General features: G+C 40.4%; 21 protein-coding genes and 1 long non-coding RNA gene across 46 annotated transcripts; 10 read left to right on the top strand and 12 right to left on the bottom strand.

Moving 5' to 3' along the window:
- Positions 1 to 4,799: 4,799 nt before the first annotated feature.
- Positions 4,800 to 13,143, bottom strand: slc7a5 (solute carrier family 7 member 5). The gene is made up of 10 exons (XM_088379167.1): positions 12,284 to 13,143; positions 10,286 to 10,411; positions 9,115 to 9,220; positions 8,845 to 8,889; positions 8,636 to 8,759; positions 8,053 to 8,156; positions 7,849 to 7,945; positions 7,418 to 7,567; positions 6,268 to 6,445; positions 4,800 to 6,171 (listed from the first exon to the last, which is right to left on the bottom strand). The coding sequence occupies exons 1-10, from the start codon at positions 12,810 to 12,812 to the stop codon at positions 6,125 to 6,127; spliced, it is 1,506 nt and encodes a 501-aa protein (XP_088235293.1). The 5' UTR covers positions 12,813 to 13,143; the 3' UTR covers positions 4,800 to 6,124.
- Positions 13,144 to 18,515: 5,372 nt separating this feature from the next.
- On the bottom strand, positions 18,516 to 29,977 carry ca5a (carbonic anhydrase 5a). 2 transcript variants are annotated; one of them, XM_088378999.1, is made up of 7 exons: positions 29,482 to 29,977; positions 26,457 to 26,654; positions 25,306 to 25,424; positions 23,102 to 23,197; positions 22,777 to 22,839; positions 22,147 to 22,305; positions 18,516 to 20,728 (listed from the first exon to the last, which is right to left on the bottom strand). In XM_088378999.1, exons 1-7 carry the CDS (start codon positions 29,624 to 29,626, stop codon positions 20,579 to 20,581), a joined length of 930 nt encoding a protein of 309 aa, XP_088235125.1. In that variant the 5' UTR covers positions 29,627 to 29,977; the 3' UTR covers positions 18,516 to 20,578. The 2 variants fall into 2 exon arrangements, with proteins under 2 accessions (XP_088235125.1, XP_088235126.1); XM_088379000.1 differs by lacking the exon at positions 29,482 to 29,977 and adding an exon at positions 26,742 to 26,963.
- Positions 29,978 to 31,386: 1,409 nt separating this feature from the next.
- On the bottom strand, positions 31,387 to 39,740 carry uba2 (ubiquitin-like modifier activating enzyme 2). Its single transcript, XM_088379486.1, has 17 exons — positions 39,517 to 39,740; positions 37,728 to 37,811; positions 37,563 to 37,633; positions 37,406 to 37,470; positions 37,224 to 37,324; positions 36,653 to 36,774; positions 36,466 to 36,533; positions 36,177 to 36,298; positions 35,843 to 35,942; positions 35,488 to 35,639; positions 34,986 to 35,079; positions 34,787 to 34,899; positions 34,100 to 34,255; positions 33,358 to 33,454; positions 33,130 to 33,235; positions 32,885 to 33,027; positions 31,387 to 32,683 (listed from the first exon to the last, which is right to left on the bottom strand). The coding sequence occupies exons 1-17, from the start codon at positions 39,718 to 39,720 to the stop codon at positions 32,469 to 32,471; spliced, it is 2,013 nt and encodes a 670-aa protein (XP_088235612.1). The 5' UTR covers positions 39,721 to 39,740; the 3' UTR covers positions 31,387 to 32,468.
- A 617-nt stretch (positions 39,741 to 40,357) lies between these two features.
- Positions 40,358 to 44,628, top strand: lcat (lecithin-cholesterol acyltransferase). Its single transcript, XM_088377964.1, has 8 exons — positions 40,358 to 40,511; positions 40,815 to 41,076; positions 42,302 to 42,458; positions 42,670 to 42,785; positions 43,026 to 43,121; positions 43,276 to 43,500; positions 43,585 to 43,780; positions 44,081 to 44,628. The coding sequence occupies exons 2-8, from the start codon at positions 40,926 to 40,928 to the stop codon at positions 44,442 to 44,444; spliced, it is 1,305 nt and encodes a 434-aa protein (XP_088234090.1). The 5' UTR covers positions 40,358 to 40,511; positions 40,815 to 40,925; the 3' UTR covers positions 44,445 to 44,628.
- A 177-nt stretch (positions 44,629 to 44,805) lies between these two features.
- On the top strand, positions 44,806 to 52,262 carry pla2g15 (phospholipase A2, group XV). The gene is made up of 7 exons (XM_088377966.1): positions 44,806 to 45,159; positions 46,775 to 46,931; positions 48,170 to 48,288; positions 49,212 to 49,310; positions 49,386 to 49,610; positions 50,194 to 50,306; positions 50,731 to 52,262. The coding sequence occupies exons 1-7, from the start codon at positions 45,012 to 45,014 to the stop codon at positions 51,124 to 51,126; spliced, it is 1,257 nt and encodes a 418-aa protein (XP_088234092.1). The 5' UTR covers positions 44,806 to 45,011; the 3' UTR covers positions 51,127 to 52,262.
- Positions 47,420 to 51,266, bottom strand: LOC148396574 (uncharacterized). Its single transcript, XR_015858945.1, has 5 exons — positions 50,704 to 51,266; positions 50,133 to 50,295; positions 49,360 to 50,032; positions 49,176 to 49,287; positions 47,420 to 48,270 (listed from the first exon to the last, which is right to left on the bottom strand). It is a non-coding gene; the product is annotated as an uncharacterized LOC148396574 (long non-coding RNA).
- A 932-nt stretch (positions 52,263 to 53,194) lies between the features above and the next one.
- Positions 53,195 to 56,091, bottom strand: endouc (endonuclease, polyU-specific C). The gene is made up of 8 exons (XM_088377967.1): positions 55,955 to 56,091; positions 55,822 to 55,875; positions 55,196 to 55,295; positions 55,010 to 55,121; positions 54,757 to 54,878; positions 54,045 to 54,157; positions 53,699 to 53,849; positions 53,195 to 53,630 (listed from the first exon to the last, which is right to left on the bottom strand). The coding sequence occupies exons 1-8, from the start codon at positions 55,963 to 55,965 to the stop codon at positions 53,358 to 53,360; spliced, it is 936 nt and encodes a 311-aa protein (XP_088234093.1). The 5' UTR covers positions 55,966 to 56,091; the 3' UTR covers positions 53,195 to 53,357.
- A 440-nt stretch (positions 56,092 to 56,531) lies between these two features.
- ppfibp1b (PPFIA binding protein 1b) lies at positions 56,532 to 72,305 on the bottom strand. 9 transcript variants are annotated; one of them, XM_088377958.1, is made up of 28 exons: positions 72,132 to 72,304; positions 67,222 to 67,305; positions 66,904 to 67,109; positions 66,177 to 66,266; positions 65,996 to 66,109; positions 65,764 to 65,895; positions 65,422 to 65,514; positions 64,878 to 64,970; positions 63,674 to 63,791; positions 63,479 to 63,511; positions 62,394 to 62,455; positions 62,208 to 62,292; positions 61,902 to 62,023; positions 61,583 to 61,680; positions 61,356 to 61,416; positions 61,078 to 61,249; positions 60,751 to 60,783; positions 60,060 to 60,201; positions 59,819 to 59,950; positions 59,546 to 59,696; positions 59,338 to 59,449; positions 59,175 to 59,263; positions 58,951 to 59,073; positions 58,758 to 58,883; positions 58,497 to 58,685; positions 57,610 to 57,774; positions 57,460 to 57,525; positions 56,532 to 57,386 (listed from the first exon to the last, which is right to left on the bottom strand). In XM_088377958.1, the coding sequence occupies exons 2-28, from the start codon at positions 67,283 to 67,285 to the stop codon at positions 57,303 to 57,305; spliced, it is 2,955 nt and encodes a 984-aa protein (XP_088234084.1). In that variant the 5' UTR covers positions 67,286 to 67,305; positions 72,132 to 72,304; the 3' UTR covers positions 56,532 to 57,302. The 9 variants fall into 9 exon arrangements, with proteins under 9 accessions (XP_088234084.1, XP_088234081.1, XP_088234086.1 ...); XM_088377955.1 differs by having other exon boundaries at positions 57,460 to 57,774; positions 72,132 to 72,305; XM_088377960.1 differs by lacking the exon at positions 60,751 to 60,783.
- A 606-nt stretch (positions 72,306 to 72,911) lies between these two features.
- Positions 72,912 to 75,262, bottom strand: LOC148396570 (guanylyl cyclase inhibitory protein). Of its 2 annotated transcripts, none has more exons than XM_088379141.1 (5): positions 75,123 to 75,262; positions 74,367 to 74,499; positions 74,146 to 74,295; positions 73,957 to 74,062; positions 72,912 to 73,627 (listed from the first exon to the last, which is right to left on the bottom strand). In XM_088379141.1, exons 1-5 carry the CDS (start codon positions 75,188 to 75,190, stop codon positions 73,497 to 73,499), a joined length of 588 nt encoding a protein of 195 aa, XP_088235267.1. In that variant the 5' UTR covers positions 75,191 to 75,262; the 3' UTR covers positions 72,912 to 73,496. The 2 variants fall into 2 exon arrangements, with proteins under 2 accessions (XP_088235267.1, XP_088235268.1); XM_088379142.1 differs by having other exon boundaries at positions 74,367 to 74,425; positions 75,123 to 75,183.
- Positions 75,263 to 75,937: 675 nt separating this feature from the next.
- Positions 75,938 to 90,238, bottom strand: bmal2 (basic helix-loop-helix ARNT like 2). Of its 3 annotated transcripts, XM_088379004.1 has the most exons (18): positions 89,942 to 90,237; positions 88,185 to 88,318; positions 86,731 to 86,860; positions 86,567 to 86,620; positions 86,231 to 86,272; positions 85,971 to 86,128; positions 85,467 to 85,546; positions 84,485 to 84,577; positions 83,867 to 83,984; positions 83,647 to 83,793; positions 82,846 to 83,089; positions 82,195 to 82,301; positions 81,951 to 82,101; positions 81,802 to 81,866; positions 81,605 to 81,719; positions 81,391 to 81,505; positions 80,916 to 81,015; positions 75,938 to 80,735 (listed from the first exon to the last, which is right to left on the bottom strand). In XM_088379004.1, the coding sequence occupies exons 3-18, from the start codon at positions 86,832 to 86,834 to the stop codon at positions 80,578 to 80,580; spliced, it is 1,851 nt and encodes a 616-aa protein (XP_088235130.1). In that variant the 5' UTR covers positions 86,835 to 86,860; positions 88,185 to 88,318; positions 89,942 to 90,237; the 3' UTR covers positions 75,938 to 80,577. The 3 variants fall into 3 exon arrangements, with proteins under 3 accessions (XP_088235130.1, XP_088235129.1, XP_088235128.1); XM_088379003.1 differs by lacking the exon at positions 88,185 to 88,318 and having other exon boundaries at positions 81,409 to 81,505; positions 89,942 to 90,238; XM_088379002.1 differs by lacking the exon at positions 88,185 to 88,318.
- Positions 90,239 to 92,808: 2,570 nt separating this feature from the next.
- slc17a8 (solute carrier family 17 member 8) lies at positions 92,809 to 100,487 on the top strand. The gene is made up of 12 exons (XM_088378621.1): positions 92,809 to 92,959; positions 93,929 to 94,184; positions 94,285 to 94,403; positions 95,143 to 95,257; positions 95,344 to 95,431; positions 96,060 to 96,146; positions 97,033 to 97,175; positions 97,268 to 97,417; positions 97,495 to 97,627; positions 97,822 to 97,932; positions 98,259 to 98,386; positions 99,013 to 100,487. The coding sequence occupies exons 1-12, from the start codon at positions 92,868 to 92,870 to the stop codon at positions 99,331 to 99,333; spliced, it is 1,743 nt and encodes a 580-aa protein (XP_088234747.1). The 5' UTR covers positions 92,809 to 92,867; the 3' UTR covers positions 99,334 to 100,487.
- Positions 100,488 to 101,261: 774 nt separating this feature from the next.
- nr1h4 (nuclear receptor subfamily 1, group H, member 4) lies at positions 101,262 to 111,206 on the top strand. 3 transcript variants are annotated; one of them, XM_088378567.1, is made up of 12 exons: positions 101,262 to 101,449; positions 102,364 to 102,464; positions 102,569 to 102,604; positions 102,728 to 102,882; positions 104,694 to 105,068; positions 106,211 to 106,351; positions 106,744 to 106,877; positions 107,654 to 107,746; positions 107,901 to 108,000; positions 108,105 to 108,251; positions 110,058 to 110,171; positions 110,263 to 111,206. In XM_088378567.1, exons 4-12 carry the CDS (start codon positions 102,786 to 102,788, stop codon positions 110,499 to 110,501), a joined length of 1,440 nt encoding a protein of 479 aa, XP_088234693.1. In that variant the 5' UTR covers positions 101,262 to 101,449; positions 102,364 to 102,464; positions 102,569 to 102,604; positions 102,728 to 102,785; the 3' UTR covers positions 110,502 to 111,206. The 3 variants fall into 3 exon arrangements, with proteins under 3 accessions (XP_088234693.1, XP_088234694.1, XP_088234695.1); XM_088378568.1 differs by having other exon boundaries at positions 102,676 to 102,882; XM_088378569.1 differs by lacking the exon at positions 102,364 to 102,464.
- On the bottom strand, positions 111,200 to 115,329 carry c1qtnf13 (C1q and TNF related 13). Of its 3 annotated transcripts, none has more exons than XM_088378572.1 (3): positions 115,205 to 115,329; positions 113,497 to 113,696; positions 111,200 to 112,605 (listed from the first exon to the last, which is right to left on the bottom strand). In XM_088378572.1, exons 2-3 carry the CDS (start codon positions 113,528 to 113,530, stop codon positions 111,578 to 111,580), a joined length of 1,062 nt encoding a protein of 353 aa, XP_088234698.1. In that variant the 5' UTR covers positions 113,531 to 113,696; positions 115,205 to 115,329; the 3' UTR covers positions 111,200 to 111,577. The 3 variants fall into 3 exon arrangements, with proteins under 3 accessions (XP_088234698.1, XP_088234696.1, XP_088234697.1); XM_088378570.1 differs by lacking the exon at positions 115,205 to 115,329 and adding an exon at positions 114,835 to 114,970; XM_088378571.1 differs by lacking the exon at positions 115,205 to 115,329 and adding an exon at positions 114,375 to 114,492.
- ube2na (ubiquitin-conjugating enzyme E2Na) lies at positions 114,874 to 121,488 on the top strand. The gene is made up of 4 exons (XM_088378573.1): positions 114,874 to 115,039; positions 119,189 to 119,435; positions 119,575 to 119,715; positions 120,267 to 121,488. The coding sequence occupies exons 1-4, from the start codon at positions 115,010 to 115,012 to the stop codon at positions 120,302 to 120,304; spliced, it is 456 nt and encodes a 151-aa protein (XP_088234699.1). The 5' UTR covers positions 114,874 to 115,009; the 3' UTR covers positions 120,305 to 121,488.
- An 899-nt stretch (positions 121,489 to 122,387) lies between these two features.
- On the top strand, positions 122,388 to 128,210 carry nudt4a (nudix (nucleoside diphosphate linked moiety X)-type motif 4a). The gene is made up of 5 exons (XM_088378182.1): positions 122,388 to 122,769; positions 125,166 to 125,276; positions 126,907 to 126,951; positions 127,246 to 127,324; positions 127,551 to 128,210. Exons 1-5 carry the CDS (start codon positions 122,671 to 122,673, stop codon positions 127,745 to 127,747), a joined length of 531 nt encoding a protein of 176 aa, XP_088234308.1. The 5' UTR covers positions 122,388 to 122,670; the 3' UTR covers positions 127,748 to 128,210.
- A 745-nt stretch (positions 128,211 to 128,955) lies between these two features.
- eea1 (early endosome antigen 1) lies at positions 128,956 to 148,441 on the top strand. Of its 5 annotated transcripts, XM_088378175.1 has the most exons (29): positions 128,956 to 129,115; positions 131,090 to 131,167; positions 131,254 to 131,366; positions 133,560 to 133,614; positions 133,693 to 133,758; positions 133,897 to 133,927; positions 134,008 to 134,091; positions 134,207 to 134,328; positions 135,522 to 135,677; positions 136,255 to 136,371; positions 137,108 to 137,446; positions 137,672 to 137,821; positions 138,073 to 138,192; positions 139,036 to 139,239; positions 140,126 to 140,326; positions 140,420 to 140,533; positions 140,645 to 140,800; positions 140,903 to 141,042; positions 141,375 to 141,705; positions 142,112 to 142,213; positions 142,341 to 142,526; positions 142,622 to 142,808; positions 143,168 to 143,349; positions 143,918 to 144,049; positions 144,392 to 144,577; positions 145,341 to 145,579; positions 145,653 to 145,773; positions 145,853 to 145,951; positions 146,728 to 148,441. In XM_088378175.1, the coding sequence occupies exons 1-29, from the start codon at positions 129,092 to 129,094 to the stop codon at positions 146,848 to 146,850; spliced, it is 4,158 nt and encodes a 1,385-aa protein (XP_088234301.1). In that variant the 5' UTR covers positions 128,956 to 129,091; the 3' UTR covers positions 146,851 to 148,441. The 5 variants fall into 5 exon arrangements, with proteins under 5 accessions (XP_088234301.1, XP_088234305.1, XP_088234302.1 ...); XM_088378179.1 differs by lacking the exons at positions 128,956 to 129,115; positions 131,090 to 131,167 and having other exon boundaries at positions 131,273 to 131,366; positions 133,693 to 133,754; XM_088378176.1 differs by lacking the exons at positions 128,956 to 129,115; positions 131,090 to 131,167; positions 131,254 to 131,366 and adding an exon at positions 132,767 to 132,942.
- Positions 148,442 to 149,271: 830 nt separating this feature from the next.
- plekhg7 (pleckstrin homology domain containing, family G (with RhoGef domain) member 7) lies at positions 149,272 to 161,235 on the bottom strand. Its single transcript, XM_088378181.1, has 17 exons — positions 160,946 to 161,235; positions 159,695 to 160,442; positions 157,307 to 157,329; positions 155,558 to 155,670; positions 155,205 to 155,242; positions 154,756 to 154,860; positions 154,188 to 154,337; positions 153,875 to 153,970; positions 152,898 to 152,996; positions 151,988 to 152,101; positions 151,609 to 151,783; positions 150,789 to 150,904; positions 150,518 to 150,605; positions 150,358 to 150,437; positions 150,066 to 150,219; positions 149,884 to 149,981; positions 149,272 to 149,530 (listed from the first exon to the last, which is right to left on the bottom strand). Exons 2-17 carry the CDS (start codon positions 160,313 to 160,315, stop codon positions 149,420 to 149,422), a joined length of 2,181 nt encoding a protein of 726 aa, XP_088234307.1. The 5' UTR covers positions 160,316 to 160,442; positions 160,946 to 161,235; the 3' UTR covers positions 149,272 to 149,419.
- A 2,361-nt stretch (positions 161,236 to 163,596) lies between these two features.
- Positions 163,597 to 207,868, top strand: itpr2 (inositol 1,4,5-trisphosphate receptor, type 2). 2 transcript variants are annotated; one of them, XM_088378466.1, is made up of 57 exons: positions 163,597 to 163,944; positions 168,829 to 168,899; positions 169,127 to 169,242; positions 169,328 to 169,414; positions 169,648 to 169,806; positions 170,787 to 170,885; positions 170,958 to 171,041; positions 171,153 to 171,299; positions 171,939 to 172,034; positions 172,387 to 172,431; positions 173,685 to 173,836; positions 174,070 to 174,169; positions 174,251 to 174,411; positions 174,490 to 174,631; positions 175,036 to 175,194; positions 175,548 to 175,720; positions 175,865 to 175,984; positions 176,179 to 176,361; positions 176,502 to 176,753; positions 176,839 to 176,986; positions 177,809 to 177,956; positions 178,363 to 178,550; positions 178,640 to 178,766; positions 178,852 to 178,909; positions 179,049 to 179,214; positions 179,362 to 179,529; positions 179,941 to 180,027; positions 180,098 to 180,223; positions 180,314 to 180,436; positions 181,213 to 181,413; positions 181,651 to 181,905; positions 182,168 to 182,293; positions 182,386 to 182,514; positions 182,790 to 182,904; positions 183,007 to 183,188; positions 183,569 to 183,711; positions 185,149 to 185,257; positions 193,347 to 193,467; positions 193,607 to 193,794; positions 193,881 to 194,061; positions 194,648 to 194,805; positions 194,891 to 195,091; positions 195,584 to 195,694; positions 195,779 to 195,874; positions 195,973 to 196,092; positions 197,095 to 197,232; positions 197,308 to 197,500; positions 197,595 to 197,720; positions 197,998 to 198,173; positions 198,252 to 198,416; positions 198,497 to 198,680; positions 200,021 to 200,104; positions 200,812 to 200,933; positions 201,038 to 201,203; positions 201,484 to 201,644; positions 205,665 to 205,826; positions 206,507 to 207,868. In XM_088378466.1, the coding sequence occupies exons 1-57, from the start codon at positions 163,853 to 163,855 to the stop codon at positions 206,585 to 206,587; spliced, it is 7,971 nt and encodes a 2,656-aa protein (XP_088234592.1). In that variant the 5' UTR covers positions 163,597 to 163,852; the 3' UTR covers positions 206,588 to 207,868. The 2 variants fall into 2 exon arrangements, with proteins under 2 accessions (XP_088234592.1, XP_088234591.1); XM_088378465.1 differs by having other exon boundaries at positions 194,552 to 194,805.
- Positions 207,869 to 210,913: 3,045 nt separating this feature from the next.
- Positions 210,914 to 220,835, bottom strand: sspn (sarcospan (Kras oncogene-associated gene)). Its single transcript, XM_088378834.1, has 3 exons — positions 220,514 to 220,835; positions 214,634 to 214,720; positions 210,914 to 211,900 (listed from the first exon to the last, which is right to left on the bottom strand). The coding sequence occupies exons 1-3, from the start codon at positions 220,733 to 220,735 to the stop codon at positions 211,547 to 211,549; spliced, it is 663 nt and encodes a 220-aa protein (XP_088234960.1). The 5' UTR covers positions 220,736 to 220,835; the 3' UTR covers positions 210,914 to 211,546.
- A 3,031-nt stretch (positions 220,836 to 223,866) lies between these two features.
- Positions 223,867 to 229,691, top strand: bhlhe41 (basic helix-loop-helix family, member e41). The gene is made up of 5 exons (XM_088379011.1): positions 223,867 to 224,092; positions 224,174 to 224,240; positions 224,351 to 224,458; positions 224,556 to 224,667; positions 225,769 to 229,691. The coding sequence occupies exons 1-5, from the start codon at positions 224,031 to 224,033 to the stop codon at positions 226,671 to 226,673; spliced, it is 1,254 nt and encodes a 417-aa protein (XP_088235137.1). The 5' UTR covers positions 223,867 to 224,030; the 3' UTR covers positions 226,674 to 229,691.
- Positions 229,692 to 230,347: 656 nt separating this feature from the next.
- rassf8a (Ras association domain family member 8a) lies at positions 230,348 to 243,380 on the bottom strand. 2 transcript variants are annotated; one of them, XM_088379010.1, is made up of 6 exons: positions 242,988 to 243,380; positions 236,550 to 236,746; positions 233,910 to 234,703; positions 233,490 to 233,687; positions 233,041 to 233,185; positions 230,348 to 231,967 (listed from the first exon to the last, which is right to left on the bottom strand). In XM_088379010.1, exons 2-6 carry the CDS (start codon positions 236,650 to 236,652, stop codon positions 231,846 to 231,848), a joined length of 1,362 nt encoding a protein of 453 aa, XP_088235136.1. In that variant the 5' UTR covers positions 236,653 to 236,746; positions 242,988 to 243,380; the 3' UTR covers positions 230,348 to 231,845. The 2 variants fall into 2 exon arrangements, with proteins under 2 accessions (XP_088235136.1, XP_088235135.1); XM_088379009.1 differs by having other exon boundaries at positions 236,550 to 236,749; positions 242,988 to 243,379.
- A 3,592-nt stretch (positions 243,381 to 246,972) lies between these two features.
- On the top strand, positions 246,973 to 256,922 carry kras (KRas proto-oncogene, GTPase). 3 transcript variants are annotated; one of them, XR_015858900.1, is made up of 7 exons: positions 246,973 to 247,498; positions 248,585 to 248,702; positions 249,842 to 250,020; positions 250,349 to 250,508; positions 251,930 to 252,054; positions 252,433 to 252,587; positions 254,852 to 256,922. XR_015858900.1 is itself a non-coding variant. In XM_088377685.1 (6 exons), exons 2-5 carry the CDS (start codon positions 248,592 to 248,594, stop codon positions 252,047 to 252,049), a joined length of 570 nt encoding a protein of 189 aa, XP_088233811.1. In that variant the 5' UTR covers positions 246,979 to 247,498; positions 248,585 to 248,591; the 3' UTR covers positions 252,050 to 252,054; positions 254,852 to 256,922. The 3 variants fall into 3 exon arrangements, 2 of the variants coding, with proteins under 2 accessions (XP_088233811.1, XP_088233812.1); XM_088377685.1 differs by lacking the exon at positions 252,433 to 252,587 and having other exon boundaries at positions 246,979 to 247,498; XM_088377686.1 differs by lacking the exons at positions 251,930 to 252,054; positions 252,433 to 252,587 and having other exon boundaries at positions 247,023 to 247,498.
- The last annotated feature ends 8,932 nt before the right edge of the window (positions 256,923 to 265,854 follow it).

Here is a 265,854-nt window from a genome sequence, read left to right as displayed (position 1 = left end):
GCATCTATAGCAAATAAATCATCCCTCTGTGGTTTAATGAGATTCCTTATCTTTCATCTCTGCTTCTGCTTCTGTACTCATATCACTTCCAGCAGAAGGCTAAAATGTTTCGGAAGAATTATTGATTTGACGGGGACTTCGCATGCTGAGTGTAATCACCATTTGCAGTCATCCATCAATAAATTGTTATATTGTTTTCCTTCTACAAACGCTGGCCAAAATCCCTCACCTGCATACACACACACATGCATTGACTCCTCAGCTGATCAAATGCTTCTAACATATGGCACATGATCTTTCTCCTCACCACTGCGTACGGCATACCTTTGTTGATTTTCTGAGACACCTCACGTGTGTTTGTGTCTTCATCTTGTCCAGCTTTCCAGCTTGCACGTTAGCTCTGCAAGCACTTAACAAAATCGTTAACACTGACATAGTGATGATGTTTCTGGTATGAAATACATATTGTGTCTTTTGCTGGGAGCCAGAGCCTCCAAGAAAAATGAGTCAAGTCATGTGAGAAGCCATGAGACCATTGTTCTTGGAGTCCAGACTCACCGAATACAGTCAAATGTAAGCGTGGTTTGCAAACGTGTTTTTGCAGCATTTGTTTATGTGCCAGTATTAACGGACTAATCTGACATTTGAGTTCCATTTTGCTAGTTTGAGTCGATGAGGTGGACGAGTGGACAGGAACAGATTGTGTTTGAGGTTTTAATCTTGCATCTTTTGCTTCCAAATATACTACAAGATGGTAAACCAAATTGCAAATATAAATGCAAAGACTTGCAAATGAAAATTGAAATGCTAACCGCCAACCCTCCGGTTACTAAACGACCCGCTCTACTGCCTGAGCCACAGCCGCCACATATATTTAGAGATTACAGTTTACGTATTTGGATTTAGTTGGACGTAACTCAATTCAAAATACACAATCAAACTCATTCAGGAGTGATTCATATATCCTGGGGTATGGTGAGCTCTCGTTTACTAAATTCCACCTACTTGACTCATTCATCTTCTGCATTGTTTATGTAAGCATATGAAAAGCAGAAATTATGGCATGTAATTTCTCCAAACAGTTTGTTGATGTTAATGAAGACACATTGTCACTTTGCACCTGAGGCCTTGTAAATGAACGTTCAGTTGCTTCAACGTCAAACACATCAATGAGTCAGCCCATTTGCGTCAATACTCGTGTGCTGGGTGTCTGGTGCAGAGCCTGCGCGTGACTCTGGCTGCAAAAAGAGAATAAAAAAGGGCAGAGATGATGCGATGGACAAAGCTGGAAACGAGAGGCAATCACTCGGGCTGCTAATGCAATTACTACTGTATGACGCACAAAGCCTAGTGGTTGGAATATTCATTCACAGTTTGCACTTTTGCACCATACAAATACACTACTGTTCAAAAACTTGGGATCCTTAGAAATATCCTTATTTTAAAATTTAAATGTTTTCAATGAGGGTAACATTAAACTAATCAGAAATACACTCTTTATATTTGTTATGTGGAAAATGACTATTCTAGGTTCGTTTCCACCTCCAGCCCTCTCTGTGTGGAGTTTGCATGTTCTCCCCGTGCCTGCGTGAGTTTTCTTCATGTCCTCCGCCTGCTCTCGCTTTTATTGTTAAACAACTTGCTGTTTTTGGGCTAACGGTGAAGATTTTGGATGCAAGATGATTCCGCCTGACGACAGTGAACAATCGTGTATTGTTTTTTTATTGTTTTTTCTTATGTAAATAATATAATAAAATGAAAGAGAAAAGTTATATTATACTATGAATAAAGTAATTTTATTTTTTTCATACAATTGCTGAATGATATTGCCGGAAAACATGGAATTTATGTATATTGTTTGTGTTTTTTCAGGGAGGGGCAACACACCTATGGGTGATATGTGTGCGTGCGTGCAGGTGTGTCAGTATACATACTACAATCTATTTTAACTAACTGATATAGGTAATGTGTTTGTTTATGCATGTTTCAGCCTCCTTGTAGAAGTGCATCTTGCTTGTAAATGTCACTCGTGTTTGTTTTTCAACGGGGGAGTGGATTCACTGCTGCATGGACCCAAACTGTTTGATGTATTACATCCTCTGTGTTCTGTTTCCTCTCTTTCTTTATGAGACAATGTGAAGAATCAAAGTGAATGGGAATAATAAACATCTTTAAATCCAGTGCATTTTGTGTTGTTATTAGTCCATCCATTTTCTATAATCCTCAGGAGGGTGAGCTCTGGACTAATCACTAGTTCATTATCAGTTATTTAACCAGAAAACCTTTGAGTAGCTGTAACTGAATATTCCTATTTATATAATCGGATCTTGAGTATAGACACAGCTGGGTATACCCTGGATTGAACATCAGTCGATCACAGGACTGACAAATACTTTACATTTTGATCACAAAAAAAATGCATTAACAGCAGAGAAAATGTAAATAAAACATAGTACGTACACAGAATTAAATTGCACAGGATTATTTTTTTGCTTAAGGATCCTAAGACCGAAAAAGGAAAACAGAGTCTGGATCTAGGTAAATAGGCATTACCACAAATTGGATTCGTGCAGCCAAAGTTCAAAATGAAGTTCAAGTTGGAAGATGAGTGTCAAGAAATTCCACAGATCTAACATGGAGATGTTGTTGTCATTATCAACCTTTGCCAAAGTCATATATGAATTTGATGTTAGTCCTAGTGAGGAAGCTCTCGGCATACATCATGACTGTGGCATAAGGGTGTCAAAGCAATCATACATCAGTCATCCACATTCACTTGGCCTTTGTTTAATACGCTGAATTCTTGAGAGGATTAAGTTGTTGCCTTCTGTGAGCATTCATCGGCTGAGTGTCATTTTGACATCAGTGAGCCAACTCATCGCCAATGTAATCCCCCCACAACACTTTACTGCAAATAAACAGTCACATGTCACCATTGTTGAACAGGTCCCGGAGGAAACAAAAGCGCCGTAATCTATTAGGCACATGAGTACTGTTCAACACTTTACCCATATGTTATCATACAGAGATAAAACAGCAATGATGCTTTCCAAATGCTAAAAAACAACAACAACATGAAAACCAACACAATCTTCTAGAAGCAAAACCAAAACTCAAATGAAGCAGTGAAACTAGGATTGCATGCGAACAAAATTTAAAGTGCTCACAACTAACAATGCAAGTAATAAAAGCATTATTCTTGACAGACGTTGCCCAGTTCACATAATTGGGAAGTGTCTGAAGTAAAACAAGGTGGTCTGACCAAGACACGGGGATCCGAATTGGGAAGGCAGCAGCAGCTATTGGGACAGAACCCAGAAGGCTGTGGAAAACAATTGTGTTGGATGACTGAAGAATTCTTAAACTTAAAAGTGCCTTCACAACAGTTGGAACAATCAAAAACGTTCTCCAAAGGTAATAAGAGACGACTTTACTAGAGTGAACACAAAAGGTTCACCACAAAATGAGTGAAAACATCCTGTTAGGTCTAAATACGATTAGATCACTCGCTGGAATGAAGAGGAGAAGACAACCAGAACAGGTTTACTCGCGAGGAGAACGATAGAGAAAGCAATCTCAGTTACAACCTCCATCAGTTCTGAGTCCTTACTCCACGTGCCCCTCTTTTTAATGTTATGGTTGCCCTGGTTACAGAGGCGTTGCTACACTAAGGGAGGGGAGATTGTGTCTGTCGCAATGCTGATTAGCTAAAGAATGTAGTGTGGTGTGAATTAGCTGGCTCGTGACCCCCCGCAGAGGCCGTTCTCTTTCCCCAACCAGCCGTCTTCCCTCACAGTTGGCTGACTCGTCCTCGACTGTGATCGAATACCTTGAAGCACGTTGATTGCCGCTTTGCTGTGGAACAAATGCAACTAAACCTTTGCTAACTTTATCTACTTGGTAAATTAACACATAATAACAATAAGTAACTTGTCCTAAACACTTCAACACACCTTAAGCAACTGGTATGCAGTTCCTTAAACAAACATTGAGTAAATATGGGATAACTTTTATGCAACTACTTCTAACTGTATATAACCCTTAACAAAGAAAAACAGGTCTGATAAACTACAATCTATGAAGCAAACCTACAGCTAAATGAAAAGGAATGAAGTTCCTGTGAATCAAACAAAGAACATGTCACCTATGCAAATAAGCCCTGCTCATGGTTCGTGAAGGCCTCTTACGGGAACAAAAACACACACAACATAAGGACAGGAAGGATACAAATGGCTGACAGGGATCAAAAGACATCCATATCATATAAAAGGAAGAACCTAGATAAAAGGAAAGATAAACTCGTAAAGGCGAGGCCCCCAGGTCTGGCAGGCCAAGGCTTCACTTAAAATTAATCCAACACATCCTCAATTCGGCATCTGCTGATGACCATGTGCTTCAGACCTCAGGCTATTAAATGTTAAATTTTGAGTCAACATTGTTAATTCATCCCATCACTATCTGATTTCACGATTTACAGTTTGATTCTGTGCCATTTTAATGTTTGCCCTCTTTGTTGTGACTTCAATCCCACTATATATTCATTTTGGAACACTTCTGAGATGTGCAGTATATAAAATAAAACAGTGACCTACTAATAATAGCAGGAGATAAGGGAGGAAATACTCTCCAACCACCCCTCTACAAATTTTAATAGGTTGCTGTTGCTTGTCCACCACTTTAATGTGTCTGTTGCTGCATGTAGTGGTCAAATATAAGCAGTGTTACGCGTCAAATGGTATTTGGGCACCTTTAAAACAATCACAACCCAACCGAACAGAAATAACACGAAAAACATAATGTAACACAAAAAAGCAGGAGAAAAATTTATTTGAAAAGTATTTTTCCATAAAATGAACTGTAAACAAAGGAGATTAATATTAACCAACAGTGTTTTCTAGAAAATAAATAAATAAAATATCTACAGTCCTAAACAAGTTAGTTTCCCCATCCACATCTCATCATGTCTGCAGGATTGTACTGTACTTTTAAGAAAAGAAAAAAGAATAACATGATGTACATTGTCCAACATTGTCTAATTGGGTGCCTAAAAGGTGAGGAACTCATCTTCCGAAACCAAGAAAATAAAAACATGATGACAAGACAAACTAGGGGTTCATAATGTATGTCAACTATCCCCAAGACAAAAAACTAAAACCGTTTTCGACATGAATGAAGCATTATTATGGAGCTCTTCTCTATCGCCCTCTTCTTGCATTAAGGACATACCCACATGCACACACCAGGACAGAAAATATGGACCTAACATTTTTGGGTGCTGATTACAAAAAAAGTCCAATGTGCATTATGACCATATTCCCATACATATGCTAATCAACTAATTCACAGACCACACAATGAATCCTGTTTGCATGTAGCATAATTTCCAGACCAGGGGCCTCTATTTGTTTCACACGCTTTTGCTGCTTAAAGGGGAAGTCAACCCAAAGATTTTCTTTATAATAAGTCTAAACATGGCATTCTGATTAATAGTTCTGATTCGATCGAACCCAGGTTAAGAACCACTGGTCTAGACTGAAAATGACCCTATATGTGTATAAATTCCTTTATCTTTTTTCTACTTAGAGGGTGTGGCTCAGTAGTCCGGAAATTACGGTTATTAAGATGTGGCATAAACCAGCAACTCAAAGGTTGAGTTACTACCCAAAGATGGTTTAACAAACATGATTAGACTAGAGACTAAACCATGAAAAAAAAGTTTTTGAAAAAAATAAAAGGCTCCAGCAATTTTTGTTTAGTTTGAATTTCTTCCTGCTAATACTACTTGGCCCAAGGTTGTTTAGAACTGAACTATAAATAAAAACATACATCATAGATAAAGACGACCCTAACATAAGTGCAGATTAGTCAGTGACTAACGGAAGTCAACACAGCAGCGGACAAAAAGTTGTACACTGAAGTACAGTCCTTCAGACTCATGCATGATGTGGTCTTCATCACGTCTTGGCATCACCCTGCAAAGTGTACGTGTGTGTTTGTGTGTGTGTGTGTGTGTGTTGTGTGTCGTTGAGAGAGGATAGCGAGTGAGAGAGATCATCAGGGCTCAGGGCTGTTGAGCTGTGATGTTGGAGGAGCTTGGAGGAGACGATCGAAGCTCTTGAGACACCTAAGGCACCACCTCCATTGCTTTCTGGCAAAAGACCGTGGTTGAGACTGCAAAACACACATGTGCAACATTGCCACAGTTATCCACTGAAGTAGAACCGCTGCTTTTACGGAAGGACGAGTCAGAGACAGCGAGCTACTCACAAATTGAATTCAACAGCCACTTGGGTTTGTTCTTCCATACTACACCAAAGAAGTAGACCGGTAGACCGGTGGCAATGATGCCAAAACCAATCCCGCACTCTTTTGGAGTCTTCCAGAAGGATACGATGATGAGGAACAGGCAGGCAAGCACAAAGGTCACCGGGAGGAGGATATTCACCTGCGAGAGAGGACAAAAGCATCAAATGAGGAATTTTCGATCCAAATGTGAATCACATCAAAGATGCTGTGAGTCGGGAATCTTACAAAGTAGCCAACAAACACAGATACAGGCAATGCTGAAATTGCCATCACAGAATTTGACCAGAGAGTGTACAATGTAGCTCTGCTGCGTACTAGTGAATATCTGGAAATGTATCAAGCACAAGTGGAATGTGGGCACCTTTGATCAATTGCCCCATGCGCTTCACCAAGCAAAACAAATGTAACTGGTGGGCAACAGGAATGTGACAGGCGAATAAAGGAGATAGTGAGGGAGAGGGAAACAGTGAGAGGAAAAGGAGACGACAGACAGTCTACAGTTCAGCTTCTCATTTGTGGATGTTTCTACAGTTCCTCGTAGATCTTCCTTGCTGGCTATTCAATTTTCAAGAAGGCAAAAAAAAGTGACAACTTCAGATAAAATATTTTCAGTAGGTTGCATGTGAGCGTTCACATGCTCGTATGCAAAAACATTGCAGCGATGGCACAATGGTCCTCTGTCTGTTTGGTGAGTCCTGCAGCAAGTGGGCCAGTCACTACACCAGCAGCTGACAGGCATTCAGTTTCTCTTCTGTCCTTTAATCTCAAATCAGTGTTCATTTATTATTCTCAATGAATGAATGAATCTTTGTTGGCAGCGTGAGACAAAGACAAAACACTGCTAAAAATGTGACCAAGTTCAATATTAAATGAATATCGACTGAGTATGCTGTTCAAATGTGGCAATAATTTTGCATCAAACCTGAGCTACTATGATGCCAAAACATTGTTGAGTAGATGTTAAGTTTTGTTAATGACATCTCCAAACTCTTTCGATGACCTCATCACTTTGCTTTGCCTGTGCTACTTTTGATTTGTACCAATTTGTACCTGCCTTTCAGACAAATATTGTTCCTTGCTGTCATCTGATTGGTTGATCAAACCGTCTCACCTTAATTGGTCTTTCTAACTCCGGCTTCTTATGACGGAGCCACATCATCCCAACAATCGCCAAGGCGATGCAGAGCCAGTTGAAGAAGCTGAAGAAGTTGATGACGGAGAAGATGTCATTGGAGAAGGCGTAAAGCAGTGTCATTACACACTGGCGAGAAGGAAAAAACAAGAAAAACATTATTGAATACCATGTGAGTGTTTTCACTGAATGTTATGGTCAAGAAAATTCTACTGCAATTCTTCTGTCAGAGCCCTGATGTACACTCATTACAAATTGACTTTAAAAGTACTCCACAACAGATAAAAAAATGGACTGTATTTTCCATAACACCCCTTTTGAAGGTAACCGAATGCATGAGAAAATTAAACTTGTCTGAAGGGAATAATAAAAATTTTACACAGCATATCATTTTATTAAACTATACTCACGGTGAATATTAGAGAAGGAAGCGGGGTCAGTAAGGTCGGATGGATCATTGACAGCAGACAGGGCAGGTGTCCTTCCCGGGAGCCCACAAAGAATAACCTATGATGACCAGGAATAATCAGAAATTACATTTTTACATTACTAGAAATGCGGTCAATCTAAATTTCATCCATTCGCGGAAAAATGGATATTTGTGCAGTTGTTACCTTGATGATGTGAAGAGAGAACCATTGACAGAGCCAAAGCAGGACAAGCCCACAAACACTGGAATGATCCAAGCCATCACACCAAGGTGCTTATTGCCAAAATCCTAAAGGACAATGAAACGGTGAGTCCACAATCTCCGCAATATTTGTACTTTGATTATGTATATAATAATTCAGCAGAGGAACACAGCACAGTAGCAGACTAGGTGTAAAAATAAAAGTGCTCATTCTTGTTAATCTTGCCATCAAGTAAACATGACCTCGTTACTCCTCCTAATTTCTAATTTCTGCAATTCCCAATTTCTCCATATGGTAGAAGATTTAACTGTGGAACGTTGGGCTACTGTACTGCAGTGGAAAAATGTGACACGTGCATGAATAACTTGTTAATGTTTTTAATGTGGTGATGTCACTGTTTACACAGGAGACAAAACCTGGTTAGACTGATCACCTTGTTAAAACAGTAACGAGTTGTTTTTAATGTGGTGATGTCACAATTTACACAGGAGACAAAACCTGGTTGGATTGATCACCTTGATAACACGTAGTTGTTTTTTTTAAACCAACTGCTAAAAGCCCTTACCACAGCCACAGCCTCCGAGTTGAGCATCTCGTCAGTTGAGAGGGTGGTGAAATACGCCAGGTTGGTGAGAACATACACTGCTGTCACGATTGGCAGAGAAATGATAATGGCTCGAGGAAGATTTCTGAAAATGATAATAATAATAATAATATTGAATATAGTTTTATTTTTGGTTTGATAGCTTACATGACAATCAGTCATAGACTTACTTGTAAGGCTCAATCATCTCCTCAGTTACAAAATTCAAGTAATTCCTGCATACAGGAAGGGGAGAAAAAGCTTGGTTAAAATTATTCTGAAGTATGAAGGAAATTAGAAAGGAAGTTGGGATGATCATCCATGTTCATCAAAAGTGTGTATACACTATGCGAAGTCATTATGTGGTGTTATTGACAAATTATTTACAAATCACAGAATGGTGACAGATGTGATAAAGAAGATATGGATGGTGTAGTGGCTCACAATTTGATCCAACTTACCAACCACCGTAAGCAAACAGGCCACTGTAGAGCGCCAGACCGATGCTGCCAAACTCATACTTAGAGCCCTCAAAGGAATTTTCAGGGAGAAGTGAATCAGTGCCACCTGACGAGAATGAAGACGAGAGAGAAAATAGGGCACAACTTCAGAATCATTTCTTTCCAAACGAAACACCTCAAGGAATTTGTAGTAGCTGGTGTCAATGGAGCACTGCAGCAACAAGTAGCGAGTGCAGTGCCGAGGTGACCATCCTAGTTAGCCAGAATTAAGACAAAGTACATTTATTAAACTTGTGCATGTCCCCTCCCCCCCAAAAAACAGTATGTGGATGATGAAAGAATTTTTAGGGCCGGTTCAGACTGGCTGAGGCGTGCAATTGTTGTCTCGGAAGATGGATCAACTCAGTGCAGGAATCAAACTAAGAAGTGACCCGGACAACGGTTGAGAAGGAGTGTTGAGTAAATAACTTCAGCTCACAGCCCCTTCTGTAGAACTCCTGATTTCTGCTGGTTTCAGGGTATCTGAGGCACATTCCTGACAGGGCTGTTTCTCGCAACTTGTACACACCACATTCTCAGACTCAGCGTCGGTTACTACCTCAACAGCCCCCGGGCATGTTGCTATTAGATGAATAAGCCCTAACCCTACTGTACATACTACGCGTGAGAAATGCCTAATGACCGAAGTGCTTGTTGCTTGTACAGGACATTACAACGGGCCACCCAGGGATGGCGCTACACTGGGGTTGGTGGGTGTTTTAGCTCCCTCCAACATTTTACTTATTTTAAAATATATTTATCAATTAATTTCTCAACCACCCTATGTATTGGTTCAGTCTGAATTTTTGGTGAGTGGTATTTGATTTTCATTGGATAGCCATGATATTATTGTTAATTTAATTAAGAGTGTGCGAATGTTTGTTTGTATATCCGTCTTTATATATTGGCTGATGACAAATTCAGGTGTTACTGTTTCTTCCCCAAGGTCAGCTGGAATAGGCTCCAGTTCACCTTGTGACCCTTGTGTGCATCAGTGGTAATACATTTGACAGAATGGATGGATGCAGTTGTAACACTTGTTCAGACCCGGGGCGATTGTGGTTTAAAATTACAAAGGAGATGGTTAGAAAATGCCACGAAAAAAAATAAAAGCTTATCAATGTTGGGGTACCTTGACCAATCTTGACAAAGCCAATGATGATGATCAGGGCAAGAGCCAACAGCTTGGCTGCAGCGAAGAAATCCTGAACTCTGGTCGCTGCCTTCACGCTGTAGCAGTTCACAAAGGTCAACAAGACTGCCAAGCCAGAAAAAAGAAAAGAGTTAGCCAGTGAGAGAGAAAGCACCTTTATGTAAGTGCTCTTTGGCGTTAACAGAACATAAACTCATTCTTGGGCGCTTATTACTTTCAACACGACAACTTGATTGTCTCCCCACCCATGTAGAGTCTTGGCATGCCTCATCTACCACAAGGCACAGCGCACCATTAAAAGCGAATAACCAAAGCAGCAGGTCCCTTCACAGTTCCTAAATCAGGTCGGAGCCACAATACAAAGATGAGAATGGGCACAATGAGGCTCTGTATTCAGGAGAATGACAGTCTAGTGTGGAGAGCACACATACCTAACATAAATCAGACTCCCCAAGCATATAACAGGCTGATCATTCAATTTTGGAACAGACATGTATGGCAGGCACGTACGTACTGACTTCTCATGCTTGCACATATTCTTTTTTCTTTTTAAATTAAGATAGCCAGGTAAGAATAAAACGGTGCCTCTATATAGTTCTCATGTGGTTTAACACTGGATTAGCCCTCAAACCATACGAAGATTATAGGATTAGGTGCTACCACACATGCTAATGCATTCGTTGCTTATGTTCCTACATGGGCCCGTATTTATATATGGTGAAATTTGGAGATGATTTGAGTCCATTCCTGTTCAACTAAATACGTAACGTCCCCCCCAAAAAAGGCATTCACACTGAAATGACTTAATACAGAACAAATATCAATAAGCAAGGAACGCCGACACAGATATACAGTATTGTATTGTGTTTAGGACTGTACAATACTGTATATCAAACAATTTTGTTTGCTTATAAGACATTGACCAGTCAGATGCAACCTTAAATGTGTATTGCCATCCAATAGGAGAACATCGTCTAGGGGCATTACTAGCATTAAAAAACTTGATTAGAATAATACATTGAAAATGCTTATTTTAGCACATGGGGAAAAAAATATCCTTCATTAATGTAATTTCTTTAATTATGTTATATTTACTTTAGATGTAAATGTATACATAATATACTGTATTGTTACAGTACTATATTATATTTGCATAAAATTTATATATACAGTGCATTAGTATTGCAGTATTATATTTATATCTCTAAGTAAACCTATAGTATTTAACATTCACATCACATTTCACGTGTTTATCTCCAATATCATGCAGCCCTGATTATGTTTGAAACTTGAAACATTTGAAATCTATGACTCTAACCAAACACGTACAAATGAGCCCTATAAAATTGTGTTGATGCAAAACAAACAACATGATCAGATCCGATGATTATTTTTGAGTTTTTTGTTTAAAACTTCCTTCCTGGAAAGCACATAACCATTAAATCTGAACATGATTATTATCATTATTATTATTACTATCATTATAATTATCATCATTATTATTATTAACAACTATATTGGTAGTAGCAACTACTTCATCGCTCACAATTATCGTATTTATTATCGTCATAAAGTTTCCGTGTAATTCATAGGTGAAGCATTTTTAAAAAATCTGATATAGTAATTCATAGGTTAAAGCATTATAAAAAAGTCAGATATACAAAAACATAAATACTGATACAAAGAATGAATACAAGTGAAATGTGAGCTTTAATATTGAAAATCTGTAATTTTGTGCACTGTACGTGGATGACGTAATATCTCGTGCGAGGAGTTTCCCATTGTGGCGCCATACATTAACAAGCGTGCGCTTTTATGTTGCTTTTTGGGTACCCTATTCGGGGGGGGAACGGAAAAGATAATCGATTATGGCCATTAGAATAAAATACATAAACAGTTCGAACGGCACGCTATCAATTTCTAACTTGACGAGAGGTTGCATCATCCATCGGCAAAGTGTCGAGCTCGGATACTCACGGATGCAAAGGCAGGCGACTAGCTTAGCCCCGTTCTCCGGTACCGAGCACACGGGGAAAATGGGCTTGAGGAGATATGTGGCGAAAACGTAGGCGACAATGTACTGCGAGGACGGCCGGATGATGAGCAGTTCGATCCAGAGTTTGAGGAAAGCAGGCAGCGAGCCGTACACCTCAAGGATGTAGGCATAGTCCCCTCCGGACTTAGTGATGGTGGTCCCCAGCTCGGCGTAACACAGCGCTCCCACCGTGGAGAAGACCCCGCATACAGCCCACACCACCAGGGACAAGCCCACCGAGCCGCACTCCTTCACCACACCGGTCGGCGTGACAAAGATGCCCGAGCCGATGATGGTGCCCACGATGATGGCCACGCCGTTCATCAGCGTGATGGTTCTCTTTAAGACGACCGTTTCCTCGCCTGTCTCTCCCCCAGCTTTGGCGGGGCTCCCCAGCATCTTCTCCGTGACCTGCGGGTCCTCGTCCTTACTCAACGAGGAGTTCGAGTTTCTTTTTTTAACCGCCGACATGGTTTTGTTAAGTTCCCTTTTCGTGCTTCCTTCGTTATATGGTGGCACACGTTACGCGCTGTCTTCCTCGCGGGCCGGTGCGCTGCCTGATGCCGGCCGGTCTCAACCACGAGGCTTCCGCTGAGAGTGAGTCGGCGTGAATCAGGGCAGCGTGTTTTCTACTACACGGACACTGTGTGCTGAGAGCTACCCCGTGTTTCCATTTCGTTCCTCCTCCAAGGCCTGCCTCATGGGGCGAGAAATTCTGTTCCAACCACGTTAGTATTTTCTTCCCTCTAGCGGACATAGTTGGAACGACACCTTGGCGGTTGACATAGTGTACGTCCTTAATAAAGCTATGCCACATATTTCATCGTATTTTGTGACGGCACGACACCAAACAAAATCGTCACAAAAGCAGATGCACAGGTACCTTCTGTCATCTAATTTTTGTTCTTCCTGTTTCAATACATTGCTAGCTGGCATCAATAATTGAACAAAAATACACTTCTTGTCGTTAGTGAAATTTGACAAGGCACACCGGGTGAAATAAATCACAGCAATAAAGTGATCAAAATGAAAAACAACCTGCGAGTCTTTTGTGTAAAGAGAAACTGCTTTAATAGCATTTTATATCAAGTATTTTCTTTTTATGATCGTCCAACCAATTTTGTCTTTAAAGAAAATGAAGTATGAAGACACATGCAACAGTTTGAAACAGTGTGACTTATGTAATAAAAACCACAATGAAGTGTTCCCGAATGTCATTATTTGTACCCCCGCTATATCATAAATTATTGTTATTATTAAGGGTTTTGACAGGACTGTATGTTTTCATATTCCCCCACTCGCAGATTTGTTTTCCAAAACTTTCATTTGACATTTACTGAAGAACTTGCCTATTTGCTGTTTGTCTGCTCAGGCTAAACCCTGTCTCATATTAAAATGTGACTTTGGCGCAATCTGGTGGCATCTTTGTGTCATGCACCGTTGTTGAGTTGAGGGGATGGAGTTTTATGGAGTCGGGCTTTCAACTTTCTCAACTAAAAATTATGCATTTCTCCTCCATCTTGTGACATCTATAGTAGGGCCTGACCAAGTATTTGGAAGGCTGATTAATTTTCTTATGCCAAATATCACCATCTGCCTCAACAAATTCCCATCGGTTAGCCCCCCATCATTTTTTTTTTTAATTTTCATTAATGTTTAATGTTTTTTTAATGTTTTAGTAATACTGTAAACAACTCAAAGCAAGCACTTCACGCTCTATTTGGAGAATTGTGCCAAGGAAAAATTAAAAACATGTGCATGTGGGAGGGCTAAAACTATTTTTAAAATGTAAGTCCGTGTGTTCTCGATTGTCGCCTATTTTTGGGTCTGGAAGGCATTCCCCTGTTCTGAACGGGGATTCACCGAAATGGCATTTGTTAGTTGTTCGAGTCCAAGAGACGCTGTTTCAATCTTGCTGGAAATGACTTACAATTGTTTTCTTCTGAAATATATGGCCAGGCTTTGTCTTGTGATTGGCTGGTTGCTACTCTAGGAAGTACACCGCCTCCGGCTCCCGCAGTTGGGATGGACTTCTCCATCTTACCCAATATAGAAAATGAATGGCTGCGCAAGGATTTACAGGCCATATTAAACATGCCGTGTCAGATCTGCTTTGTGGGCCTTGAGTTTCACAGTTGTGCATTACATTCTGCAGGATGCAATGACTGTGGTTATAAAAGCTAACTAAACCAGTTTGTTAAACTCTGGAAAGGATAATTTCTTATGAGTAGATGCCAAGTTTACTTAAATGAACCATCAGAACATCAAGGTAGTGTTTGCATATGAAACGATACTCATGCGTAAAATACCTGTCTGTACAGGTATGTTCAGTTTTGTTGCAGCATAAAGTTCAAGTGGATCTTGTTTCTTTCAGTAAAAGCGAATAAAACCAGGCAGACTGGTTTTCTGGTTTTGTAATCACAGGGTGACTATGCGGAACTTAATTGCCCTGACGCACCACGTGAACTGGAGAACGTTTTATTTAGACTCTTCTACTCTATATTTGTTTTAGTTCGAAGGCAACATGAGTCATGTGTTTTCATTATACAGCAGCTCTAGTATTTGAAATGTCAATTGTTGTCACAATGAGAAGAACATCACTGGGACAGCAGCTAAATAGAATCTGAGGCTGAGTGCATGCTGCAGCTGCTGCTCATACCATCTTTGTATGCCAGTAGGCGGGGTCACTAACGGAAACTTACTGTGCAAGTGATAAGCCCCGCTGCGGTTAAAACTGACAAGTACTCTTCCATACTCTTCCTACTCACTGAAGTAGACACACAGTTGCACTTCAGGTAGCTCCAGACATGTCATTTCCTGTGCTCAAACGAGATAGACAATCCATACATATTGGCCCGAGGGCGCTCTGTATGCCTGGCCTCCCAAAGCCTGAAGAATGTAGGATAATCATATCAAGTGAAGCCTCCAACCAAGAGACAGAAATACACTATGATTCATTCATTTAATTTAATGCACTCATTTTAATCCCTCTAGGATGAGGTTTCATTTACTCTACACTGACTCATCCCACATTTGTCAAATTCTAAATCCATCCGACTGCCCGTCCGCCCACCCCCCCACCCACCCGTCCGTCCGTCCGTCCGTCCGTCCATCCATCCATCCATCCATCCATCCATCCATCCACACTGACAACGATGGGTGTTGCGCAATTTCTCAACCTAACATGCATGTTTTTGAACTGTAGGAGCAAGATGGAGTATCCAGAGAAAATCCACGCAAACATAATTATTAAACTCTGTGTAGGAGTCGAACCATGCTGCCATGATTGAATAAATATTGCTTAAAATGGCAAATATGTGTTATTGAAGAAATGTAATAATCCACGTAGATCCGTCACATGACATTCCATGTCTGGTTCTCATTGACATTTGTTATTTTTATTTATTTTCTATACAACATGGGACAATAATGAGAGTGTCTCCTGTTCTTATTATTTATCTGTCTAGATTTCTGCATGGTTTGAAAACTTTCCCACCAACTGTGATCTGCTGGTATGTGATCACCCCAATGTCTCATGTGATTTCAACAATAATCTTTTTTCATGCAGCTATGACCTTTGGGCTCCTGAATAAGTCAAACAACACGCCCACACTTCCGTTTAACAATTGCAGTTATGAGAGACATTCATCTGCTTCGATGAGAAAACCCAAATCCAAGTCACTCAACTGTGGTGTGACTGTGGGAAACATTTGCATACTGTAGGTGCCTCCAACATCCCAAAGAATCTGAATGATCCGACCCATTAAAAAAAGCTTTGCCACAAATGATGTCCATTCATTCTAAATCAACACTCAACAGTATAGCAAATGTTTTTTTTAATTTTCTGCCAATAAAAGCTGAATGCTTCTGTGAAATTTGCTGACGATTTTAAAGACCATTGCAACTTCTCCCAGGGGGCCTAATGTAATATAGCTCAGATTAAGACAGTAATATGACATGAATGCACAAATGCATCTCAGCAAAGCCGTGTAGTGCTTGCCTTCACAACAAAACTCAGAAAAGTAAAACAAACACCCCCGGCAGTCCGACGAGCAGTTATGAGTCAAGGTAGGTAGGAAGATGTCGAGAACTCTCCAAGAGGTTGGCCTCCTGTTTCTGGATCTCATTATTAGGGACTCGAAGTGGGTCACCTCAAACATAGCTGACCTGTACGCCCTTAAACTGCTGGTTTAAGCATTGGACCGACCAAGGAAGTTGGGTCAATTTGACCCAACTTTCAATTCTTTTGCAAAAAAAAAAAAAATTGTTAAGCTGTTTTGGAAAGACAATTGGTCTACAATAAGTCTACAATAACGCCTCAAAAATTTATGTCAGAGAGGTTTTATTACGACACCTAGGAACCATTTTAAACTGATATTTTAAAGATAAATTATGTAATTTAAAATCGTAAAATGAAAATAGTCTTTGCGTTACAACAGTATATACAGTTGTTGATGTCACGTAGATAACTGCATTTATCAACACATACGCACACAATACACACAAATACACAATCAGGCCTCATATTCATACAATCAAGGGAAACCCAGAGGAGACTGAAAGCTGCGTCCCGGTAGACCGCGAGCCTTCGACTCCACAGCGAAACACAACAAACAACCTGCAAGGTCAGCTTCAACGGCCACTATTCTAGTTGGAATGCAATACAGAGTAGTATCACACCCAGCTGTGGTAACAGTGTAAAGGAGTTCATAAACAACCCATCCTTTGGACCCCAGGTGTCTAGGTGGGGGCCACTAAACATCCTTTCTTGTGTCAGGGGGGCTTCAAAGGTTTCCGTGGGGATTTCTCAGAAAGGCTTCGACCAACATTTATTATTTTCAAATTTGTTCCTGCTTTGATTGAGGCCTTTGCTTTGGAGTCATCCGGAGAACAATGGGGTTATATATGTTAGGCCCATTTGTAAAACATTGAGTGTTGGTGTTTTGTCTGCTGTACATTGAATATAAAACAACATTGCCTTTGGGTAGCAACATATTTTGGTTTGCTGGGGTAAATGTAATTAATTTAAAAACAACTATATGTACAAATTCCCACGAGGTAGCAAGTGGAGAATTATGTTGTTATATTTTCCCAGTTCTTTATCTTTAATGCTCGCTAATAGTAAGTGCTAATAGCAATTACCAAGAGACTATCTTCTCAGTCCAACTATTTAATGTATACCAACGAGACATGGCCGCTGAGCCTTTTCTGTAAGATTGCAGAAGAAGGTCTATCCCCCATTTCCAGGATTGCTACTCATACTCTTGGCCGCCCACCTATGCAGGTCATTTTTTTCTTTGTGTTCATAAAGGCTTATGTTTTACTGTATTTTGTTCTAATTTTATATTCGCTGTAATGTACAGTATTCAGTTAAAGTGTTTGATGATTGCAGACAGTGTCTAACAGTGCCAAACTGCAAATAAAACCAAGCACTGACCTGAAAACGTCTTACTTGGGGATAGCTGAGTTGAAATAAGACACCCAAACTCTCAGTCCACCTGCAAGAACTTGAGAAATAGTTAAAGGATAGTTGCACGTATTGACATATGCTCATTTGCTTAATCCAGAAGATGACCACAGCCAGACTAACTGAACATTTCTTGGTGTTGCAAAAGTTGAGACCATAATCACCTGCAAGTATTTGTACCATATTCTGTACTGAGCAAAAAGTCTGAACAATATTTTCACGTTCATGTGATAGTTAATGAAATTCTATTTTCCTGGGAAACTAAAAAACGTGATAGCGCTGTATGATTTCAACTTGTACTTGTGAATATATCAAAGTGTGAAAGAGTTGTTTTTTTTTAATCATATAAGGCCACATTTTAAGTTTGAAAATGTTTTTTGTTATTTTCTTTCAAATTTATTTCTTGAATGCTAGCTTCTGGCTAGAAACAACACAAGAAAGGCAGGTTATAAATATTGATTCAACATACTATTTAGCCATTTGTATTCATATGCAGAACAATTTTGAGGAAACGGGAATCCTTAATAATAATAATAATAATAATAAAAGAGTATACTGATCAATTATATATTTACAACACTGAATGCATATTATGGATTTTTCTCTCTTTAGGTCCAACAATTTTAGTCAGGATCATGTTCAGTGTATTTAAAACCACAGCACTGAATTGTGATAAGATTATAAAAAGAAAAATCACAGACACAAAGTTATTCTTGTATTCCACATCAATGTATTGCTATGACATGAAATAATGTCAATTTTCTATTCATCTCCATATGGATAATCAACAATTTGTTATCATACATTCCCTTAAAAGCAAGGAGTAAAGCGCTCCAGGAATGTTGACTGCCTTATGAACAAATAAGCAGCCATAGTATGTATGTAGTGCATACATAGAAAGTGTGCAACATATAACATGACTATGGACATTCCATGATGGTCGGACTAAAATACAATATGGTTTGTAAGAGCTGCAGATGATAAAAGGCATCATGAAAGTCAGTATATGATAATGACAGCAATTGATTTGTAAAAAATAAAGCATGCTACCTTCATAACGTCAGACATATGTCATACATAACCTGTAGGCCCACAGAGTCCAAAATACATTGAAATCATCATTGAATAAATGTTGATTGTAACAAAAGAAGCTATTATATAGTCATTGAGATGAAACAAAATTGTGTTCAGATAGGCATCGAGGAAGTTTTGCATAAAATGCCATGATACATGAAGACAGATAATGTCCAGTCAAATGCATCTGCAAAACACAAAATCAAGGCAGTGATGTGTTGCATTAGATGAAAAACCACAGACAATTATATTAACACAAATTGTTTTGATGCACATTTGTATACCAGAAATATGTCTAGCATACAGACCACCTCCACTCATGACCCGCTCAACGAGGTAAGTATGTAGCCCTCATAACATCTATGCCTTGTCACTCGGGCCCCAAAAAGGACCTACTGGGGAGATGGCTCAGGGCGGGATTCTGTGCTCCTAAGAGAAAAGGCTACTTTCAAGAGAGGAGGGGGGAGTCATCTTGGATGGTAATGTTGGGATTATAATGACAACCGTGAGTGCTTAGCTTTTCTTCATCTCAAATCACGATGAACAGTCGGCGTCATTTATGATCACAGTCAGACACAGTCTTCAAATAGAAGCATTTTTGTCCAGAAAGTACCCAAAGAACCGTTTTCTACACTGTCAAACTTCTGTCGCCTCATCCCAAATCCCCTCTGACCCACATTTTGTAATCTGCCTCACTGTGTTTGTTTGACACACTGTCTCAAAATATGTCCCATTTTGCCAAATATTGCATAGTAAGCTTGACCCCTCAAGGCACAGTTGTTGGGTATGATTGAGAGTTGGGGTTGACTACTTTTAAATCTTCAGCATTGGTAAAATAGTTTCAAAACAACAAATAATAAAATGACTCCACAAGGAAGCGGGTGACGCTTCCTTTTAAAAAGCCTTGAACAGGCCTTGAGTGGTGGAAACTATCACACCGAATGTGGCAGTAGACGTAAACACAAGACTTGTGAACAAGGTCATTTTAGACCACTGTGGAGATTCCTTTTTGTCAATTACCCCAACATGATGAGGGCAATTTGAGTCTCTGCAATTCAACTGTGGACGTCCGCTTAACAGAAATCAAGGCACTGTACTAGATTATCAATTTAGGATGAAAATATCCATATGGCATGTGCGTATATATGTGTTCTGATTAAATGCGAATCAATGTTGCTTAACAACTTTTACTTTGTTCTGCGGGAAGCTTATCAAAGTCAGTGTAAGTAAAAAACAAAGACTCAGTATAAAATATGACGTAATGTAATCCACAGTGTACAGTACTGTCCATCAATGTGGTGGAAAAAAAGGTGGTGGTTACGATTATACCAACTGTGGCCACTTACCTTAAGCTGCTTGATTTGATAGAAACTCTTAAACATAAAATCATTAAAGTGCCAATTGAAAATAAATACAATTTAGGTGAATATTTATCTGTTAAACTACAGATTTCACCTGTAAAACAACCAATTATTAGTTTGTAAAACCAATAGCCAAAAAATTAAATGGCATTTTTGAAAGCTACCCTGAAATAAAACTTCCCCCGCATCCTTCCAGTACCATTTGTAAATGTAAAAAAAAAAAAAAAGAGAGCTATCGTTTGGACTTTAAAATACATTTCTATGATCAAAACACACCAACTGTAACAGGATGCAACGTACTGCACTTGGTGGAACCAGTGGGTGTGCTGATCATCTTATTCAGACGGCAATTCCTTCAAGAAGGGACTAAAGGAGGAACGCACAGTGCGACCCTGCAGGGGCTGCTGCACACGGAAATTGTTCACCATGCTCTTCTGAACCTCCTCCTCAGCCGAGGTGAACAGAAGGCTCCGGAAGACAGCAAGCTTGGAGGGGGACAAAAGGCAGAAATTTCACATGAGCAGGCATAATTACTAATATAAACACTTTCAGGATTTCAAACGATACTGGGAGCGAGAGTGGTCCTTAACCAAATAGAAAATGAGTATATTTTGGAGCAACAAAGAATAAAGTACTAACCCTAACCTTAATGTTTGTTTAGAAACATTGTGACATCCTAAAAAAGTAAGAAGCAGTTCAATGAAGTTGATGAATGGCAGCAAACACACATTATTTATTATTATTACATATAAATGGTTGCCCCCCTGGTCTGCTCCAAAAGTCTAACAACAACCGAGGCACCAATAGAAGACAAAAAGTGGACAGCTTTTGACGTCACAAGAAGCTTGACGGGCAAAGCACTTTAACGAGGTTCTGAACAAACAACAGAACCGCATGTCCGGCATGCAGAAAATGACCAGCGTTTCAAGGTAGAGCCAAACTTTGGCGCCGCACTAATTAAGCAACTTCTATTCAAAGGTATTTGGGAGAAAAGGTTAAGAAACCAAAGAGGGACAACTTGAGCGGTTGTAAGAACTGGCGCAGAATTATAACTTCAGTGAAAAAGAAAATCACTGTGCGGCATCTTACAGAGACAGGAGACGAAAAGCAGAAACAGGCGTCATTGACGAACTATTTGCGCGACACATCATTGAACAATGCAAAGAATAGCAGAGAGGATTTTCAATAGATTTGAAAAGGACCATCTCAAGAACGTATGGATCCACTATAGTGGACCTCATCAAGACATTCTATGCATTTCAAATGCTGGTTAGCCTATCTATTAGGTAAGAAAGAAAGAAAGAAAGAAAGAAAGAAAGAAAGAAAGAAAGAAAGAAAGAAAGAAAGAAAGAAAGAAAGAAAGACTCAGATAAGGATGTGCAATGTCAGCATTGCAGAGGTCCGAATGGAGACATTTTCCCAACACCGTATTTGGGGATTATTTAACGGCACAATTACATAACCCAAACAATAAAGCTAGGGATGCATTGAGAATGCTCACCAACATATGGAAGTCTCAATAAAATAGAAGGACAAAGCTCAAGTCATATCAGACCTAAGTTCTACAGACTCCGTGATTGTGACGTGAACTGGAATGAAAGCCAATTAGGAAACTGGCGCCGTTACTTGACACTAATTAAGAAGCACTTGGTGGTGTTCAGTCAGTGTATGTATGATGTTTCTCCCAGATCTGAGTCACCACACAAACTAACAGCTGAACTTCTATTACAGTACTTGTGCTCATTCAGCGGAGACCGGATTGCCCTGTGGCGCTATGCTGCCTCTCACAGGTTAGTCTTAGTACTGCAACAAACATCTGGTATTGGGGACCAGCATTGTCAGTGGAGATTTTATGTGTGTGACATGGGTGATGTAAATTTTGTAAACTGTCCACCTCATGTACCTGATCATGGCTAACTTCTATGGGCTGCTTCATGACCATCCAGGTGACAGACTCTGTCAGAGGAGGTGTTGTCAGAGAGCCGTGATACGTCCAGTAATCCTCAGTGTTGTCCGGCAACAGGCAGCCAGGGTCAAATTTTGTAAACTCTACCACACTTCCCTACAGACACAGAACACAATAGAGGTTATTTCCAAATACAAATGTTATTTAGTATTCAATGTTAGTATGTTAATGCAATTTGTGGAGACTTTATCATGATTAATGATTATTTGTAACTTAATAATATGATTAGAACAGGCATGACAAGCATTACATGATTGCACGTTTTAATAATGCATTACCAACAGTCATATTTGATGGCATCATTCAATGAACAACTGGATTGTCGCTTCGTAATAAGTAAGATGCATGAGAACATGTCCGTCTCCTGAAAATGATACAACCATGTATGTGACCTTCATATGCATTTACCAAGCCACCTTATTTGGTACGTCTGCAAGATCTTATAACAGGTCAAATGTGAAAGGTGTAGACATTTTTTTCCTAAACAAGGACATTGTCAGAGAGCATTTATTTTTTTGTATACGTGTGTGTGTGTGTGTGTGTGTCCGTGTGCGATAGTGGATTTACCTTGTGTCTGATTGCAGGGAGAGCATCCACCAGTTTCTGCAGGCCATTGTGTCTCTTGCCCACCTACACAAGTGTAGAGTTGTTTAGATTTCGGATGTGTATGGTACATCATCGGGTCATTCTAAATGCTTCAAATTTTGTAGCCCATGTCGAAATTCTTTTACCATATGTTGTGTAGTGCTAGGTCACGAGACAATTTAGCAGGAACAAACAAGTTACTTCAGACTCAAGTCAGTAGCAGCCAAACTAAGCTGCTTTTGACATCAAAACAGGAAGTAATTATGTTTCTCACTTCTTTCTCAAAGTAAAATTGTGTGCGTGATACCTTGAGAAAGACTCCAATAACCCCAAGGCCATTGTCCTCCATAACTGCCTCCTCAAACAGACTGTACTTATCAGAGTTCCAGTGGACCAAGTGAAGCTGTGAACACAAACAGAACACACGTCAACCATTACCTTCAAAGCAGGTGTGAGGGGCAATAAATTATGAACTCAAGCTTTTCTTTGAGTCCCTTGGGTGCATACTCTCTGACCCAGATACTGTACAGTAAGTTCTTTGTGACTAGTTGTACTAAGTTCCTCTTGTTTTTCCTTTTTAATCATTTCACTGGTTTCTTTTATATCAAACAAATTTGTTTGATATACAATTTCTTTGTGACTAATCGAAGCCACTGCAAAAAGTTACGGCACATATTGGTCCACTGAGTCTTGTGATTACAGGTTATACTTTACTACACAGGTGTCAAACTCAAGGCCCGGGGGCCAGATACGGCCCACCACATCCTTTTATGTGGCCCGCGAAGACAAATTGTGCATCAAATTTGTGTGTCATTACTAGAATTGCAAATTGTCTTCGCTTTTAATATCTTTTTTTTTTTAAATATTTGACCAGTTTTTACTCGTCTGATTTAAAAACGAGTTATTTGTCAGTTTGTTTTGAAGCTTTTACTGTATATAATATGAGGTGCTCATACATTTATTTGGGTCGACAGTCATAATGGCCCTCCGAAAGAAGCTATGACTACGATGCGGCCCGCGAAAAAAATTAGTTTGACACCCCTGCTTTACTAGGTGTGGTAGCAGGGAGACTTCTGAAAATGCATGGTATTTATTTTGACAAATTTTGGCCCTCTAGGCCTCATCATCGCTGCACATTGAACTCTTTATTCTTGTTTTTACTGATAAGACCCTGTTAATATCATATTCTGAATTTTTATCTTTGCAGACATGCAAATTGTGACTAAACATCGGCCTTATCTTTTTCTCAGATTTGTTGTAGCCTATGTTGTTACTTGTTTATTTGTTATCTGAGCGATTCTGGGACCTTGGGTATTGAATTTCTTGCCATTTCATGTGGAAATGTGTGTTATGAGAATAATATTCCTTGAATCCTTGAAAATAGTCTTTGTTTGACCCTGTCAGGGAGGTACTGTTTCGTGTAGTTTATGGTGGTAAACTGACATTTTCCGGAAAATAAATCACGCTGTGATTTAATTAATTAAGGAAACCAAAATGCTGTATTAGTTTAAAGAAGAAACTGTAATGCGTTAAAAGCAGATGTCAAAATGTGTTCAATGTACTGTATTAGTTTAAAAATGAGCTATAATGGGTTAAAAGCAGATGTCGAAATTTGTTCAATGTACGTACAGTAAAGACCAAAACTGACAATAAAAGGGGACTCATTTTATAATTTCTTAGAACATGACCAATAATTTAAACAACTGATTTAAAAGCTGCGATCAAAGGTTGTATGAGTAGTACAATGAGTCATTTTATGACAATGTCATTCTGGTTGTAAACCTTAAGTGATAAGTTACATCAATGGGACTAACAGTACATTCAGAAAAGAAAAAAACTACTCACACACACACACACAAGCCAACCCCCAAGGAATTTGCAACACATTAATGCAAAGCTAGCATTCCTAGCATCGGCAATTTGGGTTTGGCGAAGGACATATACAGGTGGAAGACGCACCCATAATTGTAGAAAATTGCAGCAGTAGAAACACACTTCGTGTACCAGTTATGCAACTAGCAGAAAAGATTCATTTCAATGTGAACAAAACACAAGACCAACCAATCACAGTTCAGCTTCAGGAAACTGTCTGTAAGAGTGATCATGACTTGCATTCAATATTTTTTTTTTACCACTCATCTTGTTCGGACAGCGGGTGAGCTGAAGTCCTTCCTATCTGACTTTGAGTGAAAGGCAGAGTACAGAAGATTTGAACCCACAACCTATGAGGTAGACGTGCTAAACACTGCTATACTGTCCTAATCCTTTCATACTATGTTTATGTTCATAGTTATAAATATTATTATTATTGTTTATGGACGTTACTTAAACTTGCTGCACTTGATGTCACATTTTGGTTCATACATTTGTGCCTTTCATGCATTAATGTGCCACATTTTTGCTCATACGTACGTGCCACCATTGAGTGGAACTTCTTAGGCGAGCGTAATTTGCTCTCCTGCCCACAGGCAGACTAATGAGGAAAACAGCACAATAAAGATTGTAGCATACCTCTGCGGCGAATAACCTCTTGTCCACGGTGTGCTCCGACCCCCAGGCGTTGCTCTCACCCCAGTGGAAGTGAAACTGGCACAGCCTAAATTTGTCTTGCAAAGGGCCCCCTTGCAAAGCTGTGGTGGCAAATGAGAGGACATGCTATGTTGACATTAATGCGAAAATGTAACTATGACAGAAATTAAAAACAAATAAATGAAAATAATATGACATCACAGTTAGTTATGCTACTGTTTGATTTTGTTTGCTAAAACTCAGAATTGCTACTTAGCTGAAAATGCAGAGCTAGTACAAGAGCTGACAACCTCACATTTGACCTTCTGCCAACACACATGTGGCTAGTAAGTAAAGCAGCTAGCAACATCAATGAGTGCATGAATGTAGACACTTCTTGCTTGGACATAAAATTATAATCACTGAAAGGTTAAAACTGTAAAAGGTAAATAGAACTAAAAAGGAACCTGAATACTGATTTGACCTAGCCAAGCCGGTGTCATATATCATTTAGAATTGATTAATGTTTCAGACGATGACAGCTTTATTATATGAGCCATTGCACAATCTAATGGGATTGACTGAGTTCAGGAGTTGGATCAAAAATTCAGCCTTTTACAAAGCTAATAATGCTCTGTTTCGATAATTGTATCATAAAGGGCCAATTTGTCATAAATGACAGTCTGTGGTCTGTTAAATAGAGTAATAAAATATTGTTATCCACATCGGAATCTTTTCGTTTTCCCAGCAATATTCTAAGATCATACTACAAAGACACCAAACGTGTGACCTAAATCAGTGATCTTTCTTTTTAAACACATTAGCACAAGCAATCTGTGACAAAACATTTGTTATCAGTCAGTTTCATTGCGCAACCCCGTCATTTTTTTTTTGTGAATGAGTGACACAGTTAGTCACATGACAGTCACAGGTCCACATGCTGCTTTTGTATCTGTTTCTTCACTGTAACGTTACGTTCAAATCTGACTACCACGAGGCGATCTTTAAGAGAGGCTGATAGAGGAGAGCATCTTTTGCGCATGGCTAAAATCTCAGTAAAACTACTGTGGAAATGACATAGAGCAAACATTTCAATGATTGCTGATCCGCTTTATTTTGAGAACATTGTGAAAATTGAACAGAAAATCACTTACTTGACTTGTCCGTAGTGTCATCATATTCAACCAGGAAGGAATAACCATTATTCCAGATTTGTTGGCAAGTTGTTGGGTCATAGTCAGCAATCAAAGGTTTCAACTGGGAATCAAAGACGCTCTTGCGGACGACAATATCAATCGGTGACTGGCGGGCACCTCCGGGAATCGCGAGGGGTCCTTGCCACATAGGGTGCACTGCATAAGGGAAGGGGTGGTGAAGAGAAAGACGGCATATGTTAAAAGAGACAGTATCCAGAAACATAAGACAAAGAACAAACCTACTTTCCATGTTGTATTCGGCTGCTTCCTGCATTGATACACAGCAGTCCATTTTAAAATAAAGTTTTGACGATGTCACTGTGAGAAATGACTCAGTAATGTTAAAAGACACATAAAGAGACTGGCTTCTCGGGCCGCTTGGAATAACTGAATGCAAAAATAGCAGCTGAGTAAATCATTCCACTTCCTTCTAGCCGTACATTTCTTCCTTAAAGGTAATGACTAAATAAGAGCTAAGTGGGCTGGCTGTACAGAAAGTGAGTGACGTGCGGAATGTCCTGGCACGCCCCCAGCTTCACTCCACAGGGAGGGGAATCGGACCGGGAGACCCCTGGCTGGGACAAAAAGCCTTCTCAAGCCAGTCCGTACTAGGACCAGACTAATTACACGAAAGTCAGCTTTCCCTGCCGGCCTTCTTGTGATCGGATCTTTCCCTGAAAATCACGGAAAACAAATGGCAGCGTATAGGAACAGACGCCCTAGCTGCCTCAAGCATGAGAGAGAGCATCGACAGGGTAACAAACAATCATTGTGGTGCAGCTGCCAAGTATTCAGAAACAAACGCTGATTGTCTTCATCTGCAATCATGCAGCACAAGGCTTAAGGTTTCCGCTGCGAGCAAAGCTTAACAGGTCTGACTGGGAGATGACCTTCATCTCCTTAAGCCTTTAGCGGCGACTCCTGGGAGCACTTGGCTGCCTAATTCTGTTATTGCAACGGTGCAAATGACATGCTTTCAAAGCTTTTCACGCTCAGTCAGTCGTCCTCACCACAAAGCAGACACCAGAACGAGAACAGTGCTGAAAATAAATGGAACTTTATAAACTGTAACGTGCTGTATGTAAGATTAGTTTTCTGAGCCTGCCATATGTGGAAGCAAGCTAAACAGCAAGAAATCGTAACTACTTATTGTCGTGTAACTCTCGGATATCGCTGTCTCTACAGTTTGTCTTTAGATAAAAAAAAAAAAAAAAGACTTCTGTCTTTGCTTCAGCAAATATTTTTTTTTGTACTAAAAGAAACATACCCCGAATTCTGTTTCTTTCTATATATCCAGCTTTCTAGTTTGGTTAATATGACCTTGATTTTATAAGTACAGTACTGTACATCAATGTAGCTACAAAGAATTGCAATAGCGACCTCTGCTGCCTTACGTGGTAATTACACGAAGCAGGAGTATTGTCTGATCAGAGTGAGACGTAGAGGGGGCGAAAGGCACTCGTACTTCAATTCAGTCGTGAAGTATTACAGTATGGGTTATGATTTGCTGTACTAATATGAGTTTGATTTTATAAGTAGAGTACTGTACATTCATGTAGCGACAAAGAATAGCAATAGCGACCTCTGCTGCCTTATGTGGTAATTACATGAAGCAGGTGTATTGTCTGACCAGAGTGAGACAGAGAGGGGGGGAAAGCACTCATACTTCAGTTCAGTACAGTGAAGTATTACAATACGGGTTATTATTTGCTCTACTCGCAGTAGTAGGCTGTATTAATAGCTCCCAATCCTTACCGCCGATGCGCAGTTGCATAAGATAGTTATTAGTTTTGCTTTGCAGTCAACACATTGCACTTACCTTGCTTGCTAATGGCTTGCACTTAAATTTGCAGTAACAGTCATCTCTGTTAAAAATAAAATCAATGCAAAATAGCACAAACAATCTCATTGGGGTTGCAAATGAGCTGGAACCTATCCCAGCTCACTTTTGGGCGAGAAACAGGGTGCAGTCAATTGCAGGGCAATGCAAAACAACCATTTGCACTTCTGGACAATTTGGAGTCTTTATTTAACATTCATGCTTTTGGCATGGCAGGAAGCTGGAGTACCCAGAGGAAAGCCACGCAAGCACAGGGAGAACATGCAAACGCCACACAGGAAGGCCAGAATCGAGCGACACACCCCCAAACCTTGAAACTGTCAGAAAGATGTGCCAAACCCCTACCCTACTATCCTGTAAATTTGGTTTTGTACATACAGAAAATTTCAATGGGGAAATTAACGTTTGAAGTATTTAACCTGACAACATAAGGTGCAGCGATGAAATCTGGTACAAATTGTATGTCCCAGTAAATTTTAAAACAGCAGTCAGAACCTGATTTACCTTTAGTCTGCACTGTCCTCTAAAAAGAATGAATGATTGTGATCATTTTGTTTGTAGAAACAAAATAAATAATTCAAGAAAACATTATGTAGAACAATATGGGTTACAAATTGCATCCTATGTTAGTAATTATTATGATCATATGAAGGTACCATAAGCCCTTTAGCCTTGGGGGAGGTGAACTCATGCATGATTTGCCTCTGAGTCAGACACCTTGAATGAGACTGCCCACACTGGTTCAAGTTGGCACAAGAAAACGAGAAAGGCCGGTTTACGGGTGTGGCAAAAAAGTTGCCGACATTTCTCACGGGGGAGGTTGTTTGCATGATTTTGAGTCTGGGTTTAGAATGCTTCGTTAGCAACATGCTCAATGTATTGCTGCAGTGTTCAGAATTGAATGGAATCCAAAATACTAGACAGCGTGTAGTCAAACGTCAGTCAAGGTCTACCCAGAAACACGTCATAGTGATGCTTGTGAAAAGCAAAGCATCCTGAATTGTAGACAGATAAGGAGATTAATATACTCTGCACGTTTCCAACAACAACAATACTACCGATTGCCAGCATCTCCCTCTCTCTCTCACACACACACAATTCACAAGCTTATCGTAGTGTTTTCAAGAGAAGGTACATACTCACTTTGCGACAACACAAATCTACTTGAGCACGCTGTCAGATTACATCCTCGAACTGGAGTGAGCCGCAAACTCCTGCTGGCTTGTCTGAAGAGCTGTCGGTGAAGCTGAGAAGCCAGAGGTCGAATTACTGATGATAAAGTCACCATCTTGATGCGAGCCCGCGTTTCCTCTTTCTAATCTAACAAGAAGCTTTCCACCCCTCCGAACCTAAAGCTAACCACTGTTGTTGGTAAACTAGCCCAAAGTCAACTGTCAGGTAGACATGAAGGCTTCACTGACGGAAGGCTGCTTCGGTGTGTCTGCTTCCGTCAGTGAGGCGGGGAGACGGCAGTTTTTCCGTCACGCGCTGCCTCAAAAACACATGGAGAGAGGGAAAAAAAAGATCTGATGTTTGTAGAACGCCTCTACGTTCGAAGCTTCTTAAATGAAAGCAGATAAGTAGAGCCGTTGAGACGGGGTGGCCAGGACCCCCTTCCCAGGAAAGGACTGTTGACTACGGACGTAATGGGGAGGGTCTGCGTTGTTGACCAATCAGCGTCGACCTCAGAGGGGCGGCAGTGTCAATTTAGTGATGGTTGCGTAATACATACAAATTTTACATCTTATAATCGATTTTCACTTATTGTTGAGATAAGACCATTCACTTCTTTTCCAGACGTATTGTAAAAAAATTACCACTTTAATTATGGTTAAAAATGAGCACGTCTGATTTTTTATCATTACATCATAGACATCAAACATATACGTATTCCATTTTTTCACAATACATTTTGTCAATGCTTGCCTAAAAGAGGGTTTTAATCATCATTAAAAAAAAGTGATTTTTTTTCCCAACACAAATGGCATAAAAACTACAATTCAAGGACAGCATACGACTGCCGAACAGCAAAGTGCAATAATTTATTTTGTGGATTTTTTCACAACCAACTCACTCAAAACTTTTATATTATATAGGTACTATGTACTGAGTGTCATTACAAATCCACAAAATTATTTTAAGTTGTAGTATAGGTCAGTATAAGCCCCAGTGAAAGTGCATTAAGCCGTGTCTATCATGCAGTGATGAAAGTATATATTATATATATATATTATATATATATTATATATTATATACTAAGTATATATATATATATATATATATATATATATATATATATATATATATATATATATATATATATATATATATATATATATATATATATATATATATATATATATATATATATATATATATATATATATATATATATATGGGAAACAGATCCCAGGAAAAACATCTGACATCTCAGTCCAGAAAAGTGCAGTACTAGGAACAGCAAAGATACTGCGTAGAACCCTCAAGCTCCCAGGCCTCTGGTAGAGGACCCGAGCTTGAAGGGAAAAAGAGACCACCCACGGGGGGTGAGGAAAAGTTTTTTTTTTTTTTTATATATATAAGTAGATATTAAAACACTTTTATGTGCCTGCAAATGGCACAAATCCGTGTATAATTGGCGGACATTGAAATATCTTGAATTTTTAATTTGTAGTCCAAAATGAAATTTAAAAAAAGAAAACCATCAATAGTGCTGATAAACCTTTCGTACACAACACCTTTTGAGTCTTCTCTATGAGAAGTGCTACTCATCACTTGCTCATCCTGGTTGCTATTGTCATTCTGTACAAATCTGAATTTTAATCCTTTAACACTGTAAATATTTACTGGAATAGAATAAATGTATACAAAACAGATTCATCTGATGTTGGCAGAATGGCACACCTTGCGGATTGGACACCTGTCATATCTGATAGAAGTCATCAGATAAAATGATATTTTTCTCAAAGAATTCAGTGACAGATAAAATGAACACCCACCAACATTCTTTGAGCCTTTTCATAACAAAGACAGACACAAAGAGTCTGCTTATAAATTTGTCTTTTCCAAGTTTATTGGTCCAAAAAGTCTTTCAAGGCCTTCCAACAAACGTGATCACAATGAAGTATGACATTTTCAATAATCCGTGTATATATAGGTAGGTCACTGGTGCAGACATCTCGTCTGCAATCCTCCAGAGCAAACGTGTAACTTTAATTGAGCTGAGTGAATTTAATTTTCAACTTTTTAAACAAATTTGACATTTATTCAAAACAACCAGGCACCATGTATCATCAGAGGCCGTCGCAGTGAGGGATGAAATTTTTCGACTGCTGGTAAAGGTAGTAAACTGTGCGTTTGAGTCGGAGTTTGTAAGGTTCATTCAAGATTGCAAACTTTCCCAAAAGTCTGGTGAACGCTTGGCCAACATTTGTGACCTTAAAAGAGCCCTGATGACAACGCAACATTCGATTTCAAAAAACTCACTTGTTCACCTCTCAGTTAAGGCGGCAATGCTAAATTCAAATAATACACTGCTGTAATGCTTCGCAATTGTTATATTGGACTGGCAAAGAACTGCCGACATTGCAGATGGCATCAATACCACGACGAACAAACAGATGTACAGAAGAGGTAACACACATCGCCTTCATGCCCTACCACCTGAGGTCAGATCTGAAGCTTGTCTTTCTTTACGCTTCTGTTAAAAACACCACCAAGTCTGTTTTTCTCCCATCATATCATTAAATATTACATACAAAGAAAATGGTTTTGGTTCAAACAATATTTCTTTTGTCTGTTGACAACGCACATAACCCGACCTAAATAGCATGAGAAATAGAATTGACATCTCAAGAAATACCAAAAAAAATCCAAAACATATTTTGTTTTTTGTTTGAATACCATGTTGTTTTATAGTTACTAGAAACAAACGATAACAAATAGCCAAATATTTTAAGAATGTATTTACAAAATCATCTGATAATACCAGGGAGAGTATGAAAACTGCCTGGAGGAAGGAAACAAAACAAAAGCTGAGAATTGCTCTTTGTAAAATGTGTTTAAGTTTACTGTCTGCCTTGATACAAAATTGCAGTAGTTCGTGATCCTCCAGGAACCGAGAGGCAAGTTTAGTCCAAAGCGATGATGTCATCATCATTATCATCATGGTCTGCTTCTGCACTTGACTGGTCTGTCCGTGGGCGCTTGGTGGGAGTTTCGCCAGGTTCTGCACTTGCATGCTTCCTCTTGGTGGTGCTTGTGACTGCTGCGGAGCTGGACGATGCCTCAGCATCAGCATCCTCATCAGAGTCCACAACCATAACGTCATCATCCTCTGCTGGAACTGAAAGGTGGAGGACATGCTTACTAACATGATAAAGTGCAAAAGAAATTCATGCATCATTAATTCTTTTTCAATAGGCAATCAAAAAATGGTTGTGGGCATCATTATTTTACATTTATTTTTTTTCCCACAATTTAAAAATCTGAGACATGAAAAGAAATAAAAAAGAAAGAACAAAAGAAAGAAGAAATTGTTACCAACCTTTAGAGGAGGTAGACGGCTGGGCCGAATCATTATTGCCGTTGGCGATGTTGTGCACCTCTCCCTGGTTGTTTTGGGGTGGGGGTGCTTTGTCTGGAGCTTCACCAACCACTTCAAATTCTACATCCCTCTCGAGATCTTCACTACCGGTGAAAACACACATTATTATTATTATTTTTTTTTTTTATAAATCAAAAAACAAGGACAATACTAAAGGTGTGCTTCACACTGTACAGGTGACATACCTGTGCAACACATTAATGAGGAGTGTGTAGTCTTGGAGGAAGTCATCAGCTTGTAGTCGACTGCCATTACGAATGCCAAAGTCAGAAAGAAACTTGCTGTTGTTGGCTATTATACAAGAAAGCAAGACATTAAAAGTCAGAGTTTAGTTTTGTACATTCATTGGAACGATATGGCTCAAAACAGCACCACTTTGACTAATTTGAACAAAATGGACCAACAGTGTTTACCTTCAGTCTCTCCTTCCTCTGAGGAGATGAGTATTGTCCCTTTTCCATCTTCTATCTGAACATCTGGCGCTACCATGCCGAACCGCTCCTTTAGAATCTGCATACAACAACAAAATGCATGAAGATAAAAAAATGAAATGGAACACAAGATTTTGCATTATCAGCAAATGCAATCAGCAATGGGGAAGCCCCAAAGCTGTTATCTTATTGATAACCAGCTACCGAGTTTTGCCAGTATCAGTGACCTAAATATATTCTCACAACAAAAGAAAATATTTGGTTAGGGTTAGGGCTAATTTAGATAATTTTGTCTGTGCACACCCTGCACTGGTATTAAAAGTGTGAATGGAAATTTTAAAACATTATTCAAATCCAGGTATGTGCCAACACATTATCGCCTTGATGTTCTATTTTTCCCCACTTTTTGCATTCATTCTTATGGAAAAAATTGCTCCTACTTAGAACTTTTCTACCTACAAACCCGATCACAGAACAAATTAAGTTCATAAGGAGAGGTTTCACTGGAGTATGACAAACACAAGGCTAGCTGCTATACATATAAATCAAGTACGGAGCAAACTGAGTTTGCCTTCTGCGCAAACTATCCCATTGTGTGCCATTAGGAACCTTGTAAACCGAAACCACTGCAAGCCCCCCTGTAAGATATCTAACCACCAATCAAGAGTTCCTTGCACAGGCACTAGTTTGCTAGGTTTTGAGTGACATTGTCTTCACCAATCACCTTGTCTTGTAGAGAGAGAACCATTGTTTTGTGGACGTTAACTTTGACAGTCACTTCAGGCTTGTTGGCACACACGTAACAGTTGGCCCCAGGTGGGTCCAAGATGCATGGAACTAGCAACTTCTTCCTGAGGTTAGGACACTTGTTCAAGAAGATCTGGATATGAGATACAAACAAAACAATATTAGCAATCTTCGATCACTCATTTTGTTTGTGACTAGGGAAAGAGTAATGAGGACACCGTAGACAGAGGGATGACAGGTTTTGGCTCGTTCCAATAAATTATAAAGCTCAGGTTTGGAACATCTACCAGTGGTTTTCTACTTTTTGCCTACAGTACCACAAAAAAATAAAATACTTTGCTCCCCAAGTCCCACCATTAAGACAAACATTAAATACAGTCATGTAGTGGGCCCAAGTGTTCTTGAACATAGGAAAAAGAAAAATGAAGTTAAACAATTCAATTCAAATATATTGCACTTAAAGATGGAAGACAATTTGTCCTAGGGCTGAAAGTTTAAGAAAAAAACTGTATTTCGTTTTTTCTGACAGATACTGCGATTTCAACTCAATTTAAAAGAAAAAGAAACAGATTAATACAAATACTTCGAAAATGTAAAAGCCAATGGCAAAAGTAATTTTTGTCAAACAAGATTTTATGTTGTTAGTTGTGATGGATGAACTCACCGTGCGGCAGGATTCTATTTCCCCTGCCAGAATCTTGAGTGCCTCCAGCACAATGAGTCCGGCGATGACAGCATTGGTTGTGGCAATGGCCGGGATTATGTTACCTGCCATGGCTGGTACAACAAATCCAGTTAAATGCATATGTTCTTCACCAGAGGGTGCCACGTGGAAGCAAAAAAAAAAAAAAAAACCAACTTACACTTGACATCGAAGCGACTCTTCATGCTCATGCTGAAGATGTACATTCGGAGGTTTGCTGCTGCAGTAACAAAATCCATGGAAGGAGGATCATCCTGACAAGACAAGCAGGGACTATTGTCACGTAAGTCACACAAAACACAGCAACAGTGAATTTCAAAAGTGGGGAATGTAATGTGTGCTATTGTGTGGTAAGACCAAGATAAGTGCACGAATGTAGACAACTACAAGCTATTTCACCAAACAACTTCAATTTGTTAATTTTGTTACGAGTAAGAAGCTTTTACTGAATTAACTGAATTCTACTTTGATTTAATTTGAGATCATTTAATCATTGATAGGTCTAAATACATTTTAACCCAGGGTGAGAACGCAATTTGTTTGTTCGCGCAGTTGGGTTTTTTATTTGATGCATCCAAATGTTTTTAAATGTATGCAAGCTTTATGTCAAATGTATTTCACAACAAACGTGAAAATATGAACGCTATTTGGAAACGTGTTACCTTATCCCAGACAAGCTCTGCACCGTCTCCTTTCTCAGCCAACAGTGAGTGGAGGGTCTCCACGCTTTCTCGGAATAGCTTACAGTAGCCCCAAACACCGAGAACCTGCTGGTCCTTTAAACCTGAACCCGGGGACTCCTCCCGAGGGCATCCTGGGTGCAAAATAATACCAAAGTCACTCTAACACACAGTGTCTTAGAACACTGAAAGACACCATCACCATTTAGTATTTTCATATATTTGGTTAAGGGAGTTACAACAGCTGCTTAAATGATCCGTGACCCACCCCAAAAAGCTATCAATGCAACAGCTACCTGAATGATCAGTGACCCCCCCCAAAAAGCTATCAACACACCAGCGTTCTCCAGCTGCTGCCAGTCCAGTGGCGTAGGAGCTTTCCTCTTCTTCCACAACTTGTCCATCGTTAACAAGTACATGATGTCATCTTTGAAAAGCTGGAGAACAGAGCCAATGAGATCAGATTAGCAGTGACACTCAATTCACTTTAACTGAAGCAAGGTTAGCATCCCACAGTTGATATACTACCTTACTTTGGTTCTACTAAATACTACACCAAGCCAAACAGGTAAAAGAGAAGAACCAAATTATGTGGACAAAGATATTACTCAAGCTGCGTCTTGTGAATATTTTCGTCAATGTTTGCTAGTTGCATGGCTGATAGTTGGTACCTTGTTGAAGAGTTTGATAGCATCATATCTATTGCGGCGTGCCCACTGCTTGGTAGAGACGCGCTTGACATCTCCATCCATTTCTGCGGCCGTGGCACGAGCTGCCGTTTCTTCAGGGTTCCCTGTATTGCACAACACAATTTTTACACTCTCAAGTTGAAAACTCGCATTCTCTCGAGGCTTTCAACAACCACCCAACAGAGATTTAGCAAGATACACACCTAAATGAGTCAGTACGAATCAACGTGTCTTAATGAATGTTGTTAAAAATGGAAATGCTCCAACTCACATGAAGCCTCTGGATCGGCTGTGTCGGGAGACACATCTTGATCAGCATCCTCCTCCCCGAACAGCTGGCTGGAATAGAACAAAGGAAAAGAACACCTTTGGTCACCCATTCAATAGTTGATGATAAGCGTATAGTACCTTTGTTTTGGTCAAAAGTCATGCATCATTGATCGCTGAATGAGACTCACTTGAAGAGATACTTTGCCCAGACAATGCAGTGAATGGGTTCAGATGGTGTATTTCTTATAGTGCAACCTGGGAAGGTCTTCTGGGCAGGTTTAGGTTGGCACTCGTAACACTCCGTCATTCCCTGAGGGAGAAAGGTGAACAAAATGGCTTAAGTATTAAACTAAATTCTACAAGTGTATTAATTGATCAACAACTAATCAATTATAGTAATTGCTAATGATTTTTGATCGATTCATTGCTTAGACATGTCTTCCTTAAATTTCGTCAAAACCCTCAAAATTTCAGCCTCTCAACTGTAAATATTCTCAGATTTATGTAGTCCTTTATGATAGCAGACCTTTGTGTTCAATCAATATTTAATAATCAATATTTTTGACTATTTTATGACATTTTAAGGCACAAACCAGTGACTGAACGATCATCAATTTATGTTTGTGGATATTTTCTGCACTGTTCGAATGTCCTATTTTAGGATACTTTGACATAAACTTGCTTGCATGTTTTCATTTGACAACACAACAGCAGATATTGGAACAGTATATCTTCAGAGAAGGGACAGTAAGTGAGCACCTTCTTGATTACTGTAACCTGTCCGAGGTATCCTGCTGTGCCGCTCTCAATGAGAGGGATGTCAGCCGCCAAACACATCCTGTTCACATGGTTGCGAGCAGCTGCGGACGTAAAAAGTCAATTAATATCCTCATCATCTTGAGAAAGTCGGAAAACACACCACTGAGCCCAGGCGTGCCCACCTCGGTTATCCAGAGCGTTCATCACCAGGATAAAATCTTTAAAGAACTCCACGTTGTAGTCAGGACTGTTGGACAAAAAAAATTGCTCCCCTTTAAATCTATAATTTGCACAAATGGTATTTGTGGAGCAAAATGGATACACAATAAAGACAATTACTTCATGATGCTGTCATGGTAGGCGGTGATATTTGCAGAGGGGCAAAAGTGCAAGGCACTCTCTTTGGCGACCTGGCAAATACAAACACACAATCTGAAGTTACTGGAGCACAAATCCAGCAACTGTGCATCGTTCCAATGGCAGGTATCTCAAGATGCCACTTACCTGTGCTTTAGACTTGCCAACATGCTTCTTCTGAAAGAGGAATTGGCGATTCAAATTGCTGACATCAATTGTGTCCAGGTCAATCTGAAAGATAAATTATTTCATAAATCGCATGCAACAACGTCTTAAATCATCTCAACACATAGATATGAGGAAATTTATACAGATGACAACACAACGTGAAAAACACAAATGACAAAGAGTGAGAGAGGTCAACTACGATTGAGTACCGGATCAAGATCTTGGGGACAGAGACACGAAGGAGAGTGAACCAGGGAGCAACGTATGATGTAGACAAGCGTGTCTACTATTTAAGGCAATTTTTACTTATTTTTCGGGAAATGTTGAAATAATTACGGCACCCTGCAGAGTACTGTGATATGGTGTCATGTCACATTTCTTTTTTACGTGGGTGCCACCCAGTGTTCAGATAAACTGTTGACAATCTAAACGTTAACTTGAATTACTCTTCCTTCTACAACTTTATTGTACTCATGAATGAAATTAGGAATATGCTACCACTTTGAACCCCCCAAAAAATTACATGTCTGACTAGTGATTAGCTTGGAATTTAATCTGTAAATAAATGGCATCTGTAAAGAACTGCTTTTCCTTGGGTATAATGAACCACATTCTCTCCATTCAATGGACCTGTAATTCAAAAGCAAATCTTTTTTTAGTCATGCTTATCTGAGCAGTACAAATGGTGCAAGGAATTGACCTAGCTGTCACTATTGTACACGACCTAAAATCATGGTTATTAATTTTTTAACATCCATCCATCCAAATCTAAATTTAAAAGTGACACCCACAATTAGCAGAAAATTGGAGAGTGAAAATGTGCATGTAATTGAGGTTTTTTTTAAATTAATCAGCCAATACATCTGTAATGTATTTTTTTTTCCTTTCAAAAATCATCATTGGCCTCAGAAAATCCAAATTGATCGGGTCCCAATGACAACTACATCTAATTTTAATTCAGCTTTTTCTGTCTCTAAATTCACAACATTAGCAAAGCTTTTTACTCCCAATGTAAATTCATTTACATAAGTATGAAACGATTAAGTTAACTAAATTAACTAAAATTACACTCCAAAATAAAATAGCCTTCATTTGAGCAATGCTTTCATGTCCAAATTGATTTACTTTGTTCAAAGACGAACCAGTATGCTGTTTTGATAGTCATTTGTTTTTCAATCTCAGTACTATGTGAGACTATTTTGTGTGCATATAACTGCCAGTAATAATTCATTGTTACTTATAGGTTAATCAAAGTCTCTACATTCACATAAGTCCAAAAGTTGAACCAATACTTGAAATGTAATCATTTTTATACTGGTCAAAAATCAGCACTTCTACTCAAGAATAAATTGCGAGTACTTTTGCCACATCTATGATCACAGTGAGCCATATGTCCTATGGAGGCAAAATATGATTCAATACGCCATTGAAAAGACCTTGGGGCTTAAACTTTAGATTGATTATAATCATAATAAAGACATCGCATACGTCATTTGAAGTTAACAGTCGTGTTAATGGCGCCAAAATACCTCTAGCTCTCGGTGTGTACGTACATTTTACGAACGTAATTGCTCCCACACATTCAGTACAACAAGATGAAGCGAACCATAAACATATATATGAATATATTTGTGCCTCATTTTCTAATAGAAGTCTGACATTAGTGGTTTAGTGTTGCACAAAGACTTCACATGGTAGCACGCTAGCCATTCTGTTCACAAAGAACTTAGCGCGCTAGCCGGCTAAGCTAATAGGCAAACAAACAGACCACTTCGATGTTTTTGAAGCCAGTGAGGACGAGGTTCTTGAGCAGCTCACAGCCGATACCTCCCGCTCCCACCACTAACACCTTGGACGTCGAGAGGGAGTCAGCCAACTCCTTTCGGAGGGAACCCACAAGTTGAACCATGTTGATGGGTACAGCCTCAACCTCAGCCTGTAGCACCAGGATGCTCGCAGTTAGCTTTGGCATCCAGCGCAGACCGACCGACGATGCCCCGCATAGACATGAATAAGGCTGCACATTCCTAGGTTGCCGGCATACGTCCTCTTTTCCGCCATATTGAATGTGTCAGCATGCACGAAATATATATAAAATGAAAAGCGACACGCTCGCAAACACGCGTGCACGCACACACACGCACACACACTTTTGTGAGAGCAATCATCTAAGATCCAGAAATATATTTTTGATGTGTGAATTTTCTGAATCAAGAGTAATGACATTCTTCTTTTTTAAAAACTCAATTTAGTATACATTCATGTATCATGATAATCAATATTATCAATTATATCAATTTTGCCATTAATGATCACGCGGGAGAAAATGCCCTATAGTGGTCATATAAAGCCTACGTAAAAAGTGGCCGAACATAAACCATAGGTTATTGCCTTGTAGTAACCTCACGTCTGTGCATCGGTGTAAATAATCAACGGGAGAGCACAGAACAGGGTCGGTAAGCACTGAGTTTAAAATGTGTTCAGGTAATTCAAAGACAGTTTGTGATCAGCATATAAATAAAATTTATTAAGCATTAAATACACGCTGGATAACATAATAAAACGTTCTACTGAATCACGTCCACGCACGAATATTGATGAAAAGGGAAATTTTGGGAGTACCCTGAAGGCAACAGCAGCTATGGGGAAAGTGGTGAGGGTTCATACACTCTTCTCTACTGTCATTTGGACTCATTCTACCAAGGGGACAACAAGTACCGCATTAAAACTTCTGCAAGTCACCTTCCTCACGTTGCGTCTTCAGTAAGTTATAATGTCAAGTTTTATAAACTGCTGTAGAATGACGCATGAAACAATTACGTTATTCTTTTCCCGTAATCTTGTCAGAACCAACAGTGCGTAAATAAATAGGTGGAAATCAATAGTGCAATGAAAACACCACTCATTTATTTGTCCTTGTGGGTACGTAGGTGTGTGTGTGATTAAGCCACAGTTGAATTCATCAGCCATCCCGCAAACCAGAATAACTAAGGCTGCCCACAAACTGTTCGCAAGGTTACTGTTATATTAACTTCGTTTATTTTATTTTTGTTGTTTTTGTCTCAGTTTTTTTCCCCAGTTTTTTTTTTTTCAACCAAGCCCCTGCCAGCAGTGTTGCCAAGCCCAAGAGGAGACATCGGCCAACATTGCAGCCGGAAGAAAGAACACTAAAGAACAATGGGCTCCCTAGGACAAAGTTGGCCTTTGCTGACTGTTGGACTTTTGCTGGGGCTTCATCACACCTCATGTTTCTGGATCCTCAATGTTGTCTTCCCTCCCGATTTGAAACCTCAAAACCATAGCAACATCACACCTCCACTCATCATTGGTAAGTGAACCTTCCACTGTGAAAAGTACAGGATACTGAAATGTACTGCATTTATAAAAAGTAAAAATCCATTCATGCTGTCAGTTGTTTGAGAACTTGACACAATTAAAAAAAAAAGTGTTTTCACGCTAAAAGTTTCCTTCATTCCCCTTTAAACCCACTGGGTTAAAAATAGAACCGACCCAGGAAGTTGGGTCGATTTTTGGTGATTTTGCAAAAAGAAAAACCAACCCATTAAAAAAAAAGATTATTTTGTTTTGTGTCGGTCCAATTTTTAACCCAAATTGTTTTTTGTTTTTTTGATACCACTGTTTTAAGAGTGTTTATTAACTTGCATTGTTCATACTTGTTGAAGTGAGTTGAGGAGTTGCATTTGGATAAAAATCTTGTGGCATATTGGTGTCAATTTAAATGAGTTGAGGAGTCTCATTTATTGCATGTTGATTTTTGTTATTCATGGCAAAATTGTTGCCCTCAAATAGCCTCAAGACAGAAAGTGTCAGGAAACAGGAAGTCAGGCAGGAACTCAAGGAAAACACTGCAATACTATTGGAATTAGAGATAGCAATTATCAATTATTCATTGACCTGAGTGAGGTTAAACCATACAGAGAATGGATCAATGGATATTAACTGAATGTTTATAAATTTGTTTGTTTGTTTGCTAACTTCTACCCACTTTACCAAATCATGCATGCAGTACAGTAATAAAATGCATGTCTGTCTCTGAAAGAAGTCAATAGAAAAGCTTAAACAACCCTTAAGATGCTCACAATGCACAAGTCTATGAATCTGAAGAATTGACATTCAAATAGCACTAGTTTTCAGGTGTTCCATTTTGAAGATCCCATTGTAAAGAGATTAGATTATAAAGTACTTTCTGGACATCATGTGGGTGGTAGTGTGCCAGAGGTAAGTGTTGTGAGCTTGGGGCCCACACGGCTGTTTGTTTAGTGAAACAAACCTCAACACTGACTAAATGTTTGTGATCAAGCTGTTCATTTACATGTTGAGTCATGAGTTTAAACTAAATGAACTACATTAGTTGATTAATATGTACATTTTCAACGCATGGACTCTATGCTATCACGGTGTTGCATTTGTATCCTCTGCATTTTCTGTTACACTGTCAGCAAAACAAATATTATTGGAGTCTCAACGGGACTTGTTTTTCACTTTTGGCCGTTTTATATGCTCATCTCAGACACTCAGACTTCTTTTTGCAGTTCCAGGAAATTTGGGCAACCGTCTGGAAGCTAAGATAGACAAGCAGCAGCTGGCCCACTGGATGTGCTACAAGAAAACAGATCACTGGTTCCCCTTGTGGATTGACCTCAATATGTTCATGCCTATTGGTGTCGATTGCTGGATCGATAACATTAGGTAACACTGACCCATATGCGTTTCACCTATTCTCTGCTCACACACATGGAAAATACTGTCGGAAAATAGTTGATGATGATTTTTTTGCTGCTCCCCGATATCAATGACATTGGAAAATTATTTTGATATTTTCCCATGTGATTTTTATTGCTGGAGTCCTATTAGAGTGTGTGTGTTTATAGTACTGTCTGAAACTCATGTCTGCGTTCAGACTTGTTTACAACAGGACAGCAAGACGATCATTCAACTCGCCAGGGGTGCAGGTGCGGGTGCCAGGGTTTGGACAAACCTATCCCATTGAGTTTCTCGACAATAGCAAACTGGCTGGTGAGATGCATGAATCTTTTGGTCAAATTGTGGATATTTATAAAGATTAAAGTCGTAAAAAAACACATTTCCTACTGACATTTGTAGAGCATAGGCCAACATTTATATTGATGTTCTGTAAACTCTACAGACTGAAAAAGAAATGAATTGATTGGGTGCATTATTTTGAAATGAAACTGTGAAATGTATTTATTTCCATAAGGGTAATATTGCAGTTACGAGATGCTCTGTGTTTTGCAGGTTATTTTCACACGATGGTGCAGCATTTAGTCAACATTGGCTACACTCGGAATGAGACTGTCCGTGGAGCCCCGTATGATTGGAGATTAACTCCGAGTAAGTGGTAAAACATTATGGCATAGACCACACTATATCAAGTATATGAGGGTTGTAAGATGATCATCAGAAAATATTGGCATTTGATACTGTGGAGTCTATGCAACAACAATGGATGGATGACTGTAGATGTCCTTTTCTCGCCCTCTGACAGATGAGAACGCAGAGTATCTCATGAAGTTGCAGGAGCTGGTAGAACAGATGTATGAGCAGTACCAGGAGCCTGTTTACTTATTGGGGCATAGCATGGGCTGCCACTACGTCCTCTACTTTCTCAACCATCAGCCTCAGGACTGGAAGGACAAGTACATTCGGGGCTTCATTTCCCTCGCGGCTCCATGGGGGGGCGCTGTTAAAGTACTCAGAGTCATGGGATCAGGTACTGGATGGCATGCATTTCAGTGCTTTCCCTTGTCAGTACAGGTTCTGTTTAAAAACTAAGTTTGGGGTTTTTTTTTTTTAGGAGAAAATGACGGCCTCCCAATGATTTCCAACATTAAGATCCGAGAGGAGCAAAGGATGACTACAACGAATCCATGGATGCTGCCAACAGAGAAGGCGTGGCCAAAAGACCACGTTTTCATATCAACACCAAATTTTAACTACACGACACAGGACTACCAGCGCTTTTTCCAAGACATCAATTTTGAGGATGGCTGGTAAATTCGTTCTGTATATGACATTTTTCAATGTGAACTTCATCCAGTTCAGTTTAAAATGTTCTGCAGACCAACATTTATCTCATATGCATTTGTATTGTGAAATATTCTCTTTTTGATTTGGAGATGCCTGACACATTCATCCAAAATTGCAATTATGAAGCAGTAGTGATTATCCTGCCTTTTCATCATTTGTAATAGCAAAACAAAAATGTCATGTACCCTTCTATATCATCACTAGAAGTTAAGGAAAAATCAAATCAACTATCTGACAGCTGACTAACATTTGGTTGGTTTCAGGTACATGAGTGAAGACTCGAAGAACCTGACAGCTGATCTCCGCCCACCTGGTGTTGAGGTCTGGTGTATGTATGGCGTCGGACTACCCACTCCAGTCACATATATTTACGATGAGGGGTTTCCCAACGCAGACCCCATAGACTTTATTTACGACGATGGGGATGACACCGTGGGCAGCCGAAGCATGAGTCTTTGCAAAAATTGGGCTGGGCAGCAGGAGAAGCCTGTGCATGTTACGGAATACAGGGGGTTACCACACTTGGATATTGTATTCAATGAAAAGGTGCTCAATCAAATTCAGCAAATTTTAGAGGGGAAATCAGATCTGCCTAAAGAAGTTGATGTCAGGTCTGGCCAGATATAGCAAACTATTTTCAAGTTATATTGATTAAAAAGCACGTGCAGCAGGCCTGGGAATAGCAGCAACAATGAATTGTGCATGCCTGACCTCAAGTTTATTGAAAAAATATCCCTATAAGTACTCTGAACGTTGAACTTTTCAACATATGATTTTTTTGTTGTGAATAAAGATGTTCTTTTAACTGGCATTTTAGAGTTCTTTTTGTGAAATTTGCTTTTAATAATTTAATATGCTAAACGTGTTGTAGCTGTAACTACCAAGAACCCATCCAGTTTTACTGTGCTATCCACTGTAAACCCAAGATGTAATTTCGTGACGGAGCAAAAAGCAGTGTTACGGTTCGACTCATCTGAGCTCGATGACTTCGGCCTTGACTGAGGTTGCGTTACCAGATGAGCTTGCTCTCCCTTCTGCTTTGAATCTCGTGACCGCGTCATCATCATCTTCACCTTCTATGCAAACAACACCAACTATTAAAGGGTCGACAAACGAGACGGGAGAAGTTACTTCGTCGGCTATCATCTTTGAAGAAAAGCTAAATGGCTCTTCGGCTATGAAACATCGGAAGTCATGGATGGTAGACCGCGGGTGACCGCCTTCTCGCTTCTCAGTGTCGCTTTGCTATTGTGGCTGTTTTCTGGAAGGAGCTCCTGCAAACCTGTGGGAAAATGTGCGGGCAACAAGCCGTGCCAGTCTCCGAGACCTCCGGTGGTCCTCGGTAAGTGTTTACTCTACTTCCCTGCTTTACACTGTCTTTGTTTACCTCCACTGTTGAATGTCAACATTTGACTAACGAGAGAATTACCAAACAGTAAAGGGGTGAGGAAAAATTTCTGTTGTTTTATTTTCGGATCCTGTCAACATTTTGTGATTACGCAAGCACTAACCGATCTAGATTTGTAAAATAATCGTCTCGACTAACTTTAAGCAGACATTGCCAGTCGTTTTTACAATTATATTTGCATCACGTAGAACTGTAGAAGTGCGACTCCAGTCGTTTTCTTAACACTTTTTATTGCGCATAGCATCGACGGATTGCGTCCAACGTTTATGTGCATTTCGTACCATTACGAATTGTATTAGACAAAGTCACTGAAAATTAAAAGGTGCAAGTAAAACATTTTGTGCTCTCGTTTTCTATATTTGGAGACGTCTGTTTACAGCAATATCACGAGATGGTTTTTATGCAGCCAATCAGATTCCTCGGGGAAATTTGAGCCAATCCCGTCATTTAATTGCATGATACGTCATGTGACTCTTTTCATTGAAGGTTTATAAAGTAATCCAATTTAAACACCATTACCATTCTATCCTTGTTCTCCGTACCCACTTGATCAACTGTGGTTGAGTAGTGGAAACCTTATCTCGTGTGTACTTATTCTGTTGACATGAGGTCAGGGTAACAGTTTGTCTGGCTGCTACACTGTTGATAAGCACAAAAAAAAAAAAAAAAACCTCCCCCCCCCCCAAAAAAGGGGGTACTCACCAGTCTCAGAGGATGTTCATTCAGTTGTTTAAATTTGTAGAAAAAAAAGTCAGATCACAGACATGACAGAAAAGGGGCAACTTTTTTCTAGATAAGAAACACTCGATTAAATTAAGGAAAAAAACTATATACTCAATGACATAAATGGGCTGAGCAAAGGCAATAGTGGACTAGTTTTGTGACAAGTACGTGATTCCATCATTTTTGTCAAGGGTTGAAGTTTGGGCAATCATTCATGTATCATCCTCCTCCACTGAATTAGTGTCGGAATGTCTCAGACTACTTTCGCAACATTAGGGTTTTTTTTTTTTTACACAAACCAATTTTTTCCCATTTTTTTTACCTAAACCAAACTTTTCATGATGAAGAAATATATGTGACTGATTGTTAGCTAACAGTTGAAAATGAACGATCAATGTTTTGTTTTTGAGGCAAAACAATACATATTTTGTTTATGAGGCAAAATGGCCACGTGGACTCATGGCCATCAATGGTCAAATGTCAATGCGAACTCAGAAAACGATCTGTAGCTGGAGACATCCAAAGAACACGTTGCATGATAAAATAGCTGCTGGATAAAGTACATCTTTTGAGCATCATCCAAAATTCAGACAAGATCTTGCACATGCGTGAAAATGAAGTTTGCTTGCTGCTGTATATAATTCCAAATGTGAAAAAGGGCTGACATTAATATTTTTTTCTATGAAATAAAAAAAAAAATGCTGTGCTTTGCTTTTTACATAATACTGACGAGCTTGATCATCATAATATGCCCTTTGCATATCATTTCTTTTGTAAATATGGAGTGCACTAGTCAACACCTTATTTGTCTGTTGGATGATTGCAGTTCCGGGAGACCTGGGAAACCAACTGGAGGCCAAGCTGGATAAACCCAGTGTGGTTCATTACATTTGTTACAAGAAGACAGACTCCTTCTTTACTTTATGGCTCAGCCTGGAGCAACTTGCGCCTGTTGCCATTGACTGTTGGATGGACAACATAAGGTATGGTACCTATACATCAAATATGCTGCTATCCAAAGCTTACTTTCCTAAATTCTTGCTTTTGCACTCATTCTTTAATAGATAACCGGTTCCACTAATTTAGCGTTCTACACAATCAATTCCACGCAATTTTCAGTGTTGTTCATGTTCTAGTGCTGTGTGGGTAAAATAAATGTAAAAATCTGATAGAATTAAGGTTGATGTCACCTCCCCTGTATTATAATTGATGTCGTTTTAAATTGCCAAATTTCCATTCCAAATATAAATCAATTCAGATCGTTTGGAACTTAAACCCTGACCATCCTGCTTTTCTTTACTTTTGTTTCGTGAGATGAAGATTCCAAATTGATTTATAAACATGTTTTGAATGGTTGTATGTACCCTAGCTGTGCTGGTCTTGTTGACACAAATCATTCATCCTTCCAAAGGTCACTTTTCCCAATGAGAGCTGATGCAAACAAAGCTCAAGGCAATCTTTAACACTTGGAAATACATTCACAAAAACGGCTAAAAACTACATTTAAAATGATTATCATTTAAGATTATTAAAGAAAGCATGGGTGAGGCTTAACAATCTTCCTGTTGCAGGTTAATCTGTAATCTTGGAATTGCTGTGTCATGCGTTCTAAAACTATTTCAATTTTTAGGGTAAATCATCAACATTGAATGTGTCAAGGTTCAGTTTGATTGAGGCATGGGTGAAGCCAAAAACAAGTATGTAAGTCAGGGGTGCAGAAAACGCATACCAGAATATTCTTATTAATATTATTCAGAATGTTTATGATTTCATAACTTTTATTAGTCCCTCAAAAGAGCAATTTTGCATTCCATTTGTTTGGTGCAGCTATACAATATTGTATGACTCATCTATTTATTTATTTAAAATGTTTTTGTCTCTCACAACGGCATCAAATACTGCAAATAGAATTGATATTTGTGTACTTCATGAGAACATTCTGCATTCTCCTCTATTTTTAGTTGAGAAATATTTTTATTTGATGGATGCCCATAGACAGATCTCAGCCCAGCTGTGCAGGAAACGATGTTTCTTGTAGTAGCACAAATCAGAAACAGAAGTAAAGGCCAAAAAAACGGAACATGTTGCCAGAAAAGGTGATGCAAATGCAGTCAACCTGTCTTCTTGTGACGTCTTTCACCACAGATGCAGAACTAACACCTACATAAGGGCTTTTTTTCACATCGTGTTTGTGTGTGTGTGTGTTTGTGTGTGTTTGCAGGCTGATCTACAACAGAACCACACATACCACCTCATCGCCTCCCGGGGTGAACATCAGTGTGCCGGGATTTGGCCAGACGTCCTCGATGGAGTATCTGGACCCTAATAAACAGGGTGTGGGTGAGTGTGGAAGAATAAAAGTTTGCTTCCAGTATTAAACAGTCACAAAAACAGTCATCATTTATCAACATACTGTGCGCGTGATATAAAATGAATGGCTGGACCACAAGAAAGAAAATTATGTACGGCCATATTTGCTTCTGCCTAAAATTGTCAGCCTACAAGACGTCCACTGACGAAACATGTTGCGGTTGTCCTTGTAATTCACAATGTGTCAGAGGTGGCAAATTCAGGTCCAGAAAACAAAAAAGCCTGCCACAGTTTGCCTTGAGACACAGGAGCCTCTTCTCAGGGAGCTTGCAATCCAAACTCCAGTAGCGTTTTTACTTTCTGGACCCGGATTTACCACTTGGGCTGCCTGGTAAACTGTTGCACGAGTGTAAAAAAGAACGTTCGTTTAACATCATGTGCTGTAGCTGAAATTGCCTTCATTTGTTATTTTATAACAAATTAAAATTGTTGTTTTCGTGAAATGGTGCAGTTATTTTATACAAACAAAACAAATGTCTTATTGTTTTTGTAAAAGGGCATTGGGGAAATATTGCAACTTTATATTGACGTTATATTGATGTATTTCGCATCACGTTGATGGAGTCTGTCGGACTGTGATAAGTATTGAATACACACAAACACTGATTTGTGATTGCATTACTGAGCTGTTTAAAAATGGTCATTTTCTGTGCTGCTTAATCACATGCGACAATCTTGATAAGCGTGATGTGATCTACTCAACTCATTGCATTAATTGTCTTTCCTTGACGATTTAACAAAACAATCTCACTGTGGCTTTTAAACAAGGAAACACTATCTTCAATTCTGAGCATCTTTTTGATGAAGTGACTGCTTTGAAGTAAAATGCCTTTGAAAAGATACCAATGCTTCCATACCACTAAAAGCAGCTTGTCCCCTCTTCTGCCTTTTAGGGATGTATTTCTTTAACATCGCACAGGCACTGGTGGACTGGGGCTACACTCGAGGTGATGACGTGAGAGGTGCCCCCTATGATTGGAGGAAAGCACCCAGTAAGCACAACACGCACACTTGCCCATCAGCTCCTCAATTTTGACTTACGAGATGCCTTATTGCTTTCTTCACAGATGAGAACAAGGATTACTTCGTGGCTTTACGGAAAATGATCGAGGAGATGGCGAAGAACGCGGGCGGGCCCGTGGTTTTGATTGCCCACAGTATGGGCAACATGTACATGTTGTACTTCCTCAACCAGCAACCTCAAGCCTGGAAAGACAAACACATTAAAGCGTTCATCGCTCTGGGAGCTCCGTGGGCTGGCGTGGCCAAGACACTGCGTGTGATCACCTCTGGTGAGAGAAGAAACCGTACACTTTTTTTTTTTGGGCGGGGGTGGTACCAGACCACTATGACAGTTTGAACCGCTGCTACAGTTATTATTAGTTGTTATATTTTATGAGAATTTGTAAATAATGAAGAGGTGGCAAGTCTAATCCTTAGCGCATCTGCCAGTTCTGAGCTTTTGGGTTTTGAGTCTTGGCCTTCGTTTGTATAACTGCACCATACATGCCTGTCTTTTTTTTTTTTTCTTCTTCTTCTTCTTGGGGTTTCTCGATTTTATCCGGCATTAAAAAAAAAGCATGTTAGGGTAATTGGAGTCTCTAAAACCAGGGATCACCATACCCAGTCCTCGAAAGCTGCTATCCTGCATGTTTTAGATGTTACACTCCTCCAACTCACCTTTGTGTGTGCTTACAATACTCACTGGGTTTGCCTGTTAGAGAATAAGAAAAAAAATTAAAAAATCAATTATTGACTCGTGACACACCACCCAAAATATCAGATGATTCAAAACATCACTCGGGTTGACTTACTTTTGTTCCTCTCTGTCTCCGTCCAGTTCCTCAAAGGTGGCTTTTTCTGTTTGTGTTGCAGGCGACAATAACAACATTCCTGTCATCAGACCGCTGAAGATCCGCACTCAGCAACGTACCGCCGTGTCCACCTCTTGGCTCCTTCCTTATTCCCACACCTGGCCTAAAGATAAGGTGTGCGCACTTGTTTATTAATCGTTTGAGCTCGAAAAACTCACCACGCTTGTGTGACGACGACGTCACAACAATCTGCTGCTTCTATGGCACAAGGCGTAATGGAAAAAAAGCCAGTCCTCGTAAAAACATTTAAAGCATTCCTTATAACCTGTGAACACAGTGGTTGACTCGTGAAACACCACCCGACACAAATACCTCAACTATGCAATCAGGTATCAGAAGTTAACGTTAAGAGTAGAACAAAATAATGACATAGTAAATCCAATGACAGCAAATAGAAGTTCTCCTTTCCACATTTTCCTTTTAAGAGAAAACAAAGACCTGAAAGAATGAGAATTCTGGGAGTCTGCCTATGGTGTCACTCTTGTTTCACCAGAGAAAGAGTCCGACCAACCTAATACTCGGATCCATCCATATGTAGGTTTTGATCCAGACCCCCACCACCAACTATACCGTGATGGACTACAAGCGACTGTTCTTTGACCTCGGTTTCGAAGACGGCTGGCTGATGCGTCAGGATACGGAGTCGCTGCTCTTTGACCTCACACCGCCGGGCGTGCCCGTCCACTGCTTGTACGGCTCGGGCGTTCCCACCTCGGAAGCCTTCCAGTACAACTCCAAGTTCCCCGACGTGGATCCCACCGTGGTGATGGGCGAGGGCGACGGGACAGTCAACCTGCTGAGCGCCATGCAGTGCAAACGCTGGGTAGGGAGGCAGAAACAGCCGGTCACCTTGCACGAGCTTCCTGGGAACGAGCACGTCAACATGCTGCTCAACGTCTCCACCGTGGCCTACATCAAGAAGGTGCTCTTCTAGACTGCGGCAAGTTTACCAACATACAGAAAAATTCGTCTCGTCTATTGTGCTGTTCATCTCGTCATTTGAGCTGCTCTGTTATTTGCTCGTGTGTACGTGCCGCAAACGTGGGCGCAGCAGCCATTTTGACACCTTTTAACCTCATGTAACATCCATTCGTGTTATCTAATTGGCTGCTGCTCAAGTACCTTTTTAAATTAAAGAAATTGTCAATAAATTTTGTATCGTCAGAATGTTTACGGATAAATCATTTTTAGCTGTCCAAGAAGGCATTCCGAGTGCAGTTAATTTGATCAAGGAGGCAAAGCAGGGTGAATGGATATATTGCATATATGTCATTCAAATTTGATCTTTAAATTTGTCCATATTTTTAAAAAATTTGAATCGTGTTTTCCCCAAATTTTAAACATGATTTGCATTTATAGGAGCTTCTGTGGCCTTTTACATTTGTGTTCATTTAGTGTGACATACTATAAATTCGGCACAGTTTTAAATAAATTTGGATTTATGTTTGATTCAACACTCCATAGTCACTAAATCAGGGATGATGAATATCATAACATTACAATTTTTAGGAAGAAACTTTCCAGATGTTGAAAAGCTGACCTCATTCTTGAGGTAATTCAGGTCAATTGTCATATCTACATGTTTTTATTTTTGTTCGTCAGGTCTGTTAAGGTCCCAACTGTTTCTCATATCTAACATGAACTACACACTGGTTGCTGATTATTATATTTGTTTTTAAGAAGTATTTTTAGGAATATGTGTCTAAGAATATTTTGTTCTGTCGCTTAAATTCCATACTCATCCCAGTAAACACTAAAGACTTAATATTTGGGTTGGCTTGTCAAACTAAAATATTGTCTACCTGGTTGATTTGTATGAAATTGATTTGACAGAACATGGCATGCTGTTTTTTTTTTTTTTTGTTGGAAATCCAATGACATTAAGCCTTTGCATGCTGCCTTTTATTTTCTATCACAATTTGAGATGATTTTTTTGTCTCAAGACAATCAATTGTGCTCCTCCAAAGGTGATTGTGCTTGTGGAAATGACATCTAACTGGAGTAATTGTATTACCTGACTGAACAGTCAATTAAGTACTGCCAGCGATAAATTGTTTACTATACAAATGATTTCTGTGTTTCATTTTGAGTGCCCTAAATTCTAGTAAATATTTTCAAATATAAAAGGAGAAAAATAAGCATTGGTAGAACATGCAAACTCCATGCAGCATGTTTGCACCGACAGTTTCATTTTATCTTGCACAAACACGAGAATCTGTGCAGCAAAGCCTTTTTACGGTTGTAATAGTGTTGCTAAAACAAACAAAATAGCACAGTATAGATATGTACATACATATACACATTATGTATACTAGCAAATACTCGACATTAAATGTTGCTACTTACAAATGGTGCATTCACCAAAACGCCATCTATTTTCTGTGGCTCTTTATCAGGGTTTCAAGGAGCTGCAGTCTAGTATAGCTGATTTAAGGTAAAAGAAGGACTTCTTGGACACCCTAACTGGTTGCCCAGTCTACCATAGAACACATTTCCGGAAAACCATTCACACTTGTACAGTGTCACTGAATGGGGATTGAAGCACACAGCCAAATGTGTCACGGATCGGCTGGAGCAGGGTTTACTGACGGGAACTCAAAAGACAGACTCGGCAAACTGATATGACTTAACAAAACGATAACTAGACTGACTGACCGGAATGTGAGACAAGAAAACAACAGGACATGGAGACATCAAGACACAACGACAACACAATGATCCGACCGGAAGTAACACGCAGACAGGACTTAAATACGAGACAGGTAACGAGATGTAGGTGACTGTGATTAGTACAGTGATTAGTGATTAGTTTGTGAGTTGACACAGGAAGGGAGGGGCGAGTACACAGACAGACAGAAACCATGACAACCTAGACACATAGTAACACGGCTGGGGACGAGACGTGACAAAATGAATCACTAAGCAGCAAGTGATGTTCACAAAAATGTGGTGTTACTGTGAATGAACTGAAAATATAAGCAAGAAAAGAAAAGCCTACATGCTTGTTTTATTGCTAAACCTTTAATGGTTAAATCAGCATTTTAACACATTACATTTTAGTCTATTTATTTTTATTATTGTTCGGCCTGGTATCCCGAGAAGAGCTATACCATCTCAGTGGGACACTGTAGAGTAAAGTAAAGCTGAATTAAAATCAGAAGATCATTACGCCTGCTGCCTAATGTGTCTACTGTTGCTGCTGAGAAGTTTGGGGTAGGCGGTGCCGAGGGAGCGTCCGTGTCGGACCACCATCAGCTCCATTTGACACTGGTCGATGTTGACCAGTACCGTGGTGCTTCTCTCCGTGTTCATGAGGAAGATAACGGTGAAGATGGCCATCTCGAACTCGGGGCTGGTGCCGATGAAGGAGCTGGCCACGGGTTTGAGGACGCTGTGCCAGCTGAACTGGAGGCTCATGACATGGTCGTCCTCGTCGGGCTAAGAGGGATTCGAGCGTCTGGTCATGTGACAGCCATAGCGACGAGAGACAGACTATTGTGACGTACCAAGTCGTGTTGTCTAGCCTTGTAGCCTTTGTAGTCCAACAGACTGCCCTTTTCCTGCATGTAGAACTGGATCCAGTTATGGAAGCCTGTGATTTCACTGCTAGATTTGATCTCTCCAACAAACACATGCTCAAAGCCGCAGGAGTCAGGCCTGCAAAAATGATTCCAAACATGAGTTGTAAATTCCAAATATTTTGGGTGTCCCTTTAATTTTTTTTTTTTTTAGCCAGGCAACATAATAGACAGCTACAGGGTTTAATGACATCTCGACATACCTTATCTTACTCCACATAAAGCATCCAAATTCACTCTATGTCTCAAAATATGCACGAGGTCATGCTCTTACCCAGTGTTCCTCTGTCTGTGGTAGAGGTTAAACCAGATCAGGTGCAGCTGATTCTTAAAGTGTCTCAAGTTAGATGAAGACTGTCCTTTACTCACCAGATATCTGTGAGTGTGCTGCAAATAAATAAATACATTTACATAAGTTACATAAATAAATAAATAAATAAATAAATAAATAAATAAATAAATAAATAAATAAATAAATAAATCTCGACTGAGATGGGCTTCAGTTAAATCGAGACCCTAATGAAAACAAGCGCTATTACATAACAAGAAAAAAAAGAGAGCGATAGTCAGCCCCCTCCCACAAATTCTTCAAGCACTGGTATGAGTCCAGTTTGCAGTGAGGCCGAGAGAACGGAGCATTCCACATCTGCACACAGATGTTCCACATGTTTACTGTTCTCTGTGTGTGAAGGAATGTTTCCAGTGAAAAGCTGAAACAGCTGCAGCCTCACCCAAGAAGCCATTCAAAAGGGCCAAAAAGAACATTCTGTAATATTTGTTGCATGGATTTAGCCATTTCCTCCAAAACAGTTTTTTTTATTATTAATGCTGATTGCATACTATCTAATTTTAACTTTTTTCTTTTTTAACCTAATCTAAAATTGACCTGCCCGGTCCATTTTAAAAACCAAATGTGGCCCTTGATTACAAAACTCAGCCCTGATAGGAAGTCATGGACAGACCATCCAACCATATATGAACTGTACCTTCATGACTTCTGTCTCCAGGATGGCGTCCAGGAACCGGCTGGTCTCTACCCGCTCCACGGCGGTGACTCGCTCAGCCACGCCGGTGGACCTCTCGTAGTTATCCAGCAACCTCAAAAGCCCTGAAGGGCCATTGATACAGTAGAATTAGATATTTACGCCCACATGGAGCCCAGTTTCCTTTCACAAACTAGAATCAACATCATCGCTCACACTTTTGACCCAATATGATGGTATCAAAGTTGTCACTAACTGGAGATGGTGGTGGTGTTGCTCATCTTGACTTCATTGACGTTGGAGAAAAGCGGCAGAGAAGCATGATCAAGTACAGTCTGACTTCCAGGGTTCACGAACTCTGCTCGGCCCTTGCACAAACAAAAAGAAACACGTATTTGTAATCAACATGGAAAAAAACAAAATCACAGTGGAGTCTACATACTTGAACAGAGACGGTGTAATCTACACCAGGCGTCATTCGATTCGTATCCAGTCTCCAGAGCTCGTTGAAAAGGTTGGAAAGTTCTTGGTTTAATACCGGTCTGTCATGGGAATATTCAGCAGCATTATATTGTTTTGCAAACATGTACAACAAAATGGTAAAGTTAGCAAGTACAAATAAGTTGTGACTGTGATCAAGTAGTTATTTCAGGTATCAGTGCTTTACTTGAGTATTTCTTTTCTTTCTATGATTTTCTACTTTTAAGTCAAGTTATCCATACTTTCTACTTGTTAGTTTGCCAAAATACAACTGTCCAAGCCTATGACATGATGTATAACAGATAAACAAACAAACAAAACAAAACAAACAAACTGCAACTTATTTGTTACTAGTATTGGCACTAAGAAGTTACAAATTTTGTGTGAAGTTTGCCTTTTATTACCTCCATTTTCAAAACAGGTAGTGTATTTTGACCTTTAAAAATATACTCTCTTGCTGAAAAAGTACATTTCCATCTGTACTTGATTACTTTTTTAAAGTACTTTATTTTAACACAAATCTCTGGGGGCGAATTCTACTTAAGTGTCACTTCTGACAAAATGTCAATAATAATTGCAGTACAGTACCTGGATGCATTCAGTCCACTGAGGAAGACTCCTAAGAGGAAGGTTACATATATCCTGATAAAAAAAAAAAAAAACATAAGAATGATCTCCCCTTTAAAAGGTGCATGAAAAAAATCGAGACCAAAATACAAACCTCCAAGTCATGATGCTTTTTTCCTTGTACTTCCCTTCTGGTACGTACAGCAAACAACCAAGACTGTGCAGGGGTCTGGGGTCGTGTCCGAGCGGATAACTTCGCAAGTTATACCAATACGCATGCGCATAGCAAAAAAAGAAAAGAAAAGAAAGCTTACTAGAAATACATATGCTGGCCACTAGAGGGGGTTGTCCCTCATTAGCAAAAACAACAAATTGAGTAGAAATATTTTAACAGTTGAATTACCCATGTTACTGTTTTACTTGAGTTAAAAGCCACACTAGACTTTGAATCTCGGTTCGGGCTTTTTTGAGTGGCATTCCCATGTTCTCCTGTGCTTGCATAGGTTTTGTGCAGGCATTCCAGTTTAATGTAGAGTCCAGTTAATTGAAAACTTTACATTGTACATAGATGTGAGTGTGACTGATGTATTGTCTATACAGATTCGTGCCTTGCAATTGGCTGACAATCCGGCTAGTTTCACCTACAGTTCACCCACAACCCGGCGGACAAACACTTCAATACGTCTAAAAAAAAAAAAAAGAAATCTCAAACCCCACAGAGGCACAACCGCTGTGATTTAAATTACTTTATTGATCTTTGAATTAAAAATAGCATGAAATTATTCATGTTCTCTGTCAGGTCAGTGGATGCATTATATGGCTACTACTGAATATGACAGCTACTTTAAGCAGAAAAGGTAATGAAACAATTTCGATAAGCCAACAATGGAACTAAGAACAAAAGTGGTGGAGAAAAAAAAAAGAAATGTAACAATTCTTTATAGTAATGTGTTAGCCCAAAAGGTTGTACTGTTTCATGTATTGATGCAAATGCATGCAGTATATTATTGTTGAAATGTTCAGTGTAATATAAAATATACGACAACTTACTTTTAACTAGAAAGGTACTTTTTTTGTAGAAAAGATAGCAGCTGTCATTTAGAAATATAACTTTATCTCCCCTTGTCAATGACGTTGGGTTGTCACCCACTCAACACTAAGTAGGTCATTTAAAAGAAATGATATCTTAAAATGGCATAATCTCTTCTCAACTTTGAGTTTGATAACAACCCCCCATAAACATGCCAGCACATAACTTAGTAGAAAATATTTCCAGAAACCAGCTGGCAGGCAGTGGCGTTGTCCTCAATGTTCTCCCCCTTCTTTTGGCAGTAAAGGAGACACAACGAAGCGACTATCATGAGCTTGATGAAGAAGGATATGGCTCATCATTGAATGGAACACTAACAAAAAAACTGCTGAGCTAAGAGAGCATGCGGGTGGAAATTCTCTGTTGTTTTTTTTCATTCACATCAAGACCAGGTCACATGGTGCCATCAATCTCATGCAGTGGAGTCGTCATCCGTCACGCTGTGATTTGGGGAGTTGGACATCTCCTTGAAGAACTCGTCTTCTTTCAACATGCTCTGTAAATGGAGAAGATCATATTAATTCAGAGTTTGATTCGAGTCCACTGTCAACATTCTTGAGCGTTTGTACCGTTAGGTTCTGGATTCCCTCTGAGAAAGCGCCAATTTGTCTGACAGTTCCCTCTGAGTCGTCCATCTGTTTTACGGAGAGCACAAGTGTCACATAAACATGTAGTAACTGAGCAGGTTTGTTTGAAAGATAGAAGTGGTCCAAGCTCACATGGTCCAGTCTATCGAGGTCGTCTTCATAGATCTGGAGCTCAAAGCCTTTTTGGAAGCTTCGACCCTTTGGCATCTCCACGTCCATGGGACACACGTACTCCTCGTTTTCCTCCTGCCTTTTCTTCCTCAGACTGCCGAAGTTCCCAAACGACAGTTTCTTCGGCTGGTGTGGTAATTAAAACGAGGGATAGTTATAACGGCGTCCTTCAAAGAGTTTGACAAACTAACCGAGATTGTTAATTCCTCAGTGAATACATTCCTAATCTGGCACTGATGCAGATGTGCCAAGGACAAAATTACCATGCTGCCCAATACTGTATTATGCGTTTTAGAAATGTTAGTTCTTTCTTTTTTTTGGAATGCCAAATAGTTAATCATGAGAAGGGTCACAAAGTGTGGTAAATGCCCTTAAAGGGCTAATCTCCCTGAGTCACAAGTGTTTGAACACGTAACAAGAATATTGGTGTTTTGCCTGGGTTCATAAAAGGTTGCAAACCGTTGCAAAAGTTTCCAAACCGTTTTTCTTGTCTTCTGTCTTTTCTTGTTCAAAATTCTTTTGCGACAAGAAAAACAGTTGTCGACTATTAATACTGTCAGCAAAGGTCTTTGCGACCGTTTGCAACCTTAAACCCTGAAAAAAAAAAAAAAAACATTCATGCTGTGCGCAAATCCTCGCTAACAGGGCAAGATAGAATGCCTAAACAAATTTTGCTCATTTTAAACAAGACTGTGTTCCATTCTGTTCCTCATTATGTTTGTCTTAACAAGTTACCATTAAACACAGATTTGCCCAACGAGCACATAACAAGCCTCAAAAAGCACCAGTTGCCAACCAATGGAGAAAATAACCATCAGAAAAAATGCTTACTATAAAAGTGATGTTACCTTGACCTTGGTGGTGGCAGTCAGCAGAGTGTAATCTGGGTTTTCCAGACATTCCTGCTTGAGCTGCTGAGCCTCTGAACCAATGAGCAGGTTGAAATGTGTAGCCAAGTGGCGACGCAGCAGCGTCTTGTTAGGGGGGATGTTCAACAGCAGCGCCATGGTCTCCACGTTAAACCTTGGCTCCAGCACCTTTAAGGAAAACAAAGGCTCTCCAATTCAAGTGATGCGTGCACACTAAATCAATTCAGCACAGTGACTCACCATCAAGCCTCCGTGCACGCCGCTGCCTCTCAGGTTGGGAGCGTATTCGGCCAGATCGGCGGAGCGCAACCACTCCATGACCCTGTGGTTAGTCCACTGGGAAATCTCTGCTGGGGAAATATTATTCTGCGGACCCAAGGAAGAAATCAGAATGAAAATGTTGAAGAGTGAACGTGAAGCAGCATTCAGACACCTCATCAGACGGTCTGCGGCGCAAGCAGTTGGGCTCATAGTTGTTGAGTCGTAGTACTTGGATGGCTCTTTTGATACTGAGGTGGTGCAGGACGCTTCCCACTTTCATAGAAAGCAGATCATCCTGAAGGAAAAACACACTAATGATTAACAACAATAAATGATTCCCAAAATACTCGACCAGCTAGAAGACTAATAAAGGTGCCAACTATCAAAAACACTCACCACAGTCATGTAGTGCAGCATGCGGCCATCTACCCGTCCCTCATCAAACTGGGTCTTATACTGTGGCAGCCCAATGTCATCCAGCCACCCTGAGGAGACGAGCAGAACGAGTCAGTGAAATTGGGATTTTCCAAGCATAGCCCAGAGAACAGCTGCGACTTACTGGTCACCCAGTTGTAGTCCAGCTTTCCCTTGTTGTCCTCTTCCTCCGAGCCCAAAGCCTGCAGAGCCAGCTGCAGCTTCTTCCGGTGTAGTGGGTGTTTGATGCCCAGCTCCTGGCGTGGCAAGAGTGATTCGACATGTTTTAACCATTTGTTGTGACTTTTAATAGGTTGAAAGGCAACCTCTGTTCTAATTTCTCTCTCTCTTACCCTTTCCAGGTCGTGTTGGGACGCATGAAGTAACGTCTGTCCAGAAGAGACCCACACACGTGCCATGTTCACGTAAAGACCAAGACCTTGCTCTTGCAGCCACTCACACACTTGGTCCTTGGACCAGCGTGCAAAGGGAGCGTCCACGTCACTAAGAAAGTCCCAAAGCAGCTTGTTAGACTCAAACTGAATAAGGCAACAACATTTATTTTGCCAAGAGGCTTCATAATAAGAAAGCTCGATTGCGAAGGTGATTACGAATCAAACGCTTACTTGTTGACTCGCTGGAAATCACGAGACCAACCCAGTCTGGGTCCAGCTGTGGCTCGGACTCCCCCCCTCTTAAAATCTCCAACTGGCGGGTTGTCATCCAGGGTGAACGTTGTGGACTGGCTTCTCTTAAGCCTTAAAATAAGAGATGATTTGCCTTTTGAACATAAGCCAGTCTGAATCTTGAACATGACAGCATTTAAAGTTCAACGTCGTGTCATAATAATAATAATAATCCACTCACCTGCCAAATAGTTTCTTAATTCCCTTGGACTTCTTCTTTCCCTCTGGGGTGGTGGAGAGCGTGTGAGTGCTGTCACTGTTTGGCGACCTCTGCGGCATTCCAGCCAAATCTAGGTGATCGGTGCCTTGGTGTTCAGTGTCAGCTGTGCAGACAAAATGGACACAAAACATTACTGGCATGATGAGAATCCGATTGCAGGTCTTTGCGGAGCCAGAAAGCAGCCGGACGGACAGGTGACGACTCCTAGAGAGACGTGGCGTTCAAAAGCAGAATTGTTTACATGCAGAATGGTGCATGCAGACTAAAACATTCAACAAAAAAAAAAAACAATTCATGTTCTTTTTTTTCTTCCACTAAATGAGGCGGAGCTAAGAGGTTTGGTTGCAAATGGAGAAACGTGGCAGGTTCTTTCGGATGCGTGATCCTTTCGGTTGGATACACATTTGTGTTTGGGGGTGGCTGTGGAGCGAAAGAAAAGAAATGCATGCAGGCACGCAGGCATATCAGCATACACAACACCACTGTTATATCTCAGACAGCCAAAGTGTGACTAATGACGAGAGTTTTGCCGTTAGGACACTGCAGCTGCTAAAATGTGAGCTGAGCGATGAGTTGAGAAAAGACGGCGTTATACAACAACAAAAGTAGTTTCTTCAGTCCTTCCTGTAATGACCGGTGGGCTATACTGTACCTAGCATAGGCGCGCTTGCACTGCGGTTGCGGTCTTCATGTGTCACATACAAAACATCAGAGGTACCCAACAGAAAGAAAAAAAAAACAAGACAGACACAATTCATGATTGAAAACCCAAAAGATTGAAGAGGAATTAACTCTTAAATAGGAATTCACATACAAAGGTCACGCAACACCACACAAGCAGACTTGCACAATCAAATGAGAACCACAGTTTGCAGCAAATGATGGCCTTGTGGGGTTTATCCCATGGGTGTGTCTCTGTGATCTAAAAAAGCTCCATGGCGGAAGAGAAAACTACATTTTCAGTCCCCGTAGCGCGTACCAAGATTCTGGGAGACTCCGGTCTTCTTGCCACCGCGCAACTTGAAGAAGCCCTTCCCAAAAGATGAGCGGGCCTTTTTGGACCCGAAGCTGTCGTCCTCCGTGGTGATGAGCGAGGCTGCGGTAGAACTCGGTGGTGGCTTCTCACTCGTTTGAATGTCTTCGCGTGTGTTCTGGATTGGAACACACATTATTTGGAATGTCACAATGTAGTTTGTCGGGACCATAGTAAACAAAGGACCCTCGACCAATTATTCTTTTCAGCAAAGTAAATCTTACCTTCTCATTTTTGCTTCTTTCATCAAGTTGATGGCTGACAGACTGACTTGTATCTTGGCTGCTGTAATGATGAGATCAGAATTGCAGGGTTTGAGTTGAGCTTTGCGAGTTTGTCTGCAAATGTGGGTGTCGACAGACGCACGCAATACATGGGGAAAATGAAATGTAGAAAAATCCCTCTTGGTTGCCGGCATAACTCAAAGCCTACAAGAAATATCTAGATGTACCTATCTACATCTGTAGCTGCAGACTCTGTGGCTTGGTCAGGATCGGAAGTGCTGGATGAGGGTGAACCATCTTCACTCAGTCCATTGAGGATCTCCAGCTGCACAGAAGATGAAGACAAGATAAACACAAGACACACACAGAACCCAAAGTAGTGTACACTGGTTAGACCAACTTCCTTTCAAGGACTGTTCCCGCATTAAGTACACGCAGAGAACTGACATAAGAAATGATTCGGTTAATTGGATGTCAACATGTCAGCTGAAGGTGCGAGGTGTGTGTGTGACAGTGTTTTAAATTTGGCACATGGTGCTGACAAACCTCATCTGCGTTCTTTTGCTCATCACCATCTGTAAGCTGGTTTGTGTCTCCGGACAAATGGCTTGACGACAAGCATGAAGCATCAGCGTGAGACACCACGTTCACGTTACCGTTAGGATTCTCTGTAAATCAATGAAAACAAATACGACGAGAAGACCAAATGAGATTACGCAATAATATGCTCGTTTGCTAACAATAACCCCATCACACACTATTGTCTCCAAACATAAGACAATAATCAATATAAAGCACTGTCAGTATTTTTCAGACATTATTAGAAGTAATCAATTAAAAGACTTATCCAACCTTTTTTTCCTTGCACTGACATCACCATGTCTTGAACTTTCTTGTACCTCTGCAAGGACTGCTTTAGTTCCTCAATCTTAAGGTCCTGCAAACAAGAGTCTTTGTTCGACTAACGCGAGGAGTAAAGGGCGAAACCGTGACAAATATTCTCGGAAGGCAAATGAAAGCGATTGGTGGCAACTCTACCTTCTGTTCATTGGCTTCCATCAACGATTCAACTGCTTTCTTCATTCGTTGTACTTCGAAGTCTAGTGAGTAACAAGAGTTATTAGATGTGTGAAAGTTAGCTGGGCAAGCAGAAATAACATAAAGTTTGCAATTATACAACCTCAAATCTACCCAAAAAAACATTTTGTGGATATTTTTTAGGTTTATTTTTGTACACATATCAGGAGGTCATTGCTGAGAGTGCTGGCTGTTTCCAGAATACTGAGCTCTGTGGAAAGTTGAGGGGAAGGGGAATTTGCACAAGCAACATGATGGCATCGCAAGTATCTTACCTGGGTTATGGAGAAAAGGAACTGTAGATGCAGTCCTCTTTATTTTTATATATATATTTTTAACCTGTTTGCTCAACTCTGTAAATGCAATATTTTTGGAAGTACCTTCAAATCTGTATTCTATTGGAAAATATTAAGTTATTATGCTCAAGTGATTCAAATAAAGAAATTAAAACAAATGTCGATCAGCAGATGAATTCCAATTATTGTTTTCTGCATGCGATTAAATGGGCGAGCGTCAGTGGCAGACGAGTTACAGTGTTGAATGAACACATGAAAGATGAGTGAAGAAAAGGAACAAATATGGACACGTTCAAACAATGTCGCACACCGCTGAGCACGACAGCAACGGTGGTTAGCGGGCCACACATTGGTCACTGGTGTGAGCAAGAAATGTTTACAGGAGTTCCAGAGGAGTGGGAGGGGGGGGGGGGTGTCAGGGTTACTGGGGTTGAGGCAGAGGGATGAGTGAACAGCCTGAAAGGTTACAAACACATTTCATTCCTCATTCTTGTCAAAAACACAAAGCAAACCGGCCTTGTCGCTTCTGCAGCTTAGATGTTAAAAACAGTGGATAATGTTGGTTTGCTTCGGTTTAAATCCTTCGAAACAACACAGTTTGTCGGCGTTTGCGATGTTCTCAGGGCACATATTAGCGCTCTGATGGGCAAACACAGTAATGGACAAGCAGAGTTCACATGGCTCATGCTCGTTCATGCAAACAGGAGTTGAGATGGGTGCAATAATGAACAGAAGCATAAACCCTCTTACGTTTCTCTTTCAGCCTCTTTCTAAGAGTTTCATCTGGATGAGAGAATAAAAAGGAACAACATGGGGAAAACAAAACACAATCTGCAGTCAGTCGTGACTTCTATCAAAGAGGGACCCCATTGCCTCGGCGATTCAATGACCTGACATAAGTTAACGTCATGCGCGCTCACATTCAGACTCAATCATGTGTCCCACCTCTCTCTGCAGGATCTGCACTGTTTGAGGCCATGGTTTTGAAGCCGGCCTCATCCTGTAGTTTGCCCTTCTCTCCGTCTTTGCCCTCCAACTGCCTTCTCAGCATGACAAGCTCCTCCTGTCAAACGCAGGAGACATGTGATGACATATTCTTCTCAAAGACACCCTGCCTAACCTCACACCAAAGCACAACACAAAAAGATTCACAGATGCTGAGGTGGCCAACGGGCAAGCAGACCACACCTAGGGTGTGTCTCTCATCAATCTTATTTGCAAACCTCTTTCCTCCTTGATGCTTTGGCCACGTTCCGCTGCATATTTTTATTCCAACATATTAATGGGACTCTCAAGTGTTTAAAGAAGGAATCAACCCCAACAAATTTTCTTGTAAAATTATGTTCTGAGCAGCCAAACTAGTCAAAATACTTCAGGTTCAAGTTTTTTTTTTTTTTTTTAAATATGAAAATAAATGGGCAAAATCCACCAGTTTTTTGGGTTTTTTTTCATCTCAGGGGGCGGCCATTTTGCCACCCGCTGTCAACTGAAAATGACATCACAATTGCGAGTTCTAAGGTCACATCCAATCACAGCTCGCCAGTTTTCCACAAATGTAATCCTTTTCAGAATGTCGTGTTTAGACGAGTGGGGGCACATATTACCTATTACTGTAAAGAAAATTTATGGCTGACTTCCTCTTTAAACGTGCATCGAGGATCAAGGAGGTTCCACCGAGGCAAGACATCTCATAAGTTATCACATTTCTCCCTTCTGGGAGGATTTCCTCAACTTCTTGATTTATTGTCTGGGTGGGAGGATGACTTTATGACTTCAGAGAAGTTTGCAAAGAAGAATAAGAGAGACACCCCTGCTCTGGAAGTAATGTGTGTGGGGTGGTTGCAGTAAGCACTGAGTGGACTCAGCTAAAAGAGGATAAAAATACAGCACACATTATAAACAAATATTAGGAGTAGGAAGCAAGCATGTAAAAAAAAATTAATGCGAGGAAGGTTTAGCTTTCTTTAATTGGTGTCTGTAGTCTTCATTTCTAATGGTACTTTTTGGTTAAAACAAAGCTTAAAAAAGGTATGCAAGGCAACTGAATCTCTTTGGCATCATTAAAAAAAAACAGAGGTGGAGCTGAAGGAAGGGAGAGGCCAAACCAATAATCATACAGCAGACAACAGTGATCTTGTAAATGGCCGACCTTCAGAGCCTGCAGTTTGTGCTCCTTCCTCTGTTTCTCATACTGCATCTGGCCCATTTTGATTTTCTGGCTAGAAAGCTTGGCCATTAAAGACTAGCAGTAGGGAGGAAGAACCGACACAATGAGAGAAAATGTGCAAGAATGTTAAAGTAAAAGTGACACACTTTCCAGACAGTGGTATTGGGACACACATCTTGAGGTGTAGCAGACCATCAGGTGTTTAAGATAAACCCCTGAAAATGATTTCTTCTTCTGACTTTGTAAGAATAATACGGGGAAGACCTAGCATGACTTGGCATACCGAGTAAATCACGTTTGAAGAACTTCTGAGCCCATTGTAGCAGCAAAAGCCAACTCCACAAGTTTAGCGACTTTCAGTCCCAGTACCTTTGTCCATATCAGGGATGTGCATTACAAAGCAATACATTGATTTTGGATCATTAAATGTTGTTAGAATTTCATTGATACACCAACTTTTGCTGGAATAATGATTTGCCATCTGAATTAATATGAGGAAATATGTTTAAATGCCCAAACAGCTCACCTTTGTTGTTTTCAGTTTCTTTTCATACTGTTGCTTTTCGTTCTCCATTTCCGTCAACCTGTACCGCAGTTCATTAATCTCCAGAATTAAATCCTGAAAGAGAAAACTTCAATAAAGTGATTCTTTCAAGGACTGCGAATAACTATGTTAATCAGAGACAGAAATGCAGACACACATTTTTCAGCTAGATGTTCATTTCAAATGGAATTAAGCTCCAACAAACTCAAATTGCAGTTTAATGTAACGATGTAAAAAATGTAAATAATGTAAATGTAAATAATGTAAAAAAGAGTGACTAGGAAAATACGTGACACAAAGACTGTGTAGCATTTGCCTGCATACCTCACTGTCCCGAAATCGTTCATCAAAGTCCAGTCTCTCTTTCTGGATGGAATTCAGTTTCAACTTTAGATTGGACAATTCAGTTACCAGCTCCAGCTTTTGGGTCTCAAGTGCTGTTCGGCACATAAGTTCCTGTCATGAAAAAAATGTCAGTATTGGCAAAAATGGTAGATGACAATGGTAGAGGAAAACAACCACGATCAATACTTGTGACTGCCTAAAACTGACTGACCTGTTGTAGCATTTCCTCAGTCGCGTTGAGCTTCTCTCTGTGTTCATCCAAGCACAAGTCGAGGTCCCGAATCTTTTCTCCCTGAGCGTCCACCTGGTCCGTTAGCACGCTGACCTGTGTGCAAGACGACATCAGTCTCCTCCGAAAATCGTTTTGTGTGTCTTTGTGCCCCTGGCCTTACCTGAAGCACCAGGGACTCCTTATCACTCTCGATTCGAGTAAGCCTTTCCTGATAGTGGTCCCCCGCTCCCACAGAGAGGTGCCCGTTGGACTACGATGACAGGACACAGCATGGATAAGTCAAAGTTCACCGTAGAGGGATATGAATTGGGAATGTTCTAACAATATGAAATGTTTTGTTCCTCCATGGCAGAAGGGAAGGCTCATGGTTAGACTGCCAACACAGGATGAATTACATCATGACACAAAATCTGTGGCGTCTCGCTGGCAGTGGGCCATCCCAAACCCAATTTTGGTCCCACAGAATCAGCATTTTTTCTTCTGACAAAAGACAACAGTTCACGCATTCCAAAGGAAATCCACAAACAAGGCAGTCATGTTTCCACTTAGCAAACAATTTTGTTGTCGCCTCTACCAATTGATGCCTGCTTTTCTGGATTAAGCAACGTTAGCAGCAATAAAATGCAAACATGCAGAATCAAGCCAGAGAAAGCAAATAAAGAAACCCAAACAAGCATCCATATTGCCATCAAATTCCAACACAATACCACATGTTGCCTGTTTGTCTTTAGCAAGGGGTACAATAACACAAACACATCATTAAAATGCCTCTAAAATGAACGTATGGTATCATGCAGCACATAAGCCATGACATGAAATAATCTTTTTATGGGGCGAAGAATAAGCTACTGTGATGAACATTCTATGCATGGATTGGAGGCACTCACCATACGACCTTGGAGCCACTCGACAAGACTTTCAGCTGTGGAGTCGGGGATCTGGCAGCGAAGACTGGTCCGTCCATCATTATCCAGCAACTCCAGAATGCCCCTGAGGTCTTCCAAAAGGTGAAGAGCTCGTAAATTGCCCATGAAAGGAGAGCTGGGTGACTGACAGTCATACAACCCATTGGAGTAGTCAAGAGCCTTGGACCCTAGAGCAAAAGAAGAAATAACAGAAATGTAGAGGTATGGGAGTGATAATAAATAAACAAAATAGTAATAAAGCAGACCTCGTTGGCCTTCTGATTATGTACAGACACAAACCTGCTATAATGCCATCCATCTGCTCAAGAGCAGCTGCCAACATGTCGCTGGCATCCGCCATCATCTTCAGACGCTACAGAAAAACTAGAAAGAGACAATAATGATTGTGAATGGAAAAACTAGAAGGAATGTGTTTATGGATATTTGAAATTTGAACTATTAAGTGAATTGACTCTTTTGCTAGGTAGGAGAAAATACAACAGCGTGTTTTTTCAGTCAAGTATGGAAGAGGTTCAAGTTCACTGGACTAAACGATGACAGCACTACCAAATGACGACAAAATACAAATTCAGAAAACTTGAGTCCTGAATAAACTTTGACTATGACAAAGGATTCAATATTGATTGTAACAAGATAAAATGCTTGGGCATAAAATTAACTTTGATAAGAAAAAAAATCTGATCAATGAAGCCCTTGTGAATATCAGTGAGACAATTTGCCAAGACTTTTGGCTCAATGACTTTCCGCTTACATGACAGTCTAGTACTTTGTTTGCGAGTGAAGTCAAGATGCATTTCGGGGTTCCCAGTATTGGAAAATAGGCAAGATGTGGATTCTTTTCTCCTGGTTAATCAAAAGATATTATGATCATGCAAGGACAAGTACTAGTACGACGTATTTCTAACCTTAAAGGAAAAGTTGCAGTCATTTAATCCTCAAAATGCCTCTGACACACACAAACTTTCTTTTTTTAAACGGCTGCCTCACATCCTGGGAGTGGCCAACATTGGACACATTTTTAAACTTGATGCAAACCACCCACAGCACTGTTATTTTAGCATTCCTGTGGGCAAATTTTCCACTTCGTGTAAACTCAGCAGCCACTGAAACATACAAAATATGAGCGTTGAGAGAACAGACAAGCCCGCAAAGTCACTACTATGCTTAAGTGATTGTGATTTTCAGTATCTAGGGAGTCTTGTTTTATCGACACAACATTTAACGTTACACAGAACACATCCGTTTTATTCTGCTTTTTTATTTATGAAAGGAAAAAGTATCTAAATGACAACCCGACTTGGCTCATTTGTTTTCTGGGTTTGGTCAAGTGACATTCGCAATCTGAGCCCTTAGGCACTGTGATGTCACTTTTGGTTGATCGAAAGTGGCGATACAAAGTAGATATAAATGTTAGTCTGGTTACTGTCCCTTTAAGAGTTCAAGCCTCTACTGCAAGACATAGAACGTAATATATGGCACCACTGTGCGCGACTTCAGAAGCACCACTAACGGAGTCATTTCTCAGTTTTCCCAGAGTGGTTTCTCAGAACCAGTCGGTTCCCAATTTGAGTTTTGAATCTGGACTGAATCAGAATGAATTTATATTTGTGCATTTTATGCCCTGGCAAATTGGAATAATGTCCTGTTTTTCCACAAAAGGATGGAAATTAAACTTGTTTAAAAAAAAAAAAAAAATGGTTTAATCCACAAAATAATCCAAAGATTAAGCGGTTATTAAAACAAGAAGAGAAGAACTTTTGAACACACCATAGGTGTATATGTGATATGTTTTAAGCATCATGAAAACATAACAAGGCAAGAAAAAGCATATTTACATCTGCCTTCTAGCAAAAATTCTTCTAATACAAGACCAGACATGCTGCTCAGATAAGTGTGATCCATGCATGTGTCACCACTAAATTAGTGTTAAGACCGTGCATGTAGTCATCATGAGCAGTGCAGGAACCTAGGCTCAAACAAAGCATGATTACAGAGAAGCCCAATATGTCTTTAGATCTCGGAACAGTTTCATCCTCAAAAAAAGCTGGAACACAACTAATTTGCCAAATTGTCAATGTGTCTTGAGAAAATACAATCTGAAGCCTTAGCACAATGTAGTGAGTGGCAATCTCGAGTAAGGTTTATTATTTTAAATATTTGTGATTTTTTTTCGAGTAAGGTTTATTATTTTAAATATTTGTGATTTTTTTTTTTTTTTTAACCAAGTAGCCTTGAGGAGGAGGATATGTTGTGTAACTGTCTAAATGTAAATATCCCATCTGTGCAACACATCCATCAAAAGAGACATCGCTCAAAGCGTCAGTCCCCAAAACAAAGTCTTACTGTCTGACCCTCGCAGAGTAGCACCCATAGCAGGCACAAAGATAGCGATTGTTGCTGCTGGGCTAGCAGGGTGTTTTGACTAAAGAAAAGAGAGAGGGGGAAAAAATGCAGCGGTACATTACACAAGATATGTGGAAAAAAAACAAAAAAAATACCTGCCCTCAAACACTGAACCAGAGCGCTTCCAAACCCCGAGTCTTGCCCTAAGGTGAAAAAATCCATCCAATTAAGGAAGACAAGCAGAGAATAAAAAACTGGTGAGAGAGTAGACCACAACAATGACTGTTTCAATCCATCAGCGCAAGTCCCTCCAGGCGGTGAGAAGAGACACACTCAAAACAGCTCAAGTATTCCAGCAATCCAAGGAACAACAATCTTTTATTCCTCAGCCCCTGACTGACCTTGTCTACACTGCCTCTGTATTAAGGAGAAACGATGATTTTAGGGAGTCTAGTCTAAAAGAAAGCCATTCAACTCGCTTTCACAGCTAGTGATGAGACACTGAAAATAAAGTTTTGGGCAGAGTTTGTAGTAAATCATTTTTAAATTGTGGTCAAAGAGCTAAATCCACTTGAGGTTGAAAAAGTGCACCAATAAGAACTCAGATTATTGAACTTGTGACATACTTAAAGGACAGGCTAGGCTATTTTTAAGTGACCTGTTCAGTAGGTGCAGTTGTCCAATAATCTCTAAGCTGTTAGTTTGATCCCCACCACCTTGACTTTGAGCAAGATATAGCAGTGCCCTTATTTACTCTTGATGGACACTATACAATGTGAAGGGAAAGGTTAACATAGTGCATAACAGGGATTCTGAATGCATCAACGTAGTGTTCATAAACACTACATCATATGATTTTATTCCATTCCTTCATCAAACAACAATGCTCTCTTGCAAAAAAAAAAAAAAAAAAAAGAAGCGAGATGCAAACTGTGTACTTGCAGTCTACTTGTGGCAGCCGCTAAACAGCAGTCGCCTGCTCTAGGAATAACCTGCAGCTATTTACAACTTAAGCAAGCAGATTGCATCATCACTCATTTTACACAGCAAATCAACAAATGACGTGTGAGTGAGAGATGGATGTAGCGATGAATTATTTATATATATATATATAAAAGAACAGAATAAGGCACCCATCTTCTGCAAGTCTACTGGCAAAAAGGAAATGGATCATGGTGTGATTCGGAATACCATGTGATTAAAAATGTCTCCCGTCTGTACGTTTGCCAAACATCTTAGCAACCGGGTGTTTACTTTGGAGAGTAGGCCGCATTCCTTACATTTTAACTAACTGTACTCCTCTTGACTTATTTCGGTATTTATTTGACTTTGTGTTTAAATCTTGGCACCAGGCGTCCCACATCGGTGGCTGTGATGCATATGTTGAGACGCAAAATAAAAAAATAATGTTTTATTTTAAAGAGCCAGTGCAGAGAATGTTTTGATTTCCCAGTGTATGGCGCACTGAAATGTCTCGCTGCCATCTTTCTCCTAAGGATATCTCATCACCCGATCACAAATTTGCTGGGTCGATGACTACAGCATGTCTAACAAATATAATGCACTTACATCATCACTTGAAGGAAGTGGTTTGTGATAAAAGTTTGCTTGCATCTCTGCTGACAATATAGTAATAAGTGTGGTCTCTCTGAGACACCCATAATACACACGCTCATCGTGTTAATTCACCACTGAACAGCAAAACAAATTCTACACACTGTCCCTTTAATGTTAGAGGAGCAACATACATTTTCAAATGTAAAATTACGTTTAAAAAATGTCAAAACTAATATACCAAGAGGCTGAAATGAAATACTCGTTATTTATTTCCCAAAGTCACAGAGCCACTGCAGAAAGATAGAAGATGTGGCTCTGGAGCCGTAGGTTTTCAACATCTGCTCTTAAGGCTGAGCCTACCAGCTCATAAATTAATCCTGAAATTTCACCCTAAAGCCAAATATCTCCAACCTGTACGCGAGTAGTGAGGATAAGCGGCATAGAAAATGGATAAATAGCTACGCCCAACCTCGGAAATTATTACACATTTCCTCACAAATCTGAAAAATAAATAACTTATTCGAGAAAAGTCCTGAATAAATGTTTCCCCATGGTCATGACCTCCACTCATGATGTGCTGTAGATCTAAAGGAGCTAGAATTAGAATCACAGTGGTTTGTTGACATTGTCATTGGAGCAGCTCATTCTCAGACGATTGATAGTGTCCAGGGCAATACCGATTGTTATCGCAGGAATTATCCTGGAATGAGCCGATGATCAAATGTCACTGTTTGACAAAAGCCATTTTTTGAGGGCAAACTCTTTGCTTGTGGAATAGGTAAACACTCAAGGAAATCTCTCCAGACTGCCTCTCTTCTTTCTCAAACAGATGACCTGATATGTGCTAAAGACAGAGGCAGTCATTACCAAGACCGCGGTGGCACCATTTAAAACCACACTACAAAGAAATACATACTAACAGACGTCGTTCGTGATCTATATTACATGTAAAATTGCTTTCAATTTAAAAAAGTTAGGTTATACAATACACGGGGAGTTCATGGGAAATTGTGACCAAAAAAAAGAAATGTATGAAATGTAAATTGCATTCAATGAACTCTTTCTTTTGGGTTGGGACGCAATCGTACAGCGATGGCACCGTTACAATCTCGGCTTTGTGGAAAAATAGGAATTCTAGTGGTGCAACTATGTGGAAACGTGGACAAGAAGCTACGCAGTGCGAGCCACGACAGCGAATTATTCCAACTAAAGCGCAGATTTCTTTCTCTCTTTTTAACAAAAGTTTAGTGGGTACCTGAAATCATCGCCAAGGGGACAAAGTCACTCACCAAGACACAGGGCGAAATATTTCACCGTTGACGCAGGTCTAAAAGCTTTACTAAAACCTCAAAGTGTCGAGTGGCTTGTTCGTAAACTTCTCCGTGTCCACCAGTGCAGCCGTGGGTCCACATCGCTACGCCATGATGGTCCCGTCACAAGACTGCTGGAAAAGCGGTGACGTCACAGCCGGAGTCCTGAGCGCAGATTGAGGAGTGGTTTAAATTGGGGGCGTGGCCGTCTGAATTCCTGAAACATTCACGTACAGTCCCAAAAGGAGGAAATACTGGGCAGAGAAATAAGAAACTGGAAATCTGAGATGATCATTTGTTTGATAATGTTTATTTTGTTCAACAAAAACAAAAAATAAACTATCATACAATTTGATTCGTACAGCTCAGCCATCAACGGTATTTTTTTATGTGCTTTTCAGAGCATATAGTATTTACTTATATATTTAGTTTGGTGCAACTCTAGTCAGGTACCTGAAATACACATTTTAAGAAATATATTGCAGAATGAAACCTGAACAAAGTTGCGTTACAGTTTTTGCTTGAGTACATTCTTCTATCTGTGTAGGCTTCTATGCTCACTGTCAGACTTTGATTACAACTGTACCTCATAGCTCCCACTCTGCGCTTGTATACTTGGTGCAAAATCAAATCCATGTTTGGACAGTGCATCCCATCCATCCATCCATCCATCCATCCATCCATCCATCCATCCATCCATCCATCCATCCATCCATCCATCCATCCATCCATCCATCCATCCATCCATCCATCCATCCATCCATCCATCCATCCATCCATCCATCCATCCATCCATCCATCCATCCATCCATCCATCCATCCACCCAGCCATCCATTTTCTGAATCACTTCTCCTCACAATATTGCGGGTGTGCTGAAGTCTATCTTAGCTGACTTCTGGTAGTAGGTGGGGGACACCCTGAACTGGTTGCTAGCCAATTGCAGGGCACACATAGACAGACCATCCACTGACACGCTCAAACCTATGGGCAATATGGAGGCACATGGGAGAACATGCAAAGGCAACTTGCAAACCGTGCAGCCCACGTTGCATTTTTACAAAACATTATCTGCACACAATGCTATAATGCATAAGATTAGCTACTATATTATTATTGTTGGATCATCTCTTCAAACAAGCAAGCAAATAATAAATATTATAAATATACATTATCCAAAATCTTAATAGATATGCAAACCACCATCAACACAGAAATGTAACGCAGGCATCACTGTCTCAGCTGTCTCATTTATAGCTTTATAAGCTTAATAATGTGAAAGAAACTTATTTCTAGAGATTTCAATCAAGAAGTTTTTGAATTGACACAAGAAGTTTCAATCAATCCTAGACTCCCATTGCCAAGTCCCTCTTCGGGGGCCTCTCCACCCTCACGGTGCAGGGATCACATTCCAGCATCTTTCTGATCCAGTCATCATCCAACGCTCCCTCTATGAACTCCTCTACACTGATGACGGCTACAGGCAAAACAAGGACGGGCAAACATGACACCAAAACAAGCAGATAACATACCAATGTTTGCAAATGTTTTCTTGCAAATGTAACAACAAGAGAATGTGAAAGTGTGGTGGCCCTCTTAGTTCCAGCTGATGAAAAGTCAGAATTGGATATTTTTCAACGCGCCTATCTGGCCACCCAATTTATTTCATTTGAGTTGTGCAGGTTATAAAATGGTAAGAAACGTTTTGAAAGGATTTACGAGGCATTTCAACGAGAAGGGGTTTGTAGACTTTACAGTATATCCACTCTAGGCACAGTAAAAAGATTGGAAAATAAATGTTCTCACCATTTTTGTCTTTGTCTAATCTCAAAAACATCTGATCAGTGCATTCTTCAGCTGTTAGGGAGTTTGGTTCATTTAAATCCACTGCTTCATTCATTTTATAAACAGCCTGGGAACATATGGAGAACACAAACTTGGTGATGTCAGGAATGATGCGTCAAACACAAACAGAAAACACTCGTACAGACACACCTGCATAATGCCCAGCATCTCCTCCCTTATGATGGCCCCATCTCCATCTTTGTCAAATAGCTTGAAGGACCAACGAAGCCTCTCCACTGCCGAGCCTTCAACGAGCATACTGATGGCCATGACGTACTCCCTGAAATCTACTAACCCATCCTGGAACAATAGGTGCTCTTTTTTTTATGACAGCTTTGTGCTCACGATTGTATTCAGTGTATATTTCTTACCTCATTTTTGTCCAGTGTGCGGAATATCTCTTCTGCATACTCAGCTGACTGCATGCCCACTGTTACATTACAGAAATGCCTTTGAAACTCGTGGAGAGTAATGAGTCCACTTGGGCATTTATGAATAAACATTCTGCCGCAAGACAAGGAAGATACATTTCCATTTAGGGGCAGAACAGTTTTCATTATTTGTCATGTAATGTTGACGTTTTAAAAAAATAACATCGCAATCTAAAAAATGATGTAATAAAATATGTGTTTAGGTTTTAGAACCACTGTAATTTTTTCAGCTAAGAGATGTGTACTGATTTGCAGGATTAAAATCGATTACATCAAAATTTGGCCAGAGTGTGAATAACTTTGGAATTGTTTGACATGAAGCAAGGAAATTCTGTACAATATATTTGATGTCAAATTAATGAGGAGAAACACATGTCCGAGATTAATGCGGGCAGATTACGCGTGCTGGAAATGTTGACTAAATCCTGCAGATGAATGTTCAGATGAGTCAAATGATTTTGAACCACTTTCTCCACAGCACCTCCTAAAACGGCTCACATTCATGTCTTCAGATAGTTTGATTTCCTCTTAAATAATTAAATCAACTTAAAATGTTACAAAAGATTTTAGTCATAAGGGAAGTGCTGCATTTTGTTAACCGAAAAAAAGGCAAGCTGGTGGTAACACACTTTCTTGCACTCTTAAGTTCCTAATCATGTTATATACATTCAAAAGCACAAATGAAATAGACATTACCTGGACCATTCGTAGAGCTCAGTAATATTCTTTTCTTTCCAGTGAGACATGCTTGCAGCCTGCCCCATTCTGTGGAGCAATCAATCTGAGTTGAGCCTTCACTTCGACACAACAAACAAATCCCAGCTTAGCATTGCCTGACGAGAGTGCATCTGAAATTTACTCAAAGCTGATCACCCCAGTGGGTACGGGTAGACTTTTTAGAGATAGGATGGAGAAAAAAAAAACCTTAACACTATTCCAAACTGGCCAGATTTGTGGAGTGTACGACTACATTAAAACTTGTCCTCTGGATAGATGAATAAATACATTTGCATGCCCCAATTTGAAGGTTTGTATTTGCAAACAAACAAACAAACAAACAAACAAACAAACAAACAAACAAACAAACAAACAAACAAACAAACAAACAAACAAACAAACAAACAAAACAGTATTGTTTCCTTTCAAAAGTTCAAAGTCCAGATGTCTGCATGTTCTCCCCGTGCAAGCATGGCTTTTCTCCGGGTACTCTGTTTCCTCCTACATTCCAAAAACATGCTTGGTAGGTGAATTGAGCACTCTAAATTCTTCGTAGATTTGATTGTGAGTGTGAATGTTTGTTTGTCTCTGTGTGCTCTGCAATTGGATAGCAACCAGTTCAGGGTGTACGCTGCCTGGTACCCAGAGACCGCAGGGATAGGCTCTGGCATGCCCGTGACCCTCGTGGGGGCAAGCGGTACGGAAAATGGATGGAAAGTAGAGCTGCATCTCGTGATTATTTTAATAATTGATTAATTTTGCAGTTATTTGACAAATTGATCTGATACACAATGTTATAATTCACGCTTTATTGAAAATGCATTATCTCACATTCACAGTCTAGAAAAATGCGTAAATTGTTTTATGATTAAGTCACAGATTTGGATGGAACAAGCCAGAAAATCGGTAAAAACTTGTGTTTCAATGTATCAACAAAAAATTCAACACAAACATGATCATGGATACATAGGGGACTACAAAAATCTGAGAATATATACTATTGATAAGGTGAAATTCTGAGGAATTGGACTATTAAAAAAAGCTAATGATTAATTGATTGAAATTTGATACACAAAAATTATTCATTTGCTCATTGATTAGTTGACATTAGTTGGCCCAACATGACCCCATGGGCATTGTAATTAACTCGAGTTAATTAAACTACCATTTATTAACAAGACTGCCTGGTGAGACATGCCACACTTGTTAATTCTAGCAGCAATATGCCATAGACAAATACAGTACGGGCTTCCTCTTGAGCCAAACACGAAAGAGTAATTAAACTCTGAATGGCAGGACGTGTCTGAAAACAGTATACCATATTTTACAAATGTCAAATTCAAGCTTAAACTTCCTGTGCAGGGGTAGTCAGGTGTATGAATGCTCACATGCACCAGTCAATCGTGACATCATATAAAGAGCCATGCGACAGGAAAGAGAAAAGAAAAACATAATAGCAAAACACCATATCTAAAATCTATGAGGTAAAACATGAACCCTTCCTGGACGGCGTCTCACTCACAAAAGAAGCTGAAGTGGAGCGTGACAAGAATGGGAAAATGTAGAGCTACAACAACCCACATAATGTGTAGAAACTAACAAGCTTAACTAGCATCGGCGGAAAAACTGCCCTGCTCTCCAGGTAGTTAATGGTCAGGTAGTTAATACCAAAGCTGCGATCACGGCGTCTGCTTTATTCAAATCATGACATGCCAACACAGTGTCAAGTCAAATGCAGCTCTGCAATTAAACATCATACAAGTAGCCCTATTTTCAGTCAGCTGAGATGTCACACGTGAAAATAAAACAGATCGGCTTATTGCATGTTAAAGTGGAAATGTCCAAAGGCACTTTGGACAGAAGCAGGAGTGTCCACGAGTTCAGAACCTTAATCTGTGGGCCCCTTGTATTTCGAGCATACGACACATAATTATTCATCAATCATAAATAACTAATAATAAAACCTGCAACAGTCCCAAAAGGATAGCAGTGGGAACAATGGCAGTAAGGATACATGGAATTATAATATATAGCTCGGCTGGTACTCAGTCTTTGGCCGTGTTGGTTTCGGTGACTGAATTGTATACAAACACTATGGGTGAATTTCTAACAAACTGTGGCTTGCAAAAGTATTAGATAGTATATAAAAGCCCCCTTGAACCTTTTGCCAAATCTCAGGTTTTAACAGATATATATATTACATATACAAGGTATTACATATACATATATTTGCTGTAGGTGACATTGTGTCTAAAGAGAAGGAGTACTAGTAAACCAGTCTGTGGGAGTCAGAATTGTTAATGGTTGGCAGGGGATCAAATACTTATTTCCCTCAATGAAATGCAAATCTATTTATATCCTTTATATAATGTGGTTTTCTGGATTTTCTTTTCTATATGCTGTCTCTCATTGTTAAAAAAAAAACCCTACCTTTAAAATTATAGACTGTTCACTTCTTTGTCAGAGGGCAAACTCACAAAATTAGTTAGAGATCAAATGCGTATTTCCTATATATCTATATCTATATACGTATACGTATATATATATATAATACGTATATGTATTATATATTTTTATTATATATATAATATATATATTATATACGTATGTATATTTATTTACATATCTACGTATATATATATATATATATATATATATATATATATATACATACACACACACACATATATATATACATACATATATTTTATATATACTTATATATCTATATATACATATCTATATTTACATATATATGTATATATACACATATATATGTATAGACACACATATATCTATATATATATATATATATACATACATATATATATATATATTTATACACACATAAATACGTACACATAATCAAGCAGTGAAGCAAAATTCTAGGTATTCTAAACCCTTTTTTGTTTTTCACCAAACTGAAAGTGGGTCATGTAAAATGATTCAGCCCCCGAGTTCATACATTGTAGAAGCAGCTTCGGCTACGATTACAGGCGCAAGTCTTTTGGGGGTATATCTCTATCAGTTTTGCACATCGAGATACTAACATTTTTTTCCAATTTTCTCCCTTGCAAAACAGCTCCAAGTCAGGTAGATTGCATGGAGAGCATTTGTGAAGAGAAATTTCCAGACCTTTCCACAGATTCAGGTTTGGACTTTGACATTCTGACTGCATGTGTTTATTGGTGAACCATTCTATTGTAGATTTTGCTTTATGTTTTGGATCATTGTCTTGTTGGAAGATAAATCGCCATCCCTGTCTCAGCTCTTTTGCAAACCCCAAGGGGTTTTCTTCCAGAATGATCCTGTATTTGGCTCCATCCATTTTCCCATCAACGGTGTTCCCTGTCTTCCTGAAGAAACGTGACCATGATGCTGCCTTCTTCATGTTTGACAGAGGACATGGTGTTTTGATGTCCAGTTACTCTCACGGGAAAAGTATCACATTTTGCTCCTCAAAAAAATCAATTATGGTCTCATTTGACGAGAGCACCTTTTTCCACGTTTTTTGTGTCTCCCTGGGGGTTTGGCAAACTTCCAATGGAACATTCATCCAGTGGGCATCATGGCTGCATCTCTGATGAGTGTTTTTCTTGTTTGGGCTAAACATTTAGAGGGACAGCCAGGTCTTGATAGGTTTGCAGTACGATACTCTGTCCATTTCAATGTTTGATCGAACAGCGCTCCGCATGATAAACTTTTGGGGAAAATTAAACATCAAAATTAAATATTGCATGAATTTTGTTTCATTCATTCATATCTTGACAGGAGGCAACAGATAACAATTTCAAGGGGGCTGAATAATTTCATAAGCCACTGCATCCCATCCTTCACAAAGCACTTAAATACAAAAGGCCTTCATTAGCACACATACACAAAATGTCTAACAGGGTAACAGATGATCTTACAATGTGTTAATTTTTTTTTTTTGATGATGAATAATACAACTTTTTTCAAATTGAAATGCACCCTAATAAAAACACAAAAGTCTTGAGACATACTACTCTATCAAAGAGCTGGATTAATTCTGCCTTCATTGACATAATTCATCTCGACTTTTTTTACAACTGGACGCGTTCCACTTTATGGTAAACATTGGGGGGAAGACCCAATTCTGTTCCCACACAATTTGCACCAATGTTTGCAGCAAGGTTCATAAATGCATGCTTGGGTGAGTTTTGCGAGAAAGTATGAGGCCTGGCCCTACAAAGCCATTAAACACAACTGTGATAAAACACAATAGTGACTCTAAAATAGGGAGAGTAGTTCAAAGTGTTAGCGTTGCAAAGGGGCTGACATACATATTTGTAATGAGCAGGTGTCCAAATACTTTTGTCACAATAATGTGTCTGCTTATTTTTAATATGTAGTAGTTTGAGACACCTCCAACCCACGAAAGGCTAACTGGTTCAACAGTTCTATCCCACACAAGCCTTCCTGTGTAGTGTGTTGCGTGCAAGGACAACTGTGGACTAAACATGAGGTAACGCCGACTGAAAGACTCTCATTCAAATGTCAGATCAAAGTACAGCAACAGAAATGTACGTGTATCATAAACATTTGTGGAATGCATGATGACTAGTACGTAAAATAATCCCTTAAATCTCTGAATAGATGACTGCCACTGATAAAAACCTTATTATAAATCAGACCAAAAGTAAGAACACAGTTGCACATGTGAACAAAACAATTACACGTTTCAAGTTTAAGTATGTAAGGGAATAATGTAAATTGTTAAATACTGCTACAGTTGCTAAGAACTGCGTGACTTTACGGTAATAGTGGGTGGCTATTTTTCACCCCCCATCAGTCCTGAGTATTCACCTTTTATACTATCACACTTGAAAAATAAACTATATCGTAGCTTTAATAAGACAGATATGAGGTGATTGCTGAGCCATCGTCACTTAACGTCTATTTAAGTGGTATTATGAATTGCACATGCGGGTAATGCAATGTTCATAAACCAACAGGGACAAAAACGTGCTCTGAGGCAAAAGTGGGAAGGGGGAGGTTCACCAACAGGAGTAGAATTGCTCCTTTTTCATCAGAGTTCAATGGAACACAAAAAAGGGAGGGGGGCAGTTCAGTGCATTTTTTTGCATCACTCTCATCCTGTGTTCAAGTGTAGGTGGAAAACATAATCAGAACTCCCAAATCACTGTTTGTCTCAACAATGTTCTTAATGGCAACAGATTTGCCTCAGTCACTATTAAGCAGTCAATTATCATTTTTCCATGGCAGGCAGATTGCAGTAAGGTTTTGGAGGCACGTGTAGATCCTCCCGAGAAAAGCCAGTGTTCCTTATCTTTGGCGACACAGTTGCCTATTAAGAAGAGTCGTTCACATAGCTTATAGTAGGATTGATTCATGAATCAAACACAGCCTGACAGAGTATTTTTGTCACTGTCTCGGCTTTCAACTGCGGATTCTATAAGGACCAGTGCATCTCTTCAAAGTCCTCGCCTTCACCCAAGTTGGAGTCTGTCTCCAGGAGTCTCATAATCACTGCCATCGCTGCTTCGTCATTACTAAGACTGCCAAGGCCCGGTTCAACCATGCTGTCCAGGTCTAGCTGTGAGCTGTCCTCTGTGGTGGGTTCAGAGAGAGAACAAAGTTATGGACGTATAAAGAAAATTGGATTGGAAACAACATAACTGAGGGAGATACCAACAATTTTTTTTATCCCTTTCGTAGACAAGAGAACGAACAAGCACATGCACGGACAGCATTTAAATGACAGCAGAGGAAAATAATTATGGAATGTACCCATCAGTGTCTCCCTTCCAGGAATAAGCGCCCCCTGAAGCTCATCTTCTGAGTTGGACTTTTCTGGCATCTCCTCCTCTGTCACATCCCCATTTGGCACCTGGACAGCAAAATACATGGTGGTGAAATGAAACTGTGGGGGCTAAATATAACTTGGCAAGGTAGATGATAACACACTCTATTAACAGAACCGCTCATTCAATAGCATGAGAACATGTGTTTAAAAATCTTCTCTGTGTCAACACCACAAGACATCTGTCACAGTTAAAGTATGTCCAATTTGTATGCAAAATTAAGGAACGGGAGCACTTAAAAGGTAAAGAATGTAAGCCGAAGCCTGAAACATTGTTTTTTTTTTGGTTCATTTAAAAAATATCCAATTCGTGAAATTTGGATGGCAGCAATGCTTTTATTAAGGAACTACTAAAAGGTATTTTCAAACAGACTTTGAATAAAGAGTTTGAAATTCACTCACATTGTTGCTGACACTCACATTGTGGTTGACTTGGTGATGCGTCGTGGTGAGTGGAGATTTGTCCAGTGGCAGACTAAATGGGCTCACATTACCACTGGAGGGTGATGAGTTCATTCTAAAACGGCACAGAAAATTAAATTATATCAAGACATTTCTGACAACGCAAGTTTACAGAAAATAAGGAGGGAGAGGTAAAGTCACAATTATTCCTCACCTATTAAAGTCAAGCAGCTCATTGGCAATCTGAGTCCCAATAGTTCCAGCGTATATCATCGTACCAGGTGTGGTAGAGATGCCTGGTATTATTGGAAGAGATTTCTTTCCATCTTCTAAAATAAATGAGCGGGAACAGTGACTCAAGTTATTTTACAACACCATACAATGAGTACTTTTTAAGTCATTTTAACGGACCTGCTACAGCCTTAGAAGACTCTTCAGTCTTGTTCCCTGACCGACTTGTTCGACTGTGATCATTCCTGTGGTGAGAGAAAGGGAGAGCGCTGATGAAATAGCTCCCTACATTTAGCCGATAAAAATGAACCCGTGAAGCTTCTACTTACGATATGACTGTATTTGTTGACACGATATATTCAACTTCTTTGGTCCATGGGTTTACAAAACTAAACCACTGACTTTGCAGCGTGACAAAAGAGCCATATTTTGTTTTGAACTTATAGCGGTTCGTGTCTATTTTCTCCTTACTTCGTAGCACTGTAAGATGGAGACGCAGCAAAAAAGGAATTGTGTTGATATGGCTCTCGCCTATTTAGGCAGAGGGATTGACTGTCAAGAAATTTAACTTACCTTTTCGATGACGGTCAGCTAAATGCGCTAAATCGTCTTGATGGAAGTACTCGTAGCATGAAGTACCGAGCAATTCTTGGGGAAGGTAACCAAGAATGGTTGTTGCTCTGCAAAGAGTCACCAATAATTAGAACAAAACATTTGTGAGTAATAGCATGATTACATTACCAACATTTGGCACTAAAGACTTTGAAAATAGCTCATTTGGAACATGGATAATCATGATATAGAACAGGGGTGTCAAACTTATTTTTTTCGTGGGTCGCATTGTAGTCATAGCTTCTTTCAGAGGGCCATTATGACAGTCAACCCAAATAAATGTATGAGCACCTCATATTATATACAGTAAAAGCTACAAAACAAACTGACAAATAACTCGTTTTCAAATCAGACGAGTAAAAACTGGTCAAATATAAAAATATATTAAAAGTGAAGACAATTTGCGATTCTAATGACACGAATTTAATGCACAATTTGTCTTCGCGGGCCACATAATGTGGCAGGCCGTATCTGCCCCCCCTCCGGGCCTTGAGTTTGACACCTGTGATATAGAATCATAAAATTATATAATATATTTGATATATAATAAATTCCCCAAATGTTTTCCACAGAAATTTTGGAAAGAATTGAAGTACTGAAATTCCAGTTTACCTTTGATCAACAAAGGTAAACTTGCCATCCATGGTATAGCGTGTGACGAACTCTGTGGGTTTGACCCGGAAAGCTCCATTAACTTGCGGGGACGAGTTGGAGTGGATGCGCCCCACGGCGACCAGACAGCTGAAGTGAGAGCTATCTTGCTTATCTGCGTCGCACTGGCCCTCTGCTTCCAGCTGACTGGAGTGCCAACTCCGCATGTAGCCTGTACAGTGGACTGTGCAGTATTTCTGCGACTCTAAGTGCACACAGATACAGACCAAATTGAAATAGTACGTTGGGATATTTTTGCAGATGTACTGTACTTAATACAGTGAAACCGCTATTTACGAATTTGTCCCGTGATCGTAGGTCAAAAGGTTCGCAAGCAGAAGGGATTTTTCCCATAAGAACTTTACCTTGAAAGACGTAGACAGCTTGCTCTAGTCTAGGAGTAGACGCTTGAGAGACAGTGGGCTGTGGGAGATGGCGAGTGGGAGAATCCATGCACGTATGCTTAATTTCGACATTTGCTACACCCTCTTCTGACTACCCTCACATCTTTTTGCTTAGGAGACATGATTGACTGTGGATGAACTTGTCAATATGCTAACACGCGGGTAAGGTAGGGTAGAGACACACGTCACCCGACATGCTCTGTTCACGGGTTCAGATGTCAAATTTGATTCGTAATAGAGCAAAAAAGTTTTGAGACTCCGGTTAGTAACTCGAAATGTTCATAAGTAGAGGTTTCGCAGAACTTCAAAAGCAAAGAGGCAATATAAGGCAAATGGATTCACAGAATCACTTGACTACCTTTCTTTTTGGACGTGCTGGCTTGCAATTCCTTCTCCTCAACTTTGAGGTTTTTGTTGCACTTCATGCGACAGAAGAAGGAGCGCCGTGCACCTGAACACAATCGTGCTGCGCCCACTGGAAGGTCAGCCTGCACCTGCAAACCAGCTGTAGATATGACAGTATCACAAATGTTCTCACGCGAACGCACACACTTAGGAAACAAAAATAATTGTTTTACTTTTTGCATCTATTAGACGTTCCCGTGGGTACAGTTCAGAGGCCGACAGCTGCTCCTTTACTTTGCCTATGTCTTTAGGGTGGACATAATCAAAGAAGCTCTGTCCAATCAGTTCCACCTAGAGGGAAGAACCAAAATGTGTCAACCTGACCTACAATGATGACCAAGAAGTCAGAACCATAGTTTTAATTATTAACAGGGCATGGTGATAATAGATGTCACACCCCAGAACACACCACTAAATGGAAGTCAATAATTCATTTTATACACACACCATGGACTACGTTACGACAACTTGCACAATATGATACCCAATATAGAAGTTCAATTATTTTTTGTACCTACAAAAATTTATATTTTGTCAATTATTAATTGGGCAAGACGTTTATTATTGTTGTCGTAGTTTGCGGGCTTGTAGTACTGCATCGTCAAAATGGAGCACACACGATACAATTGTTTGATAAAGCCCTTGTATTGAATATCTGCATTCTTGCGGTTGTTGCTGATTGATGATGTGTACTTTGTTTTTAGGTGTGTCCTATTAAGTGTGTCAGGAGATGCTGCAGGTAGAGTAAAAATAAAAACAAACAAAACAAATAAAACAAAAACAAGTGTTACCCGACTATAATTTAATATCTTCGTGATGGACTCAGAGACAAAAACAATTTTCCCACGATCACAGCCGACTACAAACAGGAACCCGTCCGCAGCCTGCCGACAACAAAAAAGAGAAAATCTGAAGAGTACGGTGCGCCACTGTGAGAACATGGTCAAGACACCGTCACGTTACCAGAGAGACTACACATATGAAAAGCCACCAAATTAGAATTAGTGGTGCTCCGATCATCAGCCAGTGATTGTGAAGGGCTAATTTTCCTGAAAAAGTACATGATCAGCATATCGATCAATGCAAAACCCGGCCACTCACATCTCATGACGTACCCTCCCCTTTTTCTTAGCACTATATGGACACATGGCAAACTGCATACACATTAGGGCTGCTCGATTATGGGCAAAAATCATAATCACGATTATTCTGTTTAATATTGAAATCCCGATTATGTTTTTGAAATTGGAAAAGCATGTTAAAAGGTTTTATTTTGAAGTCTAAGAAGAGAAAACCTAGCATCCTTGAACAAAAATAAACTGCCGTTCAAAACCATTCAATGGTTTTGAAAAGAGCGCGTTCACAAAAACGTCCATGGAGCAAAAATGTGCTACGTTCAGTTCACGTTTGTCTAAAATATGAACACTGTAACACTGACTGTTAATACGGCCTACATCTCCACTCTAAACACATGAGGGGGCGTCGCGGTTGAGTTGTGCACGCACGTCTCAGAACAGAAACACCAAATAATCGCTTGGACGCGATTATATTAATTTTGAGATGATCTGAAGCCAAAATCGTGATTATTAAAATGTGATTAATTGAGGAGCCCTAATACACATGTTGCAGTGCAAAGATTTTGTGACTTAAGAATGTGCGGTGATCAGGATCAGAATCGGTTGAGCTCACTGTATGATCGATAAAACCCTGATCGGAACACCCCTAATTAGAATAAAGCATGGCAGGTTAGTGCAAATGAAGTCATATGCCTACCTTTAAGATAAGGTGTTGGAGCTCCTCATCAGGCAGGAATGACGGTTTATAGTTGGTGTCAGAAAAAGAGCTTGCAGAACCTGGAGTGTGGGAGGATTCAAAACCATTCGAAAATAAGTGAATCATGCTGCTTAACTCTTATTCCACAAACACAATATTAATCAGAATGCAGTGTTTTGACAAGTGGGCGCACATACAACATATTCTAAAGAAAATTTGTGGACTGACTTTGTCTTTAAAAAAATACTTAAAATATATAGAATATAGTCTATCACAATTTTTCACATATTACAAGTAGATCTGTAATGAAGAATATCTACCACATTAAAAGGGGTCCACTGTAAATCCTATTCCTAGATTTCACATTTCATTCTCTTAATGTTATGGGAATATGAATAAGTGGTGAAAACAATACGAGACATCCCAAAACACATTCCAAATATAATTCATCAATATTTATAGGGAGAATCAAAGTGATGATTCATTCCGAGTAATATCTGGTACCTCTGAGGGATTTGAGGTGCTGAACGGCCATTCTGAGCACAGTGAGTTTGTCCAGCTTCCGAGACATTGGGTTACAAGTTGGAATCAAGTCTGACAGCTTGTCAATGAGCGTGTTCATTTTGTCCCGCCTTCGTTTTTCTATTTGGCTGTGTGGCTCCCTGCATAGACAAACAATGATATTTTCTTTTACCCCAGGAGCGCAACAGCATAGTATTCCACATTTGTTTGGGATGTGTGGTGTCAAAAGTGGTGTTTACTACCTGAAACATTTCATTTTGGCATGTTGATCCTCTCCATCTGTGCTGTAGAGAAAAAAAAACCTTTCAATTTGACATTATATTATTATAAAAAAAAAAACACCTGTAAAATGCAGACCACACCTCAATATTTAGTACGGCACACACAATATTTTGATTAAATTATTTTCAAAAGTTTCCAACAAAGTGGAAATTTTATGCATTTCTTGATTTGAAGGCAGCAGCGGGGTTGTTTTTAGCTACCAATATTGGAATCAGTCATCGGTCGGGCTCTAGTATACATTTCCCAGATAGATAGGTTCAGTCCAAAAACATGTGCACTCGCACGTGAACACCTACTCGTTTTGATCCTCTTCCATATCTGCATTGAGGATGGGGGTCAATCTTGTTTCCCTAAGAAGATGAAGAAACGGAGACAATAGGCATCATCGGCAGTCATTTTATTCATTTGTGTTTACTAAAAGAAACAAAATTGATAACATACTATGTGTAGTCTTACTTACTGGTTGTCCACACTGCCCTTTCGCTTCCTGGGCATTTCCATGCTCAAAGACATGCCAACCATCGAGGATGGATTCATCAGGCTGGGTAGAGGGATGCAGTTCATTTGGTTTTCCTCAACCAGCACATCATCTAGGAGAGAAAAAACAGAGCAAGCTGCAGGTGGATGGAAATGCTGCATGCACGGGAGCTCCCAGAAGTCGAATGTTTCTAGGTGTGGAAAACTTCAAATTTCAAACCTCTGTCATCTTTGTAATATTTTGGGAAATCTCAATACAGTTGAAGCTCGATTTTACACGGATTTCGGGGTCCATAATTTGAGAATAGAGCCATGTTTAGAGGTTTCCTCCAGCCACTAGAAGGCACTAGGCTATAAGTTATGGTGTACAACCTCTCACTGTTATTTTTATTGATGACAGCACCAACTTTGTTATTTTATATATTTATGTCTGGCACTAGTTAGCACGTCCGCCTCACAGTTCAGAGGGTGTGAGTTTGATTCCACCTGCAGCCCTCCCTGTGTGGAGTTTGCATGTTCTCCCCGTGCCTGCATGGGTTTTCTCTGGGTCCTCCGGTTTCCTCCCACATCCCAAAAACATGCTTGGTAGGCCAATTGAGCACTCCAAATTGCCCCTAGGTGCGGGTGCGAGTGTGGAATGTTGTTCGTCTCTGTGTGCCCTGCGATTTGCTGGCAACCGGTTCAGGGTGTCCACCATTTTTTCACCATGCATGTATTCCCATAGTTAGAGGGCAGTCTTTGCCACAGCTAATACAATTCTGCACATCCTCTGATGACAGGTAATCACTGATGTATGTTTAAACATTCTGGATGCTTCTCTGTGGTTCCAAAATAGAGTGCTGTTGCGACATCTTCTTGTCAAACGACTTTAAATTAGTCACGGAAATTAAATCACTCGTGCTAAGGATGTGTGTTGTTTTCCAAATGCTATAAAGTTAGTCCTCACAGTTAAAAAGAAAATGTATGTATTTACGATAAAAAAAATTGGGGTCCAGCACTAAACCGCGTTAGAAAGTCAAGTCAAATGAAACCAAACCACAAAGAGTCGAGCTTCAGCTGTATTATAGTAATGCAATATATATCGACTACACATATTGGGGAATACAGGGGTGACATTGATGACAGTGTAGAGATCAATAAGATTCAATGTTTAAAAAAATACTTCTATTGTGTTCATTTTCCATAGTTTAACAATAAGAGGATCATCTATTAGGCAACAAACCAGTGGTTGTCTCTAGTCATAAATCTCCTCCATCTGAAAATAGTGAAAATCGTGGCTTGCCAAGTGTTCAAAGAAAAGCTTGCATGCGAGAATATTATTGGACACAGATGTCGATGAGTGAATGCAGGCACTGCCAGCGGGATACTAAAGCTTAGCTTCAGTGGTTGAGGCGCTCACAGGCTACACATGACACTATACATACAACTAGCCTGCACCTCTTCAACACAGATGAATCTTTCCCCCCAAAGCCATCCATCCAGCAATCTTCTATGGCAGAGATTTCCAAAGTGTGGGGTATCTATCACAAATTGTATAGTGGGAGTAGGTTCAGGAACTTTGGAGGCAGAGGCTGCAGTGGTAAACAAAATTGTTATGATGATTGTGATGCTAAAATCGTTTTGACATACTATAGTTAATGTTTAAATGTCAGAGATTAATATTACATACCCCTAATAATCTATTGCCCTTTCTGCAAATGCGTCTAAAATGTCAAAATGGTTAAGAGGTTCGGTTTTCTGAAATATTTGTTCACACAGCCTTCATACATGTTAAGATTTTATGACATTGCAATCGAGTATAATAAACGTCACATAAGGACTGGTTTTAATGTTACTGGATCACCCTCCCCCAAATAAATGGATGTATTTGGCAAGCTACGAAGGCTCAAATAAGAGAACGGCACGAGATAAACCGAATGCAGGCGAAATCCATGACCTCTATTTTTAGCTCTTTTCCACGCTGTGACCCAAATAGTAATTAAAAGATCATCTGCTTGATAACTAGGTTATAGAAATGATTGGGCATCCCTACATGCATAATCCTGGTCTCTACATTGATAGCTCATTAACATGAACGAACATCTGCTTTACTTAAGTCATATTTTTATGTTAGTTTATACAAAAATCCTCAGTGTTTTGACTCGCAGTGCAGCGACTGATCCAATCAACTGCTATTTTTTCTTATGGTCGTTGAATTGTTTAGATACCCTGTTTTATTTAAAATTGTCCATATACTCAAAATTACAGCCTCCCAAGCAAAAAATATTCTTAGATTTTTGTAGTCTTGAATGCAGACTGATTATGTTTGTGTTTTTTTTGTTATGTTTCTGAATACAGGGATATAAATTAAAATCACTGAAAAAAATCAGATACATCAACAAAATTAGGAATGAACGAGAGTCGATACCAAATATCAGTGCCTATACCACCTTTATTATAAGGTATAAATTTAAAATGCGATTTAAATTCTTTATACCCTTATATTAGTGCATGTCAAAATATGACTTAAGTGCATTCTGTACAAGATAAAAACAAATCTGTTGGGCTGTCACAAAATGATGTGAGACCCGAGTGTGTAAAATTGACAGTGAATACATTTTTGAAATGCAGGTATGTCCAGCAGCGATATGAAACAGAATTATGATTTTAATGAATTTTAATCACAAAGTGTTGGGGGTTTGTTAACTTTAAACTGGCCGCCTTAACGTGATATATTGATCATTTGATTCGATGGTGTACATACGTCAGCATAAGTGGTATTTAAAAGACAACATCCAGTCCTAACATGGGGAAAAAAAGCTCGAGCGGGTACTTTTGAGATCCGATAAACAGGCCTTGCTACAATGCTAAGCTAACATTCATTTGATTTTGCTCGTCTTTCAGACTGCTGCAGGCAACCTCTCGCTTTCATTTCAAATGGAATTATGACCGATCGACACGGTCTTGCTAAGCAGAAGTGTCTACAAATGTGAAAGATAGTTAAGCGTTGCATAAAGAGTCGAAAGGGTGACTTTGCTCTACTGATCTACTGACCTACTTTTGGAATCAGCGCAAACTTACGGTCACCGTTGCGGAATAAACAAGCGGAACGACAACGCTTATCACGCTCGCCAGAAAAATCCCGACGCGACACGTTGAGCCTGGACGCAGCAAACAATCAAATTAGGGAGAATTGCATTAAATTATTGAATAACCTCTTGCTTCGTCGTCCGTTGTGTCACCGCCGCCGGCGGCAGTATGCTTGGCCGCCGCCATGGCTGAAGCCGGTGCGCTGGGGCCCACGACTCCACGGCATAGATGAGGCGCTCGAATTGCGTCGGAGATCGCCTTTTGTCTTTACCAGGACGAGGAGTTAAATAAACAAAGAAAAACACATTGTTTGCAGCTGTCCTGCTTTTATACGATGAATACAGAGAAATCGTCTCGGAAAAGCGAGCGCGGAAGAGATGGCACTTGTCTCCTCCTACCGGATCACCACCGTATTTCCCTCCTGTCACGCCACTCTCCAACACTCAGAAAGTCATTGTTTGTCATGACTGAAGTAATAAACTTAATTAAAGTAAAACTACTCGTGTATTTTATAGCGCCGTTATAGTAGGAGAAGGATGAACTATATACCTATGAATGATATTTCCTCATGGATACACCCATAACAAAGTACACTGCTAATATAGTATTTCTTTCAAAACACATAATAAAACAGTAATGTTTCAACTTGCAATAATTGATTGATCGCCTAATTTACTGCGTTCAGTTCCCAAGTACTAACGCTGTAATACATGTGAATATGATTGTAAACAGTCGCAGCAACGTCCGGCGCGGGGGCCAAATCCGGCCCGCCCACTTTCCCTGACCGGCCCTCACGTTAAGTTAACATAAAACAATGGATGTGCTGCAGTGATTTTGGAAATGGTTAATGGTTTGGCCTGATAATACCGTATGCAAATCTTGATGCATACTGATCAAATATACTGGCAATTAATTTAATAATTAATGCTTATCTATATATTTCACATTCTTCATTGGAAACGGTTAATTTCAGTTGGCGTTTGGTACACAATATTAATGTAATTTTACTTGAAATTTGTATTTCACAATTATAACCGAATCTATATCTACACACAGTAATTTATTGGATTAATTTATTACTAATTCATGATAATATGCCTTTTGTAAATGTATTAAAAAAAAAAAGAGAGATTTGCATGTCTGCTCGGGGTTCCAGTTTCTCATGTGGCCCTTCTGCAAATTTAATTGCCCAGCCCTGGGCTATATCGTTGTGTGCTTCTCTAATGACCAGTCCAGAGTATTAAATCTGATTTTATCCCATGTCAGCTAGGTTGGGCTCCTTCATTGTTATCATTGAATAATAAGACAAATAATGTCACATTCAATGGCAGCACTCACTTAAATAATCAGTTCACAATTTAACTCTTATTCTGAGCTATTATGTGTTTAGATTATCAAACTACTGCTGGTCAGAGGCATAGATTGTACTGCAGTGGCTTCAGGGCTGCATTAATCTCGCAACACTTCTCACTCTGACCACAAGATGGTAGACTAGTAATGTTATGAAACCACGGCTCCATTTCACAGTTTTTAAGTTTATTTGAGGTGAAGTGAATTTGGTAAACTGTTCTGTCATTTGAATAAGTAGTACAAATTTATTCAGTTTTATTTAATTTGGCAGCAAGCATGATTTGTTATTTACAAATAAACCATTTTCCTCTATCTATGCCATCTATCTATAAATAAAGATAAGAAATTATGTAAAAAATAAAGTTGTTGCCCGTTTGCAGCTATAGTATCCCAGTTTCCTCTCTTTCAATTTCTCAACACCAAACCTATCCAACAACATGTGTTAAGACACATTTATGCTGGAGCATTAAATGTTTTTTCTTAAATTGCTCACAAAAAGTTGGCCGCATACAAAATGTCAATAATTTGAAATGTTCCGTTTCTTGAGCTGGAGAATTTAAAAAAAAAAGGAACCCCTGTTTTTCTTTTTAAATTATATTCAGACAAAGCAGACAAGTTTAGATAAAAATTCAGCATTGGAGTAGCGTATGTAATAATAAACTTAATAATGTCTCATGAAAAAAGTGTCTTTTGTTGCCTTTTCATTTAGAAGTCAGGCAAAAATGATAAAATAGCAGCCATGGTAACGCTTCATTGTGAGGTCTCGTTCTAGTTCACTGGTGACACTTCCTCCAGTGTTGTTCCTGTTGGCTATGCCAAGTGGATGTGTGATGTACCAAAGCTATGTCTATTTGTACAATATTAAGGCTATGTCAATCATATCAAGGCTAAGTAAGTCACAAGTTTGCAAGTGGCTGGCTGTCTATTCTCACCCAAAGTCGTTGCCCAATGGCAGATACACAACCGAAGATGGACTAATATTAAAGCTGTGTTTGACTAAGAGACTTCTTGAAGTTGGAACATCCCTAATTTCAAAAGATTATTAAGTGACATCAATGGAAATAATATATAATAATGACTGTAGCAATACACCGTAGCAAATAATACAATTCCCATTTAGGAACATGCACTTTGGTCTCGCCAATCTCATGCAATTTTGGTCTTGTCAATCTCATGCATCTTTCATTGTTCACCTGACTGGCTGAGATCAGATGAACTCACAGAGATGACGGTGACGCGAAGATGATGGTGACGATAAATAGGATGAATACGTAGTGAGCGAGGGGTTGGACAACACTTGCACCTCCTTTCTGGGAGTATATGACATGGAGAGATAGCACAAAGGTGTGCCTTCAGTTTAGCTGTGTATGAAAATGATCTCTTGAAGCCGCTAAACTAAAAACTGGATCCAGTGCTTTCATATGCGCTCGACTTACATACAAGTCCTTCTCTCAAATGGAACATCTCAGAGATGAAACTGGCACTAAGGGGTACGCCAACATCACCAAGCCCTCCCTCTACCTCACTGAGACCCACTGAATTATTGGACTGAGTGGTTTGGTAACGGGCTTTATATCCACTTAAAGGTGGATCCAACTCCTTGGGCCACAAGCTCACCAAGAATGGAGATCATCTAGTGGATTTTTCAGGATTCAGAAGTATCAAGACACATTTTGGAAAAAAAAAAAAAAAGACACCAACATGTCTTTGGAAGCTTTGAAGGGGCAGATGCTAAACCCTGGAACAGAAGAAGTGAAGAGTACAGTGGGCAACTCTTTAGGGAAACTGCAAAGGTGAGAGGAGTTTTTTTTTTCCCAACAGTTGTCTGCCTCAAGGGAAGATATTTAAAAAGTATTTATTGTTCACTCAGTGTGTTGTGACGTCTGCTGTCAGAGGGATAAAAAAAATTCTAAGATGATGCAGTCCATACAGTAAACACTAAATTGTTGTGCTTGTAATTTAAGCTTGGGTCAATTTTAAAACAGTAATACATACCTCATGTCTCATAAATAATTCACAACGCTGTGTGTGTGTGTGTGTTTAGAACCAATGCAACAGTTGTATCGAGAAGACTCTTCCTCTCATATTGCTGCTTAGTTTTTCCATTCATAATTTACTGTGTTTTGTTTTCTATCCTGAAGAGTTGCAAAAAGGTAGCTAACTGAAGTAACAAACATGAGAATCATCTTGAAGTAGAAATAATTGCAATTTGATACATGCAAATTACACTCACAATTTTCAACATGTTTAATCAATATCTCTTTGACACAACATAATGACATAATTGGTTTTTCATAAGAAGACAATATTTTAAGTAAAAATATATGGACATTTATCCGAATAAAAATATGTTCTATGTGCCCCTACTGGTCTAAACATGACATTCTGATTAGTATTGCGTTGTGAAATATGAAGTAAGCAGCAAAATCCACCTGTTTTTATCCACCTCAGTGACTGACCATTATGACATCAGAGTTGCACAGGGCTCAAGAAATGACCAATATCAAATATATATATATATACTATATATAGAACATGTTACATTAAATAAAAAATATAACTTTGCTTAACTTATCTCATTAGATTGCACACGTGCTAGATACTTAGTGAGTACAAATATTTCAATCAATCGCATCATGCAAACCTTGTGATTGACTGGCAATCTGATTTAACCTGCCTCCTGCCTAAAGTCATCTTGGGATAATCTCCAGCTCACCCACGACACAAATAAGGACAAGTGAATTCTACTATTTTTTGTGCAGGAAAATTGATGGCAGCAATGTAGAAGAGGAGAGCCACATTGAGTTGACAGAAGATGGGCGTCCGGTGGCATCTACGACTCTTCCTGCTCCGCTGCTGGATTGCAGCTGTGGCGGTCTGCCCAAGCGTTACATCATTGCCATCCTCAGCGGTCTGGGCTTCTGCATCTCCTTTGGCATCCGTTGCAACCTCGGTGTTGCAATTGTGGAGATGGTTAACAACAACACTGTATATGTGAATGGAACTGAAGTCCTCCAGGTAGACGTTTGTTTGAGATACATTTAAAGAAATTCTATCTTGATAGTTAATCAGAAAGCTGAGTGCTTTCATTAAACACAGTCCATCTTTTTCTTTTTAGAAAGCTGAGTTCAACTGGGATCCGGAGACAGTTGGACTTATCCATGGCTCTTTTTTCTGGGGCTACATCGTCACTCAAATTCCTGGTGGTTTCATCTCAAACAAGCTGTCTGCTAACAGGTCAAATCTATTTATTGATTTTATTTGCTTGGCTTTCTGTAACTACTAGTTTATGACACTTGTTGCATGCTCTCAACTGAAAGCATACGGATTATCGTTGTATTGATTCAAAAGAAGATATTTGCAAACATCTGCTTTTACAATTATCACAATTTTTAAAAAATGTTTCCTGATTCATTAAAAGACAAACACCATCGAGAAACCGCCCAAGAGTGGTGTGTTTAAATGGTTAAACCTGTTCAGTGCTCCGAGCAGTGCCGATGAAGCAGATAGTAATCCTGTAATAAAAGCTTCACAGGAAAAGAGGACACGCCACTGACAGAGTTAATAATGAAAGATCCTGCCTCTGATTTCTTTCTGAAACACCAGCCACTGGAATATTACAAGTGTCACTTACACTGTTTCGGAAAAAGAGAGCAGGGAAGATTCAGAGAAGGAGAAAAAGGGATGCAGGGAGCAGAGACGACATTCAAATAGAGTTCAGGAGTGTCAAACTCACTTTTGTCGCGGGCCTCGTATGCAATCCAATTGCACATTATTCATCCTTGTAATAGTCAGTACTCACTTTTAAATACAGTTAAATTGAATTTTGAAGACAAAATGAAAGTATAAAAAAAGATATTAATTTTCTGCAAATGAGTAAAGCGGCCAGGGACATTTAATAATTAGTTATTAATTAATTCTTAATTAGTAATTCATTCTTAATTAATGGTCAATGTCTGCTTTTTTTTCTCATCAGGGTGTTTGGAGCAGCCATTTTCTTGACGTCAGTGCTGAATATGTTTATCCCGTCCGCAGCGAGGGTACACTATGGCTGTGTCATGTTTGTCCGCATCCTTCAGGGCTTAGTTGAGGTAAGAATAGGAATAGAGAATAAAGAAGTTACAAAGAAATGACTAAAGGATATGCTTTCATTCATTTTGGCATATTTCCCATCTAGGGTGTTACGTACCCAGCGTGCCATGGGATGTGGTCAAAATGGGCCCCGCCTCTTGAGCGCAGTCGACTAGCAACAACATCCTTCTGCGGTGGGTTAAAGTTTTTAATAATACATAAATTGTGAGTATGTGCGAATGGATGTTTCTCTCTATAAAATGACACCTGTGACTAGCTGGCAACCAGTTCAGAGTGTGCAAAGTCAGCTAGGATAGTATGTTCCAGCTCACCTTTGACCCCAATGGAGACAAGAAAATAGATGGTTGGAAGAATTGGTCATCAGGTTCCGTCAAGCGATGCAAGCTTGTTGCGTAAATACGTTTTTGATCGATGTTCACATGCATGAGCATTGTACTCATTGTGGACACTTGAGAAAGGTTTCATATAAATCAGATTTTTTATCTTTATCTTTTAGCCTATTGTTAAAATTAATAATACTAGATGCACTGTAAAATTACCACATGACCCAGCATTATCTTATGGTAATATACCGTAAGTCCAAATACACTACTACAGTTAAAGCAGTAAATTATTGGCCTGCCCGGCGCCAGTGATTTACTGTTATTACCGTAAAAGTCTGTACGTGCCCAACAAATGACCTCAACCCCATCAAACAAGCTGGCTCAACATCAGACGTGGAAAAATTGCACATAACTTTGCTTAAGTTTTTCATTCTGTGTCCAGTAAAAATTGTCTTAAATGAAATGCATCTTGTTCCAGGATCCTACGCGGGAGCCGTGATCGCCATGCCTTTGGCGGGTGTGATGGTTCAATTCATTGGGTGGCCGTCCGTATTTTACATATATGGTAAGAAGGTAATTGTCAGCATCTGTTAAATGTAAACATAATTAGTGAGAATAAAGTGTCTAGAGCTGCCCTGAGCATTAAGACAATAAATCAACGAACTGTGAAAGAGGAAATGGTCATGACATTTCAAAGTGGAAGCTAGTCATCCTTTAGTTTTCACACTGGAAACTAATTCCACAAATTAATTCAACTGATCCATAACAGCAAGTTTGTATAAATCATAAATCACTTACCAGTAACAAATCACCAATTTTAAAGAAAATTTCTCCAAAAAAGAAAAAAGAAAGTTTTGAAGCTATTTAGAGATTATATCACAGTAATGACAGTTCAAATTTAGCCTGCGAGAACTAATTGGTTATTACCATCTAATGAGCACTTAGAAGTACGCATGGAGTTTCAACTTGATGACAAACTGACACCTACAAATCTAATGAATACAGGTGCATTTACAAATAAATAAATACAATATTTTCACAGCCAACCAACATGCAAGAAAGGCACGTGGAATCATTAATGGATTCCTATCGTCACCAACCAATCAAGATGTTAGTTGGACTTTGAATGCGTTGCGCAATAAACCTTATCTGAATTGCTATGGAGATTGATTAAAATGATTAACAATGACATCAAATTTACATCTTGCTAGATGTGTTTTAATAAAAAGCCACTCTGCTTTTTGGGTGATATGATCTCATGATTTATTGATATAAAACACCCCTTTTCTGTCTGGGTGCTGTGACTCATCTTTTCATCTGAATAATAATGAAGCTTCTCAGGTAGCACGTCAAAGGTTTCAAATTGGTTTAATGATTCTGCCTTGCTCTCATCAATACTTTAAAAGGATTTTGCCACGTTCTCGTCACTCCTTTGTTCCATTGACAAAAAGGTGTTTTCGGAATCCTTTGGTACGTCTTTTGGCTTCTGTTGGCCTATGGAAGTCCTGCGGTGCATCCGACCATCACGGACGAGGAAAGAACGTACATCGAGTCCACCATTGGTGAAACAATCCACTACCAGAGTGTGAATAAGGTATTATTGCAAAGATTATTTCATGCAATATGTCAATGTAACAAACTCAAGACCCCCCCTACCTAACCCCCCCCCGCTTCTTATGCAAAAAGAAATTCAAGACACCGTGGCGCCGTTTCTTCACTTCCATGCCAGTCTACGCCATCATCGTGGCTAACTTCTGCCGCAGCTGGACCTTCTACCTGCTTCTCATCAGCCAGCCGGCATATTTCGAAGAGGTCTTTGGATTCCCAATCAGCAAGGTTCAGACCTCGTGACACAAAGACAGAGAGCAAGAATCATGGCAGCGTTTGATGTTAAGACTATGTTGCTCTTACAGGTGGGGATCCTGTCTGCTGTGCCCCACATGGTGATGACAATCGTTGTTCCGATCGGAGGACAGCTAGCGGACTTCCTGCGTAGTAACAAAATCATGACGACTACAAATGTGAGGAAACTCATGAACTGCGGAGGTAGGTTGAGGAAACCATAGCAACCTGTAGGCCAAAGGTGAACACTCCGAAATAAATACATTCTTCTTCAGTAGCCCACAAAGGTGCATACTGATTTACTACCAGTTGACAAATATTAGTATATTTGTTAGTGAGGCAAACATCAATTATTTGCCTTCGAGCTGGCATTTCATTATCATCACTTCTCTTTGCAGGCTTTGGTATGGAGGCTACTCTGCTGTTGGTGGTTGGCTTTTCACACACTCGTGCGGTGGCCATCACCTTCTTGGTGCTTGCTGTGGGCTTCAGTGGATTTGCCATCTCAGGTACTGCAGTGGTACCGCAACTTACACTTTTGAGAACCTCACTCGTGATTTACACGAGTTACATGTGAGCCTCAGGCACCAGTGACAGAGACAGAGAGAGCTATAAATGTGCATAGGCGTACAAAAAACGTTTTTGGACGGCTGAAATAATAAATGAAATGCAATTTGCACTCATTTCAATGGAGGAAGTGGATTTGAGATCAGAATAAATTGAGTTATGATTGTGATCATAGAATTCATCTACCGCATGTGCGGAAACTTCCAGCAGGCATTATCAATTCATGTTGTTCAATACACAATCACATGCTTCCATACTTTGTTGGCAGGCTTTAATGTCAATCATCTGGACATCGCTCCTCGCTATGCCAGCATCCTGATGGGTATTTCCAATGGGGTGGGCACTCTGTCTGGGATGGTGTGCCCTCTGATTGTTGGAGCCTTGACCATTCACAAGGTACTTTTTTTTCTCGCACAGCTGAACGACTAGACTATTTTATAGTTGACTATAGTGTGATGAAAGTCCAGTCAAAATACATTTATAGATATTTCATACAGGAGGTACAATTTTTTCTAATGAAGTTATTCATTTTAATTTTACAAACCTTGTACTCTCTATGGGTTTAATGTAAAGGCGTGGTACACGGGCCGCAGAAGAACACATTACGTTCGTTCATTCGTTCGTTCGTTCGTTTGTTCGTTCGTTCGTTCGTTCGTTCGTTCGTTCCTTCCTTCCTTCCTTCCTTCCTTCCTTCCTTCCTTCCTTCCTTTGTTACTTGGTTCTTGCTATTCTATTCTAATTTATTCTATTCTATTCAATACCAATCGTGATAAAAACAAAAGCTCTAAAGATTTTGAGTTAGGAATTTTATTTAGTATCAAGATGGACTCTGCTCAAAGAAAATTGATGGACACATTCAACTTGGTTAAAAGATGAGAATAATCCACCATTTGGAAAAACTGCAGCAGTATTTCTAGTGCAGGATTTATCACAATCCCTTTTATCTCAGAGGCATATCAAGAGCAGTGGCAGTGTTTCGCTCAGGATATTCCTTGACTTTATTCATTCCTCCCTTCCGACAGACCCGTCTTGAATGGCAGAATGTCTTTGTTATCGCATCCATGGTGCACTACACAGGGGTCATCTTCTACGCGATCTTTGCTTCGGGAGAACAACAGGAATGGGCCAACCCCGAGAGTACGAGCGAGGACAAATGTGGCTTTGTCGAAGAAGACGAGCTAGCTGAAGAATCGGAGCTCAAAAGCGAGAACATGAAAATGAGTTACGGAACCACGGATAATGCGTCAGGTCGTAAACACGGCTGGACAAAGAAGAGAGGGGTGACCATGCAAGAAGAGGATGAACATTGTGCTAATGGAGACTACCTGAATGGATACCAGTGAGAAGCTCTGTGGAGGTTAAGACCTTCACACTTTACACCTGTGGAATTCAAGCATAATGTCCTTCAAAAACTTTGATCAATTTATATGAAAGAACCTGTTTAAGAGTGAAGACTTGTCTTTGAAAGCAATTCATCACAAAAGAAGAAATGTTGTATCTCCATCATGATTTTAGAATTCATTTGTCTTGTTAACTGTCAAGTGTCGCCACCTATGCAACATGCAGTCTGGGTTTGCTATTAGACCATAGTGATGAGTGTGTTGTTTTGGCTTGAATGCTATTGAGCGGTGAAAACATAAACTGTAGCTACGCCTGCACATTGTAATAATCCGAAACAAGAGCTGTAACAAAAACTGTGACTTCACAAAAATGATAACGCTCATTTTTGATTAACACTATTAGATAGAGGCAGGACGGTGGAGTTGTGGCTACCCTGTCGAATTTCAATCTTCTTGTCCGGCATTCACAAACATCAATTAAATTGAGTTACTTCATTAAAGACTCAAATTGTCCATATGTGTGAATGTGAATGGTTGTTTGTATGTATCTTGTGACTAACTAGCAAGTACATACTTGGCAACCCGCCTCTCGCCACTCAGCCCAATGGGTTAAGGCTCCAACTCACCAATGACACTTAATGAACTTGAAAAAAAATGGATGGACTATTAGAGAGGTATGTATTTGTTTGAATTTTGGTAAGAGACACAATGGAGTGCAGTACATCACCTCAACTAAAACCATAACAATTACAAACATTTTTCAATATCCACTCTTAATTTTGACTTTTGCACCATAATAGTGTATTCGTGAAAGAATACTATAAGGTGGCATTTGATGAGTACTTTTCTTTTCTGAAACTACAACAAAACTGTCCCTATCTCTGACTGTTTATATTTGTAGGTGTTTACATTTTGCTATTTTTTTAAGGCTGAAGATGGCTCTGTTTCCCATCACAGTGTGGTAAACATCCTTTGTCTTATCTATGTTCATACAGTGCTTCAAAATAATTACTTGACAGGATATTCTTCACTGGTGTCACACATACAGTGTTCTTTTTTTCTTTTTTTTTAAATAACCTGCTTTTTGAGACAATATTATTATTGATCATTCTTGTTGTGCGAAAGTCCTTGAGTTCTCGTGTGTCTGTGTATCTTTAACCCTGACCCTCACACTACATCATATCTGGATGGGTAGAAAAAAAATAGCCTTTCAGCTTTTTGTCAATGTTAGATGTACAGTTGTAACTGTCCCTTCACAGAGTCCAGCACTGGCGGCTTGTTCCCAAACACAAACCACAGAGTCCAGCAGCCAATGGCAAAGGTTCTGTTTGTTCCAGAGAGACTGTTCTGTTGACTCAGAACAACGCCATTGAATGGAGCAACAGCCCATCAATGATTAAACTATTGTTTATGGGGAATATTGAGGGGGGAAAAAAGAAATGTCTCATCCTATGGTCGCGTGAACAAGCAGAAAGACAAAGAAAAGGATACAGTTAGATGCAGTCCACAATTATTTAGGCATTATTGTATTTTTATCCACTTGCGCAAAGGTCAAGTGTTGAAGTTTAGGTTTAATTCAAGAGCTTTGTATCATTTTTTCATTTACAGCTGTTGAATTAATTTCACGACTACTGTGCCGCCATTTTCAAGTATTTGGGCAAATGAGTTGCATCTGAGAAGTCGCTTATGATCACTTGAAATAATGATAGTAATAATAAATATAAATATATTGTGACTTGAGTGTGCTCTGCATCATATTAAGTGGATGCACTGTATGTTCCTTGTATGTGTTTGTGTATGTGGGTGGGATACTCTGATTACCAGAGTCTACATGCGGTAGCCTCTTAGTCTTTTTGAGATAAAGAGAGGCTTTTTTTGGCAAGTGTGTTTCAGCGGGTTTGGGGTTGGGGGGGATGAGGACAGGGATGGACAGTTTAATTAATAACCACCATCCTTTTCTCCCTGACCTTAGCTGGTTGCACATGCTTTAACTGAAGCTCAGACACAAGCATGGTGCATTAGAAAATATTAATGGGTGCTGTTTAATTAACAGTGTGGACATCTGAAAACGCAGGGAACAAAGAGATTCAAATAGTGGGACTTATTCAGCGAGGAGAAGGTAAGGACCAATCGCGCGTGTTTCATGATGGTGAGCCCACGTGTGTCCAAAAGTGTGTGCTTGGTGGCGGATGAGGTGTCGAGCTGCTGTGTGGGCAGTGGGTTGCAGTCGGATCCCTTGGGAAATTATTTTAGTTAATCAAGTATTGTTACTGATGGCACATAAAGTCAAACTCATTTGAATGCCGTAAAGGAATGAACTTTCAAACTTGCTGTGCTTTGCTGTGCTGATGTATGTTGACATTATGTTATGGCATGATTTGTTAAAATGAACATAATAAAACTAATGTTGGCTAGATTAAGAGTTAAAAGTCCTACTCTATGATGCAAAGCAAACCACTGTCTCAATAATGACTAATTTGTTGCATAAAAAACAGTGCAGTTTTCTTCGTGCATATGAATGCAAAACCAAAAAATAAACCAATGGCTCAATCAAAACACATTTGGATAATTTATTCATCATACTGTACCAGTGTGAGGATGACATCCGAGTAATCCGACTGGACGCCTAGAGCTGTGATCGAGTTACGACATAATTGATTTTTTGTGCGAAATTTTGGCTTGGATCATCCCGTAGAATTGTGCGATATTTCAGAACCATTAAGAGGAAGTCATTGTCTACCCCTATCAAGGTGGGCTCGTATTTTATTCATTACGTTTGAGTACCTCTATCATGCAGTTGAGTTAAGGATGATAAGAAAGACTAAACGTTTTCATTTCCTAAGAGGAGAACAATACACTGAGAACTACAGTTGTGACAAATAAATCACAGCATGTCATAGAAACTCCTGGGTTCCATAAATAATCTCCCATGTGGTGTCAGGAGCATTCTGATTGGAGTCTCAATATGTGCAAATATAATGCCTTGACCTCGCTGCTTTTTTGGCCTTTTATTCTCATCGATATGAAAACAAGCAAGGGGAGAACGTGCCCTAATGTACCAGTTACCACACAAGGAAGCCGATGTTCAAACCAAGACCATCAGAACTGTGAGGCAGACCTACTAACCACTGCTGGTATTAACAAACCCATTTATTTAGTAAGTGATACCTCCAACATTGTACAGGCAGTGGAGTAACACTTGTTTCTTTCATGACCTTCATCTGCCACCTCCCTGCAGACAGCTCAACCCTGTGTGGGAGAGAACACTCGACAGGTTTGTTGATGTCCACACTCACAAGCTCCTACTTAATTACTTTTCAATGAATGTGTCACTGGCTGCTACAGGCAGACCCAGATGAGTGTTGAGGAGATCTTCATCGGGCCGCTCTTGTTACAGTGGGAAACGGACACAGAAAACGTCCGCGTGGCTCAGTTTCGCCTAACAAGCTTCCTTCATGAATGAGTGGGTGGGCCCCGACATTGATGTGGTGGGACCACTACAAATCCCACCCACAGATGAATTTCCCATCTCAGAGAACTCCCATTTATTTGGTAAGTCTGCTTGGCATGAGACACATATTTGCTAATCCATAGGCAACTGATTTGCCAGTACGCTGTGCTGTGTGTCTGCAAGGGGCGTGACCTAATGCGTGACATCCAGAGTTGTAGTCATGTTGGCCATAGTTCCGTGTTAGTGTCTGCTCCATTTTCCCTGAGATTGTTTCCATTTTCTGCTTGTGTGTTTGATTATTTGGCCGTTCACTAAATGGCTAAAGTCCGTACCTTGCTGGGCCGCGAGGGTTTGCACACTTAGAGAATGTAAGAATTTCAGTGGGGTTCCTAAAAGGTTGCAAACAGTTTTTATTGTTGCAAAGAATGTCTAAAATGTCTTTGCGACAAGAAAGACTCTTGAAGACTATTAAAACTGTTGGCAAATGTCTGGCAAAGGTCTTTGCATCCTTGAATGAACCCTGACGAAAATACTAAGCTTCGTGCTCAGTGAGATTTAGACTTCAGAATGCATCAGTGACTAGAATTGTTAATCACAAATTCAATAAGGCTGGATGCACCAGCAGTATGTGAACCACCAAAGCCTTTTCATATCATCTATTTTTAATCCAACTACTGATCTGTTGGAATCAATTGGTGCAACAACATCCATTCCAAAAAGCAGCTCACTATCAACCCTGGCTCCTCGTTCATTACTCATAACCAGTAGCCATTTCCATTGCCCTAATGTTCAGGTGACTTCGCATACTGTCATGCTACCTGTAAAGAAGAAAGGGGTTGCTTAGTTAATGAGTAGCTCTGGCAACCTTTGCGCCTCTTGGGATGTCTCGTGAACACGCCAAGTTCTTTGAAGCCTCTTGCTTCTGTTCTGAAAGAAGACGTAAACTTACAAAGAAACAAGCAGTGTGTCGCTGTAACAGTATGTACTATACTTTGAATGGTCCGTGTGTTCGGAATCTCCGATATGGCGCTCGTCAGAACCAAATCTTCAAGAGGTTAGTGCTGTATTGTATGTTTGACAAAATGCTATGCTTTTTTATGTAGTATGTGATAATAGTTCACCTGATATGTGTTAATCGTTCTTTTTTGGCATTTTTAATATCGTCACATCTTCAGTTTCCACAGAGCAGCGTGTTTGGAAATGTGTTACATGTCACTCCAGAGACATGGTGTGCTCTGTGAGAGTTTGTTGTTAATGATTTATGGCCTTACAGTATGTGGTGTGGATCTTGCATAGTACTGCTTAGCTGGTTCTCTGGGAAAGAGCTTGAAAGAATTAGATTAGATTCCACTACAGAGAAATCACAAGTTCAAATCGATTGTTATCAACTTTGAAATACTATGTTGTCCATGGAGCTTGTGGAAACACGGTAATGGTGGCTCAGATGTCAAAATAGGAAGAGACAATATTTTTGTCAGTCGCTTTCACTGATTTACATGAAATGAAACAGTCTGAGTTTTGCATAGCTCAATGGTACGCGATTATAAACCACCAAGATTCGGCATTTTTTAGAAAACCAATGTACAATTAGCCAGTCAGCTTCATTAAAACAGACGTGTAAATCCACCATTTTTAATAAGTGGAATGAAATAATTTAAGGCTCTATCAAAATTGAGGAACAATTTATTCTAACTGCACTAAAAATGGACTAATCTGTAATCTGTCATACAAAAATAATCAACAAGCTTCTTTTAGAAGAAATTATATTATGCATTTATTTGGGTTGACAGTCATAATGGCCCTCCGAAAGAAGCTATGACTACAATGCGGCCCATGAAAAAAAATGAGTTTGACACCCCTGATCTATACAGTGACCCTGAGTTGTTTTCTCATGCTGTTCTTGTTCTTCTAGATATTCTGGCAGATCAGAGCAGTCCTCTGCTACAAGACCCTGACATGTTACCGTTCAGCAGCTACCCGGGCATGCAGTACACCAGCATGGAGCCAAGCGTGCCCTCACCGTATTACTGTTGTCAGAACTACTACCCCCAGTACACCGGAGAGGAATGGTACTCCCACACTGGCCTGTATGAACTAAGGAAAGGAACTTTGGAGGCCAGGTATGACGGTGATAGGGAGGAGGTCTCTGCTGGAATGCCTGTTGTGTGCAAGAGGGCCCGGCACATGTCACAGGCTGGACGCATCAAAGGGGAGGAGCTATGTGTTGTCTGTGGAGACAAGGCGTCTGGCTACCACTATAATGCGCTCACCTGTGAGGGCTGCAAAGGTGAGAGTACAGTACATGACATGACGTCCCCCTTCCAAAAAAATGATAAAATACACACCATTTATTATCAAGTTTATCAAGGCTATTTCTTTCGCTATTGATGCCTCTGGTGGGTGAATAGAGTTGTTGTCAGGTGTGGACTGTCCAGACATTCACCTGTTTGGGAGCAAAACTGCTCGTAGGGGTTAATTGACTTATTTTTGTGGTAGATGCTAAGGGTTTGGGTCTCCATTCAACCCAAGAGGTATGGATGAGTGTACAGGTAATTCCACTCGGTGATATTAAACAATGTTAGGAGTGCGGTAGCATCATTGGACTAAGAAAAGGTTCAGGTCTCCCTCCTCCGCTCTCCGTGGTGCTAGGTTTCCTCTCGACTTTCTGCAGTACAATACAGGAGAAACATGAGCTATGTTGCATTATTGCCTGCCATTGTGCTGAATCTTCTGTCAGAATGTCCTGTAACTGTTTCAAATTCATCCTTTGTGTGTGCGTGCGTATGTACTGTGCAAGCCTGAGTGCGCTTGTGTGTGTGTGTGTGTTTGTGTGTGTGTAATAATAATATTCTCAGCAGGGGGGCAAGTGTTGCATATTGTAACAACATACGTATATAGTGTTGCATATTGCATATTTATTTTTTGCTACTTATTCTGAGAAATAATGAAGAATGTTAAATTAATAAAGAAAAGAAAATAATCATGTTAGTAAAAGTAATTTGAGCAAATTGGTAGTTTCGAAACTGTGTCAAACTGGTATGTCACTTTGAATGAGTCTGTACCCAGAAGTAACTCTCAGCTTCAAAAAGATTGCTGACACCAAGCCTAGATGAAGTCCATTTTTTGTAGACAAGTACGTAGTAGTTGCTTTTGATTGACAGTTGTCAGTTGAGCGGGGAGTGGTTTCAACACTTGCAACAAACAAGTCTTCAGTGTTTGAGAGCAGACACAACAGCTTGATTTTTCATGATTTCGAAGCGTTGCTATAATGACAGTGAGGTTCACACATTTTTCTTTGCTGTTAAATAAAGACCTCTACTGTGGTTTCACTTTACACTTTCAACCAATTAGGCTGTATCTTAAACTGTTTCCGAAGAATGAAATGCATGCCTTCGTTACTTAACTCTGTCTTTTTCCCACCATATTAAGGTTTCTTCAGACGGAGCATTACAAAGAATGCGGTCTACAAGTGCAAAAGTGGAGGAAACTGTGAGATGGACATGTATATGCGCAGGAAATGCCAGGAATGTCGACTCAGGAAATGCAAGGAGATGGGCATGTTGGCAGAATGTGAGCACTCACTGTTTTTTGTACCAACCAATGGTGAAAGAATTAGGTAGGCAGGACTTAAATTGGGCTCGTAGTTCTCAAACTGGGGTCATCTGTGGGTTCACAAGCTGTACCTTTAGGGCCCCTGAAAACTTTGTCACAAAGTATTATGTATTCTTTTTGTCGAGAATATTCCAGAATGAGTGATGGAATATTATAAGAATAAAGTTTAAAAATCACTTAAAATCCCCTGTTAAACTTTTCCATCAACCAGTGATTCGACAGCAGTGAGTTGAGGTCTGTTTCTATACAAGTTTCGAAATAAAAGCCTCCTCTAAAATAGACGTCATACTCTTAACACCAAAATGATTTTTGACCTTGAAGTGAAAAATTAAAATTTCATTTTCTGTCAGGCCTGCTTACTGAGATCCAGTGCAAATCGAAAAGGCTGCGGAAGAACACCAAAGCCTCCCCGGGACAGATGACTGGAGATGAGACTGAGGGGGCAGACAACAAACAAGTCACATCAACCAGCAAACTGTCAAAGGTACTATTGTTTGCACAAAACAATATTATCCCTTTTTGGTAGTTTTATTAAATATATGTTGTAATAATGAAGGATATAAACACCAATGATTTATTAAAGGAGCTGTATCATACTATTTTAAGATTTCCACGGTTTATTATAGGCATACACGTAGATGATTATTCTGTTTATTACCTATAGCCCAATGGCGATTTATTTTTTCATGAAATTTGATTTCTTTTGTTGGCTGGAAGTAAGACACCTTTGTTCACTACAGGTTGGTAGACTCAAGGTGCATTCAATGACCATTCACAAAGTGGGACACCTCAAAGAAAAAAACGAATTTAATGCACCAAACAGCCATGACTAGAACTTCAGTACACTGCAGGATGTAGGTGGAAACATTTGGTAGTTTTTTTAATGCACCAAAATCGGAACAGCTGCTATGAGGAACCGGGCATTTGTTAACTCTGCAGGGGCGGTCTTAAGGGTGGTTCTTCATTTTGTTATGTCACAGACCTGGGTGTTTTCTTGAATCGGGCGGGGCTGGTGCTTAGAGAGGATGAATGAGCAGGAATGATCCAAAATGGGTGAATGCAGGAAAACACCACTGGGAGCTGTTTTGGATGAGGAATTAGACTTTTAACATGGCTAAAAGTTCCAAAAATTTAGCCTGATAGGGCTCCCTTAATTTGCACGTCGGTTTTTGTAGCTTAGCAAAAAAAAAAAAAAATTCTAACACCATTCAAAATTGTAGTATACGAATGCATAGTTTTACTCGCCCTGTCGTTTTCCAGGAAAAAATTACTGAAGAGCAGCAGGTACTCATAAAGGCCATTTTAGACGCCTACAACAGACATCAAATTCCCCAAGAAGTCACCAAAAAGCTGGTATTGTGCCTTCATTTGCTCTCTCTTTTTATTCATAGAGTACAAAAATGTTTGTTTTTTTTGCTATCAGCCCAAGTACTCACTACTGTATAAATCCTTTTTTACTTTTTATTTTCACTTTCATTCTCAAATGATTGTTGTTTTCTCATACTAGCTACAAGAGGAGTACAGTGCTGAAGAAAATTTTCTCCTCTTGACAGAAATGGCAACAAGTCAAGTCCAAGTTCTGGTGGAGTTTACAAAAAATATCCCAGGTTTTATTCACTCCTTCACAAAACCTACAAAGATTTCTGTTTTACAAGAAAAACCAAAAGAGAAAGATGAATTGTGTTCTTTTTCTCCATGACGTTTCTCACAGGCTTTGTGTCCCTGGATCATGAAGATCAGATTGCTCTACTTAAAGGTTCAGCAGTAGAAGCCATGTTTCTGCGCTCTGCTCAGGTGTTTAGCCGAAAGATGCCCAGTGGACACACTGAAGTCTTGGAGGAAAGGATACGTAAAAGTGGTCAGTCCCTCCCACACAAGTAGTGTCATAGTCTGAATACTTTTTTTATTTTAATGAATTTCTTTCAGGAATTTATAAAATACTAAATTGACCCCTCAACAAAAAAAGACTTTTACAAATACTATCCTTCAACAAGCGATTAATGCATCTTGTTATTTGTGGCCGTTGGAGTCAGATGCTCCATGTGTATAATTCATCAGCTGAGACGTACATCTTGGTGACTTGTTGATCTCTCAGCCGGTTTTGGTTACAGTGGGACACATTCCCCTTCTGGGTTATGTTCCGTTTAGTTCTACGCATACGCCCACGCCTGTGTTTGTTAGTGTGGGGTGGGGGCATTGCTGGCAAGTAAGAGTGAATATTGTAGGAAAGATTTATAGGGAAGTAACCTATTTAAATCATTCCCATGCTTTATGTCACAGGTGTCAAACTCAAGGCCCGGGGGCCAGATACGGCCCGCCACATCATTTTATGTGGCCCACGAAGACAAATTGTGCATCAAATTTGTGGGTCATTACTAGAATTACAAATTGTCTTCACTTTTAACTATATGTTTTTTTTTTTAATATTTGACCAGCTTTTACTCGTCTGATTTGAAAACGAGTTATTTGTCAGTTTGTTTTGTAGCTTTTACTGTATATAATATGAGGTGCTCAAACATTTATTTGGGTTGACAGTCATAATGGCCCTCCGAAAGAAGCTACGACTACAATGCGGCCCGCGAAAAAAATGAGTTTGACACCCCTGCTTAATGTATAGACGAAAGTATGTTAAAATTCCATTCACACTGAAATACAAAGTTACCCAAAAAAAAAAAAAAACGTGCTTGCACATAGTCGTTGGCAATACCCTTTGTCAGTAGTTTTGAATACCCTTTGTCAGTGTATGTACTGTATTGCTTTAGAATTCAATGTAAAGGCGTGACCACTCATTACATGTGAGGTCACTTAGCTCCAAGTGATCAGTGAATATTCCTCTAAAGTCAAATGAAAGAAATTAGAGTGTCCACTTGGCCGTTTGAATGGCAAACTGACACCGGACAGCATTGTGTCCCTGAACAAAGAGTTGAATGAGCACGCTCCGTCTGATTCCTGTGCGGCGTTTGCATATTTGCATATTCTCTCTGTGCTCATGAGGGTTATTCTGGCTTTTTCGCAGATTTGAAAAACATGCATAATTATGCTAATTGAAGACTTTAAAACGCTCGCAGGTGTGAATGTGGGTGTGTATAGTTGTTTTTCTATATGTGCCCAGTGATTGGTTAGCAACCAGTCAAGGATGTCCACCTGCTTTTGCACAAAGCTTGTTATTTAGTCGATGTGTCAAGATGGACAGTTGACAGAATGATAGCTGATGATGAGCTGTGATTGGTGGTCAGCAGACATTCACACATAAAGGCCAGGGAAGAAGACCAAAGAAGCAAAACGGTCGGAGGAGACTATTGTTCCTTATCCAAACATCTTGAGTGCTTTTGTTCAAATTTCTCTTTTGGGCCCTGCTGGCATTTCTGAATGCTCGCTGATGTGTCCGAGCGGACAGACATTCCATTTTATACAGCTGTTTATGTGAGAGACTAAAACGAGCACAAAATTTAAATAAAGCTTCATTTACAGGTAACTTTTAACAACTGTTTGAGCAAGACAATAATATAGAAACAGGAACAATCAATCCATCCATCCATCATTCATTTTTTTGCATTTATTTATTTATTTATTTATTTATTTATTTATTTATTTATTTATTTATTTATTTATTTATTTATTTATTTATTTGTAAAGCTGCTTTCTTTGGGGTGTTGTCTTTCAGGCATTTCAGAGGAGTTCATCACACCAATGTTTAACTTTTACAAAAGTATTGGTGAACTCCACATGGTGCAGGAGGAGCAAGCCCTCCTCACAGCCATAACCATCCTGACACCAGGTGAGTGGCTGCTAGCTGCTACACACGCAGCCTTCTTGTGTCACAAATGTAAACATTCAAGTATTTCACTGTGCAATGAATCCTACTCTAGATCGGCCTTACGTAAAGGATCAACAGGCTGTCGAGAACCTGCAGGAACCTATGCTGGACGTACTGAGGAAGCTTTGCATTTTGCAGCATCCGCAGGATCCTCAGTACTTTGCACGGCTGCTGGGCCGGTTGACCGAGCTGAGAACACTCAACCACTATCATGCAGAAATGCTTATGTCGTGGAGAATGAACGATCATAAATTCACACCTCTACTCTGTGAGATCTGGGATGTGCAGTGAATAAACATCACGTGATATAACATGAACATTTTCAACTTAAAAGTCAAGGTCCACAATGGTGCATATCAACTGGTACACAAGCTTTAAATAAACTCCTGTGCAACTGTTTTGCTTGATAGTACCTGATTACTCTCAACAAATACCGTTATATATTATTATGTCTTCTGATCTATTTTTTTAACCATCCATTTCTATAGTTCCTCAATTAGGCCGAGATGAACCCAGTTTACCGACAAGAGGTGGGGTACACCGTGGACTGGCTGCCAGCCAATCACAGGGCACTTATTGACAAACCACACTCAGATGCATATTCACATCTATGGACAGTTTAGAATCTTCATTTAAGCTAACGTGCATGCTTTTGGAATGTTGGAAAAAAAATCTGGGTACCCTGATGTAACAAACGCAAGCACAAGGAGAATATATGCTGACCACATATTTTGACATTCTCTTTCTATTTATTAAAATTCGATGGTATTTTAATTTCTGATGTGGTTATATGGTGAACTACCTACTACTTTTATTCAGCGGTAGGTTAGCTGCTGCACAATATCTCTAAATGTATTTCTTGTAATAACTTAACCATCGTACTGTATGTAGAAATGACATAATAGGTTAAAATCTAATTTCTTACAGCTGATCAGTCCAGCTCCATATACTGTACCATACTGTACGGTCAAGAAATAAAATAAAATAACTTGTGGATTTCTAATGTGTTTATTCATACATTGAATACACATAATTAAAAATATCACTATTGAAATGATATTACAGTAATTTCACATGTTCAACCAACTCACAAGATAACTATACAAAATGTACATGATTGGCGTCATGCCCTTACACACCGTTTTATTTTATAGCTCCATGTACGTAGCATTTTTTAAAGAACATTGATAACTGTGTCACAGCGTCACCTCGTGGAGATATTTGCTTATAGCTTACACAATGCAATTACCTTTGGTTAGTTCTGAAATATTGCAAATAAAATAAAATAGCAAAACTCATTTTGTTTGACAACTTGACTATTTGCTAATAAAAGTAAAAAAGCAACGGTGGCATTTACAGCTCTGTGCTTATTTATGTGTGTATGTGAGTGAGTTGGCCTCGGGATACACCAAGAAGCCTGAGAAGGTGGTGTACCTCCCCTGGTTGCTGTATACAGCGTAGCGATTATCCTGCTGACTGTACAGCCACACAGTGTCGCCCTTGTGAAGGAAAAGCATCAAACTCTGACTCTGCATCTCCCGTCTCTTGGACGTATCGTCGTCAAACACCATGGCCTGTACCACGCCCTCCCCAGTCATCAGCTTCACAGAAAGAGCCTTCCGAGGGTGTTTACCCACCGTGAATGCAAAATAGTAAGCCCCGGGGAAGCGGCAGGTGAACCTGCCCGAGGATTTATTGAAATGGCCCCCGATGTTGACGAATTCTACGTCAAAGGTCAAAGGTGACTTGTGCTGCTGCTTGCGACGCTGGCCTATAAACGTGGATGTCCGTGCCACAGAGAAGGCTGATCTGGGCTGCTCAAATGGCTGATGTCTGACCTGAGGGGGACAGTCTGGGTGAGGCATCAGGTGGTTGCTGATGTAGCTGCTTGGAGAGGTGTCGGGATAGACGAGGTAACCAGAGAAGCTGACGTAAGGGCCGGCATTGCTGTACAAAGCATACTGAGAATTCTGCTGCAACATTAACCACACTGTGTCCATTTCCTTCAATGCGATCATTATGCTTTGACTTTGAACTTTTCTGCCCTTCTTGCGGTAGTCATCATAAGCCATGGCCTGCACCTCCCGTCCGTTTTTCACTAGAATGACGGAGAGCATTTTGTTTGGGAATTTCCCCATCGAGAAGGAGAAGTAGTACACTCCTGGGAGGCGGCAACGAAAGTAACCAGTGTCTGGATTGAAGTCCCTTCCGATGTTGACCAAGAGCTTGTTAAAGGTCACCACACTCTGCTTGCCCCCCAGTATGCTGCTGGTACGCGTAGCAGAGAAAGCTGAGCGGGGACCTGTTGTCACTGGAGGGGCACGCTGGGGGGAGCTTGGGCCACAGGTGCTCACTATCAGTAAAGCTGCAAGATAAAATCGGGGGGCCCATTCACCTGTAGAGGGAAAGACAAAGCGCAGGGCAAAGAATCATCCCACTGTGATTGAGTGTGTCAGATTGAGTATCGGCAGCGCAAGTTAATGTCAATCATAAGAAGCAACATGGCGAACTAAATTGGTGTGAGCAGTCGCCCCTTTATACTGTGGCTGCTACTGTCTGTGCTCTCTGTGAACACATAGGACTCAATTAAGTTCTGCATCATCTGCTCCTGTGTGAGGTGAACAATAGACATCTTTAGAAGAGTTTGGTGAGGTGGGTTGGAATGGAATGACTGCTATTCGCCAAGTATAACAAATGAAACTTTTTTTTTTTTTACATGAAATGTTCATTGTACTGTTTATATTATTTTATTGTTTCATGTGTTTCCTATCAAAGACACAAATTCCCAACTAGTTTCAAGTCACAATATTTGAGAAAATTAAATCAGATTTTGACAGAAGATTAAAATGTATCTAAAAATAAGTAAAATTATACTTATTACATAGCAAAAGCAGAAATATTTTGACCCTATGACATCACCTCACACAAGTAGTAATTTAAACTTGAACTCGATGAGCGGGTTAAAAAAATACTAGGAGTCAAATAATCTTTATGTCTATAAAAAGAAAAAAAAAGAAAAAAAAAGAACAAATACCATGCAAAATGTTCAACAAAGTAAAATTTTCTTAATGCTAGACACAACAAAGTCAATAATGGATTGAATTGTCATCTAATTACGCCACAATAATTAAACATGTATCATTGTCATCCTACCAAAAAATACAGCTCAACATTCTAACTATTTTTTACGAGATAGAATTTTGTACATCTCTGTTAAAGCAATCCATCTGCCATGTCAGGTTATTATGGTCCATGGCAAAATTCTTGATAAAAATATAACACTCACCTGTTGAGCAATGTAGAGTATGAATTCCTACCATCTTCCTAAAGGGAACAAAAAAGACGGACTTCCAAAGAAGTGATCGTTGCTCAACTTCAAATGTCCCAATAAGTTCTCATAACGGGCCTGAAGTTCAAACGGCTGATCCTTTTGTCTCCATGCATTTATGAAGAGGAGGAGCTTCACACCATCCTCCAATGTTTAGCCTGCAGAGCATAAAAAAGGTCAAATTCAAGGACTATCTTACGTGCCCTTATTTGGCTGAACGTGTAATTCAACCTTTGTTTTGTCTAAAAGAAAACGAACTGTGATAGTGCGGACCCATAGAAAGACTAGCCAAGGCACACATTTCACTCGAAATTTTATTTTCTTGCTTTGGTTTCTTTAAACTGTGCTTTTACATTATTACGCACCCTCATTAATAAGATTACATTTATTTATATTCATTTTGTCTTCATTTCTCTAAATAAATGACATATTGACATCTACATTATAAGGAAATCAAAGTATCAGGCAATCAATCTTTTATCACTGTCATTTCAGATTGTAATAACTGGGACGGCTGGCAGTGATTCATACAGACATGCAGGCTTAATACAGTCAGTAACAGCTCATAAAATATCGCCTACCTCGAGTCAGAAATTGGGCTATATATGAGTGTGTGTGTGTGTGTGTGTGTGTGTGTGCGTGCGTGTGTGTTCCTGTAGGATATGATTTGAAAAAGATTAAAACAAAGGACATCTTCATTTTAATTATACAGTGATCCCTCGCTACTTCGCGTTTCGATTATCGCGGCTTCACTACATCGCGGATTTTTTCCCCAAATGAAACAAACATCTAAAAGTCAAAATAAAACTTCTAAATTGAGGAAACATGTGTCTAACCTTTAGGACAATGTAGTATTGCTCCAAATGTTCATTTACATTCCTTCAGAAGTCCGTTTTGGCGTGTTAGCACGATCGCGAATTAGCATCTTTCCGCTAACTCGTTAGCCTGCCCAGTACTTCCTGTTGGTGAAACGTACTTCGCGGATTTCACTTATCGCGGGTGGTTTTTGGAACCAATTATCCGCGATAAACGAGGGATTACTGTAGTTAGTTTTAGTTAGTTTGAAGGTTCAGTTAGTGTTCATTTAGTAAAAGATATTTGTTTAATCTTTATTTTGTTAACTGTGTGTTTAAATTGTTTTAACTTTAGTTTTAGTCAATTATAATAACCTTGAAACTGTGCACACAGAAGGATGCCGGACGTGTTCACCATTTACTCAAAGACTTTTACTCTGGAAATACTCTACAAGGTGCCTTTGATGACTATCAAAGTTATTTTCTGCTAAGGTAATCTTACTTTTACTCAAGTATCGCTTTCAGATTTTGTTATTGGTGTGCGCAACAGATGGCTTGCTGCAAGTGCTTCCTCCCATCTGTGGTCATGACGCAGAGAACCCGGAAGTCGTAGGTGTGTGCGTGTGCTGTCAACGAGAGAAGGCACTCACTGAGCTAAAGCTCGCATTTAAGACAAGATGACAGGACTGCCTCGCAGGATTATAAAGGTAACAAATTCACGTTCAAAGATTAACCCCTGTGATTTATTTCTTGTGGTTTTTGCTCAACATATTCGGCCCACACGCGCAAAAGATCGAATATAGGCTTTTGATGCTAACGGTAGCATTCACCACGATACCGTTAGTTGTCCGAAGTGATTTCCGTTTTCTTACCGTGAGAAGGTCAGTCAAAAGTTTTGGTGAAAACGTGACCACCACGTCTAATCGCGTTTGCTGCTGCTAATAGTAAGAAACATAACAAACTGTGTGTTTTCGTTTAAATCCATTGATAGAATGCTGGAGGGATTGACGACCTCACTGGCTAAGCAGGCTAACGAAGCTAACCATGCTAAACAGGTCTACCCTCGTTGAGTGTTTAAAAATCGAAAACTCGCCACGCCATTAACATTTTGTCCCTACCCAAAACAGTGGTTTTGCACTCAAATATAAACGAAGCGTTTAGATGTTGGATGTCTTTCGTGTAATTTATTTGATCCTGGGGCCTTTTGGTGCAATTTCTACGTGTTAATTTCCATCTAATTCTTGCAGTAAGGCAATGGGCGAATGCTTGTCCCTAGTGAGCAATAACGATATATTTAGGAACGAAACATCATAAATTAAGTGTAGGCGCCCTGCTCAATGTTGTATTCTGTAAGGCCTATTTGAATCGATCATTAGAATCAGCATAAACCTGATTTAAAAGGGTTTCACCAAAATTGAACCTTTAAACAATTGATAAGTCAGAACTCAAACTCTTCAGCAGTGGTTGATATTATGAATTACAAACAATGCTGTGCATTCTTTCGTGATGTTTATAACTGGTAAAAACTCAAATGAATCGCACAAAAATATCTTATGTATAGTCGTATGTATCCAAACTTCTGACTTGGGGTGTTCTACATAAGAATCAAACCCAGGCTAATTGACTCTATCCCACTCAGTCCTTTTATAAATCCAAATGTAATTGAATCATATAACAAGCTGGTTATCGGTGGAGGTCTGGATCATTTGGTTTGCACACCCAAGAGAGCTAAGTAAGTTAGCCAAAGATGTCGCTACTCATATTGCCTCTCCATTCACTACAAATACCATATTCTTTGGCAGCCCCTTTGAAATACGTCGACTTAACTGCACGCATTGAGTCTGTTTATTTGCATTTCACACTGCATAGGGTTTGATGTTAAACACACATCGTGATAAAAGTAATTACATTAGGCTCGCACACTAGGTGGTTTATAATTGTGACTTGACCGGAATTAGTGTATAACTTGGATTGCCATCAATGATAAGTGCTAACTGCAGTAGTAAAGTCATTACAGTAAATATTTAACATGCATACTAGGCCATACTTACAAAACAATGAAACGAAAAATGTGACTCAGCATCCCTTATTGTGCTGCATGAGGAAGTACTCTTGCGCCACAGCACAAACCGCTTCATTGGCTGCTGATCATAACCTCTAAATATCATAATTACAATTAACATTTGAATCGTAAAAACATGTCTACATCATAAATATAATGATGCCAAATCAAACACAGCAAGTCATCTCTACTTACTAACTTAATTAGTCACAACGTCATCAGACATGCTCTGATCGAGTCGCTCACGGGTTTGGAAGTTGAATTTGGTTCGTAAGAGGAGGCAAAAAAATCTCGAGGCTCCTCGAGGATTATTTTTCTCGAAATATTTACGAGTATAGACATTTGTAGGTAGAGATTTCACTGTACAAAAATGACTAACACTGGCAGGATTGTTTGAACTGACCAGTACAACCCCAATACAATTGTAACATTCTCAGACCATAAATGTAAAACAATTAAATGGAAAAACAGTATGGCGGCCAGGTTTTTGGCCTCAAGATAACATAATCTTATGCTAGTGCGAAAATTAATTCTCTGATAAAATGATCTAATTATTGCAAAATGTTATGAAGGACCCCTCACTGCATTTACTAGAAATTAGCAAAAGTTGTCATGGAAAATCTGATCATGTTTAGGCACTGTACACACATCATCATTATAGGAAAATATTTTTACATTCAAAATCAATCAAAATAATTTCATTCTTCTTGTAGGGTAAAATGGGTTTGTTATGCGTTTGTACCTAATGTTTATCGGACGTTTTTGCAATGTATTTTGCTTTAAGTTATTTTGTTCAATACATTTCAATCGACATTAATTATACATGGATTTTATTTTGACTCTGGAGGTACCGATATAATTCAACCGACAGAAAATAATCTTTCTCATTGAATGTTTCCCACAATGTGTGGAATGGGGGGTATCCATGTAGAGAAGAAAGCCTAATAGGAAGAGAAAAACGTAAGCTCTCCAGGTGAGTGACTAAGCCAGCCGCAGACCGACATTTGTGGGAAAAGGCGGGAATGTTGGAGGCCTTGAGCCTTTGGCACGTGGGACTGGTACTGGGAGCCCCTCTTGTCTGTGTTTTCACTGCATGGTTTTGTCTGTGGGTTATCTAAAATATTTCAGGAATTTCACTCCGAGCTGCATTCAGGAGAGGCCTGTCAAAAACAAGTACGTTAACTAGTTAACACTTGCGCTCATTCCTAGTTAGTGGATTCGGTTCATTTCAGCTGGCCCACGATGGACATAACATGAAGCTTCCTGGCTATGTTAGATAAAAACGGAAAAAGCAGGGCAGAATACCGTATTGGCCTGAATATAAGACAACCCTGATTATAAGACGACCCCTTCTTTTTCAAGACTCAAGTTTGAAAAAAGACTTTTTGAACATCAGATTTAATTTCTATACAGAAAATAATTACAGTACATCTGAAAGAAATGATTATACCAATATATTTGAGAGAAAAAGTATGTTATTTTGCCTCATTCAAATCATGCAAAAACTGTATCACATCTTAATATCTGAACATTTGAATATGTAAACTAAAGTGCAATCACATTTGTAAATGAATGGCTTCTGGATTTTGAAATGTAAATAACCCAATCTACTGTGATAAAACAACAAAATTGCAATAACTGTATTCAACATCAAAGTGAAGTCTAACTGTAACTGCAAAAAACACCGTCTTATATTCGGGCCAATACGTACAATATCGTATTTGTATATAGCGTACAGTAGTGTATTGATTAGTTTGCTGGATTTTTTTTCAGGATATGTGATGATTGCGGCATACTATTGCAATTGGTGGCATAGTTTGACTGAAACCTTCAGGGAGTAACCAAGTAACGTTGCTGCAGTGGCTGATAGGTGCGGAAGTTAGTATAGTCCCCTGTGGCGTGGAGGCTTAGTGTCACCTTTAAAAAACCATGACATACGGGCACAGGCTTTGTTCGTACACACATAGGCAAACACTCCCCCATCTGTTTTTTTGGGAGGGGTAATAACATCTATCTCTGAGTTCAAGTCTATGCTACTTTTTTACAATTTAATTATTTTTATTATCAGAGGTACCTCGTGGACTCAAAAATGTTATGGCCGCAAATTTTTTCTGCAAGCATAACTGACAGTTTGGATGTTTATTGGTCACAACCATTTTTGTCACTTTTAAGGGCCCTTGTTTTACAAAGGAGTGTCGCCATGTCACAAAGTATTCGCTGTATAATATCTCAGAAAGGTAGAGCTTTTTTTTTTTTTTTTTAAATAAATCCATGATATTGTAAGCAGTCAAATCTGGCGATTAATTTGAATTGGGGGGGGGGGGTATACATATTTAAGAGACATTGTTGGACTCTTTGCCAACTTCACTAGGTCGGTAATTCAAATTGATTCTTTGCTCCATGTTGTGCCACTTACTCTTGGATGACCAATGCGTGATAGTAGCGTGCTACACAAGAGTGAAAACAAAACAGTGAAGGGATAGTGTTATGGCAAAATAGAGTTGGAATGTTGCACAACACCATGACATAAAAAGTTTGCCAATTTGCACGGAGTCGTCATGAGAGTGGCTGCCGCAGTCTCGTCTTACATCAGTGGAAGTGCGCATGGTTGTCGCCTCATCGCCACCTACTGACTGAGCATACATGCTACACTAAGAGAACAGTTTGACAACATTGGCTCCTATGGAACTACTCAAAAACTATTATTTTCAAGTAATTTGTAGCATGAGCTTAAAGCAAAAGGTACACAAAAGCTAAACGGAATGTTTGCATTGCTTTGTTTTTGTTTTGCCAGGAAACTCAGCGCTTGTTTGCAGAGCCTGTGCCAGGTATCCAGGCAGAGCCGGATGAGAGCAACGCTCGCTACTTTCACGTGGTCATATCTGGACCACAGGACTCACCTTTTGAGGGGGGTACATTCAAACTTGAACTCTTTTTACCGGAGGAATATCCCATGGCAGCACCTAAAGTTCGCTTCATGACTAAAATATATCATCCCAATGTAGACAAGCTGGGAAGAATATGTTTAGACATTCTGAAAGGTAAGTTAAAAAATTATGACCATATTGACACTTAAGAGTGTGTATATTACAGCCTCCCTGCCAGAAGTGATAGAAAATTATACATTTTTCAGTCGGCCTCCTCTGTTCTCATTTTCTTTTTATTCACTAATTATTTCAGATAAATGGTCACCAGCTCTGCAGATTCGCACGGTGCTCCTGTCCATCCAGGCATTACTCAGTGCACCAAACCCTGATGATCCCTTAGCAAATGACGTTGCCGAGAAATGGAAGACCAATGAAGCTGAAGCTATAGAGACGGGTAAGAGCTGCTGGCTTTGAATGAAATTACAACTCTGATGGGATTTTCAGCTGTCATTCTCAGTCGACAGCAAGTGGCAAAATGGCCGCCCCCTGAGATGGATAAAATGGGGGAGATTTTGCTGTTTATATTATAATTCATAAAAGGTATAAGATATTATTGTCGCATTGACTTTCCCTTTAAAATACTGGCGCGAACAATCTGTAGGTAACAAACGTGAATTAATCTTAGTGTCAGGGCTCTGATTCACACGAGTAATAGCAGCCTCACAAAGTACACTTTGTACTTTTTGACACATATCGTGTAGGCAAATGCATCAACGTGATCTGAAAAGGCTGTGAGTGATGATACCATTAATGTTTTTGCTGGACATGGAAGTCATGCATCTCTTCTCTAGCCTGTTAGCGGTCTTACAGTAATGACCAACTCACTCTCCATTCTCTTTTAACGTTGATGCTATCAATTAATTTATCATCAGTTGCAGTACTAATAGTCCTTTTTGAAAATGTTCTTGTTGACTTTTTTTTTTTTCCTTCTCAACCCCTCTTCAGCCAAGTCATGGACCAGACTTTATGCTGGAAACAAATGAAGCGACGAGCAGCCTGTCAAGTGAAGACCCACACGGAAGTCAAGTGTGAACACAAGTCCTCATGTTCTGCCAATACCTCCTTTATTTGCATTTGAAGGACACGGTCAAATTTAAACACACGAACACACGCACACTTATGCTATAAATAAACATGAATATAATGAAAAGGGAAAAAGTGCTGGCAATTAGTGAATGCATTCTAGTAAAACGACTCGTCTTTGTCCTGAATAACTCACTACTGTTTGCTCAGAGGTTTAGGTCAGCTCACCTTGGCTTTCTTTGTACATCGATAGTCTGTCAACTGCTGCTTTTTTTAAGCTTTTCAAGAGGGAGGAACCTGCATCCCACATCATTGCTTGGGGGAGAGGAGTCTTGAGGGTAATAAGGAGGAGACAGCAGTGGAACAGGGTGAGGAATGAAGGGCTCGCTGTGGCCAGTATAGTAATTTTTTATGTTTATTTTAACTTTGTGTTCCTTTATCACTGTCGATTAAAAGCAACTAACAACTACTAATGTTTACCATCTGTGGTGTTGTATGACGGCCACGTGGAGATAAGTGTTTGTTCTGGCCAATCACAAATCAGCTCTCCTTATTTAAACTCACAGCTAATAGGACTGAAAGCCAAAACTGAGCCTTTTACAAATTGCATACATCACCGTCACTTTTTAACCACTTCTAGCTGGAAATTGTGTTAAGTGCGTGTCAGTGCTGTTAGGATGGACATTATGGACCTTGACTTAGTTTGAGCTTTTTTTTGTTTTGTTTAACTTTAAAATATCTAGTCCTCAATGTATTTTTTCTTCTTAGTACAGTCATACTAAACTCCACTCAGCTTTTTTCTTCTAGTGCATTTTCAGTCTTGACACTACATGACTCAGTTGTGTATGACCTTCTTCCCAATGGCTATTAATCCACAAAGCAGGGGTTCCATTTGCGCTTTCACCTTATTTAATAATAAGTCAGGATTGGAATGTCTTATGTGATGTTAAGGTGTGGTGTGATCAGTCTCCTCCAATTTAGGTCAGTGTAGAATTTGACACTTGACATTTGTGGCTACAAAGCCGAGTTAAAATGTAAATTTTTGATCATCCGGGAGGAAACTTTTTCCCGTTCTGAGAATGTTATGGAAAACGATCATCTGCATACATTTTAGTTCTGTAAATAAACTCCGTTAGATAATAAACACATGCTTGCGTTTGATTTTTTTGCCGTTAAGTTGAATAAAACAGTGATCAGTAGTCACAATTTCAAACATCCCTCAGACATGCTTTTATTTATTGTTATATAAGACAATAGAACTGCAAGTTCTGAATTCACAGGAGTTCGACTGTCAAAATAATGTAAACTGTTCAATTACTTGACAAGAGAGCACCTTGAATACTTATAATAATTACAATAACCGTAGATGTGATTACTTCCAAGATGGCACAAATTGACACAACAAATACCTCAAGTTCTGTGAGCAAGCTTTATATTAAAGCAATACATCAGTACTAATAAGGGGATTCTGAGAAAAACGTCATTCTCATTGTAAATTGTGTACATCTCATGAATACTGTCATTCGTTTTAACCCATTTCCAGAGGAGTATGTGTCGTGCTCCAGACTCTGTTTGTGGATCAGACAGATATTAATATAGATGGCTGACTTATAAATCGATGCCGCCATATTGGATGTGGCATAAAGTTGGAAGATTCACCAGTGGTTTGACAACATTTCGATAATCTTGTAGGATTTATTTTTACAGGTTAGATTGAGCAATTACAATGAATTGTAATTGACCATTATAAAATATTGTAAAAATGTATCATGAATTGGTGAAATCTAATATATATGGAAATATTTATAAAAGTATATGCATTGCCTTGATGCTACATCCCAAATATAGAATAACTCAAACATTGCTCGTCATCAAATAAAAATTACATACGTGTTTTTTTTAAACATCTGCTTTGAGAAGGATTACCTTTGTGAATTTTATAAAAAGGTGTTTCATGGAGTTTTTGGTTACTAGCCACCGGAACAGGATTTACCACGACCAATATGGCTGAATCGCTGGCGTACGTCAGTAGCCGGCCAAGACGAATGTCTATGTATTTATGTCTATGCGAAATCAGACTCGTAAAAGAAGCCCGCGGACCTCTGACATGAGTGTGACATCGGAACCTAATTTGAATGCCATGTTCCATGAACGACCAGTTGCAGCCTGACACGGATGAAGAAAAGTCTAGAAATGAATGAAGCAACTCCACATTTTGGAATTGCGACTGTAACATAGTCTGGCCTCGCGGACGACTGAAGCTCCACGTACTACCAACCTCTGATCTTTATTTTGATGCGTTTCCCCATTGAGGAGAACATTTTACATGATGAAGTTTAAGACCAACAAGACCAGGACGTACGATGGCGAAGGGTTCAAAAGACGAGCAGCTTGTTTGTGTTTCAGCAGCGAATCCGAAGATGAGGTAAAAACGTAACCGCTTCTTTTTGTTGTTCAACAACTGTTCAAAATCGTGAACGTCATATTTTATAACGTAACTTTAGTTCTCAAAACATGATAGCTTAATTGCACGCTCTTTTTTATCCGAGTGCATTCAATGACATGTATAAAGTGTAATCAAATTAAAAAGGCACAATTCAGAGACCTTAAAATGTAATGTGCGATGGTTGTGATGTAAGCATTTGTTAGCAGCATTCCTACTCAAGTTTCCAAATTAAGACCTAAATTGAGTCCTAGTAAAGACCGTTTTCTTAAAATATCAAGTTCTTACCTTACTTCACATTGAGCAGGAGTACCAAATGCGGTGGTCAATAATGTCTTATTCAGCCATCTGAATGGCGAGCCAGGTTATTTTATTCCCAATTGGAATGGAATCAGTTAAGGCCACACAAAATAATAATAATAAAAAAAAGTCTATATTGTTACCAGGCCAATATAGATCATTTTTAGGCCAACACTGATTCCGAAATTTGGCAGAATACAATTCTGACAATTGATTGTTCAACCTATTGAATTAAATGTATGTACAAATGTGTTAATGTGTACCAAAACTTTAAGTTCATATCATCCAATCAACCTGTATTTTGAAGATTTTCTATTTGTTGGGCTGGAGGTTTGAATTTCATTATCTTTGTTTTGTGATGAATTAACTTCAATCATTTGATATTTGCCAATTAAAAAACAATATCAGCCGACCAATCTGTCATGCTTTTAATTGTTACTACAATGAAGACTTTGACGACCACTGAAGACCTGCCAAAAACATTAGGTGCGTTAAAGAGGCTTTCAAATGGTGAGGAACTATTAAATCCAGTGAAAGTCACTGCACATCAGATGAGAATAATTAATCTATTTTATTTTGAAGTAAGAGCTTTAAAGTAAGAGTTGTATGTTACATAATAGTCTCTATTATTTCATCAAAAGTCATAGCTTCTGTGTCCTTGTCTGCAGAGTGGATGTGTCCGATCTGAGCTGTGCTTGACATGTGGCAGTGGATGGGTGACGAGGTGTTGAATGTTACACAGTGTGCTTAACACCAAGTGACCTATGAGCTGCAATTTTTAGAAACAAGGTGCAGGTTCTTGCTGTCCCTTGCAGATTTCCTTTCATATCCCCCTCGGCGCTGCCAAATCTCTGCACATATCTCCCCACTGGATGGTCCTCTTCACTATGTCCTGTGTTTTGATCAAATCACTTCCATAATTGCTGATTGCAGTGCAGAAAGAAGCTCTCGGCTCACTCGTCACACAACATTCTGCTTTGGCATTTGCTTCCATTGCACACGTCAAGATTTCTATGGGGGAGTCTTGTATGAATGCCAAGTTGACAGCCATTGCCCTATAAGGTTTAGGAGGATAAATGAACAAAAAAGTTCCCCTTTTCAATTTGATCTAACACATTTCCGTTAAGACTATGCCCGAAAACATGATTTTGGTGTGCAGTTTATCAATGTTTCTGCTGCATGTGCCACATGCCACTGATCTGCACTCCAATTGACAAGTGGCTCCAGAGTTGAAAATGTTTTTAATGTCTTTATGGACACACAAACCTGGACCTCCGTTTCTTAAAGTAGGAGGTTTGTAATAAAATTTGCAGAAAAGGCTTGCATTCTCGACATGACTTGTTCTTAAGTACCATTATTGAACTCCAGGACTTTTTGGAATGCACAAAATGTGACCTAATTGCACTGGAAGTTAACTAGGACTGTATGCTATCACTGTTGACAAGCTATCTGCTCGGGTCATTCACCTCCTCTGCTATGCGCTCTTGTTTTCATGCTAAAAGACAACTGCTGATCCAGGGGTTTTAGAAAAGCTTGTTGACCGAGTATGTGTGCACACATGTCCACATACTGTACAACTGTGCATTTTCAGCATGAGAGCAATGATCTTGGAGAATAGTTTATCATTTGGTTTTAAACTCGGGTGCTACATTGGACAGTGATTTTAAATTGTTGCAGTTGTTAAATCCAACTTTTTTCATCTTACGCAGCTGGCTAAAGTAAAGACTCTCATTTCTCAACAGCACTTAGAAATGGTATTCCATGCCTTTGTTACATCTCGGCTGGATTACTGTAATGCACTTTATTTTGGAGTCAGCCAGTCCACCCTCAAATGTTGTAGAGCGTTTTAATACAGCCACATTTAAACGCACGTTGGTCAGTCCAATTTGGAGGCTGTGAGGTTGCACAATGTTAGGTAGATGTATCTAAAGCGGAAGCGGAACTTACTTTACTCCTCTGAATTATTCCACAGTCAAAGTTAGTTAGGCATGACGTTGCTATTATTTGGATGGCACTTTGAAATTCGCCAGTCCATCCATCAGAGCAGACTTTGGAATTTAGTCTTCTCTCACATGTAGGTGCTACTGGTGAGCAGCAGCCGATACCCGGACCGATGGATTGTGCCAGGGGGAGGAGTGGAGCCTGAGGAGGAACCCTATGGAGCTGCTGTCAGAGAAGTTTATGAGGAGGTGAGATCATCATCTTCAAAAAGTGACACTCACTCATACGTCTGCCAGTAGCATTATCACATACTGTTATGTGGATAACTGTAAAGATAACATTGTTAATGCTTGCATCTATTTCCTGTACTCACTGGTGAGATGGAGTCTGATTATCCATTCTCATTTGGGGTGAGAGACAATGTACCTTGATCTTGATTACCAGTAAAGGCAACATAAAGACAGACAACGTTCCCACTGACAGCATACAGGAAAATTATTCTGGAGTGAACCTAAAACACACTTTTTGGAATAATGGAAGGAGGTAGAATGTAAACTAAGCAGAACTTGCAATTGAGTGCATCAGTTCACTTAAATCCACTTAGCTTGAATCTCTCAGCATGGTTTCATTTGATATGGTTTCATCTTACCTTATGGTATATTAAGGTAAGGTCCGTAACCTATTATGCTGAGCTCAAGATTTACAGTGGTACATTAAAATCGAATGAACTAATTACCATATTTTTAGGACTATTGAGGATGCAGTGAATTAAAAAAAGACTGAAAAAAAACAAACAGTACATAATAGGGCACAGTTGTCTATAAGCCACAGGTGTAGCCGCATCATTGTTTAAGCCCCAGGGTGCAAAGTGTGTACCGTATTTTCCGCACCATAAGTCGCACTTAATTGGCAACTCGATCAACCCAGGTGATTGGTAAAAATGTTTAGCGTTGATGTCCAGCTACTGAATTGCTTTGTGGTTTCATAAAGAGGCCTCAATTGGCTACAGACTGATTGACTGGTTTGCGTTGTGAGGTTGTGCCTTAGATTGTAGCGTGTTGACAACTTTGAAGTATGGCAGTGACATTTGGGAAGGCTCTCGGGTTACTTTGTGCTTATGACCAGACGTGTCTGAATATAGATGAGCTGCAAACCAACAACTTGGAAAGCCTACATCTCAAATCATCATATTACAATACACTGACTGTAAGTTCAACTCGACAACATGGATACATGTAATTTACAACAATATAGCTTCATCATTTTATTTCATGTCATTAGGTTGTTTTACGATCACCCAAAGCATTTTTATTTCAAATTTGGATGAAAAATAGCACTGGAAGAAATGTCAAAATTGTGTGTTGAATGAGTATTGTAACGAGCCTCTTGGATGAGCTGTCGTTTCTCTGACGCACCAGACGGCTAGCATTTTCCACTTTATTGTATTTTGATTTTTATACATACACACAGGAAACATTCAATGTGTCTTAGGGAACTGGGATACAGCCGGTAAGACTGATCCCTACTAACTGAAACTGGCAGCTCTAAAGGCCAGGTTTAAAATACCACACATCAAAGGTTCATGTTGCCAAACAATTTCTTAATCCTCTGGAATGCATCATATGCAACACCAGACAGAAACTTGAAGCATTTTGACTAAAAGTTGACCTGAAAAGCCACAGACTGAAAATCTCTGCAACGCGCTTCAATACTATCAGTCCAAGACCATTTGAGTTGATGTTTTCACGTCTCGTGAACCACCATGCCTAATGAGGTCAAGCAGTAATAAAAATGGTAAACTAATTCAATGTCTAAATTTTAGTTTCTCAAATTCAAACGCCTTTCTTGCTGAATATGTTTTGCTTCTTGTGTGCACAGGCTGGGGTCAAGGCAAGGCTTGGCAGACTTCTGGGAATTTTTGAGGTAAGCCTCTAAAACCGTCATAGGAAATTCTGATTGAATCCATGCACAAAAACAAAATCATTCTTGTTAAAATGCAAAACAGCTCTGAATTGGTTAATTTTGTTTCGTTTTCATACTTGTACTCTTATTTTGATATTATGTTCAGTGTCTTTTATTGCTAAGTTGTTGAATTCCTCCTGTGTCTACGTATCAAGAACAGTAATCACAGTATAGTATGACAGCTCCACATGAAATGCAAAATTGCAGCAAAAATTAAAAGCATGCTTTCCATCTAATTCTTTACCGCACAACCAGGACAGAAAGCACAGGACACACGTCTATATCCTCATTGTCACGGAGATGCTGGAGGACTGGGAGGACTCCGTCAACATAGGTACAGTAGGCTGCTTTTACTCGCACATGAATATGATATTTGGATTGCGGTCTGTGTTTGCTTATATTTTCAAAGACCAGGTATAAGGGTTTATGACTACCAAAATGCAACAAATTTTGTTTGTCACGCATAAACAACCAAACCGAAGCATGACAAGGGTGATTTAACCACTCTTCTGGATAATCAGCATGCTCAAAATATACGCTCTGTTCTCTATTGTATGCAGGAAGGAAACGTAAGTGGTTCAAAGTTGATGACGCCATCAGGGTACTGCAGAGCCACAGACCTGTCCATGCCGAATACCTGCACAGATTCAAGAACACCCGTAGCTCCACCTGCAGCCCACTGTGTCACCCAAGTAACGGCAACGCACCGGGCTCCCAAGTGATGGACAGCAACACTCCTTCCTCACTACGTTGTTAGTGCCGCACAAACCTCTCGTCAATTGAGAATTACGAAGTACTCCAAGATGGACTTACCTGAAACACACTGTTACCTAAATGACTTGCAGTTTTATACCATGAAGTACGGATGGTAATGACAGTGATTCGAAACCCATTTTGAGGTGGGCTTGTAGAGTGACATTGTTTTTCAATAATGGCTACAGATGTATGTTTATTTTTATAGTGATCATCACCAACTGTGTGTCCCTTTAATGCTTTCTTGTTATTTTTAGAGTGTTGTGTCTACACTTTAAAGGTCATTTTTATTCTTGATTAATAATACAGTATCTGATTGTTGTTGTTGCCAGTGTTTGCTTGGTTTCCTGGTGCTCAGTACTGAGAAGTGCTGCCTCTCAGAGGAAGTCATAATGCTCAAAGTGCCTTGTTGACAAATTAGCAGAGTATATCATGTGCTTGAAAGAAAACCAAACTAGTTTTGTGAACTGCGAAGATAGAGTGAATTAAAATAGCCTAAAGTAAACTACAGCTATTAATATTAACATTAGAATCACATCCGAATTAAGTAAAAAATAAAATCACATCAAATGCTGCGTACAATGTATCCCAAAAATGTGCATCATCTGAATTGGGAGTATCTGAGTAACTAAATAAAACATTTATTTATCTAAATTGAAAAAAAAAGCTTCATGAATTGCTGGTGAATAAACTATGTAATTGTCGATCTTTGATTGTATATTTTTTTCACTAATCTCATTCTGAATGATCTCCAAGATGGCAAAAAGAAAAAGTTTTTGGGCGTGCCAACTTGTTTCTAAATTTTTCATATGACATTCACGTACAAATGTGTACTGAACGGATTATTTTGAAATTTATTTGGAAACTGTTGAATTTGAACGAAATCAACCTTGAATTACATTGCAATGAACAGTAATGTACCTAAAAAGCATTTATTTAATGTATTTTTTGGGGAAAATGCCTCTGCAATTATTTGACAGCATCAATGCGAACGTCGTCCTACTTTGTCACCCTAATTATCACATGTAACATTTTTCTTATGCATTGGATCTTTGGATCTTCAGAGTAGTGGGAAATACATGTTGGTAGTGTAATTTGCTGCTGTGTACTCTCATGTAGTTTGTTCTATTTAAAAAAAAAAAATCGCCACCAACCAACGATCCACTAGTTTAGTGCGTTTGTATTTCTAGACAGGACTTGTGTAGTCCACTGTACAGTCCCTCCAAGGACCCGCCCCTTCCCTGTTTCTCTCTGCCTGGTCTTGGTCAGGTGTCGGTGGTACAGCGACGCAAACGTTCCGTCTGGGAAACCAATTCAGGTTCGTGTTGGAACAAACGCTGAGAAGGCCATGCTCAGACGGATATTACAAATGGTAAGCTTCCACGATAACATTCCGCGCTATATGAGGTTTACTGGAGCCAAATATAATTTTATTATTATTTTTTTAAACGTAGGCCCATCCCTGGTTTATACAGGGGGCGCCCCTTTTAAATCACAACCTGTCGCGGATGGGCGGTGTCATGTGTTCGAGACGACGATTTACTGACAATGGTGGAAAATAGCACATCGCGCCAAGTCGCGGTCAATATATCAAGCGCTCCTTATGATGGGCGGCCAAATTTAGCATTTGATGCTAACCCGTTTAAATTGAGGGAGGCTACTTTATTCAGTGGCGTTATCGACAGAGAACATAAATTTTACAATAAAAAACACCGCTGCATAGTTTGGCAGCCTGGAAACGCATGTGAGGGTGTTATATATAAAGATAACATCACTGGCAAGCATATACACGCACTTTATCTGTTTCCGTTAGCTATACAATGTTGGGTTGATTCATCAACCATTTCTTAAATGCTAATGGCCATTAGCCCTATTCTAACTGATGCTACATTTTTCTTTTTTTGCAGTTTAACTACCTATTTAGTCGCGAATTACCATGAAATGATTTAATACATCTCATTCATTGCAACAGTGACGTGACCTTGTTTGTATGGGAACAGTGTTTTCCCTCATAACTCACTGTCGCGTTTATTTGCGAAACATATGTATATGACTCATTTCCATTAAACAGTGAAATGTGGCGAAATCTCTGCCCATTCAGGACAGCACCACTTTTACATTTGGCTTCATAAGAGATTAATGTCATCCTCACTGAATGGCATATGAAAGGTTTAAGGTTATTGGCGAAATGGAGCCTATTCTTGGAAAGACATTTCTCGATAGTAATACAAAAGTAGCGTTCAAGTAACTGCTATATAGGTAAATGTAATGCTTATGTTTGGATGATCAATATTCTTTTTTTTTTCTTTGCTATGAAGTCAGACTGCAGTTCTGGTTAATGTTTGAAATGAGTGAAGGGGTGTGTAATGATGCAGATTTACAGCCCTCCTCCACGCCTCCAAATTCCCACCATATTATGGGCCCACAGTCCTGAGTCCTGACACAGATAAAGAGTTATCTCATGTATCAACTAAAAAAAGTGAATGGGCCACATGATGGAGGTGAGACCTTTCTCCAGTAGAGCTGCAATGAGGTGACCCTCCCTGCTTTACAGTACTTCAGAGTGAAGGTGTGACACTGATTGGATCCTGGCCAATGTTCCAGCACGTAGCCATTAAGAGCATTTGAATAACTGCACCACTTTGAGCTATCAGTGAACACGTCCTGTCCTGATTTGTGATGTGGGAAAATTTCTGTGCTGTAACCTGATGAGGCTGACGAGGCCATACAAATTAACACTGTTTCATCTTGTTGTCCGGACCTTGGACTTTCACCCACACACTCCCCACTTATGTTCCAATTGATTTGTTCCACAGTATATGTTAAAGCCTAACTGTTGCAATATCCCAAATTCTTTAATCATTCCATTTGTCCTCATGTGGCAATCAGAACCGAACAGTTACAAGGACAGTGTCTCACTTACCCAACTTTAGCTGACAATAATAAGTTTAAAATGCACAAGAGATGAATGAAGAGCCAAATTTCTCATCCGTGCAACATACAGGACCCGTTGCTGCACCTATTTAATCACTTGCAGGCCAAGCACTGCTATTCAGAAGGATAACAATGCAATAGTAGGTTGTAGCTTACAGGTAGGTTACAAATTGTGTTGAACTGCAATGTGCTGTATTAAATTTGTGTCCAATATTACAAACCTCGCAAACTGGTTTAGTTTTCTGCCAAGAATTTTTTATATAGTTTTTGTATGTATTTGTCATTCGCACATGCAAGTATACTTAGTAGCTAATGCTATGGCAAGTCATAAAGGTAAATATTTAAAGTGATTTAGAAAGCTTACTCTTATGTTCAAGTTTAGCTGATCCCTTTCTGTTTCTCTGTTTTCCAGACTCCTGGAAAAGGAGGCGCCCAGAATGCAGAGTCGGAGCAGCCCAGCACAGACGTTAACCACGAGCAAACATCTGAGGTAGTTAAATAAATTGCTAGATTTTTTTTCTTCCTAATTAGCAGGCCCGGCATAATTAACTTATTAACATTGGTATTTGTGTTTAGGGCTTCATCTGTCCTCAATGCATGAAGTCCCACAGCTCAGCAGAGGACTTGTTCAAGCATTATGAGCTGTTTCACGACACTGGAGACCTTCCTGCTCATGTGGCCCCCACTAGGTGGGATTGATTTTTATCCATTACTTCTATACCCCTTATTATATTGGGTGTTTGACTGAGGCCTGGTACACACATAACTTATCAAATTGTTAAAAAAAAAAAAAAATTGTGACAGACAACCAAAATGAAGGTAGAACATCTGTCATTTTGCAATTTTGGTGATATTGTGTGGTCTGCTGCGATAATCTCAACAGAGAGCACCAGAACCATTAAGATTCTCTATCGCCATTAATCCTGAAACTAAGTCCACTGAGGCGGACATTTTTCATGATTAGGGATGGGAATTGAGAACCAGTTCTTGTTGAGACCTGGTTTCCACTTTACCAATTCCTTGGAATCGTTTGCTATTTTGCTAAAAATTCCTTTAGCGATTCTATTCAGCACGAATTACGTCACTACGCCCACTATGCAACATGCATAGCAACGTAGACAATGATGGCACCTGTGAGGTTGAAGCGCTCCAAAGTTTGGTCATATTTCGCTAAGAAGGACAAAAATAGAGCGACGTGCAATACTTGCAATGTTGAAATTTCATCAAAGAGAGGGAATACCTCTAATATGCAAAAGCATTTGTACACGCAGTATGTCATTAGTGTAACGGTATGTGTTTGATCCGCTGCGGAGGGTCAGTCAACAACCTAGCACCAACAGCAACATTAGCCCGAGCCCGACGTGCAGTTTTACTGCAGGTAACTGACAAACACAGCTTTTTGTGCTCGCTCTATTTCTATAATTGTCAAATCTGTCATGCAAATTGCGTCTCATGTTTTATTTTAGATGACGACAAGAGATACTGACTGGTTCAGACGCCAGCAGTACTGTACCTCTAGCTTATCCGTTCACGGAGGCAGGGAGGATCAAAATGTCTAACGAAAGGACTGATGAATGTCATTGTGCAGCGACAAAGTTTGTAGTGAAAGGCTTGCACCCATTTGCCACTGTAGAAGCCCCTGATTTTCGGTAGGTGATGATTTCTATTGTAGGAGAATGTTTGCATTCTTTACTCTTCGGCTTGTAATGTCATATTTACACAAAGTTGGAATATATAAAACAAAATGATCATAATCATTTGTGTTTCTTTTTTACCCCAAATGTGAATCAATAAGAGAATTGAATCGTTAAACAGAATCGAAAATGGAATCGGAAAAAGCTTATCAATTCCCATCCCTGCTCATGATCACACAAGATCTCACAAAAACTGTGGGACTTCTGGATATGCACGAGTATTGGGAACATTGTAAGATGGGGATGTCAATGAAAAAATACTTCCTTTGGAAAACAATGGTGTCTGAACAATGAAAAAAAGTGCAATGTTTTTTGTATAGCACTATAATCCTTTATTCGATAAACAAGGTCGAGTAATAACATAATTAATCAAATGGTGAAGAGTTAATCAGTTTGTGCATCATGAGTTAATGCTGCAACCCAACTCATTCTGCAGCTCCTTCTGGTGTACCGCCTTGGCCACTAGGAGGGAGTATAATACTGTCATGCTGTACAAGAAGAAGAAGCACTATTCTTCTTTGATTGTATTTACAAAGAACAGTGCTTCCTCATCCTTTACACTGCTATTGCTGTAAGTGGCTCATGCTGTAATATGAGTTATTTTTCGTACTAGTTAAAGGATTAATGTCTGTGAGTATTGCTGTATTATTTGTGTATATGTGTCACTCCACTATTTGTGTTCAAGTATGTAAAGTAAAGAAACCTTTTTTAAGGCAACGCCACGTGGTTGGTTGAAATGCGATATGTGAAACTTGCTTTGTTATTCATGTTTACTTTGATTCTAAATTTCCAACGGCAAGTAGCATTAATCGGCATGAAGCCTCATTTGTTTTCGAAGAATCTTTTACTGTGTCCCAAGTTACCTCAGCTGACAATTCATAGCATTGTTGCTCTTTAATCTGCTGATTTGTTGAGATTGGATCAATAGCACCTCTGCAATCAATAATTGGATCCTCATTTGTGTTAATACATGATGGAGCAAGAATCACTTTCACACGGTGGACTGAATTCTTAACAATAAATTTATTGATTACCATGATCATGGCTATCAATTATCCTGGGGCTAAATTTGAAGGTACAACCATGACTAATCACAAGTTAATTGCAGTGAAGTTGGAAATTGATTGAGCTATAACTATGCCTAGCAGTAATTCTAAAAAAAAAAAATGATTCCTGTCTTTAATTTAGGGAAGACCTATCAATGTTGCGACAGGAGGTTCAGGACCTTCATACATCACTTAAGGTATGTGCTTTCCTGGACTTCATTTTAAACTGCACAGTCATTTTTGTTAAATAGTTATTTGATTTGCTTTCTATTTAGGAAGAAAGATGGTTTTCCGGGGAGCTGAAAAAAGAATTAGACAAAGTCCAAGGACACCTGAAGCAAGTAATTCCTTCAAGATGTTTCAACTTGTGTTAAAGAGGCTTCACTCATTAGAAATGTTGTGAAATAGTTTGTTATCAACATTGTGGGGATGCTTTGTCTTGTGGTATGGTGTCACAATGTTTTCCCTCAATCCCACAGAATGACGGACAGATGAGCTCAGAGGATTCAGGTGGGGGTTGCAAAACACCCACATGTATGCGTATGCAAGATGATAACAATGTCACTAATGTGTGTTTCTGCCCCCCTCAGTACTAGAAAAGAAGTTAAACGAATCAGAGACGGAAAAATTTAACATGAGGCAGAAAGCCGCCCAGTTGGCCACAGAGATAGTAGGTTAGTGTGTGCAAGGGAATAACGTCCCATTGATGCCCAGTCCATCCACTTGGCTGAGATTTTATTATATCTTTGCTATATTGATGAACTAAGTTGGTCTTGTGTCAATCTCTAGATATAAAGTCCCGTTATGATGAAGAGAAGAGTTTAAGGGAAGCTGCTGACCAGAAGCTTTCCAGTGTAACTGAGCTGCTTCAGCAAGAGAAGAAAGAGAATGAGAAACTCCAGACTGAACTGGTACAACAAACAATACATCGTTAATATTTGTCAACTCTGGACATGTGAAAACATTTTAGATACTTTTGTGATCAATTTGACTTGACAATAAGTTTGTACCTATTCTCAATGGTATTAGAATACATGAGCATTGCCCTCATTGAAAAGATCAAGAAAAATGTTGAACGTCGTCTGTGAAATTTGTTTACATACAAAACATTCCCAAGACACAGTACGTTTTAAAGCAGAGCTTGTTCCTTCATAGGATCGTGTCACATCCTGTCACTAACCAATGTTAACCTACTCTCCATGTGAAATACGTAACTTCAAAATGCCGGGAATGACGTAAATCAAGGACCCTCTACAGTACGAACATTTAAACCCCCATTTATCGTGAGACATATGTTCCAGACCAACATACAATAGGTGAAACCCTCCTGCACTAAAAACACATTTAGTTGTTGAAACTCACTTAATGCAAACATATAAGGCAAAACACTGTAGATGAGCTAATGGAAATAATCATGGATATCATGGTAATTATAAACATTCAAATAGTTGCTAGTTTAACACACAACAGCAAGTCACAAACGAGAGAGCATGCAATAATACTCTGCAAATTTTGTATTTGGTCTTAGGGACCACAGCCTTTTCTTTTTGCTGTTAATTCCGCACTTTTCCAGTTGACCTCAGTGCTGCTGGGCATTTTGCGGCACAATCACATTGACCGTGTGCAATTCTAAATATGGATTTACCTCTATTCAGTGAACGTCAATTTACTGTACTTATTGGGAAAGGGATTTTGACCATTAGAGTTGATTTAAATTGATCTTCTGAATAATGGTATTGCATCATTTTTACCCTAAAAAATTCCCATTACGGTACTGGTACCAATACCTGGTGCAACACTAGTAGATACAAGTTGGCCCTTTTGAGCTGTTTGCCTTTGGCTATGCTAAGCCTAATGTCCATGCTTTTTAGCGCTTGCCTTTGATGGGACGGCTGCCATAGCCGACATGGTCGCCACGTACTGTATGTGCAAGTATTGCCTTTGATAGGAACATAGTCACTGCCAACATGGCTTGTCTTTACTGTAAAAGAACCCATAACGATCGCCTAAAAATTGACAATATAGCAGGAGTACAAACAAACTGTGTTATAGTGGGGGAAAACTGTATTCTTGTGGCACTAACTGCTTCTACTCTGTCCCCAAGCTTCGGCGTCCGGGAGTGGAGGACGTTGAGGTACTGCAGAAGGAACTTGTGCAGGTGCAGACATTAATGGACTGCATGACTCGCGAGAGAGAGCAGGAGTCGGAGCGCCTCAGAGACCACTATGAGCAGCTGCAGGCTAAATTCACTTCCTCAGAGGTGAGATTGGAACACTTGATTGGCTCCCATCTCCAATCATTAGCTAATGTGCTGTAACGCAAGTTGCCATCCTTTTTCTCTGTATATTTGGATTTCTGTCGCATACACAACAGCCCTCCATTTGACACTCATTGAATGTTTCTAGCAGGAGCCAAAATATTTCTACAATGATACTTAGATTTACAACTTCAATTTGTTCCGTGAACAAACTCAAATCATCATTGAAATAAATGACAATTTGGCTCATATTTATCATGCTTTAATTCAGTGGGCATTGTACTGCTTCTTGTAGTGTACACACCTTGGTCATCAGGTGGCACTGTTATACATATTTAATGGAGGAACTTAAAGATGACAAAGTATAAGAAATATTGAATGTCTTTGCAGAGCTTTCTGCACTATTGCATTCAAATCCCTGTCGTTTAAAGTTTTTGTTCATGAAATACTTTTCTTTCCTCGTGCATGTATTTCCATCAAACGTCTGGTTGATTTTTCATGTTTTTTTATGTTCTTCAGCTTCATTAACTCCTGGTCCTTTTAAAAGTCTTTTAATGCCTGAGTCCAACTTTTCTTTCAGATGACTATATCACAACTGAAAGCAGAACTGGAGAAGGGGCCACAGGAAGCAGCTGTCTATACACAGCAGATCCACCAGCTTCAAAGTGACCTGAATCATGCTCAACAACAAAACCAGGTAATATGAGGGAATTGGGAACCATTGAGTTTGGGATTCTCTTTTGTCTATTTCTACACCACTCTTCTAGAAAAACTTTAACACATCACACAGGTTAATGCTTCAGTAAGGCCAACAAAACAGGAAATGTTTAAACCACCAACCTATGGATGCACAAGGATACCAATTTGATACGTGCTTCTGAAATTTGATCATATTACCTTGAATTACAAATGAAACTATGTAAAGACACTGTGTCAATGACTTTTCGTAATAATTAGCAACCACAATTGTTATTTTAATAAATGTCAAATAATCACATCTACACCATTCCAAGGAGCTCACAATGTCACAATGTAGACTGTCAATGGTTCTCGGCTGCTTTGGTTATTTTGATATCTCGAAAGGCCAGGGGCCTTGTCTCACTCCCCAGTTAGCAGCATGCTCTGATGTCAGCAATTATTTGTGTTTTTTATCAGTCTTTAGTCATATTTACTGCCAGGACTAACACAAGGGCAAGCGCTACACACGTACCACAGTATTCCAAGCCCGCTGTCATAAAACCTTCCTTTAGTCACTCAAGTTTAGTGGGTCCACTGTACTCACATTTTTCAATATAGTATATGCAGATGCCTTTTCTTGCATATTTGCTCCGGGACTTCAATTTAATTTTACTTTATTTTTTTTACTGACAACCACTATTCCTTCTTTCTATGGTCTTACGTATGTCTTCCCTATGTCTGCCTCCTTCCTCCAGAATCTTTCTGAAAAACTGGGACGCAAGGAAAAAGAGTATCAGCAGCTAGAGGAGCAACTAAAAACAGAGAAAGCTGCCAAAAAAGCAGGCCAACATAGCCTTAGAGAGAAAGAGCGGGAAATCCTGGAGCTGCAGGCCCGAGCCACAGGGGCAGAGACGTCCTTGCAGAAAGCCAGTGCAGATCTTGGAGAGAAAACTGAGGAAGTGGCCAGGTTGAAGGGTGAGATTACAGACCTGGAGGTGAAGCATGCCGAACTAAAGGTTGAGAGGAAGCAGTTGGAACAGCAAAGGGAAGAAAAGGACAGCCAAGGTGCTCAGCAGCAAACAGAAATTGGTCAGGTGAGTCCAATCTATCAATGCCAATTTTGTAGCATCCTGGTACATTAGAGATTGGATTTGAGATTAATTTCCAAGATGATGGTCAGTAGACGCTCATCAACAGTAGCCAATTGCTATAAGTAGTCCTTAGACATGTAATTAATCCTGTGAGGAAAATTAAGATTCTTGGCAGATATAAACTTCACTGTGGTTTGTCTAGCTTCATCTTCACTGTGGTCTGTCTAGCTTCATGCAAAACTACTGGAGGCAGAGAGGCAAGTGGGTGAGCTGCAAGGTCGTCTGAAAGAACAGAGGCAGCTGTCTGGGGAGAAACTGAAGGACAAAGAGCAGCAAGCAGCCGACTTGCAACTTAAACTCTCACGTGCGGAAGAACAGGTACATACAAGATAGAACATAAAGGGACGCTAACTCTGAATTAATGTCAGCCGAGAACAATGAACAAAAATGAACCTGATTGTGTCAGGTTGTTGTGCTGTACATATTTTAGCTACCACATATTCATTAGAAAAACACAAATCCAGTGTCGTGATATAAATGAAAGGTTGGATTTTCAAAAAATAAGCATAATAGATCATGCAAAATACAGTTTAAAGAAAAAAAGAGACTATTTGAGTGTTATCTTGTAGATGAAAGAAAGTGCCAGTAAGAACACAGACCTGCAGCACCAGCTGGAAAAAGCCAAGCAGCAACACCAGGAGCTGCAAGCCCTGCAGCAGAACACCAATGGGAAACTCCGTGAGTCACAGGTACTGCGCACAAGAATCAAGAATGTACTTAAACCCTCAACATGCATGCAAAGCAACTACAAATTCAAGTATACAGGTACAGGTAGTCCCCGATTTCCTATAATTTTATTCCTTCAACAGTGCTGTAATTTAAATTTGTACGCAAAGTTGGAAAGTGCCAGTCTATTGCTGACCTATGCTAATGCAGTAGTAATGTCATTATTGAAGTAAATATTTTTTGACAAACACTTAAAGAATGTGAATATATTTATGGTTTATAAACAACAAAGTAATTGCAGGCTGTTTGAAAAAAAATAACATAATTACTGTAAATATTGGTATAAAAAAAAAAAAACACTTATTACCACCAATATAAAACAATCAAATGAAAAGGTAAGTGCACCCGTAACTAAGCATTCCTTATTAGTGCAAATTCATGAACTGTTCATAACATCAAAATACTATGTCCCTAAAAATAGTTTATTATCAGGGAGCAGGATGGAGCCTTGGCGCAAATAGGAAAATTTGCAAATAGTTAACACCTTCCTAAAAGAGATTTTTTTGTTTAATGGCCCTATTAAATGTAGTTCCTTCTGTCACTTTAACATAGCTGCTTGGTTAAAAAAGGCTACTAGATTTCACTAAGTCAACATTTTCGCACAAAACATGTCTTAAGTCTGAGCACAAATAAATGGAGATGGGTTTTCCAGTGATTAACAGAAGATATTTCTGCTGCAAAATCTATGAATGCCAACCGGTGACTCTGGCTTTTTTCCTATATTAAAACAAGACATTTAAATGCTTTGAGGCCCTTTCCATTACCTAATGTGAAGTAACTTCTAGTTTGCTTCCAAATACCTTTAGAATGACCTGGAGCAGGTATTACGCCAGATTGGAGATAAGGACCAGAAGATCCAAAATTTGGAGGCCCTGCTGCAGAAAAGTAAGGACATTGTGACTCAACTGGAAACTGAGAGAGAAGACTTGTGTGCCAAGATTCAAGCCGGGGAGGGCGAGACCGCTTTGCTCAACCAACTTAAAGAGAAAAACCACGCACTACAGGAACAGGTTAGTGAGTTGTCACTCTCACACTGAAAATGTGCAGTTGTCAATAAACTGCATAAAATGAAAATAGATGTAATTTAATTCACAGTTTTCCCTTTTTCTTTCCCTACTATTATTTTCAGACAACTTGTGCAGATGATTCATTTAACTTGTTTACATGCAAGAAATACAGATTCTCTTTCTCTGAGATCTTTACACCACTGAAACAAAATTATATAAACCAAATTACAATAGATATTTTTTTAAAAATCATTTACATTTTCATTTGATAACTAAGAACATTTGATAGTAGAAAATTACTTTGATGCTTAAGTACAGGTACTTTGACTTTCACCAGAGTAATATTCTACAAGGTGACTTAAACTTCCACCAAATTTATTTTACATTAAGATACCTTCATCTTAACTCGTGTATCATTTTCAGGTACTTTATATAAAACTGTTGAAAATAATGATTAAGAACAGACTTTCTTGTAATTGACTAGTACAGGGCTGGACCTTTACATAGTGAAGCATGTAACAAAGACTTCATAAGGTAGTGTTATTCCTTACCTAGTTCCTACCATGTTAGTGTGACTGGCACAATATGTTTTCTATTCTAGTCACTAGTAACTTTGAAGTTCAGCATTTACAAAGAAGTGCTTCATGAAATTTTTTTTTTTTTTTTTTTTTTTTTGCTTAGGCCCCTGTTTTACAACAGAAAAACCTCACACCACCTCACAACCTCATCACCAGCATTGCATTGCTAGGCATAGGGTTACCCATGCCCGAATGAAAGCAAGTGCTATAGAAAATGGAGTTGTACAAGATCCCTTACTTATGTTGTAATCACAACAAAATTATAAATCTATATGTAGATTTTAACACTTTCTTGTTGTCTTGATACAAAGGTAACCCAACTGACAGACAAGATGAAGAATCAATCGGAGAGCAACAAGCAAGCCCAGGACAATCTGCATAAACAAGTTCAGGATCAGAAAACTCTACTGCGTTCATCCCAGGACCGGGCCCACACTCTGGAGACTTCTGTCACTGAGCTCGCCGCTCAGCTCGCAGACAGCAAGGAGAAGGTGACTCAGCTGGACTCTCAGGTAGCCATTGGCAATCAATCCCTTTTAGTCTTAAGGGCAAGGTGATCTGTTCTGAATAAATTCCGACTTCGGATGTGGGCTGTTTTCCACCAGCTGAAGGCAAAAACGGAGATGTTGCTGTCTACCGAGGCAGCCAAGGCTGCACAGAAGGCCAACCTGGAGAACAACCTAGAGTCTGCCCAGCATGCACTACAGGACAAGCAGCAGGTGACTTGTTGGCTTTAGTGATTTTCTGATCTGGTCTTATGTTAGGTTTGAAAATGAAATGCAACCTAAGGACTTGCTTGACATCTTGGTTATGAATGCTATCTTGTGAAGGAGCTTATTAAAGTTCAGAAGAAAGTAGAGGAGCAGGCACAGAGACTCAAGGAGAGGCAGGAACAGTGCAGTCAACTGGAAGCCTCTCTTAAGGAGTACAAGGACAAACGTCTGGCCTCGGAGCAACATGTAGAGAAGCTTGAGGGGCTCAATAAGGTCAGTGCCAACTGGATTACGGTACATGTGCAAAGGTGTCAGCATTGCCCTCAAATGGATTTGACAAATTGTTGAAACTGATGATTGAAACTTCTATCTTAGAAACTGGAAGCACAGGTGGCAGAGGTGCAGGCTGCAAGGGATCAGACGCGAAAAGAAGTGAAGAATCTGCAGAAGGAGGCATCTGAGGTCAAACAAAAAGTTAAGGATCTGCAGCTTTTGCTGGACAATGAAAAAGCAGCGTGAGTATGAAAATTGATGGATGGATACAGTAGATATATGGTTCACAAACTGGGGAGCCCGGTATGATGTAACTAGAATTTGTTGTCAAGTCCGAATGTGCCATAATTTATCCCTAATGGATGGTCATCATTACATGTTTGCTGAAAGAGCTTTTTTGTTGACAACCGGTTCAGAAAGCACAAGAGGTTAGCCACCTGAATCGAGTACATGTAACATTTCATGGAGATATATTTCATAACGCAATTTTGCAACAAATGTATCCAATCAGCAATATTTCTAGATCATCCTTTCCGGTTCATTTTAACAATTGACAGTCAGTTGCTCCATTTAGGAACGTGACTCTTCAAGAGGAAATAAAGACAAAGACCTCCTCGTTGAGTGACATCCAGAAGCAGTTGGAGTGCTGCGAGCAGGGCAAAGCTGCTCTTGAGCTCAATGTGGCCAAGCTGACCCAAGAAGGGGAGGTTCAGCATGCAGAATGGGACAAGAAAGCAAAGGGCTTTGCTGCAGACTTGCTCAAGGTCCAACAGGAGAAAGAGACTCTAAAGAAAGAGCTGACTTCCACTCAGGAAAGTCTCGGCAAGACCCGCAAGGCCCTGAAAGAATGTGAGCGTCAACTGGACACAGAAAGGAAGAATCAGAAGGCAGCCATGGAGGAAAAGGTCAGTTCCAGTTAGTTTATTATACACAGTGTTTGCACAAACACATGACACAGAGGAAAGGCATAATCCCGTTTGTGTAAAACGGGGCACTGATGTCAGCATTTGGCACGCTAGTCCCAGTTGTCCAGGGGTTCCATATATTTTCCTTGCCCCAGGCAACATTTATTTCATTCCATATGTATCAGATCTTAAAAGCATACTTGACTTTGAGCCTTACTGTTTCTGTGAACAAGCATTTGGTCAGTCGGTTCAAGTATTACATGGTCACTGGTAGTTGTGAGAGGGCAGACGTAAGGGCGGATAGCCACTTAAGAAGTTAAGGGGAGTTCCAATCCGTGATCAGATGAAAAGCTTTGACGATCTCGTTTTTTACTTCAAGAAACATGAGTGTGTCTTCACTTCATAGGAAAAGTCCTATGAAAAGGCAAGAGGGGATCTTCAGAAGAGTAACGAGAGCATCAGCAAGGCAATGACGGAATCTAAGCAACAACTGGAGCAGATGAGAGAAGTAAGTGCTGAAAAAAGGCGTGTAACAGTGTAAAAAAAAAGGATCAACAATGTTCAATGAATATTTTGTTGTGGTTGTTGTTGTAATAAACAGTGTATGAACATTATTTTCGCTCCTGAAATATCAGGTAGAGAAGAAGCTGAAAGTGCAGTTGGTATCATTAGAACAACAGAACACGAAGTCTCTGAGGGAGAAGGACCAAAAGTTGGAGAAGCTGGAGGAGCAATTTAAGACCGCCACTGTAAGCTATGAGGAGGAGATAAAGAAGCTGAAGGGAGAAATTGCAGAGTTACGGGAAGTCAGTGTTAAGAAAGTAAGTACGAGACGATTATTGTTTTATACGAGCCATCGATTTAGCTCAATGGTGTTATCAGAATGTTTATGAACCATTTGGATTGTCTCATCCAGGTGGAGGAAGAACGCCAACTAAGGGAGCAGGCAACAGAAGTCAGCCAGCAGCTGGCTTCTGAGAGGAGCCAGACAGCAGAGCTACAAAAGACTTTAGAACAAAGTCGCGAAAGCCTCGCTAAGCTTCAGTCGGACCTCTATGGAAAAGAGTCTGAGCTTTCAGCACTACAGGAAGACCTCAAAGTAGGTTTTATATCATTTAAAGATGTGTGTGTGTGTGTGTGTGTGTGTGTGTGTGTGTGTGTGTGTGTGTGTGTGTGTGTGTGTGTGTGTGTGTGTGTGTGTGTGTGTGTGTGTGTGTGTGAGAGAGAGAGAGAAACATGAATGAAACAAGATGAGCAGTCTATAAAAGTATACATTCAACAGCGCTTACATTGAATGAGAATTGTAAACCGCAACCACCAAAGTTAAATTTCACTCACGTAAGTCTCCACAAGATCACGCACGCGCACACACACACACACACACACACACACACACACACACACACACACACACACACACACACACAATCTAAATAAATAATATTTATTGACTTGTAGGTAGCTGAGGACAAACTACGGTTGAACCAGGAAGAGTTGGCAGCTAACCAGACCCATCAGACTGCATTAGAAAATCAGATCCAAGAGCAAAAGAAAAGCTGGAATTCTCTGGAGCAAGAGCTCGGGAGTCGAGATCAGAGAATCCAGCAGCAGGAGAAATCATTGAAAGATCTCCAGAAGGCACAGGTGAGACATTGGACATAAGGAAGATCTCCATGCAAATATTTGGTTTTCTCTATTAATGTGGTCGCATGCAACAAACTATGCAAGGGCCCCTATGGCAGGGGTGTCAAACTCATTTTTGTCACGGGCCGCATTGTAGTCATAGTTTCCCTCGGAGGGCCATTATGACTGTCAACGTCTTCTATACACATACAGTGTAGGCTACACAACAAACTGATGAATAGCTAGTTTTGAAATCAGAGACTAGTAAACCCTTTTCAAATAGTTTAAAAAGATGAATGGTAAAGAAAATTGCTAGCAATATCTCTACTTTTAAAAAGTGAAGACAATGTTTTTGTTTTCGCGGGCCACATAAAATGATGTGGTAGGCCGTATCTGGTCCCCGGACCTTGAGTTTGACACCTATGCCCTATGGTAAAGTCCTAATATTGAATACAGCTTTTGAATTGGATATCATTTGTGATAATGGTGTAAATGATGTGTCTGCTGTGACCATAGTTTTGAAACATGAATGACGAGGATTTGCGGCTAAAAAGCGGAGTATGACATCTGCCCAATGCTGGTGTTTTAGGGTCAACTTAAGGTGGACCTGGAGAAGGAGAGGAGCAAAACAGAGGAGCTGCTCAAAGACAAGAGTTACCTGGAAAAGAACAACACCAGGCTGACTTCGGAGATGAAAACGCTAACAGCAAAGAGTGACAAGGTCAGTTCCTTGCAAGGTTGTTCGTGCTCTGATAAAGGCTCTTTTTATTCTTACCATCCTTATGACTCATCGTTTAGGAAAATAGCACAAGTATTTGAAACGTCACACTTGAAATACTTTGTTGAAACAACAGTTTTTATGTTCCATTCAGCTCACCATAGCTGTTGTGAAATGTGTCTAAGGCTGGAATTACGCTACATGGTTCAAATGACAAAATTGGAATTGGCCACTTTGACCCACAATGTAAATCCATCAGCTGCTGGATCAGAAAGAGCGGCGTGTGACTCCCATCGACAACAATGAATATGTACAAATCCAAAGATCGTGTGTGTCGTACTTCAGGATCTGCGAGAGTTGCAAGAAGCCAAGCAGCTGTTGATCCAGCAGAAACTGGAGCTGCAGAGCCAGCTGGAGATTGCGCAGGGTGCCCTCCAACAGGAACAGAAAGAACACCAGACCACCAGGGACACCTGCAATCAAAGAGCGGATCAGCTTCTCGCCAAAACCAAAGATCTCCAAGATCAGCTGGTAGGCTCAGTCAAGGAATGAATTTATGAAGCACATATTTTGTACACTTGGTAAAAGTCTCATTTGTCGGGGGTCATTTGATTTAATTAGCCTCAATGGGTGAAAATCTTGGCAATAGCATTTGACCCTTTCCACACGATTTAAACACATTTAAACTTGCTTAAACTCACTTGAACTTTTTACAATACACCGTTAAAATTATTCCCTAGCACATTTTATCACCATCACTGTGAAAAAACTTCAACAGCTCTCTATTATGAGGCAATAGTTGCTTAAAGCTGTTTGTCATTGCCAGTTGAGATTCATTGTATAACTGGCACATAAAAGAGAACTGGTTCAACCAAATCCTGAAATTAAAATTTGCTAAATGAAAGCTTTGTCACTAATGGCAATGTGTCAGTATCAAGCTTCTTAAAATAAAGGAACACCATGTTGTGCAAAGGTGTCACTGTAACATAGTTATGCAATTAAAAAAAAAAAAAAACGACAATAATATTAAATACAGTATATCTGTTCCGCTTCACCTTATCACCTCGCTTTCTGATTGGCTGCATATCACTGTGCTTGTTTGTCCTCGCACACAGTATGAAGTCGGGTCAAAAACATGAAACATTGAATTTGAGGTCGGACATTCTCCCGAGCAGCCGAGAGCAAGCTGAAGATGCCACACACATGGAGCCATTACGAGAATCGGGCCTGATTTGGGGCTAAAATCACGGCGATAATCCTGTCTTGTGGCTATTTTTGTCACCTCCTCTTGCAGTCCTCTGAGAAGCGAGCCAAAGATGAGCAGGTGAAGCGAGGAGAGGAAGTGGAGGCAAAAATGGGTGCCCAGATGACAGCGCTGAATGAAAACGTGGCCACCCTAAAGAGAGAGTGGCAGAGTAGCCAGCGACGAGTGTCTGAGCTGGACAAGCAGACGGACGAGCTGAGGGGGGAAATCGCCGTGCTGGAGGCCACTGTGCAACACAACCAGGATGAAAGACGTGCGCTTTTGGAAAGGTGTGGGACAGTCACCCCCCGGCGGAAAAATGCTTAGCGCTCTAACCAATCCTGACTTGCCTTTGCAATGAAGGTGTGTCAAGGGAGAAGGAGAAATTGAGAAGCTCCAAGCCAAGATGCTGGAACTGAGGCGCAAAGTTGACGACACGACGGCAGCCATGCAGGAGCTGGGCCGAGAGAACCAGTCCCTCCAGGTTAGTGAGTGACAGAACCTACCGAGGCGTAGCTTTTCAGAGAAAAGCTACTTCATATCTGCTGCGTTTGGTTCTTAAGATTAAGCAGTCCCAGAGTCTTACCAGGAAATGGGCAGAGGATCACGAGGTGCAGAACTGCATGGCGTGTGGCAAAGGCTTCTCTGTCACTGTCAGGAAGGTAAGAAGGAAGTTCAGATAAGTCTGAAGGCCATTCACACGATAACAAAACTCCAACCGGCGGCGTTATGACCAATCAGCAGAATAAGATCCAACGGCGTCTGTACTCTAAAAATGCTCCGATACTATGACACACAATCTCGCTCTTTTTTTCCTCTTTGTCTTGTCCAAGATAAAAGCCACTTAAGTGTCAAGTAAACTGGTGACCTATACGTAGCAACAGTAAAATAAAACATACTGTTGACAAATTGACACCGATGAAAACAAAGCACATTCTTGGGTATAATTTTGTTAAGTAAATAGGTAAAGATTTTGTTCGTTTAATAAATGGAGTATAATTTCAGTTCGTTTATTTTTATTTAAAAAAACGTTTTTGTTTTTATCTTTCATTCATTGACAAAAGTGTTCTTTCAACCTTTGTTTGAGTTATTTCATTTATTTTCATTACCTAATAACCTTGACTCTGTCTGAAGAAAGATTTTAGGTTACGAGTGCAATTTATGCAAATTATGTCATCTTGATCACCACTCTGATAGATGTTAATTAAAACATGTTAATTTCTGTGGTTTTAATTGTAGTTTTAGGTGTACTCCATCATTCTGAGGAATTTAGTAAGTATTTTCGATTCTCATGTAACTGAGTAATTGAAAATATTCGCCACAGCTGGCATCCTAATGCACATTGTACGCCTCCGCAAACTTCGACCACAAAAATTAAACTTGCCGTTATATGAATATTTTCACACTCTATTTTGTGTGAATTCTCATTTTCTTGCAGCATCACTGCAGACACTGCGGGAATATTTTCTGCGCCGAGTGTTCGTCAAGGAACGCCCTGACGCCGTCCTCCAAAAAACCCGTGCGGGTGTGCGAGACGTGTTTTGAGGAGCTGCAAGGCTGAGTCAACTCTCAAGGCGAAAACTCAAGTTGTCTTTCTCGTGTAAGATGTGCACCAAAAAGGACAGAGCCAGTGTTGTGAAGGTAAGAGAGGGAGGGGCCTTTTAGTGGCAAACGTGCTGACGCAGGAGCACTCGGACTTGTGTGTACAGTGCGTTTTTGTGCCTTTGCTCATTCTGTGACCGGCCGCCAGGTGGCGACAGAAGCAAATAAACGCCTCCCATGACTTCTAAATTGTCTTTATCTGTAGTGTTTGGCTTCTGTAAAAGTGGCTTGAAAAGTCGATGGGAGATTGAAGTCATCACAGTGGAAGTCAATCCGTAAATGTAATGTTGAAAAGCACAGCTGCCGCTCAAATGTAAATGCAAGTAACTATTTTGTCTTAAAAACAAAATCCCAAATATATTTTTCTTTATACATAATCACTCCGTTTGTCTAGCATAGTACTTTGATAAGTTGCGTTGATGGTTAGGATCTGTTAATGTCACACATCAAATGTGAGAATTGAGAAGTAACACCTGGAAAAAGTCGTCTCATGAATCAGTTCATTTTTGTGCAGCTTTTTACAGCTCTGATGTCAGATCAGTTACTGCATGTTGCCTTTGTGTGGCAGCCCATTTGTGTGTGCGTGCGCACGTTTATCTGTTGACATTGTTGTATATGATGACCAAAGAATGTGAGGAGAGGAAAAACACAGTTTCATATTTCAGTTAAATCATCTTGTCAAGTTCAGTTCTTAACACAGCACTGCACGCCGTGGCTGACATTCTTTTATCGTGCCACATTTCTATTGTGCGTGTTAATATCTTTAAAAGAGGTGGTGCTTGTTTTTTCAAACTGGTAATGCAGTCATGAAATGTGCCTGCATGTTCGTTTGTTTGCGAGCGTGGGTTAACTGTCAGGATGCACGGGATGCACGACCTGCAGACATTAATGCTCAATTTATGTCTCGCGCCTGTAAGAATTGAAATCTTTATTTAATTTATGACTCCGCTTGTGAATCATTCGTTAGTTCTTTTAAGCACTGAAGCAGGCTGCAAAAACGTATTACAAAAAATATATATTTTGGCATCACGCTCCAACTTAGAATGTTTCACAAACGTTTCCTTTTTGTCTACCTCAAATGGGTAGGGGAAGGGGAGCTTTATGTCAACCTTCAAGACGTCATGTCATATAGACTGCAGACCACAAAGTACCTAATCCTATTCATAGCTCTCTTTCTCATTGTAGTGCTACTACAAGAGTCAGCATTTCTGTCCCTGAAAGGAAACGTAAAATTGAGTTGGTGCAGTATTATTATTATTTTTTAACCGAGCACCACAACAGACTTGTAGATTAGACACTCTGTCATTCTTTTCGTTCTTCCAGTCTGCTGTCAAACATGTTAAGCAGCAAAACGATGTCTCGTGGTATGAAGGGTTTGATTTGATGGTTGTGGGTGAAGGTGTATGCCTTCACGCACTGTTACCTTTGTTTAGGTGGGCCAACATGTATTGAATAGTGACAAGAAATATTTTGTATTGCACACTCACTTGAATTAGTTCATTTTCTAATTCATGGCAATGAAAAACGTAAATAAAACATTCATAATTCTGTCATGTTTCCACTCTGAATTCTTACATTGTGTTAGGAACGTCTCAAAGAACTGCCAACTGTGAGTTTGATAGCGGAAATGTCAGATGCTAAAAATGAATACAGTATGAGGCACATCTTAATTCAGGATTGTAAAACTTGGAAACGTTCCTTGCAGCATAATCTTAGCCTGCCCTAAAATATGCTTAATTCTTGCATGAATTTTTGGGGGGTTAAGCACATACTGTAAGTGTGCTTATGACAAAACCAAAATGCTCATTTCAACCAATTTTGAAAACATCCATATAACTGTCAACATAAACAACATGTATAGTGTACATATTTTTTAACATAAGATATTCCTATATATTTTCCACATGAGGTAATTCCATAGTACACAAATAAGTGGGAAGAGACATGTTTTATAACTCCCACCATTAACATGGTTTATACCTTGCACAACTCATTTGGGAGGAAAAATCTTTTAAAGAGCGCACACACACTTACTTTGTACAAAAGACACATTGAGGTAAACTGAGAACCATTCCTACTCATCCACACCAAGAATCATGACAGACTTACCAATAATACATCTGGTACTCATTGTTGTAAATCAGAATATTTTTCTGTTTTCACTGTCTTTGTACATAGTTGTATCATTGTTTTTATTATATGTTAGCACTTTGTTGAAATGAACTGGTTATATAAAGTTGTATTGTAAAATGAAGTAAATTATTAAATTAATAAGTTAAATTAAAAAGTTAAGAAAAATAATAAGTAAATTAGGTAAATTCAAAAACACCCAATGTGATCCCATACCTTTTTGTAAAGAGAAACACTGTCCCAAAATGTATTAGATGTCCAAAGTTTTATTGGTAGACTACTACAGCAGTTGACTGTGTACGACATGCTAGTGGAATCATTGTCATTGGTGACACGGAACAGTGAAGTGCACGAAGACAATTGGGCATGTGCAATGGCATCTCGTGTCGCAGTACATTTCAGATCTGAGAAGATTCTAACCACAGTGAATCGTTTTTTACTCGTGGCTGCCGAGAGTCCAGCTTCAGCAGGGCCGATACGGCCTCCTCTATCTTCGATAGCCATGCTCTCTGGAAAACAAACAGTATACAAGTATAATCTTGAATATCAGGTGCACACCCTAGTAGCACTCATACCTTTCCTTTTGAATACAATGGCAGAAAGAATAAAGCTTTACTAAAGGGTACCGTCCAGTTTAACAGTAATTACTGAAACAAACCATCATCCATGCTATCATCAGTGCAGTGACTGACAGCCAGGTAGCATAAATAACAGTCCAAAATATGCACAGATGAAGCTGAGCTGGTAAAGGGAGTCAAAACTATGTCAACAAATATCCCGAAATAGTGTGTTGATGAATACAAATGGACAGAATGAAGAGAGTCTAGCTCATAATTGGAATCAATAAATATAAAGAAATTACCTTGGAAGACTCGGACACAGCCTGCAGGACAAACGCACCAATACACTGCTGATAGCGGTTCTGGTGCGTAATTATAAAAGAATGAGGCAGCCCTGATGCTTTAAAAAAAAAAAAAAATACAACGATGAAATTATGTAAACCTCACAAGAAGTGCAGATGCATATCAACACTCTTGTTATTACTTGAGGCATTGAGCTGATCGATGTTCCTGAGCCGGAGTCGGTCCAGAGAGATGGGCTGGTCGAGAACCGTGAAGGTGCACCCGTCCTTCAGCAGCTGGTCTAGCTCCAGGTTCTGCGTCAAACGCAGGGAGTTGGCTTCCGGTCCAATGGATCTCTACGTTCATGCGCACCAGGAACATGTAGTTTTGTTTGGAACAGGATTCAAATAGTTAAGGAATTGTGGCCCGCAAACTAATAGCATCGCACTGGCATAGTATGTTTGTGGATGAAAGACACCTATGCACCTACACACCTTCTTGTTTCTCTTTATCTTGGTGATGAGCAGGAATTCATCAAAGAGGAACAGGTAGACGTCTATCTGCTTGGCGTTCTCTGGAGGAGAGCCAAAGAAGGATGGTGTGAGTGTGTTTACGGTGCTTGCCAAAATGCATCTGAGAAGCAGACTGGCAGACCTGTGAGCACCAGTTTGCCTTCGTGCAGCAGACTTCTGTGAGAAATAAGATTCTCCAGCGTCACGGCCTTCAGCAGATGTTTCACTGTCTGAAGAAAGAGAAGCGTTTCAGAATGTCACAGGCGACCTCTTTTTTTTGCAGGCAAGAGCTTACAACAAAACGGTCTGAGAGGAAAAGCAATCCTCATCCATCAACAAAACTGTAAAGGATGGATGGATGGATAGATAGATGGATAGATAGATACGACAGCCATCCGTTCGGCAGCACCGACCTCGGGAATGAAGGCCCGCTTGTCCCACTCCCACACAGGCAGCCACACCAGTGCGTCTCTCAGCTGCTTGACCTTCTGATAGTTGTCCAACCATTTCACCTTTCCCTCCAGGTCACCTTAGAAGAAAGACAATGTTACTATTCGTAGTCCGTAATTACTTTTTTCTACTAGTAACAGGGTTCCAATTACACGGGAGGTTCCCACGAAGGTTACTTGAGCTGTCGCAAAGAAAAAAAACCTCATCGATTTCTTGGCCTTTTGTGCAAGAACCTTTCGCCAAATGAAGGAGCAGCCGAACAATGCAAAAGAGAAGAAAATTTATCAGAAGTGATGCGAAGCAAGGCTCCAGCAATAGCTTATGTCCCCTCGCCAAAGTTGCTCTTTTTAAACTTATCATGATGGATTGTTTATGACTTGAGTAAGCAATGTAAGGCAAGCAGCTGAATATAGCCAGCTTCGTTCTTTAATCCGGCCAACAAATTTCCTGAGCCATGTGTCAGTTTTCAAAGTCAAACATGGCCCTTGGGCACAAAAGTTGTCCCGCCCCTACTTTGCCTGTCCTGCTGCACTTTGGTCCCATTTGAAAGCATTTTCAGCTTGTCCCAACACGTTGCCTGTCCAACATGGACGGACTGGTGTGACAACATGCTGATAGACTCGAGCCTACTGTGCTTGATAAAAGAAATGCGTGCGGCTTTTCATTGTCTCAACACAAACTCGCTCTCCCAGATCTCGAGTCAAGATCTGTAACGGCGGTGTCCCTGCATGTGGAACCGATTTCTCCTTTGTTCTAAGTGGCGGAAGAGGAGGACATGCTCACATATAGATATGTCCACTTGGTCCGCGACCGCCTGCAAATCCCTGCTCTCCTCGTCCGTGTGGAACCTCTTTGCGATGTTCCGTAGGAGCAGCGGGTAGCGGGTCAACCTCTGCAACGGCGCCACCAGCAGGTCGCGCAGTCGCAACCTGCGGCACTGCTTGTTGCTCTCGCACCACTGGGTAACACGAAGAAGCCATTTAAGAGCAGGATAAAGAGGTGATGCGCGATGAAAATGAGAGCAAATATTAAGCAATAAAATGAGAACATAAGCAGGATGTTTGCAGCCTCCTTTTCAAGGTGCTGTCTGAATTAGAATGCTTTATTGATCCCATTTGTGAGCTATGACGCACAAGCACAAGTGTTAAGTGCCCTCGTGTACCTTGACGTAAGACCCAAAGTCCTCTCTGGGCTTGAGGCTGTCCAGATAAAGCAAAGCTGTGGTGTAGTTGAGGCAATACTTCTGCAAGCAGTGGCATATGCTTTCCCGGAAAGCCTGCCAACAGATAGCAATGCCACATCAGCATGTACACGACAGATAAATACATCATAAAAGCAGAGGTCACGTCTGTAGGACACAAAAATGTGACGGTCAATGAATCAGTTAGACAAAAAAAATATATAAATATTCATACCCTCCCATATCAATGTCACTGAGCTGGAAATTAACTCATGAAATTCAGGCATTGCTTTGTTTGCAGAACAAGTGAATTAGTTTCATTCTCCGGAGCAACAATATTGGTCTGGATTAAAAAAAAAAAAAACTTTAAGCGGGAGGTTCAGATCTTTGTCATAGGTTGTGCAATATTGTGTAGTCAAGAAAGATACGTTCACAACATTCTAATTGATTCGTGTGTGTCTATTGAAGCTTTCTCGCCACCGGCAGCTTGATGTGTCATGTAACGTTTTGTGGTTCATCACAGCCGAGTGTTTGCACGCAAAGCTAGTAACTGCTGGCACACCGTTCCCTGTCCCTGTCCCTCCCTTGAATGCTATGGCATTGTTGTCTGTCTGCACTGCCTGGCACACAATGTCAACTCAGCCAAGAGGTAACTGATGTATTGAATAGCTTCAATGACATCAAACCATTTAGGGAGAGGCCATGAGTCACTTTGCCAAGCCTTTCTTTCACTTGTGACTCAATGGGGGGTATGTTATTTGTCAACATGAACATTCAGCAGCCTCTTCTGCTTATCAGAAGAAGAAAAATGGACACCCCACATCCGGGAATCAAAATGAAATATGGATGTGACGTGTTTTGCTATTGCGCAAGAGGTGCACTGGAGTCTTACTTTGCTCAGAAGCTCCAGCAGAGTAGCTCGGTTACCATCGGTGATGTCCAGCGAGTCCTTGATGACGCGCAGGAGGTTGTTAAGGAAACCAAAGCTCACCTGCAAAAAAGACAGAGCGTATCCTCTTTTGCAGTAGTCCCCAACCTTTTTAGCATCACGGACTGAATTACTGTCAGAAAATATTTTCACGGACCGGTATACCACCAGTATACAGTGATCCCTCGCTACTTCGCAATTCGTTTATCGCTGCTTCACTACATAGCAGATTTTTTCCCCCCAAATTAAAAAAACATTTAAAAGTCAAAATAAAACTTCTAAATTGAGGAAACATGTGTCTAACCTTTAGGACAATGTAGTATTGCTCCAAATATTCGTTTACATTCCTTTAGAAGTCCGTTTTCGCGTGTTAGCCCGGTCGCAAATTAGCATCTTTCCGCTAACTCGTTAGCCTGCCCAGTACTTGTTGTTGGTGACCGTACTTCGCGGATTTCACTTATCGCGGGTGGTTTTTAGAACCAACTATCTGCGATAAACGAGGGATTACTGTAATATAATAATAAACGTGAATCCACTGTGTATTTTATGCAACTTTACTTGCAACATAACATGATTAATGTTATGTTATGTTATGTTATGTTATGTTATGTTATGTTATGTTATGTTATGTACACATCACTGTTATTTATTCTTTCTTGTGTGGCCCGGTACTAAATGATCCACGGACTGGAACCGGTCCAGGGGTTGGGGACCACTCCTCTAGTGACTAGGCCACTAAGACATCCTTCCTGTTACATCAAGGCATTACGATAGTACGTCTAGACATTTTGTTGCTGAGACGACAGGTGAGTATTATCATTTTTTGCAGGAGCAAAAGTCACGCAAGACACTTTGATACCGTGACGTTTGTGATGATTCATTGATGCAATGTACGTGCAAAAGTTATCAGGCCCTCGTGCTGTGTTTGCGTTAATACTCACCAGGCAAAGCTCACTGAGGTTTGCAAACAGCCTCCAGGCGTCAATATCAACCAGGCAGCTTTTCGTCTGAAGGTTAGCGAGTGTAGCCAAAAACACCTGAATGCAACAAAGGAGTCCGACAGACAATCGGCTTACAAAGACTCTTGTTACGCTCTTGTTTGTAAGCACAGACAACCAAAAGAGACTTCAGGAATGCAGAGGGAAAATGTAAAGAACAAAGTAGCAGGTTTTGGCTTTTTGTTTGAGTTTAGTGTGTTTATTTATGGTGCTGTGTGTGTGTTTCTACGCGCAGTATTGTGTGGCGAAAAATCACCTCTTTGAGAACCATGAGCTGATCCAGGAAGTAAACACACTCGCTGGTGAAGAGTTCCCAGATGGCCTCTTGTCTTTTAAAGCTGGGAGGGTCAGGGGTGGCGCTCCACTGGGAGGACTGGTCCTGCAGGAACTCTGCTACAGAGTAGTCCTGCGCAGAAGTCACCACAAGGTATCAAGTTCGTGCAGAATGCTAAGTAATTAGCTTTAAGGTCGAGGGGAAAGTGAGAAAGGAGAGAAAGCACTTTGCTGTGTTATCGTTTGTATGTGTCAAACACTTATCACATGATAAAATCTGTGATGTTCCTCCCACTATGCGAAGTCACTCAAGCGTGTGCAGTGTGTATTTATATTTATATGCTGGATGGTTACCGCCTAGAAAATCAGGTTGTTGCACTACTTGTTATTTCAGGGTAGCACGCTCTACGTAGATTCTATTTGGATTAGAAATCTGAATGTGTTAGCATCTCAAATCGAATTCACGGAAAATCCCTCGCAGCACGATGAGACGTATTTACACAACAAATAGCGCGGCGCTTCAGGCGCTGCTGACACAGGCCGTTTCTCACCTTGTACTTTTGAAGGTCACAGTTCCTCCAGTCTTGGATTTGGGCTATTGAGAGATATCCTTCAATATCCGTCACCGTCGTGCCTGTTTGGGACTTCCCTTTAGTCTGAAAGTGAGAAGTATTTTCATTTTTTCAAAGGGTGTCATTGTGTGCGTGTGTGCGTGTCCTTGTCAACCAAACAGTGCTAGCGTGCGACTGTGCGCATTCAGGCCCAGTCTTGCATGATCAAAAATTCAACTAATCAATTTGGCTCAACTTTTACAGTGGGCATATGTCCAATGACTGCAAACTCACACTTTTCTGTAAGTGGAAAAAGGGATGAGGAACCATAATCTGCTTTGTGAAATGGGTCAGGGAACAATGTTGTAACCTCAACAAACACACACACATGCACCAAAACAAAACACATCAAAAGAAACCAGCAGCAGCCGCTAAAGCACAAGACTTACTGTGCTACGTCTTGAAAACCACTTTGACTTCTTTGTGTCTGCAAAAAAAAAAAAAAGCGTAAATTCAATAAATAAATAAATACAATGGCAAAAGGAGCTGTGAAGAACAGCTCAACAATTGGAAACAAAACAATGTGCTTTGGAATTGGCCTGTTAGAGAGGTACTTTGTTTGATGGGATTGAAGACTGACAAGCATTGCTGGTAAAAATACAATCAACCAATTGATGCATGATTGATGAGGAATATTTGAACTGACGTGTCATGACAAACCATTTGAAGTAAAAGTTATGCTGGGTATTCTGCCCAGATGGTTTGACAAGGTACAGCATGTAATTTTTGTTTTTCTTTTTACCAGAAAAGTTGTCTAGTAAGTCAGCTGCTCCATTGGTTACAAACAGGTCCCCAGGTGAAACATCCAAGCCAGGTAAACTGACCACTACAGAACTCCGCCTCCTTTCTTCCAACCTGAAGTAAACAAAAAAAAAGATGTTTCATGCCTTTAGATTAGTCTCGTAACATTTATCTAAGCAACGCCGATTTCAGCCAATACTTCCTGTACGTCAGAAGGAAATAACTAAATTCCATTTATGATTCTTCTTGAGATGCCAGTGAAATACCTTCTCCACTGTGCAGCAAATTGGTTATTTACAACACATGCAGAGCAGAAATGAACACCGTGGCACGTTTCTGCCCGTTTGACAGAAACCTTGTCAACACCTTGTCAATGTTTCAATGCCAAAAGAGGCACACTGTGATTGTGTGGCACTTTTAATCCTTTTGGTCTCTTTTCAGTGAGTTACCAGGGCAAACAAAAAACACTGGGGAACTATTTTACCCAAGGCAAAGTTAGCGTACCGAAACCCCAATGCTGATCGCCAGTCAATTGCGGTCAGCAAGCCGACAGGTTGACTGTGCTGACAAATATTGAAAGCTCTCGGTGGTTTTACTTCCACTTCAGAGCAACAGAATTGATGAAAGCAGATCATTGCTTTTATTGTTCTGTGCACATTCTTATCAAAGTTACACGCCCATTGTAACGCACCACCTTACACCTTCATTACAGTAAACAGGAGGAAGTACAAGAAAGAGGAATGATATTTGCATCAACCCGTGATAACATGCAAAATAGCAGTGCTTTTTTTTTTTCCCTTCCTCGTCGCACACAATGAGCTCTGCGGTTCCATTTCTGGAAGTTGCGCGAGCTCAACTGTCAAACACCTACACGTATGCCCGCAGGTGAGAATGGGAGGACTTAGTTAGTTGCATTCACCCTGGTTGAACTTTGGCAATGCAAAGTGATCCTTTCAGGTAAAGTAAAAAGTGAGTGGGCAGGTGCACCTGAGGAGGATACAGACCTAATGAGATCAGAAGAAAGGGGGAGCCAACGCTAGCCACCCCGCAAACTAGGTCGGAGCTTGTGCGAGCGCTTCATTCCGCCGCATCCTCACAATGACGTGCTGTTGCTTTGAGGCCACTCAGAAAGCCGTCTCTGTGTCCACTCAGGGCATTTGTGAAAATGGGTGCTTTGTTCCCCCGCTCAACAGGAGAAATAATGATGCACGGAAACAAAACTCTAGCGCCGCCAATGCCTTTGCGGGGCTCGGCCACTGGAAGAGAAGAGGCGTAGTGCCAGCGTGTAATTACAGAGACAATAGCTGCCTAATTATCCAGACGGGGAACAACCCAGCTGCCCATTAGGGCCAGGAGGGGTGTGGGTGGCAGTAAAGAGAAAACAGCATTAATGAGGGTTTGTCTAGTCCACAACATGACCATGGGACTCTCAAAACTTAACTGTGCTCCACTAACAAAGACATGAGTGACAAAGAATGCTCAATGGGGCTTCTTAAACCAGAGATCCCATCATCCTTGCTCACGGGTGCCCACTGACATAAGGCAAGGCCCCAAAGTGTCGGAACAAGATGAGGCGGATTAGGGTTTTTGTGCTGACATCCAGTCATAACACAGCCGGCGCATCGTGACAATTTGAGACTATTCACAAGGAGGGAGGGAGGTGGGTGGGTGTGTTTGTGCATGCCTCATATTCAAAATGTTTTCCTCAAAAGGCGTGCGTGGATGATGTTGATGCATGCAAAAAACTTACCTATTAGGGCGTTGCTCTTTCTCCTGCAAAAAGAAAATAATGCAGTCAGTGACAAATTTCAAGATCCAATTTGAATAGGCATTATGCCTTTGGTTGTGTTTTACTACAGCTGCAATGATTAATCGACAACTAGTCGATTATCAACTCAATCGATTACTTTTGATCATCATTTACGTGCCATTTTTTAATTTACAAATGATGCAAATTATTCAAATTCAATTTTCTCAACAGTATAAATAATCTCTGATTTCTTTTGAGTTCCCTGATAGCAGACTGATTATCTTTGTAGTGAATCAAAATACAACAGTTGCTTTTATTTTGGAAACCATTGTGAAAATATTTGCCAATTTTTTTACATGTTACAGACCAAAATTATGACAATTCATTTGTTTGTGCATTTTATGCACTGTCAATTTGAAATGGCATGTTTTTCAACAGAAATTTGGACATTAAGATTTTTCCTCTAATTCATCGATTAATCAACAAAATAATCGACAAATTAAATCCATTCGTAAAATAATAATTTGTTGCAGCATTATAGTATAGGCTTTGTACTCTTTAATTTTGGCGTTGGAATTAATACACTATTCACCGGAAGGAGGAAGGGGGGGGGGACTAAAGATTTACTTGGGCCTACACCAATGCCATGTGTCAAAACACAACATTTTGTGAAAATCAGTCAAGTCGTTTTTTTTGGGGGGGCCTAATCCTACAAACAGCAACAAAACCAACCTTGGCAGCGGTTAAAAAAACACACGCGCGATAGCTTTGTCTTACAGTACACTGCATTCCACGAGCAATGCCGAGGGTTCTTCCTGCAAATGGCGCCATTATATCACTTTCAAAGACATTCAAATTTGAAACAGCGTTTTAAGTGGTCTCTCTGATTCAAAAGCCTCACGATATCTGAGGAGAATGCCAGTACTCTATTGAGAATGTGTTGTGTTGAATAGCAGGAGCTGATGAAAAGATCTCCTATTATCTTCTTCCATCGCTCAGTGACCCCTCCATTAATAGGTGACTGCCGACTGCCGTGAATGGGGGCCCTGGGAGAGCACTTCCCAGGCCTCGCCGGGCAGTGGGCTCCGTCCGAGCTGTCAGTGCATGTAACTGCTGATTCATTGCTTGTCAAAAGCTTGCACTGTGGATGACCACCGCAGGGGGCAAGCGAGAAAGACTGAGCCTGATAAGGAATGTGTAACAATTTAATTTACAGGCTGTGAATTAAAAGCCGTACCGGACTACATCACTCAGCGGCCTAGATTTATGGGTTGAATTTGCGCAAATGCCACAAGGATATAGGCGATGGAAGTAAATGATGAGCGTTGACATTCTCCAGCTACATATTTCAAATGCAACATGCGTGTGATGTAATCTAATCAAAATACCCCAAGGGTTAAGAATTACAGCAGACTTCTCGGCCTCTTTTGAAGAAATAATATCAGCATGTTTTTGAGGGGTTCCGTGCTCTCATGCAAATGAGCCAACATGGCTCCTTGCCATGACAACTTGAGTGACACAGCCCGTACATTGCTTAGTATTATGTTAATTAGACCGATCTATAACGAAGCAAACTTTCTCACAGTCTCAGGAATGACTAGCTCACTAAAGGTTTACTTAGTTGATGCAAGAGAAACATATAAAGTCACTCAACAATTTGTCCCTTCTATGGGAGACAGATCTCTCCAGCCAACGTCTATCTGGGTTCGGCAAAGATGTCCACGTCTCCATTAAGTGTCACAACTGGTGTATGCTTTAGTGTGATGCGGTAAAACCAATTCATGTGTTAAGTTGCTGATGATGATGTATAGCGATTTCAAAATTCAGCTTGCATTTCTCCAATTTAAAATGCTTTAAAAAATATTTCTCACCTGCAGTGGCTTCCACTGCATTTTATTTTGGAAGAAACTGCATTTCAGACTAACTTCCTGCGCAGGGGGCACAACCTGCCAGAGTCTAGTTTGTCAGTTATGCGGAGATTCCTAAATATTTAACTGTACCTAACACATTAGTCAGGTGTCCCATGTAATGTATTGGTCAGAAAAACTTTTTTTTCCCTTAAAATAACCCAACATCTATCTATGCCAGTGACAGGTAGAACAATGAAATTATCTCCAACTTGTTGCCATTCACACAATGTAACAGTGGTCAGCTTTGTGTTAAACTAAACAGGCCAAGATTTCACACAAAATTCATTTGTGAGTAAACTGAAATGAGATTGTAATTATTTCACTTTATATTTTTTGTGACATTTGTTTGGAGTTGTGCTCGGAGATTTTTTTTCTAATGTAAACTATGCACCTTGACTCAAAAGATTTGGAAAAGCTAGTCTTGAAGGGTGACTGGATTTTTTTTTTTTTTTTTTTTAACATAAACACCACTGCTCACCTGGAATTCACTATCAGGAAATCCAAAATCTTTCTTAACAGTAGGATGAGCACTGCGACACTGCGGCTTCATGGAAGCGATAGAATTGTCAAAGTTCTTTGATCTATATGATCTGGTTCTCTGTCGGCCACAGGACGAAATTGGCGGATGCTCATGACAGATCTCGCCACCAGACAGGAGGGGGCTGATGGCTAGGGGAGACTTTACTCTGTGTAAAGGTGATGACAAGCATGCAGCGGAGGGCTCCTCCTGGGTGATACCCATCCTCGCGGGATCCTGGGAGTCCAACACGGGACGCCTGGTGCTCCTCATCCTCCTCAAGGTGGGAGAGGTGGAGATGCGGCCGGGAGCCTGCCGGTCAAACTGGAAGAAAGGTGCTACCATGCCGTCATGATCGAGCAAAGGTGAATGCCTCAGCTTGGAGTGTGTCCGTGTCAGATCAATGTGCATTATCACCGGATTGCTGGTTTGACACTCCTTGTGCTCCGAACGCCCCCAATCTGTTTGTGTCTCTGCATTTGCCACTCCTGAAGTGACAACTTCATTTTCCGCCCATTCAATGTAACTCCAGCCCAACGTCTTTTCAACATTATGGTCGACGACTTGCTTCATTGTAGACATTTTAACCTCAAAGGCATCGTAGTGCAGCAGGCTTTCAGAAAGTGGAAGGTTTAGGGGTCTGGAAGCTTTGCTTCCTCTGACTGAAGGTCAGATCCTGGGGCATTCCAGCACAATTTACACCAAGATCCTGCCAGGGGAATGACAGAGAGAAGGAGGAGGGGGGGCGTCAAATCCATACAGGCAAAACAGAAACAGTCTTAAGGCATAATATTCATCTGAAGAGGACGTGTTAACAGCACACAACATTGAGAATTCACGCGCGCCTACTCTTCTTTTAACAAGTCTTAGAAACCGTGGGAGCTCGCTGAAGGCAACAAAGTGGATTACAGGGTTTATTCCATGTGACAATAGCACGACACAAAAGACTCGCACACAGGGGTGCGCGATCGCGGTTAATAGTTCACGTATGTGAACGCTTCAGCGTGTTGTACTTCCATCGGTAGATAATTCATTATCACGACTGTTGCCATGACTGTAACATTTTCATTGTTTTTCATTTAAAAGCGAGCCACTTGCTTTGGGCTCTTCCAGGAGGCAACAAAGGAACTCGACGACGTCTTTGCAACGTGAGAACACCTGCACCCGGCACACTAAAACTCAGTAAAGTGGAACAAAGTCAGGTGTACTTACATGCGTGGAACGGAACGGCTGAGACGCGAACCAAGGGCGGCCGGCCGGCGGGGGCAAGAGAAGCGTGACCGGGGGAGGGAGTGCGTCCTGATAGGCTGGTGCAGCTGGAAAGCCGGATCGAATAGACGAAATAAAATGCCCCGAAATGAATTAAACAAAATAAAATAGACTGTGTGTCTGAGATCGTCTGTCAAACGAAACGACCACGTGAAAAGTGAAGAAGCTGGTGCTGTGCACTACATGGGGGCGTGGAGACTTTGGCAAGGCAAAGTTTAGGTGCGTCTGTGCACCGCCCGTATTGAATCATCAGAATTTCACGACAGACTTGATTGTTTGCTTTGCCAATTATGTACAAACCTTTCATTAGTTTTATGGTTGTATAATATTTTTTTTACTGGCACAACGTTCCTTCTATCCCATGGAAATTATTTTTAAGAGACACTACTGGGAGCTGCAGTGATAGTTAAAACCATACTTTTACAAGCATAAAAAAGCTTGGTTTAAACAACGGACGGTTGTTTTTATTCAAACACGTTCAGCAGGTGGATCACCTGTTTGTGTACAATATGAACACTAGAGGGCGACGGAGATCAAATATTAAGACCCAGTGCTGTCCACTTGAGGGCTTGAGTGGCTTGATGTCCAGCGCCGCCTAGAGTAAATGGATAAAACATCAGCATCAACATCTTTTTTTCTCCTTTCCACTTTTCCTTTTTTTTTCATCACAAAGGATTCATTCCTCTCCATCCAGGTCTATCTTCTATGATACCGTTGTTCCCTCATGTCTATCAACCATCTATTAGCTCTCTTTTCTGGCAGATCCATTCTAAACCTTCTGCCATTATCTCTCCTCTGAATGTGTCCTAACAATCGAAGTCTGGTCTCTATAATTTTATAACCTTTGACCCGGTAGCTCCGAGAATCTCATCATCAACAGCAGCCTAGCCTTATAAACCTTTGCTTTTGTAAGTCCAATCTTTTGGCAATTTGAGATATATCGCATCCTCGGAAATGTGTGTAAGGCCCCCCCAGCATTTTATTTTACATTCTAAAATATATTTTATTTTCTCAGTCCCCCTGTGTATCAGTTCAAGCCCCCTTTTAGCAACAGGGGAGACAAAATAATCCTGGAGCCTGTCACTGCTGTGTCTGTACTAACAAACTGATGCTCTTCGCCCTTCTTTCATGATCTTTTTTTAACTGGCTAGAAACAAATCTACAGCAGAGACTTCTTGGTGTATATGAAACTCCAGGCAGAGAGGACGTTCAACCCCCTCATGACCAGACTACAAATGAAGCGACCGCTTTATAAATGAACCTTTCACTCCGCCTTCAATTGCACTTGCAAAAACAGCAATTCATCACCAAGCCACTAAAATTACACTTTCAATTAGTGTGAGGTCACAATTTGACAAAATGATATGTTAAGATATGGTGTATTGTGTTTTCAAACCACTCATTTATTCTGCTTGCTTTTCAAGCACAATAAATTATGATGCTTCTGTTTCTTTTTACAACTAATGTTTGACTTTTCAGAGCTGTACAACTCACATTTACTTTAATTGATCAACGCTGTTGATCAGTTGTTGATCAATTACCAGTAATTCAAAAAATGATTGTTGATAGTGACAGCTTTTCTTGCTTGCAGCTGTTTTTGCGAGCTAGATGGTGCTTCCCGAGCTTTCAATGTAAAAGTAGTTTTATAGTAACAAGATATGAAAAGCACATAGAAACAGAAATCAGATAGTTTGGACATTTTAAAGTTAAAATAGCTCTGATGGATTAAAAGATTATCAAACCACAGACAATTTATCTGTGAGCCCCGATTTGGGGTTCTCCTGAGCAGCTCAGATCAGTCCGAGCACACCGCACATGATAGGATTCGCTGCTACGATTATCCTTCGAGCAATTCCGAAAATGGGGGCCAACCTATGATTGACAAACAAACTTACAAGTGCAGTTCATTTGTTTTAGTTATTGTCATTAAATTATTTAGCCTTTTGTGTTAGCCAGTTTACAACATAAGCAAAGGAAAACACTGTTTAATGGCATGTCTAGTGTTTTTATTCATCTCAGTACAATGCAAGTTAATTAAATAGTTAAATTATTTTGTAAGCAGGGAAGTATTTCATTATTTTGTCAAGTTATCCAAATTAATAGCTATCTAATATAATTGATAGCAACAATTGTTATTGTTTCATAGGTCAGGGATTGTCAACCTGTGGTCCGCGGCTCTCTAGTGGTCCGTAGAGGTATTGCAGGTGGTCTGCGAAATTGGAAATGGAAAATAATTGTGACATTTTTAAAAATAAAATGGATTCATTATTTAGACTTGATTTATTTTCCAGCTAATTTTGTGAATCATTTACCCATCCAAATCATGGCAAATGTAGCTGACATTCCCAAAATAGACATACAGATGCAAATACATAGCCTGCATAGGTCTATCCTCCTTCGGTATCACCAAAGCAGTGTTCTTTTCTTTTCTTTTTGAATACTCTTGTGTGAGTAACTATACCAGCTCTGATTTAAAATGTCTGTCTATGATCCATTGAAAAGAAACGACGCGTGTTGTAGTGAGAGGGCTTGGTGTTAAGGAGAACTGAGCGGAATTTGCTCAGAGGCCTGACAGCAGCAGTCTCCGCCCCCTTGAAGTGGATGTGAAAAGCAGATCTCTGCCACTCTGACATACAGGAAGAAGTTCAATAAGGCTGACAGAAGACGCCACTTCGTTTGCAATACATTGGCACGTCCTTTGCTCTACTTGAATGGGCCAGCTGATCAAGTCGAACATGAAGAGGGAAGGTTGATGATCTGGACGAGCGCTGTGTAACGCGTGGATTACTTCAAGCAAAGACGTGTGGGGGGCAATGGGGGAAGTTTGAAGCAGATCATCACGTCTCCAAAATGTCAGACCACAGATCCAGTTTCCTTAACATTGGAGACATCGTGTCTCTCTACGCGGAAGGCTCGGTCAACGGCTTCATAAGCACTTTGGGGTACGTCGCTCCTCGTCGTTCCCTGTCTCTTTCAAACTCCGCAATCTGGATTTAACTCCAGTTCTTCTTCCACGTGTGTTTGTATGTCTCGCTCTCTTTTGCACTCCCACCCCGCTCTTTCTCGCAAAATCACACAAATATGTAAATGTGAAACCACAGTCGCTTGACGCAAATGTAACAGGTATGCAAAGCAGGAAGTCAAGTGCAAACGATTACGATCAACTTTCTTTTCCTTTTTGGCTCAGTCCCATTGAGGAGGAAGTGGCTGGCGCTTACCAGTGCCATGCTTCTTGCATGCTTCAAAACTCCCAACTTGACTGACATGATCATCAGCAGTCAACTCTAAAACAATACAGGGTGGAGACTGAAGACTCATGACACTTTACTCGTGACGTTTTCAATATTAGTTATTTTTTGCTAGTACATCACAATGCTCTTTTTATATGGAAAGAATACTGGGTTAGCAACCACTTAACAAGAGAACTACATCCAATACAAAGCTTGAAAAAATAACACTAGGAATGGACAAGTGCATATCAGGTGTCAGTCTGGGTTGATATGGGACTTATTTCAAGGTATCGGAAGTTTGTGAAGTACTCTGATACCAGCCACTGATGAGGCAAAAAAAAAAAAAAGTCTTCCTTACCTGTGGTTGCTACTCTATTTTACCTGTTTGACGCATTGATATGTATCACCATGTGTGTCAGAAAGACACAATTATCTGTCAATTTTGGACATTTTATGCATCATAAATAACAGAAGTATTAATACTTGGCATTGGTAATGGTCAACATACTCGGATTGGTCTGCAGAAAAAAAAAGTGGTTTTGTGGTAACCTACATGTTACCACAAAATGCAATTTTTACATAGAACGTTTCATCATCTTTGTTTAGCAATTTAAAATAGTGTTTTCCAACACTTTTTGAGCCAAGTGCCATGTTTATCGAAAGGAAAAAATATTCTGGTCATATACTAAAATAAAATAATCTCACATCAATTTACTCACAAGTTTACTGATTCTATGCCATCTAGTGGAAGAAGATTTAATTTGCATAGCATGTCACGTTGCTGGCAGAGATAGATGAACAAACAAATATAATCGAAAAATGTTCTGACCACTTTGGACCACATACCACGTGACAAGCCTTTTTTCCTGCTCTCCCGTATCGGTGTGAAAACAACACTGTGCAGGTCACTGCTATCTTGGAAAAATATTCATGCTAGGCCTAAACCAACAAAAAATATATTTACATCACAGTATGTGAATACCATGAATAGGGCTGTGGAATAAATTGAAGAAATATCGATCTCGATATCTGCTCAAGCAATATGCATATCACAATAAGTTTATTTTGGAATTGTACGCATCTAGCTGAATTTAACCAGTCAGACGCAAACTTAAATGTGCATCGCCATCCAATAGTTGAATATTATTTTGGATAAAATGCATTGAGCTTGCTTATTTTACATAATCACATATTGCATGTCTTTTTTTTTTCTTCTTCTTCATTCTTTCTAATATCGAGCTGGCTACAAAAAGTGAGTATTGGTCGTTTGTCTTTGAGATAATATGAAAAATACAGCAAACTTAGGAAACACCCATCTTAAGTCTGTTGCCCAGTTCTCAGTTGTTCCTGTCTACTTATTTCAACTCAGTCGTGATTGACTATGAATGGAAGTGAAACGATTAATCAATCAATCGACAACTATAACATACATAATATTGAATGTTTTAAGAGATTGAGTGGTGGTTTGTTTTTCAACATTGTTCTTTAACCAAGTCGTGCTGCCATGGACCATTAGCTCCAAATTTCCAGCTGCTATGAGCACCAGAGAAAAAAAAAGTCGGTTTAGCAATTTAATTCCAGTAATCTGATTGCACACCACAATTTTTGTTTAATCATTTTTCACTCCTACAATGCATTATCTCAATCAATTGTGTCATTTTTCAGTCTGCTCGTGACATCATATTCAAGGTGTAGTGGTTCAATGGACACATAGTGTAAGCATTTCAGGGTGGGATCTGAATCCTTCAAAATAAGTTGAAGAATGACTTTGCCCCACCCTCTCTTTCTCAATCGTGCCTTCTTTGTTCCTCAAAACAGTTTTTAAAACCAGATTTTTTAGCCATTTGTTCTTTTAATTTTAAATTTGATGTTTGTATTTTGCATTTGCTTTTGTTGTGTTCTTTATCATTTGGGTCCTGAGAGGGAACCACATTTCTAATTTAGCTCTTTTAAAAAAAACTTATTAAAAAATGTAAATTTAAAATAAATAAAATAAAAATGGTCTACACTATTTAGGTCTTCAATATGGAATTTCACAGAGAAGGCTCCTAATATTGAATAACACCGATGTTAATGCAAACAGACAAACAGGAACAGTAAATATAAAAGTGTCCATGATTTGATTGTATGGCTAAGCAGTAAAATACATTTCCCAAACAAGAGCTCTTAACCCATTGAGGCAAAGAGCCCAACCCCTGTGAGCACACTTTAAGGTGAGCTGGGCGTAGTGCCTTTGTTTGCATTGATTAACATGAAATCTCTTCACCCCTTACACACCTTTACAGTCCAAACAGCCAGAAGGTCATTAGAAGTTGACCCGGAGCCATCTGGCCTGATTCATCTGAGCCTTTTCCAACTTGGATTTTGTTCTCTAATTTGATGCTGTCATCCTTCACTCTTGTGATAACTGCCTTTGTGCCACAGTCTGAACCTGACAGAAACAGACAGAATGACAAAGGTGGTAGCAATTGACAGCAGCTCCTAAATCATCATTTAAAAAAAAAAAAAAAACCATTCTAAGCTGCCACAAGTGTAAAGCTAAGCCTTGTTAAAATATGAAAGTTGCTCTCTTTTGGTCTTCTTTAAAGAACGCACTTTGTTGGGGTTTCCTCTTTTTACAATCATAAATATGCTCAGAAGTAATTCATCCATGGTAGTGTGATGATGATTGATCCCAATTTAACTTTTCTGGAATGTTTGGATCTGAATAGAATTTTGCTTTACTGGTGCCAGACTTTCTTTTATTTTTTTTCTTTGCTGCATGCTGTAAGTCTTCTAAGTTTGTCATCGGTGCTCTACTTAGTCAACAGGTTGAAGCATGCAACAGCAGGCCTGTGTGGTGTAAAATATTCTCCACGTGCAATGTGTTTCTTCTTTCCCCCTTCCTTTTCCTCGCCACAACTCTGAATATTTTTCAGTTCTCCCTTTTCTATCTTGTTTCACTGCATTTAACGCCGTCTTCTGGGCTATAATTAGCTCCTGTGTGTCCAGCCTGGTTTCTTTATCTGTGGTTCATGGTTAACCCAGTTACAGAGCAAACCGGACACACTGATTGCGATCGTCAAAGCTCCTCCTCTGTACTCCTTTCTCTGTGGATATGCGTTATTTCTTTGTGAGCTTTTGGCACTTTACTGTTCCCTTATGGAAGTCATGGAATGAATAAGAGAGAGCCGTGCTTATTGAAGCAGTTTGCAGCATTGCATGAATTGGGTGAATTGTGCTTTGCATTACAGCAGAATGAGTGGTTTTGCTTGTTCTTTTCAGCCTTTGTATATTGGGATTGAATTACATACTTTTTGATGAGAAATACAGCCAGTGGCAGTGTCGCAAAGATAATGCACCAATAAAACTGTCAATATTCACTGACCACACCTTAACAATGTAACGACCTCCATCCATGTAGAGCAGGGGTGTCAAACTCATTTTTTTCACGGGCCGCATTGTTGTCATAGCTTCTTTCGGAGGGCCATTATGACTGTCAACCCAAATAAATGTATGAGCACCTCATATTATATACAGTAAAAGCTACAAAACAAATTGACAAATAACTCGTTTTCAAATCAGATGAGTAAAAGCTGGTCAAATATTAAACAAAAAGATATTAAAAGTGAAGACAATTTGCAATTGTACTAATGACACACGAATTTATGCACAATTTGTCTTCGCGGGCCACATAAAATGATGTGGCGGGCCGTATCTGGCCCCCGGGCCTTGAGTTTGACACCTGTGATGTAGAGAATGGCATAATAAGCTGCTAAGCGATTAAGAATTCAGTTAGTTGTGTGCAATTATGTAATTGTTTATTAGTGGGCTATCATGGGCTAATCATTTTGAGCATGTATACTTCGTATTGCACATTCTTTTTGGATGAAAAATAGTCCGTGAGTTTCTTTTTTGTGTCTGCATACTTGGCTGTCCCTGCCGCCATTGTGTGGTAAATGTCATGCACTCCTGCTAAAAAACTGTCAAACGTCTACTCGCTACATGAGCTGTATGAGCTAAATGTTTGTTTTGTTCAATGAATTTTGTGCAGGTTTAGAACTGCAGTTCATCAAACTGTCATAAGTCATACACCAGCAGTTAAATAAAATACTCACTATAAATCTCAATTTACAGCATGTACAGTCATCAAAGCAAACTAAAGCTTATCGCCATTGCCAGGGCATTAATGTTATACTTTTTGTTCTATAAAATCAAATCAAAATGATGCTGCTGCCAACAATTGTAATTTATCTGACCAAACTACAAACACAATATTTAATGCAACATTTCTAAATGAATACCACTTTACACATTTTTAAATGGATGACCCTTGACACAGCTCATTAGTGCAGGAGTGTCTCGAATTGTAGCCCAGTCATTAGCAATGTTGACTTTCTAATCAACACTGAACAGTTTCCTCTCGTGGCAACATCCCACTGTTGCTCGCTTTAGTAGCCTTCAATGGACGAACAAGAACTATGCACCCGCTTGATAACGGAAAGCAAAAATATGTTAACGCCAGGCACGCACTTTCATGGCTAGTGTACAATAATAATAGCCGCAAGGACACCAGTAACGATGTTGAGTGCACTTCTTTTGCTCTTTTTTTTGCAGTCTTGTCGATGACAGATGTGTAGTCCAGCCTGATGCAGGAGACTTGGCAAACCCTCCCAAAAAATTCAGAGGTATGTGGAATTGAGCTCACTCATAAAAATCACTCGGGATGCACTATGTGCTTCTGTGAGTGCTTTTTATGTGTCATTGTTACTCCAGTGATGTTTTGTTGCATTTAGCTGACTCTTCTGGCCTCTGCTGGGTAAACAAACATGACCTCCAACTAAAGTGCACTTTTGCCATAATCAAAGGCAAGTAACACCAGCATGCCTGACTGCTTTGTTCGTTTACTTTACAGATTGCCTCTTCAAGGTGTGTCCCATGAACAGGTACTCTGCCCAGAAGCAATTTTGGAAGGCAAAACAAGGGAAACAAGGGAGCAACACACAAGCAGACTTATTCAAGAAATTACAGGTTAAACTTCAGGCAGCCCACATCATCCGTTAAATATCTTATATGCATGCCTTATAACGAATCCTCAACTGTTGTTGCTTCCCAGCATGCAGCAGAGCTTGAGCAGAAGCAGAATGAATCTGAAAACAAGAAGCTCCTTGGAGAAGTTGTCAAGTACAGTAATGTTGTCCAGGTACAGTCAGTCTGCAATTCAAGTTGTCCTTCACTCCACAACCTGCTTTTCTTTATCGTGTTAATCGTGGCTTGTCACTATAGTTGCAATCGGCTCCAGTAATCATTCCTCATGTATGTAATTAAATTGCTTTAATTTAATAAGGGCAGGTTGTGCTTTAACTGGTTTTCCATGGAATTGAGATTTGACATTATACTGTCAGCCTGTGAACGTGCCTAATTCCTGCTTCTCAGCTCCTGCACATCAAGAGTAACAAGTACTTGACAGTAAACAAGCGTCTCCCTGCCTTGCTGGAAAAAAATGCCATGCGAGTTTCTCTGGACCCGGCTGGGAACGAGGGCTCCTGGTTCTACATTCAGCCTTTCTGGAAGCTGCGCAGCGAAGGAGACAATGTAGGTGCCCATCTGCTCGCGCTTGTCATTTCTACAGACACTAACAATACGCCCAAATGGAAACTCTCGCTGTCTTCTAGACTGTCCCGTTCCATTGACTTTTCTTATTTTGTCCCTCTTCTCTGGCTTTAGCATCCTGTGGTTAAAGGTATTGCTCTTGTTTGTGCATGACCATTGATCTTTAGTGGCTGAGATCGGAAGACGCATGGTTAGACAGGTTTTCTTGCCACTCTAATCCATTTGTCACTAGTTATGCTTCACTTTGTTGTAAATACACCAGCGCAGAAATATAAACACAAAACCACAGTGTGCTTGAGAGTTGATAGCATGATTTTGTTTTTTTTAAGTTCTCCAATTAAAGAAAAACACCAAATGCAATGATTTGCAAATTCTTGTCCACTCCTCCATTAGTTAGGTTTTACTGATATGTAAAGCTATTTTTTAGATACAAGAGCTTCCCGTGACCCTGCAGAATAGATAATGCAATGGTGAGGATACTTAAAAAGAAAAAAAAAAAAGGCAACAAATTCTTATGCAAAGGACACTAATGGAGAACTTGATAAAATGGGATAAGGTTGAAAATAATGTTAGTTACAGTTTGCCAAGAACATTTGATATTCTGCTGCGCCACAATCTATAATATTGTCAAATGATTCTGATATTTATTATTATCCCTGCTGTTCCTTTACTCTTATATTGTATTTATTTATGACATAGCGCTGGAGAGCATGAGCTGTGACACCCCATATGCTGCACTCATGTCCACGTCGCTGGGTTGGACATACTCGTACAAACATACTGACATAGTGTTTGCAGTGTGCATGTCTTTACTTTACCCTCTTGCACACAACACCTCAAAAAGGGGAGAGGGTGGGATGTTTTCAGGCCTTTGCATGGAGAAACATTGGCCGTCGTTTACATTGGGATGTTTCGAACTAAATTTCTGTTGAAAAACGAATGTCTCCAATTTGATTATGAAGGTGGTGCTTGGAGACAAGGTGGTGCTGATGCCAGTAAATGCGGGGCAGCCTCTTCATGCCAGTAATATCGAACTGCTAGACAACCCTGGCTGCAAAGAGGTGGGACCAGGATTCTATGAACTTTGCAAGTTTGGCTGGGGGTCACCTGCTCACCTCTGCTTGGCGTTGCAGGTGAATGCGGTCAGCTGCAGCACGAGCTGGAAGGTCACATTATTCATGAAGTTTAGTGACTACAAGGAAGACATCCTGAAAGGGGTTTGTTCTATTACTGCCATTTGTGTGTGTGTGTGGATTTTAATGAAACTGTTTGAATGTATGTGCTTAAGAATAGTGTGCTGTGTCATGTATGCGTGTGCCTTCTCCCAGGGAGATGTGGTTAGGCTCTTCCACGCGGAGCAGGAGAAGTTTCTGACCTGTGACGACTACAAGAAAAAACAGCATGTCTTCCTGCGTACCACATTGCGACAGTCTGCCACCTCTGCCACCAGCTCCAAGGCTCTCTGGGAAGTGGAGGTAAGACATAAATAGATCAAGTTTTTAAAAAAAAAAAAAAAAATCATGATTTAGTATTTTAACTTGTGTGGCCAGCTAGTACTTTTAGTTTTAATGCTTTTTGTAGCTTTATAAAGAGTTTGTTGTTTATCACCCCACATTTTAATTCTATCTTTACTTGTAGTGAAATTTCCTCAGTTTCAGGATAAAGTCATTTGCCACAATTTACTTGATTTACAAATTCAGCCACAAACGCCAAATGACTGTCAATCACGGTGCCATTCTAAATATCCACATCCAGCAAAGCCTTGAATTTACAATAGCATGTAGATTATAGGTTGCCAACATCAGGATCTAATATGGTCGTACTCTCATGGTCCGCTAGTTCAGTGTTGATTTCTTTTTGGGTTTTTTTAATGCTCTGAGGCCACAGTTACTACTACTACTTATAGACTATATGTCTTGATTTTAGCATTGGCATTCACTGTGAGATGGATTTTAAAAACAGCACTAAAATTTAGCATGGACTCTATTTTGACCAGGATGAAAGTCTGGCATCCTGCCACAACAAATGTAATTTACAATGGAAACAAAACTTGATGATTTTCTCATGCTTCTCTGTTTTTCTTTCTTGTTTTCATACCCACCCCCTCTTTCCAGGTTGTTCACTATGACCCCTGCAGAGGTGGGGCTGGTCAGTGGAACAGTTTGTTTCGTTTCAAGCACCTCGCTACTGGCAATTACCTCGCAGCGGAGGTGAGGCGAACATACTTTTGTTTTTTTGTTTTAGGACATAGCAAAGGAATGACCAATAAAGTGGTATTGTATTGTTTTTTATTACTTACTGCAAAGCATCATACTGGATAATTAAATCCAACTATACATCTTTTGTTTTTATTGTATTTTTTTTTTCATTATGTTATTAACTTTTGTTAACCTTGTGTAAGCAATCTTAAGTAGGATGATACTGTGCTGTAGGTGGCAGTGTTTCCTTTGGTACAGGCAGCGTCCAGTCTTTACTGCAGTTTTGGTTAATGTTTAGTCCTAACCAAATTAAGATGAGAAAAGTCTTTCCTTGAAGTCACTTTTCATTTTTCTTTCTCTGCAGGAAAACCCTGAATTCAAAGTCAAATCATTGGAGCCTATAGGAGAGGTAGGTTTGTCCCATGATGACATTGAGCTTCAAAATAGCATACGAGTAATCTCACCCTTGCACCATGTTGGTAATTTATGGAAAAGGAGTTTGGACACTTTATAGATAACGTCGGACCGCAAGAGAATGAGTCATGAGAAGAAGTTGTTTCTCTCAACTCCAGGTCCCCCCTCTGTCTCGTTATGCAATTTTGCACGCTCTCACAACACGCACGCGCACGCACACTACTCCTATTCTATAGCTAGATTCTTAAGCCCCTAGCTACCTTGCCCATTTGTATTCAGGCAGTGAGCGCACACACAAACTGTCTCACCCTCACACACTTTTTTTATGCCCACGCTGAATTTCAGACACACAGGGGGCTCCTTACATAACGTCTGTGTGTGTGTGTGTGGTGGCAGCGGGGGTACTCTGTGAAATGGGTGGGAAGGGTAGAAGACGTGCTGTCTGCTCCGCTCTGCTCGTCTGTGATAAGCTGAGGGGGTGAGTCACCAGTGGACTTGGTGGGGGTTTGGGGGTGTCGGTGTATCGAAGCTGTGTAAAGGCACCTCCCTTCCTATTAACATGCAAACAGCAGTAAGGTGGAGTTAACTCATTAACGTCTGCATGCTAATACTTCTTCAGTATGAGCAACTTTCCATATCACTGTCTTCTTAAAATAATAGCGCAAGTCATTTCTTGACCATCAAATACTGATGAAATTATAGGAATGTGTATGTATATAACTAATTGTATATAACGAATGATGTACCCGATTTTAAAAGGGGAGTCTGGCATCCTGAGATGTTTAAGACAAAGAAAATATTTTTTTTTGCAAATATGACAACATGCAAATCTCTTAGCCTTCGCTTGGATTCTGACAGCATCTGTCTAATGTTCAAGAGCAGATTTAGAGTTGGCTTATCAGTAACTGTGTTCTCTGAGTGGACAGACGGTGAGACACAGCTAAATACGTATAATCTCACCTTGAGTTCTCGAGATTTCTTGTGTATTTTCTAAAACTGAAAAAAAAAACATCTGAATTTGCTTGTGCATCTGTTGCACGTGATTACAATTAACATGTAATGTATCAATTATTAAATCAAAATATTACAATTATTTTCCATTTCCAATTTCGCGTGCCATCTGCAATACAGCTATGGACCAGTAGAGAGCCGCGGACCACTGGTTGACAATCCCTGAGTTAAATTAAAATTTCCATTCACAATACCTACACGCCAATGTTACTGACCTCTGGGTGTTTGTTGTTGCAGAATGAGACAGATTCTGTGTATTCCAAGAGAAAGCATCAAGCTGCAGACAGAATTGCCTTTACACTGGTTTCTGTCAAACATGGCAATGACATCGCGTCCATCTTTGAGCTGGATGCCACCACGCTGCAGCGGGCAGACTGCCTGGTACCCAGGTCAGTATCTTACAAGTGACTTCCGCTTTTGTCATAAAAGCAGAAAGACACGGACAGACTGGCATGGACACTGGTGGAGAGACAGTGACGGTCAGACATGGATGGACGGATAGATATATAAACTGTGGTTGCCTGAGTGTGTTTGTTCAAATTAGAATAGTTTAGCAACAGTAATATGGAATTTATAAAAGCCTTTCTCGATGTGAGACTTCACCTTATCAACTGTTTCATAGAAACTCTTACGTGAGATTGAGGCACCTGTGCACTAACACATGGGTGACCAGCACCAACGTGCCCATTGATGCAGAAGAGGAGCGTCCAGTCATGCTCAAGGTTTGCCTATCTATGCTCACAGCCAATTACTGTGAAGTGACCTCAGATAAATGTCAGCATTTCTTGCGGTTCTCGCAATAGATTGGCACCTCTTTCACTAAAGAGGATAAGGAAGCTTTTGCTATTGTATCCGTTCCCTTTTCGGAAGTCCGAGACTTGGATTATGCCAATGATGCCAGCAAAGTACTCGAGGCCACTGTGAGGAAGCTTCAATATGGAAACATTGCTCAGAATGAGAGAAGGTAAAGTCCAGTAGGGTCACAAACTTGTGTTTTGTGAGTTCGAAATTTCATGTTTTTGTCCCTGAATGTTCTTTGCAGGTTTTTGACAAAGCTGCTGGAAGACCTGGTTTTCTTCGTATGTGTGGTTCCAAACAATGGCCAGGAGGTTCTGTCCGTGGTCACTTCCACACCTAACCGAGAGAGACAGAAATTGATGAGAGAACAGAACATCCTCGCTCAGGTCAGCACATACAGTACATCTCAACAGTTTCCTTCACACGCTTGCACGTGTATTTTCTAAGGCTGATTTACATGGATAAAGTGACTTAATTCAAATTTCTCCAAAGGGCAGTTTGGCGTTTAGGAAATAAACAACAAATAGAGGAATATGATATCCGTGATTCTTACAGTATTTTTTTTTTCTTCTGAACAACAAATAAGTGAGCCATTTCAGCATTATTTAAGATTGTTCATGCCTTTTTAACAGTTCAGGCAATGCAGGTTGATCTGTTCATGAAAAAGGATGTGCAGTGCAAATAATAATAAAAGAAATGATTTGTGACATTATTACTAGAGCATGTACTATATCTAAGTCATAAAAGGATGTGAAAGGTGCATTGATTCATCCAGCTGTTTGTTTCTCAGATCTTTGGTATCCTCAAGGCTCCATTCACAGACCAGGGTGATGGCCCCATGTTGAAATTAGAGGATTTGGGAGACCAGCGCTATTGCCACTTTAAGTATATGCTGAGACTCTGCTACAGAGTGCTGCGACACTCTCAGCAGGACTATCGCAAAAACCAGGCACGTCTTAATGTGTTGAGTTCAGACACACAGGTATTCAAGGTTGTCTAAGGATACTTGGAGAGTTTGTAAAACTTCTACCAGAATGTCTACAGTAAGAGGAAAAAAAAAAAAAAAGGGTTGCTGGGATATTGGGCTGCTGGACATATGACATCAATTAGAAACCTGATACCTCACATCAGTCTTAATTGACTGCACTTTGAAAAGTGAAATTAATCAATTAACGAGGCGGATGGAAAATTAGTTTTTTAATTACCAAACCAAATAATTTCATAAATATCACTGTGCTTTTTGTCCCATTACATATTATTAATTCAATAATATGTATGCTATTTTTGATTCTATTCATGTAGGAGTATATAGCAAAAAAGTTCTCAATCATGCAGTCTCAAATTGGATATGAGATTCTGGCTGAAGATACCATCACTGCTCTGCTGCACAACAACCGCAAGCTCTTGGAAAAACACATCACAGCCAAAGAGATTGAAACATTTGTCAGCCTTCTAAGACGGAATAGAGAACCCAGGTATGACATGGTTATCTCTCACACCTCAACAGCTAAGGAAGTAAAAAAAGAATTGAACACTTTGCTGTATACTTGTAGAATTGTATGACCTTAAAGATATTTTATTTTATTTTATTGAACTTAACAAGTAAATTGTTCTTTCAGATTCCTGGATTATCTCTCCGATCTGTGTGTGTCCAATAAGACGGCCATTCCTGTCACACAGGAGCTGATTTGCAAATTTGTGCTTAACCCCGCCAATGCAGATATCCTTATCCAGACAAGGTGAGTTACACCATGTGGGATTTATATTACTTAAGTCTTACCTGCGAATGTAGTATTTTTCTCATTTTGCACTGTATGTTTATTTACAAAAGGAAATGTAGCCACCGTTGTCTCCTTTTTCAACCAGCATTTCCCACAAATAAAGCATCTTAATGTCAGGATGTTTTGTAACAACTAGTCTTTGTCACATCCAGACTAATCCAAAATACCGAGACCCCCCTGGAGTCCTCTTTGATGCAGGAGGATGGAGAAGAGGAGGAGGTTTGGCTCTACTGGATCGACAGCCACAAGGAGCCTCACGGCAAATCTATCCGCCATCTGGCTCAGGATGCCAAAGGCAACCATAAGATGGATGTAGATATCGTCACTTACTACAGGTGGCTGTTACTTCCCTGATCTGCTAAAGGTTTTTTTTTTTTGCCCTGTGGAGAAATGATAAAAAAAAAAGGACTAGAGAGTTTTTTTTACTGCAGAATACCAGCCTTTTTCTAATCACTCATTTATTTCCTGTTGTCAGGTATCAGCTGAACCTGTTTGCTAAAATGTGCCTGGACCGTCAGTACCTTGCCATCAATCAGATCTCCTCTCAACTTCCTGTGGATCTCATCTTGCGCTGCATGTTTGATGACTGCCTGCCCTACAACCTGCGAGCATCCTTCTGCCGCCTCATGCTACATATGCATGTGGACCGTGACCCACAAGAAGCTGTGGTTCCCGTGCGCTATGCACGTCTCTGGACTGAGATCCCATCCAAGATCACCATTCATGAGTGAGCATCAGACGTGTGATGACATCATGGCGTGAGCATACGTTGCGAAGCATAACCCGCCTATTATTGTTGTGTATCTCCGCAGGTTTGAATACGAGTCGGCAGATACCTCGAGAGAGGAGATGAAGAGGAAGTTTGCACCCACCATGGAGTTTGTTGATGAATACCTTAAAGACGTGGTCAGCCAACCTTATCCATTTGGGGAAAAAGACAAGAATGAACTTACTCTAGAGGTATAATAAGCCTGATAAGTTGCAAAGCAAATCCTATACACGTAAATTAATTCTACAATTGTGCAGTACGTACTCGCAATGTGTTCAAATATCTGTTGTATATGTAGATATATTTTTGGACTACCATAAATTCTGATAGTGCTCTGTATTTATAAAACATTTTTTAAAGGTAGAGTATGCATCTTTCAAATTGCTCGCAAAATTTGAGTATAATCTGTCCTCGCACACTTGTATAAAACAAGAACGTACTCATTCACCAACGTTAACACAAGGTAGCTGTTCGTTCAATTAAAAGTATAAAAGAGCTTGAGTTTATCAAGTTACCTGACAAATTGGTGAGAACAGTGACGTTGTGTTTGCACCATCGTTCGCATCTGGGACATCACTATTATATACGTGTGTTGACCCTAGAGTAGAGGTACCTTTTCCTTGTTTTGAACTTGCAGAGTTCAATAATCTGGGCAAGAAGCGAAGGTTACGACTGTAATTACGGTTCTATTTCATGCCAGGACTTGGGGCTTAAATGTTTGAATCATGAGTGACACGTCACGTTTGATTGGCTGGTATTGTCGCACCATGACGACATCACTTGAAAATAATGTTAAAAATTCGAGGCAAAAGATAATCCTACTGTCGACAAGTTTTACTACAAAGTGTTTCGAAAAGGCATACTCCACCTTTAAGGAAAAGAACTGAATTTCATATCTTTTAAGCATGTGTTGCGCCACCTACAATGTCTTTAGGCTTAAATAGAGCACACAAATTACTTTCCTATTGTACATTTTTGAATGGCTTTATTTTATTTACCCTTCTCTCTTCTAGGTGGTGAATCTGGCTCGTAACCTGGTTTACTTTGGTTTCTATAGCTTTAGTGAACTCTTACGACTCACCCGCACTCTACTGGCCATACTGGATATTGTTCAACACCCGCTCACTTTCATGAACAAGCTCACCAAAAGTCCGGAGGCTGGTGCGTGTTCCTACTGCTGATTTTATTTTACTGCCTTGGTTATTTTTATTTATTCATTCTTTTTAGTCTGATTAGCTCCTCACATAGACCTCGGTGCAGTCAGCATGGGTTCAATTCCCTCTCAGTTCCAGTGTGAATCTGAGACTTGTCTTTCCCTATTTATGCCCTACCACTGACTCGTAACCAGTTCACGGTGTAATCTGCTTCTTGCCCAAAGTCAACTGGAAGTTCCATGAAAAAATGGATTGATGGTCAGCCCATCAAAGCATTTAAAATGTAGTCATTTTTATAAATTATTGAAACAGTAGCTAATTATCTGGTGGACAAATGTGGCTTGTCTGAAACATACGTATGTACTATGTAAACAAATCCTAGACAGATGTGTGAATGTGGTCGTCTCCTCCAGGTAATAATGTCCTGCGTACGATCCACGGTGTTGGAGAAATGATGACCCAGATGGTGATGAGTCGAGGTGTGCCACAAGGGCTGCCTGACACGCCTCCTTCACTGCGCTACGGCAAAGGACACATGCTTCTGGACACTGGGGACGTCATGGTGATGGACACTAAGCTAAAGATCATAGAGATCCTGCAAGTATGAATTCTCGTGTCAGTGGGCAAAGAGTTATCTGATGCAAATTCATCCGTTGAATAATTTGGGTGTATTTTCACTTCTCTTGGTAGTTCATCCTGAGTGTGCGGCTGGATTACAGGATCACATATTTGCTGTCCATCTACAAGAAAGAGTTTGGAGAGAAGACCGTAGCAGAGAACGTTGTTTCACAAACTGATATGCTCCTCATCACGACGCGTAAGATGTCTTTTGAGATTTGTGTTTAGTCATTAGATGTCACTTCTCCAGCTGAAATGCTCCACTGTACACGTTGTGTCTCCAGCTCCTGAGCCTGACATTGATGAGATTGTGACTAAAGCAGAGAGCATGTTTGCTGGAAGGTAGGTCAAATATCTATCGTCGCTCGTTACTAACGCCCTTTATACTTTCAATAAAACCAAAGAAAATGATACCAATGCTTCTTGTGTATAATGCTCATCACTCTCTGCACCTGAGAATTAAATTTTCCGCTTATCTCAGCTCTGACTTAAGTGCAGTGGAGCTTGATGATGAAGGTGGCCGAACGTTCCTGAGGGTTCTGATCCATCTCATGATGCAAGACTATCCTCCGTTGGTATCTGGCTCACTGCAGCTCATCTTCAAACACTTCAGTCAGCAAGCTGAAGTGCTGCAGGCCTTCAAACAGGTACACAAGCATCTGTCTGGCTCAGCTGAAACGTTTTGGTACGAGTTAATTAAGTACAGTGTTTTCTTAAAGGATTTATATGAGTATTGTTAGATATTATTGCTGCTGGTGCTTCATTAATTTCCTGTGTGTCTGTGTATATTCCAGGTCCAACTCTTAGTTTCAGAGCAGGATGTGGAGAACTACAAGCAAATTAAGGCTGACCTTGACCAACTGCGTCTAACTGTTGAGAAATCAGAACTGTGGGTGGAGAAGAACGGAGTCTACAACAGTGAAGACCTTGGCGACAGACCGGGCAAAGAACAACTCATAGAGGTAAATAAAAGGGTACCCACAACAAAGTTGAAATATTACAATTGCGATGACAGTAACATTTCCCAACCTTTATTGAGGCAAGGTACATTTTATCCTTTTTTTTCCTACATTTTCATATATTTAGCAATACAGTTCAGACATTGTATTGAAAAAATAAAAACTCAAATCAATAGGCTGTCATTACTTTGGCCTTCAAAACTATTCAAAGAAAGAACCTATAATAAAAAATTTATGTATTATAAAATTAATGTTGTCCAAAGTCATTCTGGTGTCGCATGTTTATTTTGACAAACAAAAGTGTTCATGAAAATCCTCAAAATTGAATGTTCCCGATGAAAGGGGGGTGGTATCTTTGAGTATGCAAATAAAATTGCCAAGTTTTAATTACTGATTTTCTTTGTCTCTTGCCAGGAGACTGGACTGAGCATTGTCCTTGATGGGAACCATAAACCTCAAATAGACAGCAACAAGGAAAACAACTACAACATTGTCCAAGAGGCAGGTTGTCTCAAGATTGGATATCTAGCTGGCAGATGTCAATTGAGTGTTCTTTGTGTCTCATATGTAGATCTTGCTACGTCTCAGTAAGCTGTGTTACCATGGTAAAAAGATCCGTACGCAGCAGCAGAGACTTCTGAAAAACATGGGGGCTCATACTGTCGTGCTGGACCTGCTTCAAATCCCCTTTGAAAAAGTGAGCATTAACCACAACTGCGGAGTGACTTGTCTCAACCTGCCTGGCCATATCTCCCATCACCTCTCTTGATTTTTTTTTCCCCCCCAGAATGATGAGAAGATGAATGAAATCATGACCCTGGCACATACATTTCTGCAGAACTTCTGCAGAGGGAATCATCAGAACCAATTTCTGCTTCATAAACACATCAATCTTTTCCTTACTCCAGGGGTGGGTATGATTGTGACTAACTGCAATCATATTTAGGGAAGCATTAGAATAAAACTGAAAAAGGCATTTTATCTACAAAATTTAAAGGTGTACTATGTCATTTTTAAAACTTGCTGGCAAACCTCAAATGTAGCTTAACATTACCGTCCAATTGGTTCGAATCACTGGCACTGCCCCTAAAGACAATCATTTGTCTTAAGGAGTGTCTATTTTCATTCATTTTGCCGCTAAGTGTAGTTCAGTAAGTGCGAGGGGGCTGGGTTCTTAGCCGGTTCAATCAGACTGAGAGTGCGTGTGGGCGGCGTTCTTGGAAAAGTGATTGACATGTTATTTTGTCACTCTGACGGTCACTACAACCTGTGATTGGCCAAGTTTGACACACTGTGTCAAGTTTAGAAATAAATTGGTCCGTTCCGTCTGTACAGTGGTACACATACTCTTGAAACTGCTCCGAGATTACGACACTAATACGCACTCTAAACATTCTGTGCAGGTTATGTCTTAAATGTAAGCATGGATAGCAACACTCAGGTCGACTATGATAGAAATTTGAGTGACATTCAAAAACAAATATTTTTATCAGAATTGCAAGACATCAAGTTTTGCTACTTGGTATCAGTGAATATTCTAATGTCAGTACGTGTACTCTGGAAAAAATATTTTAGTGCGCACCACTACTTAGTATATTGTCCTGTAACATTTTTTAAAACGTTACAGTGAAAAACCTCTGTTATTTTTCATAAGACTGAAATATGACTTTTTTTGTTTCTCAACAGTTACTCGAAGCTGAAACAATGCGTCACATCTTTATGAATTACTACCAGCTGTGCAATGAAATCAGCGACCGCGTAGTTCATCACTTTGTTCACTGCATTGAAACGCATGGGCGCCATGTTCTGTACTTGAAGTTCCTACAAACCATTGTGAAAGCTGAAGGAAAATATGTGAAGAAATGTCAGGACAAAGTTATGACTGAGGTGAGGGATCAGTCTATGAATATTCATCTTGTATTTTCTTCTGCAGTGTGTCAATTAGACATTATAAACCATTTGTCCGCTTCCTGTGTAAAGCGCATCATGTTCAGTAAAACTCATTAATTCATCATTTGTTACTGCAAATATTGTAATTAGCAATGTTCTCAAATAACTAGTAGGTTGAGGTCCTCAAGCTTGTGATAATAAAAGGAAAGGTGTTCTTTCTTGTTCATCTTGCAGCTTGTGAACAACGGGGGCGAGGATGTCCTGGTGTTCTACAATGACCGCTCCTCGTTTCCAGTCTTGCTCCAGATGATGGCCTCCGAGCGTGAGCGCACCGATGAAGATGGCGCTCTGGCTTACCATAACACGCTTGTGGAGCTGCTTGCTGCCTGCACTGAGGGCAAGAATGTCTACACTGAGCTGAAATGTAACTCTTTGCTACCACTGGATGACATTGTCAAAGTTGTGACAGATGTCAATTGCATCCCAGAGGTAAAGTCTCCATTGTTCATCTGCTCAATCGTTGTTTAAATATGAAAATGTATTGCGCTGCCTTTGATTATAAATACAAAGTCCGGTCATGCCAAGCCAGAACTATGCAGAAAGCCTTTTCATAGGTCACCAAAGCAAACTTTTATCATACATCAACTTCACAAATCTTAAACATCTTGAGCAGAGCAATTAATAAAACAATGGGCCAAAAGATGGATATGTTTAGCTAAATGTTTTCATTCTTCTCTTTTCCTCCTAACAGGTGAAAACTGCATATGTGAACTTTGTCAATCACTGTTATGTAGACACAGAAGTCGAAATGAAAGAAATCTATACCTCCAATCATATCTGGAAGCTGTTTGACAATATCCTGGTTGATATGTCCAGAGTAAGGCTCATATTTCAAGTCGCAATTCGGTTCACAATTTCGTTGTGTTCAACGAAAGGACCAGCTAAATCATACTCTATTTGTATCTCTAGGTATGTAACACTACCACAGACCGGACCCATGCCGATTTGGCCCTTGAGAAGTATGTGACGGAGACAGTGATGGCCATCATCACTGGGTTTTTTAGTTCGCCATTTTCTGTCAACCACTCCAACCTTCAGGTATACTTAAATACATAAAGTACATAGTGAAACAAAATATGGGACGAATAACCCGCTGCCATTCATTTAGTGACAACTGGTAATATGCAGTGATTTTATTAGGAGCTTTACTGAGTTTAGCTAATTTCATAGTTTAGTTGTAAAGTTTCATTTAGTATTTGACTGTTTATTAAGTGCCAATTATCGGCATATTTAGAGTCGGTATTTAATGTTTATTTGTTGAAATTAGCGCTGCATTTGATTGCTAGGTGTCTTATGTCTTCCCTTTGCCACAGACAAACCAATCCATCTTTGTCAAGCTACTCCAGTCAGCTTTCAGGCTCTACAGCTGCACGTGGGTCACACAGAAGGCCAATATTGAGAACTGCATCAGAACACTAGCTGACGTTGGTAAGGACTGAGCGATTTCAGTTTGATTGACAGCTCAACATTTTGGCTCATTTGGCTGAAAACAAAATACTACAAATTCTGTATGCTTTTTTTTTTTTTTAGCCAAGGCACGGGCAATTGCAATCCCAGTTGACCTGGATAGTCAAGTCAACACGCTGTCTCTAAAGGTCCACAGTAACATGGTTCAGCGGGCAGCAAAGGACTGGAGAACCTCTGCTCGTGCGCGGCCCCGCAAGGAGAACCTGGGTGGTCCTGACTACAAAACCATCATTGAAAAGTTGCAGGTATTAATCAATTATCTAATAAATAGCTATCAGCAGGACGGAAAATCCAAAAATCCTTGACAGACACCAAAACCATCTTTTGCTCTGTGATGAAAACATTTGATCTTCTTTCTTTGTACCATGTATTTGTGATGTTCACCGAAACAAATGCAGACAAATCTGCTAAAACCTTTACGTAATGTATAGCACAGAATGGTTGCCCTTAGATTTAGAGTACTTCTTTGGTGCATATATTTAAGGCAATATTCTGCTAAATGAATATTAACATCAAAGAGACACTATGCACACCAATTACATACATTTTGTTGAAAGACCAAATAATGTTTTGAGTCCATTTTGCTTCAAAATCATTTGACGAATGTGCCTGCATGTGCGTGCAGGGTGTTGTGTCCCATCTGGAGGAGCAGTTTAATCCGATGGTTCAGGCCGAGTTTTCTGTACTGGTGGATGTCCTCCACAGTCCTGAACTGCTGTTCCCAGAAGCCGCTCGCCTACGTTGTGAGAGTGGAGCTTTCATGTCAAAGTAAGTCACGAATGATCACAGGTTAAGTAAAACAGGAACTTTACAAGGTTCAGTTGACAAGTTTTCATCTCCACAAAAAAAAAAACTGTCATTTAAAAGTTCTACGAACCTTTTTTGTTGTTTTGCTACATAAAGAGATGCCAATTGATAAGGATTTATTCCACTTGGTTCCCAATGGGTACTTGAAACTCTTTTGCAGATTACAAGTTGCATAATAGCTCCCTTAATATCAAATCATTTCCTTTAGATGACTAAATTTTTAGATTGTAATCTTGATGGTTTAACAATTTGCCATTCGAATTAAAAGTAAGTCAGGGTTGGTGCATTCCCAACTTGACAGACAGTTTCCGTTTGTTTGCACGGATTTACCAATCCTCTCTATTATCTTTAAAAAGTATAGCTAAGTCATTGTTTGAGATGATTTTAACTTGCATCAAACTCATTTGCAGCTGAATGTTCTTTTATTGCATGAATTTTACTTCAAATATTTATCAACTCTAACCCATATTAAAAGTCACCCTTGTAAATGTCACACCTTGGACCTCCATTAGGATTGTCAACACATCACATCTGCTTGGTTTTAGCAATCTCAGATCACTTTTGTAATACTTTTAAAATGAATTGTACTATTGTACAATGGCCTTGTTTTTTATGAGGTCGTGCCACCTCCCTTATATGTAGAATTGTTTTCTAATTTTCTTAACTTTTTAACAGGAACCCCCCTCAGGCATTAAATCCCCCCCTCCTTAAATCCCACAGCACAGATGAAACAAAACTATAAAAAAGAAAAATGTTAAGAACTGCATTCAAATAAGAAAGCTATTGCTACCCTACGTTGGGGCTGGGTTGGCTTGAGCGATGCTTGACATATAAAAATGGGTTAATTGTTTGACCGAGAATAATCACTGCTATGAGAATACAAGACTAGCATAGATTGCAAAACAAACCTTGTCATCTTTTCATCATATGAATGCCATCAAGACAGAACACGCACAATGCTAAATTCCTTCTATCCTTGCATTCCTCTTCTATTCTGAACTCGTATTTGGTTGCTCTATGATGTCACACTATTCATGGATCTGTTAGGCTTCATTGTTCTAAACTGTTCAGTGGTGTCTGAACTGAACTGTACAATTTGGTGAAAACGGAGGAACCATCCCAACATTTTATACTGTTTTTTGCACTTGCTAGTCTAAATAACAAATATTAAGTTTTAGTTGTTCTATAAATCATGTAAGACAAATGCCATCAGTACTATACCAATTCAGCCATCTTTCATTTCATTACATTCTCAATCTTACATTTGACGCAGAAATTATATGATTGATTATGAGACTTGATGGATTATCTGACAGTGTCATTTTGCCACCAGATTTAAAAAAAAAATAAGGCAAAATATGATTAGCGCTGATATAAAACCTTTATGGCTTTTTACAGGCTTATCAAACACACCAAGAAGCTTATGGACAAAGAGGAAAAGCTTTGCATCAAGATCCTGAAGACACTCCGAGAAATGCTGGACAAGAAGGACTGGGTTCAGGAGTCTGTGAGTAGTCCACCCACACGATTTGGCTCATAGACACAAAGTCCTTGTAATGAAGGGGAGAATTTTCAAGGTTTGTTGTCTGCTTAGCCTTGTTTGTAAGTGTCAGCGGTGCTCTGCTGCTGCCGGCAACCCTCATTCTCGCCCATGTCTGTGAGCCAAGAATCTCCCTCATCTGTATGCAGTGGGCCTTTCTGAGTTACGTAAGGATAGGAGGCACTTGAGGACACAGACTGAGAGGCACAGTAGGGGGAGGAAGCAAGGAGAGCTGGTAAAGGATGAGGGGTGAGGTCTGAATAAGCAAATCAATACTGCAGAGGCTGTGCAGAGGACATAACTTCAACTATTTGGTGAAGGAATAACAGCTGGTGATTGAGGGAAGTACAAGGTCACTTCCCTCAATCACCAGCTGATTGTTTTTGGTCACGATGGCCTGGAAAGTAAAGCTGGAAACTGCAAATGTCAGGTCCCTCATGACGATTACCTTGAGGCGTTGATCATGTTCCTCCTCTCAGGATATTGCATATTTATTTTCCATACGCAAGCTTGCATCACTTTATTAGTAATAGTGTTCCTTATTACAACGCCTGTTATTATATTACCATCATTACTTTTGTATTGCATGCCACCATTGCAAGCAAACCCAGAGAACTCATCTTGTCCCGAGCCTGTGGATTTTTCTCCGAGCCAAACCACTGATGGTGCAGACCAATCACAAAGCAAGTGTGTTTTTGGATCTGCGACGAAAACCAGAAGCGCAGAGGCCGGTAGAAACAAACGAACTAAATATGGCGACACCGGTGGACAAATGGACTGACTTTGCAATTAATTTTTTTCTTGCAAAATTAGATACAGTTTCCTTTTTGACAGAAGAACAGGTTTTTCATTTTTAGCTGGTAAAAATACTGGTGACAATATAATCCATTTTGTGATTGGTCAAAACAAACGTTTGGTACAAGTTGCTGCATTGCCAAATCAGCTCGAAGTATTGTACTGTTATAGGAACCCCATTGGAACTTAACTAAATAATCCATCCATCCATCCACTATCCGAAGCGTTTTCTCCTCACGAGGGCTGTGGGTGTGCTGGAGACTATCCCAGCAGTCTTTTGGCAGTGGGCGAGGTGCAGCCTGAACTGGTCGCCAGCCAATCAGAGGGCACACAGACAAACAAGCATTGACACGATCACAACTAAGAACAATTTAGAATCCTCAATTTGCCTACCATGCATGTTTTTGGAACGTGGGAGTAAATCAGACTATACCCGAAGGAAACCCACGCAGGCACAGGGGAGAACATGCAAATTCCACACAGGGAGGACGCAGCCTGGAATTGAATCCACAATTTCTGCAATGTGAGGCATACCTGCTAACCACTGCAACACCGTGCCACCTCCTGATTAAATAACTGATGAACAAAATATGACATCCGCAATGAATAACAATGTTTCTCATTCGTGTAGACGTACAAAATGGGAGCAAAATGTTGGTTATTTCCTGAATAAATGTTAACAACCTGTGAGGAAATTAAGGGACATGTTTGTGCTGGTGTCTCGTGGACGCTTAATTAGTTTTTTCTTCTTGTGGTATTCGTAAACCTTAATTGACTTGTACTAAAAGATCAGATAGTGGAAAACCTGTCTCTTCTCTACATGGCATTAAAAAAGCCAGACAGTGCGCAGAGGTAGGATAAATATCGCCTTGTGTAGGTGTGTGTGCTCAAGCGTGTCTCAGTGGCCTCTGTCATATCCTTGTAGCCCTGAGCGTGGAGCTGCAGCCTAACTGCACAGAGAGGGGGTAGGGGGGGAGGGTGGGGGAGGCACAGAGGGGGAGGCGACAGAAGTTGATGGAAATAATGAGAGAGAGACAGACAGAAACAGACAAGGAGAGGGAGACGGAGTGACAGCATTAGCATTAGAGGCTGGTGGCTGCCCAGGGGTGCAATGAGTTGGTGGGGGGAGAGAGAGATGGTGAGGAGGAAGAAAGGGAGGCAGCCATGTGAGGATCCATGTGAGCGAAAGAGGGGGGGGAGGGTGCGACGGCTGCAGCGTGAGGGATTGGAGAGAAGCGGCGTCTGCTCAGTCCATGAGGCGAGAGGGCAGGGGTTGTACTTATGTAATAGCCTGCAGTAGCTGAGCCAACGTCACGTGGACCATCGCGTTCTCACTCATAGCCACCCCTCCCTTCCTCCTTCCCTCCCTCCTTCCTTCGTCTCGCTCTCTTCCTCCTTCTCGCTGACATTCTCTTCCTTCTGTCTTTGTCTGCGTCCATCACGTTCTGGATGTACACCTGGCTTAGCTTCTCGCTCCGCTCGTTTATTGCTCAATAGAGTAACCAAAGAGAGATAATGGGTACTTTCCAAATAGTTACTGTTTGTGGCTTAAATGAAAGTGGGGAGAATGATTGTGGGTGCATGGGAGGGAGAAATTTTAATGAAAATATCTTAACAGTACTTCATTTTTTACTGAAATATGATAAGCCATTGTATGTTTACAAAGATACATGTTTTGTTTGTCCGAGAATGAGGAATTTAATGAAATATTGATCGCCTCATACTTTGTCACTCAACAGTTAGTTACGCCCTTGCAGCCTTCTGTTCATTTTCATCAAACATGTTTTCCTGTTGTCCTTCATAGTGTGACATGTTAGTTGAGGTTTGATCTGTGAACACAGTAATTGAACTTGGCGCTGACTGGTTTCAAACAAACTCATACATGGATTGCTTGTGGGCCTATGCAATCTAGTTGCATCTTTAATTTAGCATGTATTTGGTTAGCATGTCATTCCATAAAATAATTTCTGACCTTTATTTACTGTATTTGATTTTATTTTCTAAATGATGGCACACCACCAATGGAAAATGTCACAAAAAAGAAGGAATACAGAAAAAAGGATGATCTCCTTTCAGTACGCTCACAAATTTCCAATATTTAATTTGGAATCTGGGTTTATGAAGCTTCAACTGTTCACACTCACAGCATGACTGTACTGTACCTTCTGCTATCTAAAGGAAGATTATTTAGTACTTATTCTTTAAAGTATGTACGCATCAATCAAGATGACATTTAATTTTGCCACTCACCCTCCCTGCTCACCTTTTTTTTTTTCTTTCACACCTAGCCTCTGCCAGTCAGTCACACTGTCTGTCCTTTTTTCCCCTCGCTTGCCAAGTTTATCACAACCTTGCCAAGGCAAAGCAGATTTACAGATTACCACCCTCTCAATGCTAAGCGCATCGCATGCACCCATGTGTATGGTAAGACTCTCTTAGACGCACGCACATTCCAAAGCATGCAGTGCCATGCTGGCTGTTCTTGTGTGTCAACTCATCCATGAGCTCACCTCAAATGCTCAAATGACCTTTATTTGAATTCTGGAAGTTTGTTGTGGCCAGTCAGAAAGTTGAAGTCACTTAATTTAAACTCTGTGACCCTTAATAAGTAATTTAATTTTAGGCCAAAAATGTTAATAGTGAATGTGTTAATGGCAGGAAAAAGGGTGTCCTTGATTCATCAGATAGGTGTTTGTATATTATGTTCTAGTTTCCACAGTGACAAGAAATCAGCACGTGTTGTTTGTCTGCTCTGGCCGTGACTGGGGACAGGAAGTCCGTGAATGTGTGTGCATGCGCATGGGCATATGTGTGTGTGTGTGTGTGTGTGTGCACGTGTGTGTGTGCACGTGTGTGTGTGTGTGTGCATGTGCAAAATGCGTTCTATTCAGCACACTCATTATGAGATGTAAAAAAACAACTTAAAAAGCTTTTTTTCCCACAAATAAGATGCAAGGCTTTATAAGACTCACATATTTAATATAAATATAAAACAAAATACAGTCATTTACTGCATGTTCATTCAAAGTGTCCCAATTGCCTTTTTGAAACAAAAAAGCTTTCATACTTTTAGTTTTCAACACTGACACCACCAAGGAAACAGTGATACAGTAGCAATTTGAAAGTGTATAAAACTCGATGCGAGATTTTTTGTAATAAAATTATCTGACTCTCTACCCAGTGAATACAGGTGTGCCCCAGGGCTCTGTACTGGGGCCCCCTGCTTTTCATTATCTACCTTCCTCCCTCTTTTTCATACATTTTTCTTTGCTTTGACGCCCAGCTCTACCCTTTCTGCAACTCCAATATTTCACTTCCTCTGTCCTCATTAACCCTCTGTTTAGCAGACATTAACACCTTGTTCACCACTAACTTTATATAATTAAACAACGACAAAATGACTGCATTTTCCAGTTAACAGTTTATCCATCTTAGTTGATCACGCTTTAGTTTCCCCTTGCCCCAGTTGTGAAAGTTGTGAAGCAGAAGTTTGTAAACAAGAAAAAATGTTCAAGAATTAAAAACAAATCAGCAATTATATTGGCCACACGTGCAAGTAGATTAAAGCTTTTGTTGCAATGTCTCAAATAGTGCTTCTATCCTTGCGTACAGCCTTGTTGCTTCTTGTCTTGACTTTAAAATCTCTCCTCTTCAGACTCCTTCACTAATCCCACCATCAGCTTCAACTGGCTCAGAACTCCGCTGCTTGTAATAAATGCAATTAGTTGCCTTCAACGAACCAATTTGAATGTAAGAGTTTGACTTCAGGAATGAGATGAGTTAACATTCATTGGAAAACTAATGAACAACAAACAATTTTGGTGTGTTTAAGATGAGCTAAAAATACATTCCCAGGATTGGGAAAATCTGCAAATAAATGGTTTCATTGTTTAAATTGAAGCCCTTAAATCCAAGACAGAAAGAGTTGTGGCTTTTAGCCTAAATGTATAGTAAATGGAGGAGTTTGTTGAATTGTGACATGCTTTCAAGTTCAAATTTTCAGAATATGGGCTAAGCGTCATGGAGTTGAAATGCAAATGGCTGGCAAACACAATGGCATGCATGACCTCCACGCACTTCATAACCTTGCAATTTGAGTGACTTATAATCATGTGATGTTTGTTGAGATCATTTAGATAGTGTCAGTAGCATGGCTCTCTTTTCGAAGGTTTTGCTAGGTGGTGCTAATAAGCCAAAATTATCCGTCAGTATTAGTGAATATGCACGAACCCCTTGTTTCTCTGTGCCGGCACTTTTTTTCCCCCTGCATTTAGCGCATGTTGAGTGACATCATCCAATTTGTCCTCTTACATAATTTGTGTGGCATCATTCCAGCCTTTGAGTCCCACTGCAATATCTCACCCATGACATCCCAGCTTGAGGGGAAATGTTTTATCTCTACAGTCTGCGCTATATCAGAATAGTAAAATGATCTATGAAGATGAATTAATGTCAAACAAAACAACAAACATGTCCTCCTTGGACAGAAAACTTTTTTTTTTTTTATATGTCAGTCTTTCTATTTTTGATATGGTTAAGGAATCACATGCTGTCCTCCAGCTAATAGTTTTGAACACTTGTTTATGCTGCAAACTCCCTTGAAGCAGTCTTGCCAATTGCTCTCACATGTGGGCCTAATTTGTTTTGCTGTTGCGCCTGTTAGCTGAATAAAAGCATTTTCTCTGCCATGACACAGTGCATCTCGAAAACATTGTAACTGGAGGCATGTGATGAGTGCGTAGCTTTTCATGAGATCCCTAGATGTAGGCATTTAGATTAGACTTAATTCAATTAGAGCGTAACAGCATTACTAATGAAATCGTGTCAAAAACACAGCCGACGATTAACATTACCCCTGCTAACGTCATCAAACTGATCAATTACAGTCCTACATTTATGTCCTGCTTAAACTTCTTTTGAAGAAAACGCAGCTTACAGAAAACAACACAAATACTGCATTATTTATACGAGTAACTCGCAGGGAATAATTATTAATTTTGAAATCACTCATTGGTTCTTTAGCCATAAAAAAGTCCCACTGACTTTTGAATATAATGTTTGGAATTTTACTACATTAAGTAACCAAGTTTGCTGCTCAATATTAATTATGGTCATATGTTATGTGGCCAGAGCACAGCTCCGCAATTATGCCTGTCCATTTGACATATTCCAGGAAGCAACACATTCACGCTTTGTTCTCTTCATGTGAACTCTGTACTGTCCACAGGAATGTTGCTGTGCTCTGTGAGCAAATTAAATCTGCATAGACTGTTTGTTTTGATTTCACATCAAAAGATCGTTTAGATCCTCTTATTTACGGCTGGTTCTGAAACAGAATCTGATGTTTGAAACCACTTGTTTTTAAAGTTGGAAGTTGTGATATGTATCTCGTGTGCTTTTTATGTACCAGGTTAGCATGGCGCATAACCAGGTGTGCACTCTTACATTGTTTATCACGGATATTGCATTGATGCTCAGATTCAGATAGAGATTTTGGCCGTGAAGACTCTATTTTATTAGTTAAATATGCAAACAATCTGAGAACCAGAGAACAGTGTCTTTGCCGTTTAAAAAAATAAAATGAAAGATATAATTTCATAAAGAAAACAACCTTTCCCAGGTCAAGAGATCAAAATTTGGGAAACTAGTGTGGTGCCGCACCTGTGGATTTACCGCAGTTTTCAAAATATATTTATTTACTTAGTTTTGCCCGCATTCTGCTTGGCCAGACGGTTCAGCAGCTTCCCCTCGAGTACCACTGGCCAAAAAGGCCAGATAGGACTTCTGCCACACAAAATAAAGGAAGGGACTATGTGGTTGAATTACATTGAGCATACTTTATGAAATAGGTTTATCCAAGTCAACACTTTAAATCTTTGATTAATATCACTTGTGCGTCAAAACTATAGTTTGGTGAATTCTTTTTTTTTGTTGCACTTTACAAGTTATGGAAATAAAATTTGATTATTGTGATTGTCGTTACCATTGTTGTTTATTCATTGGTACTTAAATTTGTTTTGTAATTGCTCATTTTAGGTTGTTTTAAATGCCCACAAAATTAAGATTTGATCCCCGTGGAATCAACACTTTTTTTCCCCTGTTATTTCCTGGGGTTCTATATTGTTATCATGCTGGCACCGCTGTAACTGTCCACATGATTCGGACCCCATTTATTTGGCACTGTGCTTCCTATGGCCTCAGTTTTGCAGACAATTGACCTTGTCTGACCGTAGTGTAGCAAAGGGCAACCTTTTTGACTTTTTTTTTCATGCTTCTTTGTTGTGGTAAAAAATGCAGACAGCAGAAATGTGAGGCAAGGGGAAGGTGGAAGAAGTGTGGAAGGAGGGGGAAGCTGTGTGTCTGTGTGCGTGTGTGTGAAAGCCTAAGGTGGGGATCGGCAGCTCTGGACACCACAGCCGCAGTGTGGCGTGCCGGTGCACATTTTAAAAGTCTGCACCGTACTCGTTTTGTTTCCTGGGCAACCTTACATATTCTCATGAGTTAGTCTACCTCTATTTCTGTCACTCCTCTCATGCCTACTACACGTCTGACTGGAGGGTTTCTCATCAATGCAGCAGCAAGATGAGTCAGACTGGGCTGACTCTCATCTGCCGCCATCCTGCCTCCTGTCTCTCTCGCTCTCTCTCTGCAGAGCGAGCCAGCAGACTGCAGCACCCTGAGGAGAGAAAACAAGCAAAAACCCTGGAGAGTTTTCATTTCCAATTTATACAAAACTAACATGTCCTGGCAAAAAGAGGAAGCGTTAAGTCCAACATTATTCTCGCTGCAATGTGAGAAAGTGTACTTTGGGACGAGTTTGTAATGTCTGTCATGTAGTCGCACACAGACTGTGTCTGTGCAATGCTGCATGGAAATGAGGAGGGCTCAGTGGATCCTCAACTTTAGTTGTCAAGAAGGGTGTGCTGGTGTTTTTGTGAACACTCAGCCAGACAGTGCAGGCAGACAAGTGTCTCCACTGACTGCAGATGAGATGTTTACTGACACAGAGAGCGTCAGCTGCATGGCCACGTCCACATCTTCTGCTGGACTGCACCTAACCAACAGCGTTGGTGAGGCGTGACATTGCCTCATTTGTCTCTGTATGCACTTGAAACGCGTTATGCTATCCTTGCAGTATAAGCATCGGGGACGTACTTATGCAACCAGTCATAATTTAAATACATCTTAATAAAAATACATTTCATCTTACATTTGAAATAATGATTATATGGATTTAAGATCATATTTTCTTTCAATTTAGGGAAAGGAATTGAGAGAGACTCTCCTCACTCGCTACTTTAGAAATCAAAGATGCGCTTCTAAGACCGAGATTGGGATTGGAAACAGCTCACCTCCTTGTTTCCCCAAGCCAACATTTGCAGGTACCTTGTATAAACTGGCACCTCACAAATGTAATGCGTAGACTGTCAAATAGAATGTGCAACTTTCAATATCACACGTGTCCAACTGCTGTGAAGTATTTCTATTGACATGGCCGTAATGCATGTTTGTTCTCGACAGGAGGTTCTCTCACAGCCGACTTTGACAAGCCATGCAGTAGTATCATGGATATCCAGTGTCAGCTCGACATTGTTGGAGCGACTGAGCTGGTGATTGACCTCATTGTCAACACTAAGAATGACCAAGTGTTTGAGGAGAGTGTCTTGCTGGGCAATGCCCTTCTGCAAGGTGGAAATACACAGATACAGGTGATTGTCATCGACCTCATAACACATCCATTTTCTTTTGCAAGTGTGACAAACAGTTGAAATGAAACTTTGTCTGCCTCCCCTAGGACTCCTTCTACAGTCAACTTTACAAGCAGAAGAAGTCGGAGAGGTTCTGTAAGGTTTTCTACGACCGCATGCGTTTGGCTCAGCAGGAGATCCGTGCCACTGTGTCCGTCAACATGTTTGAACTCAACTCCAGAAAAAGGGATGATGACGCTGACTTTGGTGGTGTCGGATTCAGAAAAGGTACAGACGAGCAATGAAATATTGAAAACTCCACTTATGTCATAAGCAGTGTAGTTAAAGACAGGATCACAAGTGGGCTGCAAAAGTTGAAAAGATTCAGGCTCCTTAAAAAGACCTCCAGGTCTCAAAGCGACCTATTTTATGTGTGGCCCTCAAGTTGAATTTGCAACAGTGGCGGAGAAAGCAAAATGTTGCTTTGCTGACCTCTTTGTCGAATATTATTCTCAGTCAGCGCTGTCACATGTCAGAGACCATGTGACTTCTAGCATCCATGGTCTATCAAAAGTCCATTGTGTCAAGACTGTGTGCTTTCATGTTGCAGCACCCAACTCAATTTGTTCACTCCAGAAATGAATCTGTTGATATGACCTTTGTTTTTTAAGGCAGTGTGCATCGTCAATTAATCAATTTGTAAAGGCTTGGTTGTTCCAAAATACCCTTCTGGCCTTCATTGAAACATGTTGTTTTACATTTTCATCTATGCTGCAAGGGAAAGACTCAGGACTTCATATGAGGGAGGACATGCGAGGGCAACTTAAAGAGGCTTCGTCTGTGACCTCTAAGGCTTTCTGTGCTTTCCGAAAAGAGCTGGATCCTGATCTTGAAGCCTTATGCCACAACAGTGGAGTGACAGGGGCTGAAGAGGTCTTAGAGGAGACTCGCATGAGCCAAGCCATCACCATTATGAAACCCATCTTACGCTTCCTTCAACTTCTCTGTGAGAACCACAATTCTGATCTGCAGGTACCGGTTTTGTTATTATTGTCAAATAAGCTTCGGTTGTGGATTTCACTACTTTTTGACTTTTGTCCATCTTCTCGGTGTGTAGAACTTTTTGCGCTCGCAGAACAACAAGACCAACTACAATCTAGTATGTGAGACACTTCAGTTCCTGGACTGTATTTGCGGGAGCACCACCGGAGGCCTCGGACTACTTGGCCTTTATATAAATGAGAGCAATGTAGATCTGGTTCGTCAAACCTTGGAAACCATCACAGAGTACTGCCAGGGCCCCTGCCATGAAAACCAGGTAGACTGCCATCTGAATTATTTATTAAAAAAAAAAAAAAACATGTACATGACGTGACAGTAAACAATGATTACAAAGTATGCAAAGCCAAACCAGACAATTTGTGTGGCTGATGAAATTAAATGCCAACAAAAGAAACATTGTTTAATCACAAGAAATGTTACAATAGATGTTCATGCATCATAAAATGTCATGTCAACCCCCAGATACAATGCTTATCTTGAGCTGTGAGCTGCTTCGGGCATATATCTAAAGTGATAACTCACCATCCTTGTCATTAGGTTTGATCCACTGAGACATGGAGATGTTGTCACGCACCATTAGAATTAGCTGATTACATATTACTGTTAAGGTCTGGAAGGTTACAAAGCGTGTACATACTTGTAATGTGTTGTACTCATTCTCAGTCTTCTTTTCAGCATTTCAAATTCCACTTTTCAATTTATTTTCTAATAAGAGCCACGCTCATTCATGTACTTCTTTCATTTCCAGACATGCATTGCCAGACATGAGTCAAATGGTATTGACATCATTATTGCGCTGATTGTCAACCACATCAACCCCTTGGGGAAGAACCGCCTGGACCTGGTGCTGGAGCTCAAGGTGAAGCTTAAGCATGTGTCTGCTAAATTATGATTGCACAATGATTAAGTCTGAGTATTTCAGTGAATTTACTACGTTTTCTAGAATAATGCTTCCAAGCTCCTGCTGGCTATCATGGAGAGCCGCCACGACAGCGAGAACGCAGAAAAAATCCTCTTCAAAATGAGACCTACAGAGCTTGTGAGTGTCCATCCTGTATATGCTTGCTGTGGTGCATATAGAGGAGACGGCTCATTCGTGGATGCCATATAAAAATCTAACCAATTGTTGTGGCTTAGGTGGATGCCATGAAAGAAGCTTTCGCCCAAGCTCTGGAAAGTGAGGAGGATGAGGACAGTGCTCTATACCACATCAAGCCATTGGATGTTGGGCATAACATTTACATACTAGCCCACCAGGTTAGTTGCCAGTAAACTTTAGACAGATCTGATGGGCTGGATCAGATCGGCCGATATTTTGCGATTTATTACTTTGTGAGATCTGCCATAGTGGCCATTCAAACTTTTTCAGCCTACTATCTAGAGGGAGACACCAATCTATTTTGTCTAGACAGCAAACTGAACCAATCAGTACAGTAGTGCAGTCGGCAGTCATATCTAAAGAAATACATACATATATATATATATAAGAATCTGTCTTAAGAATATGATTAATTTTTGTAGTCAATGTCAATTAATCCATTATTTTCACATCATAAAAGGAAAACAGCATGGCTGAGAAGTCATTGTTTATCATTACCTCCACAGTCATGGTTTCATAATAAAAGATGCTCACATCCACAACCTTGCTCAACACTTTCGTAATACAAGCAAGCGCAAACCCAAGTAAAAAGCAGCATTTAGAATTCTGAAGCATGAAGAGACTAAATCTCATTGTGCCTTTTAGATACGACTTGAAGTGATAGACCATTAATGGTGTACAAAATGGAGCTCAGCAAATCAAATCACAGAAAAGAAACTGGTATTATCTAATAAATGAAGTTCTGTAAAACTTTGCTTTTTACATCGTACATAATGTGGGTGCGAATAGCTATTTGTCTCTATACAGTATGTGCTCTCCGATTGCCCAGGGTGTAGTCTGCCTGATTCCTGTCGTCAGCTCTGACAGGCTCCAGCCTCCTGCAACCCTGAACAGGATGAGAGCCATAGACATTTTTCACTAAGTGTCTTTCTGAGCATTATTTTGTGATTTGTTCTCACGGCTATATGGAGAAGGCAAAAAGAGTATAACTGAGAAAACAACTACGACATGGGTTGCATGGGTTTGACTCTTTTAACACCAGCATCATGCATACAAATGGTGCAGTTGTACATTTATTTAATGACTGGCTAATATGTAATTCCTTTTCGTTTCTGCTCAACTTGGAACCAATTGTATTTTTTTTTCTTTCCTCTTCCCAGCTGGCTCGACACAGTAAGATCCTGCAGCAGAGTCTGAGACCAGGGTCAAGTTTGGTAACTGGAACAAGCTCAGACCCTGACAATGATGAAAAGGACGATGCCCTTCAGTACTATGCCAATCACACAGCTCAGATTGAGGTCAGAATTTGGTGTTATATAATATTCTTCTTGGAATGGACCAAATCATATCATTAAAGAAATTGCATTTGCTAGATTGTGCGGCATGACCGCACCATGGAGCAGATTGTTTTTCCAGTCCCCAACATCTGTGAGTACCTGACCCAAGAGTCGAAAATGCGCGTGTTCACCACCACTGAACGAGATGACCAGGGCAGCAAGGTTAACGACTTCTTTCAGCAGTTTGACGATCTCTACAATGAGATGAGTTGGCAGAAGAAAATCCGAAGTGAGTTTTTGCATGGCAGGGGTTGCAATTTATTTTTAGAAAATGATTTGAAGAATGAAACCGATTAATCTGTCTACTCTCCTATTTTCTGTAGAAAATAAGACTTTGTTTTGGTTCTCACGCCATATCTCTCATTGGGGGAGTATTTCCTTCTACCTGGCCTGCCTGCTCAACATCTGTGTGGCTGTATTTTACCCATTTGGAGATGATGGCGATGAAGGTGACAAAGTGATATTAAAACGTAAAATTGAAAACTATCGATTCGATAATGCGTATAGCCCGGCTACATTTCTTGATTTGAAAATTTGACCCAACTGAAATCAATTCAATTCCTGCCTGAGGTAAAGCGTATCCTCTTAAGTGTTTGTGAGACAAAACATCATTTTCAAACAGTGTTTGGAAGTGTAATTGAGATTCCAAAGTTTAGAACTGAATAATTCGTAGACGAAAAGCAGATACTAATGTCCTGTTGTTCCACCATTTTTTTCTCTCCACAGGGATCTTATCAGTCTTCAACTGTGTAATGCTGTGGGCTGCATTGGCAGCTTCCATTGCTTTACTTCCAGTATTACCCAAACCATGGGGCATCCTTTTCTTCCTGGTCGTCCTCATTTTACGTGCAATTTATACCATGGGCCTGGGTCCTGCTTTGTTACTACTTGGTACCATCAATGTAAGTGGCCGAAGACTTGAATCACATATTGTTCTAACTTCTAAATGTGTTTTTTTTTCCCTTTATATACTCTTACAGTTGTTCAACAAGTTGGTATTTTTAGTGAGTTTTGTGGGAAACCAGGGGACGTTCATCCGTGGTTACAAAGCTGTCGTTATGGACATGCTTTTCGTCTACCACCTGGGCTATGCACTCATCTGTGTTCTGGGTCTCTTTGTGCATGAGTTCTTTTACAGCTTTCTGGTAAGACCTACCAAACACGAGAAAGCTATATCGGATGAATATTTACGTTGTAGGTGATTCACGATAACCTCCCCACACAGCTCTTTGACTTGATAATCAGAGAGGAAACGCTGCTTAATGTCATAAAGAGTGTGACGAGGAATGGACGCTCCATTATCCTGACCGCAGTTCTGGCCATTTTTCTTGTCTACTTCTTCTCCATTATCGGCTTCCTCTTCCTCAAAGATGACTTCCGCATGGAGGTGGACCGTCTCCCTGCATCAGGTCAGAATTTTATTCGTTGTCACTCTGGTAAAAATCAACTGCGTGGCTGTGTTTTTAGCCGCAGCTCTTATTTTGGTAGCATGACTTATTTGTGGAGTGGTGTGTTGTAGTCCTTTTTTTTTTCCTCGGGACCTGTTAAATTACTTTTGTTTTCATTTTAATTATTTTTAGACTGTTTTAACACACCATAGAACTTTTTTTTTTTAACTGCGAACTCCCCCGTTTTTCTGTTGCATTTGAGCTGCTGTGGTTATTAGTGCTTGATAGGTTTTTTTTCCTAACAATTTGAGGATGTCAGGTTGAACGTAACAATATTGGCACGCAATTTAAAAAAAAAAAAAGTCAAGTCAATTAATGTATAGCACCGCATTTTACATTAAAATGCCCGGTGTAGTTAAATGTTGATAAGTCAAAAAGGCACGATCATTCCCAATCAGGCTTGAGAATGAACAGTCTGTTCGCAGACACATGTTTTGAAAACGCTGCACAGTGTGGGTGTGTTAATGAGCTGTGGCTGTGAGCATTGCACGGTCAGGAGAGACAACCAGCAGGCACATGTGCACCTGTTGCATAACCTGGTGGCCGCGCCATCCTGTGTACTGCCGAACAGCGCCCAGACACGCGCGCACACAGCACAGCAGTGGCAGGTTATGTAAGCGGCGGCTTTCATGGTTCTGTGGTTGTCGGTTCGGGAAGGAGCTGAGGTGCAAGGCTCCAGCAAACCTGCCCGGAAGGCTGTCCAAACAGCAGCCAACCCACGGCTTTGACCTTTCACCTCACCACGGCTCCATAGTCTCAGGGCTAGGGCCGTTCCCTTTCCTTCAGACGATTACACTTAAATAGAGGTCCTAAGTGTCTCAGAACTTTACTGCTGTGCAATTGATTTGTTCCGTTTTTTTCCAGCGGCACTTTGACATCCGCCCACCCAGCAGCTGCTGTTTACATAACAATCATATACAGTGTCTTGCTGATTATAAGCACTAATTAGAAAGAGGACGGTTTTAGAAGCCATTTCATTTTTAAAAATTCTTTCCCTTGCATCTGTTTTCCATGCCCAGCCCAGTTTACTGGGTGAGAGGATGGCTGAAGTCTGAACAGATTACCTGTCAATCAAGGGGCTGGCACAGACATATGTACTTACGTTAACACTCACATTCACACCCCTGGATATTTAGTATTTATTGAGCCTAACATACAGTATGTACATGCTTTTGGACTGTGGGAGAAAGCGCTGGAGAAAAAAGACACAGTCAAGAACATAAACTCAACAAAGAGAAGCCAAAGTGGACTCTGCCACTCTGCATAACATTCAGTGACAACGACACATCTCTCATTTTTAGGATATGGACATTTATTTGGTAAACAAGCGTTGGGAGATTCATGCCCGAAGGACAAATGGTCTGGTTCTATTAAAACTGCTCCTGGTAAGTTTTTCTCTCTGCTTTTCTTATTGCTTTCCATATCTTATGATGAAGGGGGAAAGATTTTGTGGTTTGACGGCCATTTAAAAACTGTGTAGCTTTTCAGCACAACAGTATCGTAGCCATTAACCATCCTAACATCAGTGACCGTGTATCCACAAAAATCCAGACACACAATAGCTCGCTCGCTTTCACACACGTACACAGTTACACAAAGAAATCTGATGTGGCAAAAAGATGACTCATCAGGACACCTCACCTGCGTTAAATCCACACACACACGTGAGTCCACCCATTCCCATCTGTAGTGTTCATTGTTACCATCACTCCAACATTTAAAGGTTAAATGACATTTTCACGTTTGTATATTTCCTATTTGTTTGATTGTAGGAGTTCATTTGGTCTTAAGTCACGCTGTTGCTAGCTATTGCTGGGATGTTTTTTTAGAATCATGAGTCATCTAAGATCTGAGTACAATCATTTTTTTCTACAATATTTCCTTAGCGTCTAAATGACATGTTTTTACATTAAAATACCCCAACGAATAAGAACACTTAAATTTTTACCCTGTGCAGAGGCACTCCAGAGCCCCAACTATTTGTATACAGTGCAAGCAATTAAAAAGTTATTTTGTCCTAGTATGTCTCCTTTGTTCAAGATAGAAAATTTTACACGATAATGATCCTGTATGACTTATTGTGCGTTTACAGATGAGGACGAGGGAACAGAGAGGGTGTGCGACACTCTGCTTATGTGCATAATCACTGTGTTGAACCAAGGACTACGTAATGGTGGTGGTGTTGGCGATATCTTGAGAAGACCCTCCAAAGAGGTCAGATAAGGACAGAAATGTACTGTATACATAGTAGATGATATTTGTGTTTCATTGGTTAATTTGCATTTTCTCTCTATTCTGCCGGTCACGGGCCTATCCAGGAACCGCTGTTTGCGGCCCGCGTGGTTTACGACCTGCTGTTCTTCTTTGTTGTAATCATCATCGTTCTCAACCTCATCTTTGGCGTAATCATCGACACTTTTGCCGATTTAAGGAGTGAGAAACAAAGGAAGGAGGAGATCCTGAAAACTACTTGTTTCATCTGTGGTGTGTACAACTCTGTGGTCCATAAAACCTGCACCCTTAAAAATGCTGGGTTGAAAACAATCCAATTTGGATTAAAAATTGGACCAAAACCAATTTTCTTTTCTGTAGAAAATAACCCAACAAATTGTGTATTTTTTTTTTTGCACAAAACAACCCAAAGTCAAATTGATTGCACTTCTTGAGTCGATACGAATTTTTAACCTAGCAGTTTTATGGATGTACAAATGATGGTGGAAGAGATGAGGCTATGCTTGCAAGATAATGAGACAGTACCTTTCAGGATTGGAAAGAGACAAATTTGACAACAAGACGGTGTCCTTCGAAGAGCACATCATGTCTGAGCACAACATGTGGCATTACCTTTACTTCTTGGTTCTGGTGAGAGTGAAGGATCCCACCGAATACACCGGCCCAGAAAGCTATGTCGCCCAGATGATAGCGGTCAGTATTACATGCACACCCAAAAAAAAACAAAAACATTCCAAGTGCCCTCAAATACACTCTATTTCAGTAATACGGGATTTTTATTCTAGTGCGTTTGCTTTTTGTACCACCTTCATTAGTGTGAAGACATGTACAGTACGAGTTGTAGACGCCTCTATTGCAGTCACAGTCAAAATAGAGACTGAGCCTCTGGCCTATGCCAAGCATCATTTCCTTCTGCTTTTGCATGACTGGAAAGAGACGTGGTTTCGTTGCTAAGGTAGTCTACTGAGTTAGCCCTCAGGGATAGAGTGTAGTTAAATAGTAATTAAACCCGGTCCAGCTCTATTAGCGTCAGTGCACCGACTTGCAACACTGACACACAGACCAGAACGTAAAGGAGGTAATGGCAGTTGAAGTTGATATTGTCAGTTAATGGGTTTAAATAAAGCCTTAGAGCATAATGGCACGTTTGAGATTAACTTTGATTTTGTGATTGGGCAACGGGATGGTCAAATTATAATGAGCAATTTGCAAGACAAACACATTAAGTTCAATATGTGTCGGCAGGGCTTCAAACTGCTGTTTGGAAAAAAAAAAAAAATTAAAACAAGTGATGATCAGTCAGTTTTCCATAGCATTGTGTTGATCTAAAAATGTTCATTATCATCATCATCTTGGTTAGTTTTGTTGATTATTCCAAGATCATCTACAAAAAATGCTGCTTTAATAAAATATTTTATCTGTTCATCTATGGGAAGTCAGTTACATGAATTTGTCAGTGCAGTTGCAACAGAAGGATTAGAAACTGTGGGATACGAAGTGACTTGTAAAGACACTGTTCAGATCATTCTATACTAGAACTGTTGCTGAATATTTTTAGAATGGATTTTTCTATTGATTATTCCATCGAAAAATCTGCTAGAAATGTTTCTTGCATGAAAGTGTATTACGTAACCATTTTCCCCATTTACTATTAGTTGGTATTGTTTAGCTATTAAAACAACTAAATAACAATTCAACAATATCACACGAGAGAAATCAATGTTGTACTCACCAAACGTTTTGAAACTGCTTCAGTTATTCTTTTTACATAGTAAAAGCAGACATTTGCAAATATCTTGTTTTGATTCATCACAAAAGATCATCTTCTAGTTGTCATGAATGACTACAAAAAATAATGAATTAATGTTGAGGCTGACATTGGAGGATTTGCACAATTCCAAGGGGGGAAATAGCTCTAAACAATTATGATTCTTAAAATAGTTGCCGATCAATTGATTAATTTTCACTGCTTTTTTTCCCCCCATATCACAACGTAACCACCTGTAAAATAAAATTCAGTCAGTAAGATAATATCGGTATAGAGTCATTTGTTGCATGTGTATCATAACATTTAAATGTTTAGTTAAATTTGTAGGTGAGGGTTCACCTTGACTCACCATTGACTCATTACAAGTGAGTAAGACTTCAGTGCATGCATTCATTGATATGAGTGCAATGGGTTTGGTGTGACACTGGGTTGAAAAGTATCATTACTCAATGTAGACAGTGAGTGTATAACTTGACTGTGTGTGTGTGTATGCGCTCGTGTGTGTGTGCATGTGTATGATGGTGTTTGTGTGTAAAAGGACAGAAGCTATAGGCTCAACAGGTCCTGCATCAGCCGGATTACATAACCCATCTCAAGTGGCCTGCTAATAGCTCAGCCTGCCTGGCATGTGCTCTCCTGTCTCTTTCACTCTCGCACACAAATCTTATATTTTGAGACTTTCATTTATCGTACAACACACATAGACGGGCAGAAAATTATAGAATGTAGACAAAACAGCAGAGTTGGCGGCATAGGAAAAGAGACAGCACAAAGCAGAGGTCAATTTTTGCTCTGTAGGTGAAAATCTATTGACAAATTAATGGTAATGCAAGTTAACATAAATATCTATGTGCAAGAGTGTGAGAGGGAGATTGAACTGAGAAAATTGACGCTATCAACAGATCAAGTGTAAGGTCAATGTGCCATTCTTGCCATCACTCTCAATTCAGAGATTTGTTGGTCCATTTTCACTCACTAAACAGCTGGGATTTTTTCTTTTGGCAGCGCTACATACAAAATAAATCAGAATTGCCACTCTACATGCGATACCATTTTTGATACTGTGGTAATTATTAAAAAAAGACAAATACTTTAAAAAAAAAAACATTTGAAAAAATTCTCGAGAATGCCATAGGGTCAATCAAATAAAATTATTAAAATCAGAAGTGAAAAGATATAAAAGAATAAATAAAAAAAATCAAGACTATCGATACTTTGCAAAATATTGAAACGTTTGACAACACTGTAAGATTGTAATTTGTTTTCACTTAAACTATTGTAAATATCTGTGAAAAATCACTTCTGAGTGTATTGACTAGGTAACAAGATAAGCTGCCCTGTGCAGTGCTGGTTCGATCTGAGGCTCCTGAAAGTCTGGCAATATATCTCTTGCTGTTTGCACATGTACAGTACAGTACATTGATGCGATTGTGACTGTAGCAACTGTGAGAAGCACGTGGACATTTGTAAATGCAAGCTCATTTAGGCGTAAGAATTGATCAGTGGAGCAACAGTGGAGCTAAGTCATTCAGGCAAAACAGCACTAAGTAGAAATGAAAAACAAGAAGATGTAAATCTTCAGATTGCCTACATCCATGTTTCAGTGTGAGTAATGACGGTGTTTTCAACAGAAAAGTGTTGTGTTTCTTAAAAGCCTTTTCAAAGTATACAGAAAGGAAATCTTCCCAGAAATGGGGGTTTTGTGCAAAATCTGTATTTTTCATCCAAACAGTTCAGTCGCCTTTTAAGAATCCGGCAGGTGGAACCGCTTTTTGAAAATGAAACTAGTCCATCGTCCAAAAAAACTTGCGGATTGCTTATCACTGCTCTCCACAGCGATTTTGTTTTTGTTGGTAGAACTACAAACATTAACTCAGTCATAATCACAGCATTGAATTAAAAAATCATGCGCTTCTTTGATAAAAATGTGTCTACACAGTCGTACGCCAACAACACACCGCATCCTCTACACGAGTCATTTTCAAATTCAGTGTTTTTTTTGTTTTGTTGTTGTTTTTTGCACATATTTTACTGACGTTCCCAAGTATCAAGAAAAATTTGCATTCTATGCGTTTAAAAGGATTTCGGCATGAATGTGAGAATATGGCCCTTGGTGTGCCAGCTCGTCCTCAACATCTCACACTGATCTCTTTTACCATGCCTGAAATATATTCTTACATAAGAGTAGGTGGGAGAATACCTCATTGCTCTCACAGAACACGTCGTGGTGGTGCCAGTCTGATCCCACTCACGACACCATTTAGGTCATTCTTATCGCAAGTGGCCAATAAATATTACACAAGATCAGCTGATGACAGTTTGTCTGCGTGAAGTCATGTCTCTCCCCCACGACACGTTCATGCAGATGCACACCCACGCATGTGCGTACATTTTGCATTGCAGGTCTAAGTCCATTACGTAATGCCAATGGTTTGTTTTCCTCAGCGACTTTTTACGTTCTGCATTTTTTTTTTATGTGAACAACAAAACACGTTTGGATGAAAACAAAACGCAAATGATGGGTGACAGATGGCAATTTCTACTTGCACAAGTGTAGCTTTTTCATGCGAGACAAAAAAATAACATCACGGCCAATAATGTGGACAGTGACTCATATCCGCATTGAAATGCCTGTCAGATAATGTATGACCACACTTGACCGCAACGCAGAGACAAAAAGGCCATCATGCTCAAGTGCAAAGCAAAAAGCAAGCTTCTGTCCTTAGAGGATGATTTCAATTCTAAGTTGTTTCCAGCACCTCCATGTTGAGTCTTGCCCTCCAGTCTGGTTGAAGCTGTGTAGAATCACACCCTGCTTGGTGCCGACTGCCAAAATTGCCGCCGCAGCTGTCTCCTTGACATTCTGACTCAGCTCTATTTCGACCGTTATTCACTTCATCCTTCTCACAGTTTCTCTCACTCCCTATCTCTCCTTCATCTCTCAGGAAAAGAACTTGGATTGGTTCCCCCGAATGAGAGCCATTTCTCTGGTGAGCAACGAGGGGGATAACGAGCAGAATGAGATGCGATTGCTGCAGGAGAAACTGGAGAGCACCGTCACGCTGGTAGCTCAGCTGTCCGGCCAGCTGTCTGAGCTCAAGGAGCAGGTAAAGACCCGTTTTCATCCTCTCCTCATCTGACTATTACTGTACACGCTGTCGTTGGAGCCTCTCTTGACCTAAAAAATATTAGCAGGCTAAGCGATCACAGGAAATTGGTGGCCTCACTTCTCCAATGTGACCAAACAGTTACTCTTATGGGATCTTAATGGTGATGCGTTACAAATTTGTTTTTAATTCCCAATTGTCTTAACATGTCTGTGATTCTTGCGTTTGCAATTTGTCTTTAGGCCCCGCCGTCTTGCCTTGTGTGAAGTTGAAATGTAACAATCTCTTGTTATTACCAGCACTCACCCTGAGTCAAGTCTCAACTAATGTCCCTGATATAACCCCAATTTGTCAATCCAGCTTCCAGACAGGCTTTGACAGGTTCAAAGGTAGTCTTGGGCCGTGTGAATGACTGCGCTGATGCAAGCGTGACTGATCACCCCTGTCACCTGCCCTCGCCGACATGTGATCCCGGTCACAGACTTGTCCTTGTTCCTCTTGCGACAGATATGTCAATGAAATGCTCGCCGGGGGAGCATGACGCTTTAAATAAACAAAACAACAAACGCTGTATGCAGTCATGGCTGTCACATCGACCAGCTGATCCCTGTTATTGTGTGTATCATGTCTACTCTGCGTGCAAAGTAAAGCTCCACCACATGCTTGTGTGTTTTCCACAGATGACTGAACAGAGGAAGCACAAGCAGAGGCAAGGATTATTGGGTCCTCCGCCGACAAACCATCACATCTCGAATCATTGAGGGCCTCACAACCTTAACACAATGGATGGACACTGTGAGGAAAAAAACCCAATACAAATTGCAGACGCGCAGACCTACAGTGACTCTTCATCGTTAACAGCTAACAGACGATTAGTCACAAAGTGCCTTTTGTACGACAGCACTGTCAGTTATGGGCCACATCTGTGCCGTTTGGGACAAACTATACAGGTTGCCTGCGCACTTCCATGCCGAGTGGGTCGACTGTGAATGATTGAGCGGACTTGGCACGCATCTGCCAGTGTGGTATTCGTGTGGCCAACAGAGGGTGAAGGGAGTTGTTATGGTAAGATTAGTTCTTTGCTGTCTCAGCCCGAATGCCTTCGCTTTCTTAAAGTGGAAGTCAACCCCAGAATTTTCTTTGCAAAGCATTCTGATTACTATTGCGTTTGTGGAATGAGAGTTAAAAGCTGCTAAATTCATCTGTTTTTAGCGATCTCAGGGGGCTCTGCCATTTTGCCACTTCCTGTCGACTGTAAATGACATCACACTTGCCAGGCCTGAGGTCCCAGCTGATCACGGCTCTGCTTCAGAAAACTGGTGAGCTGTGATTGGTTGTGACCTGTGACCTTACAACTGTGATGTCATTTTCAATCAACAGCAAGTGGTATTATTTCCGCCCCCTGACATGGATAAAAACACAGTGGGTTTTTCCTTTTGAATTCATATTCCACAAATGAAACATTAATCACAACACTGTGTTTCAACTATTTGGGCTGCACAGAACATGTTAAGACAAAGAAAATTTGGGGGTTGACGTCGTCTTTAATATCGTATCCGAAAGTGGACTATTGGTACCAAGATCTGTACTTGGCACTGGGTTAGGAGTTGTCTTTATTCCTTTTAGATTTCTGATAAGAACCTTTTTAATAACTGGAGTATTATTATATTTTTTTTACATTTTTGAGTCCGAATCTTTGCTGCCTTACTCATGATTGAAAACTGGATTATTGTTTGTTGCACTTTTTCCACACAAAAGGGAGAGACCTGTCCAGTTTGGGCTATTGCCTTATGATGCATTCGCTGCGCCACATCTTTTTCTGATTCATTCAGATTTCCACAAAGTAATAAATGAATGTGAATAAAATTTGTAATTCTTACTTGAAAATGATTTTACGTCTAAATTGTTCATGGGAATAGCATGTAATAATGACAATGAGGACATTGATTTTATCGGGACGTCAGATAAGTAATAGATGTTTGTGTCTACTACTATTTCTTAATCCATTTGTCTGTATAAATAAAGTGTATACGTAAATGCCATGAAGGCTTATGTGACTTTTTTCCTACAGTTTGGTTCCAAAACAACTTTTCTAGAACAGGGCCATCCTCATTCAGACATAATTGTAATTTAACTTGCGCATTGGGTTACTTCTCTAATATTAGAAATGAAACTGATGCTGTTTTGTGAGCAGTTTCCTTCATGTTGCCAATGACACAAGAACCCAAGACCAAACCAGAATCTTGAAGTCACTTGCCAGGTGTGCTTAAACATGAAAAGTCATTTAATCCTGCCTTATGTTGACCTTGCTATTGACTAGCAACCAGTCCAAGATGTACCCCTCTCTTCTCTAGCTCACCAGCAACCCTAATTGATGGTATCATTGAAAATGGATGAATGGGCATCCTTCCGTGTGAGTGGGAGTTCAAAAGAGCCTCCAAATATTCAGTCAAAACCATTATTGAGTAGCTTTTTAACGATGTACAAGTACACTGAAAAAAGGTGTTTAATTCATTCAATTTTATTTTGTCAAGAAGTTGCACAAAATAAAATCATCTGGATTTGGATATATTTTTAAACTGACTTAAAAATGTCTGGATTTAGATGGGTTTATTTTGTGCAACCATCTGAAGAAATACAATTGAGTAAATTTAACCCTCAAAAAATGTAATTGTATTCAGTCTCCCACCAAGCACACAGGTTAGTTCAACTTGCTGCTTATTTTCCCAAAATACTCTGCCGATTTTGTAAATTCAACCCATATCCTTGCCAGAAGGCTGCATACTTAACTAATTAGTGCTTTTTACTTGGTTAAGTAAATTTTTACCCGCTTCACTACCCACACTTTCATCCTGAAGTAACTTCCTGAGATTTCAAATGTATATAGATTCACAAGCTGTCATGGTTTTGTTGTGTCTCAAGAGGATTTTTTCCTTGATCAAGGCAGCTTCAAGGAGTAGTTCTCAGGTATCACTGCAGACAACAGTCTTGTGGAGATTATGACCTTAGCAGAAATAGTCGATTAATACAGTATGACAGGCTGATGTCACCAGTCTGAAGAATTGCATACTGCAGCGTGTTATTAGCATCCACAATATGCAATGGCACGAGCGATGCTAATACAAAGCTGTTAATGCTTCACCATCTTCACATCTGTCCTTGTGTAACCCAGAAGATGAATGCATGCCACAGTTGACCTTCTGCAGGGAACCCTGTCTGGTCCCATCCTGCCCCTCCCTTGCCCTCCCCTCCCTTCCTGGCTTCAGTTTGCTGTTTACAGCAGCAGGGCTATGTCTGCTCCTGCTGCCCGTGACAGCCATTAAATTTAGCCCACGCAGAGACACTTTGCTGAGCAGCTGTTACTGCGTAGACAGGACCGATCAAGTACAGCAATCATTGGAATAGGGTGCTGTCAGAGAGCAAAAGCATGCGAGATCCACAACGTCATTGAAAATTACTTCACACACACGACTGAAAAGCTCTCGCACACTACCAACAATCTTTCATATACTACAGTCTCACACACCACTTTTACACACTGCTGTATTTCCACTCATACACCACTAACACACCCTCTCACGCACTTCAAAATTTATTGAAATGATTTCACACATGACTGAAACCCTGATAGACACTACCATTTTGTTTTTTCTTTCTACCGATTTCTTTCCAATTCTATGCTACTAAAATACTATGACCTACTCTACCAAAATGGTCTCACAAACTATTTTTATTTTTTCTTTCATACACATAAAAGTAGTGTGAGTGTGTCAGTAGTCTGGGTTGGGAAAATGTTATGAATTAGTATTTGAGAGTCTTTCAGGAGTGTGTGAGAGGAAAAGAAATTCTACAGTATTTGTGACGGTGTTTCGGTGGTGTGGTAAGCAAAATCAGGCCAATTTCTGAATTCATTTTCTATCGTGCTTCCCTCATTGGAACTGTATTTTAAGATTATATTAATTTAGGCTCTAATGAAGCTAACATGTACCTGTCTGCCAAGAGGGAAGATAGCCTGCCAATGTTGTGGCCAGTGAATGATATACAAGATGGGTTGAAATTGAGTGGAACGTCTCCATACAGGAAAGCCGAGATTTACATCAGTGGTGCAATCCTTAAAAGTGACACATGTCATCAAATTGCGTAACAAGAGTCTGTGTTTTCTGTTTATAGGGTCACAGTTGTGTCACGAGTCACCAGAAGCAACATTCTGCAGTGTTTTTGATCAAATGACTTTGCATTTGATTGTTAAAGAAGGGGGAAGGTTCCTCCTCAGTCTTTTTTATAAATAAGCACACACTCGTGATGACAGGCATGTGACTTGCTGTGTCTAAGCTTTTTGCTGTCACATAATGTGTCATGACCACAAAACAACACTAGCACAAAGGTGCCAGACCTTTTAACATTACCGATCAATCAAAATGATTTGAATGTATACTACTATTGTTGTCATCCATACGGTTTATAATAGACTTGTGTCGAGCTGTACGCCCCTCACCTCCCAACCTAGACAGTCACGAGCGATGAATTCCAATGCGCCGGAGCTGAGGTAAAGTGTACTAAACGATGATGAATTGCCCTGACAGGGCAATCTTTGAGGAAACACTACAGTTCATTTGCTGTGCGAAGTCACACTTGTCACTTCGGAATGAACTGTTACGATCTCAGTCAAATGCATGTGAGTTTGAATAGAGATCACGTTGTCTCTCGCCGATGTCACACGTTAGTCATACATTTGGTTTCAGGCTTTGAAAGCAGCGCTGACGTTGAAGGAAACCACGAGGTTCTCTTTGCACTAAGTTTTTTAAAGATTGTAGTTTGCACATCTGATTTGTAAACTACATGCTGGGCCGACACTCCCTAAATGCAGAACATGGTTTATGCGTACGACCTCATCCTGCATGGGTTGCACAAGGGAACACACATTTGCTCAATGGATATGCACTGCCTTAAAATGAAAGCCCTTTTTGTTTCTTGGAAATCATTATTTTTGAAGATGTGCCTAATGTTAGTGTGGTCACAAACGTTTAGAATCACAACAAATGAAAACCATGTATGCAAGTCGGTGGCGGAAAATACTGGGAATCCCATTTGAAAGTTTCAAAAGGTTTTACTTTCATAGTTTGTTCAGTTTGTGTCAACATTACATATACAGAGAAGGAGCAACACACCACCAAAATAACGTGACGTCGTTACAATGTCATGAAAAGCAAGACCTTGACTTTCATGCTCGTTTTCGCCTTGGTTTGCTGAGAATGAAAATATTTTCACTCTAGCATGAAAATAGAGAGGGAAATGTACACTAAAGCAGATGGCAATTAAATCTAAAGTCTAGACCAAAACTAATATTTCACGAGATTCAACACATTTCATGCTTGGTATTACCAACACATTTAAAGCATGGACATGCATTTTGTGATGGAATAATGCAACGCAGAAGTTGAAATCTGTTACATGATGCGTGCTAGCATGCTTTTTGTGACACTTCTTAAGTAAATAAGTCTACTCACAATCTGCAAAAGTCAAAATCTGTTACAGGATGCATGCTTGCATGCTTTTTGTGACATTGAAGTCAATAAGTCTACTCACTCTCCATCTGCAACATACACAAGTGATACAAAAATGCATTTTTGTATGTAATACAATCATCACACAAGATGGCTGTGACATCACGCTGTAGGGCCAAAGTTGGCGTGTCCGCTGTGATCCGCTCAGTCATCCTGTTAAACCTTGTTCCACTGCTGGAAGGATCCGATTTGAAGGCCACAGTAGAAGACTTGGTAGCGGTGCTTCCACATGATGAAGACAGCCACAGCACAGACGAAGGCCTGAGCTAGGTTCAGCACAATTTGGAGCAAAAAGTAGAGCAAGAGCGTCTCGGTGATATCCTGACAGTCGTCGACGCCCTCGTAGGTGAACGTGCGAGCTATGGGGTCACGGGGGTCCAACGTGCACTCGCAGGCCTCAGCGGTAGGCAGGCAGCTGAGGCTGCTGGTCTGCGCGTGGTGGTATCCAGCGAAGGCCACAACCAAGGTCGATATGACCAGTCCGATGGCACACAAGGTAAAGTACAGGAGCTGTGGGCAGACAAGTGTCACATCATGCATTGTCAATATTTTCATTGTGTGAATGCTGACAGATGTGTGTCAGAAAGCAGCAAATGAGGTTAAAAGGACTCCCAAAAGTTTCATTCCATCACTGTTATGCTGAAAGTGGTAACGAGATGGCATCTGAGATAATATTGATGTATTCTTTTCTTTCATAGCTCAACCCAGAAACTACATTTCTCAGCACACATCTCGAAAAGGATTGCAATTTGAAGTTATAGGTCCACTATTCTATTGTGGCATCAAAATTCCACACATTTTGAAATCAACCTTACGAAGCTGAGCTTCTCTCCTCAAAAGCAACAAATATTCGACTTTTACAGCAAAAAAGGCCTGCCGCACACTTCTGACGTTTGGGGATTACATTTTGGTTTTGACCTTATTTTGCAGCTTGTATGTTTTTCTCCTATTCTTGGAGTAGTTTTTTTTTTTTCTTTTTCTCCAAAACTTGCATGACGTGTTATTTGAAACTTCCTATATTTGCCCATTGTTTTAATTGTTAGTGTGAGTGAATCTTTGTCCCTCCATTGGTTGACAACAAGTCAAGGAAACCTCCCATCAAAAAGGGATGGATGGACTTTTTAATGGCAAGATCAAATTCGCAAAAAGCAAAGAGATCAGGGCATCCAAGCATTTCAGTCATATTGTTGTCATTTCACTTTTGTTACACTCACAGTCCCCATCTATCAACTGGAAGCTGGAATTTAATATAATATGCTATGGCCAATCCGTCATGTATTTCTTGCTTTGGTATTTCATCTTGCCTTGAAGTTTCTAGCTCTTATTATTCTTCCACTTGTTTTCTTACTGCACCTAACTATAGCGTCATAACATTTTAAATCAATCAACGAGCACAATTTGTGGCAACAGCTCCATGATTACGCTTTTCAATTCAACCATTCTTTTTTCTGCAAGACTCAAGGGTATTTAATTGACAATAAAACCTCTGTCCTACATTGCTTTAAGCATCCAAAATTTAAATGGGATCTGATAACTCATACATGCTATTATGTATTACCTAGATTAATGGTCCAAATAATTTCTGCTTGTACTCATCTTAGAGCATTCATTCGCATGACTTTTTTGAGGGAAATAGAATTCGTTGCCTCTAGTTTGTTTCAGTTTGCAGGCTGTGTTTTGAGCCCAAATCACGTAATCTCTATTCCAAACAATTTCTGGAGGGATATTTATTGCTTGGGGCCCAGACATTCTCTTGAGATAAAAAAAAAAAAAAACGGTGAATGATTACAGTTTAGTGGGCAAATGTCATCTTCACTGTGACCTCATGACTTGGAGATATGATAAAATGACTCATGACCCCAAAAATCTGTCTTGTGTCGTGTCAAAACAGGCTGCAATCTAGACTTGTAATTATTGCCCGTTGCATGAGAGTACTATGCGTACTGTGTGAACAAACCAGTGACCTTAAAGTCCCAGAGACACCGGTATATGTATAAATCTGTTTTAGTTAGTTTATGGGCTTATAAATATAAATTGACGATCGAAACAACGAAAAGGAAGCTGTTGCTCTGAAAAATTTAATTTAAATTTGCCGCGCAGACGAGTTTGACTGCACCGAGCGGCCTCCTTCTAGACTGGGGAAGAAGCCGGAAGTGACGTTTCAAGTTGTTCGCGTTTAGCTTCAGTGAATGTAAACAAAAGTATGTCGAAGCGTGACTGGAGGGGCACAATTCAGAAAAAGTGCTCAGCTCATCGAGAAATCCATTTTTAATTTCCAATGCGGCAAATGTGTTCTCTTTATACATTCTATCAAATTCCGTTCTAATTGAAAAAAAAAAAAAGATATCTCTGGGACTTTAAAGTCCATCCATTCATCACATTTCCAACACCGCTTATCCCGTTCAGGGTCGTGGGGGGTGCTGGAGCCAATCTGGGCTGACAATGCGCAAAAGGCGGACTACACCCTGAATTGGTCGCAGGACCTCACAGTCATAAACAGGAATGCCGTCTTCGTGGCTCCTGCATGTTCATTTGAAAGAGATTACCCACAATCCTACAGGGCGAGAGGCGGCCCTCGGATCGAGAACCCCGCCTGTGGCCTGCCTCCTGCATGCACGTGTGTGTTTTGAGCGACCGCCAGTATCTAAAAATACAGTTGTAAAATGTGCCAATGGCTATATAATGTTCATGCAGTTTCCCTAGAGCAATAACCCTTAAATTTGATCTTAATCCATCACTTATATAACTGCAGCCCTCATTCGTTGGTGTTTCCTCTCACTTCGAAACTTATGGAGTTATGCAAGATGATGATTCCAAATAGCATTCATGCTAATTTTGGAACAGCCGTGAAATCTGAAGCATGGGCAGATAGAAGGGGGCGCGGTCACAGCAAATGGATTAACAACTGTTTCGGTGGGCCTTTATGCTTGACTTTGCATTTGGTGACAGAAAGAAGCCAATTCTTGTGGTTACTTCCCTTCGGTGCATTACACAAACGAAACAATCACAACACAGTGTTTCGACTAGTTGGGCTGCACAGAACATTCTTAGAAAGAAAGTTTGGGGGTTGACTTCCTCTTTAATTAGCAACAAGGAGTGGCACAACCTGATCCTATTTGTTCAACTTACCCCAGCTCCCCTATGCCATTTCAAAGGTTGTAAATAAATTAGAGCATGTCCTTGATTTTTGCATGATGGACCCGTCAACATGAACACATCCTGTTTACTCGTGTGCAGACCCACCTTGACAATGAACTGCAGGGTCGAGCGCTCATTCGGGTGATAGGTGACGCAGTACAGGATGAATCCCACAATGGCAACCAAACATAGCTGCAAAACAATACAGGCATCTTAGTTTCATTAGTGTTGTTCTCTTTTAAAGCTAGTACTAATCTTGTGTATGCGTTTGGTTTGGGTCTTGGAGCACAACACATTGTTTTGCTTGCATGTTGACGACTGCCAGTAATTTATTGCATGTTAACTGATGTGATTACATGAGTCGCTCAAACTTCCACAGACACAGTCTTTCTTTCACACTCTTTCCACATTGCCGTTAGAGTCTTGTGACTAACGTGCGGCATCTTATTTTACGGTTTTTCCCAGGTTCTTAAGCACTCAACAAGAGTCTCTGGAAAGTTTTTTGATGACCTCAGTGTTTTTCACTTGGACTCGTCTCGTGAGAATCTAACTCGGGACGCCGAGATGTTTTCGACTGCAGATTATATCTTGGCTGGACTCTACGAAAGGGCCAAAACAGCCACAAAGGCTGTTTTATTCAACCTCATTTGCCCGGGTTTATTGAGCCAAAAAATAGCAAACATGCTCTCACCAGAAACTTCAGTAGGTAAATCAGAGGTGGGTGATTTCGGACCAGCTTTAAGTAAAAAGCTGGAGTTGATACTTCTACTAAAGGTATTTCTAAAACCAAATATATATTTAGTACTTTTACTTGAGTAATAAACACACTTTTGACACCTCTGATGTTTACTCCAATATAGAGTGCAACCTGTCAGTATGTATCATCACAGTTAAAACCAATAAAAGTTGACAACATATTCATCATCACAGTCTGCGTTAGATACATGTAGCTGTACACACTCGTGCAAATGGTAGTAAAAAAAGTTATAAATTTATTCCACACTCTTAATTTTTAAAGATACAAGTGTGTGTTCTTTTAATGTTTACAAGTGTACTTCTTTGTGATGAGCTGTAAATAAATATTTCATTATCACTCCGCTGTTGTGACAAAGGAAGCTTGTATGATTTAAATTTGGTGGGAACTCTTGACTTGACTTGTACGGAAGAGGATTAAGACCGTAGACCCGCATCATCTATAGAGGAGCTGTATCAATATTCTGCCGGGTGATGCCACCCTCTCTTATATAGACATTTGAGAGCATTTGAGATATTGGGCCCTTGTTTTTAAGCCTAATCAGGGAAGAAACATATTTCTGCATGGAGCACAGTAGTTATGCAAATTCTAATAAACATAAGAGATTCTTGCATCGGTTGTGCAGCAGTCCTCAGTGATGACTCTCGTACACCCAGTGGGGGATCAATTGTTGCTCTATGCCTGCAGGTATGGATGTCAATTATGTGAACAGTTGTTTACGACTAAGAGTGCTCTGATTGAGGGGTGAACAATCCAGGATGTGTTCTTACTTTGGTCCAAAGTCAGGTGGGATGAGCTCCAGCTCCATTGCTATAAGCAATGGAAAATGGTTGGATGTTTTTTCTGACTGAAGGCCTGATTGACTTAGATAAAAAAAAACAACAACATATTTTTGGGGGATGTGTGAACTTTAAAGTCAGTCTTTCCCTTTGGGTTGGTGTCAGGAAGGGCATCCGGCGCCCAAAAATTTTCTCAGTATAGGACTCTCAACCACGAGATGGCCATGGACCGTCCCCGGTGGAAGAAAGCCATATTGAGAATCCAGTCCAACCCAGCGGCAGCCTGGAAAGCGGACTTTAAACCGATGATGATGATGATGATGATGATGATGATGATGATGATGATGATGATGATATGGGAATTTTAAAGTCAGAATTTTGAGAATAAAGTCAGAATTCCCACTTTAAAGTCAGAATGCTGAGAATAAATAATAATAAAACCATAGATTTTTATCTAATTCATTTTAAAGATAGAACTTCTGTTCACTTCTGCTTTGATTGTAGGTATATTGTAGTTTGTTTGGTGAACTCTTTAATGTTTGTACAGGACTTTATGTGTTGGGGGAATTCATTCCATTCTTTTATTGCTATGTATGAGAAGCAGTTTTGTGCAAAAGCGCTTTTTCTTTTTTGGGATGGTGAGGTTTCCCTGGGTGGCTGTTCTGGTTGTTCTTTTTGTACGTTCCGAGGCAGGGTGGATAGACATTTTGAGTGGAGGTGGTGCAGCTCCATCTAGTATTTTGAATATGAGAGTCAGGTTTGATAGTTTTATTAGATGGTCGATGTCTAGCAGTTCATACTCATTTAGGAGGGAACAGATATGATATGATTTGGGCTTTTTTGCTATTATTTTTATTGCTTGTTTGTATACTGATTTTAGGGGTTTGATAGTTGTTATGTTTGCCTGTGACCAGCTCGTTATGCAGTGTAGGGAGCGGAATAGGATCATAGCATGGTAGAATGTTATTGCTGCCTCCCACGAGAGGGAGTTCCTAATGTGTTTGAAGGTGTACAGGCTGTATTTGTCATTTTCCTAATGTGTTTACGGAAATTTAGGTTGGATAATAACGAGGCGTTTAGTCTCTTCCGTTACATTTATAGGCTCCCCTCGAACTGTGACTGCCCGGTGGTGGTGTAGTCTTGTAAAACTGATACTGTTTTTGCAATGTTTAGTGATAGGCGAGAGGAGTCTAACCAGTTGGCGATTTTGTTCATCGTCTTGGTTAGGGTCTCGACCACGGTGGCATCTTTGCCATGTACGTATATGACAGTGTCATCGGTGTACAAATTGAGGTTAGGTAATTAATGTAGAGACTGAAAAGTAGTGGTCCTAGTATCGACCCCTGCGGGACACCGATACGGATTTTTGTTGTGCGCACTTTGTTCTATTAATTTGTACACATTGCTTGCGCATAGTTAAGTATGATCTGAACGAGTCTGAGACACTGGAAGCCAGATTGTATTGTATTAGTTTGGCTAAGAGGACATTATGGTTAACCATGTCGAATGCCTTTCTTAGGTCCTGGAAGACCGTACCTACGACACCTCCCTGGTCAAGTCTCATTTTGAGGTGTTCTATCAAATGGCAGCAGGCTTTTTCAGTCGAGTGCGTGGGCGGAAACAACATTTTATGGCATGCAGGAGATTTTGTGATTCAAGGTGACGGATTAGTTGCTGTGCGACTGCTTTTTCGATTGTTTTGGAAAGTGCCAGGTAGATAGTAATGGGTCGATCGTTATTTATGTCACGTGTACTTCCACCCTTGTGGATTGGGGTGACTATGCCTATTTTAAGATTGTTGGGGAATACCCCTTCACTGAATGACGACTTTACGAGATGCCAAATGGGTGTCACAAGGGTTGATTCCGATTTAAGAAGATAGTGTTTAGTCCGTACATGTCCTTTGCTTTTGAGTTCGACAGCAATGAGAGGATTTTTTAAAATAGCAGCATGATTGACACGTTAAGAATGAGTGGGGGTGACTGGTATGACTCTGTGGCCTGTCTCGGCTCAGGTGAGTTGTTGGTTATTGGCATTATTGTTATATTAATGAAATGGTTGTTAAAATCTTCCACAACTTTAATGTAGACTGTGGCCACCATTCCATCAATATTGATGTGGATTGGTGTTGTAAGTGATACTTTGCCAGTTAGTTTATCATTTGGTCGCCACAGAGACTTGCTGTCTACTTTTGTTTCCCGTATACGTAAATTGAAGGAAATAGTTTGACTTTGACAATCTAGTGGTTTTGTTTCGTAATCCTTTGAACATTAGTCTATCGGTATAATTCTTGCCTTTTAGGTCTTTTATTAGTGCGGTGTCTCTTTCTTTCATAATTGATTATATTATTATTATTGATTATTATAATAATTCATAATAGCGCATTGTTATACCATGGCAACTTTTTTATGTTACGTTTGGGTTTACTCGTACGCGCACGACACAGCACGAATTTAGAAATAGTTGTGAGAATGGTGTTGCTGGTCTCATTACAATCTCTGTATTCTGTGTCTACCCATTTTGCATTTTTAATATCCTCATCAAGTTCTGGCAGCGCACTCTTTGGGACTAAACATTTTCTAGTGGTGCTCTGCATGGTGGTTTTATATCATGTTTTGGATAGTTTTCTATTAACTAGTCTTAGATTGTGGTCTGATAGACCTGTAATTAGGTTACATAGTATTTTTATAATTCGGTTAGATTTGTAGGTGAAGACTAGGTCAATCAATTTCTGAGTGGACTTGTGACGTGAAGCCTAGTTTAGTAGATGCATTTTTTTATGTTTACCACGTTTTATTTTGTCTAGCCAGTTTGGGTTTACGAAATCACATAGGATTATAGTGTATTTACTATTAATTTCCTTAATGAGATGGGACAGTTGGTTATAGAAGGTTTCTTTTTCATTTGGTGGGCGGGAGAGGGTTAGAATATTAATGTAAATTTCGTGTGAGAGTTTTACTTGTACTCCTACACATTCAATAGTGCATTGGGGTAGAATCAGATCAAGTTTTCACGCGTAAATAATATCACACCCCCTCTTCTGGAATTGTGGTCTGTCCTGATAATGTTAAAACCTGGGATGGACACCAGTTTGAATGATATAACTGGCGTTAACCATGTTAGATTCAGATGTTCTATCTGCTCCTTTTTGGGGCCCAGACTTCTGATGTTGATGTTGAGGAGTCCACCAAATAGTCCTTTGGGTGTATTCCTTTGGTTATGGATAATTTGGGCATGATTAGCTGTTTGAAATATTTTGTGTTGCCTTTGTTGTAGTTTCGCTAACAAAGTGACATTTCAATTTATGAGACTGGGAGGGCTGGTTGTTCACTCCAATGGATGAAGAGAGAGTCTCTAAATGTGTTGGAGCATTCACTTTTGGAGCGACACCCTTTGTTCTAGCAATTACTAACTTGGTAGGTTGCCCAGACCTTACTGCGCTGGTAATGCTGGGGCAACCTTGCCTTGTTTCCAGTCATTGTTTTAAGTATCGACGCATATTCATGCTTCTTTTCCGTGGTGATTTAAGCGCTTGCCATCATTAGAAAATAAAACCAGGCGCTGCCAAAATAAATCACAATTTTCTACATAGGTAGAATGGGGTGTATCCTTATTTGGCTGCTTTGTTGGAGAATTTCTCCAAAGACCACATATAGGCTTCACACGACATCATCCTTGGACCAAAGTTGATTTACTCCAAGGGCAAAATCCCTAGAAACAAACTCAGCAATGTTTTTTTTTTTTTTTCCATATAAAGTACAATGTCATGAGGAGGGGCGTGACCTCTACACTGGAGAGGCCGAGCCACCGCTACGCAAACAAACACAAGCCAACAATATAGGAGGTCAGCCTTCAGGTCCAGAGTTAGCAGTTCTATTGCATATCAAAAAGGAAGGACATTCAATTGAGGACATTGGTAGTTTGAAAGAGGTGTGGGGGTAGCCATCTACTGTATTCATCCGCAATTCCTGACAATAACAACAAACCCCATGTGACCACAGAGGCCACGGCCAACGGACACATCAATAGGGAAAGTCCACACGTATGAATAAGAACTAAACAAGCCTTTTGGATTAAATGTGAATTGGCTTAATCAACCTTTGCAGTTGAACTCTCTGTGCACTTGTGGGCGGACACTCAGAGGAAGTTACTGTTGTGACTGTTTTGGTGTAGTGAGACTGTATCACATTGCCACATTGCAAAATGTTTAAGGTCAAAATGGCATGCGATTGTATTATAAGTTATCAAATAACATACATGGGACATTGTCAGTTGAATCCAAACGACTTTGACTACGTATTATAGTGTGATAATACCAGTGCTTTGTTCCTTGAGTGAGGTCGGGGCACTGTTGAAGAGCGTGTGGTGAAAATAGAGATGCAGTAGTAACAAGAAACCACAAGCGTCCATGCAAGGAATGTAGTAGAAGTTGAGCACAAAGACAACGCTTACAATGATCCCAGCCCAGTGCGGCGTCTCTCTGGCCAGAAGTGAAGGGCTGATGGCCAGCATGAGGAAAGCCACCACTGTGACGGCTACCCCCAGGAGCAGCTGCAAGAGGGCCACGAGCAAAGGGAAGCGGCACGCTTTGCACTTGCGGTCGTCATCTGGCCTCGGGCTCTCTTCTCTTCTCTTTCCGCCATCCCTCTGCTCTGAGGAACCTTTCTTGCCCATGTCTCCCGTCACTACCTCACAATCCGTACCTCTCAGTCCTCACTACTTTTTTCGGCACCGTTTGAAAACAGCCGAGTTGGGCTGCCTGCTCGCCCCCGGCCTCCCGCCCCCATCTCTTATTCCCCTCCCTGCCCAGGGCTCCTCTCACCATAGCTGCTATTTGGAAACAGAGGAGACGCTGAACTAATATGGAAAACATTTGGAACGGATTCCGTGAGTGGCTCCAGTGCCACATATAGAGCAGGCGGCTCACAGAGGAGCAAAGGAAAAGGAGGGAAGGGCGGCAGAAAGTCTGTTCCGACATACTACTGTGCTGCCATGATCTCAAATATGCTCATTAAAGAAAGGAACGAGTATGTTGACAGGCGCGTGTTCATTCAGTAAATACGTAATAATTGAGAAAATTACACTTATTCTGTGAGTGGGTGATTGCATACTTCTTTCCACCACATTGAAGAACCATACGCTCTGATAAAAAAAAAAATCACAACACTTTTGAGTCTATGTGAGGACTCTAAATTGGGTATGGTTGTGAATGTGAGTGTGAATGGTTGTATGTCCACTCCACCTATTACAAACTATTTGGGGTGAGCACATCTGCCTCAGAGTGATGAGGTCTGGGGTTCAAAATGTTGACTCTAGCCTTCCTGTATGGAATTAGCATGTTCCCTGCGTGCTTGCTTGGTTTTCTCCCACATTCCAAAAACATGCATCTGAGGCGAATTCAAGATCATAAATTGTTCTTAACAGTATGAATGGTCGTTTGGCTTCAGCCTATTGTTAGCTGCATCTTAGTCAGCTTGGATAGAGTCACGTCTCATCCCCAACTGTGTTACTATGTGTCTGTCTTGATTTCTGTCTGTGTGCTCGCCCCTCCCCTCCTGTGTGCCCATGATTAGTTTGATTATTCTCACCTTCCTCTTGTTACCTGTCGTGTATATAAGTCCTGTCTGCCCCTCACGCCCCCTTCGGATCATTGTGTGTTGTTGTCTTGATGTTGTTTGCTTCCTGTTGTCTTAATGTCTTCACGTCCTTTGTTTCGCATCCCTGTCGGTTAGTCCTTTTGTTATTTTGTTAGGTCGTGTCAGTTTGCCGAGTCTATGAGTTTGTTTTGCTGAATAAACCCTGGTCCACGCGGCATTTGGTCGCCCTGCTCCATCCGATCCGTGACAGGTAGGTCCCATGTCACATGCAATCCAAGACAAAAATGATTTTAATTTTAGGTGATAAGAAGAAAAGAAGTAAAAGAACAACTACACCAACAAGTAGAAGAAGTATAAGAAGACGACGACGACAAAGAAGATGAAGAAGTAGAACAAAAAGTAAGTGCTCAATAAAGGAGTGTAACGCACTTGTTCGGGCACACAACTGGGCTGCTGCCATGGTTACGATACAGCGCATGAACGCGTGTATGCGTGAACAGGAGCACATGTCAAATATGTGAGGCCCAGACTCTCTTTATCTACATAGTGTAGACTTTATTAAAGACACCGTTGCCTGTTCTGTGGTTAAAATGTAATAAATCATGCTTCTATTGGAAGCCACTGTGTTTTTTTTGTCCATTAGTATTTGCTCACCTGCTTTGACTTGCATATATGTTGCATATATGTGACAATCCGTTCCTAATCTACAGGTTTTAAAAGGATGTCAGTCCACCAGGTACATAAAGCTAAAAAAGTTTGGTGTGGATGAACTTGACTGACCTGACCAGAGTCCTTACCTCAACCTAATAAAACACTTCTAGGATGAATTGGAGTGGCGATTGCGAGCCAGGCCTTCTCATCCATGTGTGATTTTACAAAAGTGCATCAGAAAGAATGGTGGGGGGGAAAAAAGGCAATTAACTCAAACCTGCACATTGTGAAAAGTTTTTCCGGCAGAGTTAGGGCTGTTTTAGCGACAAATGATGGGCGGACATCATGGTTACTTACTTTAATCTCCGTGACCATACATTGGCCAACGGCAGATCCAACGGTGGTCTCAACCATTGAACCATTTCCTGAAAAGCTTATTTCTTGGGTCTAATTTTAAATCCATCCTCTCATGTTGTCCTATTTGCTAGTTAGCGTGACGTTAACCCAGGGGTGTCAAACAAATATTTCACAGGCCGCATTGTACTCATAGTTTCCCTCTGAAGGCCTTTGCTATTAAAAAATGCTAGCAATATCTCTGTAATTTTATTAATGACACAAAGTCGATGCAAAATTTGTCTTTGCAGGCCACATAAAATGATGTTGGTGGGCCGTATCTGGCCCCTGGGCCTTGAGTTTGACATCGATGAGTTAACCTAAGCAATTGTGTCCCAGCTCATTCCGGCATCATTGAATAAGTGATCAAATAATCTTTGATGGTTGTTGGAACTGTGTTGCAGTGAAACTAACGAAAAAGGCAAGCTACACTGTGCCACAGCGTCTGATGCCACAAGAGTGCAGAAAGAATGTAAACATGAAACTGTATGTTGTTACTGGCCACTTTTGTCATTCTTCTTGCTACATTATTAGGAAGCTGGATTTTTTTTTTTTGTCATTTCATCAGAGAAATTATATTAACCCAATCGAACAAGTGAATGAATTACGACTGATTCACGCACCGCACTAATAGCTCAGAAAAATGCACAGTATGGCCTCTTTAAATACAGAGTCCAAGTGAGTACTTTTCTATTGTAATTTACAAAAGTACATCAGACATGAAAACAGCGACCGACGAAATAAGTCATTTCCAGTTATGGTGTTTTTTTTTTTGGGTGTGTTTGACAGTGTTAATTTTAAGTGGAAGGGATGTAGAATTTAAATCACACGTGACCCGACGACAACTCAATTGATTTGGAACTCATCAAGCATGTGCTCGTTTAGTTGTCGCATGAATCAAGTCTCAGAATGATTTCAGCCTCCAGCTGTTGCCTCACCGGCTGTGGCTGCAGTAACACGCACAGACGCAAGCGCGCACGCACGCACGGACACGCACACGGAGCAGGTTTTAGCGGACTTTGTGCCGTGAGAATACACGTGAGTGGGAAGCCGTTCCCTCGCTGAGTCGCGCGTGCGCTCTTGTTGGCCACAGCGGCAGACGGAAGGCGGCTTTGCGAAGTGGCCGCGGCATGAAGGGAGGGAGTGAGGGAGGGAGCGGGTGCTGGAGGGGGGGCGGCGAGACACATCAGCCGCGGAGGGAGAAGTGGAGGTATCAGTGTTAGGCGGCGCAGCTCCAAGCAGAGGACACGCACACCGTGTGCACCATCAGCCGCGCGCTTTGTGGAATAACAAATATTTGTGGCAAGAAAAGCTGCAGGAGACACCTGATGGATGAAAGAATAGCACATTTACAGGAAAGACACTTCATGGAGCGCGCAGACTTTCTGGGGTGAGCGTGTTTTAAACTCTTTTTGCCAAGTCTTAAAAAAACCCAAAAAACAATGTTTGACTATTCCCACTTGTACTTTAGGGTGGACTACCCCTCTCTGTACATGTGCAAATCCAAAAGGGGAATAAAACGGGAGGATGGTGGCAAGGTGCGGAAATAGAAACATTTTAAAACGTGTTTTCATGATTTAGATACCTTGTTGCAATGGCTATTACGTAACTTTGGAACCCACGTATCGCGTCTTGTTTTTTTCCACAGGACGCTTATAAGTTACCACACCGTTTGATAGAAAAAAAGAGGAGGGACCGAATCAATGAATGTATCGGTCAACTGAAGGATCTGCTGCCGGAGCATTTAAAGCTGTCGGTAAGATCAACTTCTAAGAAGTTTAGAGTGCGTGGATAGGGAAAATGTATTTAAATATTAGACATCATGGACTTGTGTTTTGTGTCCATGCACGCAGACGCTGGGCCATTTGGAGAAGGCGGTTGTCCTGGAATTAACCCTGAAACATTTAAACGCATTGACTGCAGTCACGGAGCAGCAGCACCAGAAGATCATTGCTTTGCAAAACGGTAAGATCTATACGCTTCGCCAAGCCTAATCGATTGTGTACATAGGTGTGGTGATAAAGCACGCACAGTGGAAAGAAACAAATAATACTTGCACGCACGGGCGCCACTCCGAGTGCAGCAAACGCCGCACGTGCGCTGACACTTGTCGATCACGTGTTGTTGTCCTCTTTACTTTTTTCCAAATATAATCTTTTGTGCGAAATTGCACTTTGTATCGAACTTAAAATTGGTATACATATTGATCTTGCCCCACGGTTGGACTCGTTTTGACATTTGACAAAAAAATAAATAAATACCCCATTGTGTTTCAACCTGAAATTTGATGACTTTACTAGTGCATGCAGATAAATGGCAGCGATGGTGGGAATTCTAAAACGGCGAAAATATACATGTGATGGAACGAAAAGTTTTTTTTCATTCCCTGGTGGTCTTTGGATTGGGAATGTCAACATGTACAACAGGATAAGAGTGGTCATACATACTGAACATAAAAAATATTTTTTTTTCCTGTCAGACATGAAAGATGACATTTTTGATTTATGGTGGTTCAAAAATATTGCAGGACTGGTTTCCAAAAGGTATATTTCAAATCCTACAAGTCTTCCCTTATAAGTCATCCCATAGGAGTCCGATGCACTTTCTGCATTGTCTGCCATGTTTTCATACACTCCTGGAAGGATTCTTCCAGGATCATCTACAGCTCTGTCATTGTAGCCATCATGTTGTCCGCCACATTTTCAAAAGGGAATTTTCTTGATGACCCTCCTTGAGCTCAGATGTTCGGGGCATTGTGAGGTAGGCACATTGTCATGTCAACTCTCACTTCTTACCCAAATGCTGCTGGATCTCTTTTTGGATGTGCTGGCTGATCATCTGGGCCATACTGAAGGGGAAAACTAGAAGTCTGGGTTTGAAATTTATGTTTTGTGGGCCTAAATTTTTCAGACACACTTCAGGTGTTTTTATCCAAAAACAAGTGATGGATAAAAAAACAAATTTTTTGGGAGAAATATTATTTCAGAATTTGAAGCATACAGTACAATGCATGCAAAGAAAGTGAAGAGCATTAGGGTTAAAACGCGATTATTTTTGTTTCAACAGGAGACCGGTCAATGAAGTCGTCCATTCACAGCGATGCAGAAGCTTTCCACTCTGGTTTTCAAACGTGCGCCAAGGAAGTCCTCCAGTACCTGAGTCAGTTTGAGAACTGGACAGCGCACGAACAGAGCGGTGCCCAGCTGGTCCAGCACCTCCACAAGGCCCTGGCCCGGGTTCAATCTAGCACACTCTTACCCCCGCAGCAGCAGCAGCTCCCCGTCGGTGTCACACCGGATGGGCACAAAGCCGACAACCAGGCCAACTGCGTCCCGGTCATCCAGAGGACCCAAGGCGGGGATCTGACTGAGAACGACACGGACACGGACAGTGGCTACGGGGGCGAGGGGGGCAAGGACAAAGAGTGTGAGCACAGCAACACCTTGCAGGCAGCCAAAGGTGTGAAAATCAAGCAGGAGTTTGGAGATGATCGCCCGGCCAAGAAACCAAAGATGAACTGGTCCGCAAATGGCTCGGGGGCTGCCGATATGGCGTTGATGAACTCGCTGATGGGATTAACCGGAGTGGGACAGCAGACACCAATTTGCATGCCTTTCTACTTCATCAACCCATCAGCCGCTGCCTCGTACATGCCTCTTTTTGATAAAAGCAACATGGAAAAGGGCATGTACCCAGCGGCGGCCCTGGCCTCCCCCTTCCCGTGGCTGTACCCTGCACAAGCGTCCGCAGCTGCGGCCGTAGCGGCCGCTGCGGCCTTCCCGAGCTTGTCGGCGCAATTAGGCGCTTCATCTCCGTGCGAGGACCCCCAAATCGACGGCAACACCCACGAGCCCGAGATGAGCTCACCCGAGGACCATGATGAATGTCCTACGAGTGACGAAGGTGACGAGGATGAGGAGAGTGGGATTCAGCGGCCGCCTGACCAGTCGCCAATCTGTCAAACCAGCTAACTTGTCTGGGTCGGATCACCTTCATCTTGGAGGCCATACACTCTCATATCAGATGCATTTGTTGTGTGAATGCTGAGAGTCAAGCACCCCTAACTTAATAGATAATAATATTATATTTATTATTATTATTACAGATTGCATGCTCTTTTGAGATCTTGGTCTTCTCACGCATTGCAAAAACACGCACAAAAAACCCAGACTAAACACAAGTTGCTCCCGGAGTCAGGATTTGTCACGTCACTCATACTTCTTTCCATCTAGCAAGAACTTTGGCGCCATCTTGTGGTTTTGCACACAAAATATGCGAATAGGTGACCCCCACCCCACCTCCTCCTCCCAGTTGATGGCAAAGGTTAGGTTCTACTGTGGATAGGAAACCAACTCAATATTTCAATGGATGCTTGTTTTTCTCTATTTGCCCAATGATTGCTGGTGACGAGTCCGCGTGTACTCCGTCTCTCTAAATCAGTGGTTCTTAACCTTGTTGGAGGTACTGAACCCCACTAGTTTCATATGCGCCTTCACTGAACCCCTCGTTAGTGAAAAAATATTTTTTTAAAATTCAAGACATAGATGTTTTTTTACTAATGCACAAAATGAGCTGTGCATGAACATCACCTTGTTGAAAGAACAAAACAACACAATGCATGAACTCGCAACAAATTACATACTGGCAAATCAGAAGCTACACGATAAAACAGGCTTGTTCGGACCTCCTCAGTGGGGGCTCTGTCGAACCCCTGAGACCGACTCACCGAACCCCTATGGTTCAATTGAACCCAGGTTAAGAACCACTGCTCTAAATTAACTGACATACACACTGAAGCTCACCTGTGACCCGAATGAAAATAATGGAACTATTATTATTCTATAGCCACTAAATGTGACACTCATTCAGAATGGAAGTCCAATTGTTTTTCCCTGGAATGTTTTTTACTGAGAAACAAAGATCATCACACTTAGTCATCAGCCACACACAAAGTGACAAGGCTGAACACATGGGGCACTGAACCAGATTTTGATTTTGAATGTCGCACAGTCAAAATCAAAAATTCCACCTCATATCAAGATTTTGCAATAAAAATATCATTTTTAGAAATGATAGAAATATGTGTATCTTGTTTTACAATACTACTTTATATTAATAATTGCAAATGTACCTGTGGCTAAAAAGCAAAGCACGACAAGTCTGTTGCCGCAATACACGTGTTGTCAATGGCGATCATTGCCAAAAATCACTCAAATATTCACGCTGACTTATTAATTTCTTGTCCATTTCATCTTCCTGAGTCACAGTAATCAGTTTTCTCGTTGACAATCGCACCATGTTGTTTAAAAAAAAAAAAAAAAGCCACTTCGATAAGAACACCAGGGGTTGCAGTTGACCCATTGCAGCTCGCTGGTTAGGTGCACAAAGGTCAAGCGCCTAGTGTGCGGGCCAGTCATAGTCAAAGAGCCCAGTCATATTGCTCTGATGTCATCCCATAAGGGGTGTGCTTGCACAGTATGTTAGACTGTGTTGCATTACTAGTTGACAAATGTCGTTGCATCTCTCAGCATTCACACAATTTGTAAGGTAATGGCAATTTTTGAGGATGTAAACGAATATCAATGATATGGGTCTATGGAGTAGATTTTTGTGTATTATAGCTACCTTGATGGAACACCTCTGACTGTGTGCCTTTTGCACTTATGCTAGATTAATTAATCTGAATGCTCATCGACAATGATTGGCAAAACTGTTGTGTTGCACTGCAGTTAGTTTTGTAACCGCTTTGATAAAATATTCTCAAATGGCAGCATTGATGTCAAATTTTGAGCACTACAAGTGCAAGTGCGCAATATCCCAGCTTATCTCTTTGGATGTAAGACGTTGCGAAGGACGTCTGACAAGGTTTGGAACATCTCGCTGCATCTGCTCAGACTGTAAATATTCAAACCCGGTTGAGAGTCGGGTAAGTCAAGATGTAAATGTGCACTAGATGGCCTAGATGGCCACAATACCTCACTCCCAGCTTTTTCCGCGGGGTACTCTGAGAGACATTATGGTTCCTCTTAACACAAATATTGGCTACACAAAAAAACTCACACAATCGTCATATAAAAATCAATCAAAGTGAATGGCAGTTATATATTTTTTTCCAGAGTCAGTCATGAGTAGGCTCATTCAAGTCCTCAATTGCCGCACTGGAGAAGCTTTTCCCTCCACAACGAGCTGCATAGCCAGCGTATTGTAAGTCCCCCAACTGAGGCATTTCTGCATTGAGATGCAGTGAGGCTCTTTACCTCCAGGAAGCAATGTAGGATAGCACCTTATAGATCTTTGATATTGAATGTACCTGTATTTTCCAAGCTGTTAACATTTGTAAGTAGGAAAAGCGTTTCTCTTTGAGATGTAAAGTGCACTTTTTTTCTGCTTTTACCTCCAAATCCCCAAAAGTCATTAAAAGCCAATAAGTAATTGACCTTTTGTGTTGTTGACTTGAATCAAACATGATTTCAAGACAAACCGGGATCAGGCGTCATATTCGCAATGGAGTGGGAACTCTTGTCATCTGCCCAATTTAGCTATTAGACTTTTTGATCATATATTGACCCCCACTACAATACGCTTCTGTTATACTGTTATGTAAAATGTTTTTTAATGAAAAAAAAAAAGCTGTGTTCACATGACTGTCATTTGAGAGCAATTCCTGCAACTTAAGTGACATTAAGCGTTTTAAAAAAGTTTCTCATGTGATTTACTTTGTATTTTGCAAACATGATGTTGCTTTTGTAGTTTTCTTCAGCCTGGTTAGCCTCAAATTGGTCATCAACTGTTATAGAAAGTGGCATGTATGTCTGTAAATATTTTTTGTGAATGTACTATGAAAAGTCTGTCAATGATGTAGATGTCTATGATTTTTTTTTTAAAGAAAAAAATATTTCCCTGAGCAGGTGTTGCACATTTTGTTGCTTTTCACATTATGCTGTTATAAATTATTGCTGATGAATTGAAAAATAAATGTCAAAACTCAACATTGGACTTTTTCTCTTCAATTGCAGAATGTCTGCTGTGGGTGACGGCAATTTAACAGGTGATAGGAAGCCACAAATCCTGTGGGGGACTTTAAAGTTTGCAACTACAGGTAAGTCTGTGTTGTCTTCAAGTCAAGTCAAGTTCATTTATATAGCCCTAAATCACAAACAAGTCTGAAAGAGCTTCACATATACAAAAAGTTGACAATTCAGACCTCGGCAGACACGTTGAGGAGGTGAAACACAGTCATGCAGCTCCAATCAAGATGACAGGTCATGCTTTAAGAATGTACATAAGCCTAGACTTTGATCCCAGCTCATGTGAGAGAAGGATGATGAAAAACAAGGGGCCCAACCTAGGGGGCCACCTCTCCCCTGATACGATAATTTGCAACTCAAAAAATAATTAGATTATCGTGGATCTTCTAGTGGTCAATAAAATGGGGTCAGCTGATTTTGTCAATAAATAAGTCCAATTAGTAACAAATTATGACATGTTTTTTGTACCCTCACATCACAGTGTAGCATAAATAGTTAAATTCAAAGATGCGTCATTCTCGTGAAAAGTTTCACCTTTGAGTAAATATTTCCATCTACTGGCCAATTTGTGAAACACACTTGCACAGCACAAATACTCAAAAAGATATAGCTACATATTTTTTAAAACTTGTGTCAGACGGTTTTATTGAGTCATGCCATTATCTCATCAACAGTTACAACCGTACCTCTTTCAAGGCGGAATAAAAAACAAACGTGGGTACAGTTGACATCTTGCAAATCTCAAGAGCATTGTAAACAGTGATCACAGCTACTTCGTACATCTCATCACACAAATGCACACAAGTAGGTTTCCTTAAAGTAGAAATCCATCCTTATTTATAAGTTGATACAAAACAAGTGTAATTTAAAAATAAGCATGTCATTTAAAAATAAATGTAAGATACGTATATGTTGGCTATCATGTTTCTTATGGAATTTGTGCAACGTGACAGATGTTAAGACTGCAAGAAAATTCATTGTCCAAGTAAAGCATAAAGAAAGTTATGAATGGGTTGAATATTAATATGGAATATTTTACAACAAATAAGTGGTGATAACAGTAACAATGTGGAGAACACTTGCAGACTTATCCAATCTCAAATATTCCCTATTAACTATTGACAAGAACAACGTTCCTGGTTGTTGCCATGTTATCAGGGCAGCAAACTCTAACCACCAAACTTATTTCTTCAATATTACCACCATAGCTTTATTTTCATCATTATCATCACCTACTACCCAGCGAATACATTAAGGCACTTTGCTGTGGTTAGCAGATGAGATATAATCTAACTTGAACACATACGCACATTGTACATTAAAGAGCTGTAGCATGCCACAAGTGATTCACTGTACTATTGGTGCTCTTTATGTACGGTATATGGCTATAAAAACATCACAATCATGCGCTCAGAGCTGTTCATCTTTGGCCACAAGGAATAAAACATACAAGAACAAACGAATAAAAAGTTTTGGAGAACAAGTGACTTGATTTCATGTAGCCTATCCCACTGCAAGAATAAAGACACTGCATTTATCATTGAGGGAATGTGCCACTTGATTAGCTAAAGAAAACTTTTGTAGAAATAAACCTATTTATGCATAGTTTTAACAAGTAGGAGTTACAGTCAACTAAATTATAATTGCTTTTCTTATATCCTTCATAGTTTAAGTCAGTCTGGCATCAGGTGGAGTAAATGTGTTCATTGCATAACTACTAAATGGATATAATTTCATCAATTCACATTCATTCTAAAAAGGGCAGTTTGGAATTATAGTACCAGCAAGAAAGCAGTATAAAGCCTTCAGGAGCTACTATAGTGAGTAAAACTATACATTACTTGGTTGTGTTTTAAAAGATGTCCAGGGCGGCCTGGGCCATGGTTAGAAATGCTTCAAAGTGCATGCTTAACACGAGACCTTCTTTGTGTGCCAACAAATCCTTCACCAGCAAAGTTTTACACTGTTCCTTCGTAAGTGGTTGCCTCGTTAGACGACACTGTACGTGTTTGTGTTTTTGAGGTATCCTGTGCAAAGTGATCCAATTGAAAAAGCTCCAAGGGGAAATGAACCATTGTGCTCTAGTCACCGGCAGCACAGGAGTGTGGTGGAGCCTCAAACATAGATGCCCTCTGGGTTGAGGCCGGAGCTGAGAGGACTTTTTAAGACCCGGAGATGGCCGGACAACGGTTGCAGGGACACGGGACGCTTCAGGGAGCCGGTTAGTGGAACCAAATCTGAAAATGGAAAATGGAACTGAATGCAAAATAGGGGAAATGATTTTGCAGATGAGAATACTTTCTACCTTTGAATTTCACGACAATTCAAATCCATTCATCTCTTTTCTATAGTTTACTACCATGGGTTTAAGTAAAGACAATTGCAGCAAGGCAAGAATTTTAACAGGATTTAACAATTGTGACTCCTGACATTCAGATAATAATTAAATGTGTGGTGACGTCAGTGCAACAGCGACAATTGCTTCCAACACAACGAGGTGTGCTCATTTAGTCTTTGGTGTTAAACTTCATAGTATGGTAAAGCCTGTCTGTATTTAACCTCTGTTAGGTCTCTAATGCTGACTGAAATGGGGCAGAAAAAAAAAAAAAAAGTGATAAAGTGCTGTGTCAGCCCTCTGATTGACTGATTTGTGCAGCGTAGCCATTGGCCAGCCTCTTGCTTCCCTGTGACCCTCAAAAGCGTCATCGGTAGGAAATGAATGGATGTTTTCAACTATCAGCCATCTTCCCAAAAGATAATGCAATTTCCTAACACATGTCTGACTGTTGGCAAATAATAAATCTTTAATTGATCGTGATTGAATCCATGTAATTCAGTGCTTTTTGTCTGGCAACATTTATGGAGGATGACAGTACTGTGGTCCAAAAGTACTTAGACAACGTGTGTGAAAGAGGCTCGCGAGGGTAAATGAAGAACTTGAAGTCAGCGCTTCTGACTGTCGGCATTGAGACGAGACGTGCTAACTATTTGTGCTACGGAGCACTATTCTGGCTAAGGCACCTTGTACTCTCGCATATGATTACACTCTAATGCATGTCTCAGGTCAAACCCATTGAAATAGGTCAAACATAAGTGAGCCTTGAATCACTGACTGCATGCCATTTCCCCAAGGTCTGCTCTCTGTTTGACATTTAACAGTGACAGGTTATATAATGCTGAAAGCTCTTATTATTCAATGTAGGTGAAGATCTTTTACTTAACTGAAGATTTTTTTTTTTATCCTTTACAGAGCATAGATGAGTATATTTGTCAATACATAGCCACCAATTAAACCAGGGACGGATATTACCTATGACACGATTGGTGCTTGTACTTTCGTCCTCCGCAGGTTCAGCCGGCAGCACTGTGACCTTGGTGCCGGTTTGCTTGATGAACTGCTGCAGGTTAACCTGCCTGAGCTCCTTGGTTAGCTGTTCCAGCTCATGCTGCATGTCCTTTCATGAAATAGTATGACATCATAATGACATGGGAAAGGGGATAGGGGGGATATTTATTCATTGTGGTGGTAAAGGAAAATCACAGAGTAGCTTTGGGGCTCTGAGAGTGACGATATTTTCTGTCTCTACATTTAAAGCATCAAGTGAGCCAGTTGGGGGAACCCTATCCTCAGATCTTAAGCATAGATAGAGCAAGCATGTGGTTGCATAACAATCCACTACATCATAAACGGAGGAATATTTTTATTTTGTTAGGAATTTAACACTAAAGGAGAAAATAAAATTCACCCATTGATCTCACCTGTAGTTTCTTGGTGCTTTGTCCTAGTGACCTGTCCACAGCTCTACTGCTGCTCTCCATCTGGACAGCTTGTCTCTCTTGTGCTTTCAGTTCTGCTTTGAGTCGGAGCACCTGAGCTCGAGCCTCTGCCTCGTTGAGCCACTCGGTCTCCTGACGCGCTCTTTGCAGACGCATCTCCTCCAAACCACTTTCGACACCCTGATGGGACAAGAGACAAATAGAACAGAATACTTGAGCATATTTCATTTAGTATGGGACAGAAACCAATTTGTTTTAAAGTACTTGGCAGATGATACCAATGGCTGACAGAATGTTTGGTGAACCGTATCCATGTTTATAAGGTTTATATTCAGGTTTAGAAGGCTTACTGTGATTTTACCAAAATGTTTTTGTTGACTAAGATTGGACAAGAACACACACCTGCACCATTGCCATTTTCGCTTCAATCTCCTTTTCGCAGCCCTGCAGACGACCATGCAGCTCTTCCAGCCTCTCCTCCAACTGCCTCTCACTCTCCAGCTCAATCTGCAGCTCAGTGGTCCAAAACTCCTCCTCCTCCATCTCCACCTCAGTCTTCCTCAGATGCTTCTCCAGTCTCAAAATCTCCTCCATCAGACCCCCGCCCGAGTCCCCGGTGCAGCCCGGAGCTCGTCCCGCTCGCACCTCGGCCCAGGCTTTGAGCTCAGCTTCATAAACCTCTAGTTTCTTCTCCAGCACGCTCAGCGTTTCTCTCTGAACGCCCACCAGTCGAACCAGGTCCTCCGTGCGACAGGCCCACAGGCCATGGGATGCGCTCCCAGTGGCTCCTCCGGCATGATGGTGGGTCCCACCGTTTCCTACGTGAAGTCTCCTCTTGGCTTCAACTTCACTCGCCCGCCCACCGCTCAGTATCTCCCTCAGACCTCGGGGCGCTCCTGTAAAGGTGAGAGACTTGCGCCGAGGCTCACGGCGACAGAGGGAGCGATCGTTGGGATGGTGAAGCTTTGCGAGTGGGGGGAGGCTCTGTCGATGAAAGCCGCGTTCAGGCCCCCTCAGAGGGGGCCCTTCCGAAGGGGGGCGTTCAGTCAGGGAAGGGCCCGTGCGAAGCAAAATCAGCTGAACATCACCTGCGTATTGACCCCACGTATTCAGAGAGGCAACTGGGCTCTCATGAGGGGCTAGATGGCGCTCTGTGTCCCGCCATTTTTCTACCAGCGTGTATCTTCCAGTCCGACCTGCCAGGAACACAATAGAGAGCCGCTGTAAAGATTTGCTTCAAGGAATTGAGCTTTCATATTTGTAACTGTGCACATGGACAAAATATAGGCTGGAAAATTAGCAGTGCTCAACACCACGTGACAAAGCATTTGTGTTAAAAGAAAAGGAAAAGGCAGAGGAGGGGGCTCTGCTTTGTCAGCTTGGCAGGGGAGAAAGGGATGAGTCATACTTTCCCTCCTCCAACCCTCTATTTGTGGGAAGTGATGTCAATTCAGTCTGTTCAAGCACTTCTATTCCTCACAGAGCCATATGGGTAGGGGGGGGAGGGTTGTGTTAGTAAGAACTTGCAAATAAAGCCACCACTGAATTACAGTTGGCAGATAGTAGAGGCTGATAGACTGAGAAATGTTTTTTTCCCTATTAGATGACAGATAAATGCGTTGATGAGTGTTTTACAATACACTTTTCTGTACCTTTACTTTTGTTTCATACCAAAGGACAAACATTTATATGAATTGGCCCTGGGCAACAAAATAATATTAACCACTGTCCAGTGCTAACATGTCATTCAGCAAAAAGCAATTTACTAAAATATTGGTGTTGTCATGGTGGGGGGGGGGGGGGGGGGGGGGTTCAGTGTGGCTATGTTGTGGACATCAACTCGTGATTATATCACTTGGCTAGCTGCTTGACGCGTGTACGCAAGGGCAGAGAGTGCAAGTTCTGGAAAATCTGTTTATGTATTCCCCATACTGTGTTTCTGTTTGAATTTACTCTCTCAATTACTTGGACAGACTATATTGACGTCATGCAAATGTTCATTTGCAAGTTGCACTGCTGGATACCGACTGACTATAATTGCAATTCTTAAAACCAAACGAGAACACCAAAGTAACAACAAAACATAACCTTCAAGCAGCTGTGTTGTGATGGAGAGCTAAATCTTTGAAGAGCCTGGAAGTTTCTTTGTACACAAAATCAGTAATCCATAGATAATGAAGTCAGCTGCATTGAAAACGGGATCACGCTATCTACACAAAAGTAGAGTGAAAGTAAATTATGTCTGTAGAGAAACTAAATATGAGGTTGACAGGGCACTGTAATCACATTCCGATACAGTTTCACTGTGAGGCGCGTATGATAAGAGGTTGGATTCCCAACTTGCTGTGGTATTGCATGCACACAGAGTGGCTAACACTTGGAATTACAAAAGAGTGGAGCTGAACCACAAACTAACAAAGACAGTACAGATTTTACTTATTCTCACATAAAATAAATAAAGTGGTATTTGTAGTATATTTTCTTTCAATCAACTTTAAGTTGTAAGTGGAAATAAAAAAAATGCTGGCGGTAGTTGGAGACCAATGTCTATACCACAGGTGTCAAACTCAAGGCCCGGGGGCCAGATACGGCCCGCCACATCATTTTATGTGGCCCGCGAAGACAAATTGTGCATCAAATTCGTGTGTCATTACTAGAATTGCAAATTGTCTTCACTTTTAATGATATATATTTTTAAAATATTTGACCAGGTTTTACTCATCTGATTTGAAAACGAGTTATTTGTCAGTTTGTTTTGTAGCTTTTACTGTATATAATATGAGGTGCTCATACATTTATTTGGGTTGACAGTCATAATGGCCCTCCGAAAGAAGCTATGACTACAATGCGGCCCGCGAAAAAAATTTGTTTGACACCCCTGGTCTATATAGTACACTTATCACCACAGTTGATCCATCCATTTTTTTTTATTGGCCGTATTTAGTCTTCAGAGGTAAAAATGAGCAGCTAGACTACCAAGAGGGAGGGGGGGGGGGGGAAAACCCACCAAAGCATGTGGAGAACATGCACAGCTTGTCTTACCTATCGCCTGAGCCAGCGCAATCACCACTTCCTGGCAGGTGGTCGCTTCAGTAACCCCACACACGACCCTTTGAACTCCATCCACCCAGACCTTGAGCTCCATTGTGGGTCAAAATGGACAAGGCTTACTGTGATGGGTTGGCCCCAGCATTCTTGAAGACATCAGAAGCCCAAGGGCAGCCGTGGCCCTTCTGCTGCTTCTTGGGAGGAAACACAAGAGGAAACAGGACAAAGAGGATATGCTCAATGATTGGTTGTCTTCAAGTTGAACTCATACGGTTGTTATTTGGTTCACGTTATCATTAGGCGGCTCACTGTGAAAATACTGAGTCCAGTCATCTCCTTTATTAGTCATGCCAAAACCATCTGGCCGCAACACTGTTGTTTTGCGCTTAAAAGGTACGTCGTGTCTACTGAGAAGCAGGAAAATAGTGCCAATAGACATCCCCAGGCCCAGATCCTGCTTTTGTAAGAACTAAGAAACCATGAGGTCAGAAAAGGAAAACTGTGTGTGACATAACAGAGAATGAAGTAGCACAAAAATGTTTTGTTGCAAAACAGGAAGGTAGAGCCAGGGGGGATCACAATACAAGGAAATGACAAATTCCTTTGTTTTTAATGCCACTGTTCCTTGAGCTAGACTAATTAAGCCCCTCTGCTCATCAGAACACAAACAAGCTATGATGCAAAAAAATATAACCAAAGGAGAGTGAAAACACACTAATACTTTTTTGCATTTACTTACAGAAAGTAACTTTGTCGATAAAGTGTACTATATTTTGGTCTATTAATGTTCATTATACTGATTAAAAAAAAAAAAACCTGAATTTACTTACCAGTTACACTGCACTTCGGTAATTTTTTTCACTGGATACTTATTCTTAATTAACCATCTAAAACAAATCTTTTATTGAGTCGTTATTCTACTGTAACAGTAGTCTTACTTGAGTACAATTGTTGGCTACACTACCTACCGCTGAGTATAACTAATCTTTCCACAAACTCCAGACACAAACACAGACAGTAAACAACCGCTGGATAAAATTAAAAGCATTCTCAAGCATGTGTTATGTTACACGAAGGTCAGTTTCCAACATAATGTGACGCATGGAACACTCATCTCGCGTGAGGGACTCTCTTTCAAGGACGTTGTACTTGCAGAGAATGAAAGGCATTGCTCCATAAAGCTATACCGGTGTCTCAAATGGTCTCTTTGTTCACCTCCCCTCCGCCACCCCCCAACACGCTGGCCTGGCCTAACCACAGAACTTCGCGTTTCTCGAGTCATTCAGCCACAGGCGTAAACATAAGTCACACAAGAACATAGAATTGAACAGGAGGATCCCTATTGGAGGCATTTGTATGTAGCTGAATTTGTGATTGTTGATTATGTGAAACTAATTGCTAATTTGTTGTGTCTTACTGCAATTGAGCCAAAATGGAGTACGGTACTTGCACTGTTCAATTTAAACATGGAAGAACAATGTGACTCATATACAAAACATCACTCTGCTTGATATGACTTTTGTCTATGGAATGAGGAGTTGAAAATACTAAGAGAGATTCTTTTACTCCGCAAGTGTAACCAACAGGCTAGAAAAAATGAGCACGTCAGTACCTCTTCATTAATTCAACTATGTTTACATTTGTTCATGGGTTCATATTTCTCACCAAGAACCAGTATTCCCCCCACAGTTTAAAACCGATCTTCATTCCTGGTTCTTGGGGTCCGGTGTCCTGCATGTTTTATATGTCTGTCCGATTGAAATCAGGATTGTTACATTATCCATCTGCAGAACTTCCTGATGATCTGAGAACAACAATTAAAGATCTCTATCCTAGATGTATGAACATGCTCGTAAGATGAACTCATGGCCCGGGACACTTTGAGTTCATTTTGTCTTTTGCATTGTTTAAAATAGTTTGTTTTGAATGGGAAGTTCCATCTCATGCAAACAAGCCACAGCTCACATTGCCCTGTATATTTTGGGGTCAATGCTGAACGGCTTTTGTTCCCATGACTAGTAGGGACAGCGCTTGAGGGTGTTGTCTACTCCTTGAGCCTTGAGTTAAAAAAAAAAAAAAAAATTGAAGACAGCCTTTGAGGAGTCAGCATCTCATCACAAGCCTGCTGCTGTCAATCAATATGTGGATTCACATACAAATGCTTTCCCTATAGTTCATCAAGGAAATGTAACTGCTGTGCCGGAATCTATGTTTACCAATTTAGACAACTGATTTAATGTAGCTCTAGGTTACATGACTTGCACAACATTGAGCCTTATCTGGGTGTAAAAAAAACCCACATTTGGTGGTTCTGTGGGGTGGCTTTAATCATTTGAATTTTTTCACTTTAATTTAGACTCCAAATAAAAGAGGCATAAAAACAGCTCAGGGTCACACTGCAATATTGTTTCCTGCCGGCAACCAAAAAAAACACAGTAACAGCTTTATAAACCTTTCTCATTATGGCTTTGATACAAAGCAGCCTTCAAGGATTAGAAGTGTGGGGGAAGGAGTGAAGAAAACGCACGCACACAATTATACAGATATGTTGACCCAGTGGATGCGATGAGTTTAGGGAAGACAGCAAAACACAGTTTAATGTGTTTTAATTAAATTTCTGTAATCCTAAAATTCAAACGATGTGATTTGCATTAACGCTTAGGTACTACTCCACTTAGATTCATAACAATACCAACGACGGAAACCCTGATGACCGGAGCAGAGCTTTGCGTGGCAGAGAGCCATCTTAACCTCCGCACGCTTGGTTTCTCTGGCTCGTCCAAGCCGCAGTCTGGGGAGATGCCCACTCGCTGATTTGTGCAGAGAAGTATTTCATGAAACTGAAGACGGCCTGAAATCCTTTGATATGATCAGCCGCAGCAAAACATGTAAACCTTCGTGAGCAAACGTGCTGTTGACTCAAGGTGAATTGCCACGAGAGCACAGAAGTGTGTGCTGTCTGTGTGCCCGTGACTAACCTCCAGGTCGAGTTGGCCGGGGTAAAGGCTTCTCCTGGCGGCTGCTGTAAACAACCTACCATATGCTTGTGTGGGTGTTTCATCGTGGCTTGCATGGTGCAATAACTCACACCTTAGGAAAAATGCTAGAGACTTTAGTGCAAGACCTTAACACTTGCACGGCTTTTTCCAGCGATTTACGCAACCTGGAGGGATATCAGGAAGATCGCTGTGCTGCACCAATACTGACCTCTCAAAAGAACTCTGATGCCCATCGTGAAAAAAAGCTAAATACAGTCTTGTTTCTATTTGACTTTGGGGGCGGAGGGTAATATGGCTAATTGGAATGTTTAAGAACTTCTCACACACGCCGGTATATCATACTGCTGACACGTTTAAACAATGGACCGTTTCTTACATTGTGGTGTAGCCCTGTTTAAATCATAAACCTTTCATTTTATTTGCCCTTCCTGTGGTGCAAGTGTGGTTTAGACTTAATAATCAGAAACAGAACCCAAGATGTAGTTCAATATCCACGCTGTGGTCAAAAGCTACAACTGAGACAAATCCGACTAGGGTACGGTCACGTGGATGGTTATGCTTTGCAGTTACTAGTATGCAAGTGATGGAAGCAGATTGGATTTTAGCCATTAGAAGCAACCAACAGAAGTTTCTTATGTCACTGCCAAACGCTTAAACAAAACCTTTTGCTTTTAACCTTCAACACATATTGATGGAAACTTAAGTTCAGCAGTCTGGGGAAGTCATTAGCGTATGTCTGCATACTAAGAATTTCAATAACTTCAGCGTGCGCTCAAAGGGAACAAAATAAGAAGGGTTTTTATAAAGATTTATACCACCAGTTTGTTTAGAATGCCCTCTGTGACGAGTAAACAATGGAGCGCATGGCAAAGACTGTAACCAAAAACAGGGACTTGATCCTAAAGAGCCAGCACTGATAACATCCCGAGTATACATTCCTAGCCAGTGGGAAAGCAACAGCGCATGACTTAAAGATAAGGATGCTATGGGAAAATATTCTCTGTGATCTTGGTGGTTTTGTAGCAGGCATTAGCTATGGCAAGGATGGGCAACTGGAAGCTGAGGACCACATGCACAACCACGCTCTTTGTTGCCTCTTGATTAAATTAAAAAATAATAATAAGATACTAAAATTAGATTATTTTTGTTAAATTGAGCAAGTCTGCGATTCACACATTAATAACCCAGTGGCATTGTGGAATATTAAAATATTCTTCTTTTAAACTTGTAGAAACTTTCATGAGACAGTAACGTCTCAAAACTGAAAATTGTTATCTGTGAAAATGGAACACATGAGGAAGCCCACGAGTTTGAAGTATTCCGTTTGGGCATGCACGAGTGTGTCACAACCAAAACAACAATGGCCCTCACAGTCCTCTTTTAGTGCTTGAGCTAATAAAACAAAGTGTACATTTACTGCACCACAATAGTGACGCAATACATAAAGTACTGTATATATTATTCTAAAACCATAGACAAGCATCCAAAGGAAAATAAGTTGACGTTATCATGTATGTTGCATTTCAATGATGATACTGTTACTCAAAATTGTGTATTTTGTTTTGCACATATAGTCACTCTTGGTGTAAAGGCATGTTCGGCCGACTTTGTTGCACGTTCCCACTTAGTGACGGTGTGAATATTAATGCTAATGGGTTGAGACTGTGCAACCTACTAACAACCAGTGAAGGGTGTAGTCTGCCCTTCATCTCAAGTCAGCTGGGTTAAGGTTCAGCTCTCTGAACGGGATAAGCAGTTTCGAAAAGGGTTAACTGTGGTCTCTTTAAATGCATGTGGTTATAGCCAAATGAGCAATAAGTATGATTTTATAGTTCATTTAATCATTGTAAACAGTATTTGAACTAGATTCTATGTGCTGTTCCAATATTTGAATGTAGGTCTTTGAGGGGAAAAACTAAATGCCCCTCTGCCTCTCAAGTCGATAATAAAAACTATTAGGCCCTGAAGCAGCCTCCTAGATGTCAACACTGGCAGCAACTCCAACATCTGGATGGCACATTTGGCCAGGCAATAATGCTGCTTTTGTTTCTGTGCCATATGCATCGTTTGCTGGCCAGCTTTGAAGAGACAGAAGGGGCGCAGCAGGGCAGCGAGAGGCCCCTGGACAGGGTTTAAATCTTATACTGTATAGCTTGCGCTACACATTTCTGCAGCTAAAACTATTTCATAGCAGGCTGTATAAAACTTGAGAATAATTTTGTCAGCATGTCTTTAAAGGTCCCCACCTCATATCTTTGAGTTAATTTTAAACAGTAATCTGCTGTTCTTTTATTGGTTTTGAGAGATCCTGGGTTGGAAATAAGCAGGATTCAAATGATCAAGAACACTATTGAGCTTCAGCAGAGCTTGCTGAGGAGCTGACCATTTGAACCTGGTGTGTTGGAGGAGGGAAACATCTAAAACATACAGGATTGTGGCTCTCGAAGACAGGAATTGGACACACCTGCCCTAGATACTGTTGCCTTATTGAGTGGCGATGTGTATTTAAGATTGCATTTAATTGGTCAAAATCAGATAAAAGCTGAAAAAGATAGATAGAGAGAGAGAGAGAGAGAGAGAGAGAGAGAGAGAGAGAGAGAGAGAGAGAGAGAGAGAGAGAGAGAGAGAGAGAGGAGAGAGAGAAGAGAGAAGAGAGATAGATAGATAGATAGATAGATAGATAGATAGATAGATAGATAGATAGATAGATAGATAGATAGATAGATAGATAGATAGATAGATAGATAGATAGATAATATTAATTTTGCTGCTGCTATATTTGTTGTTAAAGACACCAACTTTACAACTGCCCAAAGAGCACTCTAGGCAAACTTAGTGGCCAGTGTATTTGTAGCGTGTGTGAAAGCATCCTCTACAAAATGTACCCAACTTAACACAATTCCAGTTTTTGAAATGCATATGATTTTTTCCCCCACACAGACTGATTTTGACATGTTCTCTGTAAAAGACTAATTAATCATTATGGAAGGGTACTTTTAATAATGCAGGCCACTGTCCTCTGGTTCCTATAGTCTGGTGACTTAGGTGCACCAAAGTGAGTAAATGCTATGGTTATAAATTTTTGTACCCTCGTAAAACTATGAACTGGGTAAACCAAAAGACTCCCACAAGTTGGTTCTACTATTACAGCTCGACCTTTTAATGAGAGCAGATGTGATTCTCATTTCCTAAGCATGGACGGAGAGTAATAAAACAGCTACAGTACCCAGCACACAAAGACTAATAGTTTGTGGAAAATAGATGGACACTTTAATCATCCCAACCATGTAACGGTATTCGCTGACCTACGTGCAGTAAAGTTGAAATAGTTGCATCAAAGCCTCTCGTTATTGGTGGTTAGAGGCAGGAGAAATTACCAGGAGAAGCCTTTAGATAGACAATATTTCACTGTGATTTGCGCCACTGCTCTTACCTTTGTGGCGCAAAGAGGACTCGGCGCACTGCTCCTTTTGCGAAGTGAAGTTTGCAGATCAAACATTCGTAGAGGCGAAAATAGCGCAAATTGTATCCTTCTTCACTATATCCTAACAACTTGCGCCAAAGTGGTGTTTAGTCGTTTCGGTGGCAAAAACGACAAGGACGTTTGCGCTCCCCGTCCCAAAGTTTGAGTCAATTCACTCCGAGTGTGCTAGTGTTTTGCTCTTACGCCAGTGAACTGCGGGGAGAAAAAAAAATCTCCGCTCCCAGTCCCCACACTTGTCTCCTCTCTCCTGCAGGCGCACACATCGTATTGGAAGTGGGGCACCGCAAGGCATTGTGGACTGCTTAAAGGGAGAGGCTACCCCGAGCCACAACTCCCGCATGCAGGGCATCTGGTCACGGGAAGGTGTCCTGAACATCCACACGTACTGACCTTCAAGTCAGCTCACCCCACCTTAAGACACAATACCCACAAAAATCTTGTGTGGGAAAAAAGCAGTGCTTCTCAATTATTTTCAGTTACGCCCTCCGCAGGAAGAAGAATACAGTGGAGCCTCGGTTTTCGACCACAATCTGTTCCAGAAGGCTGTTCGAGAAGTGAATCGTTCGAATTCAGAATCATATTTTCCCATTACAAATAATGGAAAAACATTAATCCGCTCCCCCCCAAAAACACGCCATTTTTATGCATTTTTTCATTTGCGCATTTTTGTCCAATCGCAACTGCAGCGCACCGCCGAACGCGCAACCGTAGCGCGTCGCCGACCGCACAACTGCACCGCGCTGGTCGCATTATTGTGACAGAGCCGTTGCTGAAATTTAGAAAATATTTTTAAAGTCCTGATGTACTTTTCAAAATTTAAGTGGACCTCAGTGCGCAGGGAGCTTAATTTTGTCCGATCGCGCAACTGCAGCGCACCGCCGAACGCGCAACAGTTGCGCGCCGCCGACCGCACAACTGCACCGCGCTATTCGCATGATTGTGACAGAGCAGTCGCTAAAATTTAGAAAATATTTTGAAAGTTCTAATGTACTTTCCAAAATTTAAGTGGACCTCAGTGCGCAGGGAGCTTAATTTGGTCTGATAGCGCAACCGCAGCGCGCCGGGCGCTCAGTGTCGCATTGCTTTAGGAGCGTCTTTGTGTTTTAGGATGGCTTTACTGTTCCCACTTGCTTCCTTTGTAGGCATGATGAGAGTTGATGCAATCCTCTGAGTAACGAGAACGTAATAACGAACGGAGTCAGTTGGCATGCGGGTCCTCTTGGCTCATCTCGCGAGGGTCGACAACCGAATTTCGTCCGATATCCGAAGCAAACAAATCCCGAATATTTTGTTCGAATACCGATTTCTTCGAGAACCGGGACGTTCGAAAACCGAGGCTCCACTGTATACACATTGTATCCCTAACTTTAAATAAAATTAATACTAACTAACTAACTAACTAACTAACTAACTAACTAACTAACTAACTAACTAACTAACTAACTAACTAACTAACTAACTAACTAACTAACTAACTAACTAACTAACTAACTAACTAACTAAATAAATAAATAAATAAATAAATAAAAAGAGGCGGCTCGGTGACGCACTGGGTAGCACGTCCGCCTCACAGTTAGGAGGTTGCGGGTTCGATTCCACCTCCGGCCCTCCCTGTGTGGAGTTTGCATGTTCTCCGCGTGGGGTTTCTCCGGGCACTCCGGTTTCCTCCCACATCCCAAAAACATGCTTGGTAGGCCGATTGAGCACTCCAAATTGTCCCTAGGTGTGAGTGCGAGTGCAAATAGTTGTTTGTCTCTGTGTGCCCTGTGATTGGCTGGCAACCGGTTCAGGGTGCCCGATGACGGCTGGGATAGGCTCCAGCACACCCGCGACCCCCGTGGGGACTAAGCGGCTCAGAAAATAGATGGATGGATAAATAAAAAGAACATCACTGCCAGCACGGTGCAGCACTGGTGAGCGCGCCTGCCTCACAGTTAGGAGGGTGCGGATTCGATTCCACCTCCGGCCCTCCCTGTGTGGAGTTTGCATGTTCTCCCCGTGCCCGCGTGAGTTTTCTCCAGGTACTCCGGTTTCTCCCCCATCCCAAAAACATGCTTGTTAGGCCAAGTGAGGACTCCAAATCGCTCCTAGAGTGCGAGTGCGGATGGGCGTTCGTTTCTGTGTGCCCTGCGATTGGCTGGCAACCGGTTCAGGGTGTCCTCCACCTACTGCCCGATGACTGTTGGGACAGACTCCAGCGCGCCCACGACCCCCGTAGGGACAAGCGGTATAGAAAATGGATGGGATGGATGGATCACTGCTAGCTACTGTAGTGGATGTGCAATTACACTTTATTCTTATACAGAAAGATTTTTTCCTCAGGTCACTCAGGTTAGTTTGGCATAGAACAAAAAGTTTTTGGGGGCTTTAGAGTGCCGAGTTGACCACGGCACATGAAGAAATGACCACCTGCAACGTTTGGTTTAGGTTTCATAAGCTTCATGAGTTACAACATACCTTGTCGTATTTATTAGCAATTTTTGGATGGCACTCAGACGTCAGCAGCACAACATATTAAACCTGCGAGTTCACTATTAAAAAGTAATTCAAACAAATTCATACAGTCCTTATTATTCCTTATTATTCGTTTTTATCAAGGCAGATGGGGATTGGCAAATGACAAGCGATGCTTTTGAGAACCTTCTAAAACAGAAAATGATTGCCCCTCAGTGGCAGATTTGAATAACTACGGATCCCGTATCGAAATGAGAATGCCCCGATTTGAATCGAGAAGATGACACTTTTGGAAACTTTTGTCAAACTAGCCACTAAATACAGTTCTGCCCGTTCTGACCAGTTGCTTACTTCAAAAGGTGCACAAGAGGGAAAAAATAGCAATGACTCAATAATAGTCAGTCCCTAAGACTGGTTCTACTAAGTGTCCCATTTAGTTTTTTTTTTAGCATGAAACACATGCTGAGTTGGAGTTTAAATGTGCGGGTTAGCAACACAATCTTAATATGCAATGCAATATGACTATTGTTTGATTCACATTTTTGTGTGTGTTGTAAAAAAAGTGAGTTTTTCCTTTCCTTCATAATTTGTTTTTGGTATTTGGCTGTTTCTTCGTGTCCGGTGATTGGCTGGTGACACGTTTGGCTCCAGGTATACTTGAAAAGAGAAAAAATTGGTACAGAGAATAGATGGATGGATTTCAGCACAGTGGATATTTTCAAACATCAGAATCAGCTTTATTATGTTAGGGTATTTTTTTAAGAATGCAATCTGTCTTGTTGCCGATGTCAAACTACACACATGTAGCACAATAAACGTGTTGTGGGTGATTTGAGTTGTCTTGACGTGTCGCAGCCCGTGTAGTATGACATAATCCATGATCCCACGGCTGTCCGTCAGTTCAATGCGACTGTATTTTAATGTTGGTCATCTTGGTTTTGTTTTGAGGTATAGGTATAAAAAAAAGTCAGTTAGCAACCCTGTATAGAAAATAAAGCGATTTGCATACAAAAAAGAGTGACTTCAGAAATATACATAACATTACGACCTAGGATTTTTATTTTCTAAAAAAAAAAAAAAAAAGTCAACAAAAAACTATGCGCAAGACATACGGGCCCTTTATCTGCTTGGCCAGGCAAATTCGTCCAACGTTGTATTATGTTCATTTGTAAAAACAGTGGATAAAAACCACTGCATTAGCAGTAAGCATGCTTTATTTTAAGACGACGTTTTATTTGGGTGCGTCGTGTAAAATGTGGTTCGTGTATGCAAATTCAGCCCGCAGGAGGGATCTGAGTGAACGCGTAGGAAAACTGACAAGGCCTTGCCAAATCACTTCCCTGCCTTGGAATGACGTCTGACGGGGACTTTGCAGTTATATTTAGCGCCTATATATAGTGGAGTCGCCCCCTAGACTTTGTTGACTCGAGTCTGCAGCAGGGCAGCCGCACGGCAGCTTGTTCTCAAACACACCACGTGACTAAAATATTAACTTTGTATACTTTGTCTTTCTTAAAATACACACTGCTTTTTATAACAGCAGGAATAGATTTCCAACAACCGAACCATCATTTCGCGGGGCGGTATTAAAAGATATAACGTGATTGTTGTTATACATTTCGCATGACTAAAAACATGCGATTTTAATTGCAATTCCATTATAGTGGTTGTAATCACGATAGATGGGCGCTGAAGCGGTGTGGGACAAAGTGAACTCACCAGCGATGCTTTGTGGGTAAAGTGCGTCTCGGTATCCGCCCATATTCGCCAAAAGGAGGCCAACCTGAGCAACTAGGCCGGCGGACGCTGGAGCAAATGGAAAGTTCAATCGATTAATTTGCTCACTTGTTTTTGCCCGATCCCGCGTGCTTGTGACACCGAGTGGACGGGTTTCATGCGGGCCTTTCATTGTGGAGCAGGCAATGCAGACATCGTGTAAAACGAGAGGACGATCAGCTTGACTCAGTTTGTCGCCACTTCAGACGCGGAACTCCATTCGTTTAAAGGTAAGACAAATGGGGACGAGACATATAGTTGGCGTCTTTTACAGTTTATTGACATGTGAGATGCACATTCTTAACTTATGGCTCAATGCGTAAATAGTGGTCAGGTTGTGTGGTGTTGTTTGTGAAGTAGGATCTCTTTTCATTGTAAACGCAAACTACGCCCAGTTGTGAACCTACGAGTGTCGGCCCTGCAATGCAGCCCTTTCGGCTAGCTTATCAATGGTAGCGTCGAACTTTGCAACCCCCACTTTAAACCCAATAAATGACATTGATTTTCAGACACAGCAGGCACAGACATTCGCTTTTCACCACTTGTTTTCGGCAATGACTCTGCAAACGAACGTCAATGTAGTTTTAAGGTCGTGGGTTAGCTCCGAAGCTAGCCTAGCTTTTAGCATACTGTAGCCTGGTTGTCACCGGGTTCGGAGGTTTTGATTCCACCAACCTGGCAACCCTGCTCAGGCTCTCGGTGTACCTTGAAGTCAAATTCCTTTGGACGTTCGAAACCCAGTTGGGTTGCAAGCTTGAGCTTCGACGTGGCACATACGTTACTTAAGTTAGTTGTTAGTTACTATTAGTCGGACGATCAGATCCGATGTAAGTAAATATAGTAGAGATAAGATTGTCAGAAGGGCGTTACTTTAGCAAATACGTATGCCGACGTGTGTATACAAGTGCTAATGTGAAGTATTGCACATGGTGGCTGGACTTTTGAGAACTTTGCAATACCAATTGATATTTTAAGTTGAAGTTATACTACCAGTAATCATTTTGTAAGCTGCTAATTAAGGCATCACATCAAACGACAGTATTTTTTCTTATGTTTTTACTTCTACACCGGTTGTCACGTGTATGGTGAAAAAAAAATGGTGCAATGAAAATAATTTACTTTATTTCATCCGTCTATCTCCTATCATGATCGTATTTGCGTCTCAATGCTTAAGTTTAGTCATGTAATGAGAATTTCTATCTTGTTGGCATTTTTCTAAAGGCGTAACCTAGGAATGGAATTGTGTCTACAGAGCAATACTAGGGGAGAGCTAAAATAACATCTTTCTGATGATATGCTTTTCTTTGCTGCTGCAGGTGAATCATGACAGAATATAAGCTGGTTGTGGTGGGAGCTGGTGGCGTTGGCAAGAGCGCACTGACCATTCAGCTCATCCAGAATCACTTTGTAGATGAATATGACCCCACCATTGAGGTAAGTACGTGTACACACATAGATATGCATTTTTAGTGTATGAATAGATGTATTTTTATTCTTATTCCTGCCTCCACATTGTGTGTATTTTAATATGAGCGCAATGATAACCTCTGGAAGTGTAGTTCTGACATGTTCTTCAAGTTGAAGTGTTAAAGACGCCAAACAGGTTTTAATGTCCTTGTCATGTCTTCCAGCTTTCTTAGAGGCTGACCATATTTAGAACGTGTTGTCACGGAACCAAAATTTTATACCTGTATAAAGTTCCTCGATGCCAGTACCAAAACTGTGCCTCGTAACGCATTTAAAAATTAGCAGAGGTTGCAAAAAATAAAAGTGCCTTTTTTAATGAATACAAAATATTATGATATGCGTGTCAGAATGTAACAATTTAAGCATAACCAACTTAACAATTTAACATGAGCACACAAACATTCCGAACCACTCTTGAACACCTGCCTGTTCTATTAGTGTTATGTCTACTGTAATGCAGTACTGAGTGGGTGATGATCATTTTCATGGTCAGATATGCAGCTACAAAACCCGTATGATGTTTGGGCAAAGAGTAGGCCCCTTCTGATGTGAAGAGTGGATGTTGTTTTATTTAAATAATTATTTTATTTAAATGATGAAATTAATGCCTTAATCGCCTGCATTCATTTAGTTCATGTTTTTCGTTCTTAATATCGTCTGTTTTCGACGAATGATAGAAATAAGTCCTTGGCGCATGCTTGATTCTCTCTCATTTAGCACACCAATGCTGATTACAACAGCAGTGCTCCTTATGATTGACAATCAGGTTGAGAGTTTGAACTGGTCAAAAGTGTAGTTACATTTGTCAAAGATTCATACTGGTGACAATGCTGGTGTCTTTGCCACAAGCGCATACAGTCATTAAAATGTAAAGGGGAAAAACACAAGCAAACAAGTTTGACAAATATTAGAAAACGTCCATCTCCCCTCACTGAGTTAAAGTACCGGATTGATAAATGGTACTATACTAATCTTAACGATAACAACCCCTAATCATTTGCCATTATTTATATTTATATATATATTACAAAAAAGCATGCACGTCGTCCATTTTGTTGTCTTATGACGCTCTTATTAATCGATTTGGTGGCTTTCTCCTGTTTCAGGACTCTTACAGAAAACAAGTGGTGATCGATGGGGAGACGTGTCTACTGGACATCCTGGACACTGCAGGTCAGGAGGAGTACAGCGCCATGAGAGATCAGTATATGAGAACAGGGGAGGGCTTCCTCTGTGTCTTTGCCATCAACAACACCAAGTCCTTTGAGGATATTCACCACTACAGGTACAAAGATCATCCTTTGAGGTGGACATGTTATGGAAAATTGAGGATAAGCTGTTCAGATGATGGATGGATGGACTTCACCTGTCATGTGGAGCCCACCCCCGATTGTCTCACAATTATCCCATTTTGTCCATGGTGTCATTCTGAAATGGGCGCTGCAATGGACAAAATGGGATGGCTGTGAATGTCAAAAATATAGTTAGTGCTATTACATCAAACCGTCTCTCTGTTTACATTGTAATTGGAAACGGGGAGACAATCGTAATTTGATAACAGACTCCAAGTGTGCAAAGCTTTTACTGAATCAAAATAAATGTCGTTATTCCAGAGAACAAATAAAGCGGGTGAAAGACTCCGAGGATGTCCCCATGGTGCTGGTGGGCAACAAGTGTGATCTCCCGTCCCGGACAGTGGACACCAAGCAGGCTCAGGACTTAGCACGAAGCTACGGCATTCCCTTCATTGAGACCTCAGCAAAAACCAGACAGGTATGAGTCCAGGCAGGTACACATGTATGCACGCGAGCCTTTTCAGTGCATTTTATTTTAACCAGTTGTAGTTTTCTACATCTTTTCTCATATGGTCCTCCTCACTTAGGTGTATTTCACAAGTTTGCCTTAGTTTATCAGCAACGTTGCTTTTACAGTGCAGTGTAAAAGTGTTTGATAATTTACCCCCCCACCCCTTTTTTTTTTTTAATGCACGTTTGTCATACTTGTATACCAATTTTACGATTTCACTGACAGCACAAGCAAATATAAAGTGCATTATCTTTTATTGTTCCAATTCACGTACAGCAAGTCATCGAGGTCCTGAAGTAGGAAAACCATGCCATACATGTTATTATTTTTACACCAGATTTAAAAAGACTGGTTTGCGTTTTTTTAATGGGGCTTTCCCTCCTAATTAGACAAATTGTAGAACTTTTAGATGTTTCAATGCCATCTAGTGGTGAACTAATATAATATGACCTATTGTTGAAGCACAGTATGTGAAGTATGTGCACTATGGTGCCTCAGAGATGATCTAACACGAGGGCGCAAAACAGAAAAGTGTCAGTATTCCGGATGAATTGAAAGTTCATTCGTCACGGTATACTAATGCCATGGAACTGCGTGATGAATATGCGTGATTAATTGCGGGCCTCATGCAAAGCGCCCCATTTTATCGCCCACTGTAACGGATCAATGTCAGTAATTTGTCTTTGAATGAGGTTCAGGGTAATTGATTGTAGTAACAACAACTGGGTGTTGGAATACCTCCCATGGTTTCATTGGTTTCATCTGATGAAGAAAATGTTGTGATTGGTGATTGGGTGGCTGAAGCAGTGAGCCGGTTCCTTGATTGGTCGCTCTGATTTCTTCTGTTATGGTGGAATCAACATGATTTACTTTGCGATTTCTGCATCAGTTCTGCACAAGTTCACTAATGCAATTTCCCCCACAAGGTGATGCTGTTTCACTCCACCTTTGATATCTCTGATTTCAAAGCCTGCTTTGCCTTGGGTTGTTTTCCTTGTGTAGATTTCTGGAACAATGAATTTCCCTTGTGGATGATTAAACCTTTCAAGCAGACAGACTTTAAGACTACAATGAACAATGTTCTTGAATTAAGTTAAAAACTTGAATGATAAAAAAACATGATGCATACGTATGATACAAATATTTTGTGTATAGTCACATGACTCAAACAATGTATTGTCATGCTAAAAGTTAGAATGGGTAAATAAAATGGAAGATAACCAGAATCAGAAGGAGGTAAGTTTACCCCAGTTAACTTGCATAGAACTTGAGGTGACTGCTGGTTGAGCCACCCGAAGCCTCCTTTCCACCGTTTGTGTCCATACGCTGTATGAAGCTGTTCATCGTGCTTTGGTCACTACTGAGGGAAGTTGTGTCTCATGCTGCAGAGAGTGGAAGATGCCTTTTACACTCTGGTACGGGAGATCAGGCAGTACCGCCTCAATAAGCTCAGCAAGGAAGAAAAGACTCCGCGCTGTGTCAAGCTTAAAAAGTGTGTTGTGATGTGAATGGGGTAAGTGTCAGCAGCCTCAACCCTCCGCCCCCCCACCAGCTTTTCTGTGTTTGTGCGTTCCAACTGGATGGTGGAGACTAAGGCGAAGTGGTGTTTGATTCTCCGTGATTTCTACTGGGGCTGTGGTGAGGTGCTAACAGGCGTCTGTATCTCTGTGTCATGGCTTAATGTAATCTGAAGTTGGTGTCACTCTGACTTGGTGTAGTTGAATTTTCTTCTCTCGCTTGTATACTCTTGGTCCAATCTGGGGCACACTGGTTTTTCAATTATTTCCACACACTCGCTGGCTGTGACATTACAGTAGGTACATGTGCACAAGCTAATGAAATAATCAAACCACACGACATCCATCCATCTCTACATGTTAATATGTCTTAGGGATGTGGGGAGGGGAGACTGGAGGAGCCTGAGAAATTTCATCAAGTGATAGCAGCACATGCAACAGGGCAAAGCCAAAAGTGGAACCGCAGGTGTGCTCCACCACATGCTCTGCTGTGCATGAAATAAAAGATGGACTGATGGATGGATCAGAAGTGAGCCTTTTCTTTATAAAGGTTGAATATTGGACACCTTTCTTGTATTGGCTTTCTTGGGTTGGACAGCTGTATCTAATTTTGTGGCACGGAATTTGATAGTAATTAGGGTTGCAGTGGATTATTTCAATCATCGAGTAATCCGTCAATTGTTTTTGATCAATGAAAAACAATCAGAGAGAAAATCCATCTCCTTGTCCATAAATGGCGCATTAAAAATTGGCAAATTAAAAACTGATTGATGACTGGATGATGCATCACAATTCAAAAGTCATAAATTCTAATTCCAAAATTCAAACTAGAGAGTTTTTGTTATGGCTACCACAAACTTGGTGATGGTGCCATTAGGTTGAAGGCAATATGGTGGCCTTAACATTTTAGGCATTTTAAAATCAACCCAAAAAACAATGCACTCCGAGAAGCTGCTCAGTGAATACTATGTAACTATTTAAAAATACACAAAGAATTTCTCATCTGGGATTGAAACAAAACATTGAAAGTAAAATTTGGAAAAGGCACCACTAGAGAAAACCAAAATATGTCTATGTTTTTATTTGATGCCTTTATGCCTATTTTATGCTGCAAACCAAATCGCCCTGTAAGAGACAATTCAATAAAGTAAAGTGATGGTACCTGGAACCGAAGTGAAAAATTAAGAGAAAGGCATTGTTTTAGTATTGTTGATGTCATTTTGATGACTGATCTTGCCAGCCCTCATTTGCATATTCTGCCTGTGCCTGCGTGGGTTTTCTCCAAGTATTCATCTTTCCACCCAGATTAAAAAAAAAACAAAAAAAAAAAACATGCATAGTAGATCATCAAGGACTCTAAATTCATTATGAAATTCATTGCCAACACTCGCGTTTGTCGATTTGTAATGGTGATGATGCACGTGCACACCAGCAAATATACAAAAGAAACACTCCTTGACCATAAATAAGTCAAATTGTTATTGTATTCTACTAAAAGAGGAATATGATTTTGCCATACCTTCTACAGTGTAGCTGGAAGAGTCACAAAGCTTTGAATGTAATATGAACATTTTCCATTATTACAAATGATGGCATGATAAATTCACATTAAGTTTTGATTTATATGTATCATTTAAGCCACAATTTATTCCATTGCGGAGCAAAAGGCCTCCCTATCAGCAGTCTGGCCAAGCTACTCATGTGCAAGAAAGTAACATAATTGCGCTGAAATCAACACACTGAAAGATGTCTGTGCTCTGAAGCCAGCCTGGATGATTAATGGAGATCACTCTGAATTTGGGACTCAATCCTTGGCTGAGATCTTTCCGGAAGGGAGGTGTGTTGTGGCTGCGACGAGAAGTTGGCTCACGTCTCGTGAGTGGAGGTCAAAGCGCGTGATTGTTTTTTGTTACTTTTCCCTGCTGACACAAATTCCTCTTGGTAATTCCCCTTTTTTTCCTCCTGTCAACCTGAAGGCACAGCACAATTATTACATTATTAACACTGTTCTCACCAAAAGGTAGCTGCATTTACGCTGATATTGTTTATGTCCCATAGAATAAAAACATCATTTCCTGTACGTAGACTACTCACAACAATTTAAGGATATTCCACTTCCAGGTGAAATTGTAGTTTGAAGCTAAAATTTATGATAACCTTTAAGGTGAACTCCGTCTCTGTTTCGGTACTTTTTGCACAAGTTGAGAAACACAAACTGGAAGAGTCACAGAAAAGGATCAAAGTGGATGTCCTTGGATGTTTATTTTTTGATTCATGCTTCATACTTTCTTGTTGGAAATTTTGCTGTTTAGCTCCTTGTTGGAGAACAGCAAGTTTTTCAAGTACAGGAACATTGAAAAGCTGGACATTTATATTCAAATGTTTAGACGTCAGTTTAATTTGAGTAGTAATGGTCATAGTGGAGTCTAGATTAATTCAGAAATTTCACCAAAAGTTAAATATATTAGTTATTTGTGAGTAGTAGTAGATAGTGTGTTTGTAACATTCCAACACAAGTTTAGCGAGCTCCAAATCAAAGATTTTAATCCCGCGGGAAATGGTCCACTCCCCTTTCTTGTGGACATCTGTCAATGTACTCCATTCAGAAGAGTTTCGATCAGTTCAAATGGATTCACATTTTATTTCTTGAAAGTAACTGCAGCTACTTTTTGTGAAATCGGAGAGGAAATGATTGACCTTTCCATCTAACCATTAGCAATAATAAAATTGCCCTTGAATTGTGTCGCTGTGTCTGATGTCACAGGAGTAACCTTCTTTGCTTTGTTCTTGCAGGGAGTCGACGATGCCTTTTACACGTTAGTACGAGAAATCCGCAAGCATAAGGAGAAGATGAGCAAGGAGGGCAAAAAGAAGAAAAAGAAGTCCAAGACAAAGTGCACACTCATGTGAAAAATCCGAAAAAGAAACTATGTTGAACAGAGAAAGTAATACATTTTGTACATCACACTAAATTATTAGCCTCTTTCTCAATACCCTCTGTAACCAATACTAAAGCTGACCCACTTTGTCTGCCTTCTTATTCTTTGCGACGTGGACACCAATAAGCTTTATTTCTTGTATAGTGGCAGTTGCTCACACGCATTGGTTTGATTTTTATGGGTGATGTTGATTTAACAAGGCCCCGCCCCCCCAGTTGTTGGTAAATTATGTCACAGCACATGCCTGTCAACCTTTTCCATGATAATTGAGTCTTTTCAGCCATAGTTTTGTCATGGCATGCCAAAGAACGACAATTGGTCCCTCGTATGTGCTAATTTCACTGATATGTATGCATGATGATGAACTCCTTTACTAGTCTTCAAAAGTTCTAACAAGTTAAAATAGCAATTAATGATTTGTTTGTATTTTGTGGGGAGTGGCCTCTTTGTATTTTTTTTTTGCATGCATGCATTTTTCATCAGAGGACATGCATAAAGTGTGTGGTTGATTGGGTGGGCAAGTCAAGATCAAGTCTTCAGTAATGTTTACGTTGTTGTTCGTACATGACTAATTTTACGATCCTTGTTAGATCTGTGCTTTATTTGCTGGGTTTTACACACCCACAAAAGTAACACCTTATTTCCTATGTGCTGTTGTTTATATGTTAAAGGTTTGATTGTAGGAATTTTTTCTCAATTTTTTTTGTTTTTTCTTCCCCCCAAGCAGTCAAAGGCAGACATAATGTGTAGGACCACTTTATTTTTTTTTCTATTATTATTTTTAAATCATGAGGTTCTCATTGGTTTTAGGTAAAATGAGATTTTGCATATCCCAATATATCCTCTTCAGACCTAAAGATTAGAAATACTATTAAAAGCGACCAGGCAGTGTTCTTTGTGGTTGTGAGCAGTAGAATGCAGTTTTCTTATATGCTGCTTGTTTTCAGGTTTTCCTTTAAAGGATTTAGTCCCTTCAAAGTGTTGCAATGATTTCCGACTACTTTAGAAAGAGGTTATCCAGCAAAGTAATTGCTCACTTTTTGTGACAAAGTTGTTTGACTCTTGATGTAAGTGATGCTAAGTTGTAAATGAGGCACAACTTGCCATAAAATTAGCCTCTTTTGGGCAATATTGTTTAAAAAAAGTACAAGCTTCTCTTGTGGGTCAGCTTATATTTTGCCTTTCCATGTTTGATTGGAGCTGATTTCCCTTTAGGAGATGGGTCTGCCTTCCAGGTTTGCATCAGATTCTGTGTAGATGGCAGGGAGACTAAAGACCTTTCGATTGACAACGTGCTCAGAAAATGCACAGGAAGCTGTTTGAACATTTCAGAGTTTCAATAAGAGACCTTTGCTTTTTACAGGTGCTTTGATTCTTCATTGAGTTTGTTCCCAGAAAGCCGGTTTAATGACGGCGCCCCATTTAAAGACTTTCACAATCAGTGTTTTGCTGGTTCGAAGTTAGTGGCCCCATTATGTTTGCCAAGACGGCACGGCACAGGCCACTCAGGATGTCGCTGCACCAGTTTAAAGTTCCACTGGGGGTCAGCCTAGGCATTTTGAAGGCTTTTAAAGGTTGTCTTTTACCTGTTAAGTGTTTTGTTTTGAACCCTGATTGTGTGCCAACAGCTGATTTGATTTCTCACATGAATCACTTAAACCTTGATCATATGTTATGAACCTTTGTATAGTTGTGATACTGAAAGGTGCATATTTTGTAAATTGGTGTGTGTTGTCCAGAATGTTGCTTTAATGGACTTTCTCTGTGCTTAGTGTGTGACTAGTGTGTCTGTGTCCAGGGTTAGGGGAGTGAATGAATGGCCACTTTGCAACATGTCGAGTGGTAATCTGATCTCAAATGCGTCTATTTTTTGCCATGAATCTCACCACTCCTATTTAATGTGTATTAAAGAACATCAAAAGTAAGCAGACTGTATTTTTTTAAGGTTTTCAATTATACTGTGGAATTAATTAACTGTAGGCATTTAACCAACTTGGTTGGCTAGAAATGAAAAGGATACATTTGTCAAGTATCCAAGCTTGATTGAGTTTAACTCTGAAATGCACTTCATTTCCCACAGTTTTAAAATGGTAATTCAATTGGCTTTTCATAAGCTATTACTTGTGACTGACCTACGTATAAAAACAATATACTAAAATGTGAAACAGATTTTTTTTTTACTATCACGTTTGGCCAGCAGGGTGCAATGTTCATGCAGTCCTGTAAGATAAATTCCCAGCCAGTGTGCAGTGGCACGTTCGTATGGCACGGGAAGTTATCTATCATCAATTTTGTGACAATCCACATTTATTTTCTATTTAAAAAATATTTATATACTTCACTATCTATGCAAACCGCATATATAATGGACAGAACAATCAATTGCTCTTCCCCTGACTTAAATCCACTTTTTGGCAACCACTTTGCTGAACATGCAGCAATTTCTTTTTCCGATGTGAAATTATGTATCTTGGCTTAATAAGGGTTGGCAGATACTATAAAAAGACAAGTAGACAGACTAAAATACGGGGGGGGGGTGTAATCACTATTAGTCTAATACCGAATCTGAATACGCGCACAACGTCGTGCCCAATAACCGATCTTCAGATAGGAGCAAAAGAGGTGGGACCCTTCACCTCCATTTGTCAAGACTGACAGATAATGACTAACTGTGGGAGGAAGCATTGACGTTTATATAACCTAGTTTCCACACTTATTTTAATAAATAGAGGTGACAAGATGCATTCTCCAATACAGGTGCTTAGAAAGCATGTGTGCCTATCCTGCTGGATCCATTTGTTATAATAAAATGCAGGAGTGATTCTAGGATCAGAGGTTTAAGGATGCTGCATGTGGAGTTTGTGTGTCTGTGTGTGTGTGTGTTTGGGGGGGGACTAGTGCTCATGAGCAGGAATGCTTCAAGGTCTAGAGGAAAACACCACTTTGTGGATGTTTTTGGTGAGGAATTAGCATTTTAACATTGCCATAAGCTAAAAAAAAGTTTAGCATGATATGGATCCTTTAAGGTGGGTGTCAAGCACATGGACTAGTATATGCTCAAACAGGCTTCAACAGTAGCCACCTGCAAAAAAATAAAAAATCCATGGAGTGGTGCACCAACTGGATACAGATGCAGACTTGCTGGTTCTCCTAAATTTCAATGCCAGTGCCAGCCAATGCATGAATTTCGAGGGTCTGCTCTGATGGGAATATCTGGCAGAGTGCCCCTGTCAGAAGAAGTAGGAATTCAAGATGCACCTTCAAAAGGTTCTTTGATGTACATTACAAGCACATCCAAGTGCCAAGATGAAGTGTTGCTATGGCGACCTTTACTTTAATCCGACTATTTAGCTCACATTTATTGGCTTGGCTTTGGACAATGTCTTTATCAGTTAACACTGGGGTTTTCAACTGGTTTTGTCCAAGGGACCACCAAGAAGCAACTCGGAGACCACTGCTTTGGTGGAATATTTTATTTTGCATCGAAGGAATATAGACCTATCCAGTCTATCTATTTCCATCTGTAGGTCTATTTTGGGAATCTCAGCTATATTTGACATAATTTGAATGGGTAAATGATTCACAAAATTAGCTGGAAAATAAATTAAGTCTAAATAATAAATACATTTTATTTTTAAAAGTGTTACAAATCTAATTCCAATTTTGCGGACCACCTGCAATACTGCTACAGATCACTAGAGGACCCTGAAGAAATGCACATTTACATTTTACTCTATTGTGGTAAAAGTAAATTACATGTCACTCCATGTAAAATGTTTTAAGAAACATTATATGAAGAACCGATGTGTTCTTTTCACCAGTTTAAGGTATGAAATAATGGGAAGGAAGCTCTCAAGGCAATACATTTCCATTTGAACCTTTTGGATAAACAATGTGAATAAATGGTATAGCATTATCTTCATCATTGTCCAAATTTGGTCAATTACATATTTCTTCAGAAATAGATACTATTTGTTAGTGTCCACGTGGATGCGGTATTCTCAAGTGTTGAAAATTGCTCTTTGACAATGCAATTTCAAAGACATGCATTTTGGGGGTGGGGGTTGTGAAATGTGACGATTTTGGACATGCAAGGATTCTACCCAATGCCGACATATTTATTGTCAAAAATCTTTAATATAATAAAAAACACATGGAAAATCGTGTACCATATATGTCATTAAGTCCTCATGTATCTGTAGACGTTTAAGAATAAATTTGCCAGTTCAAGCAAGTGTCCCAATTGGTTCAAATGGTTGAAATAAAATAATGTGTAAGCTATCCATTGGAGTGCCGTGTTACCTTGCCCTCCAATTTGTTTGTGCACATTAATCAATCAATGGGATCAAATGTAATGGGATCTATAATTCAATCCATAGGTTAAATTGATTGGGCCAAATCCCAAAAATTAAATCTAGCGTGTTCTCATCACGTGACAATACTATAAAGGCTTCAATCATATGCTCCAACAAAGTGTTCAAAGGATCGGCTTTTTGTAGTCATATTTGATGAAGGGAATGCCATGTTGCATCAGAGATGAAATCTTTTTTTCTGACACATTCCTAAGAAGTAAATGCCAAGGAGATTGTGAGCGGAGACAGTGAACACGCTTCAAACACACAAACCTGTTCACACATCTATATCCTCACAGAGATGTCATAATTAGGTTGACAGGAAAGATTTGGTCGTGAAGCAACTTTTCCACCGTTCATTGGCATTGCTATCATAGGGATCTTATGTTTTCTTTGGTGTCATTCTTTGAAAAATAACATTGAAAGCAAGATTAATTATTCAATCGGTTGTGGTATCTTGTGATCTATATATTTTTTTCATCCTTTGAAAACCTTGTTAGTTATAGGATATTCTTAAATGGCTATTGGTGATTTTGCTCAGTGCTTCCACACCAAGCAGGGAATATTATGGGATTTTAGGGGTCCTTCCAGTTTCTGCACCAGAGCACAGCTGAGTGTGAGCACTTCACAACTAATGTGCATGCGCTCATGCAATATTATTAAGTGTTACAAAACAGGTATGCTGAAAGCCTAAAATTTAAAAAGAGAAAAGTATGTGCTGGCTTCACCTTTAAATAGGAATATATTTATAAAACCTGGATTAATTTTTTTTAGGCACATAGCACTACTATTATTCTGAACAGTACTATATCCACACCTAACTCTTTCAACCAGACACTCGGGCACAGTCGTGCTTGACCAGAATAGGATGTTCCCCATGAAATCCAAGCTGTTTCCAAACTGTTGCGGTCAACCATAGGTCCATTACTTGTCTTTAAACAGGGTCTAAGGTGCCCATCGCTAATCGTGCAGCAGTGAAAAAGCAAGGCATTCTAATGAATTATGCAGTGAGGCCTTTCTCTCAGCCTGACAGTCCGAAACCAGTGCGAAGAAAATTAGAGAAGTACAAGCCAAGTGCAGCCTTTGCTGACACCTCCTCTCCACCCATCCTCCATCTCTGAAGACCCCAGGGGCTAAGGCCTGTCAGTCAAGCAGCCCTACTCACGACTGGCTACATGTTAAAATTTACAGAAAGCACCAAGGGGCCTGCAGGTATCATAACATGAAGAAGAGATGCCTCAGAATCCAATCCGTGGCCCATCATGGTGGAGAAGATGTCATGAATGGTGTTAATTGCAAACAAGCTGCAGATTGGCTGTGCTGTGCATCCAATGAGGATCATTGATGTGAAACACAGAGTTGGTCTTCTTGGGATTCAAAATGAATGTTCACCGAGCTCAGTTGTTGTGAAACCCAGAATAGGTCTTCTTGGTATTCAAAATGAATGAAGTGGCACAGCCCTGTTTGGCAGGCAGCTGTGTGTGTTCTTGTTCTTGTAATGAGAAACCACAGAGTTCATGTGTCTTGACGTCTACAACACAAAGACGAGACACGGTAGCGCCGTGTTATGAGCTGCCCTGGAAGAGCCAGAGAGCTGGATGAATATTCATGGCTCACTGATGAATTGTGTTCCCATTTTAAAATCACTTATGTCGCTTCTTGTATCACAAGAGCTCTTTGCCTCCGAACATTCATGGACCACAACATAGAGGCCCCGCTTCCAACTTCCAATTATCATCTGTGATCATTAACTTGTTGTCTTGACACAAACAATGTAATTTGCCATAGCTGTTTATTCAAATGACCCTCTTCGGGAATTGCGGCAGACTGTGTTGATTGGATTTGTTTTTGTGTGCCTCGCAATCACTCATGAAATGTTTGCACACAAATGATGAACAGTGAACGCTTTAAATGCTTTAAACACTTTGTGACATGGCGAGGTGTATGTTCATGCGTTCCACAAACCTGCATCATCAAATGTGATGGAATTAGAATGGCACCCAATTATTTTTTAATCTAGGGTCAAGGGTGAAACATTAGACTTGTAGGCATGAAATGCCACACGGCCGGATAACTGGTTTCAAAGCTCTGTTGGAACATCTCTGCAACAAGTTTGTCTGTTCAACATGTGATTGCATGGATTTTCTGCACTTCTGTTTCCTCCAACATTCCAAATCATGCTAACTGAAGATACAACTACCCATAGTTTTCAATGTGAGGATAAATGCTTTTTTTTTTTTTTTTTCCTCTGTGATTGCCTGGGGACTAGATGTACCCAGCCTCTTGCCTAAAATCAGCTAGTACAGGCTCCAGTTACACACGACTGAAATGTGAACAAGTGCTATCGAAATTGCATGAATCTGTCCATATTTTCCAACAGCTGTAACAAAGTGCTTGGGACAACTACAAAGACAGTTTCGACAGTAAATTGAAACGCAAATCAATATAGAGTGGCAAACCAGTCAGTCAAAAGTTAGTTGAAAGCCAAAGCCTCAAATGAGCTTTAAAAATAGACATATGACTGTTTAAGCCACTCTCAGGACTGAATGCACAAATTTTGAGTGGCTTTGGACTTGAAAATGCCATCATGTCAGACTTGATGGCCTTCGATAAGAATGTCAAATGTTTATCTGAAGCGGAATCCACCTTTGCTGCATGCCTTGGTTATTTCTCATTAAAAATAAAACTGATATAACTAAAAATTGTCTGGACCAGTATAAAAGGTTTTGTGATGGGGACAGTTTGACCTTGGAACAGTTGATTTATGTTAACTTATTATTCAAAACAAAACAACTATGTTGGACCTTGGAGAATGTAAAAGAACCAAAATCTAAATATTAGAAACATCTCCCTTTAAGATGTGGTGTAGTTCTTCATTTTAAACTGACTTGCTCTCGCAGTGTCGATTACAAGTGAGCATTATTACAGTACATTTCAAAAAGCAGAACTGACGATACGGCTCTTCTATTTGATCTCATCAAATTACACTGGATGTTGTTGCACCATGAGCTTCTAAATTGTACATTCAGAAAACAATTCCATCATAGCGATGGTGAAAGAAGTGGTGAGAGAAATGGACGGTTATTGAACATGGTCATGTTCGGTATCCCCAGACGAGTGATTCATAGCAACCTCATCGCTGGCAACAGACAGGACATCCAGACCTTTATTGCCTCCATCCATCACCATCACTTCATCAATCTAAGATGCTATAAGCCATCTTCTCAAACAGTCCCCAAACACCCATCCAGAGATTTACACCCATCCTCTACCACCCTCTCTCACTGTTACACACACACACGCACACGCACGCTCTTGCTGTGCTTAGGTTTAGGGTTAGGGTTAGGGTTTGTGTTAGGCTTGGGCTTGCTTTTGCTGTGCTGAGGCTTAGGGTTAGGCTTGCTCTTGCTGTGGTTAGGGTTAGGGTTAGGGTTTGTGTTAGGCTTGCTTTTGCTGTGCTGAGGCTTAGGGTTAGGCTTGCTCTTGCTGTGGTTGGGGTTAGGGTTAGGGTTTGTGTTAGGCTTGCTTTTGCTGTGCTGAGGCTTAGGGTTAGGCTTGCTCTTGCTGTGGTTAGGGTTAGGGTTAGGGTTTGTTTTAGTCAGGCTTGCTTTTGCTGTGCTGAGGCTTAGGGTTAGGCTTGCTCATGCTGTGGTTAGGGTTAGGGTTAGGGTTTGTGTTAGGCTTAGGCTTGCTTTTGCTGTGCTGAGGCTTAGGGTTAGGCTTGCTCTTGCTGTGGTTAGGGTTAGGGTTAGGGTTTGTGTTAGGCTTGCTTTTGCTGTGCTGAGGCTTAGGGTTAGGCTTGCTCTTGCTGTGGTTAGGGTTAGGGTTAGGGTTTGTTTTAGTCTTAGGCTTGCTTTTGCTGTGCTGAGGCTTAGGGTTAGGCTTGCTCTTGCTGTGGTTAGGGTTAGGGTTAGGGTTTGTGTTAGGCTTAGGCTTGCTTTTGCTGTGCTGAGGCTTAGGGTTAGGCTTGCTCTTGCTGTGGTTAGGGTTAGGGTTAGGGTTTGTGTTAGGCTTGCTTTTGCTGTGCTGAGGCTTAGGGTTAGGCTTGCTCTTGCTGTGGTTAGGGTTAGGGTTTGTTTTAGTCTTAGGCTTGCTTTTGCTGTGCTGAGGCGTAGGGTTAGGCTTGCTCTTGCTGTGGTTAGGGTTAGGGTTAGGGTTTGTGTTAGGCTTGCTTTTGCTGTGCTGAGGCTTAGGGTTAGGCTTGCTCTTGCTGTGGTTAGGGTTAGGGTTAGGGTTTGTGTTAGGCTTAGGCTTGCTTTTGCTGTGCTGAGGCTTAGGGTTAGGCTTGCTCTTGCTGTGCTTAGGGTTAGGGTTAGGGTTAGGGTAACCCTAACCACAGCAAGAGCAAGCCTAACCCTAAGCCTCAGCACAGCAAAAGCAAGCGTAAGTAACACAAACCCTAACCCTAACCCTAAGCACAGCAAGAGCAAGCCTAACCCTAAGCCTCAGCACAGCAAAAGCAAGCCTAAGCCTAACACAAACCCTAACCCTAACCCTAAGCACAGCAAGAGCAAGCCTAACCCTAAGCCTCAGCACAGCAAAAGCAAGCCTGACTAAAACAAACCCTAACCCTAACCCTAACCACAGCAAGAGCAAGCCTAACCCTAAGCCTCAGCACAGCAAAAGCAAGCCTAAGCCTAACACAAACCCTAACCCTAACCCTAAGCACAGCAAGAGCAAGCCTAACCCTAAGCCTCAGCACAGCAAAAGCAAGCCTAAGCCTAACACAAACCCTAACCCTAACCCTAAGCACAGCAAGAGCAAGCCTAACCCTACGCCTCAGCACAGCAAAAGCAAGCCTAAGACTAAAACAAACCCTAACCCTAACCCTAACCACAGCAAGAGCAAGCCTAACCCTTAAGCCTCAGCACAGCAAAAGCAAGCCTAACACAAACCCTAACCCTAACCCTAACCCTAAGCACAGCAAGAGCAAGCCTAACCCTAAGCCTCAGCACAGCAAAAGCAAGCCTAACACAAACCCTAACCCTAACCCTAACCACAGCAAGAGCAAGCCTAACCCTAAGCCTCAGCACAGCAAAAGCAAGCCTAAGCCTAACACAAACCCTAACCCTAACCACAGCAAGAGCAAGCCTAACCCTAAGCCTCAGCACAGCAAAAGCAAGCCTAAGCCTAACACAAACCCTAACCCTAACCCTAAGCACAGCAAGAGCAAGCCTAACCCTAAGCCTCAGCACAGCAAAAGCAAGCCTAAGCCTAACACAAACCCTAACCCTAACCCTAACCACAGCATGAGCAAGCCTAACCCTAAGCCTCAGCACAGCAAAAGCAAGCCTAAGCCTAACACAAACCCTAACCCTAACCCTAAGCACAGCAAGAGCAAGCCTAACCCTAAGCCTCAGCACAGCAAAAGCAAGCCTAACACAAACCCTAACCCTAACCCTAACCACAGCAAGAGCAAGCCTAACCCTAAGCCTCAGCACAGCAAAAGCAAGCCTAAGCCTAACACAAACCCTAACCCTAACCCTAACCACAGCATGAGCAAGCCTAACCCTAAGCCTCAGCACAGCAAAAGCAAGCCTGACTAAAACAAACCCTAACCCTAACCCTAACCACAGCAAGAGCAAGCCTAACCCTTAAGCCTCAGCACAGCAAAAGCAAGCCTAACACAAACCCTAACCCTAACCCTAACCCTAAGCACAGCAAGAGCAAGCCTAACCCTAAGCCTCAGCACAGCAAAAGCAAGCCTGACTAAAACAAACCCTAACCCTAACCCTAACCACAGCAAGAGCAAGCCTAACCCTAAGCCTCAGCACAGCAAAAGCAAGCCTAAGCCTAACACAAACCCTAACCCTAACCCTAAGCACAGCAAGAGCAAGCCTAACCCTAAGCCTCAGCACAGCAAAAGCAAGCCTAAGCCTAACACAAACCCTAACCCTAACCCTAAGCACAGCAAGAGCAAGCCTAACCCTACGCCTCAGCACAGCAAAAGCAAGCCTAAGACTAAAACAAACCCTAACCCTAACCACAGCAAGAGCAAGCCTAACCCTAAGCCTCAGCACAGCAAAAGCAAGCCTAACACAAACCCTAACCCTAACCCTAACCACAGCAAGAGCAAGCCTAACCCTAAGCCTCAGCACAGCAAAAGCAAGCCTAAGCCTAACACAAACCCTAACCCTAACCCTAACCACAGCAAGAGCAAGCCTAACCCTAAGCCTCAGCACAGCAAAAGCAAGCCTAAGCCTAACACAAACCCTAACCCTAACCCTAAGCACAGCAAGAGCAAGCCTAACCCTAAGCCTCAGCACAGCAAAAGCAAGCCTAAGCCTAACACAAACACAAACCCTAACCCTAAGCACAGCAAGAGCAAGCCTAACCCTACGCCTCAGCACAGCAAAAGCAAGCCTAAGACTAAAACAAACCCTAACCCTAACCCTAACCACAGCAAGAGCAAGCCTAACCCTAAGCCTCAGCACAGCAAAAGCAAGCCTAACACAAACCCTAACCCTAACCCTAACCACAGCAAGAGCAAGCCTAACCCTAAGCC

The sequence above is a fragment of the Syngnathus floridae genome, chromosome 6 (genome assembly GCF_059516105.1).
Source record: "Syngnathus floridae isolate MCC-2025c chromosome 6, RoL_Sflo_1.0, whole genome shotgun sequence".
Taxonomy (NCBI): Eukaryota; Metazoa; Chordata; class Actinopteri; order Syngnathiformes; family Syngnathidae; genus Syngnathus; species Syngnathus floridae.
This window is presented reverse-complemented; position numbering and strand designations above follow the sequence as displayed.

What these genes read in the sequence shown, in the direction of transcription:
- slc7a5 (XM_088379167.1), bottom strand. Translation starts at nt 12,812, where the DNA reads ATGTCGGCGGTTAAAAAAAGAAACTCGAACTCCTCGTTGAGTAAGGAC. An exon ending in GAGATGATTGAGCCTTACAA is followed by an intron (nt 8,760 to 8,844) that starts GTAAGTCTATGA and finishes TATCATTTTCAG; the next exon opens with AAATCTTCCTCGAGCCATTA. An exon ending in GTGGCTGTTGAATTCAATTT is followed by an intron (nt 6,172 to 6,267) that starts GTGAGTAGCTCG and finishes TGTGTTTTGCAG; the next exon opens with TCTCAACCACGGTCTTTTGC.
- ca5a (XM_088378999.1), bottom strand. Translation starts at nt 29,626, where the DNA reads ATGGTGACTTTATCATCAGTAATTCGACCTCTGGCTTCTCAGCTTCAC. An exon ending in TCCCTGCAATCAGACACAAG is followed by an intron (nt 22,306 to 22,776) that starts GTAAATCCACTA and finishes CTGTGTCTGTAG; the next exon opens with GGAAGTGTGGTAGAGTTTAC. An exon ending in TAGAAGTTAGCCATGATCAG is followed by an intron (nt 20,729 to 22,146) that starts GTACATGAGGTG and finishes TCCCCCTCCAAG; the next exon opens with CTTGCTGTCTTCCGGAGCCT.
- uba2 (XM_088379486.1), bottom strand. Translation starts at nt 39,720, where the DNA reads ATGCCAAAGCTAACTGCGAGCATCCTGGTGCTACAGGCTGAGGTTGAG. An exon ending in GAACGCTCTGGATAACCGAG is followed by an intron (nt 37,325 to 37,405) that starts GTGGGCACGCCT and finishes TTACGTCCGCAG; the next exon opens with CTGCTCGCAACCATGTGAAC. An exon ending in AGCCGATCCAGAGGCTTCAT is followed by an intron (nt 36,299 to 36,465) that starts GTGAGTTGGAGC and finishes TGTGCAATACAG; the next exon opens with GGAACCCTGAAGAAACGGCA.
- lcat (XM_088377964.1), top strand. Translation starts at nt 40,926, where the DNA reads ATGGGCTCCCTAGGACAAAGTTGGCCTTTGCTGACTGTTGGACTTTTG. An exon ending in TGCTGGATCGATAACATTAG is followed by an intron (nt 42,459 to 42,669) that starts GTAACACTGACC and finishes GTCTGCGTTCAG; the next exon opens with ACTTGTTTACAACAGGACAG. An exon ending in ACTCAGAGTCATGGGATCAG is followed by an intron (nt 43,501 to 43,584) that starts GTACTGGATGGC and finishes TTTTTTTTTTAG; the next exon opens with GAGAAAATGACGGCCTCCCA.
- pla2g15 (XM_088377966.1), top strand. Translation starts at nt 45,012, where the DNA reads ATGGATGGTAGACCGCGGGTGACCGCCTTCTCGCTTCTCAGTGTCGCT. An exon ending in TGTTGGATGGACAACATAAG is followed by an intron (nt 46,932 to 48,169) that starts GTATGGTACCTA and finishes GTGTGTTTGCAG; the next exon opens with GCTGATCTACAACAGAACCA. An exon ending in CCCTAATAAACAGGGTGTGG is followed by an intron (nt 48,289 to 49,211) that starts GTGAGTGTGGAA and finishes TCTGCCTTTTAG; the next exon opens with GGATGTATTTCTTTAACATC.
- endouc (XM_088377967.1), bottom strand. An exon ending in AGTGGACTGAATGCATCCAG is followed by an intron (nt 55,296 to 55,821) that starts GTACTGTACTGC and finishes TTCCCATGACAG; the next exon opens with ACCGGTATTAAACCAAGAAC. An exon ending in ATTACACCGTCTCTGTTCAA is followed by an intron (nt 55,122 to 55,195) that starts GTATGTAGACTC and finishes TGTTTGTGCAAG; the next exon opens with GGCCGAGCAGAGTTCGTGAA.
- ppfibp1b (XM_088377955.1), bottom strand. Translation starts at nt 67,285, where the DNA reads ATGATGGCGGATGCCAGCGACATGTTGGCAGCTGCTCTTGAGCAGATG. An exon ending in AGTGGCTCCAAGGTCGTATG is followed by an intron (nt 66,267 to 66,903) that starts GTGAGTGCCTCC and finishes CTGTCATCGTAG; the next exon opens with TCCAACGGGCACCTCTCTGT. An exon ending in TGCAAGCGCGCCTATGCTAG is followed by an intron (nt 60,202 to 60,750) that starts GTACAGTATAGC and finishes TTGTCTGCACAG; the next exon opens with CTGACACTGAACACCAAGGC.
- LOC148396570 (XM_088379141.1), bottom strand. Translation starts at nt 75,190, where the DNA reads ATGGGGCAGGCTGCAAGCATGTCTCACTGGAAAGAAAAGAATATTACT. An exon ending in GAGCTCTACGAATGGTCCAG is followed by an intron (nt 74,500 to 75,122) that starts GTAATGTCTATT and finishes GTCTTGCGGCAG; the next exon opens with AATGTTTATTCATAAATGCC. An exon ending in AGATGCTGGGCATTATGCAG is followed by an intron (nt 74,063 to 74,145) that starts GTGTGTCTGTAC and finishes ATATGTTCCCAG; the next exon opens with GCTGTTTATAAAATGAATGA.
- bmal2 (XM_088379002.1), bottom strand. Translation starts at nt 90,002, where the DNA reads ATGGCGGCGGCCAAGCATACTGCCGCCGGCGGCGGTGACACAACGGAC. An exon ending in AGCTGACCGTCATCGAAAAG is followed by an intron (nt 82,102 to 82,194) that starts GTAAGTTAAATT and finishes TCCATCTTACAG; the next exon opens with TGCTACGAAGTAAGGAGAAA. An exon ending in ATGTGAGTGTCAGCAACAAT is followed by an intron (nt 81,016 to 81,390) that starts GTGAGTGAATTT and finishes TTTGCTGTCCAG; the next exon opens with GTGCCAAATGGGGATGTGAC.
- slc17a8 (XM_088378621.1), top strand. Translation starts at nt 92,868, where the DNA reads ATGTCTTTGGAAGCTTTGAAGGGGCAGATGCTAAACCCTGGAACAGAA. An exon ending in ATGGAACTGAAGTCCTCCAG is followed by an intron (nt 94,185 to 94,284) that starts GTAGACGTTTGT and finishes TTTTCTTTTTAG; the next exon opens with AAAGCTGAGTTCAACTGGGA. An exon ending in TTGGATTCCCAATCAGCAAG is followed by an intron (nt 97,418 to 97,494) that starts GTTCAGACCTCG and finishes TTGCTCTTACAG; the next exon opens with GTGGGGATCCTGTCTGCTGT.
- nr1h4 (XM_088378569.1), top strand. Translation starts at nt 102,786, where the DNA reads ATGAATGAGTGGGTGGGCCCCGACATTGATGTGGTGGGACCACTACAA. An exon ending in CACCTGTGAGGGCTGCAAAG is followed by an intron (nt 105,069 to 106,210) that starts GTGAGAGTACAG and finishes CACCATATTAAG; the next exon opens with GTTTCTTCAGACGGAGCATT. An exon ending in CATAACCATCCTGACACCAG is followed by an intron (nt 110,172 to 110,262) that starts GTGAGTGGCTGC and finishes ATCCTACTCTAG; the next exon opens with ATCGGCCTTACGTAAAGGAT.
- c1qtnf13 (XM_088378572.1), bottom strand. Translation starts at nt 113,530, where the DNA reads ATGGTAGGAATTCATACTCTACATTGCTCAACAG. An exon ending in TACTCTACATTGCTCAACAG is followed by an intron (nt 112,606 to 113,496) that starts GTGAGTGTTATA and finishes TTCCCTCTACAG; the next exon opens with GTGAATGGGCCCCCCGATTT.
- ube2na (XM_088378573.1), top strand. Translation starts at nt 115,010, where the DNA reads ATGACAGGACTGCCTCGCAGGATTATAAAG. An exon ending in TGCCTCGCAGGATTATAAAG is followed by an intron (nt 115,040 to 119,188) that starts GTAACAAATTCA and finishes TTGTTTTGCCAG; the next exon opens with GAAACTCAGCGCTTGTTTGC. An exon ending in ATGTTTAGACATTCTGAAAG is followed by an intron (nt 119,436 to 119,574) that starts GTAAGTTAAAAA and finishes TAATTATTTCAG; the next exon opens with ATAAATGGTCACCAGCTCTG.
- nudt4a (XM_088378182.1), top strand. Translation starts at nt 122,671, where the DNA reads ATGATGAAGTTTAAGACCAACAAGACCAGGACGTACGATGGCGAAGGG. An exon ending in GACTTCTGGGAATTTTTGAG is followed by an intron (nt 126,952 to 127,245) that starts GTAAGCCTCTAA and finishes CCGCACAACCAG; the next exon opens with GACAGAAAGCACAGGACACA. An exon ending in GGAGGACTCCGTCAACATAG is followed by an intron (nt 127,325 to 127,550) that starts GTACAGTAGGCT and finishes TATTGTATGCAG; the next exon opens with GAAGGAAACGTAAGTGGTTC.
- eea1 (XM_088378175.1), top strand. Translation starts at nt 129,092, where the DNA reads ATGCTCAGACGGATATTACAAATG. An exon ending in AGCTTGAGGGGCTCAATAAG is followed by an intron (nt 140,801 to 140,902) that starts GTCAGTGCCAAC and finishes CTTCTATCTTAG; the next exon opens with AAACTGGAAGCACAGGTGGC. An exon ending in AAGATCTCCAAGATCAGCTG is followed by an intron (nt 144,578 to 145,340) that starts GTAGGCTCAGTC and finishes CTCCTCTTGCAG; the next exon opens with TCCTCTGAGAAGCGAGCCAA.
- plekhg7 (XM_088378181.1), bottom strand. Translation starts at nt 160,315, where the DNA reads ATGTCTACAATGAAGCAAGTCGTCGACCATAATGTTGAAAAGACGTTG. An exon ending in CCAAGTGGACATATCTATAT is followed by an intron (nt 150,905 to 151,608) that starts GTGAGCATGTCC and finishes CTTTCTTCTAAG; the next exon opens with GTGACCTGGAGGGAAAGGTG. An exon ending in CTGTGTCCGAGTCTTCCAAG is followed by an intron (nt 149,531 to 149,883) that starts GTAATTTCTTTA and finishes TTTGTTTTCCAG; the next exon opens with AGAGCATGGCTATCGAAGAT.
- itpr2 (XM_088378465.1), top strand. Translation starts at nt 163,853, where the DNA reads ATGTCAGACCACAGATCCAGTTTCCTTAACATTGGAGACATCGTGTCT. An exon ending in TGCGCAGCGAAGGAGACAAT is followed by an intron (nt 169,807 to 170,786) that starts GTAGGTGCCCAT and finishes TTGATTATGAAG; the next exon opens with GTGGTGCTTGGAGACAAGGT. An exon ending in ACTACAACATTGTCCAAGAG is followed by an intron (nt 180,028 to 180,097) that starts GCAGGTTGTCTC and finishes TCTCATATGTAG; the next exon opens with ATCTTGCTACGTCTCAGTAA.
- sspn (XM_088378834.1), bottom strand. Translation starts at nt 220,735, where the DNA reads ATGGGCAAGAAAGGTTCCTCAGAGCAGAGGGATGGCGGAAAGAGAAGA. An exon ending in CGCACTGGGCTGGGATCATT is followed by an intron (nt 214,721 to 220,513) that starts GTAAGCGTTGTC and finishes ATTGTTTTGCAG; the next exon opens with CTATGTTTGGTTGCCATTGT. An exon ending in CCCTGCAGTTCATTGTCAAG is followed by an intron (nt 211,901 to 214,633) that starts GTGGGTCTGCAC and finishes GTCTGCCCACAG; the next exon opens with CTCCTGTACTTTACCTTGTG.
- bhlhe41 (XM_088379011.1), top strand. Translation starts at nt 224,031, where the DNA reads ATGGATGAAAGAATAGCACATTTACAGGAAAGACACTTCATGGAGCGC. An exon ending in AACGGGAGGATGGTGGCAAG is followed by an intron (nt 224,241 to 224,350) that starts GTGCGGAAATAG and finishes TTTTTTCCACAG; the next exon opens with GACGCTTATAAGTTACCACA. An exon ending in GATCATTGCTTTGCAAAACG is followed by an intron (nt 224,668 to 225,768) that starts GTAAGATCTATA and finishes TTGTTTCAACAG; the next exon opens with GAGACCGGTCAATGAAGTCG.
- rassf8a (XM_088379010.1), bottom strand. Translation starts at nt 236,652, where the DNA reads ATGGAGCTCAAGGTCTGGGTGGATGGAGTTCAAAGGGTCGTGTGTGGG. An exon ending in TGCGCTGGCTCAGGCGATAG is followed by an intron (nt 234,704 to 236,549) that starts GTAAGACAAGCT and finishes TGTTCCTGGCAG; the next exon opens with GTCGGACTGGAAGATACACG. An exon ending in AAAGCACCAAGAAACTACAG is followed by an intron (nt 233,186 to 233,489) that starts GTGAGATCAATG and finishes ATTTCATGAAAG; the next exon opens with GACATGCAGCATGAGCTGGA.
- kras (XM_088377685.1), top strand. Translation starts at nt 248,592, where the DNA reads ATGACAGAATATAAGCTGGTTGTGGTGGGAGCTGGTGGCGTTGGCAAG. An exon ending in AATATGACCCCACCATTGAG is followed by an intron (nt 248,703 to 249,841) that starts GTAAGTACGTGT and finishes CTCCTGTTTCAG; the next exon opens with GACTCTTACAGAAAACAAGT. An exon ending in GAGGATATTCACCACTACAG is followed by an intron (nt 250,021 to 250,348) that starts GTACAAAGATCA and finishes TCGTTATTCCAG; the next exon opens with AGAACAAATAAAGCGGGTGA.